A 276,854-nucleotide genomic window follows, 5' to 3' on the forward strand; every position below is an offset into this window, starting at 1 on the left:
TGTATGTTGCTGGGGTTTGCATCTGGATTCTCCATAGTTCTCGTCATCCTCATATCCAGTGCAGCTGCAAGGAAGGCCTACTTTGAGTTCACCGACAACATACTCAACAAGTTGCACACTGAAGCTGATCTGAAACTCCATTTCAACAGAGCGTTAGCAGGAAGAAACCTGTCCATGCCAACCGAAAGTCAGAACTCTCTTACTTGCTACCACTTCGAAGGACCTCCTTCTCCCTCGTAGAGGAGCATTTAATAGTATAAACAAATCGGATTAGGCATGTACTAATTTAGTTAAATACTAGATAATAGCCCGTGCGTTGCTACGGCAAAATCAATAGTATTTTTAAACAGAATATGCTACTGTAATAAATTTCCCAGTTATATTGTTTCTCAAACGGAAGTATTCTAGAGGAGAATGACAAGGTTCAGATATGAAAATTGAAATAGATCAGAAGACCACTAAATCGCATCTGGCATGTTCTCATAACAAAGTAACTAAAGAGGTGCCAAAGCTTTACATGTTTCTATCTATACTACAATTCCACAAAAGATGTATGAAAATAAAGGAGGATAAAACTTGCAAAAGTGTAGGGCAAAAACTTGATAAACAACTACCCCACGTAGATCATACTTGAACTACCATGCAAATGGCAACACCATGATTTGTAGTTTACAAACATCTTTTTTCCACAATTCATTCGCAGGGTCAACCTCAAAATTAATATGCCAGCTTCGTATCAGATTTCTTCATAATTGTTTATATAAAATTTTGATAGCCCCTCACATAATGCAAGGCTACACTGCTGAATGATACAGGACATTAAGCTATTTAGATATGACACAATAAATTTGATTGTGAATGAGAATCAGAAATAAAGTAAGTCAACATACGTACAAGCATTAACCAAATGGTTCTTCCTAATATCACCACGATGATTCAGAAAGGCAACGCATTTCTGTTGGCCTCTGAGGCTGCAACGGTGCACGCCGCAGTTACAAACCTCAAAAAATCTCCTCGGCAATTCTTCTTTACAGTGAGGGCAGCAGTTACAATCAGGCCTGAAGTTCATTTGGTTAAGTATCTTTAGGATCAGTCACCTGCAAGTTTGTGCTGGCCGTTCCATCCTGAAACGTGTTGGTAGCCTGAGACAGAGCCAGGTCAAGCGGGTTCAGGCTGCAGTTGTTCTCCAAGCTGTTCGGAACCAACGAGCGGAAGATGTCTCCTTGATCGCTAAATGGAAATCCTGAGCTGGAACTTTCAAGGGAGAAGACTGAACTCTCTAAAGGTCCACAGGCTTGGAACATCTGAATTTTTGCAGCGGCCATGTAAGTAGCTAGTCATTTGGTGAGCCATCACAAGACATGTTCGGAAGGGGGAAGTTTTAAACTTACATCTTTATGCAGGAGGGTAGGCAGGTTACTGAAGTCAAGTGAATTCACAGTTGCAAGCTTCATAGAGAGGAACTGAAACCACAAAACAGCAAATTTGTTCACAATTCTGATAGCTGCACCGGTTGGCATCAATCGATTCAAACAGACCTGCACTTACCTCGACTTGCTGTTGCAGCGACTGCACGTAGTTTATGATTTCATCAAGCATGAGTGCCTTGCCAATCACCAAAACAAACAACGGTGCGGTGTGGGACTGCGTCGGAGGACGACGCTTGTGGCAACGGCAGTGTGGGACGACTGGACTTGTAGCGGACCACGGCGGGTTGCTCAGCTTAGCTGGGCTATCCGGTGCAGTACATCATTGGAAAACGGCATAAGCGACTTCTCTAGCTTGTTGACACGGTGGAGAAGGCTTGTACGTAAAGCAACGAGGCGAGGTCGACACTCTGTTGCGGCTTGGTTGATCAATGGAGATCTTGGGGAACGGGGTAATATCGCGCAACACTCTGACAGCGACAAAAGAAACGAATCCGTGACGTGGAGTTCTGCGGCGGGCATGGCGAGACCCCGTGCGCGGTGTATCTTCGAGGTGACGTGAGAGAGGCAGAGTCCAACGACGGATATGGCGAGGCCCCCACGCGTTGTGTTGTCGTGGCAGCGGCTGCGAGACAGCCTTCGAGAGGTTCGGATTCGGAGCTATCACCCTGTCAGGTGGAGAGTGTTGTTACAGCGGCACTACGGCGGAAGGTCCTGCATGGCGGCGGCCTTCTCGGTGCGGTACAGTCTGCTTCTCGGTTTAACGTCGATGCTAGGTTATGCTGGGAGGTTTCGGTGGATTCTTGACCGTGTGTTTGGTGGTACGGGCTGCGGTAAGGTTTCGGTTCTGTCGTCGAGGTGTTGTGAGGAGTGGAGTTCGGTGTCGGTTGATGTCCCAATCCAACCGGCCGAGGAGTCATACCATTGAGTTTGCGTCGTCCTTATTTTCCTTTTTATTTTTATCATTTTCGTCTAGTCTGAACTTCATCTTCTTTATTAATATAATCGGCTGCACTCCTTCGTTTAAAAAAACAATATTTTAACGAAAAGAATTCAGTATCCTTGTGCTATTGTCTGTCGACTACTGTAGTTGTCTTCCCAACTCATTCTGAAATCACCAATTAGCTGATCCTCTCTCTTCTCACCTATTGTCTGTTGAATACACAAGACGAGTCAACATGCTGTAATCGAATTCGACAAGCTGGAAGGGAGCATGGCAGTGAAATGATGGGAATTTTACCCTCTCTCTGAGGGTGTGAGTAGCCTGCCCTCCCCTGCACGGGCATGGACATGGACGATAGTCCTTGGGGGGCTCCACCGGCTTGGCATTCTTCCCCTTCCCCGGGGCTTCCGCCTGCCGTGCTCGATGGAGCTGTCGCTCCGGTCTACTCCGAATTGGGCTTCACGGGGCTCTCCTCCTCCTCCTCCTCGGCGCCCTCTGTCTTGCACCTCTTGGCATCCGGATCCTTCTGCTCCCCAGCCTGAACACAGAGAATTTGGACGCAAATTCCCGCGTTAGCGACGCGAAACGCGGAACAGGAGTGAGCCGGGCAGCAATTCGAGCAAAGCGAAGCTCACCAGGGAAGATGACTCCTTGCTTTTGCCTTTGGCCGTCGCGGGTGCCTTCCTCTTCTTGGCATTGGCGCCCCTCATCATGGACGCCGGGTCGGACACCGACGACGCCTCCCGGGAGCCGCGAACTCGCCGTTGCTCACGGCGGGCGCCGGCGGCAGCAGTCCGAAGAGGCCGGTTGCGGCGGCACCGGCAAAGCGCTGTCCGCTGCTGGACAGCCGCGCCGCGCACTCCGGCGAACCTCGGGTCGCCGCAGAACCTCTCGAGGCGATGGCCAGATTAGGAGGAGGGGCGCGCGGCTGAAAAAAAATGGAAAAGGGAGAGGCGTGCGAGACTGCGGGGCCGGAGCGTGGAGGGTCCTCTTACCAAGGTACTCCATCCGCCCGGTTCAGGCGGGCTGCATCCACGCCACTTGGAGGAGCTGCACCGCTGAGGAATGACGCCCCGCCGTCCAGCTCCCCACCAGCTCAACCATACCACCGTCCACTCGTTGACCGAGACGGCCGTCGGGAGGAGAGATGGTCCATCCATCCTGCCCTGCGGCCTTCGCCTCGCACGGCCACCGCCTGCACTGCGAGCAGCCGCAGATCAGGGGCGACCTGCTGCGATGGAAGCGGACCCAAAGGGGGGAGCGGATTGGGACATTCGTGGGGGGTGGGGCAAGCGCGGGCTGGAAATGTCAGTTACAAGTTTAAAACCACGACCCATCTGACTTCTGTCCTGCTATAGTATAATCACAATGTAAATCTGGCGCGAAATTCGTAAGCGTAACTCCAGATGCTAGGTGTGCTTGCCTGCAACAGGAAAGATGATGGCGTGGGTACCTGTTCCGGAGGAGGAAGCGGCGAGGTCCACACCCTCAGATGCGCCGTCGCCCACCCGGCCGGGGCCGAGATACTCCGATGCGGAGGAGCCCTCTTCCCGGCCGGCTGGGCGGCCGTTACGCTCGCCATTTCGCCCGCCGGCGGCGCGGACGGAAGCTCCGCAGCCGCGGCAATGGGCACCTGACGGTAGTGGTGGCGGGAGAAGAATCCCCGCGCGTTGCGGCGTTGTCTCCACTCTCCAACGAGGCCCTCACCATCAGCCGCCGCCGTCACGCACACCGGCCGCGCTCGCGCACTCGGCGCCAAGGTACAAAGCGGGCTATAGCGGCGCTTTAGCGGCGCTATTGTGTTTTTTGGGTGCGCCGCGGATGATACTGCGATTCTTGCCGATATTGCCGCTAAGTGCGGTATTGCGGCATTTAGCGGCGCTAAAACGCGTTGCGACGGTAGAGACCCATTCATCTTCTGTCAAGTTTCCAATCCAGCAATCATTAAAATAGCTGCTGGGTGTAGAAACCTATCCCTCGCTATTCACGAGCCACCGACGAAACATTCGTCGTCGTCGGCGGCGGCGGCGGCGGCGGCTGCTGCTGCTTCACCTGAGCACAGTGGATGCGTCACATGAGCCTAGGACCTGCACCTTCTTGCCTCCTGCAACTGAGAGAGTGCGACATGTTTCTCCCTAGGCTGCGGCAAGCTGCTAGGTGTCAGGCAATTACTACTCATCCACTGCCTTCTTCCTCTAATTTCCGGTGTCCTGCTTCCTCCCATGTTGTGACTTCATGTGAAATTAGTCCGTTTCATCATTTGCAGTCTGCTTAGTGATTACTGTTCACTAATTTAGCGATCTGACCTTCCATATGTGAATGTGCCGACTAGTCAGGTACTACAACTTGCGAGCTGTTATGGTCTTATTTGCTTAAACAAGTGCCATGATCTTATGGAATATCAGCTGCAAATCGTCAAAATTACTGATGTCATGGACTATATTATGCTTCTTTTTTTTTTGCAAAATGCTAAATTGGAGTAGCGCCGCTAAGCTATATAGCGCCCATAGCGTTTTTCCTGAACTTCCGCTGAGTTCCATAGCCCGTGATTTCTTACCTTGCTCGGCGCGCTCCACTTTGTCTCCACCTCCAGCGCCTGGTGCGTGCGCGCTCCTCTTCTTGGCGCTCAGCACGCACGAACGCCATCCCGACCGCCGGTGAGCGCCGACGGCGGTGGGAAGCACAGCGGCCGTGGCGAGCGGCACCTGGTTGGGGTGACGTCCGGTCCGGGGGTGGACGGTATTTCGTTTACCGTCCGGGGTGAAGGGCATCGCGACCGTTGAATCCAAAATAAGCCGCTGAGATTCGATCTGACGAAGGAGGCAGGGAGTGTTATATGGGCCGATACCAATTGGCGGCCCAGTCATCTCAGCCCACTCTACGGCGGCGACGGCTGGCGCTGCGCCCGACGTCGTCGGAGCCTTGTGCTCCGGTACTGGTACGTGTTGCTCCGCCACCTCCGGCGCTCGTCGGGATCCTTCTCCTCCCGTCGCCTACCGGCGACCGCACCGTTGCGTTGTTCAAAGCCGACGGAGTAGAGCTGAGCTTGAGCTCGATATCGGGAAGAGGTGATGATCAGATCTCTCATACATGTTGACACTTCACACTTGGCAAGCTCTGTTGTCAGGAACCAATCGCAAAAAACTACCGCCAGGAAAAAACAACTGCACAAATGGCCGATGGTGAACCACGAGCTTCTGGATTTCTCAGCACGCCGACGGACATTCATCCATCAGTAAGCAAATATTTCAGTTTTTACTTTCAACAAAAAAAGGGCGGGAACTCCAGCGACAAGCTGTTCATATCACCTGGTTCACTTTATTCATACCATTTGGCAGTGACATTCCATCTGATAAAAAATGGCAGGTAAAGTATTTTAGATAGAGGAAAATGTTCCAGGGCAGGTAAAGTATGAACTGCACAACCTGCCGATTCGATGAAAGCAAAACTACAAACCAAAATACAGTAATAAGGTTTGTGCTTGACTATGCAGTATAAGTGTATAACCAGATATAACATCCTTGGAGAACCAAGACACAAGAACTTGATATCTGAGTGTATAACCTCCTTAACTATATCACATTTTTTTTTGAAGGAACATATTATCACACACCTATACTTGGGCGATCGATAATTCGATACCCAAAACCAAATCATCCTGACATATATATACCACAATTTCCAGATCGACAGCACCCTCCTCCATCACTGATGGTGATGGATCAGCTGCTGCTGCTCTCCGACCACGCGTCGCCCCACCACTGGTTGGGAGCAGGCGCCGGCCCTTTCATGTTCAGGTTGATCGCAGCCTGCTGGGTTTGCAGAGGGTGCAATGGCTGGTTGGGGAGCAGCTGCTGCTGCTGCATCGCCGCGAAGGGTGGTGGCATTGCTTGGTTAGGGTGAAACATCTGCTGGTGGTGGTGGTTCGAACCGAATGGGTGCGGTGATGCGCCGAAGTTCATCGCCCCTCCACCGCTGCCCATCTGGCCTGTCGCCATCTTCAGCCGCTGGAGCTCCGATTTCAGGGCATCGTTGAGAGCTGGGGATAGTGTTTCAAGACAAGCAGGAAGGTATGTAAGTTTTTCGATTGTGTTGTCACCAGAGCATAACGGGTGTTATAATGATGGAAGCTTTACCATCTTGTAAGTGGACTTGATGCTCTGTGTTCTGCAGACGGAGCTTCAGTTCACCGTTCTCAGCTGTTAGCCCAGCTGTGTCTCGCTGTTTGGATCAGTATAATGGAGCGAAGAATGGTTAACTATATGAAGTGGCCATCGATGGAAAATAAACATGGTAACCGAAAACACAAAGCAAACAGCAAGAAACTAAATGTTGCATCGGATTCAGATCCAGCAAAATAATTGTTGGTTTCTACTGCTGATAGTCTAGAACATCATGAACTACCCTAAATAATATCATAACAATATAGGACAGTAATACTAACAATTCAAAATTATCGTAAGAGCAGAAGTGTCCACACCTGTAGCAACGCCAGCTGAGTTGCCAGTGTTGTGGCTTCTCTCTGCATAAATTGCACCTTCCGCTCAAGTTCAGCAATATACCGCATCTTCCTTTCTTTTGATCTTGCTGCTGACTGTCTATTATTTATAATCCTATCACATGATTAATCAGGTAACAGTCAGAATAGGTAATTGAGCAATTTCTTTTCATATTTTCATATTCCAGGCCAAAAAAAAATGGTTGGTTTCAGTGCAAAGTTATCCTAGTCCCATTATGCTTACAGCTTTATTTCTTTTGTGTACCAGTTTTCCCAAAGAAAAAACGCCAGGATTTCGTTTTAAATAAGTTAAATTACATCAATACATCACAATGAAGAGGATTAAATCTAGGGAGTAGGGACAAACTCCAAACTATTTACTTGCCATCAGAAATATGACAGTTTATAATAATATTATAGGAATGCAAATATTTTTTACAAATCTGCCAAGAAGTCCGAGCATAAATGTGGAACTGCAATGCAATATATAACTTCTTAGGATTAGAACCAAAAATAAATGCACATTTTGTTCCATGCCTCATGCTGAATTTCTCGTGAGCCTTTTTTTTTAAAAAAAGGAGTTCTCATAATTCTTGGCAGTTAGTTTATCTCATGACAGAAAATTGATAGCTTTTCTATATCTATACCAATATATAGAAGAACAAAACCAGAACAGAATCATTCATAGACAAAGAATAGGCTACTATACAATACCACTGCAACATGATCCGCAAAAAAAAAGATTTAAGTTTCACCCCATATATACATCTCTACCATTTACTAGCACAAAAGATTCAGCATATGTTTGTCAAAAAGAAAATTCTCTTAGGTGGTATAAGATGCGCAACCACCATAAATCAGTATTTTTCTATAGTGAGAAAAGGCGAGAATGAGTACTAGGTTGTTTGGTCACTAATCCTAGTTGCGCGCCCACGCCAACCCGCGATTTGAGCCAATTCCAACGCATGCTTATCACCCTTCACTTCCTTTTGGTCAATATTCGATAAGGAAAAAAAAACAATCGATGAGTTCTCTTTCATCATATTTGACTCCTTGTGTTCCATGCCATCTATTTTGCATCAATTCTTACCGAATCATCATGCAACAATAAGAATCTCTACCCACGAAAGTACAAAATTCATAGGCTTTTGATGACAAAGAGCATTTGATGGAGAACGCATTCAGATGAAAGAAACATAATCTAACAGATGATGAAACTAAATAAAGAACAAGCAAAAGAAATCCACAAAAGTGATACCGTACCTTTTTGCCTTCTTGGGGTCGATGAGCGCGAGTTCGGCGAGCTTTGCGGCGGACATTGCCTTCTTCGCCTCGACCGGCGACACGCCATTCATCGCCGACGTCCCAAAAAGATTCTCCGCGTCGATGGAGCTCGAGGCATCCATGGAATGCCTCTGATGGTGCCTCGGCCTGAGCCCTGCCCCAGGCGCGGCGGACATCTGCGTCGCCTCTCCCCCACCCCCCGCCATGGCGCACGATGACTCCGACTCCGACGCCCCGCACCGCGAGTTGAGCTTCTCGACGTCGAGGAACATGGAGAAGAGCTCCTCCTCGTTCTCCTCCGACAGCGCGGGGCCGTCGCCGGCGCCGGGGGCGCCGAGGTCCAGGTCGTTGGGGAGGCCGATGATGTCCGAGAGCGCGCGACGGTGGCCGGGCTTGCGCACTGGGGAGTCCGGCATGCGGCTCATGTCGCACTCCGTGTGAGGTGCCGGCGAAGGCGCCACCGCGTCGCACGAGGATTGCATCGCCGGGACATTGCCGGCGGCACAGCCTCCTCCTCCTTCCGCATCGCCGCCGCCGCCGCCTCCTCCTGCGATCGGTGTCGTGTCCATGTTCATACGTGATTGGTACCAAGAATCTGCTCACAGGAGGCGCCTTGACGCAAATACGTTGGCCCAGATTACGCTGCGAATGATGGAGAGAATGTCGAACAGATATTCACGGGAAAGGAGAACAAAAATAAAAAAATGATGTAAAAACAGTATAGTTTCGAAAGCACTGGAAGAATATTAGATCCAAATTGCTTATGAAAATTTGGAATCATGCAGAGAAGAACCTATCACCTGCGATTTGAGTGCTCAAACGATCAAGAATCGTGGAAGAGCAAAGGAGAATCGACTTGGAGATCCGTGCAACTCAATTTTGGATCAGAAACAATGTATAGAATGGAACAAGGAGAATCGTGGAGACTCCAAAGATTTATATAGGACATTTGTAGGTAATAGAAATTTGATGAGGGTGTGGATCACGTGTGTGAAATGGAATAAGAGAAATGGATAATTTTGTCATCGAACATAACATTCACATTCACATGTGAATATTCAAGACCGGATATTTTCCTTAATCTTAAAAAAATAACATATTTTCCAAAATAAAAGAGGAGGTGGGGTATAAAACACAATTATCAGTTATGGAAGGTGCTTACACATAGTAGTGATTACCTAAAGAACTGCATTTTTTGTTTTCCACCACAACATATATGCAATGTTTATGAGGACAGCTAGTTTCTTTTTTCAGCACGTTATTGGCTATGCTTGTAAGGAGGACAGGATGCTTAATTTTGCTTTGTACGGATTAACTTTTATGCAACAGCCTCTCTCTTTGAGCACTCATTAAACCGGCATTCTACATAGTCTATGACAAGTGATTTGGATGTAAAAGAATAAAGAATTAAAGGATTCTTTTGGCCCACTCGGTTGTGATAACCTGTTGATTTATGAAAATAATAAAAATGTTGACTACATCTAGACGTAATATTTCTCTTATAGAATTTAATGATAAAAAACTTAATCAAGCACTTCCAAATGTGTGAAATAACATTGTGCAACATTTGATTTGTTTCCCTCTTGATACTTACATATTTTATTCATATGAAATCAATGGAGCCACTGGTATTGCAATTATGCCCGAATCAATACTTAATTATTCCAATTATGAATTTTACAACACGATATGAACCCCTGACCATGCGTGCTAATGTTAATCTTGGAACATATACATGATCTCACCACATAACTCCAAAGATCTCTATCCTTATTAGTGCAAATTCATCCTAGGACCGGACTCTTTTTTTTTCACTTCTTGCCTGTGAAATTTCCTTCTTAACTTAGAAGGTCATTGCTATGTGTACAATAATCTGTGTATTTTTTTCTTCTAAAAGAAATGTGTACTTAAAGTACAACTTATATTGAATGATTCAAATAACTTTCTTGCAAACATGTCAATACATCGGATGGACTACACAGGAGATTTTTTTTTTACGAAACAGGAGGGGCACGCTCCTACTGGTTATATATTGAACGAATAAAAAGTTATGTACAAGAAGCAAGCAGAAGGGGTAGAGGAATTACAACATGTTATCTACCTATATTGAGGGGAAAAACTTCTTTCGTGTGTGTTTAGTGAAATCTGAGTGTTGAGAGGCGAACTGAGCGTAGCTCAGCTGGCAAAGTTTCTTGTGGTGGAACCTGCTCACCAGGGTTCGAGTCCTCGACTCGTCAATCTCGAGGATTTGCCGGCTCAGTCTTTCGGAGATGCTCATAGGAGTAGGATTGCGTGCATATGTTTGTAGGGGCAAGTGTGCGTGCATGTATGTGAGCGTCTGCGTCTATACTATGTGATTCGAAAAAAAAATTCCGAGTGCTGAGAGGGTGCACCACTGGCAATTACTTCTGTCGGATGTTTTGAGCTGCAAATTTTTGCTATAATATAAACGATACGATTATCCAAATAGAATTTGTCCAATGTTCATTGAATTGTAATGTCCTAGAATACTATATGTGTGCATTGTAATTTATATATCGTGCATTCTAAAAAGAGCCAAAGCGTCCGTAACTGATTGTGAATACATGATGTACCTCCTGCGGGAGAAAAGGGGGTAACATGATGGAGGTGGTAGCCTGTGGGATTTGGGAGGTCTATGTGATGTTTTGGACCTAGGTGACACACTTTAAAAAGTTTTTAAATTTACGTATATCTATAGTTTTAGTTTTGTAATTAGCCTATATTTAATACTCCTAATTAGTATCCAAACATCCAATTTGATAGGTGCTAAATTTTAGGACGGGATCAATGTGATAGGTTCTAAACTTTAGGACGGGGTGTTACGGGATACCCCTTTACTCCTCTAGGATATTATGGTTGCATTCATTGTACTGTGTGAGTATGTGAATGTCCTTGCCTCCTTGAGAGAATTGACAATCACAACCGGCTCTGTGATTTCGATGGCCCTTTAGCAACACGACATTATAAGCCCTTTAGGCTATATTTTTTATTTATGACATTATAAAAGAGATAATAGTACTAATAATATATATTTAATTTTTGAAGAACAATGTGGATTGATATTTATAAATTAAAAGAGTGGTAAAATAAAACTAGTATGATTACCTCAAATACAAAGATAGCCCTACTAACATATATAGGAGGATTTTTAGGGTTTATAGTACTCTTGAAAGAAATAATTATCTATGTTAGTAGCTGGAGAGAGAAGACATGGAGTAAAAATCGGAAATACGAAGATGGGCCCACATGTTAGGAGATGAGATTTGGAAAAAGAAACTCGGAGTACATTTGTAGCTTGCATTCGATTATTTCTGGCCACTTATTGATCGTACCATCACTACTACTATATAGTACGATCCTACGTGTACAAGTACCACAGAGTAGTAAAAGTAAAACTAAAAGCGCAGAGAACAGCAGCAACACTGCAGCTCAAACCCCAAAAAAACCAAGAAGAGAAACTGATGCTTCACCAATGCTGCTCATGGCGATGCGCCGATGCCTCACCTAGCTTCCTCGCTTGCTGTCCTGCTACATCCTGTTCCTCACGATCTCCTCCTTCATGGCGAGCCCCAGGGCGCCGAGGCAGCCGCCGTCGTCGACCCTGACGCCGGGCATCGCGACGGCGCGGCTGCCCACGAACCCGTCCTCGCCGATGTGCACCGCGCCGAACTTCACCTCCCCGCCCTCGCCCTCGTACACGTGGCCGAACAGCAGCGCGTCCCGACCCACGCTCGCGCCGCGCTCCAGCCGCACCATCTCCGGGTTCAGCAGCGCGCCCATGGAGTCCACGTACACGCCGTCGGCCGCCGCCACGGACGCGCCCATGGCCCGCATCCACACCGCGAACGGCACGGACCCGGGCGTCAGCTCCGCGAAGTACTCCCCGGCGGCCGTGCGCACGGCCTGCCAGACCGTGTCCAGGAACACGGCCGGCGACCAGATGTGCACCGTGTCACCCTCGGCCCGGCGGCCGACCAGGGCCCCCTTCGCCGCGGCGCAGGCGGCCATCGCGGCGGCGCCCGACGTGACCCAGAAGATGGGCAGAGTCCAGTACAGTGGCGTGCCGGTGGCCGTCGACGCGGCGAGGAGGGCACGGAGGGGGGAGAAGATAACCAGGCCCATGGTGAAGTACGGCACGAGCGTCTGCAGCAGTGGCTGGCACAGCGTGGCCCAGACCGCCTGGTACCATGTCCTAGCCAGCGTCACCTTGGTGCCATGGCTGAGGTTCGAGCTTGACCGCGTCGCCGCGATGACCGGGCACCCTGACAAGTCGATCTTGGTGTCCGACTGCTCCAGGAACGCCCGCCATGACGCCGGCAGCGGCTCACCATTCCGCAGGCGTTGGCAGATCTCGTAGACCAGCGAGCGGCCATGGTCGATGGACGCGCTCTGCGTGCAGGACGTCGCCGGGATCACGTCCACCTCCGGGCACCGCAGGAACGGGTTGAACTCGAGCTTCTCCGTCTCCTCCGTCGGGACATTGCTGGCGAGGTTTATCTCCCCGACCTCGATGTACGGGAACTCGGCCTCGTCCCATGGCCGTGTGCAGTCGAGGGCGACGTCCCGGGCGGCGCTGTCGGCAGGGACATCCCTGAGCTGCAGCTGGAAGACGTAGCGCACCCCATCGGGAGACCCCACCTTGCGACGGAAGTCGTCGGCGAGGAAGAGCAACGGGCGCGTGTCGTCCTCAGCCCTTGGGATGGCGCCGGTCTCCGGCGGCAAGATGCCCCGGGGGACCACTTGGCCGGAGTCCTCCGATACGTCTTTGTCCACTGGGCGGAGCTTGAACTTTGCGTACATCTCCTTGCCGTCCTCGAACCGCAGCAGCCGGCATATGTTGGAGTAGTAATGCAGCACGGTGTACGAGTCGGTGTTCCGGAGGGATCCCCAGACGGCGTCGCGGATGTGTGGCGCTTGCTTCACTTGCTCTTCCCTCGCCGCCAGGCCACAGACGAGCCAGGTGGTGAAGTCAGCGATGGTGCGCGCGTAGAACGCCTTGCCACTCTTCAGGGTAAGGTCGAGAAGAGGCACCTCGCCATCGTCCGTGAGGATCCGCACTGCCGCGCCACGCGCGTCGAGCCTTGCATCGTCGTCTGCGCTGAGGCTGTTGCTGTGCCGGACGATCACCGGGAAAGACTTGCCGGCGCCAAATATCTTGTGCTTGGGCAGTGAAGGTATATCTTGGTACATCTTCAGAACACCCCGCCCGCTGACGCCGATGCGGTGGAAGTATCTTGACTTGACGTTCATGGTAGTGATGGCCAGGTTCGCTGCAAGGTTCCCGACAATCTTCTTGTACAACGGGTCCATCTCTTCAATCCGCTCATCTTCTGTGTGCAAGGTGTTCTTCACCAAGGTCAGAGACTGTGCTCCGACATAGACGCCGCCTCGCTGGAGAACTGAACCCTGCGGTGCGACGGAGACTGCTCCCAGGATGACATTCTCTTGGAGGACTGAGCCAGGGAGGAGCAAGCTGCCACTGCCAACCACAGTGTTGTCCTGGACCTTTATCTCCGCACTGGTAAACCCTTTTGAGTAGAACCCTGGAACGATATTGCAGAAATCGCCTAGATGGACCCCATCACCGATGCTGATCAGCTCAGGATTTGCCACCGGATTGATGGCTCGGATAGAGCAATGCCTGCCAATCTTTGCTCCGAGAAGCCTCAAGTACATGCAGAAGGCTTCTGTTCCGGATAGCATCTTTGCAAATCTGAGGTGTGCAGCGATGGTTATGCGCCGCTGGATCAAACTTGCCATATCCTTCTTGGCCCCTGACCTTGTAGCAAGAGCTTTGTTGGTGATACTGGTGAGAAGACTGAGGATGATCCCATAGCTCAAGTATGCGAAGGCGGTGAGGAGGGCAAATGACACTGGGCTCGTGGTCGTCTCCCGGACAATCACAGCATAAGCGGCAATGACAGCGGGTAACCAGTGGAAGGCACCAGCAATACATGCAAAGGAGAAGTGCTGAAGTGAAACCGTTGCACCAGAGAAGTGGTTGTACAACATGAAGACTGTTGCACTTGACAGAGCACCCAGGAAGCCTATCGCATAGATGCTAACAAGGTGTTCAAGTGCCATGTTTGCTGTCCTTACTTCTTCCTGCAATAGATGGTCAATAAATAACATAAAAAATCATTCAGTTGTACAGACAAATATGAGGAAGGTGGTCCTGAAAAAATGGTAGAGCATGTTCTGCGGATGCAAAAGAGAATTTCCAATATCATCAGATATCGAGCTAAAAACAGGAAAAAAAATCTCGTTTGTGCACAACAATACACCTTTACAACCTCAAAGAAAAAAAACACCTTTACATTTTCTTTATTTTCTATGGCCTTCCTGATAAAAATTCTCTGTTCCTTCCTATGTCTCAAAGACATAACCTCTGGTTGTAGTACTGGAGAGTCAACGCAATTGCTAGGAACTTCATCAACGACTATGCATATAGGCGTATTTATATGCAGCTCACTAACTTCAAATGCTACAAATAACCAGCTTAAAATTCTACTTGTTTTATGCCTTATTATCTTAGGTTATTAGCACAAGAATTTGGTGTATAAATTCAACTACTTCTAGTTACCTTCATGTATGCAGAAGTTTTGCTAGCCAGATATGCCGATTTCCCTTGTTCGGTCTTGTGCAATGGTGGAACCACAGCACCATTGTGCACAACAGTGCCCTTCTGGAGGACTGCATAAGGGCCAATTGATGCATTTTGTCCAATCTTGACATGCCTAAAACTCAGCACTTCATTACGGACTTCATGGCCCAGAATGAGAACACCTTCTGCGACCACTGCACCATCTGCGACTGCTAGTAAGGATGGGTCCGTGATGTCTACTGTGTCAATGACAACAGATGACCCAATCCGAGCTCCTTGCATCTTGAACCAGTAATTCAAGAATATTGTACCCTTTAGATGCACAGCTAGCATCTTTGCTGCTAATGATTGTGCCTTGTTTAGTGCCCACCATTTCACGAAATCAACTGACCATATCGAAACACCAGGGGTTAGAACATAATTTGGCTGAAGGAATGACTTCCCCAAGATAGATAGGGATAATGACGTGAACAAGGCATAGCATATCCATGCAATAGGTGCCAGGACCAAAGAACTAAGATAGGTCAGCAGTGACAATTTCACCATACTGACCAAAGATAGCATGGCCATGTACATCGAACTAGCAAAATATGCTGGGAGTAACAGGATAAAGCAGACATAAGTAAGAGCCAGGATCTGGAGGGTCCCAATAGCAAAGACACTGAGATCTGAAGTACTAGCATCTATAGTCTCTAGATTCTCATCCTCAGCAGAGCAAGATACATCAGGTTCCATCTGTGGTTGTGACTTGTGCACCAAATTCTCCAAGAAGCTAGCAAGCTCAGCAATACAGCTTGCTGTAAAGATGTCAATGGCTCCAACTGGAATACCAAGAAAATCTGAGAGTTTCTGGGCTGTTCGGACCACTGTGATTGAATCAAAACCATAAGAAGGTAGACTATCAGTTGGAGAAATTTTGTCCTTTGGAATGCCTGTTTTATCTGATACTATCTGTTTTAGAAACTCAATAATCTCCTTGGACGTTTTCACTTTGCCTCTGGGCTGAGGTGCCAGCTGTGGTTGTGATTTATGCACTAGATTCTCCAAGAAGTTAGCAAGCTCTGAAATGCAGCTTGCAGTAAAGATGTCAATTGCTCCAACAGGTGTGCCAAGAAAATCTGAGAGCTTTTGTGCTGCTCGGACCACTGCAATTGAGTCAAATCCATAAGAAGGTAGGCTGTTAGTTGGGGAAATTTTTTCCTTTGGAATACCTGCTTGATCTGATACTAACTGCGTTAAAAACTCAATAATTTCCATTAAGTTTTTCACTTTTCTTCTGGGCTGAGGGAGAACGAGGGGATCAACAGTCTGCTTCAAGGAGGACCTCCTGATTTCCATGCCAGTTCCTGTAGTGAGAGACCGAAAAAGAGATTTCTTCTTAGATATATGGTTACTATTTGCCAGGCTAAGAGTATTATCAACAAACTGCTTCATGCATTCGAATCTCCGTATTTTCCCGGATGTTGTCTTGGATAAAGTTCTAGGCTTGATAAGCTTGACAGATGCAATAGTTACACCATGCTCTTCCGCTACACGTGTTTTGATGTTGTCTGCGATCTCTTCAGAGACTGCTTTACCCTCCCTAACCTCAGCGATCACAACAAGTCCAACCTGATCAGAAGAATCAGGAATTGAGATGCCTTTCTGGGTTAAAACTTCCTCGGGAACACCAACAACAGCACAACAGCCCGGTCGAAGAACATCAGAAGAACCTTCCACTGTCTTCTCTACATCTGCAGAATAAATATTTCTACCAGCAACAATGATAAGATCTTTGATCCTTCCTGTAATAAAAAGTTTACCATTGATTATCCTTCCTAAATCACCAGTTCTTGTGAAATTTTTGCTAGGGTAATTCTTGAGCTGATTGCAAAAGGTTTTCTGGCTTATTTCCTTATTGCTCCAATAACCAACGCCAGAACTAGGACTGCTGATCCATATCTCACCCTCAGCACCATCCTCCTCATGCTCTGTCAAAGAGTCTGCATCAACAATTTTGATGGTAATATCTGGATCATCTGGATCAACATACCCACAACAAACTCTTCCTTGCCAATCTATGAAAATGGGCTTGCCTTCACCAAAGGCACAGCTAACATAGACACAGTTTTCAGCCAGGCCATATCCAGGAGCAAGTACACCTTCAGAAAAGCCAAAAGGTTGAGTCAACTCTATGAACCTTTTAATAGTTTTTTGCCTTACTGGCTCTGCTGCAATCATGATGAAGATCATGGAAGAGAGGTCATAAATTTTGTTCTTCTCGGCCTCAAGCCGTCTTATCACTAGTTCAAATGCAAAATTTGGACCTGCACTGTGTGTTCCATGGTAGTCATTTATTGTTTGCAGCCACAGGAGGGGTTTTCTGATAAACGTCATTGGTGAAAATAGAATGGAAGTTCCTCCACTTACAAGTGCAGTGAAAAGACCCCCTATTAGACCCATGTCATGGTACTGTGGAAGCCAACTGATAAGGACAGTTTTTGAGGTACTTCTATATCGCTTCTTCATCATCTTCACATTGTGGATTAGCCCACCATGTGTTATCATCACACCCTTGGCATCACCAGTGGAACCCGACGTGAATTGTAGAAAGCATAGTTCACTTGGCTGGGGCTTGGTAATCATAGATTCAGCACTTTCTGAGTTGTAGCTGTCTGGACTTCGTCGATAGTTCTTTATCCATGAGTCAGTGTGAATCCAGGGGAGGTCAGGCCACTGAGCTGAGCATTTCTGAGCACTCTTTGCTAGAGTGACAATATTCTTGACATAGCCTGCGCGTACAGCAGCATGGTATGAAGAGGTGGATAGAATTGCCACAGCATTGCATGCCTTAGAGATATTCTCAACTTTGAGAAGCGCTTGCCCACCCCTTTGCATTGGATCAGGGGGCAAAACTGGGACTGGTATAACTCCTGCTCTGATGCACCCAAAGAATGCATCAACAAACTCCAAACCAGGTAGATGAATAAGGAGAACTCTGTCACCAGGCTTGATAATAGGCTTCGTGCTTGTCAATAGTCTATATGCAATGTGAGATGCATTATCATGAAGCTCCTGGTAGGTTCTACGATTCACGATCTTCCCTTCTTCGTTGATCCAAGTGTAGATAACCTTCTTTGCCGTGACTTTATGAGTTCCCCAGTATTCCAAATATCCATCCAGGGATGGAAGATCGGGGAATTCAACTCCTTCAAGCTCACCAATATCTCTAGGAGGTGAAGGATTTCTTATGGACAGAGGAAACAATCTCTGCATAAACAAAGTACTGACAGATGTAAGCACAATTCCTTTTGGCAATAGAAGTTCAAATAATACTTGAAGTATATCAGGACAGTATTTTCTAGCTCACCTTAACATAGGGAATCGTCGGTAGATCACTGTCAATGGCAAAGTGTTTACAAACAGTTGAAATGGAGTATAACGCATTTCTTTCAGTTAGCTCAAATGCCAGCAGACCTCCAACATAGTAAGTGTTCTGAAAGCCTTGCAACTCAGACTCCACCCTTTCGTAGAATCCATTTTTCATGTCTGCAATGCAGGAAATCACTGTGGTTGGAATGCAGGAAAATTAAATTATTTGGTAATCAAAACCCTGTCGACCAATACCTTCACTGCTGACATGAGGGAAATACTTGAATCGCCGCTGTAAAAGAACTTTTTGCACAGTTCCCCCCATAGAAATCACGACATCAGTTACACATTTAGCCACATATGACCCTTTGATGTCTGCCGAATTCCCATAAGACCAAAACAAGAAAATATCTGTGTCAGCAAAAAATCTTTGCATTGCCACTGGATGCCCTAGTGTTGTTGGATCCTCCATGTATTCTCCAAAGTAGTAAAATCCCTTTGGCATGTTCTCAAATCCTTCAATCTTAACAACAGTAGTATAGTAGTCAATTGTCTGTACCTTACTGAATAGTTCTCTTTCAAAATCATTCAATTCTACCACTTCATTTTCTCCATCTGAACAAGAAGGCATATAAATTCAAAAGGTTGGAATACTGGCTTCAATCGAAAGAAAGGTTATTTAAATCATGCTTACCTGTCAGACTCAAAGATCGATATGTTTTACAATTCTTGAAAGCAATAGCACCTGACAATATGATTTTGTCGAATTCCCTAACTTCTATTTCATCATTGTTTTTCTTGATAAGTACACTTGCGCTGCAGCTGTCACGCTTGACTCTCAGAACCTCCGTGCCACATAGAACTTCAAATGGTAATGACTTACTGAGTTTCTCCCACAAACTCATGTAACCATGCTTAAAACGCCGGATCTTGCCAGCCATAGAGGTTCTAGTAAACTCCTGTATGAAAGCATAGGGCATGTCTTGAACAAAACCATAGCCAGAAGCAGTGTAACCATATGCTACAGATTTTGGCACTGAATTTAACCCATGTTTCTTCAAAAACTCAAGAGTTGGATCAGAGGCCAATCCACTGACAGCATGAATTCCCACTCGTCCTGACCTATTTGCCTCATCCTATAAGAGTTACCAAAGAACATACATGTCAACAAAAGAGAAGAAAAGAAAAAGCTATCAAACTGTGAGGTAGACTAAGCGATTAGTATTTTTGGCACTGAAATCATATTTCTTTTGACCCAGTTATAACTAGTAGAAATTATTCTATAACAACTTACCTGTAATTTTAGCGTTAGGGATACCATGGATACATAGTCCTCAGCCACTTCAAGATCTCTAATATTTCCTGTTTGGCTGTCAATCAGAGCAAGCTTGTGCGAATCCATCTCTTCAAATTCAGAACCTAGTTCCTTTGCCAGGTGAGTTATAACAGGGGCACTGTTTGCTGCTATAACTTGTCCTCCCAGATCATAAGTCCTTCCTGAATAACAATGCCATTGATGATTAAAGGAGCAGACAACAAGACAGTTGAATAAGAGTGAAATAGTTAAGTTCCTCACCTTCGATGTCAATGGACTCGCACATCCCTGAAACATTCTGGCATTTCTCAAACACGGTTACATTGCGATACCCTAGCTTAGCTAGTGCATATGCTGTTGATAAGCCACTTGGCCCTGCTCCAACTATGCCAATTCTAGTGTCTACTGGTAAACTTGGATGCAACTTGCTGAATTTATCATCTATTGATTTTCCTTGATACATTTTTGACCTATGGTGGTCCTTGATAAATCACCTGTGAAATTTATATAGAAAAACAATGCAATGTTAGCACTTTTGTTTTTGACATTCATTTCTGTTCAGCAGAGGAACTTTGGACAAGATGACTTGCATTTCTCTTAAGAATTGAAATTATTAATTCCAAACAATAACTTCAGGATATGTCAGCTCCCATTGTAATCAACATATCAAGTAGCCAATATGAGATTGTAAATTTGAGTCCTCATATGAAATGTCTACCCCATGATAACAAGTAAAAATTTTACTGCATGAAACAGTAGTTTGTTGAACAACATGCACTTGCCAAATAACTAATTTGTTGTGGTGTCGCGTACGATATGACATGATGATTAGCAAGACAAGAAACATATTTAATTTCACCATATGTTGCTGACTACAAAGCCAAAGTAGGCATAAATCATCAAACTGTGCTGTCAAGAATAATATCAAGCTACAGACAACTCCGCCGAGAATGGAGCTTTAGTCAATTAAATGGTTCCAGCGAATCAAGGGGGAAAACGGATCATTGCTAACATGCCTCAGTTATCGGTAGCAGCCAAGCAGAGCAATGAGCAAACGCAACAAAAAGCGGACCACCAAGGAAGAACATGAAGAACCCAACAAGGTATGAGACTTGCCGTGCCATGTACAGCACCTGCAAATCACATTACTATGGGATTGCACATTTACAATCACAATCCAAGCAATCCCGGTCCTAAAAAAAGGAAGATATTGTAAAAGTAAATCCAGAAACAGTAAAAAAAACAAATGAAAAGGTTAATCAGAATAAACTATTTTGTTTAACTAATAAACACGTACACTTGCGACTCTGCGATCATATCCCCAGGCGCAGCGCATACACGAGCACGAAGCCACACAGAGCAAGCACAAACAATGGCTAGAGCCTAGAGCAAATATAGCAAGGACGACGGAGCAGGGGTTGTCGCCCCTCGTCTCCGAGGCGGGAGCGGGCGGGGACTGAGCCGTACCTCTCTTCCGGTGGGTGACGAGGAAGCGCGGCGGGTTGGCGCCAAATGGCAGCTCCCTTTGGCGAAACGGGGGTGGTTGGCGCCAAATGGCTGCTCCCTTGGCGAAGGGCGTCGTCGTCCCGGTGGTGGTGGCATGGCGAGGTGACCTCAGGGCGGAGTATTTAAGCCCGCGAAGATTCCCCCGCCCCGCCAAGGGCGTCGCGACAAACGGGGACGGGGGCGTCGCGGAGTTACGGCCCCCCGGCGGCGATGGCGACCTCGCGGTCGCGGAGTTACGGCCAAGGGGATGGGCGGGCATATTCGTGGTGAACCCCCCGCCCCCGCGGAAGTTACCGGCCGGAGCGGGCTTGTGGCCTCCGCCGGCCGGAGCGGGCCGGGCTTGTGGCCTCCGCCCGCGACGTTGCTTTCTTTGGGCAATGGGTGGGACCGCGGGAGAAGAAGGAGAGGGGGGCACGGTAAATTTTTTGATTTGTTTTTAACCCGGGGTTAGAATGGTAAATATTCAAAGAGGTCCATTTCCAACCTGTTCGCTTCAGTTTATCAGCCGGCTTATCAGCCACCAAATAGTATTTTTTTCTCACAACAAATCAGCCGTTTTAGCTTTTCAACCGGCTTATAAGTCCAGCCGAACACGTCTCTCCAAATAAAAACCGGTTCAGCCCCGTTATTGTTTGGGAATTACAGGTATCTTTTTGAAAGTTTTGAATATCATTTTTGCAGTTCTTTTTTTCGGAAATTTTAAGGTCCATTGAAAAATTTGGAACTCAAACTAAAAGATTTCGAAGCATTGAATTAAGTTACGGCATATTGACATGAAATGTACTGAATCTCTATTCGGAACTCGGAATAAAGTCCATATACATACACCAAATTTGATGTTTCCGGAGGAGGTCATTTTCCAGAGCATGGAGGAGTGAAAGCAAAGGGACAAGCAAAAGAAATGAGTTACTAATCCCAGCCGATTGATGACCCTATAAATCTAAATCGAATGGACAAAGACGCACCGATTACTTTTGTTGTTCAACATGGTCAGTGACAAAAAGTCACTTTGGCGTACTTTATGAAAATGTGCCCAACACGCAAGTAATTTTTTTAGCAACTTTATGTTTTCTTTTTTTTATTATGTCAAATAAGGCCAACCATGAATTGCCCATATAACAAACAAATTGCATGCTGAGAGATTTTTACAAGGTCAAATAAAGCTGGCCATGAATGATGCATCATGTAAAAAAAAATAATTGTGCACTCATTTGACGAGCATTTGATGAGTATGTAACGACCAGATTTTAACCTGATTTTTAGGAACATCAATTCAGGTTTGTTCGATTGACCTTTTACTTGGCCTAGTTTACGACCGTCCTTTGAGAAATTGCTGATAAGTAACCAAGAAAGTCTGCATGACTCTGAGGGGCCGGACACATGTACATGTATTATATTGGGTTATGGGGTGCATAATGAAAAAGTGGCATGTGACTCAAGCAACACTAAGAAATACCCTAGTGTTGGAAAATTTTATTGTTCCAGTTAACCCTAAGTCCACTCACCCATCGTCAATACCTAAAATCTTCAGGTTGTGCTGATGGTCTGGGACTTGCAGACACCAGACAAGTACACACCAGACAAGTATACAGTTGCGCTTTTCTTCGGGAACAAAGACACATACACAAAGGCCGGCCAATTTCTTACTCATCCATTGCATTGTGTTCATAAAAGAATCTAGCTAACGATGTAGTAGAAGTGTAGAAGATTACTAATTTTCAGTGGGGACGATCGAAGATGAGTAATATTGCGATAAAGATGTACTAATTCCTTATTTTTCTGAGACAATTTAGACGTACGCCAGGAATTCTTATGTTTTTGGGAACGGGAAAGTAACTTCAACAGCGTGTCGATAGTAGCATGCATGTTTTGAGCTTTCCTGCCCTCGGATGTTTTCTCAGTTTGTTTCTTTATCTTGCCTCCTATGGAATCATCAAGTTCCAGACTGCGTTGCCGTGCCTTGAACGATCCATGGTGCGAGGCTGCAGATGACACCGGAGATGCCTACGCTGTCTGCAGCCTGCTGAGGTGCGTGGGAACAGAGTCGCCGACCGACCGATCCTTGCTATGCTAGCAAGACAACGGGGGGAAAACGGCGAAGCAACAGCTGCCTGGGTGCATGCATGAACACAAACCCTGCTCGCTCATGGGCCGGTGTGAAGCTTCCAGGCAGAAGAAGCCCCCGCGTTCGCATGGCAGGAAGGCATATGACGAAGCGGACTCGCCGGGGGGAGGAGATATGCCGGTATATGCGGGGCGGGTGACTCGTATCCTACGCGGCGGAGACCGGGGACGCTAGCTACCCGGCGTTGGCAGTGTCGGACGGGACGGTGACACGGTCGCCTTCTTCTACCTCTGGTTTGGTTCGGCTCCTCGTAGGATAATGATATTGGGCGGTCTGCCCGAAGGAAAGGAAAAGGTGTCGTCTCTGCTATGTTTCTCTCCTCTTTTCTACGGAATCGGAGGCGGGGGGGGGGGGGGGGGGGGGGGGGGGGGGGGGGGGGGGGGGGATTTGGCTTTAGTGCATGCACTTCATTAGATCCACGCTAACGCCCCCCGTTGCGTTCATGTTTCGTAAGCATTGCGTGCTCTTTTGCTTCATCAGACGGGGGCAAGTGGCTTTTGCTGATCGGTGGGTGACTCTACTTTACGCGGTTCATCGATAGCGAAACGTTAATGTTGATTTCGTCAAGATATGACGGGGTATAGGATTTGCATGTGGGCACTGTGATTCAAAAAAAAAATAATACCGTTCACAATAGCCTTTCCGTAACATAATATTGTCAAACTTTTGGTCGCTCGAGCAATATCAAAAATCAGTTTAAGATGAAAATCATGATAACATTATTTATCTTTATTTTATTTTCTTACCTTGAAATTAAGAAAACACATTGGTTGTTTACAGGTACACCAATACACTTGCTATATTGCAACACAATGTTAACCTTTTTATTGTAGCGCATTTTATCATAGTGTTTTTCTTGAGTGGGGGGCGTGAGCCCCCTCATACACCACTCTACGTTCATTTTATTTGTTGGGGCTTCTGCCCATCATTATAGCTAGTCTACTGAGATTGGCCTCGAGCGAACTCCTCCACGCAAAGTTGTTCTCCCTTGTATTAACACTTTAGCAAAAGAACAAAAGAATAAGCTTTTGTCGTTGGCTACTTAGCTTCTTGATGCCAGAACAAAAATAGAATATGCTCAGACAATAGTGCCGCTGCTTCTTGGACATAGCTGGGAGAAAACCTTATTTAGAGTTGCATGCACTACATTTCAGACTTGATTGCAAAATGTTCAAATTCGAATGTAGTAAAGCACATAATAGTGATGCCGAGTTGTTGTAGTTTTAGTATGGCAAAATAGGCATCGTTGTCCCTAAACTTTGGTCCGAGAGTCAAGTTCATCCCTCAATTTTTAGATCGGCCAATCTAGTCCTTTAACTTTTGTTTTTGATCGAAATCGTCCTTATGCTGATTTGGTGCTCTATGTTAGCATGATTTGGTGCTCTATATTGGCATGAGACTGGTGCTAAAGGTCTTTTTGACCCTCGGCTCCTTTCCCTCCTCAAAACAAACATCGAGAATTTAGTAAATGGAAAATCAAACTATCTAATCACATATTTTTTTTAGTTGTAATCACACAAATATATGTAGGACGAGCACATGCCAAATACCACAAGATTTCTAATAAAATTGGAGAAAACCACATCAATTCCCCAGCCGCGGAGCCAGAATTGTGAGAAGATGAAATAGAACTCCAGCCGTGGGATTATACCTTCTCGATCGAGCAGGGCAAAAAAATGACAAGATTTACATATTACATGCCGTTAGATTTGTTGGCCACATTAAGCATATAGCTTAATTAGCAGTTAGTAGTGCTTCACGGTGCCGTTAGAAATTGGAAATTGAAGAGGGGAAGAGGGAGTCAAGGGCAAAAAAGACTTTTAATAGTAATCTCATGCCACCGTGGAGCACTATATCAACACAAGGACGAGTTTGACCTAAAAATAAAAGTTGAGGGACTAGATTGGCCAATCTGTAAGTTAGGGGCGAAATTAATCCTCGAAGCAAAGTTGAAGAACTAAAATGCCTATTTTACCTTTTAGTATCAAGGGATTATTTCTTTGAGCTAAAAGATGAATGTGTTGTGCAGTTGTGCCCATGCTAGTGGATCCAAAACAAATATAGTGTGTGTGTCGGGGGAGGGGGTTTGAGCCTGTAGGATATAGGATACTAGAGAGGGGTGAATAGACGATTTCAACTAAAATCACAACACTAAACAAATTTAATTAGTAACATAAGAGAAATTCTATTTTTACTCTTCCTAGAACTAGGTGAGGGTTTGCAACCTAGGGTGACAAGATACAGTTCAATCTCTATTAATGTAATGAACAATATCAATCTCTTCATCATCTCCACCACTTTCTTCCATCTCCTTATCACTATCATCACCTGCCACTGGAGATTCAACCTCTCACTCACTTGGATTCGGATTATAATCAGCACCATTAGGATCATCATCATTCTTTCTTGCCCTCTTTGAATTACTTTCCACTTTGGGCTTACGAGCGAAAGTCTTGACAACCCGACGAAGTGCATCTCTGTCATAAACATGTCACAGGTATAAGCAATAATTGAATCAAATAGATAAGTGAACCTCCAAGTGCTATTGTTAAAGCTACAGGCATTGGTTACCAATGGACCGTCCGCCAAAGAGGGACGGACCGTCCGTCGCTTACTGTGCGGCCGCGAACACCAATAGTAGCTTCCCAAAATCAAGCCTATGAATCTTGAGTTTTAGACCAAATTTACCAACTAAATTTTGAACATTTAATCTCCTCAACACTAGTAAACCATTCCACCAACCAATTTCATGAATCCATGGACGAATCTTAGATCACATCGTGAAACCCTAACCTCATTCAAACTTGAAATTCAAAGAAACCAATAAATGATTCAAAGAAATACCGAGTGTTGTACATACATCTATGGGCCCACCAGAAGGTTTGGACAGTCCTAGATATGGAGCGGGACACCGAAACGCATCTGACCTGGAGACCATGGCGCAGGATGGCGTAGTCTATGTGGAAAGACAGGAACTAGTTGAGGATTAGGAAAGTACTCGTTGTAATAAGAGTAGAACTCCTCTAGTCGTATCCGACGAGTATTCTTGTAACCAACCAACCTGTAACCCTACCCCCGGCAATATAAGGTGAGGCATGGATCCCCTCCAAAGCAATTCAATCCAACCAACACACAAGACGTAGGGTATTACGCAATCTAGCGGTCTGAACCTGTCTAAATCGTGTATCTGCGTTTACCTTTGAGCTCTTGATCTCGACGAGGCCTACTAACCAAAACACTACCTTGGACACCCCCTCGGTAGGTTGCTAAGTCTAAATACTAACAAGATGTGCTAGCTCAAACTACAAATATTTATCAAATTTATGGTGATGATGCTCCTATCTTTGCCATTTCTTTTTTTCTAACAATGTGAGAAAGAAGAGAAGGTTCAAGTTCAAGAGAATTGATGGTTATTTGGAAGTAATTTCCATAAGGTGAATAAAAGTGCTTGGAATAATTATGTGTATCTGCCGTTTCATAAAAGGGCTAAACAATTAGGCTATAATCTGATCACATGGTCAGAAAAGAATAAACCTTCTCTCAATAATTAGCTCAAAGATATACAAAATAACATCGCTAATCTTCAGCCTCTTCCCCCTAGCAGCCAAAACCATGCCTTGGAATATGCTTTATCTAAGGCTCCGTTTGGATACCACCTGCTAAAATTTAGCACTTGTCATATTGGATGTTTGGATGCTAATTAGAAATATTAAACATAGGCTAATTATAAAAGTAATTGCACAGATGGAGTCTAATTTGCAAGATGAATCTATTAAGCCTAATTAGTCCATGATTTGACAATGTGGTGCTACAGTAACCATTTGCTAATGATGAATTAATTAGGCTTGATAGATTCATCTCGCGAATTAGCACAGGGTTCTGGAATTAGTTTTATAATTATCTCATGTTTAGTCCTCCTAATTAGCATCCGAACATTCGATGTGACACTGCTAAAGTTTAGCGCCTAGTATCCAAACACCTCCTAACAAACATGCTAATGTTCAGACTATGTCACTATGATTATGGGACTTGCTAAGGTACTCATGAGGTGACCGTAGACTTCCTATTTATATAGATCTGGTTGGTTATTACCTCCTAGGAGGTAATAGAATGAATTTATATTTATATAATTTTTATTTTAAAAATAGAAAAATAGGTAAAATATCTTCTATATAGATACCTTTTATGATACCATTAGATATAATATAGATATAATATGCAACCTGACATGGTAATATCTTGCTATTTTGTTAACTTTCTATATTATCGGTGGGCTAAGAGAGATGAGGCGCCGCTTTTATCGACTCGTGTATACCGCGTGTATACGCATTTTGGAAATGGTTCTCACGAGTATGCAGACATGCACATAATCTTATCTTATTTCGTACACGTTCAGGCCATAAGCCGGTCGTAAGCTCAGATGGTCAATCAGTAAATTCTGATGGAGAGCTTACTGCTTGTTTCATTAACCACTTTGCAGGCTTGCAGGGTTATTTTCCTCCTCGAACTAGAATGAATAACTCATGCTGCGTCTCAGAGGAAGTAATTCAACGTGATAACCTCCTTTCAGTTCCTCCAAGAGGAGGCTCGCCGGCGCGGGCCTCGCGCCGGAAGCCGGCGGGCCTTCACCTCGACGTCGGCGCTCGAGGCCCGGCACGGCGCTCCAGACGGGTTGTGCCGAGTGCTCTACGGTAGGCAGGGCGAACTGGGTGAGCTGCTTTTGTAGAGGCCGTCTCAGACGAGGCGCCAGCGCCGCCGTGTTCAACCGCGGCAAGTTGCCGCTGTTGTAGGGTTGTGACGTCATGTCCGACTTCGACACGGACTGCAGTTTGTCACTACTTTCTTTGCAAACCAGTGATTATAAGGTCTGTTTGAGCTTCCTGATAAACAAACAACAAACTTCTCATTCTCATGTAGCTTTTAAAAAGTCAGAAACTTGTAAATTTATATGGAAATCTGAAAAGCTCAGTTTTCTAAATTTTTCGTAACTTTTTGAGCTAGAAAGCTAAATACATCAGTTGGTTTTTCATTAAAAAACCAGCAGCAACTTTTTCAAAAAATTTCAAAAAGCCCTAAATCTACCGAGGCATAGAACTGGACAAAACTGCAAAAACAAATTTGCCTAGAAAATATACAGTTCGGCGACCATTGCATAGATATGGCATTGCCAAATTATCCACAAGATCCAGAGAATTCTGCCTTTAAAACTCGCTGTATGTACCACTAGCAAAATTGGTAAAAACAATTTTAACCGCAGTACGCAATATGCTGCACCGATATCTCAGGGAAAAATTACAATGCCACATGTACACCCACCGGACGCCTCATAATGAAAACGCCCAAACAACAGTTTAGTTCTGGTTTTCCATGTTAGTGATAAATCTCACGGTGAATGGCTACAGGACCTTGCCGGTCAATGCTTCAAGATTGGCTCCCGGACTGCGATTCTGATTGCAACCTCTGCCGAAATTGCTCGAGCAGAAGTCTCAGGTAGTCCTAAGAAAAGCAGCAAGTTAGGGGGTCAGGTCATTATCCGGGCTAACATCAGAAAGAAAATGGCATGATAATGCAATTGGAACAGAGCAGAACGCATACATTGGTGAGCTCTGGATCACTGGCAAGCTCTTCGAGCATGCTCTGAATGCTGTCATCTTCACCATAAGCCTGAGCAGCAGTCTCAAGGACAGCGCTGAAGATATTCTCTGGAGATTCATGTTGCTCAATGCTTTGACGAGCTTGATGGAGATCAATCTGACCATGGAATACAAAAGTTAGATGTTTCAGACACAAGATCAAAGCATTCCACACTAGCTGCAGTAAAAAAAAAGTAATGCAAATAAAAGCTATTCTTTACGCAGCACTCAACAGAATGGCTTACCTGAGAGCTGCTGCTGTTTAACATATTTCCTCCTGCAGTGTCACTTGACCGAGTCTGTGATCTAGATTGCCCATTATTAGCACCAACAGGTTGGGCCCCTGCTCCACCAAGAACTTGGGATACAACAGGCATCATTTGCTGCAACATTCTAGACAAATCCATGCCACCTTGCCCCCTGCCTGAACCAAACATGGCCCCAAGGTCTCGCTCATCCACATTCTGCACAATATTGCTTATAGTATCTACAACAGCAGGGCTCTGCAATCCTTCCATCACGCTCCTCAAGTCAGCACTTGAACCCCCTGCTTGCGTTGCGACATTTGACAACAGATTGCCAAAAACTGGGTTGTTGAGCATACCAGATATCATGCTGCCAATATCAGGTTGTCCTTCACCACCCTGTCTTCTTGGAGGAACTCCAGTAGGCTGTGGTCTCGAGGATGGAGGGCCAGAGGTGGGGGCATTGCGTTGGCTTGGGTTAGTATTTTGTGAAGCAAAACTTTGCAGAAACTGCTGGGCCACCGAAACAGCATCTTGGTTTTGGCTGACTGAAGATGAATCCCTACCAGGATCAGTTGTGCTCCCAGATGGCTTTGCCGCTCTGCTCCGTCTCTGCAAGTGTAGTTGAAAGAAGCAATTAAACAAAGGCAAAACACAACTCCAAACATGTGACTTGTGGATATAATCAACATCAAAATCAAAACTGAATAATAGAATCCCAACAGGCTAAAGCACTTAATAGACTCAATTAATACCTTTGGAATCAGACCTCCACCAAGACCTACTGGTTCAGAGCTGCCACTTGCAGAAGGCTCAAGGGCTTGTGAACCCAGTCCATCCGAGGATTTGTTCTTCAGCGCAGATTTTTCTGCTGATGTGCTCGAAGGAGCATCATGAGTACAGGTGGATGCAGGGTCTCCTGATAAGTTGGCTGTATCTGCACTGGTATCTTCCGATTGTGGATGCTGTTGTATACTGTCAAGACTTGGAACATTTACAGCATTCATGTCTTGAGATGACAAAGTGGAACCACAAGTACCTAGCAACACGAATTGTGAATATCAGTAAGATGTCAAGACATGGTTCAGTCACATGAGATTGCACTTTCTCAATGGAGTTTGTCCATGATTCTAACCTGAGGGATCATTCTGCTGTGGTGTAGTAGTTGGTGTTGAAGAACTCAGCACACCAGCTCTGCTGTCTGTAGTCAGGTGAAATCCCTGGTCTGCTGCACTTTGTACAGATGAAGAAACCTGACCAGGTGCATTGACAGCCAATGAAACCTGACCAGGTGCATTGGCAGCCAATGCATTGGCTACCAATGCATTTATCTGTGCCACTAAAGGGTGAGCACCAGCAACACCGCCTACAGAAGCTTGTGAAACAGCAGATGTTGCATTTGGTTGGGCTCCCACTGCTGTCTGAGAACCTTGAGAGGAGGTTGACTGATTAGGCACGGCAACTTGACCTCTCACTTGAACAGGAAGGACAACATTTAGGACATGGTTTGGAGCCTCAGCTGAGGACCGCGCTGGAATAGCTGCAACTACTGTTCTGGTTGGTAATCCACGTGTTGCAGCTGGGTGACCTGGTGGGTTACCTCCTTGAGTTCTTGCTGCATCTTGGCGGTTCCCATTGATAGCCCCTCCAGAAGTGGTGGTCATACCAGCAGATGAACCACTTGTTGCAGATGCACCTAATTTAGGGGATGAGAAAGAAGAAATAATTAGAGGAAGCCAACTAGACACAGAATCGTGGAAGCGTCAAGATTCCAATAGCAACGATATATAAATTGCCATGTGCGAAAATGAACACCAGGATATTCCAGAAGAAATTCATGGACAGAGTATTGATATACAAATGACATTAATGACGCTCGTCAAATCTGAAAGATACCACACCCAACACTAATGTGAACTTCAAATATACATAGTATTATACACTGCTGTGCAATTCATGCCAGCACATTGGTCATAAAGTTACAAGGTAAATCCAATTCATAATATTACGATATCAATTATGACATGTTAAATACCTATCATCTCAAACAAATTAAGAATAACTGCATAACATAATTGATAAATACATAACAACAGTTCTTTAATGCTGTAAAGAGGCAAATCCATTTTTTATAAACACAACTTACGCTTATCTTACAATCCAATACAGAAATAATTAGTTCAGAGGACAAAGTTTGTGGCAGCTTCCTCAGCTCAAGACCCTAAAAGGAGTGAAGCGAAATAATAGATGAAATGTGACCTTACCGCTACTTTGGACATTAATATTTCGAAAAGGATCTCCAAAACCAGATGATCGAGAAGTATCAACAATACCAAAAGCACCAGAAACTGGTATGTTCGAAACTCCAAAAGGAGGAGTATTTTGAAATGATGGCTGCACAAAGAGAGAAAAAGTGTTGCTGTGATTAGAATGCCATATGATCATCAAAATTAGCATGTAAAGGTGTAATAATTATCACCTGAACCATGATTGGATTTGGTCCTGTGGAGTTTATATAAACTGCAGGGCCAGAATTTACAAAAGCTTGAGACTGCAAAATTAACAAAATTTCAAAATGGTGAAAACATACACAAAATAAGTTACATAACATGAAGGAATAAACACATTGTGCATACAGGAGATTGCCCTGTGCGAAGCATCATCATTGTCCGACCAAGCTCAAAAAACATGGCACCCAAATGTTGCATTGCAACTCCCAGCTGAACTGATTCAGTTTGGATCTCGCGACGAATAGATGCATCCCCAGTGCCACCATCTTGCCGAATACGTTGTGCAATGTGCTGAATCAGAATATTAGGTATATTAATATTGTCATGGACTAGTTTGCATCTATCATTCAAGACTAACTCAAAAATCAACTTAAAGATATCCAAAGAAAAGTTTGCATCTATGAGTCCTGAAGTCCATCAGGTATCTTTCAGATACATAGATAGTATTTTAAAATGTGCTAAAGACTAAAATATGCAACTCAACAGCACCTTTGCATTGAAAAAGGAACAAAGCCAACATGGTCAAAAAAAGGTTTAGGCCTAATCAGAAAATCATGCAGACATTAAACAACGAATAGTGAACTGAGTTTATGTCGAAAAAGTTGCTTTGGGCTTGATAATTTAACCTTGAAGCCAGGAGATAGTTTATGCCCTGTTTAAGGGTGGTCAAGACTAGTCCTTCAGTTTATCTAGATTTTTTACAGAATTGCACAAAAAATGACAACAACCCACAAAGATTTGAAAATTATATTAAATGTCATAACCAGGGAGGCAAACATTCTAGATGAACAATATATTAACATCAAAGAGTCAGAGGTAAATCATTTGTTGATTGATTAACATTGCAAGGTTAAAGGTACAGAACATAGCCACAGATGAGAGATGACATACAGAAAGAGAAGAAGCTGCACTGCCACTAAGAAGTTGTTGGGCTCTCTCAATAACTGAAGCCAAAACCTCAGGACTTGGAAATCTTGGGTTGACATTGGCATCATCTGCCATTGGTTGTTGTTGGCCTTCTGAATCCCTGGATGGTGGAGTACCTTCATTTAGAGCAAACAAAATAAATATCAAATATTTGATGACAAGCAATGAGCAACTGTAAGAAAAATATGTGGCACCATTATTCTGTAATACTCGGTCCACGCGTTCCATGTACTCCGAAAGAGTTGTCAGAGAATCTGGAATAACCTGTTGCCAATACCATTGGTTGAAGTCCACGCAATGCTATACAAACTGAAATACAGGAGGAAGTGCAAGGAAGCACAAAATATCTACCATGTTGCGAGGTATTCCTCCTGGTTGAAGTTGTGTTACATGAATTTGATGATTCATAACTGAGAACCCTGGTTGTGCTGGGTTTACTGGCTGAGTTCTTCCAGGGACATTATTTGCCCCTTCTGGTGCAGTCGTCAAAGGAACCTGATAAAGTAGCCATAAAATAATTAAATTATGAGATGTGTCAGGTACCCCCATTAGATCTAGAGAAGAACTGCCTTGTTACCGAAAATGCCGCGTTGGTGACACCACCAGACATTGCAACGCCTAAGGAACCAAGAAGATCTCGAACACTCTGCAAATAGTAGAAGAATTAGATGGCATCGTACCATTTGACAAGTCGAGTAATTGGTATACTTTGGCAATATGCAAAATGCTAGGGCAAAGCATAAACCCTAGTCATGTCATCTATCATCCCATCAGAATGCAAAGCCTCTATATAGTTTGTTAAAAGAGAATTAATAAAAAGGAATTAGAAAGGTACAGTTCTAGCCAAGAGCCAATCAAATCAGGTAATTTCATGGACAAACACAAAAATGAGAGAAGCATACCCTGGAAATATCATCCAACAATCCTCCATTTCCAGCAACATTTACTGCACAAGAAGAAAGAGAAGTGTAAAATCTTATATCAGGCCCATGTCCAGCATCTTATTGTAGTTAAGCACTGACGGGGATCAATTAGATTCAGCACCAACCTAAGCACTCAATATTTAACACTACTTAACATAACTAGCAAAATTTTGCAGCCCTTACAGCGAATGAGTATAGTCTATTTATAATTTTTGATGATAGCTATGCTGCTATGCAGAATAAGGTAAACTTATATCATGGAAGCATATCCAAATACTTGGTGGTTCAGTATTGATGATGCAGCTGACATAGCAACTGCAGGTCTGACTTACCATTGGTGTGTGTATTTCCTTCAGAAGCCCCAGAAGAACTCTGGCCCTCAGCTGCACGCCGAGCGACCAGATGCAATGTAAATCCATCTTCCAAATCTTGTTGTTGTCAAGGATACAGGTGACAGAATTTGGATGGAGAGAAATAAACACATAGGAAGGTAAATGATCCAACAAAGCATTTGAAAAGCAAACAAGTAGGAAAATGAAAAAAAAAGTTTAAACAAATCAAAACTTTCAGCAGAAATTTATATTAGGGAAAGTTCCTTTACGAAATGACAAATCCAACCACCAATTGATTAAAGCCAATAATCTACCACAGTCTCTGCATAGTATCAAGCATTCTGCATAGGGTTGCATGTATTTTCAACTCTGCGTAGGGTTGCATATATTTCAGCTGAGAATGCACTTGATATGGCATTAAATAACCTATTAACCAACTTACAAGCAAATATTCTGATTCTGCAAGTCAGCAAATCACCCCAACCTTACAGTTCAGAAAATATGTCATTAATAAACGATATTAGTGGAAGAAGAAGGTAATAAGGAAACCGACAGTCAATATGGTTTACAAAGTACAAGTCATCAAAATGATAAGGCGGACGGAAAAGCAGATGGTTAAGTGTACACTTAATAGCGTTGACGCAAGATGCACAAACAGAAAGGATACGGTATTCTGATAGGAGGTGATCATCCTTCAAGACTCTTCCCCTAAAAATCAACCGCTGCTGATCGAGAGGAACCCCAGTTGCATCAACTATCTTCTCTTTTAGGACCAAAACAGGCACCTAAAATTGTGGAGATTAGTTCTTCCCGAAATATCTGCACTCCTTTAATTAAGAAAAAAGAATAATTTGCACTCCTAACGCTAACTACATGAACAAATCAACACAAGAGGCATGGCTCATCACTCCACAACAGTTCAAACAGACAGACGATAGACGCACACCAAAATGTCAACAATGCAGGAGAATGCTCACATTCTTGTTCACGCGAAGCTTGTGGACTTGCGAATCCAGGGTCTTGATGTTGATCTCAATGGTAGACTCCGGATCATCAGCTGGCTTCGCCGTCGAACTGCTGGCCCCATGGGGATTATCATCAGCCATCCTGCACAGCAGGAACGATGGGTACACGGATCAGGAGCTAGAAAACCCACAAACAGCTCAAATGCTAGGCGTCCCTTGGAGAAAGGGCAAACTTTTCGCTAGGTTTCTGGTTCCTCCCACGCTCCAAACCCCTCCCTGCTGCGTGTGACCCCCGCTCCAAACCCCACCTAGATGTATCTGGAGCGCCGATGCAGAAGCAGAGCGACCCGATCGCGCCACGGGTGAGCGGGATAGAGAAGATTATCAGGGCACCCCCGCTGCAGAAAACACAAAACCTAACCCAAGAGGACGCGAGATTTGGATTCAGCCGCCCACGGACGCAGCGAAGTAGCGCGGCACCCTAGAACAAGCACGAGCTCTAGTCTCCTACAGCAGCCGGTCCGAGCAAGGTAGGGAAACTCACCGAGGGGTCGATCCGAGTCCGGATGGGGGCGATGGAGCGGCGGCGGCAGGGCGGGGAGGGACACGACTCGTCTCGCCGGGGAGAGGACTTGGGCGGAGAGACGAGAGGGAGACTGGGCTGCGACTTGTGAGGGCGGAGAGGGAAGGGAGTCAGCTAGAGGAAGGTATTTGGGGAGCGTGTGTGGGCACTTCTGGAAACTTCCACCTCGACGGCTGATTTGGTTTTCGGGGAGCGGAGACGACGGCGGCGATACTTGCCTTGGTGGGCGCTCTCAGTTCATCAGATAGGAGGCGAGAGTCTCGCAAGTCACGAGAATTAAGAGAATTTTTTGTGCTTTTTTTCTTTTATACCTTGTTTCCATTGTAATCAGTTATGCATATCATCCTTCCACAAATTATATTGACGTTTTTTAAATATTGAATTTTTCTTTCGGTTTGTATCTAATGGCTCGTCAACTTTTTCCCGCCAATTTTTTCTTACGTGCCCAACCACCCTCACCCGCTACTGCCAAAATTTTAGTTAGTATGCGTGTGATGACACTCTTTAATAACTAGCAAATTGGAGGGCCACATAATTGAAACGCACGAGGAAGCGACATGTTCGCACGTCCTCCTAGCGCAAGTTGTCTTCTAGCCCTCCTCTGAACTCCTCACAAGTTTCAAATCCTCCATCATATCCACTCCATCCCAACCAAAAGGTGGGTCACGGATTCCGGTGGCAGGCTCTCACAATCAAATAAGAAGGGTTAAGAGTTAGAGTTTCAAGATAGTGGACTGGGTTGGAGCATCAGCAATGTTTGAATCAGGGAGAAGTAGCCATCTTAAAGAGATGGTTGCTAGCAGCGGTGGACCATCGGAGGTAGTGAATTGAGGGCGGCGAGGCAATATAAGAAGGTGTCGTGCGATAGAGTGGTGTTGGACAATCAGTTTGTGAGGTTGGTTGGTTGGGACAAGCAACCGACTAGATTAATGGAAGGCGGAGTGGAGGAGGTGACCGGTGGCCAGGTTGCCGCCGCCCCGTAGGTAGTTGGGAGTGGCTAGTGGTTATGGGGCGGCACCGACTGTGTTGGCATTGTACACGGAGGGAGGCTATGGGACGAGACAATGTTAAAAAGAAGATATGCAATAGTTTACTAATATTGAATCTTTTATAATTATTTTTATTGTTTATCACTACCTTGCTCCGCTATTAGAAAGATGTGCGTCAAAAATAGATATCATAGTAAAACGACATAATTAGTATTGTTTTTACTTCCATTAGAAGCTAAACTATCCAATAATTCAAATTAAAACTTTTAGCTGTATCCAATAGTGATTGTTATAAAGATTTAAATAATAAACTTACAAAATCTTGGGTCCATGTTTGAGAAATTTCCTCCATTTGCAGTCATATAGTTAGTACAAATCTCCAAAAAGTTCACTATTTAATTGCCTATTTCATTAGCGACAACCTTTTTGCTTACCATTAGTTTTCATCATTTTTGCAAACCGACACCATGATCATAAACAATGCAAAAAGAGGAAGCACTTGATGGGTTCACGTTTGAGAAATTTCGTCCATTTACAGTAATATAGTTAGCAAAAATCTCCAGAAAGTTCACCATATAATCACCTATTTCATTAGCAACAACTTTTTTTGTTTATTATTAGTTTTTCGTCATTTTTTTCAAACCGTCACCGTGATCATATAACAATGTAAAAGATAAAACACTTGATGGAGGACAGACAGTGAAAGTTTAATAATCTTACAATTTTTTCAATATAGCTTAATATCAGTTTGGTCTTTTAATTTAGGCCTTAAACACATTTTCAGTTCAAATGAGACAATTTTAATTAGTATTGACATTTTTTTCAGCCGAAGAGGTGCTACTAGTTGCTGTGCTGAACTGAAATAAGCAATGTTTCATCTGGACAATTATTTCTTGAAAGTTTGATGATAAACAATCAAATCCTCTTTCCCAAGCTCTTAACTTCATAGCATAGCTGCATCCAGCTTGTATTGATCAAATTCAACAACCATCGAACAATCATATGCCTCCAAGGGCTTCATCCTCCTGTGTCACTTCCAGAACAATATTTGCCTGAACACCGTGTTTCTACCATGTAAACGAAGGCAAAACATAAGAGGGATATGATCCATGCTTGCTACATAGAGCATTGATGGCATCCTCCCCAGCAGTTTCTCCAAATTCAGTGAGCCCAAGTTCAGCTGCATGAATCCCTCCAGTAATGAACGCAGATGCGATTCCTGTTGCATTTGCCCCTTTGATGTCGTGGTGCAGTGAATCACCCACCATGATGCATTCATGAGCATCAACTCCAGCTAGGGACATCGCTGAGGTATAGATCACCTGATAAAGCTAAAACAGATTAGTAACTATCAAGAGGCTCTGCCCACCTACCACACAAAAACTCGAAAAGCAAAATTTCAGGGGAAAAACAGTAAAGGCTACAATCATAAGTGCACTAGCCTGTGGTTCATCATACTCTTTGAGTGCCATTTCTACTATCTACCATGATGATATAGTCGGGTTTTTTATTTATTTCATAAAGCAGATATGCCATGATTAGTTGAATACCTTATCAGGCTTGCCCATCCATTTCACTTCCCCACCAAGACTCTCATATTTAGCTGCCAGAGTGCCTAAAAGATAGAAATTGCCATTTCGTCAATTTGAGCCTGTCAATCACCAAAAAATTACTTGGTGAAAAGCAGCATTGCCTTGCATACTGAGCAACAGCTTTACATCGAACTCTCAGAAATAAACAGCACCTAAAGCTGTAGCACAGCCAAGCAGATCCATTTTGAGTTAAAACAATATAATACCAGGTAGATGACATGATCATACCAGGCATGACACGCAGATCTCGAGCTTCAACGGTGACATAATCTGGATTAGCTACCACCATTGGAAGTCGCTTTTCTAGGCCAAGCATTAGAACCTGCTCAAGCTCCTCAAGACTTTTGGGAAGAGGGTCACCAGAAGGTGAACCAAGGGCTTCAGTACCATGGGCTAATATAAACTCTGCATCATCAACATTGTTCACAACTTGCAAACCAAGACCCTAGTAAGAGAAAAGGAAATACTGATTAGATCAAATCCATCCCAATTCTGAAGGAGAAGTGGCAGGACGACAAACCTCAAGAGAAATTGCGCCACGATTGCCCCAAGTGATATGGATACACTTTCTTCCAAGGGTAGCAAACCATGGGTCATTCCTCCTATATTCATGAAATTGAATAAGAAACTAATTGTCTTACATATTGTTTCAAGATCTAGTCTCCAAATAAGTACAAGAAAAAGAAACTCCTCTACTTGGCAGTATGTAAAGCAATTAATCATAGCTTGCTCTGTGCAGTCCAATATAAAAAGAAACAATAAAACCCAGTAAATGGTAAGGTAATTCTAAGCATATCATGCTCATGACATGTATGGAACTTTAAATTCATAGAGGAAACAGTGAACAATGGTGACTGAAGATACTGTCCACAAGAAGCTTTTACTTTAGAAGGTGTTGATGTGTGAGCTCCCCACTGGTGATGGTCCCGAGGAAACAAGATGTGTCGAACCCCAGGCTCTGCAGCTTCTCAATTGTCATAGACGACCGCCTAGAGGAATTGCTGATTATCACCATCTTCGCCCCATTCCCCGCGAGCTTCTCCACTGCAATAGCCAACTGATAATTCACATAAGTAGCAGCACCCCAACACAAAAGGAGACAAATACAATATGAAGAACTTGCTACACATTTTCTGTGCCAACATACATGCCAAAATGGCGCCGGGGTACGGCTTCTTGCCATCGTGAAGGACGCCAAACTGGTCCAGGAACCAGGCCTGCAAGACAGATGCAGATTTAGCTGTAAGCAAATGAGTATGTAGCAGTAGCAAATGGGCAAGGATGCACCGCAGGTTGCAATTCCTACGACGATAAGGCGATTTCTAACCAAATTCGTGATCTGGAGATCGGAATGGGCATCTTGCGATTAAAGCCGGTAACTTGGCTCCTGGGAAGTGGGGGATAAACTTGCCTTAAAGCGGCCGGACTCGGCGATGGCTCGGATCCCGGCCACCCTCTCGAACACCGGCGCCGATGGCGCGGAGGCCATTCTCTCCGCCCCGGCGCCGCCCGGACCTGGAGGGACGAAGCGGAGGCGCGGAGGGTGGACGCGACGCGAGGAAAGGTGAGGATCGTTCGGAAGTCGGGGCTTTGGTTAAGGCAAAGACACCAGCCACGCAGGTAGATGCTGTGTCGAAGTGTTTGAACTGCAGTGACCCAACGTCGGTGCGACTGCACGGTCGCCGCCGGGCAAATGTGAGGCCGTCGCCGACCACATCCATCTTCTCCGTTCACGCATCAACCAACAACCAGCAACGGATCCATGCACAGTAAATTTTGACAACATCGGATGCCATGTAACATGGATGATAGCAATACATGCAGTGCGATGAGATGCAGAGGGAACAGTATCACCAATAGCAGAGGGATATGGGATTCTCAATTCAACAAACAGGAGCACAAACATAGGAAATATGATAACTTTCTCAGTGCGATATACTGACGCATCAAGGCATCAAGCAGAAGACAGTGGTTGATGAAAGCAGCTTCTGCTATTTCTCGATCTGATCGCACAAATTCAGGTAACACTTCAAGATTTAAGGTACATCCAGCTATGCTATTACAAAACTGATAAGGTAACAGATCCATCACTCGTACGCAAATGACAACTGGAGACAAGCTATGCTTTTAGTTCAACTTCTCAATTAGTTCGTTGATTTTGTCGCCTCGGTCGCCTGAGTCACCACCATCCTTGTAGGGCTTCTTCTTCATCTGCAGCCTCCTCTCCGGACACTTGAGCTTGAAGGGCATGAGGAACTTTGTTGCGTCTCGAAAGTGCGGTCCGACAGTGGCGATTTCGTGCACGAGGTCTTCCAAGCATATAATGCCATTATCTCCAAGAGCCTGTTTGGCACGAAAGGTTTTCAATGTAACTCACAAGTCAAAACCAAGTCCAATATCCCTGGGAAACAAATAAGAACCACATCTATTTTTCTAACTCCACAAGAAAAGACTGAAACCTATCATGTATTCGAAAGCTTTGGCGTGAGCGTGAACATTTTGTGTCCAATGATTACTGGGGATCCACAAAATAATATTGCCACTATGGTGAACTGCTGAATATAAACATGAAGCTGATCATCTAAATCTAAGAGTTGCCATTTGAACTTGCTATAATTGGATCTTCTTGACCTAACAGACACAGTATATTAAGAACCTGAGACTCAATTTTAATATTGATGCCCATTGTAATTTGTTGTACTCCATATAGTCTTTAAGGATGTTGCGAAAGCGTACCTTCTCAATTAGATCGTTGCTGGTAAGAGGGAAAGGTTCCTTATCCAAGAACCCACGGCCCTTCTTGTAAATAAGCTCTTTCACATTCTTCAAGTTTGGAAACCTATAGTTACACAGCAGCAAACAAAGTGTTAACAACGCAATACTAAGAAGCAACAAGAAAGGTTGATCATTGACTTGGAAAAGGTTTGCTGTCATTCAGTTACCCGTAGGTGACAAACGGTTCCACCTCAAGGAGCATCTTCAGCGTCAACTCGGTGGCCTTCAGGAACACGCCGGTGAGGACCTTCGTCAGCCGTAGCTTCCTCAATTTTTTCCTGATGTGAGGATGCAAGTCCACAGAGCTACATCGAACAAACAACACAACATGTCAACCCTCACTGCATACGAAAGGAAATAAGGAACAAAAAATGGAAAACCTTCTTCCGCTAGGACTACCTACCCAGGGATGCGAATCGCGAAGATGAGCTTGGAGCTGAGCGCCTCGACGGACGGCTGCTTGCGGACCTTGAGGCGGGTCCTCATCCGCAGGAAATCGCGCTCCTTGTTCCGGAACGCCGTGACGAACTCCTCGGGCCGCTTGACGACGACCTTGTTCTCCGCGCGGATGCGCTGGCGCTTCGCCGCCTTCCGCTCCCGGTTCCTCACGGCCCAGTCGGCGTTCTCCTTCCGCTTCTTCAGCACCGTCTCCTTCACGAACGCCAGCTCCTCCGTGGTACCCCCCAGCGCCAGCGGCGGTACTGTTCGCGAGGCTTCATCCCCGCCGCTAGCCATCCTTCTCTCCGGTCGGATAGGCTCGACCGGCGGCGTAGGTCGGAGACGGCGGCGGCGAGGTCAGAGGAGAGGGAGGAGGAGGGAGGCGGCGAGGGTTTGGGGCTCGCTAGGATTTTTGTTGCGGTTGGGGTGTTAAGGTCACTTGGTGGGCTAGGCCGGTGAATCTGGGCCTTTCAAGACGCATCTGGCCCGCTCCGGCATCGCAGAGGGGATTTGGGCTGTTCCTGGGCTTTGCATTTGAGTTGGGCCAGGCATGGAGAATGAGCCCATGCTATTATTACCACCGCAATGACGCTCCGACGAAACGTGTGAAGCTTTCTCTTCTCGCAGTCCCGGTCCAAATCCAACCTAGCCGTCAAGGCGTCGAGCCGCCGCGCCGCCGCCTCCGCCTCCGCCTCCGCCTCGCACGAAACGGGCCTGATCGCCGCCGCCCGCCGCCTCGCGCCTCCTGCTTCGGCGACGTCAGTTCTCGCAGCCTCGAACCGGGAGGAAGGTATGGCTTTGTTGGCCCCTGCGGGAGCTGACTCGTGCAGGTTTTGTACCCGCGCAGCAAATTTTACGACAGGCGATTTCTGAATTTAAGTGGTAATAGCGGGACTTTGAGGTTCTGAGGTACTCATCCGGGCGAGTTGTAACACCTTGCGAGTTTGTGAATTCTACGAATTTCTCCAATTGGACGATATTTTTCTGTTAGAATGGTTTGCCGACGCAAACTGGATGGCTGTAGACCGTTAGTGCTTATTTATGGGTTATTATAAGAGTTGCAGTGAGCTTTTGATTAAGCATCCGGCTCTGTTATTGATAAGTATGATGCTCAAATGACATGTTTCTATGGCAATATCCTAGTTTGTCTTGCATCCAGCTTGCAAGGCAATGGTCAAAACTTGTTGCTTGTTAGGTAGGCAAACAAATGAAAGAAAGTGAATTCAATGAAGATTTTCCTTCAGCTTTGTATAGTAAATCTGATTACTGAACATACATGACACAGTTAGTTCCCCTCTTGTATGTTAACCTGACTTTAAATCTTGCTATTTACTTACTGAGTGGATTCAGCGCAGTCCTAGTAATCCAAACATGATATCTTATTGCATTTATTGGTTATGAATTCCTTGAGTTTCAGTTAAGCACTGGTGAATAGATGATACACTACCGATCTGCCTTACCATTGCGATACATTTTAACATGTAATTTTTCCTGAGCTATATCGGTGCTTATGGTTTTGTTTATTCTGCTCATTCAGGTTTGAACCTACTTTAGAAATACACAATATGGCTGTGGTTGATACAGCTACCAAGGAGATGGAGGCATTGCAAGTTGGACAAAATGAAGAAACCAAAGTAAGTAGCTGAAGTTCCGCTGTTTTCTGTGGCCCATGGAATGAATCACTACTATTATTACAATAAGCAATAACTACTGCTATTATTACATGGATTAATGAACCTTATATGGCATATTCCCCATTTCCCCTTGGTTGACCCTTGCTTTGCTGTATATTTGCTTTCATAGCAATTAAATATCCTTTTTTTGCAGGAGAATCTGATTAAAGAAGGCAAAGCTGCAAACAGCAATGGTGCAGCTCCTGCAGCTCAGTCCTCACCACCAGAGGATGATGACGAGGCACAAGCTGATGGTGCATCTCAAGATGGAGCACCAGGTGACAACTCTGCCTTGCAAGTTCTCTTTCCCAAGTCTCATAGAGATGAAGCTTCTTTTGTTCCATGTGGCATTTGGGGCTCAGTTAGTCTAACGATTGTTTTTGAAATGGATATTCGTCAGAAGCTGCAAAGAAGAAGAAGAAGAAGAAAAACAAATCCAAGTGAGTTCTGCTGTTAAATTGAAATATTTTTTCTTCGTTTGGTCTGTTTCAGTTCATGAGATCTCATGTCTTCTGTAGAAAGAAGGACCCTCTTCAGCAGACAGATCCTCCATCAATACCTGTTGATGAGCTTTTTCCTTCAGGAGAATTTCCTGAGGGTGAAATCCAGCAATATAAGAATGAGTAAGTGCAAGTCTATCACCACTAGTGGAAGTTCTATTGAACTAAACTATCCTATGTGAGCATGTGTTGGTTTTTAATCATATGAAGGCCTTCACTCACATAACTGCTTGCAAATTTATATGCTATCGCTATAGTAATTTGTGGAGAACAACTAGCGAGGAAAAGAGGGAGCTGGAACGACTGCAAAAGCCAATATACAACTCTGTTCGCCGAGCAGCAGAAGTTCATAGACAGGTTAAAACTATACCCCTCTCTATATGTTTGCAGCATAATTTTAATCTTATGTGTTGGTTGCAATTCTACAATGTATTTTCTGATTTTCTAGGTGCGAAAATATATGAGAAGCATTATTAAGCCTGGAATGTTAATGATTGATCTATGTGAAACATTGGAAAATATGGTCCGTAAACTTATTAAGGAGAATGGGCTGCAAGCTGGCATTGCCTTTCCAACGGGATGCTCCTTGAATTGGTATGGTAATTCTTCTATAGTGTTTCCATTGGTATTGGTATACATCTATCATGTTTCCAAGTCTTCATTCCGTTCACAAATTGATGAAGAAAATCCAATTCTTAGGGTTGCAGCTCACTGGACTCCAAATGCTGGTGACAAAACTGTGCTACAATATGATGATGTGATGAAACTAGATTTCGGAACACATATAGATGGTCCGCCAATTTTTGCCTTGTTTATCTTATATGTTTTTATTGTGCCTACTTGTGTGGGTTTCTTGTTGCAAGTATAAATTGATGTCATCTGACTGCAAAAACTAACTTATTTGTTCCAGGGTACATTGTTGATTGTGCATTTACTGTTGCATTTAATCCTATGTATGATCCATTGCTTCAAGCAACAAGAGATGCCACAAATACTGGGATCAAGGTGACTTTAACATGTTTCTCTGCACTCTTTGTAGGCTGTGCTTCTAAGTTAATTGGGTGGGGATACAAGAATTCATGATTGTTTTTGTTTTTCTTAAAAGAAGGCGATATTTCAGTTGCACCTTTGCCAATGCCATTTTCCTATTGTTGTTCTGCATAATGTACAAAAGTGATATCTTTTGCTCATGTGTGACACATTTATATTTTCATTGGAATACTGATTTCCGCTGGACAATATAGCATGTGTCTCTAGCTGCTCCCATATATTTGTTTTATGTCTTGGCCTAATTTGAATTTCTACTGCTAGAGACACACGCATGATGCACTCATTGAACTTCAATGATGATTTGATTACTTCGTTTCAGGAAGCTGGAATAGATGCACGGCTTTGTGATGTTGGTGCTGCAATCCAAGAAGTAATGGAGTCATATGAGGTTGAAATCAACGGGAAAGTTTTCCAAGGTGCTACAGCTTCCAATTTTTTGTTCTGCAAAACAATGTAATGTGAGAAAGGCAATGACAACCGAAACTACTCTTTTTGCTTGTGACAGTCAAAAGTATTCGGAACCTCAACGGACATAGCATTGGGCCCTATCAGATACATGCTGGAAAATCAGTTCCGATTGTGAAAGGTGGAGAACAGACAAAAATGGAGGAGGGAGAGTTTTATGCCATTGAAACTTTTGGATCTACCGGTATGTTCACTTCACTTATATAGCTAGAAAGGCCCTGATTAGCTGCACATCATAAATTTTCTATCCTGCTTAGACATATGTTTAAATCCTTGGGATTTTTACATGCCCTAAGCTTCATAACATTTGCAGGAAGAGGATTTGTCAGGGAGGACTTGGAATGCAGTCATTACATGAAGAACTTTGATGTTGGACATGTGCCTTTGAGGTTAGCAAAGGCTAAGCAGCTACTTGGGACCATCAACAACAACTTTGGAACACTCGCTTTCTGCCGCCGGTACTTGGACCGTCTTGGTGAGACGAAGTACCTCATGGCTCTGAAAAATCTATGTGACAACAATATTGTTCAGGTATGTGATAAGCTCCATACCCACCCCCATCATACGAACATTGTCGTGAACATGGCGATTCACATTTCCTGCTATGCTCGCAGCCATACCCTCCATTGTGCGACGTGAAAGGGAGCTATGTCTCGCAGTTTGAGCACACCATCTTACTCCGGCCAACCTGCAAAGAGGTCATATCCAGGGGCGACGACTACTGATTGTGGCTGCAGAGGCTCCTCTTGTACCGGTTGTTTATGCAACGAGTACACTGTTTTTGCGCAACCTGTGTACCATCTGTTTACGGAAAAATAGGACATATCGCAATCGGACAAATAACTTGGCACTCTTGGTCTAAAATTTGAGTTTCAAATATGTGGAATCGTGTATTTTTCATTGAGCTGAAATTGATCCCCTCGTTGTATTGTGTTTGAAAACCTGAAACGATTATCTACGTTGTCCTGGAAACATGGTTCTGCTGCAATCTCTGCCTAGGATTGGATTGGATGGTTGCCAACATATTCTGCCGCTGTGCATATAGAAATGTTAATTTTTAGTACAAAATCGAAACATATAGAAATCTAACTGAAATTGAAAACTTTTAACAATCGGTGTGAAGGAAGAAGCTGCCATTGCAGCTCATAAAGATGAATGAACTCGAGCAATAATAATTCGAGCCGGAAATTCGACGCCCACACGATGATCCACAAGGCCCAACTGGGCCCATCCGAATGCGGCCTTCCACAGGCCCTCCCAACCTCCAGGCCCCACCTGCAGCGAGCGAGGGCGAGGGCATTTCCGGAACCGCTCCTGTCTAGGGTTTTATCTACGGGGTGCTATATAATCCGCTCCCCTCCCGCCCGCCGCCGCCTCTGCATTCCCTTCTTCCCGTGGGATCCCAGCCGCCGCCGCGAGAAGAAGAGCTCGGCGACTCCCAGGTCTCACGAGAAGATGGTAACTATCCCTCTAATCCCTCCCTCTTACCTTCTCGTCAGTCCTATATCCGCCGCTAGCGCATCCATTCGGCTCACCCGGAGTTCTCCGTGTGATGAGTTGCTCGGTAGCAAGTTGCTTGTGTTCGTAGAGGCGATGAACATGTTCTATGCCATGTTTTTGCTTATTTCTCGTGGATTGTCGTGCAAGAGATTGGTCGGGCTAGGGTTATGCGTTGCTAATGATGTGCCATGGCCTCCCTGTGATTGATTGACACATGCAGTGGCAACTTATGCTCATGTTGTCTACCAGCTCTATGCAGTTTGCTGGTGTGGCTCGCTATGAGCGGTAATGCTCTTACCTTTACCCTAGGTTGCATTGCTGCTAGCATTGAAAGCATAGTTTTAGTTGCTGTATTTTGATGTCGCCGTGGTTGCCATGCTAGTTCATCTCTTCTGTGTGCTGTTTCAACTACATGTATGTCAATCACATCCCTAGGTTAGGATGGAATGTGCCTGTTTTAATGAATGTTGCACTTTTGAGTTTCGACAGCATGCAGTGCTTGTATTTAGAAATGTACTGATAAATTGACCCAAGTTAAAATTGTAAATAAACCACCATGAAGATACAACTCTATATAAACAACAATTGTAAGTATAGCATGTATGTGAGAGTTTGCTTTTCTTTGGTAGTTGCAATTAAGTTTTTTGCCATTCTATTAGTATTTTCTAGTTTGTTGTCATCCTATGGCTATGCTTTGTCTAATAGTTCGTGAAACAAATCTGTCTGCAGCCGAAGCAGATCCATGAGATCAAGGACTTCCTTCTCACCGCGAGGAGGAAGGATGCCCGTTCCGTGAAGATCAAGAGGAGCAAGGATGTTGTCAAGTTCAAGGTGCGCTGCTCCAAGTACTTGTACACCCTCTGCGTCTTCGATGCTGAGAAGGCAAACAAGTTGAAGCAATCTCTCCCCCCAGGTTAGCACTGCTTTAATTAATATGGTATTGTTTCTGTTCTGGTATAAGAAAATTCAGTGCTTGTGTTAGTATTGCCTGGAATTGATCATTCATGCTGCTGATGAGCATCTACGATGTTGTGTTAGGGTTGTTTCTTTTTCCTTGAATTGAAGCCATTTCTTAGTTGTAATTTTGATCAAGTAGCTGTCCCAGTGAAGATAAAGTTTCGGTCCAAAGATGGTTGAAGATTGGTTTTAGCTTCAAGCCATCTCAGGTCTTGTGGACTAATGTGTGGCTTGTGGCTAAAACAAGTTTTTAAAACCGTCAGTGATGGCCAATAATAGCTATGAGATCCGAGGGACAGCTGTATGACCTTTCTTGTTCTTTTTAAACTTTTATAGAGCACTGGGTTCGTTATTCTGTATCTTGTTGTGTAGTTGTAATTTATCAGGCTCAATTTGTTGGTGTCCCCTTGAAGAAAATATTATTGGATCTTAGATGAATGCTTGATTTGTTTTAGCTTCAAGCCTTCATTGTCTCCACTCCTTTTGATGTGTAGGCTTGTGGTTAAAACTAGTCGGGTCATTGTTCGTCGATGATGGGTAATAGCTATGAGATCTGAGGGACAGGAATATCTGTCTTTTTTAATTTGTAATCAGAACTTTGTGAATGCGCCTTTTCTCAACTTTTTTGCGTTTCCAGTTTGCCTTCAAATTGTTGAAAATGCTGCCCCATTTTTCATCTGCTGAATGAAGTTTCTAATCTGTTAGTGCAATGCACCTCTAATTTGTGCGTCATTTTTGATGTGATAATATCCATTGGTGCAGGTTTGAGCGTCCAGGAGGTTTGAAGTTAAGACAACATCTAGATGAACTACCGAAAGCTTCCTTGTTAGCAGAGCATGCTCGTCTATGTACCTTTGGAACCTACATGCTTTTAGACCTGCCAGTCATGGATTTGTAGATCTCGGATTTTGGGAGAAAAATACCATTTTACTGTGTTCCAGGATGCAGCTTTTCAGTTTATTTCGTTTTCTTAACTGCATTCTGCTTTGGAATTTTACGTTTGTCCTACTTGCATCAATATGTGCTTCAATTTAGATCGATCTCAGATGCTACGTTGCTGGAAGGCCGGTACATACATGGTGTTATTACAAGTTTACAACTTACGGCGTATTCAATATTTATGATTCGTTGTCTGAAACCGTAGTAGATGCATTTCAATCATCTGTCTGATGCGGTGCGTGGTTTTGTACAGTTGTGCCCCAGGTTGGTCTTCATGAAGTTCTGTTCTAAATAGGCCAACTCCTAAGGCATCTAAATATGTATACGATGGTATTTGAACGTGCTCAACTGGAAGACACACCACGCCACCACCTAAGAGAAGTACAATCTCATAAGTTTGCTTGCTTCACATCAACAATCTCACAATGCTATGCTTGCTTCACATCAGCTGATGTAGATGCGAGATAGTGAGGAGAGAGAAAGTGGTTGTTGTTTTACGAAATAATCGTCCCATAGGCTATTTTAGGATTATAAGATGACTGCGTTGCTATTGTAGTTGTTTGCAATTCACAATATTTCTTTTTTTCTATATACAAATTAAGAAAATAGAATTACTATGAAACAGCTTAAGAGAACAACTCATTGTACATGCGTACGTGTTGTTTGTTAAGGGATTCGATGGAAATCTCATCCTAAATTGGATTCGATGGAAATCTCATCTTAAATTATAGGTTTTGGTTTTTCTTGATAGGGAGTAATTCACAACTAAGAAATACTTTGGAAATCGGCATTTTATGAATAGAGCGATAAATTTTGACTCGTGAATCGCAAGATAAAAAATTTACGGCCATGTAATTAACACGTGACTTGCGCATGCATGGCGAATTGGCGAGTGCAGCAACGTGCTAGCCAATCTCAACATGTATACAGCTCAAGCAGGCAAGAGCCGACGGCCGGAGCGCCGGCGTTTCACGTTTGTCGCCCCAGAGCAAGGCGACGAGGTCGCCGGCGACGCTGGCCCGGTCCTTCATCCTCTTGTCGACGTCGGACACCATGGCCATGAGGCGGCGGCGTTCGGTGAACGCCTGCTCGCAGCGGTCGGCGGCGCCCTCCGCGTCCCCGGCCTAGCTCCTTCTCGGCCTCGTCGTACGCGCCGCCGTCGAAGAAGTCCTCGCGCGCCGATATGGTGGCGCCGCCGGCGTCCGTGCGGTCGCTCCTGCCGGCCTCGCCGGAGCTGGCCCTGGCGGTGGCTGGCGCGATCCAACCAAGCCAGGACCAGGAGTCCAGGACACATACATGCTGACGCGCGCCATGCTGGTGCGTCATCCCAGGCAAATCACACGAGTCATGGCTGGCATCGGATCATGGGTAAGAGGCAAAGATTGGCCTACGCACTCTGTCATGCTCCGGGCTTGTGGCCCGGCGGCCTTGACGCACAAGCACGGCATGTGGGATGTAGCCCCAGCAATGATCCATATCCTGTGTGCATATTCCTGCGCTAATCAAATCCTGTAGTTCTTACCGAAAATTCAAACAAAATTTTTGTAGGAATTTTACAGGAAAAATTGTATAGCTCCTAAATGGTTGGTTCCTTGAGGATGCTGAGTTTTACTGAACTCAACGGATATCCAATTATTTCCTCTGAAATTCTTTTCATTCTACACCTGAATGATATTTTGCATCAGAACAAATTTGCTCGTTCTCGCCATCGATCTCCAGTAGTGATGCGCTTTCTTTTGTCATAATGCCATCCATCCATCGCCTGCAGATGGGGCGATCGATGATGGCAACCTGAAGCTCATGCTCGTCTCTGCTCCGCGCACGTTGGCGCCGACATCCTGTTCAGCTGCCACATGCGCATGGAAACTAAAGAAATTAGGAGGCGATTTGTATAAAACCAGAAATGCCAAGATCAATTCCTTTTGTAAGTGTTCATCAGGACAGTGCGGCGACTGTGCGAAAGCACATGCTCACCAACTGTTTTCAGTCGCCACACTTGCATGCTCCGCGATGATCTGTCTGGACCATTTGCTCGGTGACAGTATGCAGATCTGAACTGGATTATTGCTAATGTCTAATCAGAAAGCTTTGGGTCTCACTGTCACCATGATGGCTGATGGAGGCATTTTATTTTACTGAGTTCTTATGTATAGAAAATTATGTGAAATAGTCCCTTTGAAGCTCCCTTTGCAATCCGATGAATTATTCAGATAGGAGTAGTACTACGAATTGTACATCAGGTGCAGATGCTAAAAAAGAGAATGCATTGACAAGAATGCACTTTTGAAACTAAAGAAAAAAGTTGAAGTATGTATAGTTCATCTTCTTTTCTTTCTTTTTTTTTTTAAAAAATGTACCATCAGGCATCAAACATTAGATAAATCAAAGATTTAACTTTTATAAGATAGCGATTTAATGCAATAAATTTGTAGTGGGTGAATTAGTTTGTCCCCTGTATACTAGTTCCTTGCAAATTGAGCAAAGGCACAAGGTACCCTGAGCTCCCTAAAATGGAAATGCGACAGTACCAATTCGAGAGCCGAGACCATTTTTAATTCCCCCGCCTTTTGCTCTTCGAGACCTCGGGTCTACTGCCGCATGTTTTTGTTTTTCCAATTCGAGAAAAAGTAGGCGCCTCTAGCTTTCTTTCCAAGCTAACTTATGTTTTTTTTCTTCAAATAATGTAATTTGAGTTCATGCATGCCCATGTACCTTTCACCTTTCCTGTTCTAGCTAGTGCTTTCTGTAGGAACTACACAATCATCCAAAATCAAAAGAAGATTTCATTTCAAAAAAAAGAAAATTAAAAGAAGAAGAACTATATAAATGTTTAATTTGGGGATATAGCAACATGATCAATCTTACCAGCCACTAGCTACTACCACATGCATGCATTGTGGGAACCTTTTTTTTTTCTTTGGATTAAGCATTGTGGGAACCTGGTCAACTGAACCAAGATACTTCTGAGCCCTTATTTTCTTATCCATATGGATTGTTTCATTTCATATACCTACCGGTGTTCTTGATGCATTGGGCAGTACTAAATACCGACAGCTCAGGCTAATACACAATGATAGCAGGCATTTTTTAAAAAAAGATTTCGAATTAATTATACTCTGGCAGCTGGTTTACCAACCGGCAATACATTATACAGTAGTTACGAGATCCCTGTCAATTATTCATCGGCAGCGACTGCATTATCATAATTCATACCGATGCTGACCAAATTGCCTGGGAGCGAACCTTCACAACCAATCATATTTTGGATTATGCAGACATCTAGAACAATTTTTTTTAGATTTATCTTTTTTTAAATTTGGTCGGAATTTATACTCCATTTTTAACGTGGAAGAGAAAGGAGGGGAGCTGGAGCTAGCGATTACAGTCAGTTCGCTGTTTTTTTTAAAAAAAAATTCTAAAGTCAAAACTTTGCAGAGTAAAGTGTCGGAAGGTAATCCAAATTGTGGTTCTCCGTGCAGCCGTTGACCAAACTAGGTTTGACTCTGTGTGTTTGGTTGCTGCAGGCAAACAAAACTTCGACAGGGGACTCACGTTCAGCTGCTCAGCTCGCTCATGGATCTCTTACCATCCAATCTATGCTTTGATTAGGCTTTTCCCCGTAAGTGTTTCTTCTAGTGAAAAGATGGATGAAATTTACGGGTTAAAAACTCGACCACATGAGGAGACTCCACCGAGCTTTGTTATAAGAATGTGACATGCTTCGAATCTGGATCGGGACGGGAGTTTCAATAAGTCTTGGAGTTCAACGCTCTAACCGATCCACCGCGAGAAGCTTGGCAATAACATGTACTTGTTGAGGATTATGCTATATCCAAAAGTTCGATAAAACATCCCTTAGACCTGGCAGAGATCTAGTGTAGAAAATTTTTATATCATTTAGAGTTAGGTATTGGTAACTGCAAAAAATCTTAAAACTGTTACCGTGGATACATGAGAAGCATTTAGATGAATTATTTTATTTATAGTTTAGGCTAATATATATTTAAATCACTTTATTTTAGTTTATAAGCTACCCAAACACGTCCTTAAAGTAGACTTTTGTAGATATTTTGTATTCGCAATCCTATCTTCATGTTAAAATGAAGGTGTAGTTTGACCCCGTACGAACTCCAATATTACATCTTGACAGTTATATATCGTATACAACCATAAATTTAACATTATAAATTTTTTTCCAAATTCAAATTTAATAATATCAAATCTATATGCTACAGTATATGACTTCTTACACGAAATGTTACCTCCCCATCCCAAATTATAGGTCATTTTAACTTTTCTAAATTCATATTTTGTTATGCAGGTAGATATACGCTAAATTTAGATGCACAATACAAATTACAAAATTATAAAAGTTAAAATGCACTATAATTGCGACGGATAGAGTAGTTAAATATTGAAATGCCTATATTTTGGATTGTGTGGGCGCTCTACATTTTTCACGTGATAGCATTACCATCCTATTTTGCCATGACCTTACCATCCTATTTTGCCGTGACCTTGGAGAAACTCAGCATAAACAAACCATGCGAAATGATCCAGTAAAATTACTGGATAAAAACTTTATCATCCAAAAACACACGCCCATAAAAAAGATGCACTCCTGGTCCCGGGAGTATATAGCAACGAGAAAAACGCAGGCAAAAAAAAAAAAAACCCTGCTCCAATCTCTGTGTCCTGTATTAGAAAAAGGTTTTGCCCATTCTCCCCAACTTGCCATGGGAACTCCGCTTTGCCCCATCGAAAGCGACGCCTCACCTCGACACACTCCACCCGCGGTCACTGACTCCGCGGGCCCCGCCTATCACTTTCCACGCAGCTTTTCCACACCACAGTAGCATCTGTCCTCGCAGCTCGCTGCCCCGCGTGCGCTCTCCCTCCCTCCGGCCTCTTTGCTCTTCCCCGTCAGACTCTCCTCTCTCCTTTTAGAGAGAGAGAGAGAGAGGGGCAGAGCTGAGGGGAGAGAGAGAGAAGCGCCAGAGACGGCAGGCACCGCCTCCTGGTTCGTCTCGCCAGTCGCCACCGCCTCCCAGAGCCAACCGGCGGGATTCCTGGATGCGACAAGCGAGCCGAGGCGGAGGCCTCTCTTTTCGTAGGATCGTAGGCTGCTGAAGCAGTAGCCTCGGGGCGCGTGTTCACAGGAGGAAGAAGAAGAGACAAGAACCGTCTCCTCCTCACAGCAACTGTTCGCAGCGGAGGAGGGGATCGGCCTCGCCGGGTTCGGCAGTCTCCTGTTTCAGACAAAGGTGGGTGTGCTCCTCAACGCTTCTTCTTCTTCTTCTTCTTCGCCTTCTCGATTCCCCCCTCTCTAGATTCGTCTCGGCACATTAAAGCGCACCGGAATTTATGACGTTGGTTGGGGCCGTCAGAGATTTCGATTTCTTCCGGCTCTCTTCGACTCATCCTGTAAAAATATTGGTTTCCCTGAACATTTGGTCTCTGAAGACTGGTGACTGCTTTAGTTGTTGCCAAGATTGTTTCCTTTACTCTCCCTGATCAGTGCAAAGTCCAGAGCTTCTGCCCAAGATTTGATTCAGTTCTCAACTCTCTCCATGTGGCAGTGTTCATGTGGAGATTTTTTTTCCTTTCAAAAAAATACATAACTCTGCTAGGACGGAGCCAGCTCGTCAATCCTAAGAATGCATGAGATTGGGCATCCGATGTCGTTGGTCCTCGTTTCATCCGCTCGTACTCATCTCTCTCTTTACGAACTGAATTCAATGCCTCGCAACGAACAACGCCGTCCTTACCCATTGTAGCCACCGTTTCTAGTACACCTCTTTATGTCCTGCTTTACTTCACTTCCTTTCAGGTAGTAATGCTTCGTACCGACACTGTATACCATCTCTTTTCTGGACATCACAGCCATCCCCTTTTGCGTTGCTTGGATTTGTTTTGCCTTTTTCTGCTTCACAATTTTGCCCCTCGTTTCTTTTCTTTTTTTAATTATGTTTTCAGCTATTTGTTTTGTATGAATTTTAGTTCAATTCAGAGCTATATGTCGCTGGGTTGCATTTGGTGACAAATGCATTTTTTTTTCTATTCATTATGACTCAACAAAAATGGTTTGGGCTACCGACATGTTCATTTGGATTTAGTTTGGTGTAAAGCTGTGACCTTTATTTCATTAGGTAGTTGGAGATTCACTTTTCTCACGGCTAGCCCAGGTTGTCCACCGTTAGCTCATCATTGTTTCTTGTTTCCTTTTTTGACTCCAATGCTGTATGTCCTCTGTATGAGAGTGATCACGGTTTCTGAATCGTGCTCAACAATGCGCAGGTAAATGTGCTTTGGGAGCTACAGCAATGGCGTCGCTGGTACCCGGGGTCCTTCTCAAGCTCCTCCAGCACATGAACAGCGATGTCAAGGTCGCGGGCGAGCACCGGTCATCCCTTCTTCAGGTTATTAGCATTGTTCCGGCGCTTGCAGGGAGTGATCTGTTCACAAACCAGGGGTTCTACCTCAAGGTGTCTGATTCATCGCACGCGACTTACGTTACCCTCCCGGATGAGCAGCATGATCTCATATTGAGCGACACGATCCAGCTGGGGCAGTTCATCCATGTAGACCGTTTCGAGGCAGCCACTCCGGTGCCGATCTTGAGGGGGGTCAGGCCAGTTCCAGGCCGGCATGCTTGTGTCGGCAATCCGGAAGATCTTGTGGTGACTAGCTCCTCTAGTTTTCTTGGCAGCAAGAAGGCCCAACCATCTGTCAACGGTAACGCAAAGGATGCTTTGTCACTAGAGAAAGAGCAGAGCAAGTTAGAGAAGATAAATGCTTCTGTCAAGAACAATGGGACAGAAAGCAAGAAACCCCAGCTCACCAAGTCAAACTCTTCGCTCTCGAAACAAGCACTCAATAGCCTTATAGACAAGAAGGACATAGTTAGCTCAAAGGCAAAATGTACCACTGCTAGGTCAACACCTTCATCTCCGACCAGCGTCCATTCTCTGCCTGCATCATTTGATAGATTTTCAAATGACATGAAACAGAGAGCAAAAACAAAAGGAGCAGAGAAACCATCACCATCTAGGCTATCCTTGTTAGAAAAGGCTGCTTCTGTTTTGAAGGCTACTACAGCAGGGAGAAGGTCCTCCATAGGTAATTCTCTTAGTAACACCATACTGAGCATTGAATCAGGACCAAAGGCCTTGAGAAGAAGCTGGGAAGGGAATGCAGATGCAAAAGCCAAAGGCAATTCAGATTCAAAGCCTGCCAAAGCTGAGAAGAAGTCTGAGAACCGAAGCTCTTCGGTACGTGTTGACAATGCTTGTCATATATGGGTATATAAATGTGATGTGTCAATATTTGTCATGTTTTCACTAATATAGGATCTACAACTCTCACCTGAACATATTACTTAAACTCATCACTGATCCCGTAATGTCTATATTCCATAACCATACAGTTTCTTTGGTAAATGATCTTTGTTGGTTCTTCTGTGATCAGACTCCCAGACGGAAATCAGTAGCAGAAGAGAAGTCATTGCATAAGGATGACAGTAAGATTCAGACTCCACCCAGAAAGAGCTCAGCAAGTGCTCCTGCAGATGATTCTGACAAAGTTGTGAATAAGCATTCTTCACCTATAAGGAGGACATCTGGGGTTTTAAGCAACCCAAATACCACAAATCTAGTGAAGGTTGCTGCAAATAGCAAAAAATTGACAGATGCTAACACTTCATGGACAGCACTCCCTCCATCACTTGCTAAATTAGGAAAGGTATGAGTGAACTCCCTTTTTGTTTGCCACTTGGTCCATTTGTTACCATCAACATTTGTACCCATTCTAAAAGCAAATAAGCTCTAGCAATACATTATGTTAGCTAAAGAGGAGAGGATGATATATCTTTTTAGCCTGTAGTAGTTGAATGCTTCATATTTACTTGTGCTTAATGAGATATTTGTTGTAACAGGAGCTTTTGAAGTATAGAGATGCGGCCCAAATGGCTGCTGTTGAAGCCATGCAAGAAGCTTCAGCGGCAGAGAGTCTTCTTCGCTGTTTAAGGTAATTTTTCCATGCATGTTAACCAGTATGATCATGCCATTACAGAATTTGTTTGAAGTTATGTGGGTAAACACAAATACACAGTGAGTATGGTTCTTAATACTACAAATGACTTTGAAATGTTTCTGCACTGAACTGATCTTTTTTTTTACTTTATCTGATTCTAGCTTAGCAATTTTATTTCCAATGACACTTCTATATTCAGACATACAAGAAAATAATAATTTTCGAATTATTACTGGATTCATGCTTTGAGATACCATTACAGCATGCTGTTTTGTATGATAGTAAAATAGTACTGTAAAAATATAGACATGCAAGGATTCTGGTTCTGATTGGAACATGCCATGTAACTGGCAACCTGGCGCCTGATGTTAGCACCCATTAAAATACATTTTGATCACAGGAAAGTGCTAAGACATTTTGATATGTGTTCTCTGTAATAATTGACAATGAATAGAAACATATCATAAATTTTGGTGCGAATTTCCTCCAAGTTCTTATTAGTCATAACCATGTCCAGAGTATTGTCTATATCCATCAACTTATTATTTGGTTACAATTACTCTTCAAATGGTTGTTATTTAACCATCCAAATTTGGTACATCTCAATCCACAGCTATGAGAAGCATATATCCATGCTTTGCATGGCTTATAATAGCCGACAGTTTGGATAGTGGTTGGTTCTTGATGTCTATTTCAATTCTCACATGGCTCCTAAAATATTTTTCCACGATATTCCGCTGGTATCACATTCCAAGTGTCATAGCTATAGCTGTCATGCATGATTTGATGATGCTATCACCTACTCCCATCTTTGTTTCGACTCCCTTTGCCCTGGCATGGACTTGCCATTATGTCCGTGCACATGTTTAGAGTTCAGACTTCACATTGCTCTTGTGTTCCTTTGCTCTGCCGACAGTCTAAACACTTTACTGAATGGCTGAACCTTGAATCCACCTATATGAATGGGTCATGGATGGCCAGCTGCCCAGCATGCCAAGCAAGAAGTGATCCTATTTGTACTTGTCACTGCAATGTTTGTCCTATTGACAGTAGTATGAAATTTTTAAATGGAAAACTGTACGAAACCAACATTTTTTTTTACTTCTAGTCATGATCAGTGGGCAAATGTGAATTTGTTTTTCTCCCGTTCTTGCTTTGATCAAAATCTGAACTTTACTGATGCACGTTAGTTGTTATATTCTTACACCACAGAACAGTGATGCAAAATTCAGGTTTCTGCAATTAAGTTTGCTCGTTTTACTCACTTATATCAGCAGCACTGTTGGTTTGAGAATTTGACCTCTTCTTTATGTTGCTCTGAGCAGCTCGTATGCGGAGGTGAGCTCGTCAGCGGAGGAGCAAAATCCACAACCAGCCGTCGAGCAGTTCCTTGCTCTGCATGGAGCTCTCTCCCGGGCCACCGTCGTCACCGAGTCGCTAACCAAGGCCACCGCCACGTCCTCCACCGCGACGTCACCAGACCGATCGGCAGCCGGCGACGCTTCCACCGCCGACGAGGAGACCCTGGCTGTCGCCGCGGAGCGCCGCCGCCGGGCAGCTTCCTGGGTGGGCGCCGGGCTCGCCACCGACCTCTCGGCATTCTCCCTCTATAACCTCAAACCAGCCCCCGCCAACGTCGTCTCCCCGCTCGCCGTCGTGCTTGTCGACGAGTCAGCGAAGCCAGCGGTGGCGGCGGCGAAGGCGTCGCCGCCCGCGAAGTCGCGACTGTCACCGGCAAAGGGGAAGGTGAGGTCGGCTTCCGCAGCCGCCGCCGCGGCTGCTGCTGCTGCTGCGGCGGCTGCAGTGCCTCCGCCGGAGTGGGAGCGGGGAGGCGGCGCGGAGGAGCGGGGCGAGCTGGCGCGGCGGCTCGGAGAGGAAGCCCGGGGGTGGTTCCTGGCGTTCGTGGAACGGTTCCTGGACGCTGACGTCGCGGCGGCCGCGCCGTGGGACCGCGACCGCGCGGCCAGGATGCTCCCGCAGCTGAAGCGCGTGAACGACTGGCTCAGCGAGATCGGGAAGCCCGCGGAGATGCCGCCGCCGCCGCAGCACCCGCCGTCGGACGCGGATGGCGAGGCCGCAGCGCGCGCCGCGAACGGCGGTGTGGCGAGCGGCGTGCCGGAGGAGACGATAGAGCGGCTGAGGAAGAAGATCTACGAGTACCTCCTGACCAACGTCGACTCCGCCGCCGCCGTGCTGGGCGGAGGCGAGGCGGCGCCGGCACCGGTGGCGAACGGGAAGAAGGGGTGACGACGTGACGTGCACGTGCCTCGTGGGTCCTAGTTCAAAGCAGGCAGGGCCACGAGCCCACGAAGGGTTGATCGCCCCGTTAACTTGGCTGGGCCAAAACATGGGCCGGACTAGATTCAGATGTAAAAATGGGCTGGATAGAGATTGGAATGGTGTTTTGCTATTTTTGCTTTCTCCGTTTGCTTCAAAAGGTTACAGAAAATTAGAAACGAAAATGGGTGGTGACTAAGATGGTAATGCAGCAGAGAAAAATGTTTCCTGGCAGCTGAAAGAAGGGGAAGTTTTTTTTTTTTTGCGAATAAGAAGAGGAAAGAGGAATGTTTGTCGCATTGTTGCCTCAAATATTCTGAAAAAAAATGCGATTACCGGTAGCTTCAGTTTTTCCATGATGTGCTCAAAAGCATAATAACTTTAGCCGGGTGGAACACCAGATCAAGATATACCTCAGGTCTCAGAGGAGGAAAATAACTTCCTCACAACACCGTTCACAGATAAGGAGGAAAATAACTTCCTCACAACACCATTAACAAAGAAAGAGGTAAAAGAGGCAGTATTTCAGATGGAACATAATAAATCATCTGATTTTCTGGGATATCATAAAATCGGATCTAATGGTGCTCTTCATAGATTTTTTTAAGAGCGCCTCCTCTTTATAGTCTCAACTTTGGAGTAATCACCCTACTCCTAAAAATAAATGAGGCAATAAAGATACAACAATATAGACCCATCTGACTATTTAACATAAGATTTAAATTTTTTAATAAAGTTGCTACAAATAGGCTCATGGGAGTGACCTTCCCAAACGCCATTCATGCCAGGTCAAATTAGAGGGGTTATTCCTCACCTTGTGGACAAAGAGTTGTCTATTCTGCATGCGGATGATACAATTTTTTTTCATGGACCATGATTTGGAGCAAGCTAAAAATATGAAATTATTGCTCTGTGTCTTTAAACAATTATCTAGCCTTAAAATTAACTTACACAAGAGTGAAATCTTTTATTATGGAGAGGCCAAACAATATGAGAAAGAGTACACTGAACTGTTTGGATACGATCTAGGGGCTCTACCCTTCAAGTACTTAGGAATCCCGATGCACCACTGTAACTACAGCTCTGTAATGCGGATTGGGCTGTAATTGAGGATAGATTCAAATGTAAACTAAGTACTTAGAAGGCCAAACATTTATCTTATGGAGGTAGATTAGTTTTATTGAATTCAGTCCTAAGTACTTGGAAGGCCAAACATTTATCTTATGGAGCTAAACTTCTGTAAAAGATTGGCTGTGTGCGGTTGCAAAGGCCGGAAACAATTTCATTTTCTAAAAAAAAGTTGTTCTTCTTGTTCTTTGGCAGTAGGAGAAAATCAAGACCAGCACATTAACTTTAACAGACTATCCATTTTTAGCTCTCTATTTGACTCCCTAACCAGGTTGTCAAAAAGATTTCTCTCCATATCAAACTAAAAATCTACACTCTCCATCCACTTTAACAGCCTCTCCATTTTGCACTACAACAGACTCTCCATTTTGCACTCTTCATTTTGTGAGCGGGACCCATATTTGATAAGCCAAACTTGCTTGCCAAGTTTCGAGAGTGTGGGAGAGTATTTAGCAAGTCAGATGGGATGGCAATCCGGATAGCAATTCTGTCGGATCGTAATTTTCTAGCACACTTGCCAATTTTTGGCTTTGAGAGTGGGATGGCAATTCTGTTGGAGATGCTCAGTAACTCCAATAGACTATCCATTTCTATCTCTTCATTTGACTCTCTATCCAAGTTGGTAAAAAGATTTCTCTCCATATTGAGATTCTCACTCTAACATACTGTCCTTTTCCTACTCTCCAAATCCCAATAGCTAGTTTTCTCTCTAAAAATCTACACTCTCCATACACTCCAATAGCCTCTTCATTTTGCACTACAACAGACTCTCCATTTTGTGCACTCCATTTTACACATTTTGCAAGCCAATCTCGGTTGCCAAGTTTGGAGAGTGTGGAGGAGTATTTGACAAGTCGGATGAGATGGTCATCCAGATAGTAACTCTGTTGGATCGTGATTTTCCAAATTTTAGCTTGCATCTGGTGACCCTGGTCCACAGCTGAAACTACATGCCGGTGTTGAACATGATAACCCCCAATGGCACAGCCTGCCATCATCCTCATTTAAGTTCGAGGCACCGCGTGGTTATCCCAGGTACTTTGCTGGTGCTTTTGGCTCCGATGTTTTGGCTATGCAGCCCGTGGACTCCAAGTTTAAGAATTATTCCATGCACGGCATCCTTATCTATGATGTTCGTAAGCGGAGCATCATAATTGGCCCTCCGCAAAGGCCTGATCCAGTCGACCCCATCTATATTCCTGTTGGTGGCAGGCTATTTGCTCTCGCGGCTGGGTCATTCCAGCTGCTCGACCCGCCACCATATGACGAGACTAGCTCGAAGGACCTTAGATGGATGTGGCACTACCTCCCAGAACCGCCCTTTTCGCACGGGCTTGTCACTTCCTATGCTGTGCATAGCGATGAGCGGACCATCTTTGTCAGCATTGGAGGGCAAAACCCTGCCACCTTCAGCTTTGACACGGAGGAGTCTGAGATGGATGGTAGCTGTAGGTGGAAGCATCATGGCCATGGAAGATGCCTTTCAACGGTCGTGGTCACTTTGTCCCTGAGTTGAATTCCTGGATTGGGCTTTGGGGAGCATTGGGCAGACACAATCGTCGCATCTGTGCAATTGATGTGGTATCTAGCACCTGGTCCTGAAGCTGTGTGAGGAGGGATTGAACCAGTTTTCTGCAGATGAGCCCATCGGTGCCACCCTTGTTAGCATGGGTGGTGGAAGCAAATTCTGCCTCCTGGAGTACAAATACAATAATGAGACGAAGGTTGTAATGCAATTGACGACGTTTTCCCTGAAATATGACAAGAATGGAGACCTGACGATGAGTAAAAGCCGCCGGATTCAGCACTACAGGGTGCCTGAAGAAGTTACTTGGTCGATGCTTCAGACTCCCGTGGCATTCTGGATGTAAAAACCTTGATAATGTTTGTCTGTAGTTGTGGGAGTGCTTTTGGAGACCTTTGTTACAGTGCTGTGGTTTTCATGTCTTTTGTTGTTAAGGTTCTTGTAATAACATTCACAACTATCTCGATTATGTAGTTCAGGACTTTGACAGTGCTATGGTTTCCTACTGTTTGTCGTTGTGGTCTTTTATAATATGTAATGTAAACTCAATTATGTAGTTTTCCATTTCCACCTGCCTCGCTCTCCTACTACACCGACAAGTGCGGCCTTCTGATGGCACATGTTTCACATTTGTATACAGCGTCTGCTTGCTCTTGGCCGCTTATCTGATGGGCGTCATGCTACTGGAAGACCTTGTCGACTTAAGCCAGTCAATGACTGTCTTGCTGACCATCATTCTAATCATGTTTTTATTAGTTCCAATAGTCATCCCAGTGCTACTCAGCTTCTTTTCAGATGACGATGAGACTTTGTATGCACTATTATTGCCATCACCTCGGAAAGAAGAAGCAAGTGCACCAACATCTTCTGAGGAGCAACAGGAGGTTATACTCAGCGAGGTGGAGGATGAAAAGCCAAAGGACGTTGATCTTCTTCCAGCCTCAGAGAGGCAAAAAAGGATAGCAGAATTGCAGGCAAGGCTACTTCAGGCAGCTGCTGTTGGTGCTGTGAGGGTTAGGAGGAGGAGAGGTCCACGACGGGGTGAAGATTTTACATTGATGCAAGCGCTCATCAAGGCAGATTTTTGGCTTCTATTTTTCTCCCTTTTGTTGGGCTCCGGGTCCGGTCTCACTGTGATTGATAATCTTGGGCAAATGAGCCAGTCATTGGGTTATGAGGAAACCCACATTTTTGTGTCGATGATTAGCATTTGGAACTTCCTTGGGCGCATCGGTGGTGGTTACTTGTCAGAGATTATTGTCAAGTAAGACTGTTATGCCTCTTTGCTGACATAGAAAGTACTTCACTGTAACACCCTAAATTCCAAATTTTGCAAGAATCTTAAATTTTTGTTAGAAACATACTAGCTGCTGTTAGAAATCCAGTAGAGGTCTTTAGAAAAGGAGAGAAAATACTTTACAAATGAAATTGTTAAGCAACCATAGGAGTTAATCTTGCTTGATGCATTTTCTGGTACTTTATGTAAGATCAACTGATCCTGGCTTACATAAAGATGACATTTGGTTTATTTCCTAAACCGGGTGTGACATTCACATGATGTCCCATTAAGTATTTTTGTTTAGTAGATATCAAGAGCATTCTCCAATTATGAATTGAATAATTTTCAACAGCTTTTCAGCATCGTAGTTCACCTTCCATGTTGACCTAGGCTTTTTTCTTTCCAAATTATACCAAGTGCTTGTTCTTGCCATAATTTTATTTAAATTTTTGCCTGAAATTGATTTTCAGAGTGGTCCCAGGAAACTTAATTACTAAGGATGACGAAAATGGTATATCATCCTGCCAAATGCAAGTAGAGAAGAAGAGGAAACTAAAACATAAAGATAAGTGCTGGAGCTAACAAAGTGAACAGAAGTAACCATAGTAAGCTAGTATGCTAAACAGATACGAAATATATATTTAAATGCCGATGTGAACTGAACTTGCAATACGTACATCATTTGTTTCAGCATTATGAATTATAATACCTGTTATGGATTATTGAAAAACTTGACTCCAAATCAATCAACTCCTAATTCCAAATATAGGGTGCACCTTATTCACTTTAACTCTTTTCTTGTCTGATCCCTTTGCGTTCATTCATCTGATTTCAGAGATTATGCGTATCCAAGGGCAATTGCATTAGCTATAGCTCAAGTTTTGAATTTGATGGCAATTGGGCACTTCAACTTTGCAATGGCTTGGCCTGGGACAATGTACATTGGAACACTGCTCGTCGGAATTGGGCTCACTGGGCCATTGTGCCAGCTGCTGCCTCTGAACTGTTTGGGGTGAAAATTTTTGGAGCACTGTACAATTTCCTCACAGTTGCAAATCCAGCAGGATCTCTGGTATTCTCAGGGATTATTGCCAGTGGCATCTATGACGCTGAAGCTGCAAATAAGCAGGCTCAGCAGCGCCACAACTCCACATTGTTGACAATGCCTGCCAGAGTGGTTACCATGGTAGCTGAAGCTGCTCCAGCACTGAAGTGCGAGGGTGCCATCTGTTTCTTCCTATCGTCCCTGATCATGTCCGGCTTCTGCATCATTGCTGCTGTTTGAGCTTGATCCTGGTTTATAGGACAAAAATTGTGTACACGAATCTATACGGGAAACCACGCACTTGAAAGATCAGTTCCCAAGGGCCGGAGGGCATGATATAGTCTGTGGTACATGGCGGTGGTGGCCTTCAACTTGTTCTGCACCGTGTTCTTTGGAGAGCGGGATGGGAATTTTTGACTTTTTTACGAAATGCTGTTGATGAGAAACTCTTGGAATCACGGAAGAAGCTCCCAAGCAGCATTCAAGTTAGTGGCTGCAGATGGGATCATGGGAGGTATTGGATACGACATCGTGAAATATTGAAAAGAAAGTAAATGGTAGGACTGTGTCTTTTGCTCAAATTTTGTTGTGTTTAGTTGGGGAAAAAACTGTATACACATGTAATAAGATTGAGATCATTCTAGTTTCTACATATCCTCACAGATGTGAAAACATTTCTTTCTGATTGGTTGAAAACTCGAAATATAATATAATATACATGTCTGGAATCAGGAAAACCGTATGAACGAATCGTGTACCTTGGTTTCTCTGAGATATTTGAATTAGATGATGCGCTGTGGGAGACGTTATGTTTAAGCGAGGTGCTAAACTTTAGCAGGATTATATCGGATGTTCGGATGCTAATTAGGAGGACTAAACATGAGCTAATTACAAAACTAATTGCACAGATGGAGTCTAATTCGCGAGACGAATCTATTAAGGCTAATTAATCTATCATTAGCAAATGGTTACTGTAGCACCCCATTGTCAAATCATGAACTAATTAGGCTTAATAGATTCATTTCGCGAATTAGACTACATCTGTGCAATTAGTTTTGTAATTAGACTATGTTTAATACTCTTAATTAGTATCCAAACATTCGATGTGATAGGTGCTAAAGTTTAGCGGTGTGTATCCAAACACCACCTAATTTGCACCAAAAATTGGTATAATCTATTTATTTAAAAAATAACAAATTCACTTTTGCACTATTGAGCCCAGTCATTGGATATATTTTATTTCTTTATATGGAAAAAAAGAACAAACTCATGTTTACTCCCTCCGTTTGAAATTGTAAATCGTTTATTTATTATACAGCTAGATATATACATTATGTCTAAATACATAACGTCATGTATCTATAAAAGCTAAAATAAACTACAATTTAAATAGAGGAAGTAGTTTGCAATTTAAACAATGTTTGGGTGCTCTCATCTCAAAACATATGATTTTACCCTACACTAAATAAGTATTTCTCATAAGAATTTATCAATTGAATGTTATACCAAAATCCATTCCCTTAAATTGTCATGACGCCTTCGCTGTACATGACCTCCTCCATTGTCTTTAGCCCCTTTCGACCATCAAATTCGCCTCCGTTCCTTGCTGCCTCGCTCATTAGTCTCTGAGAGGCGGTCGCCTAACCTCACGATGGTCGATGGAGATAGGTTATGTAGTAGATGATGAAGAGGATGAACAGAGGTGGACTTTTCTTTGGCATGGAGGCAAGAATCCAACAATTTGGTTAGGGTTATACAAACCTGTACATCCCCCGCAAATTCGCAACAGATCGCCACAGCTTCTAATCGAAATCCCCCACTCCTTTCCTTCCGCCGCAAGCCGCCGCCGCGCTCGACCACGCCGTGCACCTGTCGTGCACATACAAATCGAGCCAAGAATGATAGTGGAGGATGCAGCAACTAACGCACCGGATGCCAATGCAAATCGATCAAGCATGCACATGTTGGTGAAGAACCAGCCAAGAGTAAAAGAAGATGAGCTTGATTTTGCTTCTGTAATAAATTTCACAATCATGCATGGAATGGGAACGGGAAGCTAAAATGAGAAGAGAAGGAGATGCTGAAAGAAAGTAACACAAACTTTTAGAGCCTTCTCCATAACTCATGATCCATGGTATTTTTCATGAATCCACTAGATGTTATTACCATGAAGAAATTAGAATAGTGTAGAACATAGATATTTGTCTAGTGAAAACTCTAGAAGAGGACACATGTCATCATCCTATGAAATCCGTTGGTCTATAAATATTTTATAGAGGCCTCCTTCCTTGCTATGTCATTCAATCATGAGCATGAGCATGGTAGATGAGTGGAGTATGGTAGAAGTAAAGGATGAGTGCTAGGCTAGCTACTAAAAAAGTTATATTTCTTATAAGTGTTAGTCTCCTGATTGGACGATATAGTTTATAAGTACAAGTACTTAGTGCATAGTTTCTCAAGTTGCAGCTTTAAGCGCCACTCTCTGATTCATATGGCACAAGCCATCGTGCTTCAATTGGGCCAACTCCCCTTGATCTAAAATCCAGCATAGACGGCAGTCCACTCAACCTGCAAACTGGGGAATAGTGACCACCAAGAATAAAGCTTCCAGGCACATGCGACTGAGAATTCATATATCTCTTTCCAATTGGTAAAATAGCATCTACTCCTATGCCGAAACTTAGTGTGGCGTTATAGAATCCCAATGGCATGGCACCACAAAAAGCAAACTCCTGAAAGCAAAGCCGACAATGAAAATGATGGTCAGAATTAAGAAAGACCGCATGATAAGTTTATACCAATGCAATTATTTCAAAGTTAAAAAGCGAAATCCTAAGACAGATAGAATAGGACACGATAATCAACTGCTAAAAGAATCTTAATCCTTTTCCATCCCACAAACCACCAACTTGAGAAGTTAATTAAAATTCATATCCTTTTGTCAGGATGCCCCGTGCGCATGCTGAAGCGAAAGAAGAAGCAGTAGCAGCAGCAGGTGGTGGCACGACAGTCGTGGTGGAACGGTGGGACAAGCAGTGGCGAGCGCTCGCCAGGAGGTTGAAGGTGAACCTGACGTGCGAGTCCCACACATCAGTGGCAGGAGAGAGGGGATAAGGGGAGGGCAAGCCGGTCTTTTCCCGAGCCTCATCCACGCTAGCGTGAGGACGTGGCGTGACACGTCGATAAAAGTGATAATTTTGTAGCTTCGTTTGATTCACGACGGCAAATATGTAGAAGCCACAAAAATGGTAAACGAAGGAGCGCCATCCGTGAAAACTCCCTTCCTGTGCCCTTCTTGCCCCGATGCCGCCACCGCTGCCCCCCCTCTCCCTTCCTATGCCTTCCCCACCGCCGATGTTTGCCAATCCAATCGGCGCCGCCTCCCCTTCTCCCTTCCCCCTTGCCCCGATGCCGGCAAAGCACCGCCGCACCAATCGCGAGGCCATGCCACCCACGGAGCCGATTCTTTCCTTCCTCGTGTCGCTCCTGCTCAGTGGTTGGAGTAAGATTAGGGAAGCTAGGAAGATCAGGGAAGCTTCGTCACCGGTGAGCGTCCACCCCTCTCTTTCTCCTCTGGAGCGTAGGGATTCTCTTTCATGCGTCACGAACGGGAGCTTATCAGCTCTAGTAGCGACACCACCTGCGTAGCTCGGTTGGTTGCCACCACGCCGCCATCATGCGACGCCCAGCCATCAAGCTCAGTTTTGTTTTTGAGTGAGAAAAACTCGTGTCTGCATAGCTTAGTTTAGTGTTGCCTCCTCTTTTCTCTCTATTTCAGGAATCTTGTGTGCAAACTCCAAGCAAATCGTAATAGATTGATTGTTCTTGTGGGTGTTTCGCCCGCCGTAGGTCAGTAGTGCTAGGGGTGCCAAATTGGCACACTCTCTGTTATTGACTGTCGCTCTTTTACTTGTTTCACCATGGAAGGACACTTAGCATATTATTTTTGGTCAATTTGCTAATTCTTGTACGTTGTAACTACAGTTTTGGTCCGCTTGATAATCTGTTCATTGCTGTTCATCTTCAATTCGTGCATTTCTTGCAATATCCCATTTTTGGTGAGATAGTTGGACAACTTGCATTATTGTTAGCATAGCTTTACGGTAACATAATAATGATGCAAGTTAGGTAAATGCAGACCATTGCTTCATTAAATTTGAATTTGACTTTTTATTTTCTCTTCTTGCAGGTCTCTATGGAGAAAAGAAAGCTGCTGCACCTCTTTGTGTCATATGATGAACTTGGTGATCATCTGAAACTTGTGGACACATTGGTTGGGAAGAGGCAAACAATGACAGTTGAAGTCCCAGGATCCAAATTAGATGAGAATTTGGTCCTTCCTTCTGACGTTTCTTGGTTATCTACAGATGAGGTTATAAAGTTTCTCCTCTCTTTCCACCAATTAGGTTATTGCTTTATGGCAACATTACTAAGGATGATCTTGTCCTAACTTATACGGGAGATATGAGAGCTATTCTTAGGATATGGGATTTGCTTGACGTGTCGAGTGAGGATGGCATAAAGAAAGATGCTATTAGTCTTGCTCTAATTATTCGCCATTGCATCTTCGGTGAAACTGCTGCTGCTGATATACCAGTAGATATACAAAATCTCCTTATTTTGCTTGAAAATTACAATTCTGCACTGATTGAAGCTATTCTCCAGCATCCCTCCCTCAAAGTTGAGATGGATGCACTAGCCCAATTTGAGCAACCATACATGGAGTTCCTACAATTGAAAAAGACAAATCCTATGAAATATCAGAGTATAGTTGCAGCAATACCTTATCGTGAAATCAATGAGTTCCATTGCGCAGGACAACGAATACCTTGATGAAGTCTTGTCTTACCTAAAGAACATGAATGCAGATTTACCGGTTTGCAGCACTGTTGAGTTGGTTCAATGTGCTAGGGCTTTGAAAGCTGATAACACTCTCTGGAAATTTGTGCATGCGAAGCGTAGGGAACATGTTGTTGGATGGGTCATACCTGATGAGCTGTTGCCAGATAGAGGAACAGATCGTGCAGTCTTCTTTCAGGTTTGCCTTAAGGATCTGCAAGTAAAATATGGAGATGGTGGAGGGGATTTGGTAGAGAATATAAGAAACAATGGCCAACATTTGGTAGAGGAGAGCGTTTTGAAGGAACTTGCTCCTCCAGCATCTGGGTACACTGTCCTTTTTAAGTACTTTCAGGTCATGCACATTTTTTGCCACCACTACCCAAGAGTATTTTGTGAGTTCTTCTTGGGTATGCATGCGCAAGGGTGTGTTCCAAGCTCCTCAAGCAAGAATCTAAGTCACATAATAAAACAATATCAGTGAACGAGACTGATATTCTACAAGCAACAGAAATGCACACCACATGTTCAAGTGCAGGTTCAGTTTCAGAGTTCAAACACGCAGACAAACACAGGGCTTAAAACAAACAATATATTTTTTTTACAGAGACATTGTATCAGTATATATCACACAGGCTGATAGAATTTGGAGAACACAAACTGCTGATAGAATTCCACTGTCTGACTTCTATTCATTATTTGTTTGATCTTGCTTGCAGAAACTGATCAATTGATCCATTCGAGCTTTATACACCGCTGCTGTCACTCAAATACCTTCCTTGTGAGTGTCACCTTGTTACCAACCATCTCCATACCAACTCAATCAAGCAGTAGATTCAATTGGTATTGTTACAACTTGTATTGGAATCGGGGATGGGAACCAAAGCAAGGGGAATCCAATCAGTAGAGAAGCACATCAACTTCTACAAGGTACAGAGGATGGGTGCAGGTTCTCTCGGTGGCCGCCGGGTTTGTAGGCCATGGGGGCAGCAGGAAGCTGCCAGGTAATGAGGTAAAAGCAGCATTTCTTCGATCTTCTCCCTCTCTCTGGCCTCACAGCTGCTGCCTGATGGGCCTGCAGACACGGTGGCCAACAGGTCAGTTCCAGCCTCTCTCACGGTCACAGCTTGTGCAGCTGGAAAGGGAGATGGGAGACCCTGTATTGACGTTCTCGTTCGGTGGAGTACAGCAGCAGTGGGCAGTAGCAGTACCCACCAATAATTCCGCTTCTTCAGTCCTCATTCCCATCTATTCCAGCTCAAGCTTCCTTACCTCCACCACCTCCCTCTCGCTTCTTTAGCCGTCAACATGATCTGCTGCCTTCTCTTTAGCCGTCGTCAGCAACTCAGCATAGTTTATAATTAGAAAAATAAAATGCCGTGTCACTTTGCAGTTTTGTAGTGGCAGTTTTGAAATTGTAGACAAAAGAAAGAACTGTGGCAAGTGTGCTACTCTGAGACCTCACTGAGACGCAATGATGCAAGTCAGTCAACTTACGCGTGCTGCGTGCTGAAATATCTTCCCCGTCACTGTTACCCACTTGCCTTGAAATATCAGCGTGCTTTTTTGCACCTACCAAAAAGTCTCTTCCTTGTTTCCGTCACCTGTTGCCTCTTCTCAGTTCTCCCTGTGGTTGAGCCTTTGAGGAAGTGCAAGGAAGCCCTGCGAGCAAGGAAACATGGCAGAGTCGCTGCTGCTCCCCGTGGTGCGCGGCGTCGTCGGCAAGGCGGCTGACGCTCTCGTACAGAGCATCACTCGCATGTGGGGCGTCGACAACGACCGCCTCAAGCTCGAGCGCCACCTGGTGTACGTGCAGTCCTTGCTGGCCGACGCCGAGGCGAAGAGCGAGACCAACCACGCCGTCCGGACGTGGATGAAGGAGCTCAAGGCCGCCGCGTACCAGGCCGACGACGTCCTCGACGACTTCCAGTACGAGGCGCTGCGCCGTGAGGCCCTGAGCGGCCAGTCCACGGCAAGCAAGGTACTGAGCAACTTCACCTCAAAGAATCGTCTTGTATTCCGTCATAAAGCGAGCAGAGGCCTGAAGAACGTGCTCGAAAAGATTGACGAGCTCGTGACCGAGATGACAAAGTTTGGCCTGGTGGCGCTTCCGGAGGGGCCGCCGCAAGCTCTTCCTCGGCAGACGCACTCAGCGCTGGATGAATCCATGGAGATAATTGGCAGAAAAGATGACAAAGATGGGGTGGTGGAACTGTTGCTGGACCAGCAAGATCGGCAGCATGTACAAGTGCTGCCCATCCTTGGAATGGGGGGTGTGGGCAAGACCACGCTAGCCAAGATGGTGTACAACAACGACAAAATTCAGAAGCACTTTGAATTGAGGATGTGGCACTGCGTGTCAGAAAATTTTGAAGCTATTCCTCTTGTTAGATCTGTGATTGAGTTGGCTACAAATAGCAGATGTGGTCTGCCTGACACGATCGAGTTGCTGCGAGGAAAACTGCAGGAAGCTATTGGCCGCAAAAGGTTCCTACTCATTCTCGACGACGTGTGGAACGAAGACCAAAACAAGTGGGAGGATGACTTGAGGCCGCTACTCTGTGCTTCAATTGGTGGATCAGGAAGCAAGATAGCTGTCACAAGTAGAAGCCGACAAGTGGCGTCAATAATGGGCACCCTTCCACCTCATGAATTAGTGTGTTTGAGCGAAGATGATTCATGGGAATTGTTCTCAAAGAAAGCATTTAGTAAAGGAGTGCAAGAGCAAGCAGAGTTTGTCAAAATTGGCAGATGTATCAGCAAGAAGTGCAGGGGACTACCTCTTGCACTGAAGACAATGGGTGGATTGATGAGTTCAAAACAACAAATCCAGGAATGGGAGGCCATTGCAGATTGCAATATTAGTGATACCAATAGAGGTAAATATGAGGTATTGCCCATACTAAAACTGAGCTACAAGCACTTGTCCCCTGAGATGAAGCAATGCTTTGCCTTCTGTTCAGTTTTCCCAAAGGACTATGAGATGGAGAAGGACATGTTGATTCAACTATGGATGGCAAACGGTTATGTTCATGAAGATGGGACGATGGACTTGACACAAAAAGGGGAATATGTCTTCAACGAGTTGGTTTGGAGGACCTTTTTCCAACATGTGATATTAGTGAGGGAGCCCTTTTTGCCTTATTTTAAATATGCCTCAAAACAAGAGATAAATGGATGTAAAATGCACGACTTGATGCATGACCTTGCAAAAGATGTTGCACATGAATGTGCAAATGCGGAAGAGTTAATTCAGCAAAATCTGCCTGTAAATGACGTCCGTCACTTGCATATTTCGAGAAATTATCAATTGAACAAAATCAGCCAGTTACTTGGAGGCACTATGTATCTTCGCACTTTGTTGACGTCAAAATCATCATACAAGGATGTGGTGAAGTCAAAACTGATGTCATCAAGAGCATTGCATATTTGTTGTGGAGATACTTCAATCGTCCATATGGAGCTCACACGCACAACACATTTGCGGTATCTTGATCTCTCTGACTCTAATATTGTTAGCTTGCCAAACTCAATCTGTATGTTGTATAACTTACTGTCTTTGAGGCTTAATGGCTGCTCCCGACTACAATATTTACCTGAGGGTATGAGAACTATGAGGAAGCTCTGCCATATTTATCTCCTGGGGTGTCATAGATTGGAACGAATGCCCCCAAAACTTAGTGTACTACACAACCTTCGCACACTAACAACATTTGTTGTGGGCACAAAAGATGGATGTGGAATCGAGGAGCTCGAAGACCTACGACAGATTGGCAACAGGTTGGAACTGTATAATTTGCGGGAAGTAAAGTGTGGGTCGAAGGCCAATCTCCATGGGAAACATAATCTAAATGAATTGTTGTTGTATTGGGATCATTTTCGTGATGAACATCACAAGTCTATATTTGGTGAGGCCACTAATCATGAACAAGTATTGGAATCTCTTGAACCTCATGATAAGCTAAAAATTTTGGAGGTGCATAGTTATGGTGGCTTCACAATCTCGCAATGGATGAGAAACCCTCAAATGTTCCGGTGCTTGAGAGAACTTATTATGTCCGGATGCCCATGGTGTAAGGACCTGCCAATAGTATGGTTGTCATCCTCTCTTGAGTATCTGTCTTTACGGCGCATGAAAAGCTTGACCACGTTGTGCAAGAACATCGACGTGGAAGCTGAAGCAGACAATACCTCTCTGCAAATATTCCCCAAGCTAAAGAGGATGGAATTAATTGCTTTGCCTGAGTTGGATAGATGGGCAGAAAATAGTGCTGGAGAGATTCTTAGCTCGGTGATGTTTCCCCGGCTGGAAAAACTAGAAATTGAGAATTGTGATAAGCTTGCAAGTCTCCCAAGGTTACCGGTTCTCACATATCTCAATCTATCTGGTCGCGAAGGGAATAATTCTACAGGAGCTCTTATTTCAATGCCAGAGTCAAAGACCTTTGGACACACTACGATATTTGACACTTCAGGGTGACGCCGCCTTCATAACGATATTTAATAAATCCAAATTGCAACTTGGGCTTAGGGACTGGTTGGTCTCTGTGGAAGAATTGAATATCAGCTGCCTCAATATTGTCCGCTGGCCCGTGGAGGAACTCCGTTGTTTTCCTCACCTTCGAGCTCTGCACATTAGTCGTTGCTCCAAACTTGACGGAATCCTTCCTCTGCTCCCCAAGTTTCCCGCATCCCTCGAGGAAATCTGGATTGACAACAACAGAAGTTTGGTGGCGCTGCCTTCAAACCTCGGAGATCTGACCAAGCTGAGGAGACTCTCTGTGTGGAGTTGCAATGCACTGAAAACGTTGCCAGATGGGATGGATGGTCTCACTTCCCTTGAGGAGTTGGTTATTGATGGTTGTCCAGGGATAGAGAAATTTCCGCAGGGTCTCCTGCACCGGCTCCCTGCCCTCAAATACCTACAAATAGGTGGCTGCCCTGACCTGCAGAGGCGTTGCAGAGAAGGTGGGGAGTACTTTGACTTGATCGCTTCTATTCCCCATATCATTGAAGCACCCGCACAGGCAACTGAGGTAGCTATACATAAAGGGCACGTACGAAAGTGGTTCCTTCCCTCCTGCGGTGGTGGTTCTCAAGGCAACTGAGGTATGTATGCTCGTGCTTCGCCTCTCCCGTCAACTATTCTGCTATTGATCTAGCTCACATCATTGTTCTGAATGCATATTGACTCCATTCTTTTCGGTTGTACTGTCAGTATGTCATCAGATTGACTGCACTTGGACTGATCACTGGATGCGGTGCTCCATAAGCATAATCGTTTCTCGGCAAAGGACAATACAAAAAATTAGAAGCCTGTTCCATTCTGTGCCACGGAAGCTTCTTCTTGTCTCGCTGATTGCAAAGAGATCCTCCCTTCCCGGCCTTCAAAACATCTGATGCTGCATTGTGAGTATGATTTTATCCACAAGTTTCTGTGTGTATCTATCAACTCCTAATTGCATTAGAATTTTTATAATTTTGCTTTTAAAAAAGTAACATGCATGTTAGGAAAAAGATAAAGGACCTAGATGAAAACAAAAGGCATGTTCCATTAGAGGACAATGAGAAAGCAACACTATGCTTACTAAACAATTGAATCAGTCAATCATTTTCCATTTGGTTGCATTGATCCATCCGTGCGTTCACCAGTAATCAACTATATTTCTGTAACCTGTCTGCAGTTAGTTCCAGCAAGCCTTGGAATTGCCGGCAAATTTGGAATCTTTTGGGTAGTATTCATGTGTAACCTTTGTCACAGTCTCCAAACCCCTGATCCTCTCAATTGTTGAAGCAAAAGTGTGCCTGTTTCTTGAAGATGAACCGCGTGAGGAGAATTGCAGGAATTGGCAAGGCTAAGGTTCCATCTGCAGTTCAAAAAGACAGAGATGAGAGCATCGTTTTCTTCAGGGAGCTGTACAAAGCGTGAGAAGGATAATAAGGATGTGAACCTCTTGGAACCAATGTATTCGGTCGAGTTTGAAGCTATCCAAGGTGAGCTATTTGGTTGTGGCAATTCTAGCGTTTTCCTGGTCATGTTATTAGGAATTTTCATGATGAACACATCCATTACCGGTGCAAATCTTGTGCAATTGTTTCCTCGAAAGTGGATTCGCTCACTCTGGTGTTTGTATACCTATTACTGTGCTAGGTGGCCATGGCTGCAAAGTTCCCCCCAGGAAAGAGAGACTTCCTCATACCAGTGGACGAGAAGCATGACTATGACTGGTACTATAGGATTAAACTCGAGTCTGTACCCACAACCGTATTCTTGCATAGGATGGAATTGCGCTTCTAAAAGGAATAGTTTATTGTCAGGTTGATGACACCTCCAGCTGAGTCAACGTTCACTTGGATTGTGGTTCGAGGCGGGCAAGGTCGGTCGGCACCATCTCCGTCAACCGCAAGCAAGGCCTACAGCTTCGACACCATGCACTGGCACGCGCCCATCCGACCACACCATCAACGGCCAGCGGCTCCCCCCTTGAGCTCCACCTCGTCCACAAGGAAAGTATTTGATAGCATCCACAAGGAAAGGATAGCGTCTGAGAGACAAGGCAAATTTAATGATCGGGCTCAATAAGAACCGGGATATAAGATTATATGATTTTGAAAAAAATATATATGGTTGAAAATATATAAGACTGAGTTGGATTATGAAAAAAGTATGAGAACCATGATCTATTAACACCCATAGAAATACTACACAAGAAACGAAACAGAGGACTCTTACAAAATTCCAAGATGGATTCAAAACTGAAAACTTGTGATAAATTTATGTACAGATAGTGCACCTGCAAGACCACTATCCAACTTGCACCACCAAATACCAAAATTTGTCGATCCAAACCCCAATTTGTAATTGCCAGTATGTACGCAGCTCAACTACAGCTAAAGCACAGCCGCAATCAGAACGAAAGCCACACGTCAACGGAAGAAAATTCAGTGGGGACGGTGCGCACAATTCCTCCCGTGCGGACCCGCGTTGGATGGCTGACGCGTGGATGTCCCAGCGATCCAACGATTTCTATGGACTCGGCTCCCAACACTCGGATGGACACGGCTCTACGCAAGGACAAGGCTCGCGCGACGGTTCCCCTTCCCAGCGGCTCGGCTCCCTGCGCAAATGAGTGATACAGCTCCCGTTCTCCTCAATGGTTGACGGCCGCGCCGCTCCTCCACCGCCATCACCTCCCGGTGCCGCCGCTCCTCCGCGGCCTCCCGGCTCTCCAGCACCTCCGACAGGATCGCCGCCGCACCGCCCGATCGCGCTGCTCAGGACCTCCTCGTCGTCGGAGCACTCGGAGTCGGAGTTCTCATTGCCGCCGCCATGATCGTCGTGATAGTATTCACCTGGCACATGATCGACAGAAGTAAAGCATCATTAATGGTGCCAGCAGTTGCATCTGGTTTGATATGTGGTGATGGGCTTTGGATTTTCCCTGAATCCTTGCTTGCCTTGGCCAAGATCAGTCCATCATTGTTCATGGCATTCAGGCCTACACACTAGAGGAGTACAAACATGCTCGGCACCTGACAGCAGTTCCATGTCCAATCTGAAGAGATATTGACATGCTAAATTTCGTCAATAAGATAGTCGGGATGTGATACATAGGAGAAGCAGTACATATCTGGATGTTACCTACATATAATGATGTAAAGTGGTGCTGCAGTGTAAAAAAATCATATGCAAGGTGATTCCTCATATCAGACCAATGGTCTCGCCTGTGGTGAGTAATGGATGGGGGAGCTACTCCCCGATTACCAGAATTCACAAGTTGCAGTATACCAAGCATCTTCCAAGGCCAGTTGATCCTATTGTCAATTGTCAGTTTCCAGCTGCTTTCGGTAAAAAGAAATGTAGTCACATATATGGCAATGAAGATTCATCGAGTTTTCAGATGATGTGTGCCAATGACTGGTTAGCAAACCATGTACATAAAACTGAATACTTTTGCCATAGTCTGGATCAACAAAGTGCAATGTAGTAAGAAGCACCTTCATCGGGCATCCGATACAATTGTAAATTACCAGTTGCCATCTTTTTTCAGAAACAAAATGCTATCAGTTGATATGATAATACAGATTCAGTGGTATGGCTGTGAATAGTTAGAAAATATGCATACTATTTAACTCGCAGGGTGTTGAATATTATTCAACACACCGGCGGAGCGCCACTGCTCCGATCAGCCGGTTGCATGTTGCATATTTTATTCCACCCCTCTGTCAATGTAATCAAGAACAAGAGACGTGGCATCACGGGCATAGCGCGGCGCATTTCAACCCCGAGTCACCGAAGAGGAAGAGGAGGCGACCGTCGCTGGACGAGCTGCGGCCAGGGACAGGGAGCAGCACGCCGCCAGCGCCCGGAATGCACGGCCATTACCACCAAGAACAAGGGCACCACCACCGCGAGGACGACGACGATCACGGCGGCGGCGACGAGAGCTCCGACTCCGAGTGCTCCAACAATGACGAGGTCCTGAGCGGTGCGATCGGGCGGTGCGCAGCGATCCTGTCGGAGGTGCTGGAGAGCCGGGAGGCCGCGGAGGAGCGGTGCGGCCGTGCGCAGCAGGCGTGCCCAGGGCGGCGAGCAGCAGTGCATGGTAGGGGCCGCCACCAACCATTAAGGAGAACGGAGCTGTATCACTCATTTGCGCAGGGAACCGAGCCGCTGGGAAGGGGAACCATCGCGTGAGCCTTGTCCTTGCATAGAGCCACGTCCATCCGAATGCTAGGAGTTGAGTCCGTAGAAATCGTTGGATGGGACATCCACGCGTCAGACATCCAACGTGGGTCCGCATGGGAGGAACTGTGTCGCACCGTCCCCAGATCTCGCCACGCGTCCGTCGTCCTCCATCTCGGCCGCCCACCCCGCCGCCCGCCTCCCCGACGCGAACCGCCGCATGCCTCCCAGCCCCGGCACCGCCACCGCCGGCACCTCGTCGTCGTCCTCCTCCTCCTCCACCTCCTTCGTCTCCCTCCGCCTCGCCGCCTCAGCCAGAGGCGGCAAAGACGACGGCGGCGGCGGGGACTGGTCGACGCACTCCACGGCGCTGTTCCTGGACCGGCTGCGCCGCATCAGGAACCCGAACCCGCCGCAGCACCCCGGCGGCCTCGAGCTCCCGCGCGTCCTCGGCGGGCGGCCGAGGCGCGCGCGCTCGCGGTCGGAGAGGACCTTCCCGATGCAGGAGACCTTGGGGGACCCGGGCTCCGGGACGGCCGCCTTGGGCGCGCGCCCGCCGCCGCCGGTCTTGGCCTTCTTGGGGAAGATGGCCGGCGGGTAGTGGTGCTGCCGCCGCGCGCCACCGAGCTTCCCCGAGAGCCCGATGATGGGCGCGGCCGTCGGCTTGAGGTTGCCGGAGAACCGCTGCGAGGAGCCGTTGTTGTGGTGGGGGTGGTTCTTGAGGAGGCACTTGGGGTTGGTGTTCTCCTTGAGGGAGTCGTCGCGGTCGTAGACGCCGTTGATCTCGGACCAGGCGATGTCGTCGCCCATGCGGAGGCGCGAGGACTCCGGCGGCGAGGCGGAGGGAGAGGCGGGTACCACGACGATGGCGTTGGGGCGAGGGGAAAGAATTGGAAATCGCTCCGTTCCGGTGGCGTGTGGCGAGGTTTTTAAGGAGCTGTGCGTTTGTTGACTCGCCGGGATTGCTGTGATGGGGGTGGATGCCACGAGCGTCGCGCCATTTCCTCTCCCTGCTCCGTGGACCTGGTCTATAAACAGAGTAGTAATGCATGGATTTCATTTTCCAGCACTAGGATTTCATTAAACGTATGTAATTTTTTTTAAAGAAAGCAGGAGCATTGCTAATTCATTTAAGGTAAACGTATGTAAATTGCACTACTACTTAGGATAATGTTGTCACCTGTATTTTTGAGAAAGAAAGGTGAATATGTTTGCACGTTGGTTAAACTGTGCAAATGTATCACTATTGAACTTTGGAACCACGAGAAGCATGATCCACATGGACGTTTGAAAATCGGTGAAAAAGTGTTTTGGCATTTGGATAAATGATACTGGGAACAGCGTGCAGATGGTTTCACGACGAAAATTATAATTCAGCAGATATTTCATGCTAAAAGTTAATTTCAGATAAATATATCATATCGTATTTAAAGTTCAAATATGTCTGACTTTTTAAAAAAAAAAATGTACTCCGTATCTGACTTCTGACTTCACTTGAACAGTTGATGTTAATTGTATTCTCAAACTAAAGACTAAACTAAAACCAGCAAGCAGCCAACGGTCCATGGACTAGGCTTAGGTAGATAGAGGAAACTTTTTCCCCTCTCCCTGAAGAGAGGGACATTGCACCGTATTCAGACGGGCAATTGGTGTTTGCGCTGAATAATGTAACCTTGAGATTAACGACAGGTTAGCTTAGTTTAGTAGTTGCAAAAGGAAATTTGAAATCAATGAGCTGCTTGCCTGAGACCTGCAGCCGTTTGGAGGCATCAGGCGCCGCCTTCTTGTCATCAGGGCTCAGGCAGCCTTCCCTGAATTCCCGCGGTTTCAGATAATTTCTTTGACCTTGGACTCTGCACCACCAACAACTGGTACTGCCAATCGCTTCCCAGCAAAGGATTTGCAGTCATGCACTGAACAGAGCGAAGGTTAACCAGGTTTGCCCGTCCTTTTTCTCAAATTGATACGAAATGCAAAAGTGACACTGAACAAGTGGTGGTGGCTTGTGTTGCCTCTGAATTTTCACTGACTTGTCTTTACCCATTTCCCAGCACTGACCTTTTGCCCCCTTGGTGAAGATTTACTATGGAATTCTGGCTTCTTCTTTTGTCAATGGGAATTATTGGGCATGCAGTAGACTTGGCCTACGAGAAGGAGAAGGCGTACAGGGACTGCATAATAAGCTGATAAACACAAGCAGCTGCATGGCCGACTCATGGTCGTCACTTGGTCATCAGTTTTTGACACCCAAAGTTTAGCATAAAGAACTGGGATAGTAAAATGAGGAAAGAGACGCAGTGCCTGCGTTCAGACGGCAGAAGGCTATTACTGATTTACTAATTATTTTCCTCTCCAGTTTTAAATATATGAAATCTAGAATAAGTTAATTGAATCAATACGGAGGGAGTACTTTTGTGTGGCCGTGTCCCTTGTAGTTGTATGTAGCAAACTAGGAGATTAGTCTGGCTCTAATTCACATATTTCTTGGGCACTTTTGCAATTTACTGTAATTTAGCTTAGCAAATTTAAGGATCAGGTTTAATAAGAGTCGGACTATAAGATTATGTGATTTTGAACTAAAAATAGATAGAGTTAAGTTGAATCGTGAAGAAGGTACGAGGGTCATGATCGTTATCACCCTAACTGTACGTGGTTTACTTACTGTGCGTGGAAACTAGGAGAAATACTGTACCTCTGAGTAATGACAGTGTATTTACTTACTGTGGTTTCCCTGAACAAGTACGGAGTTGTACCCACGACTTGAGCTCGTTGTACCTGTAGAAACAGAGATGAGAGATTCATGTGTACTTCACTAGTCAACTGCACGACACTACTACCATTCTACCAATCTACTAGTAGTACAGTGCTCCAGTTTGACTCGAATTGTCTCTTTCCGCGTCACATTCAGCAGCTGGATTTGAATATATAAACTGAATTCCAGGGGCGATTCAAACAAAGCAACAATAGGGTGTTTGGATTCTGGAGCTAAAGTTTAGTCCGTGTCACATCGAATATTCGGAGGCTAATTAGGAGGACTAAATATGAGTTAATTATAAAACTAACTACACAGAGGGAGGCTAAACGGCAAGATGAATCTATTAAGCCTAATTAATCCATCATTAGCAAATGGTTACTGTAGCAGCACATTGTCAAATCATGAATTAATTAGGCTTAATAGATTCGTCTCGTTGTTTAGCCTCCATCTGTGCAATGGGTTTTATAAATAGTCTATATTTAATACTCCTAATTAGTATCTAAACATTCGATGTGATAGGAACTAAAGTTTAACTTGAGGATCCAAACACCCTCAAAGTATCATACTCCGTACTTTAGTAGCTACTTAGTTCGGCATGGTCATCAAACTCTTGGTCTTTAGCAGCCGCCGCTGGTGCTGCAAAGAAACGACAATCCAAGGCCCAAACTTTAGACGCCAGCCAAAGCGACCAAGGAAGGAATCAGAGTATCAGTTAAAGAATGACTCGATCAGCACACAAGACAAACCAGAAATCCGCTGCAACTGCAAGCTTTTTTCCCTTTTCCGTTTGAGTTTTAGCATGCAGCACCGCTGCAGCGACAAGGTTCGGATGCTAATTAGAAGAATTAAATATAATCTAATTATAAAATTAATTGTAGAAGTCCTGAGCTAATTCGCATTAATCCATCATTAGCAAATGGTTACTGTAGCACCACATTGTCAAATCATGGACAAATTAGGTTTAATAGATTCGTCTCGCGAATTCTCCATCTGTACAATTAGTTTTGTAATTAACCTATATTTAATATTTCTAATTAGCATCAAACGTTCGATGTGAAAGGGGTTAAAGTTTAACCCCGGAGCCAAACAGAGCCTCATGGCAATGCCGCAACGGCAACCTGATAAGAAATCGGAATTACTGTACGATAGAAACACCGTGTTTTTCTCATAGACAGGAAAACAAAGCTGTCTTATTCAGATAGCACTAGCCAAGCTACGTCTTCATCAGGGTCAAAAAGGAATGTCTTCATCAGGGTCTGCACTCTGGCACACCTGGCTGGAAGCCTGTTTCTCCAGAGTCTTCTAGAAGCCTCTCGGATCGATCGAACGTGTCATCGGTCTCCTAGGGGCTAGTGCTAGTGGTTCTAGTCTTCTAGAACTGGCCAAATAACGAAGGTTCGCCCTGACGTCACTGTGCGTTGGTTTTACAGTACCACACACAAAGAATACAACACGTTACACGTAGGAATCTTCATCCAGGAGGATGTCAACTTGCGAAAGGACGAAGCTTGTGGGAAGCCTCTGCTTGCTGCAGTGTTTTCTTTCAGTTCTTAGTAGTTCAAGAGTACCCGAGAACAATTCCGATCATGTAATCGCTACACATACGTATTCCGCTTTTCTAATCCTCCTTAAATGGAAGGCAGTGCTCCTACCACTGGTTAAAAAAAACACGTGGACGTGGATGAGGATGGGTGCACTGAAAATTGCAAGTAGTACTATGCATTTCGAGTCTGCACACCTGGCTAGAAACAGTGAAACACCGGAAGAGCTCACTTGAAACATGCAGCGGTTAGCAGCAGCTAGCGTCAGAGCGAGGATCGGAGAGGTCTGAGCTTTGTCCTGGTAAACAACAGCGGACTCCGAAGCAGGAGCCTCTCTTTTCCTCGGTCACTCGCACGCGCCTCCTGTGCCGGCAGCTTCAGCCGTGGCGGGTGGTAGCCGACGCGTGCACTGACTGGCCGCGGAATCGCTGATCCAGCTGCGCCAACAAGACCGACGTCAAGCAGGTCACAGACAGAGCCAGCTTCCCCCCCAAACGAGATGAGGACAGGCGAGCTCCACATACCAGGGTGACGAACCACATCCAGTATGATTTGCAATCAGGCATTCTGTAAACAACCGTCTTCAGACAACTTGTCAAGGAACTTTTCAAGACAATTAGGAGCACTTTTCCATAAAAACTTATCATCAATTTTTTGCCAAAAACTGAAATAATGGGATAATATATTTATGTAAGAATATAATGTACCACTGTGATGTTGTGACTTAATTTTGGAAGGTTACCATGATGATGTACATACAAACTTACACTGAACTAACAAGCTAATTAGATAGTCTTTACCAAAAAAAAAAGACTCGGTAGCTTGTTACACATTCAATAAACAGAATATGCATGAACTACTGCTCCAAGAGCAACTGCTTCATCTGGTTTCACCCTTATGCTTGGCTCCATCCCATTAAAGGATTCCTTGACAAGTCTCTGGATCTTTGGGATCATGGTGCTTGTACCAACAAGAATAATCTCATCGATCTTGATGTTGCCCCTCCTTTCCTCTGCTTCTAGCATCACTCTCCTTACCAACGCAACAACTCTGCGGAACGCATCATCGTTCAATTCCTCAAACTTTGACCGTGACAATGTCTCGGAGAAGTCCACGCCGTCGAAAAGAGACTCAACAGTCACTTGAACATGCTCTTGGTTGCTCAATGCCTTCTTGGCACGCTCACATGCCGTCCTCAGTTTTGCAAGAGCGATCGAATCCCCACCGACGTCCTTTCCGTGCTTCATCCTCACTAGCTCGGCGAAATAGTCCACGACCTTCTGATCAAAATCATCTCCTCCAAGGAAAGGATCATCCCGGTATGCGCGGATTCCAAGCGAACGATCCATAAGCGTGACGACGCTCGCATCAGCCGTGCCGCCTCCGACATGGAGCACTAATGCGTTGGCGCCCTCTCGCAGCTTGGTGCGGAGGCCATAAGCGACGGCAACTGAGGGCACATTTGGTTCTCAAACTCAGCTTGCCTCGCCTCGCCTTACCTCAACAGCGCGAGCAACGAGGAGCTCGCCAAGCAGGCGAGCCAATTTTGGGGCACATTTGGTTCCTTCGCCGAGCACTGTGTTACCTCACCGAGCAAGGATAGAGGACGAGCGCAGAGATTTGATTTCCTTGCCTGGGCACCTCGAAGTCTGTGTGGGCGAGTTTTAGCTTGCTTCCGTGGGAGAGCAAAATTGGCTCGCCTGCTTGGGCGAGCTCCTCGTTGCTTGCGCTGTTGAGGTAAGGCGAGGCGAGGCAAGCTGAGTTTGAGAACCAAAGGTGCCCTTGCTCTCCCACGGAAGCAAGCTAAAACTCGCCCACACAGACTTCGAGGTGCCCAGGCAAGAAAACCAAACCTCTGCGCTCGTCCTCTATCCTTGCTCGGTGAGGTAACACAGTGCTCGGCAAAGGAACCAAATGTGCCCTGAAATGGGTTCGGGGACCATGTCCACTGTGTGTAGCCCGGCAAGCATGCCGGCCATCATAGCCGTGTCCCTGGACCGCCCACTGTAATGCTGCGGAATGGTCATGACGGCGTAGTCGACCGGACCGCCGAGGTACTCCATGGCCTTGTCCTTGAGCTGGGCGATCACCATGGACGCCACCTTCATCAGGCTGAGCTGCTTCACTGTACCGTCCTTGGACTTGACGTGGATGCTCGGCGTCTGGAAGTCTCTTGCAGTGATCTTGTACGGAGCACGCTTGATGGCTGTCTGCACGTTGTCGCCCTCGTACCAGTGGTTTGATGTCAAGGACCTGGGCGCCTAGAGTCGGAGGCCCCTGACTCCTCAGTTCATAACTCGAACCAGGTAATGGAGGTGCCAGGGTTTTTGCCTGACTACCACAGCAGGAGGTGAGATTAAGAACAACAGAGAGAGGGGAGGTTTGGGAATAACTTCTTTTCTTACTTCCTTCAACGAGTACAGGGGTACCTATAGGAGCTCTGCTCCATTGCTACTTGCGCCAGCCATTAACTGCTAGCTGGCTAATTAATTCCTTAATCTCTTCAACTTCTACTTAATTACCTTAGAGATTGCAGCCCCTCCAGCCGCCTAAACCTCCTTGGGTTCTTCCAGGCCATGCGCACCCTTGAGTGCTGCTCCGGCTGCACCTCGTGTTCGAGGCCGGCGGCTGTACTGTCGGCCCCACATGACATTTGATCTGTTATTAACGACCATCTAATTTTAATCTTACTCTACTGCTGTAGAGTACGTATTTGGTTATCGTAATCATGCAGGATATGATCGAGTAGCTAACCAACGACAACGACTAGCTGCATGCCGTTTACCTTAGCCCGAGCAAGCGCTTGAAACCGAAGATCACGGCTTCAGGATCAGCGCCGGCGTGGTTGCTGGCGGCCTCGCCGACGAGGGTGGCGCCGTCGTCGGTGAAGGCGACCCAGGACGGGATGCAGAATTGGAACATGGTGTCGGTCTTGGCGGGGGCATAGCCGGCGATGCAGGAGTTGGTGTTGCGCAGATCGATGCCGACCACTTGGACGGGCGGCGGGTACCAGAGATGCGATCCCGCACGAAGTCCGTGTACATATCCGGGAGACCGGGATGGGGAATTTGGAGCCCCGACGCCGAGGAAAGCAAGCAAACGAACGCCAGCGATATCTGAAGAAGAGTAGCCGCCGCTACGCGACGATCGCCGGCAGCAGCCATCGCGACAAGAGATCCAGAGGGGATCGTGGTTTGTTTGCATCTCTTGGATTCTCGGTTATAGATATAGGCGGCGGATGGGAGCTATTCCGTTTCGGTTTGGAGTACGAGACTGGTTGTGGCTGATGTGGTGGGGATGCTACGTCAGATCAACTCCAAGAGTCTTCTAAATTTTGGGGGCTCTTCTAAAATTTTTTTTCCCTAAAATATTATCATCCTATAGCAGATCTTCAAAAACTAGCCTCCTTAATATTTCAAAATAGGCCACGTCATCACGATTTTGCGCTTAAAGTCCATAGAAGAAAACCCACCTCGGACTTAAACCCTCACTTTTTTCCTTGCAAAGCAACCCCTCTCACCCTTTTTTGCTCGCACGGTCAAGGCGGCGGCGCATAGGCTTGACCGCCAGTTTCCTCGCTGGCGACGAGCTAGCCGATGATGAGACCATGTCGGGGAGCATCAGTGACGCGAGGCACATCTATTTTGGTGGTTCTCATCGAGGGGTATTGGTTGGAGCCAGGTCGGTGGCGTGCGAGCGGAGGTCAGGGCCAAGCAGCAACGGTGGTCAGGGATCTCCGGTCCCTGGTGCAGGAAGCCATGTGGCGGTGAGTGGTTGAGGGGGTAGAGGAGCAAGTGTGTGAGCTTCCCGCCACCGCCACCCCTCGCCCCACCGCCGTTGCAGAGCTTCCTGCCATGCACGCACACCAAATCTCGTGGGAAGCCTCTCTCGCGTGCGGGAAGGGGGTGATTGGGGGAGGAAGACGTCGCGCATAAGGCTCTGTTTTGGCGTCGCGAATTAATTGGGAAGTTTTGAGGAAGCTGTTGGAGTCTTTTTTTTTTCTTTTTTCTCCCTAAACAAGGTACTAGAAGTAGAATACAGATTCTTTTTGAGTTGCTCTTAGGAAACGGGCAAGTTTACCGGGACAACCTGGTAACAATCAGAATTATTCTGGTTGATGATGCATCAGCACCCCTCGCATGGAGATCAGCAAAGATGCATGAATGGACTGTCAGACAGTGAACCAAATGTCTAAGCGTGTGTTTGGTTTGGAGACCAGATGGGATGAGTCGGTCCCGTCCCATTTTTTTTGGATGGGATCGTCCCGACTCGTGTTTGGTTGACAAGGATGGATTCGTCCCGATTTTTTGTTTGATTGGAGACACTGCACTACGTGGGATGAGCACCGTTTTTTTCCTTCCGTTAGCCTCTGTCAGCGGGCCCCACTTGTCACTCTAACAACACATCTTCTTCCCCAATCTTCTTCCTCAGTGACCTCACCCCCGCCTGCGCCTGGAGAGCTCGCCCGGCCTGCCATGGGCACCGGAAGCGCCGCCTGGGAGCATCCCGTCCCGTTCCATCCCATCTTTGAAAACAAAGTCATCATAAGAGGCTGTGAGCGGAAAAAAAAAGTAGGTTCTTCTGATTCCGTGAAGTGATTTTCCATCCTGATTTGAAAAGTTTATGCTAGAGAATCAATTTTGCCCACAGAATCACTTCTCTTAGAGAATCAGTTCCCATAGAGAATCAGAATCAGATGAAGCTCTACCAGACAGACCTTACATGCCAAATTTATCTCCTTTTATAAACGTCTGATGTGGAATCACACAATAGTGGAATTCTCTTTCAGTACATATGCTAAGCCTAGCTTGTATATGTTTTTTTTCACAGTTGTGTACATAGTGCAAGCAAACTAGCTAGTTGAGTCACATGACAACTAACTAGTTCAGGTTTTACTTTAGGAACCAACGGTGAAGTTTCTGAGTTGCACTTTTGGCAGAATAACTCAAGCCATGAAGTGTATCTTTCAGTTGCTGTCTAATTTTTGTTCACTAAGCTGTCAAAACATATAGTACACATTATTTAACCCTGGTCCAACACAGCAATGACAGGTGACATATTAGCTAGCAAATTAAAACAAGCCCGTTGAGTGATTAGACTTGAATCGGGAGATTTATTAACATGTTATAGTTGTTGGGATTAGGTTTTGTTTGAGAAGCCATGGATGTTGACTCATTAACAGGGAACAATAATGGTGAGCAAATTTAAATCAGGAATCAAGAGGACATATAAATATTGTTGGTTGCCTTTCCACTCGGTATGATCATTACATAAATATTGGAGAATTGTAGTTGCTAGCTAACAGATATAAGGTTATTCAAAGGCAGACTTGTTTTTCTACAGCTTTAGGGTCAGATATGCTTCAGTTAGTTATTTTTATCTTGGAATTGTTGATCTATTTTAAAATATATAAACAACACATTGTTTAATGTTTTTTGTAAAAAAAATGAAAAGTCCATGTTGAGAGCTAGATAAGACCGTAAACATCTATGACTGGGCCATGGTATGTGCATAAATAAAGGTAGGACGGAGTGCAAAGAAATGTTAAAATATGGTTCGTGATGTCGTTTTGACTTTTCTGTTCTTATTTGCTGGTTTTTTCTCCCTCTCTCTAGCTTAATGAAATGGAAGAGATACTCCCTTTATTTTCAAAAGAGAAAAATGTGTACATTTATGACTAGAATGTGTTTCCCTTTATTTCAAATCAGAGATTGACATCCATGGTCAAAGACTAATTACAAGTCTAAATGTGATGGATGGTGTGGCATGGTTGAGTAGAAAGCCAGTTGCTGCAAGAAATAATTTTGAAGCTAATTAGCAACATTAACACTTGAAAAATTAAAGTGCCTCTACCCATATCAATCAATCCACATGTATTTCAACTGTGGAACAAAAGAAGGGCATGCAATAAAGAAAAATAAAATTAGAGGGACATGATTGGGCCAACCGAAGAGAGCAGTCAGTTCCAATGTGATAAGAGTGCCTAGGATTCCTGTGGCTTCATGACAGAAGTTATCAAGTGAAGACAAGACCCTAAACCTTCTCCTCCCCCCTCTCTCTCTCTGAGACTCTGACTCTCTCTCTCCCCTCTCTCCCTCTCTGCCTAAGGATAGAGAAGAACAAAGTCACAGTATAATAGGCAGCCTAGCTATAAGGACAAGATCTTCCTCTGAACTGTGGGATTGGCACACCTATAGAAGCTGAAACTATTATAATGTCATGTCAACAAGAAGCTGCGTGTGAGCAAGAGCAACTCAGAACACAAAGGGTAGATCGCCTGCCCTCCAACTCTCCTCCAAGGGCTCCAAGTTACTTTGGTGACTCCTGAGCTCTTGCTTGTTGTATAATCCCAATCCCGGTATGTCTTCGACTCCACCATCTTTCCATACATGTTCTGACCTACCCGCGTGTAGCATCATGGAGACATGGACATCTGATTTGATGTTTCTGCATTCTGGATGCAGAAGCTAGCTAGCAGGGTAGTCAACAATCTCGAAGGAGAGCAAGGATTTGTGTTGTTCGTCTTGGCGTGCCTCACAGGATGGGAGAGACCAGTACTAGTACTAGTCATTCAAGGCAAGATCCTTCTCTTCTTGGCGATGGCTTTCTTCTTGGCTATGGCTTCCATGGTGCCATCTCTCGGCTAGGCACCTTCAGGCCCATCACAAGACTTGTACGGACCCACTCAAGGGAACGTACCCGGAACCTACTCGAACATGAAGACTACTCTGCAGGGCGCGTAGGCTTCATGGACTCCCCGAAGACTAGTCAGGTTAAAAGGAAACTACTCTACCGAGTTAGAGTAGGACTCTGTAAACATACTCAACTAGGACTCATACACAATCTACCGTGTAACCCTGCTCTCCCGACTATATAAGGGCGGGCAGGGACCCGCTTCAAACAACGAAGAACAAGATCAATACAACCTACACACAAGACATAGGGTATACGCGATCTAGCAGTCTGAACCTGTCTAAATCGTGTTCCGTGCGTCACCATCGACTCCTTGATTCTTAACGACACCCACCGCACAAAAGACCACCTTAAGTACTCCCTAGGCAGGTTGCCGGTCTAAAACACCGACACCATTGCCAACTCCACTCCTCCTGCAAACTTCTTGTAAGAACTGCACCCTCGACCCTCCTCCATCCCCTCCCGTCTTGGCAGCAACGATTTATGCAAATGTAAAATTAGAGATGATTGAGTAGCACCACCTTGCACTTGTTTTTGAATTTATGCAATTTTTTGCATGAGAAGCTCACATTTAAAATTCTCGAATTTATGCAATTTCTCTAGATTTGCTCTCCTCTAATTGCTACTACTTGCCGTTTCACATGCATGCCTAGCACTGGCAGTGACCAAGGAGGAGGTACCTATTTTGGAGGGCTGGAAGAGGCTTTCATGCATCAGGTTACCTCACTCGGAAGAACTCAACAGGCTACAACCACCTCCACGGCTCACCATGGAGACACCAAGCGTAAGCCAACTCCCCACCACCTCTCTCTCTGACCAAGACCAAGAAGACACACAACTGTTTCTCTCTCTGGCTGGCCAAGGCCAAAAACACACAACCTTGCCCTTGTTTAACCCTTGTTTAGTTCACCCCCAACTCCCAACTTTGGTACTATGCAAAAAGAAGATTCCCCATCACATCAAACTTGTGGTACATGCATGGAGTACTAAATGTAGATGAAATTAAAAACTAATTGCACAGTTTTGTTGTACTTTGCAAGACGAATCTTTTGAGCCTAATTAGTCAATGTTTGGACAATAATTCACAAATACAAACGAAACGCTACAGTGTGCTACAGTGTTGTAACAGTAGTTTAGCACCTCCAAACTTTGGCAACTAAACAAGACCAGTTCACCCCCAACTCCCAACTTTAGCACTATGCAAAAAGAAGATTCCCCATCACATCAAACTTGCGGTACATGCATGGGGTACTAAATGTAGACGAAATTAAAAACTAATTGCACAGTTTTGTTGTACTTTGCGAGACAAATCTTTTGAGCCTAATTAGTCAATGTTTGGACAATAATTTACAAATACAAACGAAACGCTACAGTGTGCTACAGTGCTGTAACAGTAATTTGGCGCCTTCAAACTTTAGCACTTTTCCAATAGGTTAGGGCATTGTAGTCAAAAGCAACCATGCAGGAGTGGCGGCTGTGCAGCTGTGCTGCTTGTGTGGTGTGACTACCTCGTGATTCCTCTCTCCCCCCCTCTCCATCTGTCTCTTCTCTCTTGCAACGAGTTGAACAGTTGATCTCCATGGTAGTACTAGTACAACAGTGCCACACTACCAAGTACTAAGCCCTTGTTTACTTCACCCCCAACTCCCAACTTTGGCACTATGCAAAAAGAAGATTCTCCATCACATCAAACTTGCGGTGCATGCATGCAGTACTAAATGTAGATGAAATTAAAAACTAATTGCACAGTTTTGTTGTAATTTGCGAGACGAATCTTTTGAGCCTAATTAGTCAATGTTTGGATAATAATTCACAAATACAAACGAAACGCTACAATGTGCTACAGTGCTGTAACAGTAATTTGGCACCTCCCAACTTTGACAAGTAAACAAGGCCTAACACGCTGGCTGACTGGCTCTCTGCAGGCACAAGCTCAAAGAGAATAAGCTCTACTCACTTTCACTGACACAATGGCCCGCACTTCTCTTCCCTTGTCCTTGTGATCCCAATGCACACCCCTTTCAGTTTCACCTCTGGTAGATTACTTTGGATGCATGTCTTGATCTCCTCCTCCCCTATGAAATCTTCTTGCAGCCTTTTCCACTGTTGCTACTGCTACTGGCAACGGCTGCAGCTAGGCCACCTTCTACACTGGACATCTTCCCAGCTTGGCCTATGACGATGAGGTCTGTTCACACACCCAAGGTATGGACTATGGACTAGCTACGAGTATAGAGTTGTCTGTGCATCTAGCTAGCTAGTACAAGCAAGAACACAAGTTGCAACTGCTCTCCCTTTTGCTTTTGCACTATTAGGAGGGCTCAAATTTAACGGTAGACAACACAGACGACTCGAAGAGCAGCAGCAAGAACACCAACAATCACTCCTCAGATCACCAGCTCGGAGCAGCAGCAGCAAACATGGCCAGCCAATTTGATCAAGTTCCACAGCAGATTCAGCACAAGGTATGTAGGCGTTTCTCTGTGATATGTCCACGGCTCTGCATCTCACAACTTTTTTTTATGCATCTGTTCTTCTTGGATGTGTTCTTTGCTTCTGCATCCATCTCTCCTGCTCATCCTTATCATGGAAAATGCAATGTATATCTTGTTCCCTATACTGGCCTCATGTCGCTGGCTAGCCCACAAAAGGCCACAACTTCCAAGATACTCATGCCGCTAGCTACATGCTCCTATCGGTAGAGGAACACTGTTCCAGGGCATTTATCATCTGCTTGCTGCTCCCAATATTGCCAATCCCAATTCCCAACACATTAGGTGAATCTTTTGGCCCCTAGGGCTATACAGAAATAAGAAAAATCTTCTACCAAGAACTAGTCCTATATTTTATGCGCCTAGAAGAACTAGCCATTCTAGGGGGTGTTTGGATCCCGGGCAAAATTTAGTCCCTGTCACATCGAATGTTTAGATGCTAATTAGGAGTATTAAACATAGACTATTTATAAAATCCATTGCACAGATGGAGACTAAACGACGAGATGAATCTATTAAGCCTAATTAGTCCATGATTTGACAATGTGCTGCTACAGTAACCATTTGCTAATGATGGATTAATTAGGCTTAATAGATTCGTCTCACCGTTTAGCCTCCATCTGTGTAATTAGTTTTATAATTAACTCACATTTAGTCCTTCTAATTAGCCTCCGAATATTGATGTGACATGGACTAAACTTTAGCTCCAGGATCCAAACACCCCCTAGTTATTCTAGATCAACAATCTATTGTTGTAGGTGTGGATAAGTCCAGTAGAGGATATGTTAGGTTAGTGCATGATGGATCATGTACTGCAATTGGTCCTGCAAAAGGAGACAAGTTAGCATTCTTTTAATATGATTATTGTCTATATCTTCCAAACTTGTGCCCTAATAGAAATGCACCAACTGATGCTTAAATAATGGGAACTCCGGGTCAGTGGTGCTTTAGGTACTTTCTGGTCAATTGGATCAACTGCCAAGATATATTGGGTGAAAACATTGTATATTAACTGGATGATTCACACTTAACCTAAAGAAACTTTGCAAGTTAGGGCGTGACAACAACATAAACAAAAAGCAAAACCAAGTTTTGTCTGTTCTAAGGTAGGATGGCTTCCACCAAATGTACACTACTGTTTTTTTAGTTCTGCTTGATGTAACTGGAATGTCGTGATCTTATTATATACTGTTTAGGTCATTGACACATAGATGAACAGCAATATTCACTACTAGGGAAAACACCATTAGTACCGGTTGGGAACCCACTTTAGTACCGGGTGGACCGAGTAGACCTTTAGTACCGGGTGGAACCGCCACCCGGTACTAAAGAGGGTCACATGGGACTCCTTGGGGACTATCCATTAGGCCCAGTACTTCACATTAGTACCGGATCAAAATGCAACCGATACTGAGTCTCGGGACGAATGCTCATTTTTTTAATAGTGATTGTTATTCCACTTCTCTCCTGTTGTCTATTTCTACTCAGGTTTAGCAATTAAAATGTTGTGACTTGTTCATGTGTCTACTTGGTAGGCAGGACATGGCTACAGGTTCCACTCCGAAGACTGGCAAGGCTCTTGATCCAAAGGTCTCTCTCTTTGGGCTATTTCAATCACCTTTTTGACAGTACCTCAGGGTGCTGCAGTTTACGATGTGTAGGAAGTATTTGAGGATCTTGACAATAAAAGTTTTTATTCTTTTGGTGTCAGCAGACAGTCAGAAGGCTTGCTCAGAATCGCGAAGCTGCACGCAAAAGCCGGCTGCGAAAGAAGGTGAGTGACTTTTCGAGCATCAGCTACTTGGAAACTGGAATTTTTCAGCTGTGACTTTCCCAAGTTGTTGACAGGTAAAAGTTTTGTCAATGTGCCATAGGCTTACATCCAGCAACTTGAGAGCAGCAAACTGAAACTTGCTCAGATGGAACAGGACGTGCAGCGAGCCCGTTCCCAGGTACAAATTGTACCCCTGTGTGTGTGTTTGCCTGCTGACTACGAACTCAACATCTGAAACAATGAGATCTCTGAACTTGTATGTGTTTTTAGGGTCTCTTTCTTGGAGGAGGTCCAGGTGCAAACACCAGCTCAGGTTGTCTGTAATTTGATCCTCCTTTCTCAACGTTCTCTTCATCAGCATGTGTTGTCTTACTGGATATAGTGGCCGTCCATGGTCAGGCGCCGCGATGTTCGACGTGGGGTACGCCCGATGGCTGGACGACCACGGCCGGCGCATGGCCGAGCTGCAGGGAGCCCTGCACTCGCATCTGCCGGATGGTGACCTCAGAGCCATCGTCGACGACACCCTGACTCACCATGACGAGCTCTTCCAGCTCAAGGTCGTGGCAGCCAAGTCCGACGTGTCCCACCTCATCAACGGAGCGTGGACGACCCCGGCGGAGCGTTGCTTTCTCTGGATGGGTGGATTCAGGCCCTCTGATCTGCTCAAGGTATGAACTTGTGTCTGACAACCGATAAACATACAAGCTACCTTCCCCAAGATTCGTAAGCTGAATTAAGGTTGATTTTGTCAGTTGACACACGCAGGTCAAGCAAAAACCTCACTCACTAGACAGTTTGTTATTACGGTGAATCAGTTCATTCACCAATCAAACTAGTAGAGTGAAAATGGACTCGAGCTAAATATGAGCTCATACATGTATGGTTTACTAACCTTCTCATGTTTCTGCAGACACTGCTACCCCAGCTAGATCCCCTGACTGAGCAGCAAGTGGTAGGCATATGCAACCTTCAACGGTCATCACAGGAGGCAGAGGAAGCTCTCTCCCAGGGCCTGGAGCAGCTGCATCAGTCACTAGCTGACACCATGGCAGGTGGATCTCTGATTGACGACATCAACATGAGCTTCATGGGTCAAATGGCCCTTGCCCTCGGCAAGCTGGCAAACCTTGAAGGTTTTGTGATACAGGTTATGGTTTCTCATCAAATCTTGAATCTCAATCAATACATCACTATGTCAGTATTATATTTACCATATAGATATTAGATACTACACAAGGGCTGATATGGTACTCCTCATTTCAATCAACTTTGTAGACGAGCAATGAAATACGTGATGAAAAAAAATAGTTGCAGCAATAATTTATCCAGGGAAACTTTATCCATCTGGTCCCACCTGCATCATATTACCTCATCAGTACCACTAGTGTCCCAAATAGGCAACTGTTCTTTGTAGACAATGTCAAAAATTTAATTTATAGAATTTGCAACGCATTATATAAGATCATGCCATCAGCAATTATACATGTTTATGTCTGTCTGCATTCTGGAAAGAAATGACTTGTCAACTAGACATGTAACAATATGCTTTTGGAATGCATCTGCATAAGTATAATCATAGCATGGGGTAACCATAAGTCTATTCTTCAGTAGCAATTACTTAAACTAATAGGATGCCAAGAATAATGTCCCTGCAATGTGTGCTAAAACTAAATGTTTAATTTCCAGGCTGATAACTTGAGGCAGCAGGCTCTTCATCAGATGCACCGGATTCTGACAGTTAGGCAGGCAGCTAGGTGTTTCTTGGCCATTGGTGAGTACCACAATCGTCTTCGTGCCCTAAGCTCCCTCTGGGCTTCTCGACCTCGAGAGTAAGCACCATGCAGTTCCTATATTGTCCCTACCTTAAGTTGATTTAAGAAAGAAGTACCCAACCGCTAGTCGTTGAAGGAAGTATTCAGTATTCACTAATGATTGGGCAATTGAAGTACACATTAAACAAGATTGATCCAGGGATTCTGTAGAGGCATCCTAAACTAATACCAAGATGTGCCCTACTAAATCAGCAGGGAATGGACCGCCCTCCTACCAGCAATCAAAAGTCAGCAAGCAACCATACCAAAAAAAATAAAAATAAAGTCCATACTCCCTTAAAAAAAAGGGCCATGCTATGGCACATTTTTCTCTTTCCAGATGTTTGGCCAACTAACTGGATTCTATAAATTTAAAGAATTAGCTGAATAGCTATAGCATATTTTTTCAAGATGCTTCCCCAATGTATTTATTATTGATAGTGCCTGTATTGCCTGCAGGATGCTGGTGGCAGATGAAGGCAATTGTGGAGAGATAAGCGTTGCGACACAGCCATCCCAAAGCCAATTTTCCAGCCTTCTGACGCATGCTGTGGAACTAACCTTCAGCTTAGGAGCAAGAGAAAAATGACCGGGAAGAGAAGTTTTGGATGCTGGAAGACATCTGGGCTACAGAAGAGAGCTGGGAAGTGCAGGAAGCTTTAGAACAAGGAGTGTTTCTGGAATTTTCTTTTTGGGGAACCAGTGTTTCTGAGAATGTGCAGAGAGAAACAACTGCTAGGAGGCGCTGAAAGTTCTAGATCCCATTGTCCACATTATGATAAATAAGCGCCTTCAGATCCTCTTACGACGAAATCAATGATCCATGAATGATCCGGATGCATTTTGCAAATTGTATCAGTACTAGATTGCTTTGCAAGTGTTAAGATTGAGTCATGAATGATCCATGCTTATAGTAAAATTTCATGTATAAGACAGTCGCTGAAAGTCTGAAACCAGGGTTGCTGGACATCCCCCACAGGCAAAAAAAAAATAAAAAAAATCACCTACTATTTGCAGTGTGCCTTGTTTAGTTCCCAATTTGGGATAGGCAAAATTGGTATTTTGCCATAAATGCGCAACTGTAGCGTTTCGTTTGTATTTGTGAATTATTGTCCAAATATTGACTAATTAGGCTCAAAAGATTCGTCTCGCAAAGTACAACAAAACTGTGCAAGTAGTTTTTGATTTCGTCTACATTTAATACTCCATGCATGTACCGCAAGTTTGATATGATGAAGAATCTTCTTTTTGAATAGTGTTAAAGTTGGGAGTTTGAAGTGAAGTAAACATTGTCTCACTTGCCAGATTCACACTATCTCCCCCAATCCCCCAGGCGGCCAAATCCCCACCGCCGCCTCTCTCTCGGCTCTCGCATCTGAGCATCTGGCGACTGGCGCCCCGCCGCCCCCTACCCCCACCGCACGGTGCCTCGCCCTCCCTGCGGCCTCGTCGCCTCAGCTGCCGTCGCCGCTCCCTCCCTGGCTCTCGCATCTGGCTCACTCTGTTCTTTCTGAACGCTAGGTTCCGGCCTGCCCACCCCCACTCGTCGCCGACGGCCGCCGCTACGCTCCTCCCCCTCCCATGCCGGCCCCTCCTCAAGCACTAACCCCCACCCTCCACGCATCCTTCCTGTGCTCCCTCGCGCTCACCCTCCTCCGAGCCGGCCGCCTCTCCGCCGCCTCCCAAATCGTCTCCTCGTTCCCTGCCTCCCCTCCGGCTAGCCTCCTCCGCCGCCTCATCCCTGCCCTTGCTTCCTCGGGCCTCGCCGCCGCCGCAGTCCGCTTCCGCCCCCTTCCAGGTGACCCCCACACACTCAACTCGATCATCCTCTCCTACTGCAACCTCCGCTTGCTCCGCCCCGCGCTGGGCCTCCTGCGTTCCTCCTCCACGCCCCAGTCTCAGGTTGCGGTTGATACCGTTAGCTACAACATATTCCTCGCTGGCCTCTCCGAGCAGGGCCATGGGAAGCTCGCTCCGCCCGTGCTTGCCGAGATGTGCAAGCGCGGCGTGCCCTTCGATGGGGTCACCGTCAACACGGTGCTCGTGGGGTTGTGTAGGAGCGGCCTGGTGGATGAAGCCGCGAGATTGACCGAGATGTTGGTCGGAGGCCGAGGAATCGGCAGCTTAGATGTGGTGGGATGGAATGCCCTCATTGATGGGTACTGTAAAGTCCAGGACATGGCCGCAGCATTGGCTGTGGCGGAGAGGATAAGGAAACAAGGCGTGCCGCTTGATGTCGTGGGGTACAATAGCTTAGTTGCTGGGTTTTGCCACTCCGGCGATGCTGGTGCTGCATGGGACATGGTGGAGGCAATGAAGGCGGATGGCGTGGAGCCGAATGTGGTGACATACACTGCGTTCATTGGGGAGTATTGTAAGCGCAAGGGGATTGAGGAGGCGTTCAATTTGTACGAGGGAATGGTGAGCTTTGGTGTGCTGCCGGATGTGGTCACACTTAGTGCTCTTGTCGATGGCCTCTGCAGGGATGGCCGGTTCTCAGAAGCATATGCACTTTTCAGGGAGATGGACAACATTGGAGCTCCACCGAACCATGTCACATATTGTACACTTATCGATTCATTAGTGAAAGCGCGGAGGGTCAAGGAATCTTTTGGTCTCTTGGGAGAGATGGTTTCAAGGGGTGTGGTCATTGATCTGGTCATGTATACAGCTATGATGGACTGTTTAGGTAAGGAAGGGGAGATTGAGGAAGTGAAGGACATACTTCAGCATGCTCTATTGGATAATCTCACCCCCAATTGTGTTACTTACACTGTACTGATCGATGCACACTGCAGAACAGGCAATGTTGACGGGGCAGAGCAGGTGCTGTTGCAAATGGAGGAGAAATCTGTTAGCCCAAATGTTGTTACATTCTCATCAATCCTCAATGGTCTTGTTAAAAGAGGATGCCTCAATAAAGCAGCTGATTATATGAGGAAGATGAAGGACAGTGGGATTGCTCCTAATGTTGTGACTTATGGAATACTTATTGACGGCTTCTTCAAGTTCCAAGGGCAAGAAGCAGCTCTTGATGTGTACCAGGATATGTTGCATGAGGGTGTTGAAGCAAACAACTTTGTTGTTGACTCACTGGTAAATGGTCTGAGAAAGAATGGGAACATAGAGGATGCTGAAGCATTGTTTAAAGATATGGGTGAACGTGGTCTGTTGCTAGACCATGTAAACTATACCACCTTAATCGACGGGCTTTTTAAAACAGGAAACATGCTAGCTGCTTTTAAGGTTGGTCAGGAGTTGATGGAGAGAAACCTGTCACCTGATGCTGTTGTCTATAATGTGTTTATCAATTGCCTTTGCATGCTTGACAAGTATAACGAAGCAAAATCTTTTTTGAAAGAGATGAGAAATATGGGCATAGAACCTGATCAAGCATCATATAACACTCTGATTGCTGCACTGTGCAGGGAAGGAAAGACCTCCAAAGCTCTAAAGCTACTGGATGAAATGAAGCGGAGTTCTATAAAGCCTAATCTTATCACATATACTACACTTGTTGTGGGTCTTCTTCATGCTGGGGTTGTGGAGAAGGCAAAATATTTGCTAAATGAGATGGCTTCTGCTGGATTCACTCCAACATCTCTGACCCATCGAAGGGTACTGCATGCATGTTCTGGAAGCAGGAGATTGGATGTGATTTTGGAAATTCATGAATGGATGATGGATGCTGGTCTTCATGCTGATATCATTGTCTATAATACACTTGTGAATGTTTTGTGTTGTCATGGAATGACAAGGAAAGCTAAAGTTGTTTTGGATGAAATGTTGGGGAGAGGAATTGCACCAGACACTATCACATTCAATGCTTTGATTCTCGGCCATTGTAAGAGTAGCCATTTAGATAATGCATTTGCAATGTATGCTCAGATGCTTCGTCAAGGGCTCTCACCAAATATTGCTACATTCAACACACTTCTGGGAGGTCTTGAGTCTGCTGGAAAAATTGGAGAAACGGATACTGTTCTCAGTGAGATAAACAAGATGGGTCTTGAACCCAATAATCTCACCTATGATATACTGGTGACAGGATATGCAAAGAAAAGCAACAAAGTTGAAGCACTGAGGCTGTATTGTGAGATGGTGAGTAAAGGCTTTATTCCCAAAGCAAGCACGTATAATTCACTCATAAGTGATTTTGCTAAAGCTGGAATGATGAACCAAGCTAAAGAGATGTTCAAAGAAATGAAAAGGAGAGGGGTTTTACATACGTCCTCAACTTATGATATCCTTTTGAATGGATGGTCAAAGCTTAGAAATGGAATAGAGGTGAGAAAACTTTTCAAAGATATGAAAGAGATAGGATTTAGACCATCTAAAGGCACTCTTAGTTTTGTATCCAGAGCATTTTCAAAGCCAGGGATGACTTGGGAAGCTCGACGTTTACTGAAGACCCTTTTTAAAGATTAGGAAAAGGTGAAGTCTCAATATAATATCTGCCCAGGATAGATGGTCTAATGAACACGGTTCTCACCATGACTACAGCTGTAGTCCGAGGTTCTAATTATTGCAGTGTCTTCCTGCAAGGCTGCAAGGCCAAACCTGCCCTGGTGCATAAAGAGTTAGCAGTCGACATAATTAATTCTGAAAAAAGAGAGGTTAATGCTTCAGAAGAACAGCTGATGCTAAGGGGGATCAAGGAAGTGGGGCTGGTGGTGGCCAGGATGTGCAGGGTGGGGGTGGGGGTGGGGGGGGGGGGGCATAGAAATATAGGTCTGATGGGGCGGTGACTCTCGGGTTATCGCCCATTTCATCATCAACGCTTCACTTGTCGAACTCGGGGTGGGAACCATGGTCAGCACACCAGGTTCAGGATTTGGGTCAGGGGATCAGGGGGTTCAGGCTCTGGTGCCCCTTGAGAGAAACACGGCAGAGGATGACCACCTGGCTCTGGGAAGATGCAACAGTTGGCTTCGCTTGGTGAGTTCCTGCAGCCTTGTAATTTCACTCAGCCTTGTAATCTTACTTAAAAAATCTTTTCTATTTGGAATCAGGGTACACATTGGTCTGTATTTTATAAACAGACCTGAGTGGATTATAGTTGAGCATGCTTGTGCTTCATATTCATACGTATCTGTGCCATTTTATGACACTCTTGGTATGTTCACAACCCAGAATGACCATAGGCTTCCTGTTCATTCTTGATTCATCTAGTGACAATGTGAAACTGGATCCTCTGGTTCAGATCAAACTGATATGGGACAATGTTTGTATCAGTGGGCCTCTATGCAAAAGTCAGCAAATGGTAGATCTACCACAGATTAAATGTTCTCTTTGGTCAAGTCATAGTTTGCAAGTTATGTAAGTTTTAACTATATGTACATGTGTTCAATGCTTATAGGGCATAGGCATACATACACTGTTCTTATGGCATCGCCTAGGCGTCCCGGCGGCTATAGAAGCTCGACGTCCCGCCCGCCACGGCTTCGGCGCGTATGGCGTCGCCTGGCGCGGGTTAGGCGTCCCCTCGCGGCGTCGCGCGGGTAAGGCGACGCCCGCGCGGTGAAAAAAAAAGAGCGGGGAGCGCGGGAAGGGACTCGGAGCACGGGAAGAGAGAGCGCGCGTCTGTGTACCCCCGCGCGGGCCCATGCCCCCATCCCTGCGCGCCAGTTGAGGAAAGAGAGAGGGGGGGGGGGGAGAAGAGGGAAGCGGCGTGAGTCGTGACTGGCAGAGTGCCGCCTCAATCGAGCCGAAAGAGATCCGCTGCACCTGGAAGCCCGCCCGCCGGCACCGAGGGGGAAGGCCGAGGGGGAAAGGAAGGCATCCGTCGGCACCTGGAAGACCGCACGTCGGCGCCTGGAGCCCTCCCGCCGGCACCGCCTGGAGCCCGCCCGCCGGCGCCTGGAGCCCGCGCCTGGAGTCCTCCTCTGCTCTGCTCCTTGGCTCTACTCCTCAGCGCCTGCTCAGTTATATGCTCCTCTCATCCTCTGCTCCTCTGCACCATGTGTTGTGCTATACTGCCTATTAGTGCTATACTGCTATATACTGCGGTACTGATTCTCCTAGGCTATATGTATGGCGTCGCCTCGCCGCGCGCCTTATTCGCCTAGGCGTCTCGAAGGGGGTGGGTCGCCGCGCGTCGCCTTACCGCCGTAAGAACATTGCATACATAGCATGCTCATGTTGGGCATGTCACCTTCATTTTACAACATGTGTATCTGTTCTTTTCCGCTTGTTCCTATATATTGGGCACCCATCTTTTCTGAAATCCTCAGATTCTTCCTATATTGTGCACCCCTGATTTCTGAAATCCTCCGATTCTTCAACTCAGGGAAAGGCTAGTCCTCAACCTTTTCGTCCTCCAAAACCTGAAGATGTTGATACTATCTGTTACACTAGTGGCACTACTGGCACGCCAAAGGTAAATCATCCATCCTTCTGATTGTTCTTTGCTCCTACAGGAAAGTACTTTTTTCTTGTACAGTTGCACATTTCAAATCCATGATGTTGGATATCAATCTTTTCCCAGGGAGCTGTTATTTCTCATGAGAACTTAATTGCAAATGTAGCAGGGTCAAACCTGAACATTAAGTTTTACCCCTCCGATGTGTTGAGTGTTTCACATTGGAAATTAATTGTTTCTGCTTGCATAACTTGTCCAATTCATATCAGCTCTTAACATTTCTGACAATAGCTTTGTGAATTGCTCTCCTCAGGTATATCTCATATCTACCTTTGGCTCACATCTACGAGAGGGTTAACCAGGTTGCATTGCTGCACTGTGGTGTTGCGGTTGGATTCTACCAAGGGGTATGCAGATTCAAAGCTATTTAGAATGATAACTATATAATACCTTAATTTACAGAACAATTTTGGCATGCGTTCAGAGAACTAGCTAACATTAAAGGTTCATCTGTAAGTAATAAGTTGGTGCTTGTAGGAGCAGAATAGGATCATCCATTGCAACACAGTAGCACACTCTTGAGTTGCTCCTAGTTTGGATGACTTTTATCTTGCATCATCAGGATAGTATTCTATCAGTCCAAATCTGCTTGCAGTATTTGTGTTCCGTTGTTCATGGCACCTCTATCTTGCTTGGAGTAACCCTTTCCCTATCATCACATAGTTATCCTGCTGCTGACTTCCATGTCCACACCACATCAGTTACCTATACCCATGCAAGGTTATCTCCTGTTTGTTTCCCATGCAAGGTTATCTCCTGTTTGTTTGCCAGTCTGCGTGGAGCAAACATTTTGCATGGCATTTACAAGATATACATCTATAGTTATGACCCATAATTTTTCACCTCCAATTTTGACTCTGTCATATAACTTACTATGTTAATTTTCAGGATAATTTGAAGCTAATGGACGATTTGGCTGTTTTGAGACCGACAGTATTCGCAAGTGTTCCCCGGTTGTATAACAGAATTTATGCCGCGTAATATAACTATTCCACAAACTTAGTTATTTTATGTTCTATGTTTAGTATAAATACTTAAAAAGTGATATATTCTATTGGAACTGCTAATGAGCTTGTTTCTTATTTGTTGTGTAGAATTACTAATGCTGTGAAGGAGTCTGGTGGGCTGAAAGAAAAATTGTTTCATTCTGCATACAATGCCAAGAGGCAAGCGATCATTAAAGGTAAGAATAGTATGAAGCTCAGTGAAGATAAGTGCCCTTTTTGTTGTTTGGATAATAGTTATGAGAATTTCTTCTGCATCAATAGTGAAACATAAAATCGATACAGGTGCTTGTACAGCCTATTATCAAATTATGAGAGGTCTCCTGAGTAGAAAGGTTAGGTGAGCAAGGTCCCAATTGACCCACCTGGGTTCGATTCTCCCCAGGGGAACATTTTGCGTCTTCCCCTCAGTCTTGTTCAAATAGTGAACCACAATACTGTTCGTGGGCTATGCATATATTCGCATTTTTTAAGAGGAGTTGGATCAACTAACTTAGTTGTTAGACCTCTGCTCCTTATTTTGTTTGATTTTGTTGAAGGCTGTCATCATAATTTTTAAAGATTTTGGCACGAAACATATACCTGATACCGAGGTACATATATTTAATGAAACAACGAATATGCCAAAAATTGGATAAGATTTTTCCTTGTATTTTGCAAGAGAATTGCTATGTGTTGTTTTTTATGCTTCTATATTCATAGTGTTAGATGTATATGTACTCTTTGTATTTTCCCCATTGTATAAGGTCATATGCATCTAACACATCGGTCATTCATTACCTACACAATAGATGTTTTTCTGTGGATCCTTAAAATGCCTGTCATTAATTTATACTTTATTTAACCAAGGGGTGCACAGTAAAATTTTATTTTTATTATTAAATAAACCCTTTTCTTATAAAAATACCTGGTGTAAATGACATTTTCCTCTAAGTCAATACTGTAGTCTAGGTTACAGAGGTATGGCTAGGTTTCTTTTCCATTTTTGAAAATTTGATCCAGTCTGTATGGAAGAAACTGGTCAATGTTCCAGTAGCTTGTAGTAAGATAATATTTTTTTTAGTTTATATGTCTTTGTGTTGTAGTTTTGTATATATGTTACTATCTTTTGGAAAAATCCAGTATCCCTGCTTTTTCTTGTAAAATAGAATACCCTTCGCTATCTTTTACTATTTTTTCTTTTGTTTCCCAAAACCCAAATATAGTTTGGAAGCTAGAATATGGTGCAGTCGACCATTTGGGTTTGGCTGTGCAAATGGCTGTACTGATTGAAGCTATTCTCCAGCATCCCTCCCTCAAAGTTGAGATGGATGTACTAGCCCAATTTGAGCAACTATACATGGAGTTCCTACAATTGAAAAAGACAAATCCTGTGAAATATCAGAGTATAGTTGCAGCAATACCTTATCGTGAAATCAATGAGTTCCATTGGAAATGTGAAGCCCAGGACAACAAATACCTTGATGAAGTCTTGTCTTACCTAAAGAACATGAATGTAGATTTACCGGTTTGCGGTACTGTTGAGTTGGTTCAATGTGCTAGGGCTTTGAAAGCTGATAACACTCTTTGGAAATTTGTGCATGCGAAGCGTAGGGAACTTGTTGTTGGATGGGTCATACCTGATGAGCTGTTGCCAGATAGAGGAACAGATCGTGCAGTCTTCTTTCAGGTTTGCCTTAAGGATCTGCAAGTAAAATATGGAGATGGTGGAGGGGATTTGGTAGAGAATATAAGAAACAATGGCCAACATTTGGTAGAGGAGAACGCTTTGAAGGAACTTGATCCTCCAGCATCTGGGTATACTGTCCTTTTTAAGTACTTTCAGGTCATGCACATTTTTGGCCACCACTACCCAAGAGTATTTTGTCAGTTCTTCTTGGGTATGCATGCACAAGGGTGTGTTCCAAGCTCCTCCAGCAAGAATCTAAGTCACATAATAAAACAATATCAGTGAACGAGACTGATCTTCTACAAGCAACAATTGTTTGTGAAGAGAAGTTTTTCTTATCCTGGATCAGCACCCTTTTTTTTTTCCTTTGCAGACGTAGTAGAAGTAAAATACCACCTCCTGTTGACTGTTGAATGCTTATTGTTGAGCTGCTGGGAATCAGTGGTGGAGGTGCTTGATCCTGCAGTACTAGAACAGCGGTGGAGGAACTTGCAATTGAACTCCAGTAGCAGAACAGCAGATTCTTCCCTGACCAAATGACCAGATCCTTGAAAACAACCGTCAAGATGGCGTGCAATGTCAAGTCCAATGTGCTCACACAGTTTGACCAACGCTTCAGCATTAACACTAACTATTTATGTATGCTTTGGTTGTAGTGACTAGTTTGTGATACACTACTACTGTCTTGCTTTTGCTGCTGCCATGAACTTGATTCTAGGTTGAATTATTGTTGGTTAGTGGATTACTTGAACTGTAGAAGTCTAGAACTGCTGTTATGTAATATCTACGTGAGTTATGACTGGTGAATGGTGAATTGTTGAACTGGTGTCATGGTATGTGCCTATGTGATGTGATTGGTGAACTCTAATTATTGTTCCCGTGAATCTGGTATGTGCTTGTGGGCTGTGAGCCTGTGATTATCAGGAATTTATGTTTGTTTTTCATCTAACTATGTATAATTGATTCAATGTTATTCTGACTTTGGTTGGTAAGCATACCCATGAAGATTCTCCGTATGTTCCGATTTGTGCTGCACTAGGGTTTCGTGATGTTGATTTTACCTTGTTTTTGTCTGATCCATGGGTTGATAGGGTTGATCTGTGGTTCGATTCATGCGCCTGACTTGTGGAGGGCACCTTTTTCCAAAGCAAATGGCTGCAGTCCTGTCTGTTTGTCTCATGCGCCTTGTGGAATTAAACTGTGACTATAGTAGCTAGATACTGCTACTGCCACAATGTGCAAAATTCCAATCTTGTTTCAATCAATTATTTTTTCTGCTGAATGGAAATTGCACATACGAAGTTTCTAGGATTAGTCACTCGTACATGAATGGAAACTGCACATACGAAACTGTGCTGCAGTCTATAGCTAGGTTCAGGAAATGGTCCTTCTTGTGCCAATTTTTATTGAACTATTGACTGAAATTTGCACTGCACCTGATTCATTCAGTCTTTTGCTGAACTGAATTGAATTGAATATGACTTGTAGCACATGCTACTTATTCACTACCACTTTGCTAGTATTCAGATCTGATATGTGGCAAATGATAAGATAAATACTATTTGTTCATTGTGGGTAGTTTAATCCAGTTGGCAAAAATGTGAGATTTATATTCTTTCTTTACACCGCAACTGTATGGTATCTAGTTTCCAACCTGCAACAGCTTGGCCACAAGTTAGAACTGCACAATTTGAGGAAAGTAAAGAGTGGGTCAAAGGCTAATCTCCATGAGAAACAGAAACTAAGGATCTGCCAATAGTATGGTTGTCCTCTCTTGAGCATTTGTATTTATCTTGCATGGGCAGCCTGACCACATTATGTAAGAATGTCGATGTGGAAGGTGAAGCATACAATACCTCTGCAAATTTTCCCAAAGCTAAAGATATTGGAGCTATCTCATTTGCCGAAGTTGGAAAATTGGGCATAAAACAGTGCAGGAGAGCCTTATAGCTCAGTGATGTTTCCCCAGCTTGAGGAGCTAAGAATCGATAATTGCAGTAAACTTGCAATTATCATTTTCATTCGTCAAAATTGCAACTTGGACTTGGGGATTGCTTTGCCTTCTTGGAGGAATTAGATATCTCAGGTTGCGACAGTATCCTCCGCTGGCCGGTGGAGGAGCTGCGTTGCTTGCCTCTGCTTCGATCTCTGAGTATTTGACTGTGGTGGACAAGGTGAAGATATACCGCTCACTTGGAGCAGCTGACTTGGATGTGGGAGACCGGAATACCGAATGGCAATAAAACATGAGGAAGGGCAGTGCTCCGATCTCCGGGCTGAAGATGAAATGCTAGAAAGAAGATGAACCTGAAGAACGACACAAGGAGGACTCAAGGAAAACAGAGTGCATCTTTTCGTGGCTAGATACGGTAACGCTCAACGGGTTAGGCGGCCTACTCCGCGGTCCGCGCACTGCGAGCGCCGCTTCAGGGGTGTATAGTCCGCGCACTGCGAGCGCTGCTTTAGGTGTTCAGATACGAGGTGCTAAACTTTAGTGGGTCACATCAGATGTTCGGATACTAATTAGGAGGACTAAACATGAGATAATTACAAAACTAATTGTATAGATGGAGTCTAATTCGCGAGATGAATCTATTAAGTCTAATTAATTCATCATTAACAAATGGTTACTATAGTATCACATTGTCAAATCATGGACTAATTAGGTTTAATAGATTCGTCTCGTGAATTAGACTCCATCTATGCAATTAGTTTTATAATTAAATTATGTTTAATACTCCTAATTAGTATCAAACATCTGATGTGACATGTTCTAAAATTTAGCGTGATGTATACAAACACCCCTTTAGTCTCGGCGATGGTCACGTCGCGTGCGCCACCGCTGGCCTGCATCGCTATGGATGCGGCGGAATCGGCCGGCTGGCCTCAGCCGCGGCGCGCGCCTGCTGCCTCTAATCAGGTCAGGTCACGCTCTCTGTCTTCTGCCACTGTTGCAAGCCAGATGCCACCTTCCCCTGTCATGAACCGTAGCTGTGCCTCTGCAGTTCGCACGCAGGGTGCTTGTAGAGATGCCTGGCAGGATGGCCCACATCGAGAGGCTTTAGTTTCAGAGCTAACTGTTCTGCTCTTCATTTTGACAACAAGAAATACTATTTGTTTGATCTTGCTTGCAGAAACAAATATTGATTCAGGAGTGTTTGGATCTTTAATCCTGACTAAAATTCATATCACATCGAATATTCGGAGGCTAATTAGGAGGACTAAACATGAGCTAATTATAAAACTAATTACACAGATGGAGGCTAATTCACAATACGAATCTATTAAACCTAATTAATCCATCATTAGCACATGTTTATTGTAGCATCACATTATCAAATCATGGATTAATTAGGTTTAATAAATTCGTCTTGCAAGTTAGTCTCCATCTGTGCAATTAGTTTTATACTTAGCCTATGTTTAATACTTCTAAACATACTCCTAACTAGTATCTAAACATTCGATGTGACGGGAATTTTAGGAGGTGCTAAAGAAACAAACATCCCCTCATTCGAGCTCTATACATTGCTGCTGTCACACTCCATTGCTGGCACGCGAAAAGGTCAGTCAACTTTGCCCATGGCATCCTCAAGCGTCTTCAGTGTCACCTTGTTAGCAACCACTCTCCCCCCTCCTCTTCGTATTAGCAATCGACCCGCTTCAAAAACTTCTCCATCTAGAAACGGAAAACGGGCCCTATCAAAGCTATGTGGCAAATGTGCACGTCTTCGACTATTATTATACGCAGATGATGCGGTAATCTTTATTAATCCGACAGCAGCCGATGTTCGGAACACCAAGGACCTGCTTAAAAATTTTGGCAAAGTGACTAGACTAAATACCAACATTCAGAAAAGCTCGGTAGCACCTATTCATTGCGGCAGGCTCGACCTTGATTCGATTCTCTCCTCCTTCCCGACAGCAAGAGCAACCTTCCCGATCACATACTTGGGACTACCTTTATCACTTGGCAGGCTTCAAAAAGTTCACTTCCGGATGCTAGCCGACAAAGCAAACACAAGGTTGGCCAATTGGGCCGGCAAACACTCACACCGGCAGGTAGAAGAACCCTTGTCAGAGCAGTCTTATCCTCACAGCCGATTTACTACCTGTCTGCTCTCAACGCCCCAGCAGCGGTTCTCGAAGAAATTGATAAACGCCTAAAATGCTTCCTCTGGTCTGGCACTGATCAGATTGTTGGCGCCAAATGTAAAGTGGTATGGACCATAGCGTGCAAACCGACTAAACTAGGTGGCCTTGGAATCCTGCACCTTAAAAAGTTCGCGCGAGCATTGAGACTACGATGGCTATGGCACGAATGGAAGGAACCACGCAAGCCGTGGGTGGGTATGCCAACGCCATGCAACGACAAGGACAAAAAGCTATTTGCGCCCGCAACGACCATTGTCGGGCATGCACCCCAGGCCCACGAGTAGACCCTGAACGGCCCACTACGGGACGTACTCGGACATGATCAAGACAAGGGGATAGGTGTATCCCACTCGGACTAGTCAAGTATGTATATGGAAACTACTCAGGTCATACCGAGTAGAACTCTGTAATTGTACTCGACTAGGACTCAGACTTGTAACCCTGCCCTCCCGTGTATATAAGGGCGGGCAGGGACCCCCCTCAAACAGAACAACTCCAAGTGCATCTAAGATCAATACAAACAAACACACAGGACGTAGGGTATTACGCGATCTAGTGGCACGAACCTGTCTAAATTGTGTTCCTTGCGTCACCATTGACTCCTTGATTCTCGACGGCCCTTGCTGCATAAAAGACCACTTAGGGTACCCCCTAGGCGGGTTGCCGGTCTAAAACACCGACAGCTGGCGTGCCAGGTAGGGGAGCTCGTCGAGTTTCTCAGCGCGAGCTCAATGGCAACAGTCATCATCAAGCCCATTTTCATCATCGAAGCAGGCGCAACGTTCGTTTTTGGATCCTGACTTTGTGTCGTCGACGATGCCGGATCGTTTCGGTGCCAGATCATCAACATCCAAGAGAAGAAATCAGAAGATCCAATCAGGAAAAATCAAAATTTCAAAATCAACAACCTCGAGTTCGACTACGCGTCGGACTTGACTTCAATTCGGACTAGTCGGTCCCAGCCACTCCCCAAATCGACTTCGACTCCAAAACGGTTTCCACATGGACTCCGCAATGCAGCCGAAGTCTACCAAAATTCCTTTACTCGAACCCTACTCAAACACGGGAACGATGAAGACGGCGACTTCGACTCGGTCTATCTCCCAGATATCCCACTGACAGGACCAGCCCAGGGACTGGTAATAACTTCGACATCACAAGGCAGATTCGTACACTGGCCGGGATTGAGACCATCTCTCTTCGCTCGCGACTATGAATCACGCCTTGTTGCTCACATAGACAACCTCCCATATCAGGAAGGCGTCCCACTCACTTCAAGCCGTGAGGAAAGTTCCACAGAAATTGCAACATCAAGCTCCGGAAGCTACTACCCAGACAGAGAGGTTTTTGTTATTACTCAAAATAATAACCTGGGTACCAGCCAGAATAGAACACCTAGGCGATTGGCACAACTCGACAATGTCTCAGAAGACGAGTCAACAGCTAACGCCCCACAAGATGAAACTTATGATCAAAGGAACCAAAGAAGGATACGCAACGCTACTCGAGCTGAGCGACGGCAGACGCTGGCTACAAATATTCCCATCACAAACCTCGAAAGAGCATTTGATGCAGTACAAGCCCAAAAACATACCACCCCACTCGCAGCAATCGCTTCTATCAATCTTTTAACAATGTTAATACCTCGAGACAGGGACAATGAAGCCACAGCTCAGCTCGTACAGCGCGGCAACGGACTAATCGCGCAACTCGCAGAACAAGCTTACAAGCTACTCGACAAAGAATCGCCGATCCCATCTGTTCCCCGCATCGCAGCTCATCAAGAAGGCAGTAGAGGTGCTGCAGCCAACAACAATGATGCTCAGAGAAATGACAACGAAGTCGTCAACCAACCTCGGCAACACAGCCAAGGTCCGAGTAAACACAATGCCCCAATACGCCAGATGGACGTTGGAGAAGTCAGCTGCACTAACTCCATGAAGAGTTCCCGCCCTACTCGGAAAAACCACGAAGTATCAAATTTTAGCGATTTACGAGAAATACTCAACAGTCGGCGTGAGCGAGAAGTCGACAACTACAACCACTTTCCCGCTTTTACAAATCGGGTAATGCGGACAAGACTACCCGAGAAGTTTAAACCAACAGGAATCACCAAGTATGATGGTAAGCAAGACCCCATTCAGTGGCTACGATGCTACTCGCTAGCAGTCCAAGCAGCCGGGGGCAGCAACGACACCAAGGTTATCCACTTACCAATATGCATGGAACCCGCACAACTGACATGGCTCGAGTCACTCAAGCCCAAGTCAATCGATTCTTGGGCAGATTTAAGAAAGGCTTTCACCAACAACTATGCCGGCTCCATGGCTAGACCAAGCAACAAGATCGACTTAGGTCAAATTAAGCAAAAAGAAGGTGAAACACTACGCGACTACTTACGACGATTCTTCGAAAAGAAGGCAACTATAGTTGATATTTCAGAAATAGACGTCATCGAGTGCTTCCAGAATGGATTCTACGATCGACGAACATACCAAGACTTCGGTAGACAACGACCAGCTAATGTAAAAGACCTCAAAGTCATGGTACAACAGTGGGCAGATGAAGAGGACAAAGAGCAAGAATGATTCGGCTCTCATCGCAACCGTGGACGCGACAACAACAACAATGACCAGGATTGAACTCGACACAATGATACTCGAAACAACTTTTCGAGTAATCAGAATCGCAAAAGGAAGCCCGACAACACCATTGCTGCCATGACTAACTCCGGGAAAAGGGATCCCGCAAAAACGACGAAGGGCCAACCTTCACCGAGCTACTCAAAAAGCAGTGCCCATGGCACCTGACTAGCAAACACTCGGCAATAGACTGCTACAGTATGCGTCGAGTAATGCAAGACTTACCCGCACCACCACCCCCTGAAGAATACAGCGAGAAAAAAGACAAGGGCAAGAATAAAGTCCACAACGATGAAGAAGAAGAGGGCGACTTCCAACTTGCCTCCAAGACAGTCAACGTCATCTTTAGCGGAATCCCAGGCACCGCATCTAAGCGAGCCAACAAACTCGTACTCAGGGAAATCATGACCATTGAGCCAACAGATCCAACACCACTTAAATGGTCAGAAGTACCCATATCCTTCAGCAGAAAAGACCAGTGGACGAAATTCTCAGAGCCAGGCCGATTCCCTCTAGTACTCGATCCCGTCGTGGCAGGATCAAAACTGATAAAAGGACTCATCGATGGGGGAAGCAGACTCAACGTCATTTTCGCCAAGACACTAAGAAAGATGTGCCTCGACGTCACGGAAATACTCACTCCAACGGATTCACCCTTCTACGGTATCGTACTAGGAAACACAGCTATACCGCTAGGACAAGTCATCCTCCCAGTTACCTTTGGAACTAAGGAACACTACCGCACCGAGTATACCAGATTTGAAGTGGCCGACTTCGAGACATCTTACCACGCCATAGTCGGAAGGCCAACACTAGCTAAGTTCATGGCCATACCACACTACGTTTACTTGGTACTCAAGATGCCAGGACCCAAGGGAGAACTAACGCTACGAGGAGATCTACGACGATCTTACGAGTGCGACACCGAAGCCGTGGAGATTGCTGCAACCTCTCAAGCGCCTAGTCCATGCAACAAGTCTTCACAGCGTCAAAGAAACTTCACTCAACCGAACTCAAGATCCCAGAAAATAAGTCAGGATCCACAAAAGTAAAGCCAACAAGCGAGCAAGACTTCAAAGCAGTCGATCTCCAAACAGGCAACTCTTCCAAGACAGCTCTGATCGGAACAGGGCTAGATCCTAAATAGGAATCCGCGCTCATCAGTTTCCTTTGTGCTAACCATGATATCTTTGCCTGGAAACCAGCTGACATGCCCGGTGTGCCCAAGGAGCTGATTGAGCACTCTCTAAATGTTGATCCCAAAGCTACTCCAAAACGGCAGCGACTCCGCAGGTTCGCCCAAGACAGGCGAGAAGCAATCAAAAAAGAGCTAGCCAAGCTACTCGCAGCAGGGTTCATCAAAGAAGTTTTTCACCCTGACTGGCTCGCCAATCCCGTACTCATTCGCAAGAAAAACAACGAGTGGAGAATATGCGTCGACTACACCGACCTCAACAAACACTGTCCAAAAGACCCTTTCGGACTACCCAGGATCGATCAAGTGGTTGACTCCACTGCTGGGTGTGCTTTACTATGCTTTCTCGACTATTACTCAGGCTATCATTAGATAAGCCTCAAAGAAGAAGATCAAGCTAAAACAGCCTTCATCACACCATTTGGAGCTTTCTGCTACAAGATAATGTCCTTCGGACTAAAAAACGTAGGGGCAACCTATCAACGAGCTATACAGATGTGCTTCGAAAAGCAACTACATCGCAATGTTGAAGCTTATGTAGATGACGTAGTTGTCAAAACAAGAAACCAGAAGGAACTCATCGCCGATCTGGAGGAAACCTTCTCTAGTTTACGAGCTTTCCGATAGAAACTCAATCCTACTAAATGCGTCTTCGAAGTACCTTCTGGCAAGTTACTCGGGTTCATCATTAGCCATCGCGGCATTGAGGCTAACCCGGAGAAAATATCTGCCATCACAAACATGCACGCACCAGCTAGCATCAAGGATGTGGAAAAACTCACAGGCTGCATGGCGGCTCTCAATCGGTTTATCTCAAGACTTGGCGAACGGGGACTACCCTTCTTCAAGCTTCTCAAATGATAGGACAAGTTCAAATGGATAGAAGAGGCAGACAGGGCATTAACACAACTCAAAGACTTTCTATCAAAGCCTCCAATCCTCACTGCTCCATCTCCAAATGAGGACTTGCTCCTATACATAGCAGCTACTACTCATGTCGTCAGCACGGCAATAGTGGTTGAATGGTCTGAGCCAGGCCACGTTTACAAAGTCCAAAGACCCGTATACTTCGTCAGTGAAGTACTCTTGGACTCCAAAACTCGGTACTCGTCGATACAGAAACTTCTATACGCAATTCTGCTCACCTCACGAAAACTGCGCCATTATTTCCAAGAACACAGCATCACAGTCATCTCTGACTTCCTGCTCGGCGAAATTCTCCACAACAGAGACGCCACGGGTAGAATTTCCAAATGGGCAGTTGAACTCGGAGCTCTAACCTTGGATTTTAAACCAAGGACAGCCATAAAATCCCAAGCTTTGGTTGACTTCGTGGCTGAATGGACTAAAAATCAGGTACCAACACCAGTCGAGCGGCCAGAGCACTGGGTAATGTATTTTGACGGATCCCTCAAACTCGAAGGAGCCAGCGCAGGCGTACTTCTCATATACCCAAAGGGAGACCAACTCAAGTACGTACTGCAAATCTTCTGGGAAGCTTCCAACAACGAAGCCGAGTACGAAGCACTGCTACACGGCCTTTGCCTCACAATTTCCCTCGGCATCAAACGACTACTGGTATACGGCGACTCTCTAGTCGTCATAAACCAAGTCAATGACGAGTGGGACTGAAACAAGGACAAAATGGACGCTTACTGTAAAGAAGTCCGCAAACTGGAAAACAAGTTCTCAGGCTTGGAATTTCACCATATCGTCCGCGACAACAACGTAGCCGCCGACGTACTATCAAAGATGGGCTCTGCTCGTGCAGAAGTTCCAGCAGGAATTTTTGTCCACGAACTCCACAAACCGTCCATACCAAAACAAGTGACATCACCGGTAGTCAAGACTACAGACGTTACTCGAGAAATCATGATGATAGAAGTCGACTGGAGGACACCCTTCATCGACTACATCCAGGACCACAAGTTACCTTCTGACAAAAATCAAGCTGAGCAAATCTCTCGACGAGGCAAAAACTACGTGCTAGTCGGAGACAGGCTCTACAGAAAAAGTGCATCATCAGGGGTACTCATGAAGTGTGTTACCCGTGAAGATGGCCAAGAAATCCTAGAAGAAATTCATAAGGGGATCTGTGACAACCACGCATCCTCACGAACAATAGTGGGCAAGGCTTTACGAGCAGGTTTTTACTGGCCCATGGCTTTAGCTGACGCGAAACAGTTAGTTCGGAAGTGCAAAGGTTGTCAATTCTTCACTAAACAGCAACATGTCCCTGCCTACAAGCTAGTCACAATACCTCCAACATGGCCGTTTGCCTGCTGGGGGCTCGACATGATAGGGCCATTACCAACTGCGTCAGGAGGATTCAACCGAGTACTCGTGGTAATCGATAAATTTACCAAGTGGATCGAGGTCAAACCAGACACTTGCCCCAAGGCAGACCGAGTCCTCGACTTCTTGGATGAAATTGTACATTGTCACGGCTTTCCTAACAGAATCATCACAGACCTAGGGTCCAACTTCAACAATCACGACTTCTGGGAGTACTGCGAGAACAGCGGAATTGACGTTCGCTACGTCTCGGTCGCTTACCCACGAGCCAATGGACAAGTCGAGCGTGCCAATGGCATGATACTCGAAGCTCTTAAGAAACGACTACATGACGTCGGTAACACAAAAGGAGGCAAATGGCTCAAGGAATTACCCAATGCTCTATGGGGACTACGAACCCAACCATGCAAGACTACTGGGCTCTCTCCCTATTTTCTAGTATGTGGCTTAGAAGCTATATTACCCGCAGACGTCATGTGACAATCTCCCTCAGCCGAGCAATACGACGAAGAAACAGCAGAAGAAACAAGGCGAATAGGTCTAGATAGTCTAGAAGAAGCAAGATGTGCAGCGCTAGTACAATCTGCCAGATACCTTGACGGGCTAAGGCGTTACCACGACCGCAACGTCAAAGAACAATCTTTCAACTTAGGCGACATGGTCCTCAAATGAATCCAAGACATGTCAGGATTACATAAACTCAATTCAGCATGGGAAGGTCCTTACATTGTATCCGAGGTTATGGGACCCGGATCTTATAGACTACAAGAGCTCTCAGGAGAACAAGTACCAAACTCTTGGAATATAGAACACCTCTATCGCTACTATCCATATTAGACAAAAGAACTCGAGTAACTGCTTCAAACAGAAACTCATATCAACTACTCGAGCCAGCAGCTCGACTACCGACTACAAGATATACTACTCTTGACACAAGACTACCAACTCAACAGGCATTCCAGCTCTGGTACAAAGCCTCCAAAGCAGAGTAATTTTTCACTTAAGTCCGAAGACAAATCAAAAAGTTACACACGAGTAACGGTACTCGAAGTACAATACAAAAGGACTACAACCAATTGCCTACTAGCAGGCTGCATTTAAGCATCAGGCTTTTACAACATCACAAGGCCACTCAGTTCTGCCGACTACAATGGGAAGGGCCCACACGCAAGAAAGTTGTGCAAAACGCAGCCATATTCAGGTCCTCTACCCAAGGCAACGCCAGGTACTCCTGCACCGCCGCTGCCTTGACAGCGGCAACAATGAATCCCGCGTGCCGCGCAAAGAAGGAAACAAGGCTGCTCTTTTGCTAGCCTTATCGAGCCAACCCACCCTACGGCCACACCTCCACCTCTAAGTGAGCGGGATAAAGACCGCGACACTCATTACCCATCACTCGCGAGTTCCAGCGCGTACCCGGCTGGATCACGAGCTGCAAGATGAGGCGCGCGATGAAACCTCCTACGAGGATTCTTCTAGCATCGCGGCTATCCCTACGAGTGCTAGAGTCTGTGGAGGGAAGGTGGTCTCAATCTACGAGGAATCTTCTAGCACCGGTGCACTCTTTGACAGCTCTCTACACTCAAACAATAGCAACCGAAGGCAATCCATCGCTACTCAAAGTCTGATCCAGGTCGCTCTCCATGGCGGTCTATTTATAGCCAAGCGCTACAACTGCCAACAACCCAGGAGTTACTATGCGCCCGTGAACGATGATTCTGAATGATCTCTGACTCTGCCCACGTAAAGACATTCACGCCACAAAGGACAAAAGAGTACAGTACACTCGTGCACCCCCTGTTCAAAGCATAACAAAGCAGAGTACTCGACAATAGCGTGACTACTCAAACTCAGCACTCGGATTACTTCACATAACAAAATGTTGGACAATGCTCATTTCAGACAAAAGGTCATTAAAAATACTCGAAAGCTTACAAGAGTACATAAAAGCTCAAGGCTCCTCCAGAGATACAAATTCAGACATCTTCGACGCGATTGGCCCAGCCTCCTCGAGGTACTACGCATAGGCTTCCTCTGTGCAATTGCGAGCAACGCCGTCACCAGCCGCCGCCAAATCTGCCCTCAGGTAGTATGACTTGACCACAGCAAGGACTTGTTTGCAAACAGCCTTGCAGAGGCCGGCCACCTTACCTGGAGCAGCCTTCAAGCGCTCGACTAGTGATTGAGGTCCTGCTTCCTCTTCCAAGGGGGCAATAGCATTCACCAAGTCTTGAGCGGCATCAGTTAACTCTTGGAGCTCGCCTAGAACTCTTCCTACGGTCTGGGCATGATCTCTGCATGCCACCATGGCCATAGCAAGCATCACTCCATTCTGGATCTTCCTGTCTCGCTAATGCTCGCAGGCAGCCTGTGCTTCCGTTAGTGCAGCCCGAAGATGTTCAGCCTCATCCGCTACTCGGTCGTGCGCGTTTCTCCAGTCAAGGAGTTGGCTACTCGCAGTTGCCTCCTTCCTCTTGAGCTTTGCAAAAATGACCAAGTTCAAACAACCGACTACAGTCGGACATACTCAGAACATAGAAAGTACTCACCTTGATACTTTTTATTCAAAGACTTGTAGCGGCTCTCCAGTTTCTGCTGCAAGACTTTGTGATCTGACCGCTCAACGGCAAAGGATTTCGCTCCATCTTCATGAACCCTCAAGGATTCCGTAAGCCGGGCAAACTCCTGCTCCAATTGTTCGTTTCGCTCCTGAAGGGCCGAGCATTCCTTTGCGTCCTGTCATAAAGATCCTGCAAAGCAAAGCAAACGGTCAAGTCCCTTAATTACTAAATCTGTTAGACAAGCGAAGAAACACACCTGGAAGCTTCGAAAAACATCAACAGCTCTCTGAAACTCCGACTCAGGTGGAAGCCCGAGTACTGGACCCTCAGTACTCTTCACAACGTGAGGAGCCGCACCCAAGGTGGTACCTAAGACACTAACATCAGTCAACTCAATACTACGACTACAATACCAGGACCCCGGTTACATACCTGGAGCAGTTGGTTCTTTGGATTTCTCCACATCCACTACAGCGAGAGGTCCGCCAGTAGACACCGACAAAGATACATTCCTAGAACCCGAAGCAGCTGAGGGGTCCTCCACCGAACGGATCACTTCTTGAAGCATAGACATGGTACCTCCAAAGCGACTAGCATCAACTCCGAATACTTCTTCGACAGACAAATCCTCCAAAGGAGCGGAAAGAGTAGTCGGGGGACACGACTCTACTCCTGCCTCTACAGGGATAGTCTCCTCCGCATCCCTACATCAAAATATAAAGTCATCACACGGCTTCAAGAAAGCTTGAAGATACAGACCAAGGATAAACAAATCATTGAGTTGATCGTGGCGGCAATCGCACACGCTTCTTCTCGGCAACAGGCGGCCGAGTACTCGACGCCACGGGAACAGCTGCTGGCGCTGTCTTCTCGCCAAGGCCTGGAAAAAACAGGGTCAAGACTACAACAAACTCACACTAACAAAAAATAGTCGAGAAGAAAGCTCACCACTAGCAATCATATTGGATAACAAAGAACCAGTAGCAACCACTGGTGATACTTCCTTCGCAACGACAGCCCCTCCGGCAGGCAAACCCAGAACTGCCTGACCAGGGACTGGCGGCACGTTAGCCGATGGAGCCTGGACTGTCAGCTCGGGGGCTACTCCAGCATCTGCTGGCGGCACCTCCTCTGGCACCTTCTCAACAGACGCAACACCGATGCCCTGGGCGGTCACAACTACTTCTTCGGAAGTAGCCTCATCACCACTAGGAGTCACGTCGACATCCTTTTCAGAACCAAAGAAATCATCAAAGGACTATAGGATAAACTTTACCAAGTTACCAATAAGTACACGAGTACATACCTTGGTACCCTGAGATTTCTCAGGAGTTGAAGTCGAGGCCGACTTAGCAGATCTCTTGCGGACTACTCGGCGTTTCTTTACAGGAGGAGAGGGCTCGTCCTCTGACTCCTCAACAACAGATTCTTCTCCTTCCGACTGCGCCAGATAACCGGCAAGAACTCGGGACTACAAAAACAAGTCGATATTCAAACAAATATCCCAAAAGTTCAAAAAAGTACAAGTCAAGTGAAAGACCATAGCACTTCTGGCTAATACCAAGCATCATACTGACGAAGAGCTGAAGAAATAACTGGTACTCCTTGATAGATCCTGAAGAACTTGGCCAGCAGCGTCTCCACATCATCGTCAGATATATCCTCAGCGGACATACGCGATGGATCATCAAATCCCGAGTACTCACCCCCCGAGTGAGCCCGTTTCTGAAGAGGCTGAACTCTTCTCTTGAGAAAACTGGCCGCCACATTAACTCCAGTCAAGCCCAGTACTTTCAACTCGGCAATCTGGGTCAACAAGTAGTCGAGCTCTGGGGTATCTTCAGGCTCGCTCACCCAGTTCTCTGCATGCTTGGGGGCGTGACCTGTGACTACCAGCAGGCGAGGCTCGTGGTTTCCAATATAGAACCATCTCCTTTTCCACTCCCCATGGGAGTCAGTCAAATTGTAGTCAATATACGCGCCCGAGTTCCTGAGTTGGAACCTGGCGCCTCCAAAGACCTCTGTCCTAATGGCACTAGGCTGAGGCTTGCAACGAAACAGCTTCCTAAATAGCTCAAGGCTAGGAGGAACCCCCAGGTAGACCTCACACAAGTGTACAAAAATTGACATATGCAGCACACCATTGGGATTCAGATGAACAAGTTGAAGCTTGTAGTACTCGAGGATACCTCTGAAGAAGTCGGAGGTGGGCACTGCCAACCCCCTCTCCACAAAGTGTGCAAGCATCACCGTCTCGTTCGGATGTTTCTCGAACTGCCACACATTCGGAAAAGTAAGGCGCCACTCGAGTACCTCCTTTGGCTGCAGAAGTTTAGCGTCAACAAGTGCCTGAACAGCCACCTCCTTCATCATGGAGTTTTGCCACATCACTCCAGGCGGCGGCGGCGCAGTCTGGTTCGTCGGCCCCACCTTCGGCGCCGGCAACATCAGTTCCTTCCCTTTTTTCGACTTCACCCTGCCCGCCGCTGGAGCCTTGCCCTGAGTCTTCTTGGGTTTCTTCCCCATCTTCTTGGTGCGCATAAGATGATCGCAGCCGCAGCAGGAGCAAGATAACCTCGGATCTCTCTCCAAGAGCTGCAATGGTGGCAGTGGCGCTAGACAAATCGCGGCGGCGGAAAAGAGGAGCAGAAAGGCAAGGGACGAAGAAAAGCAGATCTGTTAACAGTGGAGCGTAAACCTAACCGAAAGGGGGCCCTCCAGTTATATCTCTGCCACCTCCGGATTCCAAGCGTCAGTTACGCAACGGAAAGGTTTTAAACCGATTTAATACCATAACACCCAACGGCTACTCCTATCAGTGGGTTTTTTGACCACTTCAACAACAAAAATCGCCTAAGTGCTCGGGGGCTGCGGGTACCGTACCCGATGGTCAGAATTTTCTTTTTCAAATTACCAAGAGTAAAATAGTCAAGAAGCAGGATTGACCCTAAGTCTGACTCTTTGACTCAACCTAAGGCTCGGGGGCTACTCCATATGGAGTGCGATTGTCATTGCACTACCATATAAAATTCTTGGAATAAGAAGCAACTCAAAAGAACAAGAAGAGTACCTTCCAGCCACGCGACAGTACTCGAGCACTTTGAACACTGCAACCTCTACGAAGAACTACTCGGATAGTGCCCACAGTACTCAAGACTGCGGCGCACAACTACAAAGTACTCGGGGGCTTGTTGGGCATGCACCCCAGGCCCACGAGTAGACCCTGAACGGCCTACTACGGGACGTACTTGGACATGATCAAGACAAGGGGATAGGCGTATCCCACTCGGACTAGTCAAGTACGTATATGGAAACTACTCAGGCCATACCGAGTAGAACTCTGTAATTGTACTCGACTAGGACTCGGACTTGTAACCCTGCCCTCCCGTGTATATAAGGGTGGGCAAGGATCCCCCCTCAAACAGAACAACTCCAAGTGCATCTAAGATCAATACAAACAAACACACAGGACGTAGGGTATTACGCGATCTAGCGGCCCGAACCTGTCTAAATTGTGTTCCTTGCGTCACAATTGACTCCTTGATTCTCGACGGCCCTTACCGCATAAAAGACCACCTAGGGTACCCCCTAGGTGGGTTACCGGTCTAAAACACCGACAACCATCACACTGGGAGATCGGAAGAAGGCAAAATTCTAGGAATCAGAATGGCTGCAGGGAGAAGCGCCGCGAGATATTGTGCCATCGATGTACAAAATATCAAAAAAACAAGGGAAGAACGGTGAAGGATGCCATAACAAACGATAGATGGATTTCGGACATCAACGCGGCCATCATACCCTCAACAGCACAGCTCTCAGAGTTCACTTTCCTCTGGACCAGGACAAGATTGGTTCAGCTCAACTCAAGAACACCTGACTCCATCACCTGGAATCTGACCAAACACGGAGAATACACGACAGCCTCGGCGTACCTAGCACAGTTTCAATCTTCAACACCCTCCAACATGGAACGCCTTATTTGGAAGACCTGGGCCCCACCCAAGTGCAAGTTCTTCTCATGGCTCGCGTATCAAAATAGGTTGTGGACGGCGGATCGCTTAATCACACGAGGATGGCCTAACCAAAAGGTTTGTATGCTCTGTCACTCCCACGATGAAACGCTATTGCACTTGCTAACGAAGTGCCGCTTCACCTTATGAGTATGGGACAAAATTTTCGAATAGACGGCTGCACATGTCCCACCAAGAGGAGATTGGGCAAATTTTTCATCGGTAAGCAAATGGTGGACACAAGTAGGCTCAATGAATGGTGCCCTGCTGAAGGGCTTCCGGTCGCTTATCATTCTTGTATCCTGGTGGGACAGGACACGACACTAAATGGAAGGAACGCAACGCGCGGGTGTTTCAACGCCAATTCAAAAGCATCAATCAACTACTCGCCAAGATCAAGGAGGAAGCGCGATGTTGGATCCTAGCGGGAGCCAAGCATTTAGGCTCTATCTGCCAAGTCGACGATTGATAATCGCTTCACAAGGCCCTTTTGTATATGCTGTATATTTTATACCTTTCCTTTTTGGCTTAGACCTTTGTGACACTCTTCTCTATTAATTAATACAAGCCTGGTAACCTCTGTCGGGCCTTCAATTTCAAAAAAAAATTGCCATTGTTATACAACTTGTATTGCCGTATTGGAATCGGGGAAAGTAGAGAAGCGCACCAACACTCAACAGGGTACAGAGAATCTCTCAGTGCCCGGGGCGTAGGTCATAGGGATTAAGGGCAGTATACATGGCCAAACGGGTGGCCCGACCCGGCCTGGCACGGGCCTGGCTTGTATCGACCCGGCTATAGTGTCATGTCGGGCCGGGCCGCCCACTGTGCCGTCTTACAGGCCTAGGCTCAGCCTCTTTATACCTTATCTGGGCTGGGCCAGCACGATAGCCCGACAAGCCAGGTAGGCCGGGCCGTCCATCGGCACGCCGAGATCTAGATTGAGAAGGGGAAGGAGGCAGATAGGTGGAGGCGGCAGCACAACGCCGGTGACCGGTGGCGGAGTGGGTGGACTGGCGAGATCTAGATCGAGAAGGGGAAGGAGGCAGACAGGCGGAGGCGGAGACGCGGCGTCGATGACCAGTGGCGGACTGGCAAGATCTAGATCGAGAACGGGGAGGAGGCGGACAGGCGGAGGGCCGGAGGTGGGGCGGTGCCAATGACCAGTGGCGGACTGGCAGTGACCGGTGGTGAGGGAGGGAGCCAGGGAGGGGAAGGATCGAAGGAGGCAGACAGGCGAAGCGGAGGCGACTGGCGATTGCGGCGGAGAGGAAAGGAGGTAGGAAGTCAGGGAGGGGATTAGGGTTGGTGCGTGCCTGCACGGGGGGTGGGGCCATGGGGGCTTATACGCACGTGGCGGAGTTACACGATCCTCAGTCGTGCCAGCCCATACACCGCCCAACTTGCCACCTCTTCGACTCAGGTCCGGCCAGCTACCTCGAGCCGTGCCGGCATGGGCCCGTGTAATGGCGGGTGAGACCGTGTTAGTACCGGGCCAATACAGGCCGGGCCTCGTGCTGCCCGTTTAGCCTGGCCCATTTGGCCAGGTATAAGGGGCAGCAGGCAGCTGCCAGGTCTGAGTCAGAGATCTTCTCGGCTTCTCCCTCTCACTGAGCCTCACAGCTGCTGCCTGAGGGGCCTGCAGACACGGTGGCCAACAGGTCAGTTCCTGCTTCTCTCACGGTCACAGCTTGTGCAGCTGGAAATGGTGATGGGAGACCCAGACCCTGTATTGACGTGCTCGTTCGGTGGAGTGCAGCAGTAGTGGGCAGTAGCAGTACCCACCAATAATTCCGCTTCTTTAGTCTTCACTGGTTGCTTTCCTCATTCCCATCTATTCCAGCTCAAGCTTCCTTACCTCCACCACCTCCCTCTCTCTTCTTTAGCCGTCAACATGATCTGCTGCCTTCTCTTTAGCCGTCGTCAGCAACTCAGCATAGTTTATAATTAGAAAAATAAAATGCCGTGTCACTTTGCAGTTTTGTAGTGGCAGTTTTGAAATTGTAGACAAAAGAAAGAACTGTGGCAAGTGTGCTACTCTGAGACCTCACTGAGACGCAATGATGCAAGTCAGTCAACTTACGCGTGCTGCGTGCTGAAATATCTTCCCCGTCACTGTTACCCACTTGCCTTGAAATATCAGCGTGCTTTTTTGCACCTACCAAAAAGTCTCTTCCTTGTTTCCGTCACCTGTTGCCTCTTCTCAGTTCTCCCTGTGGTTGAGCCTTTGAGGAAGTGCAAGGAAGCCCTGCGAGCAAGGAAACATGGCAGAGTCGCTGCTGCTCCCCGTGGTGCGCGGCGTCGTCGGCAAGGCGGCTGACGCTCTCGTACAGAGCATCACTCGCATGTGGGGCGTCGACAACGACCGCCTCAAGCTCGAGCGCCACCTGGTGTACGTGCAGTCCTTGCTGGCCGACGCCGAGGCGAAGAGCGAGACCAACCACGCCGTCCGGACGTGGATGAAGGAGCTCAAGGCCGCCGCGTACCAGGCCGACGACGTCCTCGACGACTTCCAGTACGAGGCGCTGCGCCGTGAGGCCCTGAGCGGCCAGTCCACGGCAAGCAAGGTACTGAGCAACTTCACCTCAAAGAATCGTTTTGTATTCCGTCATAAAGCGAGCAGAGACCTGAAGAACGTGCTCGAAAAGATTGACGAGCTCGTGACCGAGATGACAAAGTTTGGCCTGGTGGCGCTTCCGGAGGCGCCGCCGCAAGCTCTTCCTCGGCAGACGCACTCAGCGCTGGATGAATCCATGGAGATAATTGGCAGAAAAGATGACAAAGATGGGGTGGTGGAACTGTTGCTGAACCAGCAAGATCGGCGGGATGTACAAGTGCTGCCCATCCTTGGAATGGGGGGTGTGGGTAAGACCACGCTAGCCAAGATGGTGTACAACAACGACAAAATTCAGAAGCACTTTGAATTGAGGATGTGGCACTGCGTGTCAGAAAATTTTGAAGCTATTCCTCTTGTTAGATCTGTAATTGAGTTGGCTACAAATAGCACATGTGGTCTGCCTGACACGATCGAGCTTCTGCGAGGAAAACTGCAGGAAGCTATTGGCCGCAAAAGGTTCCTACTCATTCTCGACGATGTGTGGAACGAAGACCAAAACAAATGGGAGGATGACTTGAGGCCGCTACTCTGTTCTTCAATTGGTGGATCAGGAAGTACGATAGTTGTCACAAGTAGAAGCCGACAAGTGGCGTCAATAATGGGCACCCTTCCACCTCATGAATTAGTGTGTTTGAGTGAAGATGATTCATGGGAATTGTTCTCAAAGAAAGCATTTAGTAAAGGAGTGCAAGAGCAAGCAGAGTTTGTCAAAATTGGCAGATGTATCAGCAAGAAGTGCAAGGGACTGCCTCTTGCACTGAAGACAATGGGTGGATTGATGAGTTCAAAACAACAAATCGAGGAATGGGAGGCCATTGCAGATTGCAATATTAGTGATACCAATAGAGGTAAAGATGAGGTATTGCCCATACTAAAACTGAGCTACAAGCACTTGTCCCCTGAGATGAAGCAATGCTTTGCCTTCTGTTCACTTTTTCCCAAGGACTATGAGATGGAGAAGGACATGTTGATTCAACTATGGATAGCAAACGGTTATGTTCGTGAAGAGGGGACAATGGACTTGACACAAAAAGGGGAACGTATCTTCAACGAGTTGGCTTGGAGGTCCTTTTTCCAAGATGTGATATTAGTGAGGAAGTCCTATCATCCTTATTATTCTATGGTTGCCTCAAAACATGAGATAAATGTATGTAAAATGCACGACTTGATGCATGACCTTGCAAAAGATGTTGCAAATGAATGTGCAAATGCGGAAGAGTTAATTCAGCAAAACCTGCCTGTAAATGACGTTCGTCACTTGCATATTTTGAGAGATTATCAATTGAACAAAATCAGCCAGTTACTGGGAGGCACAATGTATCTTCGCACTTTGTTGATGCCAGAATCATCATACAAGGATCTGGTGAAGTCAAAACTGATGTCATCAAGAGCATTGCATATTTGTTGTGGAGATACTTCAATCGTCCATATGGAGCTCACACGCACAGCACATTTGCGGTATCTTGATCTCTCTGACTCTAATATTGTTAGCTTGCCAAACTCAATCTGTATGTTGTATAACTTACTGTCTTTGAGGCTTAATGGCTGCTCCCGACTACAATATTTACCTGAGGGTATGAGAACTATGAGGAAGCTCTGCCATATTTATCTCTTGGGGTGTCATAGATTGGAACGAATGCCCCCAAAACTTAGTGTACTACACAACCTTCGCACACTAACAACATTTGTTGTGGGCACAAAAGATGGATGTGGAATCGAGGAGCTCGAAGACCTACGACAGATTGGCGGCAGGTTGGAACTGTATAATTTGCAGGAAGTAAAGTGTGGGTCGAAGCCCAATCTCCATGAGAAACATAATCTAAATGAACTGTTGTTGTGTTGGGATCATTTTCATGGTGAATATGACGAGTCTACAATTGGTGAGGCCACTAATCATGAACAAGTATTGGAATGTCTTGTACCTCATGATAAGCTAAAAATTTTGGAGGTGTATAGTTATGGTGGCCTTACAATCTCGCAATGGATGAGAAACCCTCAAATGTTCCGGTGCTTGAGAGAACTCATTATGATCGGATGCCGAGGATGTAAGGACCTGCCAATAGTATGGTTGTCATACTCTCTTGAGCATTTGTGTTTACGGTGCATGGAAAGCTTGACCACGTTGTGTAAGAATATCGACGTGGAAGCTGAAGTAGACAATACCTCTCTGCAAATATTCCCCAAGCTAAAGAGGATGGAATTAATTGCTTTGCCTGAGTTGGACAGATGGGCAGAAAATAGTGCTGGAGAGATTCTTATCTCGGTGACGTTTCCCCGGCTTGAAAAACTAAAAATTAAGAAATGCGATAAGTTTGCAAGTCTCCCGAGGTTACCGGTTCTCACATATCTACGTCTATTTGGTCGTGAAGAGAATATTTCTACAGGAGCTCTTATTTCGATGCGCGTGCCTTTGGGCTCTTTGCCATCTCTTATCCACTTAAGAATATCATTTTTGCTGGTAGACGTGGTGATGCCTCCAGACGGCGAGGAAAGCCAGAGTCAAAGACCTTTGGACACACTACGATATTTGGAGCTTGAGGGTGACGACGCCTTCATAACGATATTTAATAAATCCAAATTGCAACTTGGGCTTAGGGACTGGTTGGTCTCTGTGGAAGAATTGGTTATCGGTTCATGCTCCAATATTGTCCGCTGGCCCGTGGAGGAACTCCGTTGTTTTCCTCGCCTTCGATCTCTGCGCATTTTTGGTTGCTCCAAACTTGAGGGGAAGGGCTCGTCATCTGAGGAAGACGGAATCCTTCCTCTGCTCCCTAAGTTTCCCGCATCCCTCGAGGAAATCTGGATTTACAACAACACAAGTTTGGTGGCGCTGCCTTCAAACCTCGGAGATCTGACCAAGCTGAGGAGTCTCGCTGTGTGGGATTGCCATGCACTGAAAGCGTTGCCAGATCGGATGGATGGTCTCACTTCCCTTGAGCAGTTGCATATTGCAGATTGTCCAGGGATAGAGAAATTTCCGCAGGGTCTCCTGCACCGGCTCCCAGCCCTCAAATACCTACGCATATGGGGCTGCCCTGACCTGCAGAGGCGTTGCAAAGAAGGTGGGGAGTACTTCGGCTTGATCGCTTCTATTCCCGATAAAGACATTGAAGCACCCGCACAGGCACAGCCATGGAAGTGGTTCCTTCCCTCCTGCGGTGGTGGTTCTCAAGGCAACTGAGGTAGGTATGCTCGTGCTTCGCCTCTCCCGTCAACTAATTCTGCTATTGATCTAGCTCACATCATTGTTCTGAATGCATATTGACTCCATTCTTTTAGGTTGTACTGTCAGTATGTCATCAGATTGACTGCACTTGGAGTTTGGACTGATCACTGGACGCGGTGCTCCACATTAACCAATCCGTGTCTCCTCGCTGGTTTTGTGCTGCATAAACATTATCGTTTCCGGATGACGAGCCTCTACCTTTTTCTCGGCAAAGGACAATACAAAAAATTAGAAGCCTGTTCCATTCTGTGCCACGGAAGCCTCTTCTTGTCTCGCTGATCAAGGCACGCGAAATGCACAGGTGAACATCTAGTCCCACACCTAATGCTTTGACCCAACTGTGCTGTTCATCAGAAATGTGCAAGTGCGCTTCGTGGATGAATACTGGAACTAATTGTTTGCTTGCCCTTTGTGCAGCAGTGCAGGATGATCGAGCACATGACAATACGTCACAAGGAAGAAGTAAGTTAAGATTAAAAGGAAAATCCTCTCAAGAGATTAGTGCAACTGGGATGAAGAAAGCACGGAACATCGTGATACCTCAAATTCCGCTCGACGTGTCGAATGGAACGCACTGCTGAGTGGTGGCATGCTGGCCTGTGTGCATATCTTGATGAGGGGACTAGAATCATGTTGTGATCATGCAGTTAGATCATCTCGTGTCGAGAACAAGAGTCGTGTCTGAAAATACACCCAAAAAGAGAGCATCCACCGGAGGTTGGGTCTCAGGCAAATAGGTGAAGATATCGGACGATTTATTTGTTGTTTGCAAATAATGTCCAGAACTCTGAGATTTTATAGTATCTGTTGTGTTGGAGCAGGCCACAAGATGTTCTGGAACTGAATTCTTGAAGAATACCACAGGTCTCTTTGGAAGGTAATAACAATATGACATTTCGTAAGAGAGTTCACAAGAGGGCTATTGGTAGTTTGTCTTTAACTCTCTGTATATAATAGAATGTGACAGAAGAATGATCCACCAAACTGTTTGCAAAGAGATCCTCCCTTCCCGGCCTTCAAAACATCTGATGCTGCATTGTGAGTATGATTTTATCCACAAGTTTCTGTGTGTATCTATCAACTCCTAATTGCATTAGAATTTTTATAATTTTGCTTTTAAAAAAGTAACATGCATGTTAGGAAAAAGAAAAAGGACCTAGATGAAAACAAAAGGCATTGTTCCATTAGAGGACAAGGAGAAAGCAACACTATGCTTACTAAGCCATTGAATCAGTCAATCATTTTCCATTTGGTTGCATTGATCCATCCGTGCGTTCACCAGTAATCAACTATATTTCTGTAACCTGTCTGCAGTTAATTCCAGCAAGCCTTGGAATTGCCGGCAAATTTGGAATCTTTTGGGTAGTATTCATGTAACCTTTGTCACAGTCTCCAAACCCCTGATCCTCTCAATTGTTGAAGCAAAGGTGCGCCTGTTTCTTGAAGATGAACCGCGTGAGGAGAATTGCAGGAATTGGCAAGGCTAAGGTTCCATCTGCAGTTCAAAAAGACAGAGATGAGAGCATCGTTTTCTTCAGGGAGCTGTACAAGCGTGAGAAGGATAAGGATGTGAACCTCTTGGAACCAATGTATTCGGTCGAGTTTGAAGCGATACAAGGTGAGCTGTTTGGTTGTGGCAATCCTTTTTCCTGGTCATGTTATCAGGAATTTTCATGATGAGCACATCCATTACCGGTGCAAATCTTGTGCAATTGTTTCCTCAAAAGTGGATTCACTCACTCTGGTGTGTTTGTATACCTATTACTGTGCTAGGTGGCCATGGCTGCAAAGTTCCCCCAGGAAAGAGAGACTTCCTCATACCAGTGGACGAGAAGCATGACTATGACTGGTACGATAGGATTAAACTCGAGCCTGTACCCTCAACCGTATTCTTGCATAGGATGGAATTGCTTCTAAAAGGAACAGTTTATTGTCAGGTTGATGACACCTCCAGCTGCACCACTGTTTCCTTCCCTTGAGATTGAAGCCAACTCCTCCCAAATGGTGTTCCAAAGGGTACCAATCCCTACTCGTCAAGTTAAACCATCAGCTCCAAGGGTACACTGAATGCTAATACTCCTAGATATCTATTTACTACTCATTTCCAAAACAGTAATTTCTGTAGCAATCTGCTGAATATCTTTCTCTTGATCTCTTTTTGCATGACAGCTCTTAGCCAAGCCTGAGGCAACTAAAGCATCGGCACGACCAGCATCACCCACATCCAACTCTTCGTCGAGAAAAACCTTCATCAAAGGCGCTCCAGCCATCTCCAAAGAGAAGAAGCAACCTCACACTGCAGGCCAGAGATCAGACCACAAGGTTCCAGTGAATGGACATCAGAAGGCCGCTGCTGCAGTTGTTCCAGCAGGTACCCGAACCAGTGGCGCGCCGAAGAAACACTCGGAGAGGTGCTATGCAACCCAAACCGGTGGCACAAGCGCAACCAAGGGAGTGACAGACCAAGAAACCCCTTTCAAGGCACCGAAGAATCTGATCACAACAACCCGGTCGATATTCCGGCGCCGAACTCCATCGGCGGAGAATGCTCGGAGCAAAGATCCTGGGTCCGGTGCAGATGTCAAGAAGGAGAACGGCAAGGCGAGGAGGCAGTCGTATCCGCCGCCGGCGATAAGAGGCATGACGGAGCTGCAGTTACAGGACAGGCGGGATGCACTGCCGCCGAGAGGGAAGAGTGTGGCTGGGAGCGGCGGCGAGCTCGCCACCGGCAACGGTGGCCGTGCAGGGAGGGCATCACTGATGAAGGGCACGGGAAGAACTGATGGGAGAGCATGGATATGATATGAGCTTCGAAGCCAGGCGACGAAGGGAGCATATACTTCTACAGCCATTTCCGGAATCTGAAATTCATATGGCGCCCTTGTATTGCCAACTTTGCAAAAACAAAATTAGATAAATCTAATGCCAAATCCTTCAGTTGTTGCTACAGTATGCACACAATTTTTCATGCCAAAAGTTGCTGGCTACGGGCAAACAATTCCAGATCGCTCCTAGAACTGTGGCTTGCACATGGTACAGAATCAAACATGCTTCAAAGAAGAGTATTAAAAAAATGCTTCAAAGATTCATGTGGCAGAAGAGACGCGCAATTTTTTAACCTCCCTTTTTTTTGGTCAAGTATGATTTTTTTTACTTTAAGAACTACATATCACAGTACACATGTTTAGACTTCCGGTGTTAGTATACACGCATGTACCACAGTACCAGCCATATCCCTTTTTTCTCTCTTTTAGATGTCACATCAAAATGAACCAACACGCCATGGCAATCGGTTTTAGAACCTGAGCAAAGGATCACCGTCATCTGTTTGCATGACTGACGATGAGCAGGGTGGCAACAGGCCGCCACAGGCATGGACTCAACCACTAGGCAGCATCTGTGGTTGGGGCAGCATCTGGGGAAGGGTTGAGCGGCTTCCCTCGGCCCATGGTAAACCCTCTTGTTCCATCCGGCATGCGGGGGCCTGGGGGTGGCTTTGGGACAGCTGGGTGATCCGATGGAGGAGTGCCAATCGGATGGTGGGCATCTCGGCTGTGGCCATAGTACTGGCCACGACCGCGGCCTCTGCCTCCACGGCCTCGCCCTCTCCCTTGCCTCATTCCACCCTTGTCATGTGAGCCATCTTCAGCCTATGAAATTCGTGGTTAGAATAACCATCATTAAGAAGTTTGGGCTGGTGATAGCAACATGAAACTGGGGGCCACGGTAGTACCTGATGATCAAGATGTGCTTCAGAGATCTGGGTAGTATCCTCTGCCCCATAGTCATGTGGGTGGCCAGTTGTGTCAGGGCCGTCTTCATCCACAGCATACTCATCTCCACCCTTCCTTCCCTGACCCAACCCGTGCTTCTACAAAGAATGCAGATAATTGTTTTCTTCACTATCATCCCACTACTGCATCCAACTTTGCAGAAAACATAGAACAGACAGTGAAAAAAACAGCACAGTGGTAGGATTCAAAGTACCAGACAAGCAAGCAGCGAGCGAACTCTAATGCCACCATCTCTCCACTTTCCCTCAGCACTGAATGCAACCTATAATACAGGGTGTTCCTTCTATTAGTGAATCAAAGGTGGGAAAACACAACTGGATAGAAAGGTCAAGCTGACATACCGCTTTTTCAGCATCTTCAACAGCCCCATACTCAACAAAAGCATGCAGCTACAAGAACAGCAAAACGAAATTGTAAAAACAGTATACTTATTGTTTCGTATCACAAAGCTATACGCTCACTGAAAAAAAATAGTATTCATACAGAAGGTAGATAAACCATGGAACAGACCTTATTAGCAAAAAGCATCTCAATCCTTGATGTTTTGCTAGCAGCAGCTGCACCACCATCCTGTGGGTAGCAGGTACGTATAGATTTCACACTGCAAGGTAGATATCATGACTTGTGAGTTCAGTATTGCATTGGGCAACTGTTTGTGCTAACAGACATGCATACCTCCCAACATCCGAGAAAATCTTCATAAGAGCCTGATACTTTTGATCAGGTAAATTTTCAGCAACAACGATGCGTGACTGGATGCACAAGGGACAAATTTCAGCAGTCTATACCTAGTGAATAGTTCATTAGACTAATTTGATGCTAACCTGAACTTCTTCGGTATTGAAGGGCCTTAAGCGTTTAACCTTTTTCCCATCCTCCGAAACAACCTATTATTGATACAAATCGGTTTTTTAGTGAAGGCTAAAACATCGAAGCATCCATTCCAGATGTGGGGAGGACCAAAACATGACAAGAAAGTCCTTCCATAGGATGACATAAGTTTATGAAGATATTTGCTTTCTGCTTTACCCCTGCAATGAGAGTTTGAGACAGCCATATCCTAGGTTTGACTAATGAAACTCCATTACTTAAGTAAGCAAATACGTAAAATATATTCAAACAAGGTATCGTAAAGAACAAAGTGAGCTGGTATTTGACAAGAACATGAATTAAAAGAGTGATAAGCACGCTATTAGATTAAGACGTACCAGCTCTGATGATGTGCGTAATGCAGCAACCAACAAGGATCTGTCAGAAACTATCTCCCGAATTTTCCTAAAATTTGCAACTACAGATATTGGTACTGCAAAACACAAAATGAACTGTCAGTATCACCACTCACCAGAAAATACAAGTCTAACAAAACTGAGATAGCAAGATGAGCAATTCATGTCCACTGCTTGCTGATATGGCAGAATTAAAGTGTTGTTTGATGAACAAAGAATGCAGAAAACGCATTGGATACTTCTCTAGCACTACATCTTAAACTTTGTGAAGGGTGCAAAGCTACCAATAGTGAATGGCAAATAATGCAAGAAAATAAAAAAAAACTCCAGATAAAAAATGTGTTGATAGTTCAGCACAACATGATTATTGGCAAATGGTAGTTCCCCAGACTTACGGTAACACATGAAAATAATCATTTAGAAAACAAAGATGGGATGATGGAAATGTACCAGAAGCATAGCATCAAAAATAGCTTCTTTTTCTAGCACTATCATGCACACACTACTTTCATAGTGCATCAAATTTTAAATGGTCTTGATAATAAACCATCTAACAAAACTGTATGCACTAGACAGAATGATTGAGTAGCTTATTTGAAATTCCACAGTTGAACTCACCAAATCCATCTGGATCATTAGTGATGAACTTCATCAGATGTTCAGTTGTGGCCAGATTGATATCACTGAAGTAGAACTCCACCTGCCACATTGTAAAATACATTTAATCAAAGGGATACATATCAACACAGGTGGAAATCAAGCATCCAATGAATGAGCAACTAAAAGAAAAGTAATAAAAGCCTAAAAAGTGAAGTTAGTACAGCCAAGACTTCTTTTCAGTAATTCGAGAAAAATAAAAAGGAAATCAAGAAAAATTAAAGAAACTAATAAATAAGCGAAGCTATTTTCTCTTGTTTATGATTCTTTTTACCCGTATCTATAACTCCAACATTCTGTTATCACCTCAGAAAGATGCAAAGCAGTAAAGTAACGAAATCATGATGTTCTAACTTCTTTCCATTTTCTGGAGCATTATCCTAAAATGGAAAAACAGAGAACTAACGCTTCCACCTACCATGCGTGCACCAGTTACAAGCTAAATTAATTTCTGAAAGACGACATATCTGTAATTTGTCGTATTTGCTATACCCTAGTAGCAACGGATGAATCCAACTTGCCCACGTGTATATCAAGCATTGGCATGCACACTTATAACTGTTCTAAGTTCCCGCCTTGCCTCCACCACTGACACTCAACGCTAACACACCCGAACACGAATGCAGCCTGTTCCCTTCCCGCCATTCCATGTATTTGCATGAAGCAACAACCACGTAGCATTAGCCAAGAAAAATATTTTCATGAGTTACTCTAAAAATAGAATTTGCCATATTATGTTCCACTTTTCTGTCTCCAAAGATCACTCCTCACTAATGAATAGTGTGTCATGCTACAGTAGATATGATATGAAACCTAGGTACCAAACATGATGCTATAGATCAAAAGCCAGGGATGACACATGCTGTAGTCATATAAGTAGAGAATGCATCTGAAACTCAAAAATCAAAATTTTCCAGTACATGAAGCAGCAAAAACCAATCAAAACCTAAACGCATCGGTTTACACCTTAGGATTAGTTCACCAACACAGGGATCTAGGTTCTAGCGACACTCCAGATTCGCACCAGCCATCGCTCACAATCAACATGGAGATACAGTAGCACAGCAGGTAGCAAAGCAATCGAGCGCGGCGCAAAGAAAGCTACCTGTTTGACGACCTTGCGGGCATCGGCGTCGTTTAGCCGGTGATGCCCCGCGCCCGCAGGCCCCTCCTTATCCTCCCCCGCCGCGGCGGCGACCCCATCATCCTCGCCTTGGTGGTGGTGCTGGTGCCGCGGCTGGTAGTGCTGGTGGTGGTGATGCGGCTGATGGTGGTGAGACCCGCGGCGGTGGGGGTTGCTGCCGTGGTGCTGGGCGGCGGATCGGGGGGTGAACTCGGGCGCGGCGGCGTTGAGGCGGGCGGCCGGGGCGGCGGCGGCAGCGGAGGCGGAGGCGGAGGAGGAGGAGGAGCCGGATGCGGAGGCGGAGGCGGAGGCGGATGCGGAGGGATCCGGGGTCTCGTCTTGCGCCATGGGGGATCGGAGATGGGGTAAGCCGAGGAGGGTTTCGTCTGATTTGCTCGCTGGCGTGGCTGGGGTGGAAGAAGAGGAGGAGAGGAGACGGGACGGGCGGTTTCCAATTTCCAAAAGGCAGCTCTTTAACCCTGGGTTTAGCTTAACCATGGATTAGAGTTGGACCTGCACACCGTCCATGTGGTGTGGTAGGGTTTTGATAACTGCTAGCACCGTTTTTTACTTTCACAACAAAACATGTAAAAGTTATCATGAACACCCCGTCGACATCTTGCTAGCAATTTCAATCCTAGATGGCGGCAAGCAGATGAGCTAAGTGAGCACCATTTTAGGGTTTAAATAAAAGTGAAAAAGATTTTCTCTCCTACTATAAAGGCAAAACTGCCCAGGAAGTGGGTAAAGATGGCAAGTGGCATAATGAGAGGGTCAATGTTTACCACTTTGGGTGGAACGCACAGGTAGTTGCATTGCATGATTGACGGTCCTGACATAAGTAGAAGGGTTACATTACATGGCGATGCGATCGTCATGTGCGTGTATGGTTGCTTTGATGGAAAATGGGCACGTTGTTATGGTGCCAAAAGTAAGGAGGAGGCAAATATATAAGAAAAAAAGATAAAGTTGATAGGTAGATAGCTTGATAATTGTGTCCATATGGACATTTTTATTAAAAAAACTCATGCAGTTTGAAGTTGTTGATTAGGTCAATATTTACGGGGATGATAAATCACGAGAAAATTCGTATATTTTCTAGTTGTCCAAGAACGAGCGAAAACAGGAGACCCGTTCTGAGGGCCCGTAACCCTGTGCCCCCACGCCAGTCGGACTTGTCCCAAGAGGCCCACGAAGCCGATGCAAAAGGTTAAGCCCAGTCCTACGACACATTTCAATAATCTAGTGAGATGCTGGAAAATATCTCACTACTCCAACCAGACACATTTGTATGGAAACGAAAAACAAAACACCTTCAATAATACGCAGAAGAGTTTATTCTGAATAACACAACGCCCATCAAGCATGCTGACTTGCACATTGGCATTCCATTTTCTTGTTATCAACGTATTCATACACCCAGTAGTAGCGTGCTATTCTTGCTCCAATTTTTTTCCTCTTATATGCAAAGGTTGAGATCCCGTGAGATGTGGTTTATGTCACGGTTCTACGCAGCTGATGAAGCTGACAAAATGGGGCTTGTGCACACTGTGGAGCCGGCGAGTGTTGAAGAGCGAAGGCTATCTTTAACTGCTGAAACACACTGTTTTGATCGTGTTGCCGGTGGATGCAGGGCCCTTCTTCTTCTTCTTTTTGTTGGAGAAGGAGTTCGACGGAGGACGTCCGCCGTTGGAGGATGCAGGCGGATTGGCCGGTGCACCGTTGGCCGGGGCGCCATGCGGTGTATAAACACCGGGCGCGGCGTTGGCGACGAAGGCCGCTGCGGACTGAAGATGAGCGGTCGACGGTGTCGCGGTGGGTGCCGTGGATGATGACGTGCCGGCTTTCGCGGCGTGAGCGACAAGCGCCGCCGCAGCCTGCAACTTCTCCGACTCGTTGATGCGATGCTCCTCAAGCTGCAGCATGGACCGCGTCTTGAGGAATGACGGTAGACGGCGGCGAAGTGTGATGTGGGGGATCGCGTGGTGGAGACGAGGGTTGAGGCCGCGGACGATGTTGTAGATGAGATCTTTGTCGTTCACCGGGGCCCCGAGACCGGCGAGGCAATCGGCCATGACCTTCATGCGAGAGCAGTAATCGAGGACGTTAAGATCACCTTGGTAGAAGTTGCGGAACTCGGCGCCGAGGTAGACGGCGCGAGTGTCCTTGTTGTCGCGGAAGAGGGTGCGGACGCCGCGCCATATGGAGTAGGCGGTGTCGTTGTCTTCCGAGACCATGGAGAGAAGCTCGGGGGAGATGCGGTTGTAGAACCACGAGACGATGGCGCAGTCATTCTGCACCCAGTCGCTGTCGCCCTTGGCGGTGGAGCCGTCGACGTGGTCGCGGAGTCCGAACTGGCCAAAGATGGCGGAGAAGGAGCGCGCCCAGGCGACGTAGTTCGCGTCGTTGAAGTCGAGGACGATCGGCACGCGGTTGAGGATGTTGATGCCGTGGACGACGGCCGGTGTGGCAGGTTCAGTTTGGACGCGGAGTGTGTGGGGAAGGCCAGACTCGGCGTCGGAGTTGTCGGAGGCCGACGACGATGAGGACGAGGATGAACTCATGGCGTCGGGGTGGGAGGTTGAGGCAGCGGAGAGTTAGGATCGTGGAACGGCTGATACCATGTAAGAACTGAATAGGAAGAATACAGACGACTCAAGTTGTATTGATCAGGGCTTACGCCTCTTATACATGTACATCACGGCAGTCAGATAACTAACAATAGCTACACTTAAGGAGAGCCAAGGAACGTGCTAACTAGGTATAGTACAGGTCGCTAACATTGCCACAAAAAAAAAACACTGTTTTGAACCTGCTGGTGAACTGACAAGTATACGCTTCTGTAGAGCGACACTGTCAAATGGTACCGACAGATCCTAAGGAACAGCCCATGCATGGCCATTCGGGTTGTAATTGCTGGAGTTAAACTTATGTTTGCATTACTGATGACGCTTCTGTTGCAGGAGCTAGCTTAGCAGGATCGCCACGCTGATTCTACACCACTGAAGAGGCAAAGGAAGGGAAGAATGCGTACTCCGAGAGACCGCGCCCCGATTTCTCCAAATCCCCACCGAAACCTACATCATTCTGTTACCAGGTTAAGAACGCTGGGGTTTGCAACATCAGGCTGAAGACAGCTCCAGCCACACCACCACTGTTCCTTTCCCGGGAGTGTTTGGAAGTGTTCCTTTCCCGGGAGTGTTTGGATATGAGGTGTTAAACTTTAACAGTGTCACATCGGATGTTCGGATGCTAATTAGGAGAACTAAATATGAGCTAATTATAAAACTAATTGCAGAACCCTATGCTAATTCGCGAGACGAATATATTAAGCCTAATTAATCCATCATTAGCAAATGGTTACTGTAGCACCACATTGTCAAATCATGGACTAATTAGGCTCAATAGATTCGTCTCGCGAATTACACTCCATCCGTGCAATTAGTTTTGTAATTAGCCTATATTTAATACTCCTAATTAGCCTCCAAACATCCGATGTGATGGGTGTTAAATTTTAACACCTTGTTGCCAAACAGGACCTGAAGCCAACTCCCCTCAATGGTACGGCGTATTTCAAAAGGACATAGCAATCCCGCCTAGACAAGTTAAACCGTCAGCTTCAAGGGTATACAGAATGACAGAATGTTAAATGCTCCGAGAGTCTGTCTCCTAGATTTCTATCTACTGCTCCATAGCTGTGTCCGGAGAACTTTCTGTATCAATCTCTTCATCTCTTTATCTGCAACAGCTTTTATCTCAGGCACGATCAGCATCACCTTATACACAGGATTGCAGGACCGCCATAGCAGCTTCAGAACTTCAAGATCGCATATAAATTATGCGTAATTTTTCAGGAACGAAACATGTAGATGTTGGCACTTCAATAATCACATGACAAAGTCCACCAAATCAGTCTCCATTTTGCCAAATAAAATTTGACCAAACAGCAGCAAATTCGCGCCTACACATTTCATCCCTGTGGTCAGCAAATTAGAAGACCATCTTCTAGGTTAGTCATGACGCATAGTCAAGTCTTGGAAAACTTTCATGTGATCGATCATGGATCACTGATCATTTTCACGGTGTCAACACATAAACCCTGTGTCATGTACAGACCACATACTCCAAGGCCCCCGCCCCCGCAAACAACCTACCCAGACGAGTTCAGCCAATTACTGAATTCACCCCGTTCTACCACTTTCTGACATCATCTTGCACAAGATCAGAATGCATGACCATTACACATTGGTACTGAACTCTTTTATTCTACTCTGATCAAGTTATCGCCATCATCATGGACTGTTTCAGGTACAAGAGCTACACAGCTTTAACAGACTTTCACCCAGGAATGGATACAAGACAGTCAAGTGAGCTGAGAGGTGATATCCTTGTGTTGGCAGCAAGGAAAATTCAGCTAAGCACAGATACCGTGCTCCAGCCTCTGCATCTTCCTGATCTTCAGTTCTATCCCAGTGAATGCTATTCAGTATCCCAGCACTTTATGTACAAAGAATCCATCATAATGTAACTGTTATTCTACAGTGCGTACATCTTCGTCTTGTATTCGCTGTTAAGTATCTCTTCATCTGAATCAACTGACCGGGACCACGAGCCCCGGGACTGGCTCGCGGAGGCCTTCCTGATCTTCCTCGTGTTCTTCTCGTTCAACCTGTGGGTGATGATGCAGTAGCACATGGAGCCAAGGGTGGTGAGCATGATCACGGTGCCAATTGCCATGGTGCACCAGGCCAGCCACCAGTCATCACGCCCCACCACGACGTATGTCAGTGCAATGAAGGCCACCGAGATGAAGAGGCACGCCAGCCACATCAGCTTGTTCATCACGAAGACCATCCGCTTCTTGGCCTTCTGCTCCACCACGATCAGCGAGGTCTGGACGACGACGACCGCAAGGGAGATGAAGAGAGCCAGGGCGTCGAAGACCAGGAAGACTATGAAGGCCGGGTTGCTAGCAACATATGCTTGTCCCAGGGACATCTCGGGAGGCGCTTGGCTCAGATCCTCTACAAAATTTCCAGGGACGGTGAATATGGCAGCAAAGGCTACGGTGGCGATAAGCACTGCAACAACAGTGTTGGAGTTGATGGCGTTGTTTAGACCACCAATATGGAGCTTTTCGAGTCTCTTCTTGATCTTATGGACTTGCATCTTGGTCTGACGTGTTTGTTTGATCTGGGACTGGACATCATGTCTGATATCACTGACTGTTTGCTTAAGTTGCTTTGCTGAATTCGGAGGATGCGCTGGCTCTTTTGCAGTTACGCCACCAGCCTCCTTAAGGATGTTAACAAGTTCTTCATTGTTCATTTTCTCAGCAATGGCGAATGCAGTCTCTCCAGATCTATTAACTGCATTCACATCGATCCCCTCAACTGATAATAGAGTTTGCACTATCTGCAAAGAAGTACAGTGATATATGAGCCACATTTCAGAAAGCCAAAAATTGATGAGCTTTATGCTCACAACTATCCTAATAAAATAGATTCATTAAGTGTAAGAAGGTACATAGATAAAGAACAATCCAATATGTGATCACCTACAATGATATTCCCCTTCCGACTAGCAACATGCAAAGGTCGGTTCCCCTGTTTGTCTTCGATATGGACAACTGAAGTATCAGGCTTCAGCAACTCGACCACGATTTCAGCATTTTGTCCTTTCGAGGCCATATGCAGTGCCGTTTGCCCCTTCTTGTCAGTCCTTAAACCAATGCTGGGATCCTTATTCAACAATGATCTTACAACTTCCACATGGCCCATTCTTGCTGCTGAATGCAAAACTGTTTTCCCATTATTTCTCGCAATTCTGGCGAGGCTAGCATCCGTTTCCAGTAGAAGATTGACTATATCAACATGCCCCTGAATTGCAGCAGTGTCCAAAGCTGTAGCATTTACAGAATTTGTTGTCATGGCAAGAGCAGGAAAAGCCTGCAACATCTCCTTCAGAACTTCTGCAAAACCAAGATGGGAGAAGATCATTAGCCTGCAACATCTCCTTCAGAAGACAGAAACACTGCATTTCACTGTCCATTAACATGTGTTTTATGGTAGAGAACAAAGTGGGATAAGATCAACTAACCAATAGTCACATAGTCACATCATCACCATGCGCAAAAGGAACACTTGCAACTTATCATAGATCAGACTCACAATACAAATTTCTTCAGACCATGGTTTCAGGAAAAGATTGAGAAAGGATTGATGTTTTCTCTCGGCCATATGAAAAAGATAGTCGAAAAAATTGTTGAATACATCAATCTTAAATTGAGCACATGTGTTTTTCTGAGTCCATCAAGATCAGCACAACTTCTCTGACACTAGACAATTACAGGTATAAATAGGTCAACAGTCAACAGTACAGTCTCAACTAACTGCAACATCATCTGCCCAAATTTTTAATTCCGTTCCATAAACCCAATCATCATTTATATTGACTACTCTGGCTAAGAAAACTGGTTGTGAGAGTGATTTTTTACGTTGACGGCAAGGAAAGGCAGATAACAGTTTACCAAGATGGCCTTGCTTCGCGGCGATGTGGAACGCATCGAAGCTGTTGCTCGCCTTGATCCCGGCCGTCTGCACATCGGAGACCTTGAGGATCTCGCGCACCACCTCGGCGTGGCCCTTCTCGGCGGCGACGTACAGCGGCGTCTCGCCGTCCTGGTTCTGCTTGGCCGCCATCTCCGCTACCAGCGCCGGGTCGAGCTCGGCGAGGATCCTCTGCGCGTGGGCCACGCTCCCGGACCTCGCCGCGAGGTGGAGCGGCGTGTCGCCGCGCTTCCCCGGGCTGTCCCTGCTCCGCCGCTCCAGGGACATGATCCCCCGGAAGCTCTTCTGCTTCTCCATCCCCCGGAAGCTCTTGAGCTTCTCCAGCGCGCCCAGCCGGATGCTGGATTGCCGCTCCATGGCCGAATCCGAGGGGAAACTAGATTGAACCGGAAGAAGGCTTCAGATTGCGATGCCTCGTTCTTGACGAATCCAGGAAACCTCCGCCTGACCAAACTGTGTGCGACTCCTCAACAAACTCCCCAAAAATTGCAACTTCTGCCTGGCACTGCAAAAGAAAAAAAAACATTAGCATTTATGCCCGCTGTTGCACTGTGATCCTGGCTGAGAACAAGAACTGAAATGGACACGAAACAAATAAATTTCAATGCAGAAAATTAGAAACGAAAAGGGAAATAAACGAGAATATTACAGAATCCCATTCCCCACCGAACCAAGAACAGAGAAGAAAGCTCGAGAATGCAAGAAACCAAAGAAATGAAAATCGAATGATTCATCGAAAGATCTCCACCCCCCCCCCCCAAAAAAAAAAAAAAAAAAAAAAACTCACCCTTTCTCGCACCAGCCGCCGCACCCAATGACCCAATGAGGAGCGGAGGGAACAAAACCAAGGTCCTGGACTCCTGGTGGAGATATCGGTCGGAGCCCTCCTGGCTTTTCTTCGTTTGGCCCCTCTCTCTTTCGTAGAGCTCACTTTCAGGCTTCGCCACTTCTGCTTGGCCGCCGCTGATGGGAGAAGACTGTCGAACAAATATGCCAATTGCCTTGCCGGATGAGTCTCCTCTGCAGTTACTGCAGAGAGACTGTGTCCCCGGCAAGTGGGCCAGTTGGCCGGTGGACCCACTGGTCAGCTACACAGTGCCACTGCAATACCTGCAGAGGAGCTGCTTCCCAATTGCCACCCTGACCTCAAGTTGGTAGGGGGGTCCTTTATTTTTTTATGGGAATAAATTATTGCTACTTGGCAGCCTTCTATTGGCTGCAATTTTCCTTTCCTGTCAATGTTCGTTTGTGGTGGTTCTCTGAGGTAGCTAGCTCACATTTTCTCTGAAGATTAGCTGTTGCATGGTAACTATTACAATTAAACAGAAGCTAACTCACAGTTTCTCTGAAGATTAGCTGTTGCATGGTAACTATTGCAATTAAACAGTATCTAACAATGCTAATTAAGCAGTACACAGCCAATTCACAATGTAAAGAAATGGTTTTGACCAGTGTTTGCTGTGTTAGCACACATGTCAGCAAAAACACTACCCGATACTTTTATCACTAACATAGCATAAAGAAAACTTAGTGGGTGCTGGTCCTTTTCACCCCTTTAATCTCCCTTTTATTCCCTAAATCCTTTTACGAACAATCCAACAAAGCAAGGACGTCGCCGGCCGGCCACCATGACATTCACCGGTTAAGGTAAAAAGCAGATAAACAAACTCGCATTAAGAAAACCAAAATCACCATACGTTGCACGTGATGGTGCCGATCGAGTATTGGCTCGCAGCATTATATATCCTGGGCCCACATATCACCGTGGTGAGTGGTGCTAGTAGTAAACTTATGTCCTGGATCTTCGGGCCCCACATGTGTGGGCTCCTGCAGCCGAAAGCCTCCAAGGCAAGATCACTTGGGAAAGAGAGAGGAAGAACGTGGTGGTGGTTTCATGGGGGAGAAGAGTACAAGAATGCATGTAGCTCTCGAAAGGATCTTGTTATGTTTATAGAGGTGAGTAGGCTCACTTTAAAATTTCTGAAAAAACTTCGTAACGGTAGTAGATACGTCGGAACTTCTGACACTGTGCTGGAACTTCCGACACGGTTGGAATTTCCGGTACATAGGTGGAACTTCTAATATCAGGAATAAAGCTGAACAAAATTCAAAAACTAACTTGAATCTGCAGAAACTATTTGAATAAAAAGTTCAGTAATGATGAAGAGAGACCACTGCTGGTGAATTTTATGAGAAAAACTTCACTAGAACGTAGATCGGCATAAATCAAGTCCTAGATCAATAAGAATATGAAGAACTCAATAAGCACACGAGATAAAAGATTTGTTTACCGAAGTTCACTTCCATTAAGGAAGCTACGTCTCCATTGAGCAGCTCACAAAGAGCCGGGTCCTCACTAACCCTTTACCTCTCCCAATCAACCACAAAAGAGGATTGAGTTACTTACTATGAATCCACGAAGTATGGGTGATACAAACGTTTCGGGGTGCACCGCACAAAGAGAGTTTGTACATATGGTTGGAAAATTTAGGATCTTCAACATACACCAACTCGGATAGGGAGCCATTCAAGAATGCATTTTTCATATCCATTTGATAAAGTTTGAAATCATGATGAGTAGCATAGTCTAATAAAATATCGTTTGCATGGATTGGATCGGGGATCCGATGGAGTGAACCGACCCACGCCTATCCTTATTTCGAAGGTTATGTAAAAGTACTCATAATTTTAGTAACAACACAAGCTATGGATATCTGAATTTTGTAGTAGATTGAACACTGCATTATTTTTGCTGTTTACTGTTCTGATGACAACTCTTGCAGAGCCACCTGAAAGCATAGATTTTTTTTTCCGGAGAGGGAGAGTGAGAGATGGGACACCGAAGCACATGTAGATAGGAATTAATGAGAAGAGCATATATGTTTGTGTCCCAAAACGAAGTAATGTGACAGACATCTCCCAGGATCATGTTAAATAATGCTAGGCGCATCATGTGCTGGTGTCCCCCCTGATGAGAGAGCACCTAATCCGGGCCTTTTTTATGCATAGGTGACAGGGGTCATGATGCGCGAGATTAGCCGCACGACACCTAATGCCACTCTGCAAGACTGCAACAATTCTTTAAGGACGCCTGGCTGCTGCCTGCGCCCCATGAGCGCCATCAACAGCAGCAGCATCGGTATAGTATTCAGACACGGGAAAGTCGCCAAAAGCAGCTAATCAGAACCACACGTGGTGCCTCAGCAATTAAGCAACTTGTTGCTTGATCGTAGTCGTAGCAGTATCTAGGATTAAGATAACAGTGTTTATATCTCCTGGATAATCCTGGTAGATCAGCGATCACCGAGGCGTACCTACGGAAGGTGCATGCATCGATCTTTCAAGGAGGAAAAAAACAACACCGTGCCAATTAACTTGGCAGTGGTTTCAGACACTTTTTTCTTTGGATCCATGCAGTGATTCATCATTGCTGTTAAGCTAATCTGAATGGTTAACGAAAAGGTTATGCATTGGATCGGAAGGAGGCAAGGCAAGATTGCACATGCAGGAAGCCAGGAAACGACAGGCAGGAGGAGCGTACAGGGCAAGGGAGGTGCCAAAAGAAGAAGAGGAGGAGGAGGAGAAGCATGGGCCATGGAGCCATGCATGGGTTGCGGTTGGTGGTCTGATAGATGCATGCATCTCGCGGTCGTCAGAAGCAATCAATCAGACAAACCCCCACGTACTCCCTCCACTGACGCTACTGAATCGCGGTGGTCGATCGATTCATCAGCTGTCGAGGTAGCCGACCAACCTTGACCTCCGCGGTTTTGGTCAATTCAGCACGACTCCCACGCCCCCTGTGTTTGCATGGATTGATTGCTTTCTTTCTCTTTTCAATTCAGAATACAGTTGGGTTTCGATTGGATCTGGGTTGTTGGCACTTGCTGTTACAGTCAGTAGCAGGGGCCCTGGGATTAGAGGCCAGTGAACTCCTAATCCTACCACTGCTCTCTACTGCCCCCACTAATCCATGCTTTGCGGCCTAACAAGTCAACGGGGCCAGTCAACTCGCGACGGCCAGTATAAGTGTATAACGGCCTAAAAGATCTTTTCGAGGCTGTCTTGGACAGTTGGATCACCCTACAAATGGCTTAAACTAAACTAAAGGCTTGGTTAATTAGTTAGCAGTTAGATACAGTACTCCTCCTGCATCCCTTTGTTGAATTTGAATGGCATTTACATTACTTTATAGTAAATCAAAGAGCAAGATTCCTCGCCCAAAAAAATTGACAGCAAGACGATGGCGACTGTCAGGATGAACTGGTAAGCAATTTGGAACTGGATACACAGTGCCACAGTGGGTATGGTATGCATATACTAATAGGAAGGCCCCACGCCAAGAGGGGAGCTAGGAAATCATCGGAGTAAGTTTCATGGGCAGTTTGCTTCCTCTCGATGCCTCTGCTCTCCCTCTCGTCTCCTCTCCTCCATGCGATGGAATTGAAGACAGGAACAGGGAAGGTTTGGCCACATCATCACGAGCATGCTGGAAATTATGACTGAGAGACCAAGTTGAGATGAGTCTTTAGTTTATTTGTGATGAGTGATTAACTAGATGATTTGAAGCTTTTCCGGCTGAGTCAATATTTCATATGCGCATGATTATGCTAACGGCTAACCGGAGATATTGTGTTGTGTGCGTTGTGTTGTGGTGTGTGTAAAACATATCTTATATGTTGTGTCTCTTGACTCGTGATGTGCAGGTGTAGGATGCGACATGGCGGTCGATGATACGAGATAAAGATTAAATCCACGCTGTAGTCCACAACAGCTCGGTGTAGATTTAATCTTTATCATGAGTCATTTTCGAGCTACAGTGATGCAATAGTGAACTGATTATTCAAGCATGAGCGAATTATTTGGATATTAATTTATTTGGTTTTGCTTGCTCAAGTGTGCTCGGGAAGTCTTTTAGGTTCTCTTATTTTTAGTGCTCGTTGATGTGTACTAGCTTGTGTGCTTGAGCATTCTTTTGGTTTGAGTTCAGAAGACAACAGCACATATGCACACTTGTGTACATGAGCTATTGCATGCTTTGTCTAGTTAACTTGTTTATTTTCATGAGCTTTTTTGACAGGTTAATTTGATAAGAGTTTCTTAATGTGTGCTTTATTATTTTTCTTCTGCTACGCTATGAACGTTTTCTAATCGTTACCAAGGTGAGCTTATCACGACTTGACTTGTGTCATCTTGACGATTAGAAGCGAGGTATGTTTGGGGTGATAATCAGGATACAATCCTTATTCTCGGAGAAGAATTTTAAAGACTCTCATTCACCCCCTCTAGTCGTCCGGTCCTTCAATGGCTCAATGGAATTCTACGGCTACCTCAACTCAAATTCCTTCCTGATGTGGAAGCACTGTTAGCGAGCATACTACTGGCACGCAAAGCACGTGGGAATAGAATGCGAGGCCCAGTCAGTGAGTGGGGCCATCCTCCAGAGCTTGTTATCGCCGCTATGCAAAAGTCAAAGCTTCTTCCCGTGTATTTTCCTTTTCTTGTCATTTTTCGGTTTGAAGTTTTTACCGGATTGACTGGATGTTGAAGAAGGCCATCGCGGCCTGCTGCTGTACCGAGATTGTGGGCTCTCGCTCCATGCACCTACTGGGCTGGCTTCACTCCTGGCCCGCTTCGGCGGCAAATGGCAAATACTCAAGCTGCTTCTGTAGATCCTCACATGTGACGTCAGTAACTAATCTAATTGTATGAGATGGAAAGTGTATCTTAAGTGATGGCATGGAACCAAAATCCTCGTGAAACAAGAGTTTACACAACTTATCTCTCACCTTAGAATTGGACTGCCTGTACATACCGCTAGCAAATAAAATTGGTAATACATTATTACTTGAAATATTCGAATATTTTGGTTTTGAAAAACTACAGATTGAGTCGTGTATGCATACTCTTAGCGGCTCACGCAACGGCTCAACAGTGCCAGGCAGATCACATGTGCTTTTTGTAGCAAATTCAATTACAGATCTCACAAGAGAAATGGCTTCAAAGTTTTCTGACACACAGTGCCACATCTTCAACCGAAAGTGCTTCTGAATCATGTGGTTGTGGTACACCATCTTGGCTAGCGTGGTCTTGCCCACACCCCCCATTCCAATGATGGGCAGCACCTGAACAATCTTGTGATCTTCCTGGTCGCGCAAGATCTTCACCACCACCTCCTTGTCGTCTTCCCTGCCAATGATACCCAGAGACTCATCCAATGCTGGGTAGGTTTGCCGATACAGAGCTTGCGGTGCCTCCGCACGCTGCAGCAGACCAAAAGTATTCATCTCCGACACCAGCTCGTCAATCTTATCGAGCACGTTCTTGAGGTCCCTGCTCGCCTTCTGATGGAACACAAGCCGATCACGCGAGAAGTAGAGTACCTTTCGTGGCGTGGACTCGCCGGCCTGGGCCTCGCGGCGCAGAGCCTCATATTGGAAGTCATCGAGGACATCATCAGCCTCGTTTAATCTAAAAAAAATCAGCCTCACCGCTGCGACGCCGCCGCATCTCGCACTCGCCCGCGCCGCGCCGAGGGTGCCGCGGTGGCAAAGTCGTCGTCGAGCGTGTCGTCAAGAAAGCGGTACCGTGCAGTACCCCATGCTCACACGCACCAACTACCAAGAATGGTCATTGACGATGCGCGTGAACATGCAGGCGCAGGGCCTTTGGCAGGCCGTCGAGCTAGAGGAGGGCGAGGTCGTCGAGTACTGCGAGGATCATCTCGTGCTCGCCACCATCCTCCACGCCGTTCCACCCGAGATGCTCAGGTCATTGGCGCGTAAGCGCACGGCATGCTCCGCCTCAGAGGCGATTAAGACCGTGCGGGTCGGCGTTCAGCGTGTGAGGGAGTCGACGCCGCCCAGCTGAAGAAGGAGTTCGGTGAGATCGTGTTCAAGGAAGGAGAGTCCATTGACGACTTCGTGCTTCGTCGGCCTCGCCAACAGCATCCGCACCCTCGGCATCGACGTCACCGATACAGAGATCTTGAAGAAGATGTTGCAGGTGGTTCCTGACCACCTATCACAGATCGCCATCGCCATCGAAACCTTCCTCAACATGGAGACCATCGCCGTGGAGGAGGTGGTGGGCTGACCTGACGATGCGTCAGGTGGAGGAACGATACAAGAAGAAGACGCCGCCCGCTTCGCCCTTGGAGCCGATCCGCGACAAGCAGGGTCGTCTCCTGATGTGCGAGGAGGAGTGGCTCGCGCGGCTGAAGCTACGCGCCAACGACGACTCCGGCAGCAGCTCCGGCTCCATCAGCAAGAGACACGGCAAGACGTGACACGGTCACAGCGGCCGCAGCAGCAGCAGCACCTCCTCTTCGTCAAGTAGGGAGGGGAAGTAGAAAGAGCGGCCCGGCATCGACCCATGCCGCAACTGCTATAGAAAAGGCCACTGGGCCAAAGACTGCTACAGCAGGCCCAAGTCGGGCCAAGCCCATGTGGCCCAAGGTGAGGAAGATGAACCTACATTACTGATGGCCCAGGCTGTCGTTTCTGCCAGCTCTACTCCGCCGCCGCAGAGCCTCGTCAATGCCTCTCCTCCACCGCTGCCACCGTGAGCCCCATCACTGGGTTCTTGATACAGGCGTCACCAACCACATGACCGGGGCAAAGAGCGCCTTCTCCGAGCTTGACGCCAGCATCTATGGGATGTCCATTTCAGGGATGGATCCATGGTGGAAATCGAAGGGCGCGGCTCCATCGTCTTCAGCTGTAGGAACGGCGAGCACCGCGCGTTGACCGGGGTGTATTTCATACCCCGCTTGACGACGAGCATCATTAGTCTCAGACAATTGGACGAAGTCGGCTGCAAGATCGACATTGAGCATGGCGTCCTTAGGATCTTCGAGCAGGGCCACAAGCTGTTGGCCTGGGTCAGGTGCTCCCCAGCTCGGCTGTACCTTCTGGAGCTCAAGATCGAGCGCCCGGTGTGCCTGTCTGCCAAGAGCGAGGAGCATGCTCGTTATGGGTACCTCAGCTTCTAGTCGCACCGCCAGCTCGCGCATCACGGCATGGTGCGTGGGCTGTCGCCCCTCGATCAAGTTGACCAAGTCTGCGACGCGTGCCTGGTCGGCAAGCAGCGGTGAGCTCCCTTCGCCGAGCACGCGCATCGTCACGCCACGAACGCCATCGAGCTCATCCACGGTGACATCTGCGGCCCAATCACGCCTACCACGCCCAGCGGTAATCAGCACTTCTTGTTGTTGGTTGATGACATGAGCTACTTTATGTGGCTTGTGCTGCTTCCTAGCAAGGACTAGGCGGCGTCGGCAATCAAGAATTTTCAGGCGGCCGTCGAGGTGGAGACTGGCTGCAAGCTGAAGACCCTCCGCACCGACCGTGGGGGAGGAGGGGAGTTTATCTCTGTCGAGTTTGGGCGCTACTGCGCTGAGCGCGGCATGCAATGGCAGCTTACCGGCCCCTACTCTCCGCAACAGAATGGGGTGGTTGAGTGCCGCAACCAGAGTGTCGTCGCCATGGCGCGTTGCATGCTCAAGGCCAAGAGCTTGCCTGGCTACTTCTGGGTGAGGTGGTCGGCGGTCACCACGGTGGTACATATTCTAAACCGAGCTCCGACGCGCGCACTCGACGGCAAGACTCCCTATGAGGCATGGTACAGTGAGTGACCGCCGGTGCACTACCTCCGCATGTTTGGCTACATCGACCACATGAAGATGACGCGGCCTCACCTGAAGAAGCTTGACGACTGTAGCTCTCCGATGATTTTCGTCGGGTACGAGAACGGCTCCAAGGTGTGGTGCTTCTTCGATCCAAGTTCTGGGCGCATCACAGTGTCCCGCGACATCATCTTCGACGAAGCGGGGCAGTGGAAGTAGGAGGAGCATGACTTCAACGCTGGACACTGCGACGATGAGCCATTCACCGTCGAGTACGTGATGGCTACCATGGCGGGCGCACTTGATCCAGATCAGGGGCTTGCGATGCCACGCATCCCCTCACCAGCTGCACCAGCGTCTCCCATGCCAGGTCTGACTGAATTTGTCTCACCTCCATCCGGGCACCTTGACGAATTGGATGCAGATCATGACAATGACGTGCTACTCCGCTTCTGCGCCCTCGACAACGTTCTCGGCCCAGCGACTCCACCCGGCTTTGCGCCCAGGGTGCTCGACGACGAGCTCCACTTCACCTCTGCAGAGGAACCCAGCTCCTTCCGCGAGGCTGAACAAGAGGCATGCTGGAGAGGGGCCATGATCGAGGATGTGAGGTCCATCACCGACAACAACACCTGGGATCTCGTCGACCTTCCACCTGGACACCGTGCAATCGAGATCAAGTGGGTCTACAAAGTGAAGCGCGACAAGAACGGCGATGTCGTGCGGCATAAAGTGCGTCTGGTGGCGAAAGGCTACGTGCAGCTCGTCGGGATCGACTACGATGAAGTCTTAGCGCCTGTGGCCCGGATGGAGTCAGTGAGGCTCCTGCTCGCACTGGCGGTGCACCAGGGATGGGATGTCCATCATATGGACGTCAAGAGCACCTTCCTCAACGGCAAGCTCAAGGAGGAAGTGTATGTCTCCCAGCCCACAGGTTTTGTGGTTGCCGGCGCTAAGCAGAAGGTTCTGCGCCTTCGAGAGGCGCTATATGGCTTGAAGCAGGCACCCAGGGCCTGGAATGCCAAGTTCGATGCCGCCATGGTGTCACTTGGTTTCTAGAGGAGCAGCTCGGAGCACGATGTGCACACGCGCACGAAGGAGTCCTCCGCGTCTACGTCGACGACCTCGTGATCACTGGCCACGGCAACGACGAGATTATGGCATTCAAGGCTGAAATGAAGACAATCTTCAAGATGAGCGACCTTGGCTTGCTGTCCTACTACCTCGGGATTGAGGTGAACCAAGGGCCTGCTGGGATCACTCTCTGCCAGTGCACGTACGCCGACAAGCTCCTGGAGCGCAGCGGATGTAGAGCTGCAACTGCGCAGCAACTCCCATAGAACCGTGACTCAAGATGGGGAAGGAGAGCAGGACTCCTGAGGTGAACGCCACGGAGTACAGGTGCATAATCGGTGGGCTTCGTTACTTGGTTCATACCAGACCGGACCTCGCATTTGCAGTGGGTTTCCTGAGTCAGTTCATGGAGAAGCCGCATGAAGAACACCTAGCCGCGGTGAAGCGAGTACTCCGGTATGTTGCTGGAACGCGTGGCTATGGGCTGCGCTATGTGCAAAGGGAAGACCAGGCGCTGAAGCTAATTGGTTACAGTGATGCTGATCTAGCCGGTGACATTGATCAGCTCAAGAGCACCAGCGGCATCGTCTTCTTCCTTGGCAACAACCCCATTACCTGGCAGTCGTCCAAGCAGAAGGTCATGGCTCTTTCTTCTTGTGAAGAGGAGTACAACCCGGCTGCAAGTGCTTCATGCCAGGGCGTCTCGGTTGCTGAGCGACTTCGTCGGCTTGGAACTTGGAGCGCCAGAACTCAAGGTGGACAACATGGCCGCCATTGCACTCAGTAAGAATCCTGTTTTCCATGATCGCTCCAAGCATATAGACACAAGTTATCATTTCATCAGGGAGTGCATCGACGGGAACCGCATCGTCATCGGGCATACCTCCACTGAGAAGCAGCTCGCTGACATGCTCACCAAGGCGCTTGGGCGCGTTCACTTTCAGGAGCTTCGTGCTGAGATTGGCGTCGACGACATCTTAAGTGACTCGGTCAAGGCTTAGGGGGGAGAAATATTGAACATAACCCGTTGATCGAGTCAAGCTCTTGTATATAGCTCTGTTTGTTAGTTTTTCTGTTAGTGTGTTAGCCTGACGCATGCCGTGTTCATGCGGGGCGCTTTCCGTTTTTCTCGCGTCGAAGGAGCAGTGAGCGGCCGTGCGTGAATCGTGGGATGGCACGATCATTAGTGGCGTGCGTGCCGCTGCTGGTTGTTAGCTAGTTTGTTTTATAAATTGCAATGAAGATAAACAGAAAAGCTGCTCAGTTTTCGCAGCACCAAAACACCTTGTTTCAGTGAGTTCTTGAGTGCTCGTCTCTGAGCTCGCCGGCAACGAATTTCTGGCGACCTCCAACATTCACCGTGGGCGTGGTGGATGGGTAAGCGCGCGGCCACCATCTTCTGGCACTAGTAGGCAACCATATCTGGAAGCATTTTTAAGGGGACAGGGCATCAAACGATTGGCAAAATCTGAAAAAACACGCGGCATGCCTACAGCGTTACCGTATCTAGCCACAAAAAGATTGGCGAAATCTCAAAAACAGATGCACTCTGTTTTCCTTCAGTCTTCCTTGTGTCGTTCTTCAGGTTCATCTTCTTTCTAGCATTTCATCTTCAGCCCGAAGATCGGAGCACTGCCCTTCCTCATGTTTTATTGCCATTCGGTATTCCGGTCTCCCACATCCAAGTCAGCTGCTCCAAGTGAGCGGTATATCTTCACCTTGTCCACCACAGTACTCTAGAACATAGGCTGCTGAACCAGTCTTTGAGCAGTTCCCATGCTTATTGCCGAATCAGCTCGATATTGATCCAATTCTGTCTGGAAAAAAAACCAAATCATTATGATGAAGCCCAAGTGTGCCGAGCATAGAATATTCAAGAAGCATATCTTTCATTGCTAATCCAATATCTAGACACAGACTGATAATCCTGCATTGTACAGTATAAAAAAATTCTAACAAAATGCAATTTATCCACCACACATCCGGAAAACAATCTACCGAACAGCATGGATGTACATCTGCTAACTTAGGATTCATAGATGTCAACAGTTCCGATGGCTTTGGCATGAGTGGGAGTCCCCGGAGAAAACATGGATCGGAATGGATACCCCATGCGATGACTCTGATCGACGCTTATTCGCAGCCTGCACAGATATCACAGTGGGAAATGGATGCAAAACAAGCTTCTGGCACGCAGCGTGGGGAAAGGGAGCCCGGCCAAAGGACATTGCGCCCAACATATACAAAATAACTAGGGGGAAGCAAAAAACTCTCGCAGAGGCCTTACACAACAATAGGTGGGTGACGGATATAAACATCCACGCCGGTCTAACAACGCAGCACTTACAAGAATTTGTCGCCCTATGGAGACTGGTACAGACAGTGAGCCTCCAAGCACAAAATGAAGACACAATCCGCTGGAAATTCACGCCAAATGGACAATACTCAACGGCATCAGCATACAAGGCACAGTTCCTCGGATCCACTTATGCGCCGCACAGTAGCACAATATGGAAATGCTGGGCTCCACCAAAATGCAAATTTTTCGCGTGGCTGATACTACAGGATCGGGTTTGGACAGCGGATCGGCTTGCGCGAAGGGGGTGGCCGCACTCGACATGTTGCCCTCTATGCCGAGCACAACAAGAGACTGCTCATCATCTCCTGACACAATGCAGATACACCAAACGAATATGGAGTTTTGTTACCAATTGGGCCTCGCAACCCAGCTTGCACCCTTCGGAATGGCCACCGTCTGCCACTGCTCTTGAGTGGTGGATCAACATGACTACAAGGACAGAAGCTCCTCGGAAAGGAACCTGCTCCATGGGCCTACTGGTAATCTGGGAAATTTGGAAGGAACGAAATCGAAGAATTTTCGAACATCGAGGGATGGCCGCACCCTCCCTGCAGGCGCAAATCAAGGCGGAAGCAGACACATGGATTTTAGCGGGGGCGAGACCACTAGCGCAGTTCTTATCCAGAGAGTAATCGTGACTGGAAAAAGAAACCTTGTATCTCTAACGTAAAAATCTGTAACTACCTACTTTATCAATGAAATAGGCACTATCCCGTGCCAATTCGTTCAAAAAAAAAAATAGATGTCAACAGTTTAACTTGAGCCTTCATTTTTATAAGGTAAAATGGAGGAATATCTCTTGCCTATGAGCATGTGATGCTGTCACAATCGTTTAACTGCACCACAATACAAGGAGAGATAAGTTACATAGTAGGAAACCTTCCTTGGGATTTTCTGAACTTGGACTAGGCCCCATATGTAGAGTTCTTTTCATGATATGCCGATTTAGCAGAACAGACATGGTGAATATATGGGCAGGTGGATTTTGTTACCTTTTGATTCCTTAGTTAGGATCATTAATAATGATATCTTTTCTATTGTTTTCAGCTTCTCACGTTGCTGTGAGGAATGAAAAAGATGTATGTCTGGCTGTCTGCGCGACTGCACCATCCCTGGTGAGGACACAATGAGCAGAGTCGGAGCAATCACTAGTCACATCAGATTAAGCATCTTCTCCCAACTCCTTTTCACAGTCTTTACTCCTTCCTTTGGCACTTGTCATATGCGCAATCATCCATTCTCCTATACTGCTGCAGAAGGACAGACAACCATATGTTCTGGGCTTTGCTTCTGGCGTACACAGATCGATTGTGGAGGATTGCATTCCAATTTAATCTCAAGGTCTGGCATAACAAAAGCGACAGGGTTGAGTTTCATTCAGCTCGATGCAAATTGAGTTCTACTGTATATACTTGAAACATAAAAAAGAAAAGGTAAAACGATGTTGGATTAGTCGAAGAATGAGATAATGTTCAATGGAAAAAGGAACAAGGTAGTAAGAGAGAGGTAATGCAGGCACCTCGATTCAGACTTGAGGGTCAGCAGTGGCGGAGGAACCTCTTTAAGGACTTTTCTCTCTTGGGTTCTGCTGCAGGAATGTGCTTTCTTGGAATAGAAGAGACCAAGTCAAAATACTCCCAACCTTGTCCGTAACGCCTTTGCAGCTCGGGGCAATCCTTTATTTGTAGGCATTTTAAGTCTTGAAGCCGCTGGAGGAGGCCCTCCGGAAATTTCTCAATCCCTGGACACCTAAGAATTGTCAGTACCTCAAGAGAAGTGAGGCCATTCATCACATCAGGCAGTGCTTTTAGCCCCTGGCAACTGTGCAGACGGAACCAACGCAGCTTGGCCAGATTTCCTAGGTTTGAAGGCAGTGCTATCAAACTTTTGCACCAGCAAATCTCCACTTCGACAAGTGATGCAGGCAACTTTGGAATCTCCAGCAAGCTGTGACAAAAATGTATATATAACTTTTCCAGACGAGGCAGAGGAAGGATCTCCTCATATGATGAGCCTGTGCCCTCCAAATTCTTAAGGCAAATACTCAAAGATCGAAGCAGAGGCAAGCAACGCAGCTCCTCCACTGGCCAGCGGAGGATGCTGTCGCAACCTGAGATATCTAATTCCTCCAAGAAGGCAAAGCAATCCCCAAGTCCAAGTTGCAATTTGGAAATGTTAAATATCGATACAAAGGCATCATCACCCGATAGCTTTAAATTTCGCAGGGTATCCACAGATCTTTGGCTTTGACTCTGCTGGTCATCGAAAAGCATCACCACATCTGCCAGCATCCCAACTTCCAACGAGACAAGGGACGGGCAAGAGCCCAAAGATATGCTCATAGGAACAAGGCCTTCTGCAGAATCCATGCAACAACATAATCGTGCTCTTTTGACGAATGAAAAGGATAGGTGTGTGAGAGCTGCGCTCTCTGGAAGATGTGCAAGTTTACTACAATTATCGATTCTTAGCTCCTCAAGCTGGGGAAACATCACTGAGCTATAAGGCTCTCCTGCACTGTTTTCTGCCCATTTTTCCAACTTCGGCAAATGAGATAGCTTCAATATCTTTAGCTTTGGGAAAATTTGCAGAGAGGTATTGTATGCTTCACCTTCCACATCGACATTCTTACATAATGTGGTCAGGCTGCCCATGCAAGATAAATACAAATGCTCAAGAGAGGACAGCCATACTATTGGCAGATTCTTGCATCTTGGGCAATTGGCAATACCGAGTGCCCTTAGGCACCTGAACATTTGAGGGTCTCTCATCCACCGTGAGATTTCATGGCCACTGTACCCATGCACCTCCAAAATTTTGAGCTCACCATGAGGTGCAAGCGATTCCAATACTTCTTCCACATTATTACTGATCACATCATTTAAAGGTTTGTAATCTTGATCGCGGCCCCAATACAATCGTAATTCACTCAGTTTCTGTTTCTCATGGAGATTAGCCTTTGACCCACTCTTTACTTTCCTCAAATTGTACAGTTCTAACTTGTGGCCAAGCTGTCGCATGTCTCTGAGTTCCTCAATCCCAAAGCCATCTCCTGTGTCATCCACAACAAATGTTGTCAGAGTGCGAAGGTTGCACAGTAGACTAAGTTTTGGTGGCATTCGTTCCAAATTCTCACATCCGCAAAGATAAAGATGGCTGAGCTTCCTCAAGGTTGTTATTCCTTCCGGTAGATATCGTAGATAACGGCATTGGTCAAGTCTCAATGATTGTAAGTTATACAACATGCATAGTGAATTTGGTAATCTAACAATGTCTGACTCAGAAAGATCAAGGTACCGCAAATGTGATGTATTTATACGTGGGCTATGGATAAAAGCAGGATCGATGCAACAAAGCGCTCTTAGTGATGTCAGTTTGAACTTCTTGAGATCCCTGAGTCTTGATTGAGTTAATAAAGTGCGGAGAGATAATGTGCCTTTTAATCCACTGATCTCTTCCAATTTACAATCTGACATTATCATGTGGTACACATCTTCCATTGGTGTTTTTTTCTGAATTAATTCTTCTGCAGAGGCGCATTCGTCCGTGACATCTTTTGCTAGGTCATGCATTAAATCATGCATTTTACATAAAATTTCCTTGGAAAATGATTGCACATCCACATCTTGAAGAAAGGACCTCCAAGCCAACTCGTTGAAAATGAATTCGCCTTTCTGTGCCAAATCCATTGTTCCCTCACCATGTATATAACTGTTTGCTATCCATAGTTGGACCAACTTATCCTTCTCCATCAAATAGTCTTTGGGGAAAACTGCACAGAAAGCAAAGCATTGCTTCATTTCCGATGACAAGTGTCTGTAGCTCAGTTTTAGTATGGACAATACTTCATCTTTGCCTCTACTGGTATCACTAATATTGCTTTCCGCAATGGCCTCCCAGTCCTGGACTTGCTGTTTTGAACTCATCAAGCCTCCCATTGTCTTGAGGGCAAGAGGCAATCCTTTACACTTGTTGACAATGCACCTGCCAAACATGACAAACTCTTCTTGCTCTTGGACCCCTTTACTAAATGCCTTCTGTGAGAACAACTCCCATGAAGCATCTTCACTTAGGCATGCTAGCTCATAGGGGGGAAGGGTGCCCATTATAGAGGCCACTTGTCGGCTTCGACTTGTGACAACTATCATACTTCCGAATCCACCAATAGAAGAACACAGTAGTGGCTTCAGGTCATCATCCCACTTTTGCTGCTCTTCGTTCCACACATCATCAAGAACCAATAAGTACCTTTTCTGGCCAATGACTTCCTGCAGTTTTCCTCGCAAAAGCTCAATGGTGTCAGGCAGGGAACATGTTCCATTTGTAGCCAATTGAATGACGGATCTAACAACAGCAGTAGCTTCAAAGTTTTCAGATACACAGTACCACATCTTCACGTCGAAGTGCTTCTGAACCCTGCAATCGCTGTATACCATCTTGACCAGAGTGGTCTTTCCCAAACCACCCATTCCAATGATGGGAAGTACCTGGACATTCTGCTGATCTTACTGATCGATCAACAGTTTCACCAACGCCTCCTTGTCTTCGTCTCTGCCAAAAATCTCTACAGACTCATCCAGCACTGAGTGCGTCTGCCGATAAAGAGCATGCGGTACCTCTGCGCGCTCCATGAAACCAAACTTGTTCATCTCCATCACTAGCTCATCGATCTTGTCAAGCACGTTTTTGAGTTCCCTGCTCGCCTTATGACGGAACACAAGTCGGTTATGCAAGGTGAAGGAGCTCAGTACCTTGCTGGTCATGGACCGGTGGCTTTGGGCCTCACGATGCAGCGCCTCGTACTGGAAGTCGTCCAGGACATCGTCAGCCCGGTAGGCAACCACCTTGAGGTCCTTCATCCACCTCCTGACAGCGGGGTTATTCTCACTCTTTACCTCGGCGTCGGCTAGCAAGGACTGGACGGCCAGCAGATGTCGCTCCAGCTTGCGGCGGTCATCATCGACGCCCCACATGCGAGTGATGCTCTGGACGAGCACATCAGCAGCCTTGCCAGCCACTCTGGACACCATGGGCAGAAGCAGCGACTCAGCCATCTCAAGTTAACCTTTGCTCACAGGTTCTTCGATCAAGCACGACCTCCCAACCTATGACTATCAGCTTCGGCTTAGCTAGATGCAGGAGCCAGGAGGAGCAGATCGAGCAACAGCTGTGGAAAGAATGGGGATACTAGTAGGAGAAACAACAGGTGGCTGATATTCTGGTCACCAATGTCAATTGTCAACTGAAGCTGGACAAAAGCGAGTGGGTGACACTGACAAGTAAGACTAATGGGAGAACGCTACGCGCACAAGTTGACTGACTTGTGTGCGTGCCAATAGACCAATAATAGTAGTTGACTGGTTGAGTGTCAGCATCTCCGTGGGGGAGGAACCCGTTCAGGCATTTCTACAAGCACAACGCGTGCAGCTACAGGAGGGGAGAGAGGAATGGAATACGTGAGAACAGGAGCTTAGAAGAAAGAGGATACGACCTGATGCGAGGGCAGCACTTGGTACTTGGCGAGCTCAGTGCGCCACCACTACTGTCAAACTTGGACTGCAACAGCATCGGTGTATACAGCTCCATCTGTTTCCTGAATTCCTGTGAGCCGGATAAAAAAATGACGGTCACAATCGCTGTCAGTGGAAGAAATACAGGATCACAAATTCACACTGATTATAGATAAAGGCAGTGCGCACGCGCTCCCAATGTGACTATGTGAGCCAGCCGGCCGGCCAAGCATTTTTGCAGCAACAGGGATGGACGGTCGAGATGGGCAAGCGGCGATGGCCACCAAATGGAGGAAAGAAATTGGATTGCACAACCTTACAGGAGACAGCCAGCGCGTGCGCTCGGTGTCACGAGAAGTCCCATGGCCCGCTGGGTAATTTCTACGAGCACCCCGCGTTCATAGCACAGCTATGTGGCTACGCTATAGGAGAGGCGACATGAGAAGGTAGAGGAAGTGAGACCGACGGACCGAGAGTGTGCGGGACCTGAGGAAGAGCAGAGCAACCATCCGGCGGCCGGCGTGCGCCCAACGAAGGACCAGCAGGGGCGCGAGCGGCGACGGCCCAAGGGCCCCAGCAGCAGTTGATGAACAGACGCGCGGTTAACCCGGCGCCCGGCGGGATCGGGAGAATCAAACCGCCTTGTCATTTGCTGGGCCGGACGAGGAGCGAAGGATGCTCGTGTGGCAAACAGTTTCAGTGTGCGGCTGCTCGAGAACAAGTGTGGCAAACAGTTTCAGTAATCGCTTGCACACAAAACAACAAACTTCCTTAGTTCTCTAGAAGCAAAATTTGGCCATAACCAATTCCACGGCAAGGTGAAAACTCTCTGATTACAGGGTCAAACAGATACTATAAAATCTCAGAGTTCTGGACATCATTTGCAAACAACAAATAAATCGTCCGAGACCCAACCTCCGGTGGATGCTCTCTTTCTTGGGCGTATTTTCAGACACGGCTCTTGTTCTCGACACGAGATGATCTAACTGCATGATCACAACATGATTCTAGTCCTCTCATCAAGATATGCACACAGGCCGGCAAGCCACCACTCAGCAGTGCGTTGAGCAGAATTTGAGGTATCACGATGTTCCGTGCTTTCTTCATCCCAGTTGCACTAATCTAATTGACGGGATCAGTCCAGTGATCAGTCCAAGTGCAGTAATCTGATGACATACTGACAGTACAACCGAAAAGAATGGAGTCAATATGCATTCAGAACAATGATGTGAGCTAGATCAATAGCAGAATTAGTTGACGGGAGAGGCGAAGCACCAGCATACATACCTCAGTTGCCTTGAGAACCACCACCGCACGAGGGAAGGAACCACTTTCGTTTCTGTGACTGTGCGGGTGCTGGAATGTATTTATGGGGAATAGAAGCGATCAAGTCAAAGTACTCCCCACCTTCTCTGCAACGCCTCTGCAGGTCAGGGCAGCCCCATATGTTCAGGTTTTTGAGGGCTGGGAGCCGCTGCAGGAGACCCTGCGGAAATTTCTCTATCCCTGGACAGTCTTCAATACCCAAGTGCTCAAGGGAAGTGAGACCATCCATCCCATCTGGCAACGCTTTCAGTGCATCGCAACACCACACGGAGAGTCTTCTCAGCTTGGTCAGATCTCCGAGGTTTGAAGGCAGCGCCACCAAACTTGTGTTGTTGTAAATACTGATTTCCTCGAGGGATGCGGGAAACTTGGGGAGCAGAGGAAGGATTCCGTCAAGTTTCGAGCAACCCCAAATGTACAGAGATCGAAGGCGAGGAAAATAACGGAGTTCCTCCACGGGCCAGCGGACAATATTGGGGCATGAGTTGATAGCAAATTCTTCCACAGAAACCAAGCAGTCCCTAAGCCCAAGTTGCAATTTGGATTTATTAAATATCGTTATGAAGACGTCGTCACCCGCAAGCTCCAAATATCGTAGTGTGTCCAAAGGTCTTTGACTCTGGCTTTCCTCGCCGTCTGGAGGCATCACCACATCTACCAGCACATATGATATTTGTAAGTGGATAAGAGATGGCAAAGAGCCCAAAGGCATCGAAATAAGAGCTCCTGTAGAATTATTCCCTTCGCGACCAGATAGATTGAGATATGTGAGAACCGGTAACTTTGGAAGACTTGCAAGCTTATCGCAATTCTCAATTTCTAGTTTTTCAAGCCGGGGAAACGTCATCGAGCTAAGAATCTCTCCAGCACTATTTTCTGCCCATCTGTCCAACTCAGGCAAATCAATTAATTCCATCCTCTTTAGCTTGAGGAATATTTGCAGAGAGGTATTGTCTGCTTCACCTTCCACGTCGATGTTCTTGCACAACGTGGTCAAGCTTTTCATGCGCCGTAAAGACAGATGCTCAAGAGAGGATGACAACCATACTATTGGCAGGTCCTTACACCATGGGCATCCGGACATAATAAGTTCTCTCAAGCACCGGAACATTTGAGGGTTTCTCATCCATTCCGAGATTGTGAGGCCACCATAACTATGCACCTCCAAAATTTTTAGCTTATCATGCGGTAGAAGAGATTCCAATACTTGTTCATGATTAGTGGCCTCACCAATTGTAGACTTGTAATATTTATAACGACAATGATCCCAATACAACAACAGTTCATTTAGATTATGTTTCTCATGGAGATTGGCCTTCGACCCACACTTTACTTCCCGCAAATTATACAATTCCAACCTGTTGCCAATATGTCGTAGGTCTTCGAGCTCCTCGATTCCACATCCATCTTCTGTGCCCACAACAAATGTTGTTAGTGTGCGAAGGTTGTGTAGTACACTAAGTTTTGGAGGCATTCGTTCCAATCTATCACACTCCAAGAGATAAATATGGCAGAGCTTCCTCATAGTTCTCATACCCTCACGTAAATATTGTAGTAGGGAGCAGCCATTAAGCCTCAAAGACAGTAAATTATACAACATACAGATTGAGTTTGGCAAGCTGACAATCATCGAGCCAGAGAGATCAAGATACCGCAAATGTGTTGTGCGTGTGAGCATATGGACGATTGAAGTATCTCCACAACGAATACTCAATGCTCTTGATGGCATCAGTTTTGACTTCATCAGATCCTTGTACGATGATGGTGGCGTCAACAATGTGCGAATATACATAGTGCCGCCGAGTAACTGGCTGATTTTGTTCAATTGATAATCTCTTGAAATATGCAAGTGACGGACGTCATTTCCAGGCAGGTTTTGCTGAATTAACTCTTCCGCATTTGCAAATTCATTTGCAACATCTTTTGCAAGGTCATGCATCAAGTCGTGCATTTTATATCTCTCTTGGTTTGAGGCATGTGAATAAGTCCAATAGGGCCCCCTCACTAATATCACAGCTTGGAAGAAGGACCTCCAAGCCAACTCGTTGAAGATATATTCCCCTTTTTGTGTCAAAGTCCATCGTCCCCTCTTCATGAACATAACCGTTTGCTATCCATAGTTGAATCAACATGTCCTTCTCCATCTCATAGTCCTTGGGGAAAACTGAACAGAAGGCAAAGCATTGCTTCATCTCAGGGGACAAGTGCTTGTAGCTCAGTTTTAGTATGGGCAATACCTCATCTTTACCTCTATCGGTATCACTAATATTGCAATCTGCAATGGCCTCCCATTCTTGGATTTGTTGTTTTGAACTCATCAATCCACCCATTGTCTTCAGTGCAAGAGGCAGTCCCTTGCACTTCTCGCTGATACATCTGCCAATTTTGACAAACTCTGCTTGCTCTTGCACTCCTTTACTAAATGCTTTCTTTGAGAACAATTCCCATGAATCATCTTCACTCAAACACACTAATTCATGAGGTGGAAGGGTGCCCATTATTGACGCCACTTGTCGGCTTCTACTTGTGACAACTATCTTGCTTCCTGATCCACCATTTGAAGAACATAGTAGCGGCCTCAAGTCATCCTCCCACTTCTTTTTGTCTTCGTTCCACACATCGTCGAGAATGAGTAGGAACCTTTTGCGGCCAATAGCTTCCTGCAATTTTCCTCGCAGCAGCTCGATCGTGTCAGGCAGATCACATCTGCTATTTGTAGCCAACTCAATTACAGACCTAACAAGAGGAATAGCTTCAAAATTTTCTGACACGCAGTGCCACATCCTCAATTCAAAGTGCTTCTGAATTTTGTCGTTGTTGTACACCATCTTGACTAGCGTGGTCTTGCCCACACCCCCCATTCCAAGGATGGGCAGCACTTGTACATGCTGCCGATCTTGCTGGTCCAGCAACAGTTCCACCACCCCATCTTTGTCATCTTCTCTGCCAAATATCTCCATGGATTCATCCAGTGCTGAGTGCGTCTGCCGAGGAAGAGCTTGCGGCGGTTCCTCCGCAAGCTTCACCAGGCCAAACTTTGCCATCTCGGTCACGAGCTTGTCAATCTTTTTGAGCACATTCTTCAGGTTTCTGCTCGCTTTACAACGAAATGCAAGACGATTCTTTGAGGTGAAGTTGATCAGTACCTTGCTTGCCACGGACTGGTCGCTCATTGCCTCACGGCGCAGCGCCTCGTACTGGAAGTCGTCGAGGACGTCGTCGGCCTGGTACGCGGCGGCCTTGAGCTCCTTCATCCACGTCCGGACGGCGTGGTTGGTCTCGCTCTTCGCCTCGGCGTCGGCCAGCAAGGACTGCACGTACACCAGGTGGCGCTCGAGCTTGCGCCGGTCATCATCGACGCCCCACATGCTAGTGATGCTCTGCACGAGAGTGTCTGCCGCCTTGCCGACGACGCCGCGCACCACGGGGAGCAGCAGCGACTCTGCCATGTTTCCTTGCTCGCAGAGCTTCCTTGCTCTTCCTCACAGGCTCAACCACAGGGAGATCTGAGAAGAGGCAACAGGTGATGGAAAGAAGGAAGAGACTTGCTGGTAGGTGCAATAATGCACGCTGATATTTTTGGTCGTCAGCCTGTCAACCATCAATCCAAGCTGGCCCAGACCATCAACAATCCACGCATGTGACGGGTAACAGTGAGTGACGGGAAAGTATTGGAATTGATTCGGTACCATATAGTATTGGCTATATATAGGCCTATATATATAGTCAATTTATAGAAAAAGATAAGCACATAAATATTATAATCATATAATCACAGTAGCAAACTTCCTTAGTTCTCTAGCAGCAAAAATTTGGCCATAACCAATTCCTGCTGGCTCGGTCAAACATTCCACAGCAAGGTGAAAACTCTCTGATTACAGGGCCAAACAAATACTATAAAATCTCAGAGTTCTGGACATCATTTGCAAACAACAAATAAATCGTCCAAGACCCAACCTCCGGTGGATGCTCTCTTTCTTGGGCGTATTTTCAGACACGGCTCTTGTTCTCGACACGAGATGATCTAACTGCATGATCACAACATGATTCTAGTCCCCTCATCAAGATATGCACACAGGCCCGCATGCCACCGCTCAGCAGTGCGTCCCATATATACTTCCTACTTTCCTTTCGAAACGTTGAGCAGAATTTGAGGTATCACGATGTTCCGAGTTTTCTTCATCCCAGTGTTTTCTTCATGTGCTCGATCATCCAGCACTGCTGCACAAAGGGAAAGCAAACAATTAGTCCCAGTATTCATGCACGGGTCACAATATGACCGCAGATCAAATATTTCACCACAATGAAGTTTCACTATGGTAACCTGTAGTTCACAGAATATATATATGGCTCTAACGATGTAAAACGGATTAATCAGGAAGCAAAGCCACCATTATTTTACCATGGTACTCCTACCGATCTACTCGTCCATGAAGCGCACTTGCACATTTCTGATGAACAGCACAGTTGGGTCAAAGCATTATTAGGTGTTGGACTAGATGTTCACCTGTGCATTTCGCGTGCCTTGATCAGCGAGACAGGAAAGAGCTTCCGTGGCACAGAATGGAACAGGCTTCTAATTTTTTGCCGAGAAAAAGGTAGAGGCTCGTCATCCGGAAACGATAATGCTTATGCAGCACAAAACCAGGGAGGAGACACGGATTGGTTAATGTGGAGCACCGCGTCCAGTGATCAGTCCAAACCCAACTCAACTCCAAGTGTAGTCAATAGTCTGCAGGTCAGGGCACCATCTATGCGTAGGTGTTTGAGGATCGGTCGCTGCTGCAGAAGACCCTGTGGAAATTCCTCTATCCCTGGACAGTAGTCAATAGTCAACCTTGGGAGACTTGCAAGCTTATCACAATTCTCAATTTCTAGTTTTTCAAGCCGGGGAAACATCACCAAGCCAAGAATCTCTCCAGCACTATTTTCGACCCATCTGTCCAACTCAGGCAAAGCAATTAATTCCATCCTCTTTAGCTTGGGGAATATTTGCAGAGAGGTATTGTCTGCTTCAGCTTTCACGTTGATGTTCTTACACAACGTGGTCAAGCTTTCCATGTACCGTAAACATAAATACTCAAGAGAGGATGACAACCATACTATTGGCAGGTCCTTACACCATGGGCATCCGGTCATAATGAGTTCTCTCAAGCACCGGAACATTTGAGGGTTTCTCATCCACTTCGATATAGTGAGGCCACCGTAACTATACACCTCCAAAATTTTTAGCTTATCATGAGGTACAAGCGATTCCAATACTTGTTCATGATTAGCGGCCTCACCAATTGTAGACTTGCCATAATCACCAGAAAAATGATCCCAATACAACAACAGTTCATTTAGATTATGTTTCTCATGGAGATTGGCCTTCGACCCACACTTTACTTCCCGCAAATTATACAGTTCCAACCTGCCGCCAATCCATCGTAGGTCTTCGAGCTCCTCGATTCCACATCCACCTTTTGTGCCCACAACAAATGTTGTTAGTGTGCGAAGGTTGTGTAGTACACTAAGTTTTGGGGGCATTCGTTCCAACCTACTACACCCCAAGAGATAAATATGGCAGAGCTTCCTCATAGTTCTCATACCCTCAGGTAAATATTGTAGTTCGGAGCAGCCATTAAGCCTCAAAGACAATAAGTTATGAAACATACAGATTGAGTTTGGCAAGCTAACAATGTTCGAGCCAGAGAGATCAAGATACCGCAAATGTGCTGTGCGTGTGAGCTCCATATCGACGATTGAAGTATCTCCACAACAAATACTCAATGCTCTTGATGGCATCAGTTTTGACTTCATCAGATCCTTGTACGATGACGGTGCCGTCAACAAAGTGCGAAGATGCATAGTGCCTCCGAGTAACTGGCTGATTTTGTTCAATTGATAATTTTGTGAAATATGCAAGTGACGGATGTCATTTACAGGCAGGTTTTGCTGAATTAACTCTTCCGCATTTGCACATTCATTTGCAACATCTTTTGCAAGGTCATGCATCAACTCGTGCATTTTACATACATTTATCTCTTGACGATAGGGGCCCCTCACTAATATCACATCTTGGAAAAAGGACCTCCAAGCCAACTCGTTTAAGATATATCCCCCTTTTTGTGTCAAGTCCATCGTCCCCTCTTCATGAACATAACCGTTTGCTATCCATAGTTGAATCAACATGTCCTTCTCCATCTCATAGTCCTTGGGGAAAACTGAACAGAAGGCAAAGCATTGCTTCATCTCAGGGGACAAGTGCTTGTAGCTCAGTTTTAATATGGGCAATACCTCATCTTTACCTCTATCGGTATCACTAATATTGCAATCTGCAATGGCCTCCCATTCCTGGATTTGTTGTTTTGAACTCATCAATCCACCCATTATCTTCAGTGCAAGAGGCAGTCCCTTGCACTTCTTGATGATACATCTGCCAATTTTGACAAACTCTGGTTGCTCTTGCACTCCTTTACTAAATGCTTTCTTTGAGAATAATTCCCATGAATCATCTTCACTCAAACACACTAATTCATAAGGTGGAAGGGTGCCCATTATTGACGCCACTTGTCGGCTTCTACTTGTGACAACTATCTTGCTTCCTGATCCACCAATTGAAGAACAGAGTAGCGGCCTCAAGTCATCCTCCCACTTGTTTTGGTCTTCGTTCCACACATCATCGAGAATGAGTAGGAACCTTTTGCGGCCAATAGCTTCCTGCAGTTTTCCTCGCAGCAGCTCGATCGTGTCAGGCAGATCACATGTGCTATTTGTAGCCAACTCAGTTACAGATCTAACAAGAGGAATAGCTTCAAAATTTTCTGACACGCAGTGCCACATCCTCAATTCAAAGTGCTTCTGAATTTTGTCGTTGTTGTACACCATCTTGGCTAGCGTGGTCTTACCCACACCCCCCATTCCAAGGATGGGCAGCACTTGTACATCCTGCCGATCTTGCTGGTCCAGCAACACTTTCACCACCCCATCTTTGTCATCTTCTCTGTCAAATATCTCAATGGATTCATCCAGTGCTGAGTGCGTCTGCCGAGGAAGAGCTTGCGGAGGAGCCGCTGAGTGCATCTGCCGAGGAAGAGCTTGCGGCGGCTCCTCCGCAAGCGCCACGAGGCCAAACTTTTTCATCTCGATCACGAGCTTGTCAATCTTTTTGAGCACGTTCTTCAGGTTTCTGCTCGCTTTACAACGAAATGCAAGACGATTCTTTGAGGTGAAGTTGATCAGTACCTTGCTTGCCACGGACTGGCCGCTCAGGGCTTCACGGCGCAGCGCCTCGTACTGGAAGTCGTCGAGGACGTCGTCGGCCTGGTACGCGGCGGCCTTGAGCTCCTTCATCCACGTCCGGACGGCGTGGTTGGTCTCGCTCTTCGCCTCGGCGTCGGCCAGCAAGGACTGCACGTACACCAGGTGGCGCTCGAGCTTGAGGCGGTCCTGGTCGACGCCCCACATGCGAGTGATGCTCTGCACGAGAGCGTCAGCCGCCTTGCCGACGACGCCGCGCACCACGGGGAGCAGCAGCGACTCTGCCATGTTTCCTTGCTCGCAGGGCTTCCTTGCTCTTCCTCACAGGCTCAACCACAGGGAGATCTGAGAAGAGGCAACAGGTGATGGAAAGGAGGAAGAGACTTGCTGGTAGGTGCAATAATGCACGCTGATATTTTTGGTCGTCAGCCTGTCAACCATCAATCCAAGCTGGCCCAGACCATCAACAATCCACGCATGTGACGGGTAACAGTGACGGGTACTGATATTTCAGCACGCAGCATCATTGCGTCTCAGTGCGGTCTCAAGAGTAGCACACATGCCACAGTTCTTTCTTTCGTCTACAATTTCAAAACTGCCACTACAAAACTGCAAAGTGACACGGCATTTTATTTTTCTAATTATAAACTATGCCGAGTTGCTGACGACGGCTAAAGAGACGGCAGCAGATCATGTCGACGGCTAAAGAGTGGTGTGTACACCACCAAGCTCACTCTGTGACTCAAATACAAGTCGTTTAGAGAAAGATACGCACGACGGCCATTAACGGGCAATTGATTTGGTTGTGATCGATGGATTTATTTGGTTGTATTCGATGGTCTGGGCCTAGGATATGTTATGTTGGTATCACGAAAGGCTACAGGTCGATAGCTAAAATCGAGTGGTCGCTTTCTAAAGGTAAACTTCACAGAACACCAAGACAAAGGGCATATAAAGACGCTACCACATCATTCAAATGCACCACAATACAAGCACAGACAGGTTACACAGACGCAAAACTTCCACAGCCTTTTTCTGATTCTGGGGGGCTAGAGGATTTCAGTACAGCTTCTCCGAAACCCAACCAGGGCAGGCGCTGTGAAAAGCAATGGTGCAACAATAAATCTAGAATAATTTTTAATCCTGGTCATCTTCAGCATCCGACCGCTTCCAAGCCTTCTACAAGGTTGCCACTTGCATGGTTCCCGACCACTTCACCCTCAAAAACCAGTTGGATCTACAAAACAAAGCAGTGAAGTAGTTCAGAATGATGCAGAGTTTCTAATCCGTAGATCTAGTGAGCATCTGTTGTAGCAGCAAGTATGGACGATTAAGTCCAATGCAAGACCAGATGATAGTGGCAAAGACAAACACAGTAAGGCAAGTGCAGTAAGAGCAAATGATTATGCAAAAATGTTTACTACATTTGGCAGCTATGAACAAGATGCAAGGCATGATAATATGTTACAGCAACAGCAAGGCAAGTACAACCATTTGTTGCAAAAGCTCAAATGAAAACATTTTGAAATTTGTTATACAATCGAATTTTCAAAAACAATACCAAGTACTCTGATGCCATGCTATATTTTAGCTGATTCTAATTGAAGATCCTATAGCAAGGATAAAGCTAAGGACAAAAAACTTACAGGCTAGTGGACAAGAAAAGGCTGAGTAAATTTGGACCACAAAAGGGACCACATGACCGTTAAAAGAATGTATTTCACATACCCAGTGAAAGCACTTCATCTTCTGGAATTGTATGCCGTCCCAGTCGACCTGCAATACAAGAGAAATTTACACCTAGTTAGCATTTGAAAGACTAGTCTAGGATTTGACATCACATCACATCAGGAATGGACCATACCTCCCCTGTTGCTTTCCTCCATAACCATGTCTGATATTGCTTGCACCTTTGTCATGTTTTACGCCATTCACAGCAGCTGTGTGCATAGATGGCTGCCCAGTTCGAACTTCATCTGAGAAGCCATTGTCTTGGGTGTTTCTTACTTTGCCTGAAATTGTTACATCACTGACCCCCTGAATGATGTTAAACTGATCAGTGAAGCCATTTCCGGAGGGAATTGCATTTGACGATCTGGAATCAGCTGCAGGCCCTCTCTTTTGCCGAGTGCTTTGCGCCACAGGAGTAACAGCAACAGAAGGCAATAATGATGAGTATGGGGCAGAAGATGCCGTAGCAGCAACAATTTTTGCAGCAGCTGTAGTAGCAGAGATGATCTGTTGTGCTCCTTCACGGAGGTGAATGAAGTCTCCCTCAATCACAAAGAGCTGCAGAAGTAATTCACATGTCAGACCCACAAACTATCTAGTACTGACAGATTGATTACGCTGTGTGAAAGCAAACCTCTGGATGACTAGCCACAAAATCGTCCAGCTTCCCATATTGCTTCTTATAGTCATGCCAGTGAAGAGGAGCCAACATTTTTCCAAGCCTATTTGGCAGCTGAGAAAAAATTGCACATGAATCAGAATTTAATCTCTACCCTAGCAACTTAATAAGGATAGAAGTAACTCACAGTTGTACTAATTCTGATTGCAGCCTCAGGTCCTGCAGGAACTGCACGTACAATGCAAGCCAATAGAGCTCTCTCATCTAGGAGAGCAGGCTCCTTTGGTACACGAGGTAACTGTGAACCAAAACCACCCACAGCTGATTTCACTGTGTCAACCTGATTTACAACATTAGGATTGAACTCTGCCGCATTGTTTTTGAAATGAATCTGGGGAGTTGCTGTAGAAAAGTTTGAAGGCTTCTGCTGCTGTCTAGGTACAGGCTCAGGTTGCTTGTCAGATGCAGCTCTTTCATCCTGGTTTTAAAGGGGGAGCTCAAATGTGAGATCCTAACAAACAGATTAAAAACTATACAAGAAACTAAGTAAAATAGAAACCTTTGATTCAGTCTTTTGCTCTTGATGTTCAACCATTCCAGTTCGGTTGTTCACAATTGATGGTGAGTCCTGTTCTTTGAAGGCTTTTTGCTGCTCATCATAAACTGCATGATCAGCTACGTTCGATTCCACAACCTGTGATGTTTTCTTTAAAAAAAATTTAATAGAGACTAACCGTAAGTTCAGGAGTTGATTCTAAATTGCAGAAAAAGCAAACATCAAGAAAGAGACTAACCGTAAGTTCATGAGTTGATTCAGCAGGCACACTTGCAGGACTCTGCTGTTGTTTCCCATGGGCATTAAGGTGATCTGGATGGCTAGCCTGGCTTGGCTTGGAGGACAGCTCATCAGTATTAATAGCGGCTGGTTGTAATGCAGTCTGGTCTGATTGGGATGGTTGGTAGTTTGTTTCATCTTGTGGTTGTGAGACATTTTGTACTTCCTAAATGAGAATAAATTAATTCCAAAATCAGAATTGGCACACTTTAAATTGTGGTGTGCAAAGTGCTTAAAAAATGTAGTTACCTGCTGATTTGCCCAATGTAGGTTAGGTTGAATTGTTGACTGTGACTGAAAACTGCCAAATTGAGGAACACCAGAGTTGGGCGATGCTAAAGGTTGAGGAATGCCTTGATGAATCATATAAGAATGTAACCCAGTAATATGTCCAGGTGGAGCATAACCACCTATGCCCAACAGAGAAGATGGAACGGGTACAGCAGAGGCATTATTGCCCTTAAAAAAAAAGAGTTACACATCTTGTAAGTACTTTGTAACAAACAATGTTATGTGTTATATATTCATAAAATACAGAAGCTATCCAAATAATCGTAATTGAAAACATACAGTTTAGAAAACAGGTAAGGCAAAAATAAGGACACAAGGTACTACAACAACAGTAACTAAAAACAGAAAGGACTCCAGAAACAGGTAAGGCGGAACTGCAATACAGGGAAAGAAAGGCATAATGAATCGCAGTGAGTTTATGTCAAACAAACAACCGTGACTGATTCAAGATTCAACCTTCACCTCCCATTGTTTAAATTGCTTATTGAAATTACTTGAAATCAGTAATACCTTTACAGAGACATCCGCAGTTCCATTGTTTTTCAGTTGCTGGTTGCCATCTGCTGTAGCACTACCATTTGAAGCCACGCTGTTCGCTATGCTTTGAACAAATGATGATTCAGCTGACCCCTCCCGAGAAACTTGTGGGCCCTCTTTTGGTGCACCAGATCGTTCTCTTGCCTCAGTTAATTCTAGTTGAAGTTGTTGTATTGTATGTAAAAGACCCCGTTGCATCTCAGCATACTATGGAAATCAAGAGGAAAAGGTGAAATTCTAGTCTAACAAAGGGATATAAAAAAGGGTGTAATATAGGAAACCAAAGCATGCATGAATACTGGAGTGGTGTTTTTATAATCTAAAAAACTAACCTGCTGCTGGGAACTAATCCAATATTGATTAAATTGCTCCATGCGCTCACGTAACTCAACTTGTAGGGATTGAGACTGCAAAGCATCCATTTCACGAACTTGGGAAACCCAAGCATGAGCTTCCCTCAACTGCTCGTCTTTGTAAAGAATGTTCTCTTGAGCAACTCTATGCTGGAAAAAATAAAATGGTTATAAGTGCCTGAATTTAGAATTACAATTATTTTTAGTTTGAGAAAGAAATCATGCAACAAGACCGAGTATTCAAGAAGAAACTATCCTATAACTAAATGACATTTTCAATGCTCAGTGCTATAGTCTAGGATTCTCACTCAAGACAATAAACAAGTATAATCACAAAATAATTGTAGGCATGTAATTACAAAGGATGTGTATGTGTTGGAACATATTAGAGAGCTACATGGTACGTGCTATCAGGATTAATGCGGTAAGTTCATTACAGACAACTAGCATTTCCGTGATTTGAAAAATTGGTAGATACACCAGCTTTTGTCTCGGAGATCATGCAAACTAAGACAATACTATGCCAGATATGAAACATTCAGTATTATGACAATGCATACCTAGTAACAGCATAACCTGTCACATACAGAGATCCAATTGGCCCTGAACCCAGGCAGCGTGACCTCACCGTAGGCGGCAGCCGCACCACAAGGGCAGGGATAGAAGTGGCTAACCCTAATAGACTGATATTCCCATTGCTTGCCTTAAATTGGTACAACTCATCTCCTCATATAGAGAGGATTACTTGATGCCCAAGTAAGAGATCTAATCTTATCTCTAAACCTAGCTCTAAAGGGCCTGCCACCGTACTGCCGACCCGGCCCATATGGCCTCTGACAGCCCATGACATAACCATAGAGTGAAATGGAGATGACTTATCAAATATACCTGTTCCTCTAATGCAATGAACTGGCTTTCTTTTTCTCGCAGATGTTCTTGAAGATCATGAATTTGTTTAAGATGTTGGGCTCTTTCAGCTTCAGAGGTGTCGCGTTCCCTTCTGCAGGAAATTAGAAAACATCATACATTTACTTTGCAATGAACTGTTGATTGTGAAAACTATGAGTAACTAAAGGAACAGTATCCGTATTTTTGTATGAATAGGTGGAGAAATTTGCTGGGTTCTTTTTTACTCAAAGGAAGGCGGCTCGCCATAGAAGCAGCCTTGCCAGAGCAACCTAACAAGTCCACAGCACGTATGGAAAGGAATTTGAATACTGCTTCAAAATTTAAAGATGTTCAACTCTATGAGAAACTATTCGATGTAGTGAAATCCAGTTCCACACCAAGCAATTCAAGAAGTTAGTACCTGACAGTTGCCAGTTCTTTGGTCTGTTCTCTAAGCAAATCTTGATTCGCCCACACCTGACAGAACGAAACAAGATGTCAGACATTTTTCATCATCTCTTGCTGTGAAGATTGCAAGACGTAAAAGTGAAGACCACTAACCGTTTGATGGTCAATCTTCAGAGCGTTCAGTTCTCTATCCTTGTCGTTGAGTTTCATTTCTAGCTCCAGAATGTACTGCTCCCGCTCATGCAGTTGGTCCTGTCCAATCCAAACACCAAGTTTTAGTTTCAAATAAGGACCAGACAATCCTAGCATACTCTGATTGAAACAAAACAAAGTAAGAAGCAAGAACATGAAATCAAAACAACAAGACTAAGCTACCCTGTGTCTTGTCACTATAGAAACAAAAAAACCAACCAAGAACAATGCAGCATGTAAATGTCTTGAGCATAACCACTACTCGAATTTGTTCATCAGCATATCACCACTGGTGGAACTGCTCAATCATGGCAAAAATCTAGCAAAGCACAAGGATGAGAACGTAGCTACACTCTCATCCACCAGTACGACATGAAATTGGTCAACCATTTCAATGCCAACAACCACTGAAAGGTACTACCAATTCCTGCCCACGAGACTTCTCAGAAAGTCGAAATCATGAAAAAAAACACAGGTGGAGTACTATACCACATCCCTAGTGAACATTAGTCAGTATTACTGGCCAAAATCATCTCCGATCAGTAAATTAGCATGTGCTTCTTGGCAGCTACTAGTTGGTATGGAAACACTGAGGTCATGAAAGCGGAGCAAAAGGTACAACCTTGAGCTTGGCAGCAGCCGCGGCGTGCTCCTTGGCAGCTGCCTGGAAGCTCTGCTGCGCCTCGATGATCTGCGGGTGCGCGATGGCCTGTGCTCGCAGCTCGATCTCGACCTGCTGCAGCTCCTCCCGCTGGCGCACGACGCTCTGCAGGCGCTGCTGCAGGATGTCCTCGCTGAGGCCCCCGCTGCCGTCGATGGTGATGGCGCAGAAGCCGTCCAGTCCACCCGCCCCTTCCTGCACGCACAGCACCCGAAGCGGTCACCCACGGCAGGAACCACAACCCCGCAGCACGAGAGGTCGGAGCGAGGAAAATGGCTGCATTTCTGGGTGTCGCCGGGAGCGAGAACGCACCTCGTAGATGGCTCGGTCCTCCGATTGACCCATCTTCCCGTGGTCCGCGGCGTCCTGAACAGGAAGCAACAACAGAAAGGAGTGAGTACGGTAGCGCGCAGTACGGATGATGGTGGGAGAGGAGGGTTTTGAGCTGTTTGGGATGGGGGGAGAAGGCGACGTACCTCGGCGCCATTGGAGCGGAGCGGGGCGTCGGGGACGGCGCGCCACTCCTTGCGCGCCGCCGCGGTCTCCATCTGCGGCGGGGTGGCCGCGGTCCCTGCCCCGCCTTCCTCCTCGCGGGATCGGGATCTGGAAAGGGCGGCGGCTAGGGTTTTGGGGCTCGGCGCGCCGCGGGGGTCGGCGAGGCGGGGGCACGAGGGCGCACGGGCGACGGCGGCGGGGGGGTGAGACGGGCTAGGGTTTACGCGCGGAGGGGGAGGGCGGCGATCGGGGGGCAGGGACGGGAATTTGGGTGGGGGATTTCCGCTGCCGGGACGGGAGGGAGTGGCGTGCGATTGGGGGAAGGGAAGACGGGTGGGGAGGAGACGGGGGAGAGGCGAGGAGTGGCGAGACTGACCCGTGGAGAGTGGATGTGTGCGTGTGTCGTTTTGTAGGAGGGCGATGATGGGCGGCGCCGCCGCGGGGCTTCTTCTTTTCTTCGTGGGCTGGGTGGTTCAGCTGGGTTTCGCGGCCCATCTGCCGGGCCACGCACACGCCCGCGAACCGACAAAGGAAAGATGGGGACGGGGCCGAAAGCAAGTTGAGAGAGATGTGGACTATCATGGGCTGTGGGGTTGTTGGGCTTCCCTTACTGATCTCGACCAAAAAAAGAAGAACAAAGCCCACAGTGCGATTGTAGCATCACTTGCTGGGCCGAAGAAGTTCCAGAACATACAAGTCGGCCGAGAGCCCATCCATCTCCAGGCCTATAATTCTTACCAACAAAATCCCAGACGTCGTCTCACACCTTCTTTTTGTCCTTTTTGTTGTGCTCCCTTTTTTCCTCACCTCGTTGTTATGGGCCGAACCACCTTCCTTCGAATTTTCGAAGCGTGGGCCTCCATTAACCGACCGACGAGTTTGTTCCGACCGGAAATCTAGGTACAAGCTACATGGCTTCCATTATTGGAGATTCGTGCGGTCGATGGGACCATACGATCTTCTTCATCTTCTTTTCGACAGTCAAGCTCAATCATGGTCACAGCGTGCCGTCGCTCGCTCACGTGCCGACGAGAAGGCAAGGCGGAGGATGTGAGCTCGGCGGAGGGGGTGGGTGGTGGGCACGAGCAGCCGGTGGCAAGATCGCCATCGGTCGCTGGTGGTGGTCGAGGATGACGGCGGTGGATGTTAGGGTTTCCGAGTTGCCAGGGCTCCAATGGTCACTAGCGTAGGAAGATAAGGCTGGAGCTGGCGGGAGGCCCAACGGTGGTGGTGGTTTGACTGACGGTGGTCGGGTAAGGCTAGCCAACTGGTGAGTGGTGACCGGCAACGAGGGGCGAGGAAGGTCATGAGATTAGGAAATGACTAGTGGAAATAGCAGTGGTGGGTGGCGCAACAACCGTTGGTCGAGGCAGCGAGCTGGAGGGACGTAGCTACGTACTCCCTCTGTCTCTTAATATATGTCACCGTGGGAAGCGTGTTGATCAAACTTTTTTAAATTTGACTACATTTGTAGAAAATATTAGCAACATTTATATTTTTAAATAAATTTATTATGAAAATAGATTCAACGATCTATCTAATGAAACTAATTATGTATCATAAAAATATTAATATTTTTTATATATATTTGATCAAAGTTGATCACATTTGAATTCTCGAAAAGTGAGAATGATGGGTAAAAAAGGATGGAGTGGGCGAGAAAGAAGAAGCGGCGGCCGAGGGGGCCTCGACGGTCTACCTATCTGGCTTGCGTAAGCAGCCCCCGGTTCACGCACCAGCTGTCCAATGTCCATGCACGCACGTGTCCGTACGTACGCTGGCAGGAGAGGAGACCTGTTTTGAAGTAGCATGTCCCCTCCTAATGGGCACGAGAACAAGCGTGCCCCCCGGCCAGGAGGAGAGCCCAGGGAAAACAGTGCTGCACTGCAGCCTGCCTGAGGGAGGCCGGCATGTACTATCATTCATCGATGCATGCGCTCTCCTGTTTTATATTTTTGTCTCTCTCTCTTTTTTTTTCCATACACACACAAAAGATTAATTGAAGCATGTGAGTGACTGCCGCGTCTGCCCTCTGCAGTTCAGCGCGTCCACTTGTTCACTGAACACTAGTGGTGCACCGTCCATGGCTAGGGCCTTGTTCACTTCCTACAAAACTCCCAACTTTGGCACTATGCAAAAAGAAGATTCCCCATCACATCAAACTTGCGGTACATGCATGGAGTACTAAATGTAGATGAAATCAAAAACTAATTGCACAGTTTTATTGTACTTTGCGAGACGAATCTTTTGAGCCTAATTAGTCAATATTTGGACAATAATTCACAAATACAAACGAAACGCTACAGTGTTGCTACAGTAATTTAGCACCTCCCAAATTCGCAAAGTAAACAAGGGCTAGGTCCCATGGCTATGGCCCCTTTTCTTCCTCTTGCTCTTGTGATGCTGTGTCTCCTGGGAAAGAGGAGGAGCGCTATCATCCCTGTGCTGCTGTGCAGTGGGCGTGGACCCTCCGATCCAGACTTGCAGGATGCCAAGCAGCCTCTATCACCATTCACCAATCACCATCTCGTCCGGATATACCACACGGATTACCTCATCAATGTGGGCGAATGCGATTTTTTTCGAAAACACGTGTAGCCGTCGAGCACACGTGTAGTACTGCTACGGCTTGTTTCAGGAAAGAGAGGTGGCTCCCACCAGTATATGCGTACGCGTGGTTCTCCATCCATGTCCAGAGGCTGCGGTGGCGGCTCTGTCACATGTATCATGACTCTGTCTGCTGTCCTCCTCCGTCAGGCCTGCCCAGGGGTGCCCTGCTGCGGGGTTGACGGCCTGCCCAGGGGTGCCCTGCTGCGGGGAGATATTTGTATGCACGTAGAAACATTTATGAATCTAGAAAAGTAAAAATATTCTGCAATTTTGAACGTAAGAAGTATTTTCTAGAACACCTTGCCCATTTTCATTGCATGTTTGCGACCATTCCATTGATGGTATGACCGCAATCCGCTCCATATCTCTTGCTCTCGTTCCTAGCTAGTATTTAGTAGCCGGCTCTGTGCACATGTACGATGTATCTGTAGAATCAGATCGTATCAATCAATACCATGCCATTGTATCATAACATACTACTACCCGATATAGGGATGGCAATTCTAATACCCATGGGTGGATCTGATTGGGACGAGGATAAGGGGCAAATTTGTCCCGTGGGGACAAATGGGGCACAGGTCACATTTGCCTCTCGTGGTCCATGTGGACCTAAAATTAAGTAATTCTGCTTGTGGTTCAACTAATAATATGCAGCCCAAAATCTAACTCATCTAAGCTAGATAGTATATATGTTCTCCACTCTACCAGGAACCCTAGCGCACCCATCCCCACCATTCCCTTAGCCGACCACAACCACACAATCACATGAAGTAACATCACTACTTTTGCTATGATCTACAGATGCACACAGTAAAAGGTATTAGTCAAAGTTGTGTTTCGGAGACCATGTTGATGTCCCAAAATGACACTTATTTTTGTGACTGAAAGGAGTATATATATTAACTTGTGCCGTATCGTTGACGGTGGCGCGTGTGTGTATGTATGAAAACATGATCTATCTCGATGTGACAAGGAGTTAACAAGATCTCAAATATTGCATGACACCATATAAACTAACCCAAGTGAGCCTTAACACTTGATCAATTCCCCGGTATGAATGGAAAACTGATGATTTTTCTTTCTGAAAGGAAAAGGATATGTTTAATTCCTAGGAACCAATATGATATGCAGTTGAAAGTTCAACACACATGAGTAGATACGATCAGAAGTCGGTATCACGCATGTGCAGTCCTCTTCTTTTGAAAAAGTTATATTTGTCTCTATCCCATCGATTGTGACAAAAGTTTAATTTTGATGGGTTATTGATTCCATGCCACTCTCTTTTTCCACACAAAAAACATTTTTGAAATGTGCTGTCACATAATTGTATTATTATTTATGCTATGAACAATAATCGATCCCTATTTTCATTTTCACTTATCACCTCTCACGCCCTTTTCTCTACCGTACCCATGCATGCACCCATCGCAGCCATGAAATGAAAGCCTAACAGCCACCTGTACATTCCACATCCCACGATGGACAAAGTGTAAAAAGTTTGAGGATAACTAAACTTAGGGCCAGAGCTAATCAAAATTGCTTACACATTTTCGTGCTCTGTCATCATTAGTTTGAACTATCATATTTGAGCTGTAATAGCAGCTTCTGTGCTCCCTTGAGAATGGATGTGGTCGGACTAGTCCGCCGGGCTATTGTAATAAGGTCATTTGTTTCTTCCCCTTTCAATAAAAAACATGCAAGGCACATTTGCAAAAAAAAGTTGTAATAGTAGTCTCGCACTAAAGTTTATGAAGAATATCCTGTGAAAAATAAAATAACTAGATTTCCTTTGATACAATACGATGTAAAGTACATCTATCATTCAAAAATTAACGTTGGGGACTGTATAGTTTAATTGCACAAATCCGAAAAACACCATTACCATACCTCCGAGAAGATATTGATATTTATCTAACTTTTAGCCGCCCAAGCACATGGTTAATTTGATTCAAATGATATATGATTTGTTAAGCAAATGAAACTTTCGTCTGAACTAATGTAGCATCAAACTAAACATCAGTAGTGCATCATAGATTCATAGCTGATGCAAAATAATATCAGGTAGCAAATCGTCGAATAGAATCTCAATCTCATCAATTGCTGCGAGGAACAAACAAATGAAGCACGCAATTCGTATTCTAGGTGGGATAAAATAAGCTTCTGCAATGGATATACAACATATAAATGAATAGCATGAGATGATTGTTTTAAATAAAATGAATAGCGTAAGGAACGAAAATAGGCGTGTGAGTGTTACACAGTACATGAGATAGGAACACACGAATAGCACGGATATATAGCATATTTCAACACCAACAAATTAAATAAATAGAATGCTTAAATTAAAGGCCTGTTATTTGGATTAATGATAATGTAGCATGGTGTGGGAAAGTATTGAGATTATGTTCAAATTTGAACTGATCTCAAAATTTCGCAGAAACGCACATGCACCTCTACATCTACTCCAAACACTCACTGAACCATTGAAATTATTTACGCGCGGAAGCATTATATTATTACCACCTAAAAGATAACCACCATGCGCGCATTACAATGCGTGCAAAGTGTGACCACGGACGACGCAACATCGATCAACAATGGTGACTGGTGAGAAGAGATATGCACGTTACAGGCCATATGGCAGTGATTCCAAGCCGGCCGGCCAATGCAAGGCTGCCGGCGACAAGCCAGCTACAGCTAGCCGCTGTGCTGCAGCCTGTGGAGCAGCGCCGCCCGGAGGCGGCCCTCGTCCCGCAGCGCGGTGGGCACGTCGACGACGGCGTCCTGCACGATCACCCCGCCGACGCGGCACGCGCAGGCGTGCTGCACGGGCAGGTCCAGCGAGCGGAGCGCGTCCATGAGGCGCGCGGTGGCGTGGCGGTGACGCGCCGCGGTCGTCAGGCGCAGCGCCGCCGACTCCTGCCCGACCACCATCCGCACCTCCAGCTTCTCATCTTCCTCGAGCCCGAACGAGCCGGCCGCCGGGGCGGCGCCGTCGTCGTCCACCACGAGGAACGGGCTCGCCTTCCGCAAGGCGGCCCGCGTGGCCTCGACCTCGAGCTGCTCCACGCGGGCGCGCAGCTCGGAGATGTAGGCCGTGGCGTCGGCGAGGAGGGACGCCTTGTCCATCCGGGTCACGTTGGGCACGGCGGCGCGGAGGTCGCAGAACCGGCGGTGGAGCTTGTCCCGGCGGTGCCGCTCGGCCTCCACGTGGCTGAAGGCAGGGCCGGCCCCGGAGCTGGGCCCAGGCTTCCTCCCCCGCCGCTTCGTCGCCGCAGCTGCCGGCGGGTTATTATTCATGCTGGACAAGTCAGCGGAGCTTCCGCCCCCGTCGCCCGACACGGCTCCATGCTCTAGGGGCGGCTGGTCCTGTGCGTTGTCGTCGTCGTCGTCCATCAGCCATTGCTCCAGCACCTCGGTGTAGGGGAACTCGAGCACCAGGCCGCCGTTGCCGGCAGCGGAGAAGAAAGATGCTGGGGAGGGTGGGTTGCTGGTGGAGGAGGTGGGGCGGGCATGCTCATCCATGGAAGATAGCAGCACGCGATAGTACAATACTACTTTACTCTACGCTCAGCTATATGTAGTTGCCACTCCCCTTGAACAGGCATATATCGTTAGAAATGGCAGGCTTGGTTGGATCACTTCCCTTTCGTAGGCATATTTCTTTTAATAGGCATATTGGATGCTCGAGGTGTCCGTGTATTTAAAAGTGCTGTGTTGGTGCATATCAAAATCACCCTACTTTTTAATAATAGCCTAAAAATTCATACTTTTTAATTAATCTTTTGTTTGGTAATTACTGAAACAATTGACTGATCATGCCTTACGATTTAGTATCAGTGAATTCATGTTTGAAAGCATTTTCATGTGATGTCAGATTTCATAGTCATGAACATTATAAAATACTATCCCTCTAATTTAAATGTAAGTCGTTGCAGCATCATGGGCTGCAATATGACACTTTGGCTTGCAAATTAAGCATATTTTTTTAAAATAGAAAATTTAGTAACATCAACTACAGTGTTGTCATTCTAGTAACATCAAAACCATGTCTTGTAAATGATCAGACCCGGCCCTGCTAAGCCTTAATCAGAAGCATAAAATCAAGAGCTCACTAACGAAGCTAGGCGCACCTAGCTAGTAAAAATCATGGAGATAATTGAATACTAAAAGCTACCCCTTATTGTATTAGTACTAGCTCCCTCCACTAATAAACAAGTGATGTGTAGATGTTTTTGGGTGGTTAAGTTGATCATTCAAATGTTGGTAGAGCATATTAATTTCTTCTTATATATGTAGCTAGTATTCGGACAGATGGAGATGTCTGTTGTGCTAAGTGTAAGCGACCAGGTCTGTCTCTGTACATGACCGTTAGCGTTAGGCTCAGGTGCTGTTAGTCTAGAACCGAGTCCTACGGCGACTCTCCTGTATACCGAGTCCATCGGCCTCTCTCCTAGAATATTCTAGGTCAGGTCAGGTAGTTGCACACGTTCGGCCGCTGGCCTGTGTAGTATATGTACTCACCGATTGTGATCAATACAAGCTGAGCATTCTACCTTTCTCACTCTTACACTAAGGGGGCGTTTGGATACCAGGGGCTAAACTTTAACCCTGTCACATCAAATGTTCGGATACTAATTAGGAGGACTAAACATAAGCTAATTACAAAATTAATTGCGGAACTCCTAAGCTAAATCGCGAGACGAATCTATTAAGCCTAATTAATCCATGTGAATGGTTACTGTAGCACCACATTGTCAAATCATGGACTAATTAGGCTTAATAGATTCGTCTCGCGATTTAGCCTAGAGGTTGTGTAATTAGTTTTGTAACTAGTGTAAGTTTAATACTCCTAATTAGTGTCCAAACATTCGATGTGACGAGGGTTAAAATTGAGCCCTCTCATCCCAAACACCCCGTAAGGCATATGAAGTTCAGACAATTGAAGATAGAAAGAAAACCCAAAGATCGTAGAAAAGCCTTGCCCTCGGATAAATGGAGATGTCTGTTGTGCTAAGACATGGAACGTGGACGAGCTCCAGCTACAAGATCCCTACTACTGCATGCACTCACGCCAAGCTTCAGCAGTCTCCTTCAACGAAACAGACTGAAGAATCTGATGGGATCGTTGGTAGCTTTTGGAGTTTGCAGCGTGTTCGATTTCTTGGGGGCAATTCATTTGACATGCCAAAGCTGCATTTTATTATTAGAGTATACAAGTCAGGGTGCACGTGGTTTCCTCGCACGCACCTGGCGCGTGTGGCCCGCGGGTACGTCCTTATCGCGGCCTCGTGGCTGTCGTGCGTGGTGGTCCAGCGCGCGGGCAGGAGGGGTTTTACATCACCAGTGCTGTCAATGGGCCGGCCGGGGCTGGTCACGACGACGGTCTCGTCGTCGTCCTCATCCATCCTCATCGTCTCTGGAGCCATGGCTCCGGGACCTTTTGCCTTGCCAGAGGCGAGTTCCAACTCGAGCACCGGCGGCGGATGGGAGGTGGCCGGCCGGGAAGCTAGGGAGCTCGATCAGGGAGAGGAGGTCTGCTGCCGTGTGGTGCTGCTGGAAAAAGGAGGAACGGCTGCCGAGACGGTCATCCATGGACCATGGCTGCTGGAGCATGCGGTACTATGCCAGCCTCACAGCCCGGCAGTCAGGCAGAGTGTCCTTGCTTCCCTTTAACAGGCATATGCGTTGCTCAGGTGGTGGGTCTAGCTAGCTGTCTCCTATAGCAGGCAGGCTGCAGGAATGCAGCAAGAGGAAGCAAATGCAGTGGGGGGCTAATCAGAGTAAGCTACCTTGGCAGACGGGGACCCATGGGTGCGGGTATAGGTGTGAAATTCCTGGATCTAGACCCGACCTGACCCGCATTAAGGTGTGTTGAGTGTGGGTGTGAATTTTCACCTGTGGATGCCAATGGAGTTCATTATAACAAGGTATATCATAGTTCACCTCATGATACATGACCCTTTGCATCATGAATTCGGCCTAGCTCAACTGAAAACCCTAGACTACACATTCAGTCAGTTACTTGGTGGTTTTATGTTTGCTGAATGGGCATTATGCTCTATTTAATTCTTTATTTGCCGAAGCCTGGACTATTCTTTTTTTGACTGAGACGATCTTATTAGTTATTATTATATATTGATTGATATCATATGATCATATTGATATATATTGTATATTGCACCCATGGGTGACCCAAAACCCGACGGCGACCCATGGGTGTAGGTGCGGGTGTGATATTTCCCCCGCGGGTCTGTCCGAGGACGGGTGTGATCAAATGTTGCGGGTCTTATTGATGGCGGGTTTTTACTCGACCCTCACCTCACCCACACATTGCCATCCCTAAACCTGAAAGGCATCGTAAAATCAAGAGTCCGGTGACCTAGCTGCAGGAAATTGTTAAAGAATCAACGCACACCTGCACCTGAAATCTTAATCGTTGATCTCATTTCGGAGTGGTTAGTTCTAGCAGCTCTGTCATAGCGTCTCTCCATCTCTTAGGAGCAGAATCGATGGAGGCAGGGCGTACGTCTCTCTCCTCAGCACTCTCAATGGGATTCGAGCTAAATTTGGAGGGTGTCGTTGGGAAAAGATTCCTTCACATTGTGACGACCGACCCCTAATTCTTCCGAGTTAATCTTAATCGGAGCCCTTGATCATAGTCATCTGCCTTGTTTTACCGCGCCTGAGTGCTCAGCCTTCCGCCCGGTTCCGACCCCGGAGACCCGACCCCTCTCCGTTTCGCTCCTCTCCCGACCCCGGCAAGCTCAGCCCACCGTCGGATCCTTCTGAATCTTCCTCAAACGTCCGTTCTATCCGCCCGGTGGACCCGCGAGATCTTTTTCCCAGATCCTCCGCGACAGGCGCACTCGAGTTGCATGCCCGCTTCAGAGTCTTCCTGCCGCGTGGCTCGTCCTCTCCGATGCCGCCGCTCAGTTTTGTCTCTGGCAAGCGACCAAGTGGGTTCTCGCGCCCCCTTCCCCAATGGCAGCGGAAGCCCTCTGCAACCTTTCTGCAGAACCTCGCCTCCCGCGCCCATCATCACACCGCCAGATCCCGGCCCCAGAGCCCGATGTCGCCCGTCTTTTCCGTCACTTCGACCACAGTCGCGCCGCCTGGTCTCCGCTACACGACGATTCCTCCATCGCCAACCCCGACCGCGGCAGCGACAGCTCCTTTCCCCGCCCTGTCAGAAGCCGCCCGACAATCTGTTGCTCCGCGCTCGCCCGCGCGCCCGCGGCTGCCTGTCTTCTCACCTGTGCGCCCTCGATTCTAGCGCCGTTAAACCGGTCGCTTCTATCAAATCTTCCGCACGACGACGCCCGCCTTCCGCCAAATCTCAACCACCGGTCTACCCGCTCCTACGCCGCCCTGACGGCAGAGCGCAATGATTGCTGACGTCACCCCCGGAGTCCTGCACCACCGCCCTCTTCGCTCAATCGCCGCCCCGGCAGAGCACTCCATTGCTTTTCCCCGGCCTTCGCGCAGCTTCCCTTCTCTCTCTCCCGCACCGCTTCCTTCTCAGTTCCAGCAGCTATAAAAGGAATGCACCAGCCGCCGGAGTTCCCTCCGCCATTGTTGCCTTTAGCCATTCTCTCGCTCTCTGCTCAAGCTCCTAGCGCCGCACACCAAGTCCTGAGGAGCTCTGCTCTCAGATTCTCTCAGTTTTCTCCCAGTCACCCAGCAGCTTGCTCCTCCGTGCTGCGTAAAAGCTCTCTTGTGATCAGCAAGAAGCACCGCCGCCGCCGTAGCTTTGCCAGTCTTAGCTGTTGTTCAAGGCTTTAGTCCCTCCTTCCAAGTCTGCCTCTTCCCGACCCTAAGCTTTCCTTTCAGGAAGAAGGTGAGTTGCCGACCCCAGTCCGCCTCGCCCGACCCCTCCTATCCGCCCGACCCCGGTTCCGTCTCGCCCGACCCTATCTGTTCCACCGACCCTTATCCGCCTCGCCCGAGGGCTCGGCTGTGATCTTTTTCTTTAACCTGAGGGTGTATGTGTAAAACTTAGGAACCCTTCAGCGCTTGCGTCTGAGGATCCCTAGTATCCCACATCCTCTAGTTCAAGGATCAGAGCATAAGTTCCTTTCCGACCTTTGCCTTTCGATCATCACCAGCTCTCTTGAACCTCCCTACCCTCCTGCTCTTTGTCGCGAGTTTCTGGGCTCAGGCGAGCCAGCGTTGCTGTTGAAATAACTGTCTATGCTAACTCTTGCATTGCATTCGTGTAGAGCTGCACCTCGCCGACGGCTTCTACGAGCTTCATCCGGCGCCAGAAGAAGAGGCTGTAGCTGAGTTCCTACCCTCCGAAGCCGAAGTCGCCCCCGACGTCGAGCAGTTCCCTTCCTCTTTGCTTGAAGGCAAGCCCCGGTTGCATGAAAACCCTATGTGTTTTACCAGACTTGCGCATGCCTTCTGTAACATGCTTGTGCATTTACGTATAGGAGTTGTTTGAAACCCTAGATGCATGACTTAGTTATCCCCATGATCTGAGCACTAGCTGTTGGACCGAGTAGCTGCCTTGCTTAACTAGGAAACGGTAAAAGTCGAGTGATTTCCTGTCACTCGCGAGTTGTAGGAGTTGCATGTTTACTCTCCTGTTATAACTATAAGGACGATGGACGGGGCAGGGTTTTGGTAACTCTTTGGTGGATGGAGGGTTTCCCCGTCTGTCTATGAAATCTTGCTAAGGCCGACAGTGGTGGTGTTCGTGATCAAGTGTTTGAAAGTACTAGCCTCATACTTAGTATGGGATGAGGAAGCCTAGTACCTGATTGAACCTAGACGTGAGCGGTCGTCCCATTGTTCTTGGAACGGAGTTCCCCTGCTGGTTGTCGCACGTGGTGGCAAGCGTGGTCGCAGGACGGCAGAGGCCGGGTCTGTGGAACCTTACACCAAAGGAAATGGGCCTGACACGGGTTAGGGGATTGATGGGGAAGGCCGACACAGGAAGCGACCTCCGGGTGCACGGATGTCGTGAGGCTAGGTTCACCATGCATGGTTAAAGAACTCGAATCGATTTGTCTGCCTTTCACAGTTTGAGATTGCTTGATCGCTATGTCACCCTGAGTAAATGAGGAAGCTGATGATGACATGTTTGTTGATATATCTACACATCTTGTTTGGTTCTATGATTGCTTAGAATAGGTTGCAAAACCTAGACTGGTAAATGAACCTAGAACCGGAGCTAAAACTGAAAATAGGGTTACTTAGTGCTTTTGGCAAACAAACCCTCAGCCAAAAAGCCCTGCATGTCTAGATGGAGGAGCAGTTTTTACTCCCATCGGTTAAGTCTTGTTGAGCTTAGTAGCTCAGCCTTGTTGTGGCTCCTGTTTTTCAGGTGAGTTCACTGCGCCCGACCCCTCTGTTGCTGGCGCTTGGCCGCCCCAGCTCCCGCCGGGCTGGACGGTCGAGTGGGATCCTTCCTCGGACGGCGAGGAAAGGAACCAGTGATGTCCCGTTTGGCCTCACCAGGGACGTCCGACCCCGACGATTGCTTCCGCTAGTGGTTTTACTTTTGTTGTTTTCCTTTGAACCTTGTAAAAACTCTGATGTTGGTTTTCCTGGCCGAACTAAAAGGTTAAACCGTTTAACTCAGTGGACTCGTTGTATTCTCTGGAACCACTCACCTTCGTGTGAGTTTGCTAAACTCGATCCTGTTCAAGTGGTTAAATCGGATGAAATCCGACGGCACTTCGTGTTAACTTGACTTAAGCATGGGTGTCGCATATTAGGCGGCTTAACCCTGTCCAAATCAAGCTAATCCGAAGTGGATCCGCCACACACATGTACATGCAGCCACATGCTTTATCTACTCGTCCATCTCACTTACATGATGTGCCATCCAATGGCACGGGAAAATCCATGTTTCGTGTGTGTGGGGGGTGGGGGAGGGGCAGAGGCGATGGCATTGATGGTGTCACCTGTATGGGCCTGCCTTGGGGTTTACACTGGGTGCTGCTATAGATCTTTGGGCACCACATAATTGTAGTAAAACTAATGGTCGGGACAATACAATGACGGATTTGATAACAAATAAGAGTAGTTTGTTCATATATATAGGATAATTCTTTTCATGTAAATAGGAAAAAATAAGGAAAGCCAGAACTATACACAATGTTTAAAAAAAAGAAAAACATATTAGTAGGTTGCAAGGATATGTATCGGATCCTAGCTAAATTCCAAAAGGAAAAAAAAGGACAAACACAAAAACTGAAAAGAAGCTAACTGAAACAGTCAATATCCAAGCGTGAAGCCAGGACGTGTTTCTTTTTTATTTTAAAAAATGTCCTTTTGGATCTTCGGCTTCGGGACCAGCCGAACGGAACCAATTTTGTGGCCCACCGACCAGGAGCACATAATGGCCAACCGTTGCCTTATCCTTACGGACGACACTTGGGCCTTGAAGATCGATTCTGACAATGGGAAGGGCAATATAAGAAGCCTATATTATTCCAGATAACTTCCCGGAGCATAGCAGCTGCAGTTCTACCTTTATTCAGCGATATAGGCTGGTAACCATGTGAAAGAATCAAACATGGATGTGCTGCCCATTCACAAGAAAGAGCCAACTACGCATCTTGTTGCCTGAGGAGGCTTTCCATCTATGCAGCAGTACCTTTGCCAAGTAACTTGAGCCCAAGGTATCACAATGGTTGTAATTTTGTGTAGAAACTCGAATAACCTTGCTTTGTTATGGGCTCCTAACTTTAACCCTAGCAACCTTCATTTTTTTGACAAGCTCTGGTGCATGCAACAAGGCAATTAATCCCCCTTTTTATCGATATTACTCCACCATTCCTCGAACTATGTTCCCCACATATACAAATGTTATCTTGTTTCGACACAATTTTAACAATAGAAAGTACTAAAATTTATTTTTTTAATGAGGATCTGCAAAGACATATGGTGACCTCATTAATCTCAACATCAGTTGGTTCAGTCTATCATATGTGCTAATAGCAGTAGGGTTAGCGTCATTTAGGACCAGTTTGGTCAGGTTCCTTGGACTCCGGCTCCTACACTGTAGCGTGGCAGCATGCCAGAGGAGCCGGAGCCGGAGGAGCCACAATTTGTGGCTCCACCAGCTCCTCCAAGGTCTGAGGAGGAGTGAGAGGAGAAAGGAAATTAGCTTCGGTGAACAATATCACTACAATGCGTGAACAGTAAAATAGCAGGAGCAATCCGGAGCTCCCAGAAGTCCCACAAAACTGGCTCTTATACCAGTGAACGTGCATGTGTGTTTTTTTGCATATTGTGATTAAAAAAAAACTTGTACCTATATGTTTGCTACGGTAGTGCACTATTGCCGGAAAACGACTCTAGATGCTTGTAACCTTGTACTATTCTCTCCTTAATAAGCTTACTTGTTTCTACTTCAAGGAGCTGCTTCTGCTTGCATGTGAGGCCGTACGTGCGCCTCCGTCCGTCTGCATCGATCTGCCACGAGCAGAGCTTGGCTGCACGCCAAGCAGCAGGGACCACTTGTCCATCCACTTGCATTGTTACACACTGACTGCACCAGTCCTATATATGAAGAATTGACGATCTGTTCCATCTATGCATGGCATGCGACCCTGGAACAGTCTCGATCTCCCGCCCTGTGTGTGTGGTTCTTGGAAAGATTATAAACGATAACGCGAGAAGATGTGAGGAAGATGGAGAGATGGTACGTGGGCATGGATCGTCGCCACGGAGGAGCTGCGCCTGTATGCAAGTACTGCAAGATCGTACGTGATTCAGATCATCGTCTAGCTCAGACTGCTCAGTAGCTCTGGCTCGGTGGGTAGGGAGGGACTAGGGAACAGTAGCAGCCATCCGAGTTCAGAGTTCACTGCAGGCTCCCGTGTGTCTGCGCTGAGCCACTTGCCCACTTGCGCGGCACCATCGTCCATGGCCGCCCAGCACAGACCGAACAGAGCTACAGAAGAGGAACTCCACGGCAGTTGTTGTAATAAAGATCCACATCAGTCATCAGGGTCTTGTTTAATTCCCAATTTAGGAGTGGCAAAATTGATATTTTATCATAAATGCGTAACTGTAGCATTTCGTTTGTATTTGTGAATTATTATCCAAAAATTGACTAATTAGGCTTAAAAGATTCGTCTCGCAAAGTACAACAAAACTGTGCAATTAATTTTTGATTTCGTCTACATTTAGTACTTCATGCATGTACCATAAGTTTGATGTGATGGGGAATCTTCTTTTTACATAGTGGCAAAGTTAGAATTTTGGGGAACTAAACAGACCGCAGGTGACTACCTAGGCTACGTTTAGTTCCCTCCAAACTCCCAACTTTGACACTATGAAAAAGAAGATTTCCCATCATATCAAACTTGCGACATGCATGGAGTACTAAATGTAGACGAAATTAAAAACTAATTGCACAGTTTTGTTGTACTTTGCGAGACGAATCTTTTGAGCCTAATTAGTCAATATTTGGACAATAATTTACAAATACAAACGTAACGCTACAGTTGCGCATTTATGGCAAAATGCCAATTTTGCCACCCCCGAATTGGGAAGTGCGCTAGCTGCACGTCGTGGGGTCGAACAGAAGTGGTGTCGATATCAGTGTCTTGCAAGTGGTGTGGTCCTGTGTCCATATCAGTATCTAAAGATATTATGGAAGATCTGTATGCATGACTCGCTCTATCTATCCCTACCCTTTCTGAACCACACAAGTTGCTCACCTAAGTCACAGCCTCATGTATCGTTTTATAGATAACCACCAGTTATTCTCGTTCTTGAGAAATAAAGCAAATAAACATTGATTAGAAACGTTTTTCACGTTCTATTCGGTGGAACCTTATACTAGCTAGGCTTCCAGCGTTGGAAGATCTAATCCAGGCGTGTCGAACTTTGAAGATGTCGGCTTTGTGATGGTAAAAGAAGGACTAAGCCTTTATTTATTTCTAAGGAGGATGAAGGCGGAACTTCTATCTATTATCTTAAAAAAACTTGAAAAAAAGCATGAAAAAGTGCCTTTTCAAAGTGTAGCGACCAAATGACGGATGGGAGATTGAAAGTTCTATGCGCATGCGAGTCATCATGTATATAAAAAATGTAAAACCACATGTATACGTGACCACATGGCATATCTCAACAGTTAATTTCTCTCCATCCAACCGTTGATCAACTACCTACCCATGTACTTCTCACGTAACCATGATCCATCTCACCATTGATTAAAAAATGAATGATTTGGATAGCACATACATGCATGTGAAAAATCCGTGTTCGTATATGACCGATTCAAAAGGCGTCATGCGCGTGTAGTAGTTATCTTCCAAGAGAGGGATATTTGGCTCTTTACCGTTTGTTGTAAATTGAAAAGGTTCTGATTCCATTTTTCTTGAAATGTGCTGGTGCGCTGAATTGTTCTTTTATGATACACGTTACTGCCAATAATGGCTCAGCCCCCTTTTGTAGCCTTCACTTCTCATTTTCTTTCTCTGCACCGATCGACTGATCAATTGATACCTAGTGTCTTCGTAGCTGGCCGGTCGTCAAAGTGCCTGGGCTACACTGCTGCTGATTCAGACGACGATTATGCATGCTAAACAAGTAAAAAAAAAAAAGAAGGTAACCTTCATCTAAACTGATGCAGCAAAAATTTAAACATGATCAGTAAATACCATCTGATGCAAATATGTAATTCGAGCTAGCAGGCCCTCCAATGGAATCGTGTGCCCATACATTGTGTGTGTACAAAGTGCAAACGCGGACGACACAGCATTCTCCTGATGACATGCACGCACAGTATAGGAGATCGATTTGGCGCTGGATCGGATTTTGCTTCTCGAATCGAAAGAAAATAAAAATGGCGGCGCAAGCCTGCCGGCGACGAGCTGGGCTAGCTATTATGCTATAGTAGCGAGCCGTGCTGCTCTGCTGCCGCCGCCGCTCCCGCTGGGTGATGATGGCTGGGCCGTCGTCGGTGATGGGCATTTGGGCAAGGGCTTCCAGCTGCCAGCGCGTCTCTAGGCCGCATTCCGCTGGGGGTGCAATGCAAGCCCCCTTGGCCCAAGCCACTGCCAAGTGCCAACGCATGCAGCTCTCCATCCTCCACGTCGTCGTCGTCGTCGAGAAGCCCTATCGAGCACTGAGAGTTGCTGGCAGCGGAGGAGCGCGCCGTTACAGTACTATTGCCACTTCCCTTGAACAGCCCTACCTGATGATAGTAGTACATTTACGTCGGGTAGCTAGTTTAATCTGGGCATACAGTTGGTTCGAGAACTCATAATAAACCTAATAATTGTGTGAAGGCTGCTCGATATAGGTGCATTTGTGTTTGGAGAGAGAAACGCAACCAATCAGCGCCATGGCAAGTACTCTCTACTCCAAATTTTACTTCCAAATTTTAGATCGTTTTAATTTTGTTAGATTCATAAACATTATTATGTATCTAGATATAGTGTATATACTCTAAGTGCATACTAAGAACTAAGGAAATACCAAATTTTCTGTACGGGGTGGTGTGGGCTCGTGAACAGTGAATGCCCCCTGATCCACGGGCATTGAATAATGGAGATGATTCCATCTTCCATGATTTTGATAGATCTAAATAGAGACACTCTAGCTTGGTGTGCTTTAGTTTGTCTCCATCTGGGTTGCGAAGAAGTATTTCTTCTATCCCAAATCGTAGGTCGTTTTAGTATTTCTAAATTTATAGTCGTATCTAGATATAGTGTATATCTAGATGAAATAAAAATTATAAATCTAGAAATGCCAAAAAAATTCAGCGTCGTCTAATCCAAGTTCTGTATGGTGTCGCACACATACTATACTAGAATTTATATGCCGTATTATATTAATATCTCAGCCACTGTACTATTTTTTCATAGGCTTGCAGCAACAAGTCAGTGAATGTGGATTTATACATCGTAGAACGACAACGAAAGGGTAAAAATATGGACACGGCATCCCTGTCATCTAACAAAGGTATGCGATGCAGGATGTTCCACTAGCAAACGCAAGTGCTTGAACGAGAGGCATCACCATCCAAAGGCGGATCCAACGTGGGTGTGTTTAGTTGCATGGAGAGAAGAGGGTGGGAGGAAGAAGAAGATAGGGTGCCGGATCGGATGAAGAAGAAGGAAGCTATATGCACCTCTCGTCATATATACACAAGCTCATGCGTGCAGCTTGAGATTATTTACTTAAAGCATCAGACTAAGTAATTAACTATTTTCTCCGTCCTAAATTGTACGTCATTTTGACTTTTCTAGGTTCATACAGATGTTTGTATGCACCTAAATATAATGTATAGTGTATGCTTAGTATGAATCTAGAAAATTCAAAACAACCTCATTCTAAATGAGGAAGTACGATCTAAGCTCCGAAATCAAAGCAACGTGTGGATCAAGTGACGGTGTGAGAGAAGCACAATGCACAAAGGTTGCAGCTCCGTTGCAGCTTTCATGGTCTTTATCACACATAGGACACAAATAATGGACCATCAACCCATTCTTGAGTAGCATGGTACAAGCACAGCTGCTCCCTGTTCTTCGGCATATCCGATACTGTGCATTAGATCTCTTGTCACATAGTTCTTGCAGAAATCTTATGGCTATCGTGAAATCGGAGGACCTAGCTGGCTAGGTTGCCCAAAAATATCATCACCACGCCAGATGCTAAAAGAGGTCAATAGTATCTGGTATGCATCAAGCAAAGAGAACATAGTGGCTAGAGGGCTTTAAGTAATTTTTGCTTTCTTTCATCTTCTTGTTTGTAAAATTTTCATGAATGGAGCTAGATACAATATATAGGTGCGGCTCATCATCTAGCGCACTCCAAACACGCAAATTTGCATAGTTGGTTCGAGAACTGATCAAGACAACACATATGTCAACTGTCAAGTCTCTATGATGAAACTAAGTAATATATTGTCTGAAAAGTACTATTCACTTTGCTTCACAATTTTCACCTTGGAATTGTAATGTAAAATACTAATAGCAATGCTTATGGTTGAGCTTTAGAAAAATGGCCAGATACTCTCCGAAAAATTCTCCTGACGATCCAAAAATGCACGAGATAATATCTGTCCATCAGACAATCCCTAAATTTTACCCTCCCGCGTTTCTATGTTAAAAACAACAGGAGTAGTAAGTCATTTCGAACATTGCATCACAATCCAAAAAATGTCCTTAAAGTCTTAAACACTACACGGAGATCGATGACAGCATCAAGACGGTACACGCGAATGCAAGCAGACAAGTCCAAGCACGAGCAGGACACGCGGTTATCAGCGTGCAGTGTCTTGCTTCCATTTATTTCGGCGACGGAGGAGAGCATGTAACAAATTAAAGCTGGCCGGCCGGCTAGCCGCTAACCTGCAGCCGGTGGAGCAACACCGCGCGGAGGCCTCCCTCGTCCCGCAGCGCGGCCGTGGGCACGTCCACGACGGCGTCCTGCACGGTGACGCCGGCAACGCGGCAGATGCTGGCGTGCCGCACGGGCAGGTCCAGGGAGCGGAGCGCGTCCATGAGGCGTGCGGGGGCGTGGCGGTGGCGCGCCGCCGCCGTCGTCAGGCGCAGCGCCGCCGCCTTCGGCCCGACCATCCGCACCTCGAGCTTCTCCGCCTCGAGGTTCCTGAACGAGTGGGAGGCGGCAGACGGCGCGCCCTGACGCGCCGCGGCCTCCCTGGCCATGGCCTCGAGCTGCTCCACGCGGCCGCGCAGCTCGGTGATGTAGGCAGTGGCGTCGGCAAGAATGGATGCCTTGTCCATCCGGGACACGTTGGGCACGGCGGCCCGTAGCTCGCACAACCGTCGGTGGAGCTTGTCCCGGCGGTGCCGCTCGTCCTCGACGTGGGGGATGGCGGGCTCGTCGGGCCGGGCGGGCCCGGCCTTTCGGCCCCGTGTCGTGGTCTTGGCCGCCGGTGCCGGTGAGTTCCAAGACGGGTTGTTATTGTTACCCACCGAGGTCGAGCCCCCGTCGCCCCACGCCGCGCCATCCAAGGGCTCATGCAGCCCGACGTTACCGGCCCACCCTTGCCCCAGGACCTCGCATGGGGCGAACTGGAGCGCCTTGTCGTGGCCGGCGGTGGAGAAGGAGGCCGGGGAGGGAGAGCTGCTGGAGGAGGTGGGGAAGACGAACCCATCCATTGCACTGTGCTAAAAATGGCAGATCTGGCTGTGGCTGGAGGCTCCGGAGCTGGAGGAAGTGACAGATCAAGGTGGTAGCATCTGCAAGTTGCAACGTCACAACACTTTGATTTGGACGGCATGGTACGGTACACTACAACACTACGTATATGTTTACGTTAAGAGCCTCACAATTATGCTAATTTTTGGAAATGAGACTTTGAGAGGGTGCATCTAACAATATACTTCCTCCATATCGAAATATTTGTTGCTATTGACCTTTTCTTGCGATGTTTTACTATTCGTCTTATTCAAAAATATATTGCAAATATACAAAAGATAAGTCATGCTTAAAATACCTTTGATGATAAAGTACATCACAAACAAAATAAATGATACTTGTATAAAAGATGAATGGTCAAACATCATGACTAAAAGTTAATAGCGATAAATATTTTGATCTGGAGTATTTAGATATTAAAGGTTTCTAATAAATAGATCAATGTGTCCAACTAATGCAAAACTACTAACATTTTACTCTCCATGTCCCATATTGTAGGTTGTCTTTTTCTAGATACATACGTTTTTGCTATGCATCTATATATTGGTTATATATAGATAGATAGCAAAAAATTATATATGTAGAAAAGTTAAAATAACTTGCAATTGAAATGGAGGGAGATGCAAACGGACAATGGATCGGACCATCCAATATGCGTTCTAGCGCTTGTCTTTGAGTTTTCATTTTCTCCTCTTTACATGTTGTTGGGTGAATGGTAGATTGGTGACGTTGATTTAAGTTTGAATTCCATATTCAAATGCATTTATCTCCTAAACCATTTATTCTTTTTCAGAACCGTTCGGACCATGTGATTTGTTAGAATTAATATAACAAAATGAGTACTGATATGTGTATTTTTTGAATTACTGAAAAAATTCAACATTTCTAATAAACCATCTCAACATTTTTAGTACAACATTTAAACATGTTTTATACAAAATTTTAACTATACTATTTAAAAAATTCAACATTTTTTACAACATTTTAACAAAATGAGTACAAATATGAATAATTGTTACCTAGGAGCAAGAACCGTGGCTCGTATTTCAAAATGTTGACTGTACAAGGGGGTTCCAAGAAAAAAAAATTGTTAGTTGTTCTCGTACGATATTCAACAAATGGCATTTCAAAATATCGTATTTCAAAACACACGCCATTTATCAAGGGGGTTCCAAGAAAAAAATAGGGGTTCCAAGAAAAAAAATAGAAGTTAAAATTGCTACTTTGTGCAACCAATGCAAGATGCGGCATGATGTGTTTGAACCTGTCCTGGATCGAATTAAAAAAGCAGGACATCCAAATCACACAACAACGTATATGCCACAGAGAAGTCATATCTTAGCCAAAACATGATATTAACACATGACAGAACGGGTCCTCATTTTTTCAGCTGAAGTTCGGGTAGCAGTTGTAGAAACCCGAATTTCCCCAAATACCCAAACGCCCGCCACCACCAGAGCGAGCTATAGGAAGCCCTCGCGACTTGCTAGGACGGCGGCAGTGAGGCCAATTGAGTGATTCTTGCCTCTGTCACCCGAATCTGCGTCGTGGGGGATGGGGTGCAGCGGTCATGGCGGCGCCGTGGTGAGACGCCGGCGCTCGTGACCGGCCTGGCGAGCAGCGAGTGCGCCGACGGCTAGGAGAGTGGGGGTCGTCCGCGGCATGGCAAGACGACTGGTGTCAGCCGGCGGATCTGAGGCCGACGGAGCACTGCATTCGGCAGCGGCAGCGGCCACGCGCGTGTAGAGAGAACCCACGGCGGTGAGGAGGACTCTCGGCAGCGGCCGCACGCATGGAAATGAGGCCGAGCGGAGTCGGCCGTGCGGTGCATCCCGGCGCGACGCGAGGTAGCCACACAGCTGCGGCCGGGCAAGGGCTGTGGAGGCTGCACTGCAGCGGCCCGGTGCAGCACGAGGTGGCCGCAAGGTAGCAGCCCGGTGCGGGGCGAGGAGGCCGCGAGGATGCCCGCGCATGTGGCGAGGAGACAGCATGGCAACGGCCGCGTGCGAGGAGTGGAGGCCGCTTGGTGGTGTTGCGACCGTATGGCAGCCGGATATGGGCATGTAGGTGGCAGCCTTCTTCGGCGACAGTGGCAACTCGGTGGCGCATGCATGCCGGCGGGATGCCCACGAGTGCCATTGGCGCCCGTATAGTTGCCCGTAGCGAGGGCAGCAGGGATGGTGCTGGGGCAACCACTAATGCACTGTGACGGCGGCCTGCGGCTAGGGGATGGCGACAAGGAGCGGGCCTTGGCCTGCGCTAGGAGGCGTGGCGCGAGGGTGGTGCATGTGAGGAATGGCGCGGAGGCCGCATCCTTGGCTGCTTGGTCGCGTGCTAATAAGGTTCCAGGTTGCTGATGGTGGTGGCTTGTGAGCTCTGGAGCCTCGGATCCGATCCGGGCTTACAATGGTGGAGTTCTTGTACGTCCTATCCCTCACTTAGTCTCCCCACCTTACTAGCAGCTCATCCATGATGGCGACAATGCTCTTGGTCTTTGGTAGTGGCAGGTTCGTGCGGGGAAAGAGTGGATTCTTCTTCTCTCTCCCACCCTCTCTCTATGCACTCCTTTCCTTTGCCTATGCTTGACTGAGTGGTGTGCGGCCGGTTTGGTGGTCTTGAGCAATATGCATGTCGCTTCTTTGTGCCTTGGCGGCGGGCGATCACACATAGCGGCGACCGGTCATCCTTTGCCTGGATTTGCGTTGGCTCAGCTTCCGGTGTACGATTAGGTGGCTTAGTTTTTTCCTAGTTTCTTTTTGGTTGCTTGTTTATGGCGGCTCGTAATCTTGTATTTTTCTCCTGCTATGGATAGAACGAGTGTTGCTCGTTAAAAAAATGATATTAATATACATATACTTGTTTTAAACCAAAATTTTCTTCTCCTCTAACTCTACAGAAATAAATTTAATAACATGCACAAGTACCACGGAACAGCTGATCCTGTCAACTAATAAGTCCCTAGCTAAACGAAGAGAAGAGGAATTATCAGGCAAACAAGAAACTCAAAAGGCACAATTCATATTCTAAACGTGATAAAAGTAACCTTGTATAGTAGATCAATCATGGTTCATGAATCTACATAGTGTTTGTCTTTTAGCACATGAAGGATGCTGGGTTCCAAATTCTGACAACACACATGCCGTACCCAGAATTAAAAGAGGAACTTAAGCATATACAAAATAGAATAATAATGCTAAAATGCGTGCTCAACTGAAGTTATTTCATTGGGAAGTTTTGATATTTAGTTTGAGTTGAAACTACTCCCTCCATCCCAAATTATAGGCCGTTTTGATTTTTCTACATGCATAGATATTATTATTATACATCTAGACATAGAATATATCTAGGTGCATAACAAAGTTTATAAATCTAATAAAGTTAAAACGACCTATGATTTGGGGAGTAAGTAACTAACCCTTAGGATTGGCCGGAGAAATTAACTAATTCCATGACAATCCAAGAGTGCACGATGTACGTCCACGACGGCATCCTGCACGGTGACGCCGCCGACGCGGCAGATGCACGCGTGGCGCACGGGCAGATCCAGGGAGAGGAGCGCGTCCATGAGGCGCGCGGGCGCGTGGCGCGCCGCCGCCTCCGGCCCGACCATTCGCACCTCGAGCTTCCCCTCGTCCTCGAGGCTGCTGAACGAATGGGAGGCGGTCGTCATGGCGGGGGTAGAGGGCGGCGCGCCATGACGCGCCACAGCATCCCTGGCCTTGGCCTCGAGCTGCTCCACGCGGCCGCGCAGCTCGGCGATGTAGGCGGTGGCGTCGGCAAGAATGGACGCCTTGTCCATCCGGGACACGGTGGGCGCGGCGGCCCGGAGCTCGCAGAACAGGCGGTAGAGCTTGTCCCGCCGCTGCCGCTCGGCGTCCACGTGGCTGATGGCGGGCTCGTCAGTCCGGGGGGCCCCGGGCTTCCGGCCCCGTATCTTGGCCGCCGGCGCCGGTGAGCTCCCAAACACGTCGTTACCCACCGAGCTCGAGCCCCCGTCGCCCGTCGCGGCGCCACCCAAGGGCTCATGCAGCCCGAGGTCACCCGGCCACCATTGCCCCAGGACCTCGCGTGGGGCGAACTGGAGCACCTGGTTGTGGCCGGCAGTGGAGAAGGAGGCCGCCGGGGAGGGAGGCCTGCAGGAGGAGGTGGGGAAGACAAACCCATCCATTATACTCTTCTGCTAGCTGCACGGTCACTCCGGGCTATGGCTTCTTTCTAAAAATGGCAGATCTGGCTGTGGTGGGAGGCTCCGGAGCTGTTGGAAGTGATAGGATCAAGGTGGTTCCATTTGCAAGTTGCAACTTCACAATACTGGATTTGGACTGCATGGTACACGACAATACGTACTGCATATATACGTATTTATATTTGCATAAAGAGCCTAGAAATTATGCTAATTTCGGAAATGAGACTTTGAGAGGGAGCATCAAATTACAATATACACACTAGATGTCAAAAGGTTTCTAATGAATAAACTAATATAAGTCCAACTAATGAAAAACTAATAACATTAATTATAGCTAGCAAGTGCATCTGATAGGTGAATATGTAACCCTACATATAATGATGCAAACAAAGAATGGACCATCTAATATGGGTTCTAGTGCTTGTCTTTGAGTTTTCATTCTCCTTTTTACTATGCTGTCGTCTTTACAGGCATCAGTAAAGATTGGGTAGGAGTTTATTACTTCCGGCAGCCTTCGAGAGATGGCCAGGAATGCTAGGCAGGGGTAAATATGTTTTCTTGCCGGAGGAGAGAAGGAGAGGGCCTTTGGTAAAAACTGGAGGCAAGAGTTTTCTAGGGTGTGAGCTTATTGGGGAGATGGCTAGGAAGTAGGGCAAAGTGAAGAAGTTTACCAAAGGAGAGAGATGATCCGTTTCTTTTGTACCACTGCCACGTGAGTCGTGAGCCCCATAACTAGAGAGCCCACACACTAGCTAGTGACTCAACATCATCCTAGCATACGTTAGAGAATCCGAGCTGGAGGATAGGAGGGCCCCACAGCTCATAGGCATAAGTGGAGAAGCATGTGGGCGGTTTGAAAAACTAAGGGAAGGGTCCAGGATTGTCCCACGAAGAATCCAATATTTTTTTCCGGGAGCGTATTTATGCAAATAATCATGTACGGAGCCGTGAGGGCCATATAAGCTGAATTTTGGGTGAGCACCTGAGTATTCTTATGTCCTTGGGCCCGGGAACAGCTCTTGTTTGCCTCATGTAGTGGTCCATGGAACAGACATGCCTGGGAAACAGCAGCACCTACATGTAATTCCTTTGTTACCGTTTGTCTAGGTTTCTAGACGCAAATTCATAGTTTGCAAGAAGAAGAAGAAAATTTGTAGCAGTCAAAAAATTGTGTAACTGAAGTTTTATTTATTTGGTGTATCATGTATGTAGATGCCAGGCTACATGATTAATTAACATACATATCCTCAAATTATTATACTATATGCTTGGTTTAACCACTTTTTTTTTTGTGAAACTGGTTTAAGTCAATTATACTTCTCTAACAGCTTTATATAGCCGCATCGCTGTATGTGCACAGGGCTCCTATATAGTCCCATGTGATCATTGTGCTCCCTTGGCATGCGCCTGAACTGGTCCCAAAACTTCTGGCTTAATCCTGCAAGCCCTTCTCCTAGGGTTTTGCACATCCAAAGTCCCAAACTCGGTGGAAACACACGCCATTTCTCAAGGTGGTTCCAAGACAAAAATAGAAGATAAATTTGCTACCGTGTGCAACCAATTGGTGATGGCAACACCAAATTCTTTCATGCAAATGCAACAATCAAATTTAGAAAGAATGCAATCACAACTCTAGTAGATGCAGATGGAAATCAGCACTCTGATCATAACAAGAAAGCAGTGCTGGAATTTAATTGGTCTGCAGATTGACGACACTATGACTGGATATCAAACTCTGGAATCCTTTAAACTTCAATTAGCACAACCTTTCTTCATGGAGGTGATAGTCATCTTGTCCTGGAGTATATGGACAGCAAGAAATGATTTAATCTTTGAAGATCAAGCAGCCACAATACAAAGATGCAAAGAAATTTTTAGAGAGGAATTCTCCAGAGTTATTTACGAAGCAAAGGCTAAATATCATCCAGCGCTAGGCTCATGGTTTCAGTCAGTGTTGTAATTTTTCCTTTTTCCTTCCTTTTGTTTTGTCTCTATTCTAAAAACTTTTTTCATTTTAATATATAACTAGTAGGGGACCAACCCCTTGTTCCATAAAAAAATTTATCTGACACTATGTCAGAAACGATTTGTGCTGGTACAGGCAAATTACTGTGCTGGCGGGCGTGATTGGCACCCACCAGCACAAAGACTCATCGAGCCGGCAGGGGAGCGCCCGCCAGCACAGTGACGCAAGCACCCACCAGCACAGATCACCCCATCTGTGCTGGCGGGCGGTTTTCAAAAATTCAAAATTGTTTAAATACTTGGCAAATGATTTTGAAATAGTTTCAAACTTTTACACATGGACATAAATATTATTTAGTGAATTTAAAAAATATTATTTCAAAGATAACACATATATTAATTAGTAGTTAGTTCACTTGTCATTATAGGTTGAAACACCAGTTATAGGGTGGGGAGCGAGAGCAAGAGGGATGGGGAGGAGCTTGCGCGTTGGGTGTCGCGGCGCGACGTCGGGCGGCGGCCGACGACGGTCACGGCGGTCGGTGGTGCGGCGGGCGGCTTTTTTTTATTTTCCCAAAAATAGCTGTGCTAGTGGGTGACCACCTACAGAGCCCTTTTACCCGCCAAAAAAAATCCTTTCTGGTGTGAACCTGTTCTTCGATCCTATCCAAAAAGCATGCAGGGCATCCATGATCCATGACCCCTGTCAGTGAACAAATAAATAACTCAATTATTTGCAGCTGTTGTGAGTTGTGATCGAGATGCCGCTTCACTAGCTCCTCCTAAGGAGACATGCCTGAAGAGGACGTATCATTTCCAACTACCACGCACTTTGGAAATAGGTGAGCTGACAAAGGAGGAAAATGATTTTTGAGCTGGATGGACAACGTCATGGACCACTTGGTCTATTTCCAACCGATCTGATTCCAAATACATATGTCATTTTAGAATTCTTGCCGGACAAATTTTCCTAACTTGAACCATCAATACATAATAAGTTACATAGATTGCTAACGCGTAAGATAGATATTACTAGATTAACCATGAAAAATACTTTCAATACACAGTGTTACTTTTCTTTGAAATATAAAGATATTATTGGCCAAAGTTCCATCTTATAGACCGTGTCGATATCCTAAACGATATGTATTGAATTGAATTAATTAAACAGCTAATTTCTCTCTTCTCCCCCCTTCTAGAAGCATCATCATTGTAGAGCCATGCCAATGGCTGCCACCAGTTCTAGACGAGTCGTGTCGCACGTTGTTTCCGTGCAAGCATGCCGCGGGCCACCGGCCGGCCCCCACACATGCCAAGGGCACCGTGCCATTTACCGTCCATGGGGCCCCGGCCCTGTGCAGTGACTCTGAGGTGAAGCCATTGTTTGTACCTGCACAAGGGTTTTTATCCATCATGTGATAGTGTGATACCCTTTGAGCTTGCTCGATGGGGCGCCACTGCTCCAAGCCTCCTAGCCTTGCATTGAGCTGGCTTCTAGGCAGCTATCAGAAGGTGCCGTCCTTCCTTCGCCCAGCGAGCTTGGCCTCGCTCCTCACGTTGCCTGAAGAACTGTGCAGCGGTTCCTGCGGCTGTGGCAGGGCAGCTGGTTTGGCATCTTCTCTCTGCACGAATTTAACGTTGTCCGTACCCAAACGCTGTCATGGGGTCTATATATACACTACAGTAAACAGTATCTTAGTGTTCTAAACATGCACAAATTGACATGAGTGAGCCCTACCTCTACCTGCCCAATGACACGATATATTTGGGTGCATGTGGACCAAATGATTTCTTTAATTTTGCCTCCATTTTATTCAAATGACGATGGCTACATATCATGATGATATAATTTCTGATTGTCTTCATTTTATTCAAAACACAACCATAATATGTGCCTGCCTGCTTATAATTGTGTGGCTTTTATTCAAACCATGGAAAGGATTGTTTTTTTGTTTCACCTTTTCTGCGTTTCAGTTGTGTTGCATCAAGGACTGAAATATATCTCACCATCCAAAAAGCATGAGATATATTTCTCTCCTTAGCTTGATCCAACCCAGAACTGAAACAGAATTAGCAGCACCAGCATTTGGGTATCCAGGAATAATAATTTTTTGCGATAAATTGATCCTCCATTTTAAAGGTTGAAGAAGCCATTTCATGTGGGGGCTCTGTTTGCTATATATGGTTAATTATATATAGAGCTAATAAGCATGTTATTTGTTTTCCTTCAGTAACGAAGGGGCCAAATATATAGTAGTCTTCAGTGGTTCTTTTTCTCTTTGTAGTTATTCATTTATAATATTTGAATACAATATATTCATTCAGTAAAGAAGGGGGTAGTTTAGTGATCACAACAGACCATTAGTGAATATTGTTTGGTGTAGAGGATGGGAGCTGTACTACTTTCTTTTTGCTAAAAAGGATGAAAAGTCGATGCAATACAAAAGCATGCATTGACATGTATAATGTGATCCTCTTTTCAAGAAGAAATAAAATCGAAGAATAGTAACAAAGTTTATCTGAAGTATCAACATGAACTCCTTTTAGGCATTTTAAAATTTATATATGCAGTGAACAAAATTGAATGAACCATGCCTCGATATCCAAATATATGTCAGCGAGAACTCGTATATTTTCTTTCAGTAGCCTAAACATGCTACTTATATATATATATATATATATATATATATATATATATATATATATATATGTATGTATGTATGTATGTATATGCTGAGAAATTAAAATATTTTTTTCTGAACCAACTTAGGAGAAAGTTAGACAGCAGTAACTTGTACATCAGATGGGATGTTGAGAAAAATATGAGGCATCCTGAGTTTTTTATAGGTTAAACCATCTAAAGTTTGACCAAGTCTATAGAAAATAAGAATAATAATTGCGACATCCAATAAGCCTCATTAGCTTCTTTATGAACTATATTTTTATATTTTACTTAGTTAATGTGGTATATGTTAATACTTTCATCTAGAAATTTAGTCAAACTTAAAAATGTTTGGCTTTGACCAAACTCAGAATGCCTTGTATTTTAGGATAGAGGGAGCAGCGATTAACATGTCCTCAAAAGAAGAGCTGAAGTTTGTTAAACCAAACAAGAAGTTAATAATCAAATGCACAGCTAGATAGTTTTAGATAATGGAAACAAAGCTCCAGCCTCTCCACATCGTTAGATGTTTTAGCCGTTCCTTTATTACAATAGCTGCACTTGCAGCAAGATCAAACATATAGTTCCTTGGGAAGAAAATGCTGAATAAAAGAGAATCAGAGCCCTTAGCATGATCTTGCTAAACATCCATCTATGGTTCGCAAAAACCTCCATTGTTGTACTCTTCAAATTAAGCGTCGCATGTTCGGCACACAAATTCTTGATCCTCCTGATTTTGCATCAATCACAGGAATGTTGTCCAATAAGTACATACGTTTGAATAACGCCTGCATGAAAAAATTGTACTTTTAGTTTGTCAAACACAATGTTGTTTCGAAGAAGCCATATATAGCCAAACATAGTGCACAATCTCTCTCCAAAATTTGGTGTTTAATTTTTTTTATTCACTCCATGTAGCCAAGCAAAAATACACAGCTTGATATATACGTTGTGTAATCCGTGCTTGGATCACGAATATACATTGTGGTACCCTTCAACACATGAAGAGTGCCGGCCGTGAATGAAACCAAACAATGAACATGAAATTCAGAACGAGAACCACACAAGAAGAACACTGCTGACGACAGCATCTCACCGGTACCTTTGGACTTGACAGGCAAATGATGAACTATAATTTCCCTACCAATCCAATAGCACAAATTCTAAACCCCTCTCCTTGCACTGAAACAAGCCCTCAATTCTAGCAATTATTTTTTGAGTCGAGATGCACCACCACCAAAAATATAAACACACAAAGCAATATATGCATGTGCAAAGACAGCGGCATTGCAAGAGAGAAGAAAGATGCACGATGACCCTTGCAGCTAGCTTTATTTGGTGCCAGAGTATGCCAAGCCGGCCATGAAACACGAGTAGTAGGAGTGCCTGATTTTGGCGACGGATCGGAGTAGATCAGCGCAAACCTGCCGACCCATGCACGAGGCTACCAGCCGGTCTGCTGCAGCATGTGTAGCAATGCCGCGCGGAGGCCGTGCTCGTCGCGCAGCCCGGCGGGCACGTCCACGACGGCGTCCTGCACGGTGGCGCCGCCCACGAGGCACACGCACGCGTGCTGCACAGGCAGATCCAGCGAGCGGAGCGCGAGCATGAAGCGCGCGGGCGCGTGGCGGTGGCGCACCGCCGTGGTCAGGCGCAGCGCCGCCGCCTCCCCGCCGACCATGCGCACCTCCAGCTCCAGCTCCTCCGCCTGGACGCCGAGCGAGGAGGTGGCCGCCATCGCCGGGGCGGCGGCCGCAGCGGAGGTCATAGCAGCCCGCCGGGTCTCAGCCTCGAGCTGCTTGACACGGTCGCGCAGCTGGGTGATGTAGGTGGCGGCGTCGGACAGGAGGGAGGCCTTGTCAAACCGGGACACGGTGGGCACGGCGGCCCGGAGCTCGCAGAAGCGGCGGTTGAGCCTGTCCCGCCGCTGCCGCTCCGCCTCCACGTGGCTAAGGACGGGGGCGTCGGACCGGGGCCCTGGTCTCCGGCCACGCCTCTTTGGCTCAGGTGCTGGCGGTTCGCCGGGCAGGTCGTTTCCCGGCGAGCGCGCGCTCGAGCCCTCGTAGCCGAGCGTGACGCCATCTGGGGCCTCATCTATCCAGTCCTCGTCGCCCAGCAATCCCTCCAGGACATCGCAGGGCATGAACTCGAGCTCCTGGTGGTGGCCGGCGGTGGAGAAGAAGGAGGCCGAGGAGGGAGAGCTGCTGGAGGAGGCAGGGCAGACCAGCTCATCCATTGCACTGCGCTGCTGCAGTGTCGCTTCCGTTTGCTACCAATGCCAGATCTGGTAGCAGTGGTGGCCGGATACCAAGACCGGGAGTAGTTTATGGGATCACGGGGGGTGATAATCTACGTCGTTTTTAGCCTTTTTCAACTATTTCTATAAATGCCATTTTCAACTATTTCTATAAATGGATAGCTGAAGGTAGTTTTGTTTATTTCTTTTTTTCGAATCGCAGCGCATGTACAAACATTCACTGTAACTGATACACGCATGCAAGTCCTATCTTTATGAGCACTTCCAAAAGACTGAGCGGACGGATCTTGAGATTGACGAGGTTACCATAGTCGCCTTGCTGTAGACGAGCACATTGCGTGCCACCGAAAGAACAATGTAGTTAATTCTTGGAATAAATTAGGTAAAATGCAAGCACCCGTGCTAATTTGAGAACTCAAATTAACTACCGGTTTATAGTCCCAATTAACTCAATCAACACAGGTGTTCACCTTTCTCCCTTGATCAACTTCAACTAGCTCAATCTAAACAGGTGCCACCTTTCTCCTTGGATTAAATTTTAGGTTGGAACAGTTCATGTACATATGGGCACGTTGGTGGTGTAGCTTGTGCCTAAACGCTAACTGAGGGTAGATCTCCAATCTTATTTAGTGTGTATGCTATCGACCTAAACTTGCAGGAAACATATTTTGTCTTTTTACAAATGTATGTCATCCTAGAACTTCTTGCCTCCTCTTTTCATAAAAGAAATGCTATCTCTTCCCATTGCAATGTAAGTGAAAGGCAACAACATTTTTGTGCCTAACACTAAAACCTCATACATTTATGATCGTGGCAAGTAGTATTTGATGCCATGTTATATACAGAATATTTACGTTAATACCCTAGTAACAAAATCTTAGTAATCAGAGTCAACCGAAGATGCATCCACACTAACTGTGAAGTAGTAGAAATTGCAACGTTATTCAAGTAAAATATAGCTAAAGTAAATCACTCGCCATTGCCATTATGCAAAGAATTAACCCAAAATACCTTTTGTACCTATTTCGCTACCCATCCATTCCATCGTTAAAGAAATTGAAGCCAACTTTTTTGTTGGACCTCATGCATTTAAGGGTTTAAAGCTAATAACTTCTAGAAAGTTCAAAGTTGCAAACATGGATCCATATACAAGAAGTTAGAAAAATAAGTTCATGGGAAAAGTCAAAGGAGATTGGATCCACAGAGGAAATGGTAGATCCTAACTTCGGCTAAACTATTAATTTGCAGAGCAGGACACATACTGAAGGATACAAGACGTAGCTCGCATATCATTGATGCTGGAACAGATACTTTCTAGCGATGATGAACACATAATGGTGAAATGGAAGAGAAGGGTATTAAGTTGCGCTAGTATTGAACCGCATCCTAGCATCGCAATTATGCATGCCATCCCGCTAGTTATGCAGCCAATCAGCGCCATGATACCAAACTTAGAAAAGTCAGCTGCACGAGATTTTCTGTACGTGGTGGTGGGGACTCGTGAACAGCGGATGTTCCCCTTATGTGGTCCACGGGCATTGAGTGGACAGGATTCCATCTTAGCTTCCATGATGATTTTGATCGATTTATGCATATACACTGTAGCTTGGTGTGTGCTTTAGTTTTGTTTCCATCGGGTCTTTTTTCCGAAAGGATGGCAAGAGTTTTGACATGAAATTTTATTAGAAGAAAACAGCATATAAAAGGTGATCGAAATCGTCCGACTTGCTCCCACCGGAGCACGACCATCGAAAAGCCAAACCACTAAGGCGCACTCCATCCGAGCCTTGGAGAAGCATATATATAGTACATTTACAATCATTCAATTCAGCATCGTCTGACCCAAGTTCTATATGGTGTACACATACTATATTAGAGAATTTATACGCCGTATTATATTAATATATCTCAGCCACTATATACTATTTTTTTCATAGGCTTGCAACAACAAGTTAGTGAACAACATGAATTTATACATCGTATAGAACGGCAAGGAAGAAGAAGGTGGGGCACCGGATGATGAATAGGAAGGAAGATACATGCGCCTCTCGTCATATATACACAAGCTCATGCATGCAGCTAGAGATTTACTGAAAGCATCAGACTCAGTACAATTAACTAGGATAGTTAAGAAAATATCATCTAAGCTCAGAAATCAAAGAAACATCTTATCCGGCCGTGTGAGAACTGAGAAGCTTACAAATTAAGGTTGTGGCCCCCGTTGCAGCTTTCACGGTCTTTATCACAAACAGGACAAATGGACCATATATCAACCCATTCTTTGTCACGTAATTCTTGCAGAGATCTTAGGGGTGTTTGGATACTAGGTGCTAAATTTTAGCAGTGTCACATCAGATATTCGGATGCTAATTAGAAGGACTAAACATGGGCTAATTATAAAACTAATTGCAGAACTCCTGTGCTAATTCGCGAGATGAATCTATTAAACCTAATTAATCCATTATTAGCAAATGGTTACTGTAGCACCACATTGTCAAATTATGGACTAATTAGGCTTAATAGATTCATCTCGTGAATTGGACTCCATCTGTGCAATTAGTTTTATAATTAGTCTATATTTAATACGCATCCAAACATCCAATATAATAGGTGCTAAATTTTAGTAGGGTATCCAAACACGACCTTAGGCTATCGTGAAATCCGAGGACCTTGCAGCTTGCCCAAAAAATAGCATCGCCAGAAGAGAGGTCAATAACTCAATATTACCGTCTGGCAGTGGCAAGCTTTATGTTCTAGCTACCTAGACTTTTCTTGGTGCGTACGAGCTCTACCCAGGCTGCCCAATGAGAGCTTCAGGATCAGACCAAAGTGTTGGACTGATGGAGTAGATGGAGGGAGAGAGAGAGATGACACTTACGGACGCACACACAGAAACAGAGAGAGACTCGGATAGAGAGAGATAGATAGAGACGCTACGGAAACCTGTGTGCCTGCTGCGCTGGCCGTGGAAGAAAATTAAGTAAAGGAGGTCTTCAAGAGTTCAGACAACCGTGCAGCAGCAGCAGGCTGCATCTGGTTTTCAGACACGAGGTTCACGGGAAACCACTAGAACATCAGCCTCGGCCAATCCCAACCACGCATGCGCCGCGCAAGCATGAGTCAGCAGCAAGGAGGCGACACGCTTTCTGAGCCTCGACAAACTTTCTCTTCAACTGATGGATCGGTGAACGTACGAGGCGTGGTTCCCGCAGCCGGAAGCCGTACTGTTCCGTGGCCATACTTCGGATGGGTGCTTGCGTTCTGCCCGTGCTTGTTAAGCGACACTGATCATAGGAGCAACTAGTCAGGTTGGCACGCGATGAGTGCCTATACAAAAGATGTTAATCTGAAATGGTGATGAAATGAAAATTTGTTATTCTACTGTACTCAAAGTAGCGTCACATTGATGCATCGAACCAAATCAAATTGATCGCGTTCAATATTAAATTCAAACAATTTCTTTTCATAATGGTCTTTTGAGCGTTGTATAACTTTTTTGCTTAGTAATTCATTGACTTCTTGGTGTTTGTAGAAATAGCTAACGGATTGATTTTGATAGAGGTAAAAGATAAAATTGGAAAAAGTCTACATAACCCCCAACGTATCAAGGATCAACCACATCACCCCTTCAAGTACAAAACCAGATGTTTAACCCCCTCACCTTTGCAAAACCATTTAAATGACCCCTATAGTGGTTTTCCTGGACGGTTTTGCCTAGCTGGAGTGCTGAAGTGGATTGAGATGCTGACATGGACATGTGAGCCCCACTTTTAAGTGGACAAGTCAGGTTTCTTTCTTTCCCCTCCCCATGGCTGCTCGCATCAGCCTGCCAGCCCGCTGGAAGCAGCGGGGCCGAGCAGAGGGTTGCCGACCAGCTCCGCCTGGACCTCCACGACGACCAGCTAGCTAAAGTTCCATCGCCGGTCCTTGACACCTCCTCATCGCCGGAGCGCCGCCCGCTTGATTGAAGCCGCTGCCACCGCCGAAGCCGAAGGAGCCGCTGCCATGGCCATGCCGATTCGCCTCGTGCCACCACGCCAAGGCATGCCGACACCACCAGGAGCTTCGCGACATCAAGCCGCACGTGCTCCACCAGTCGATGTCATCGTTTTGCCGCTGGGAAGCTCCGTTGCCGTGAAGACCGGCCACCGCCCAAGCTCCGTCACATCCGGCCATCTCCGTCCATACCCGCCTCCAGTGAGCCATCCTACGTGACCCTCTCCCTCTCCTCTCTACACAACACCGCTCCATTGTAGTCCCAATCGCCCGAAGCACCGGCGATTTGATCCGCCAGAGCTGTCGTCCGCCATTGCAAAGCTCCTGAGCTTTTGCTCTTGGGGGGAGGGTGTGGACGGCAGGTGGCGGTACAGTCTAGGAAGGGGCGGACGACAGGCGGTGGCCTAGGTGAGGGAGGAGTAGGATGGCGGGTGGTGGTGCAGGCCGAGGAGGGGGTAGACCATGTATGGCGGCTTGGGTAAGGGAGGGGCAGATGGCAGGCAACGGCAAAGAGAGCAGAGGAAGAAGATGAAGATGAGAGACTGACACGCGGGCTCCACATGTAAGCGGTCCACATCAACAACATAATCCACCTCAACACTCCAGCTTGGCAAAACCACCCAGGAAAACCACCCTAGGGGGTCATTTAAATGGTTTTGCAAAGGTGAGGGAGTTAAACATCCGGTTTTATACTTGAAGGGGGTGATGTGGTCGACCCTTGATACGTTTGGGGGGGGGGGTTACGTAGACTTTTTCTAGATAAAATTAGCAATGAATGAATAATTCAATCATATTTTTCGAGTTTATGAACTGAAAGCTAAGTCCAAAAATTACTAGGGCTAGTAGTATACAAAGTTTAGTATAGGAAAATTAAATATATTTTATACGTCCTCAAAAATACCACGGGTCCCATCAAACAATGCGTGGATCCCACTAGGAAACACATGGATCCCACTTGAGCGGGACCCAAACAATATGTGGATTCCACTAGAAAGTACGTGGATTCCACTTGAGCCTTAGATCCCATATGGATCCCACCTCAATAGTACACGGGTCCTACATGGTTCTCACTAAATAATATATGGATCCCACGTGGGGCAAAATCGAGGAGGGAGCTCCAAAGCTTGGAGCTTTAGTATATGTAATATAGATTCCATCGGTCTCCTAATAGCTCTCCATCGTAAAAGAAGGTGCTAAGTATTTGGAGTTTTAGGTGCTCCGATCCAGCAGTCCCCAAAACCTTCTCTTATCTCTAGTATTTTTATATCACCAATAATCCATCCCAACTGTCAAAATAGAATAGAGATTCCACCTCGCTCCCTAAAAATTCTGGCGCCAACCCATATGCTTTTTTCTCCTCATCTCGCTCACACCACGCACAATCGCACACGATGGCCACCGTCCACCCGCCCTTAAGGTTGCTTCATGAAATTCTTCTACTACTGCAAGCAATGTTTTAATCTTGACTTTTCAAATGATGCAATCAACAATATATATTGATCGATGTGCGGTGATTTTTCCATGGATTGTGTGCAGGGGAGCTTGCTTGTGTTGTTAAATTTTATTATGACATTTCGTCGGATATGATGATTACTTTGAGTTTTCCATGGCTTTGCTCACTAGCTTTGAGAGCAAGCGGCCTGAGAATAGTGGTTGTGTACCAAGGCGTTCAGTGGCTTGTCTGAAGAAACATGCTGGTCATGTCAAGGTTATGGATGATTACTTTGGAGAGGATCTAGTGTTTGGCACAAATATATATAGAAATATATGAGGTTAATGGAGGACTGCAAATGCATTCCCCTCAATATGCTAGAAAGTCGTATGGAGGTAGCCCCAATAACTACTCATTGGTATGGAGGTAGCCCCAATAACTATTCATTGGGGATGATATACGGGATGACTGCTGGAAATGCTCTAGCGATGATGAACGCTACATGCAATGTCATCACGTATGAATCTTGAATCATTTTTTTTTGAAAAAAGCTAGAGGTATCTGATGACATCTATCATCACCAATGGACCATGATTGATTACCTCAATAAGTAATATACAAGATGCTGTTGTAACAAGAAATGATGTATATATACTCCCTCCATCCAAAAAAATCATTTTAGGATTTTTAGGATAAATTAACGTCAAAGTAAAATGACATTGATTGCACCTATGTATTAGCCATATTTGGTGCAAATTTTTCATCGCGTGCACATGCACATGCCAAATAAGGTAAAATGACTTGTGTTTAGAAAATTTTTGAATCATAGAATGTCTTTTTTTTTAGGATGGAGGTGCAACACCCCTTCTGTTCAGCAGTATCTTGTTTTGCGTCAGTCCTTACAGTGAGACTTGTCCTTCAAAAAAGTATGTATACCATTCATAGATACAAAACCAATATAAATTCTATTATCTAAAAGGTGTAGAAATATTTTGGAATGTGAACCTAATTCTACAATTTTATATAGCGAGTCATATTTACAATTTGGCTGTATGTTTGATCCCAATGTAGAAAGTTGACTGTTCAAAATAAAGAAGAAGGAGCACGACTAATCCAGAACTGCACGTTCTAGTCCATCTCCATCAAACAATAAGTTAACCAAATGCATAGCTCATACTCTGTGGATGCATGGAATAAAATAACCTTGTGTAATGTACATGTGGATCTTTAACACATATACATTTTGCAAGTCTTAAGCACATTATTATGTTCTTATTAAACAATTGCAACAAATGATCAAAAGAGGAAGACCAAGAAGTTTGGATGATATATCTCCTGTCAAATAAACAATTGAGTATGTTCACCGAGCAGTTATTCAATTTATTTTAGAACAGTCCAAAGATCGGGGATTTGAGGACAGGTAAATGAATTAATTAATTTCACTACCGTGCAACAGAGAACATGTACAGTCCGATCCATCTCTGTCAAATAAGCAACCCCGGCCCTAAATTGTACTCCTGTTTTCTTTCATATATGACGTTTAGGACAAAACAATTAGTTTGTTTTCAACTAATCACCTTATCCTAAACATCGTATATTTGAGAACAGAAGAAATATCAATTATTTTTAATCGATGCATCAGCATCTAAAATATAGGCACCATGAGCTGTGTAAACCACGGACGACGACGATGGGCATCATCTGCCGTGACAAGAAATATATGCATGATAAGTAGATAGAATGCAACCGGCTTGATGTGGCCACCGAGTAGTATGTAAGTAGATAGCGCCGGCCGGCCGGCCGCTAGCCGCTCTGCTGCAGCCTGTTGAGCAACGCGGCGCGGAGGCGGCGCTCGTCCCGCAGCGCGGCGGCGGGCACGTCGACGACGGCGTCCTGCACGGTGACGCTGCCCACACGGCACACGCACGCGTGCTGCACGGGCAGGTCCAGCGACCGGAGCGCCAGCATGAGGCGCGCGGGGGCGTGGCGCGCCGCCGTCGTCAGGCGCAGCGCCGCCGCCTCCTGCCCGACCATCCGCACCTCCAGCTTCTCCTGGGCGGGCGCTGCCGCGGTGGCCGCAGCGGCCACGGCGGATGCCGCGGCCTGCTTGGCCTCGGCCTCGAGCTGCTCCACGCGGCCGCGCAGCTGGGTGATGTAGGCGGCGGCGTCCGCGAGGAGGGACGCTTTGTCCATCCGGGACACGGTGGGCACGGCCGCGCGGAGCTCGTAGAAGCGGCGGTTGAGCTTGTCCCGCCGCTGCCGCTCCGCCTCGACGTGGGTGAGGGCGAGGCCGCTGGTCCGGGGCCCGGGCTTCCGGCCCCGCCCCTTGGGCGCAGGTGCCGGCGGCTTGCCGGACAGATCGTTGCCCGGCGAGCGCGAGCCCTCGACGCCCCACGCGGCGCCGTCCATCAGGGTCTCGTCGTCCATGCAGTCGTCGATCGCCAGCCATTGCTCCAAGACCTCGCTGGACACGAAGTCGAGCTCCTGCTGCTGCTGCTGGTGGTGGCCGGCGGTGGAGAAGAAGGAAGCCGGGGAGGGGGAGCTGCAGGCGGTGGAGGCGGGGCAGACGACGAGTTCATCCATGGTGCTGCTACTGTGTCACGTCCCTTTTTATGGTTATCTTCGAAACTGATAGTTGTGGTTTGGTCTTCTATATGATGCACCGGCATATAGGAGTAATAAATAGACTGCATACTGTATAGTAGTGCTGTTTGATGTACATTAAGGCCCTCGCAATTGTGCTAATTTACTCTGCAAAAGCCCTAAGTGAACATCCGATATGAATCCGAGGTTTTCTGGGGGTGTTTTTGGACGCCGAAGTAAGTACGGGGGCGCCAGCAATAGCAGCTAGGCCCAATTTTGAAGAGTCAGCGGGCACGAGTTTGTTGTATATATGTGGCGTGGGCTGTTCCTGTCGTGATGGGCCTGGTTTCATTTAATCATTTCCCATCGTGATTTTGACGGGGTTGGACGGCTGCTGGCCTTCCTTTCGTCCGGGGCTTCTAGAAGCAAATACAAGCACATACGGATGTAATTCTGAATTTTTCTTTTTTTTCGAGATGCGGATATATGAACACACTCACTTCTATGGACGCTTTTGTGCATATCTTACCCTATAAGGGGGTGTTTGGATAGCAGGTGCTAAATTTTAGCACCTGTCACATCGGATGTTTGGACACTAATTAGGAGTATTAAACATAGTCTAATTACAAAACTAATTGCACAACCCCTAGGCTAAATCGCGAGACGAATCTATTAAGCCTAATTAATCCATCATTAGCGAATGGTTACTGTAGCACCACATTGTCAAATCATGGACTAATTAGGCTTAATAGATTCGTCTCGCGATTTAGCCTAGGGGTTGTGCAATTAGTTTTGTAATTAGACTATGTTTAATACTCCTAATTAGTGTCAAACATCCGATGTGACAGGTGCTAAAATTTAGCACATGCCTCCCAAACACCCCCTAAGCATCTTTGAGAGAGTAGACCGTCCAAGTCACGATATCGTCTAGCTTTTTTGTTGACTTTAGGGGTTTAAAAGTTTATCTAGCTAAGAGAATGGAAAAGGAAACTAACTTTAGTGTCCATTGTGTTGACATGTATATTTCGAGGAACTGTGCATTGCCATTTTGAGGTAGGTTGCACGTGAGCTGAAAAATCACACATGCGTCTCAAAGCTCCGAGGAACCAACTATTGAAGGTGAATCTATCCATACCCTAACCCTAATAAATAAGGTGCGGAGAAAGCATCAAGAAAATAATCCACGTGGCACTTTGATCACTAGCAATCATGTGTGGAGTGTCAATACGAGGCTTCCAATCAATTGTGGACTGCGTGTCACTCGGTTACATTTCTTGTATGGCAAAATCTATCCACTCATGCTCTAGTCTAGCTTCGGCCCAATACGTATGCTCGTATTTTTAGTTAATTAGTCTTTCAATATAATGGAGGAACTGCTATGCCCGTTAAAAGCGAGATACGATGTCCACATATGGTGATTTTATCAATTTTGATATTTGGTGGTCCAGTTTCTTAAAGATGCTTAGAATCCATGCACCCTCTAGTTTCCAAATAATTATCCTTTCGAAAGTCATGTAGTCAACATATCTTAATTTTCACAATAATCTCTTTGAATATTTCAAAATAACTTCAAAAAATGGTATTGCTAGATTCACCTTCAATAGTGGTTCCAAAATATCAAAAAGATTTGGTATATCTTGAATATGTTTAGTACTACTAATTATTATAAAAGTAGTGTTTTGGTGACGTCGGTATTTGAAGCGACAATTATTTGAAGACGGGAGAGAATATATCATTTAAAACATCAATATGGTCTACAAGCTAGATTTTTTTGATAAAGGAAGTTTTGATTAATTTCAAGATTGTTACATCGAGTTGGTACAAAAATCCTGAAATACTTCCAACAACTAGACTGCCACCCATATGCCCATAGGAAGTCGAATCTGAACCTGCTGGGTGCTACTTAAGTTCTCTAACCATTATATCCTTTCACAATATGAAAGTATTTTTCATTATGAAACTACTAGCATCAATATTGCCTTTCAATCTAGATGTTCTTTTATCCATTAATTACTAGTGGCCAAGAGCACATAAAAGTTAACCGTCAGCTAACAGAGGCTATTAATTTTGCGCTGTGCATCTGATGCGACTGCATCGTCGGACTAATCAACCATTTGCTCGCGATCACAAGAATCCTTTTCAAGCACGTTAATTTTGCGTATTACTACATCGACCCGGTGAAAAAGATTGGCCGCCCAGAAGAAATTTCTTATGCTAGCTCGTGTCACACACATAACCATCAGTACGTGTCCATGTCCATCAATCCATTTTAATTTCTGTACACAAATGACGACTTGTTCGTTTTTTCTTTTGCAAATAACCCGGATTGAGGTTCCTGCAGAAGTCATATGGCTGTCGCGAAAACCCTACAGTATTGGCCCACAAAGATCTTGTCTACAGATTCTTGACTTCTCGTGAGCATTGAGAGCTACCCAGTCTTACCGGCCGGTCAGCAGTCACGGACGAGGGATGATCGTACATTCGTACGAGAAAAGTGAAGAGGAGTTTTTTCCGAAGAGACGGCATATTCTTGCCAATATATTCTTTTTAAGATCAGGTATTGCCCAGCACAAGAGGAGGAGGATTTTCATAAATAAGGGAGCATCCAGCTGCTATCTAAACTTTACAAAAGTTTTCTAGCTAGATGACTGTCCTGGTCAGAAGGAAAGAGGCCAATGGTCGCCCAGCTTCCTGCAGCAAAACTACGGGCCTGTTTGGTTATTTTGCTTATTTTTAGCACGTATCACATCGAATGTTTAGATACTAATTAGAAGTATTAAACGTAGACTATTTACAAAACTCATTACATAAGTGGAAGCTAAACGGCGAGACGAATCTATTAAATCCTAATTAAGCCTAATTAATCCATCATTAGCAAATATTTACTGTAGCAACACATTGTCAAATCATAGACTAATTAGGCTTAATAGATTCGTCTCGCCGTTTAACCTCCACTTATGTAATGAGTTTTGTAAATAGTCTACGTTTAATACTTCTAATTAGTATCTAAATACGGATGCTAGAAATAAGCAAAACCAAACCAGGCCTACACCGAAGGAAAAAGTGTTCAAGTGTCCCCTCAGCATGATTCAAGCAGAGAACACAATCATATGATTGGAGAGGCAGCAGTTTCTCAAAAAAAGAAAAAGAAAAAAAAGGGAGAGCCAGCAGAACTCACGGACAGTGAAGGCAATGGAGGAAGAGGTGGTATATTTCTATTGGATGCCAATACCATCCAGTTTGGCGTGGAATTAAGCGCACTAGCAGCTTTGCTTGCGCATGCAAGGACTGTGCGGTGAAGGAGAGGGCAGCAGCAGGAGCTGGGCTGGGAAGACGAGCTTATCCATAGCACTGTGGACTAGCATTGAGAAACAGAAATTCTACGCGCGGTGGTAGCTGCAGAACCACGCCTGCTGTGCAGCACTGTCGCCAGTAAAGTTCCTGCCGTCTTGTGCGCTCGTCGCCTGGTGATGCTGTCGCTGCGGTGCACCCCCTGGACAGTTAGCCCTTCTCCAATGGTTAAGCTTCATAAAAGAGATAGCAAGATATTACTTTTCCAATAATCTATCTCATAGCACATTGTTCGAAACATCTTAGTTCCCATAATCTCTCTTATTAATAAAATATGAAGCCCACTTCTCTCGAGCTATCTCTTGAAGAAGAGATACTATACCTCTCGCCCCACATTCTCTCTTTTCCATGTAAGCAAAATGATAGACGAACTCCTATGAGCCAGCTGATATGGTATTGTTGGAGGAGATCTTAGCCAGCCGGTCCCTTTTCTTTTCTTTCTTTTTTTTATAGAAAAAAGTTAGCTACAAATTAACATAAACTGCATGACTGTTATATGGCACGCAAATGTTGACACCTCTGGCAACTGACGTGCATTATAATATGGTTAATGCTCACTCACCATGTTGAGTAGGTCACACCTACACTGCAAGCTGCTTACGTTTTCGTTCTCACTTCACAGGGTTAAACCTAATGTTGCAATATCTCCTAGAGCTAGCTCATCTCACTCTCCACTTCCTATTTGGAAATATTTTAGAGCTATCATAACTCAATACTCATGCATGGTATTTAAATTGTTGATCCAATTGGCCCGTGAGCTGTTACACATGGTATTGGTAACTTTGATTGCCATGAGCGAATCGTAGCCAGAGTATGCGGACATCGATCTCGGAGAGCACTTTATTTCAGTCTTCTTTCACTTCCCTTCAACACATATTGCTCAAAATGGCAGGGTTCGGTTGTGGTTGTGGCTGTGGCTGTAGTATCGGGAAGAATCATGCTGTTTTGGGCAGCCAGGTGACGACAGGGATGGAGGTGGTACACTCTGCAAGTTGCAACTCCGAATTATTTGCTATTTGATGGGACACAGATTTGACAGTATATCATCACAAACTAGGCTAGTTTTTTTTTTCTGAAACGACAAACTAGGCGAACTTAGATGCTGACGATTGCTATATATACTTGATTTCGAAAGTATAATGCAAATTCGAATTCATCAAAACCTATACCTACTTGTAAGTAAATGTGTAGCTGAGGGAGCTGGGGATTGGAACTTTGGGAGAAGTTTGCATTCATTGTTATTCTGGCTTCTTTCCTAAAAAGAACTAGTAAATACTGATGTAAATTATTTGGTTATTAAACTATATTCATGTTACAGTAGGAAATCACAGTGTTTTCAACATAAAAGGATACTGCAACATCACCAAAGTTTAACGGGCACAATAATGATTTTGCTAGCTGAAACGGTTAATTAAACCACCGAATCCTGTGCAAAAAGGCCTACACATATGTATAACATTGTGATTCTCTTTTCAAATTTAAATCCACTACAAGCGTGAACAAATCTCAGACTTGTAAAATTCACATATATATGTAATGAAACAAATCAGAACCGCACCCCTTTGCAGCATATGTTGCCATTGAGAATTCATATTAATGATTGACATGGACATGGATATGCTGAGTAATTGGAACAACACTTCACACTACATGTATGCTGACTAGTATGCTGCCATCCTCAAAAGAAGCGAAGAACCATGTCCACGAACAAAAAACCAGCACTATGTATGTGCAAACATGGACGCCAATGACATCAGTAGTAAAGAGAATCGAAGAAACAGGCAAGGGATGACATGTAGCCGTCTTGATTCGCCGCCGGAGTATGTGTATGTCCACGCCGGCGGCCTGCCACGAAACACGAGGAGTACGTGCAGCGAGCTTGATCTGGCGACGGAGCAGATGAGCTCAAACCTTCGTTTCGGCAACGGGGCTAGACGCTCCGCTGCAGCTTGTGGAGCAGCGCGGCGCGAAGGCCGCGCTCGTCCCGCAGCGCGGCGGGCACGTCGACGACGGCGTCCTGCACGGTGGTGCTGCCCACGCGGCACACGCACGCGTGCTGCACGGCCAGGTCCAGCGACCGGAGCGCGAGCATGAGGCGCGCGGGGGCGTGGCGCGCCGCCGACGTCAGGCGCAGCGCCGCCGCCTCCCGCCCGAGCATCCGCACCTCCAGATTCTCCTCGAGGCCGCCGCCGGCGAACGGATGGGCGGCCGCCGCCACCGTGGTGGCAGCGGAGGCCTGCTTCGCCTCGGCCTCGAGCTGCTCCACGCGGTCGCGCAGCTCGGCGATGTAGGCGGCGGCGTCGGCGAGGAGGGACGCCTTGTCCATCCGGGACACGGTGGGCACGGCGCCCCGGAGCTCGCAGAAGCGGCGGTTCAGCTTGTCCCGCCGCTGCCGCTCGGCCTCCACGTGGCTGATGACGGGGCCGTTGGTCCGGGGCCCGGGCTTCCGGCCGCGCTGCCGCTTCGGCGCGGGCGGCGGCTCGCCGGACACGTCGGCGTTGCCCGCCGACGCGGAGCCGCCCGAGCCCGCCTCGTCGGCCCACGCGGCGCCATCCAGGTCCAGGGGCTCGTCAAGCCAGTCTTGGCCCCCCATCCATTGGTCCGGGACGTCGCAGGACACGAAGTCGAGCTCCAGGAGGTTGCCGGCGGGGGAGAAGATGGGGGCGGTGGAGGGAGAGCTGCTGGAGGAGACGAGCTCATCCATGGGATTGGCAGCAGCTGGAGTGTCACTTCCGTTTATGGCTACTGCAAAAAATGGAAGCTTTGATTGTGGTGGGAGCACAAAGGCAACGGACGAAATTGATAGGAGGATGGAGGTGGTTGGTTGCAGTTGCACACCTGCACTCGCAGCAGGTTCATATATACTCCCACTCCCAGTGCTAGTTGTAACTTGTAATACAGTACACATTAACGTTAAGGCCCTCGCTATTTTGATGATTTCTACAGGAAGCATACTAATGCCCAAGGGTCCCTAAGGGGAAAAAGTTCCATGCAGCCGGGCTGCAAAGCTCCGTCCGTGCAGTCTGACGCCTGATGGTTGCCGCGTGGACACCCCAAGCATCGGACGCCCTGCTGCTCGCAGTGCTCACAGGCTCCCTCCCGTAGAGATCAATCACGCTCAGCTCGGCTCCGTCCTCCGAGGCTCCGACTACAGGCAAACGCGGCTGACAACCCTCGGCTCACGGGAGATTGGACTCCCGCGTCTGTTACGCGATCCAGCGGCTCATCATACGCCACACTATCTCGATTGCTTCACGCACGCATCAGTTAGGGCGAGCAGACGCCGACAGTGCGACTCCTCTCCTATCATCCTAGACAATGTAGGCACCATGGTAGGAGTCCATGAGGATGAGACGGCCATCCGGATTACAGTGCCCTCAGCTCATCTGATGCCGTCCTCTACTCTAGCATCCGACATGGGAGGACAGTTGTTGGTACCTGCTATGCATAATGATGGTGTGATCATCAAGGATCTTGAAGTACTGATCAGCGAGCACATGGTAGGTTGCACAGAGTATCGAGTCGATCACTACAGAAGCAATAGCGAATGAAACATCAGATGAAGTAATTGAAGCAACTTGAATAACTATTCAAGTGAGATCATAATATTTCATATTTTTCTAAGGCACCTTTTAATTTTAGGCTCATTATACAACGGGTGGCTGATAAAGTTGGACAAACTTTGATTGTTCCTAAAGTTGGAATGTCTTTCGAATCTGAGAAGAAAGCTTATGATATGTACAACACATATGCAGGCAAGATTGGGTTCAGGATTAGAAAGAGCGACATAAAGCGTCGAGGAGATGGCAGTATCTGTCACAAGCATATAGTTTGCAATAGTCAAGGTCATCGACTAACATAGTCATCAAAGGACACTACAACGACAAGTTGCAATGCTCATGTTCAGTTTAGTGTTAGCAAGGAGGGGGTTTTATCGGTGTTTAGACCCGGTAGCATGCTGAGGGGGGTACCTGAGGTAGTGTTTTGGTTAGTGGGGCTCGTCCAGATCAGGAACTTGAAGGTAAACGCAAACACACGATTTAGATTTAGGTTTGGGCTGCTAGATTGCGTAATACCCTACGTCTTGTGTGTTGGTTGGATTGAATTGCTTTGGAGGAGGTCCCTGCCTCGCCTTATATTGCTTGGGGCAGGGTTACACGTCGGTTGGTTACAATAATACTAGTCGGATACGGTTAGAGGAGTTCTACTCTTATTATAACGAGTACTTTCCTAATCCTCGACTAGTTCCTATCTAGACTATGCCGTGCTACGCCATGGTCTCCATGTCAGATGTGTTTCGGTGTCCAACCCTATATTTAAGACTGTCCAAACCTTCTGGTGGGCCCATAGATGTGTGTACGACAGGTTTGGATAGTGTATAAGGTTGTGCTTCATCACAATCATTACCTTGCTAGTCCAAATAAAAGGCAGAAGCTGAGGTCCCAACGAAGTGTTCAAGAAGCAGACAAGAAATTAATTGGCCGAATGAGGGACGGTGAGATGAAGCTAGCCCAGGTGTTTGAGTTTATGGTACAATTTTATGGAGGAGCTGACAAAGTGCCATTCTCATGGATAGATCGCAACAATGAGATTGGTCGACAATGCAAGAACACTACTGGAAAACTGAGCATTCGTCCCAAGGCTCAGTACCAATTGTGTATTGGTTCGGTACTAATATGAGCATTAGTACCGGACCTAACGAATAGTTCCCAAGAAACCCCTCGTGACCCCCTTTAATACCGGGTGAGGTCACCCATTAGTACCGGGTGGAGCCTCCACTTGATACTAAAGGGCCCCACCCGGTATTAAAACTCCCGTCTGCCTCTATCTCTCTCTCTGGGCGGAGCGGAGGGTGGAGGGGCAGAGGCGGGATGGGTGGAGGGACGGAAGGCGGGGGACGGAGGCAGGGGGGGCGGAGGGGCAGAGGTGGAGGCGGGGCGGACGGAGGGGTGGTGGGGTAGGGCGGGGGCGGAAGGGCAGAGGGCGACGGGCGGAGGCCGGGGGGGGCAGCAAGGGATATTAGTTTTTAAAATTTTTAATACCCCTTTAGTACCGGTTATTTCAACTGGTACTAAAGTGACCCCCTTTAGTACCGAACTAGCCGGTACTAAAGAGGGTTCCCAACCAGTAGTGATGGGGCTTTCCCCAATAATGGAAGTATTTAGAATCCAGTGACACACAAACATTGTTGGAATACTTGAAAAATAAGCAAATAGAGGATCCATCATTATTTTATGCCATTGAAATAGATGAGGAAGATGGTAGAATGGCTAATTTCTTTTGGACAAATGATCAATTTATCATGGAGTGCGCATGTTTTGGTGATGCCGTGTCTTTTGACACCACGTTTCAGCTAAGGCCTCCTCCAACAATACTATATCAGCTAGCTCATAGGAATCCACCTCATCGTTTTTGCTTTCATGGAAAAGAGAGAATATGGGGCGGAGAGGTGTGGTATCTCTTCTTCGAGAGATAGCTCATAGACAGAAGTGGGCTTTATATTTTATTAATGTGAGAGAGATTGTAACAAACTCAAATGCAACAAGTAATCCAATGCTGCATCCATAAAGCTAATAATAGAAATCGGGAATCCGATGTTATTGGGGGTGTTTTGGGCAAATTAAGGAATGTGTATGGATAAGAGCCAATGAGCGCTAGATCAAGCACCTAAGTTAGAAAAGTCAGCATGCTCCAGTGTCTGCATGTACGTGGCGTGTGCCCATACATGAACAAGAACAAAGCCGCATGATTCTTCCTTCATGTGGTCCATCGGATTTGAATGGAGAGAATCCCATGTTCTTTCCATCACGATTTTGATGGGTCTGGAAAGCTACTTGCATTGTGTCCTTGTTTTCGTCCGGTCTTTCCACGACTAAGAAAAAGTACTGCTCCCTTTATCTCAGCAATTACTAATTGTACATTTGTATTTAATCTTTATGAGACGTGCTAGTAAAAAGGAGAACCCCTTAAATGCAAATATCCGACCACGTACTGGTCTTACTGTATAATCTAAGGGGGTGTTTGGATACCCAGTGCTAAACTTTAGCACCTGTCACATCGGATGTTTGGATACTAATTAGGAGTAGTAAACATAGTTTAATTACAAAACTAATTGCATAGATGGAGTCTAATTCGCGAGACGAATCTATTAAGCCTAATTAGTTCATGATTTAACAATGTGGTGCTACAGTAACCATTTGCTAATGATGGATTAATTAGCCTTAATAGATTCATCTCACGAATTAGACTCCATCTGTACAATTAGTTTTGTAATTAAACTATGTTTAGTCCTCCTAATTAGTATCCGAACATCCGATGTGACAGGTGCTAAAGTTTAGCATGGGGTATCCAAACACCTGTGTTTGGATGGAGGAACAAGTGAAACGGGACTGGATCATCCTTTTTTAAGGGATGAGATGATCCCACTTGGTGTTTGGTTCGATGGGGGCGTCCCAGTTTCGTTGTTTGGTTAGAGGGACGAGGACCGATGAAATAAACGGTGTTTGTATTCTATTAGCCGTGGGGCCCACTGTCAGCCTCAGAGCAGGGCCTCATCCCCTTCCTCGGCTCGTCGCCCCGGCTTTGCTCCTCCCGCGCCGGAGCCATGGCCCTGGCCTTGCTCCGCCGTCGCCCCATCCCCACGCCGCCCTGGGCTGCTCCTCCACCGCCGCATCCCCTCACTGCTCCGGCCTTGCTCTGCCACCACCCCATCCCCGCGCCACCCTGGGCTGCTCCTCCAACGCCGCATCCCCTCACTGCCTCGGCCATGCTCCGCCACTGCCGCCGCATCCCCTCGCCGCCCCGACCTTGCTCCACCACCGCTGCATCCCCTCGTGACCCTAGCCTTGCACCTCCCCAAGCCCCACCGCCCGCCTCCCTAAGCCCGCGTGGCCGGAGGAGCGGGAGAAGACGCCGGCGATGGGCCTGGCCGGAGGAGTGAGAGAGCCGGGGCCGGGTGCATGCAAGGAGGAACCGGAGGGGCGGGCGGGCACAACGAGACGGGTGGGCGTGAGGAGACAGAGGGAGACGCCGTGCATGGGGGATGGATTCGTCCACCAGTTTTGGAGGGACCGATCCATCCCTCTTTTTCAAGGAATATTCCTCTTTGATGCTATCCCGTCCCACCTGTAACTTCAACTAAACACATGCAAAATTGGGATGGACCCGTCCCGTCTCATACCATCCCTCCATCCAAACACACCCTAAATCATTTTTGCCAACAAAATTCATGGATCTTTATCATTATAAAAAATAATATAAATTAATCACCTAAGGTTGCATCTAAATTAACCACCTTGTTGTTATAAAGAATAATATTAAATAATATCCTAAATTACCCACATATGCCATTGTTAAGAAAAATATCCTAAAGCAAACTCTTTGCATTTGGATTTAAATTATCCAGCACTATCATTATAAAAGTAATTAAAGTAACCTACTAAATATGTATCTAAATTATCCATTCCCTATAATGTAAGAGAAAAGGCTAAAGCACCTCAACATATGCTTATATCTTGAGAAATTTAAAGTGCAAGCTTATACACTTATTATACTTTCTTGATACAAAAAAATTGACATCTTGGGCTCTATGGTGTAGGCTGAAATGCATGCATATGCTATCGTGGTAACTAAAAGTGTAGTATAGGACCTAATAAAATCGAGATTCTATATGTACAAATAAGACCTTAAATCTAGTAGCCCAAACTAGATGCTCAAATAATAAGACCATTCAAGCCCGTGCTGATAAGCTATCATCCGAAAAGGATTATATCCAATGATAGCTTGTTAGAGTGTAACCACAAGTAATATAATTTGGGCTACTAGATTTAACCATATCGTCAAATATGTGGATGATTCATTAAATCATGTCTTTCTTCATTAAATGTAAATGTATAGGAAGTGAGCCTAGCTCAACCAACTGGTTAAGATGGAAGGTGCTGGTCATGGCACTCTATCCACTCAAGTTCGAGTTCCCTCTAACTAGAATTTGGGTACCTACTTTTTCTTCTTAATGCAAAATCGTGCTTTAGGATATATAATTTTGTGTTGATATATACACCATAAACAAGGGCCGCTAGCTCTCTAGTATATTGTGGTAAAAATAGAAGGCTGTGCGTGCATGGTTGACGGTTCAAGGGATAAGCTCAGAAAGCAACATTCATGTGCGAGAAGCTCGAGGAAGCGTTGCCTCGAAGAAGGACCAGCGCTGGATCCATACAGCGAGAGCATCATTAACGAGCGTTAATCTTGCTACCTTTCAAGGGTCACTTTGCTAAGGACAATTTCAATGAATAGTTTTATTGCACTGCTACCTAGATTGCAAAATAGGTAACTGTATTTATTGGGTTTTATAAAGATGAAATTTCTCTCTCATTTTATGAAACTCTATCCTCTCTCCTCGTATAAAAATCTTGCCAAGTCAACAAAATTACTAATATGGTATAGAAATTAATGCTGATGAAACTGCCAACTTCCACTAACACTCGATTACGACGATAACAAACGTTGCAATGCAAGCACGTGTCTTCATATTAGCGATCGATGCCGGTAGTAGTTCACGCAGCGACACGTGAGCTCTTGCGATGAAAAAGGGTGAAGTGTCGTATACGTAGCTTGTCTTTCATGTTCTTGTCGCTAACGGCATGCATGACCACGACGCTTGAATTGAATGACATATTGACAGCTGCTCTGCTCGGTACTCGGTAGTGCTGGGCGCTCTCTCTCACACACATAAGCCTTGTTTAGTTGCTCTGAATTTGGGTGTCCAAAATTACTGTTGTAGCACTGTAGCATACTGTAGCGTTTCGTTTGTATTTGTGAATTATTGTCCAAATATTGATTAATTAGGTTCAAAAGATTCGTCTCGCAAAGTACAACAAAACTGTGCAATTAGTTTTTGATTTCGTCTACATTTAGTATTCCATGCATGTACCGCAAGTTTGATGTGACGGGGAATCTTCTTTTTGCATAGTGTCAAAATTGGGAGTTTGGGTGGAACTAAACAAGGGGATAGTTTCCTGCAGAAATCCTATGGCTCTCCGGAAATCCTACGACGTTGCCCGTAAAAATCATGGCCAGCAATATATGTCACATTTTATATTATATATAGCTTGACTTTTCTTTCCTTTTTTTCTTTTAGAAAGGAAAGCCGCTTGACTTTTCTTCGTACGTAGCACGAGCTATGTACCCAGGCTCACACCAGCGACAGCGAAAGCTTCAGGATATCACATCACACACTATAAAAGCACAAAAGCAACCTGTCAATCGTACAAGAATTCAAGAAAGTAAAGAACTTTCTCAGGAGAAAATTGCAGCAGAAGGAGCAGCTAGCTAAAAATGTATGTAGGAATATCACTATATTGCATGCACCCCACAATGTTAATTTGGTAAAAAAAAATTTTGAACAGACGGGTCTGATATATTTGGGGTTGTTTAATTATAGCCATTGAAACTGTAAAAAGTGTATATTCTATTGATTATAATGGTAGAATTTTGTGAGTCACGGATCAAATGTTCTGACAGAATCTAAATTGTAGCAAAATCACAAGCGAGTAGGCAACAATGGATGCTTGCGTTCCCACTTGCATGTGCAGCGACCCCTTACCACACGCAATGATACGATCAATCATGTATTCATCTGTTTGATTGAATTTGTGATCACACATACCTCATACTGGTCGTCATCATGCATTTTCCCCCTAATAACGTCTTCACATATGGCTCGTATAAGAGCACCCACAGCGTGTATTCTCGAGACCAATGCTTCAAACGTCATGTCACCGCCGATGCTCGATTTTCAGTTTATGCTGCAGTGGTGAGCATAGGCTTGGTGGGGCCCACAACACGTTAAACAAAGGATTTCCCATGGCATTTCTTTCTCCCAAGCAGCACTCTCTTCCCTGCCATACTCTCTATCATTCTATCACCTCATAACCTCTCTCCTATCCTTTGGTCACCTACAAGTAGTGGGGCAGCCGATGCTAGCTAGGATTTCCGATGCCTGCATGTTATCCTGCAGTGTGCTAGCCTCGAGGTTTGGATGGAAAAAGGTGTTGAAGCATCGTTTTTCCTACACTGCGGCTGCCCTAATAGATGGTTATTGTCATATCCCTGTACATGTTCAAAGATCGATACCGAAAGTGCTTTGTTTTGAACTGTTGTTTTCTCTCAAATCAAAGTATATGATTCGTGTCTGTTTGTTGGTCCCTTGGTCCTGCCGTGGGTGGTAACTTTGGCTAATTGGCTTGACAGCTAATGTAAAAACTTCAGTCTAATTTTTTCTGCAGCTCTCCGCGGGTATTGGAGAAAAAAAAGTATATGATTCCTAACCAGAAAACCAAGTGTGAAAGTATTTTAAAATGTGAACCTCGCTGTATAATTTTTATGCACTAAGCATGCTTACAGTTTGAGTTTGAGTAAGTGATACAACGTCCGCACCTTAAATATAATCCTTAGACAAAGAAGTGAAAATAGAGAAGGGCACACAACAAAATCCCGATTCAAGTGCACGTGCTAAGCCATCCTCATCCATTGAGGCTAATATGTAGCATTTTTTGATATTTTTTCCCAAAAAGCAACTAGCTAGTAAGAACTTTGCCGAGCATGTATTACAATACACAACAAAAAACAAAAACAAAAGCCACCCACACGATAAAAGCGACAGAAAAAGAACAACCACAACAACAACACACCGCCAAAGAAACCACGCCAAAGCATTGGCGACAACTGTTTAACAAGAGATACATTACCATTTTCTAGTTTATTAAAATACTACAAGCTAGCCCCCGCCCTGCAGGCTCTGGAGCAACGCTGCGCGGAGGCGGCCTTCTTCCCCCAGCGCGGCGGGCACGTCCACGACGGCGTCCTTCACGGTCATCATGCCGCCCACGCGGCACACGTAGGCGTGCTGCACCGGCAGGTCCAGCGAGCGGAGCGCCACCATGAGGCGCTCGGGGGCGTGGCGCGCCGCCGACGTCAGGCGCAGCACCGCCGCCTCCCGCCCGAGCATCCGCACCTCCAGATCCTCCTCGACGGCGAGACCGCCGCCGGCGAACGAGTGGGCGGACGCCGTCACCGTGGTGACAGCGGCAGAGGCCTTCTTGGACTCGGCCTCGAGCTGATGCTGCACGCGGCCGCGCAGCTCGGCGATGTAGGCGGCGGCATCGGCGAGGAGGGACGCCCTGTCCATCCGGGACACCGTGGGCACGGCGGCCCGGAGCTCGCAGAAGCGGCGGTTCAGCTTGTCCCGCCGCTGCCGCTCCGCCTCCACGTGGCTGATGACGGGGCCGTTGGTCCGGGGCCCGGGCTTCCAGCCGCGCCGCCTCTTCGTCGGCGCAGGCGGCGGCGTCGGGTTGCCAGACATGTTTTTGCCTGCCGAGGGCGGCGAGGCCCCGTCGCGCCACACTGCGCCGTTAGCCCAGAGTGTCTCCTGCAGACCTTCGCCGTCATCCTCCAGCCATTGCTCCGGGACGTCGCAGGACTCGAACTCGAGCACCACCGGGTGGTGGCCGCCGGCGAAGGAGAACAAGGAGGCCGGGGAGTGAGGAGGGCTGCAGGAGGAGCTGGGGCAGGCAAGCTCGTCCATCGCACTGAGATGTGTGCACTAGAAATGGCATGGTGGTTACTTACTTTTAACGGCTGTTGCTTAAAATGGCATATGTGGCTGCGGACCTGCAGTGGCGGTTGTGGCTGTGGCTGTGGCTGTGATTGTAGCACGGGCCGGGGAAGAATCATGCCCATTTGGGCAGTGACGTGATCGGGACTGAGGTGGTGGTTTGACGGAACGCTTATTTACGGGCATCTAATAATATTGATGTTGAAGGTTTCCAAACAATTTTTTTAGTATGATGACTACATACATTGGTCTAAGAGTGGAGGCATTTTTTTAATAAAATAAACCAAAAGAGTATATTTTTACCTTTCTATCTTATGTTAGCATTTCTTTTAATAAAATTGACATCGATCTTATTGAAAGTACTTTGGTTAAGGATGAAGTCATTGTAGAGTGGAGCTGGTTCGAATCCCCATTTGCACAGATATTAAGCCATCAAATATGGCTGGGGGCTAGACCCCTGTAGTTGTTTTTTGGTTGAGGATGAAGTCGCATAGATGAACATGAGCATTTCAAGAAAATATAGAGTAGATTCTATATAACTCACATATTCAGCAAGACACGAGGCATGGCATTTGTCATTAGTAGGTAGGCTAACATTAGGAACATATCTACAAGTGTTTGTAAAATGAATTGCTCTCAGTGTGGGTTACCGAATTAACAGCCTTGCAACGCCAATATGACCACTTACTAGTGTGACAGCAACAATACAATGTTGTGAGTTCTAGGACAAGAAGATTACAATAAAAGATCACGACCACAATTACTTAGGGTCTGTTTGGTTCCTATGGACTAAATTTTAGTCCACTATTTTTATGCACTTTTAGTTTGTAAACACCCAAATAGGTGGACTAAAGTTTGGACCAAAAGCTTTAATCCTCTAGCCCATATGAGTGGACTAAACTAGACTAAAGTATCTTGGGGACACCCCTACCCCTTATTTATTGCCCTTCCTCTCGCTCGCCTCCCTCCCGCGCGGCCCCTGCCGCCGACCTCCCTCCCGCCACCTTCTTCTCCGCCGCGGCCTCTGCCTTCTTCTTCTCCAGCGCCACCTCCGCATTCTTCTTCTTCGGCGTGGCGGCGGTTGCAGCATCCGTCCCCTTCTCCTCCTTCCCCTTAGCCGGCGACTCCTTCTTCTCCGCCGTGGCCTCAGCATCTGCGAACCCGACGCCACCTCCATCAACCTGCCGACCTCCACCGACAACGACATGCTCCGTCCACCCGCTGCTGCACCTCTTCCGCCTCCGCCCGCAGCTTCTCTGCCCCCTCGTCCCTCTCCGCCCGCTGCCGCCAGAAACAAGGAAGCCAGGGTGGGCGGCCTCCTTGTCCCCGCCGATGCCGCAGCCATTCACCCTGCTGCCAGTGTGCGCGCTGCTGTCCGGGAAGCACAAGAAGCGGTCAGGCTGCGGCGGGCACATCCCCGCCCTTCGCACCCCCGCTGCCAAGGAAGCCAGCCGCGCCTGAGATGCCCACCAATCCCCCTACCTATCCCTTGGGTACCAATCTGAAATCCTTGATGATTCTCGATGATGCTAATGTGAAGAATCTCTCTGTAACTTCTATGATTCATGACTTGGTGCCAGAACAGGGGTATCAGGTGTGCGGTGGAACAGGGTGGGTAGCAGGGGTAAAATGGTCTTTGTTCAACTGCATTAATGGACTTTAGTCCATGAAGCTAGACAGGGTAGGGACTAAAGTTTAGTCCCTATAGACTAAACTAAACTTTAGTCCATGGACTAAAGAACCTTACCCACTTAGATGGAGCAACGATAGTTCTGGAAAAACAGTCCTAAAATTCAGGATGAACTGCCAACCGAAGTGAACAAGTAATCAAGATGAATGCTATCAACAGAGATATAGCACACTACTAAAGCCTAGAACATTAGACACTTGAACCACCTTCGTCTATTGGGCGACAGACTCACCTGGGAGGGACTCCAGTGGTGGTGGCGGCGGCAGCCAGCAGCGGTGCCGAAGCCGGCCCCCACGTCGTGCTCTCTCCCCTCCCTTCCCTCCTCTCTCCCCCTCCACTCATACTCTGCAAAGCCTAGGCACCGCCGGTCACCTGGGTCCGCTGCCGGTTGTAGATCCACCCCTCCTGAGCCGGATCTACACATCCTTGGCATGGGGGTCCCTTCCCCGGCGATGACCGTCGCGTACTGCCCCTTCCGCCGACTGGAGGACAGGGGACCGCGGCCGGGAGGCTGGATCCACACTTGCCGCAGCCCCGGCAAGGGTGGTGCTGTCTCCCCGGCTGTCGGGTCCGTCGGGGGCGGGGCTTCGTGTGCCGCCGCCGCGTGACCGCCCCCCAACCCCTCTCTGGTGGCTGCGCCATCTTCCGCCAATGGGAGGACCGGCCAATTGGTTATCTCGGCTCACGTTGTGGCATCATTCTTTGGTTCCTTAGCGCCCAGCGGTCCCCGTGCTCCTGGTAGCGGCGATGATTTCTAGGGAGGGAACGGGTTTAGGCGAAAGCCTTGTGCCTACTTGCGGGTCAATGATGACGACGCCCCCGGGCACCACTTCCCTTCTTAAAGGCGTCATTCATTCCCCTTTTCCCTCCTCTCTAGTGAGCTAGTAGCGTCGCCCCCTCCCTTGAGGCGTCGTCTTGGAAGCTCTGTGGGTTCTTACTTCCATCACTTCAGGGATCGTTGCTGAACGCCGCCCCCAGTCGTCTCCGGCCGATCAGGGTCCTCGTGGTGGTCGTCTGCTCTCCTTGGGAAGTGTCTTCTTCTGCGCCTGCCTTCGCTTTGATTCGTCCATCTCGCCCGGGTTGCTTAGGCCATCATCATCAGGCAGATGCTTTGCCACCCCCTCTTCTCTAGCGGATACTTTGCTATTGTTCTTGCTCTGGCGGATACTTTGCCGTCAGCGTTGGTTGCTTCGGGCAGATGCTTTGCCACCATGGTCGTGCTGGTTGGGTGGATGCTTTGCCACCGTTGTTGTGTTTGGGAGGATGCTTTACCGCCGTGATCCTGATGTCTGGGTGGATGCTTTGCCACCATTACGGTTCTAAGACCTTTAGCATCCTTGACGAGGTTGTATCTGTTGGCAGGTTCAGGAAAGTGGTTGTGTCTAGATTTGTGGGTTCGAGTGTGCTTCCTCTTTGTTGCTTCGAGTCGTGTGGTGGTTGTTTGTACGTTTCTTCAGTGTTTCTCTTTTTTTGTCTTTTGTGCTCTCGTGCTAGTCAAGCTCTGTTTGAATTCATCGAGATTGTCTGTAAACTGCTTTCGTCTTAATAAAAAACGTGCTAAGGCACGGTCGCTAAAAACTAAAGCCTAGAACATTGTCTATACTGTCACACCAATATCACTTAGGGGGTGTTTGGATACCCCTACTAAACTTTAGCACCTATCACATCGGATGTTTGAATACTAATTAGGAGTATTAAACATAGTCTAATTATAGAACTAATTGCACAGATGGAGTCTAATTTGCGAGACGAATCTATTAAGCCTAATTAGTCCATGATTTGACAATATGGTGCTACAGTAACCATTGCTAATAATGGATTAATTAGCCTTAATAGATTCGTCTCGCGAATTAGACTCCATCTATGCAATTAGTTTTGTAATTAGCTCATGTTTAGTTCATCTAATTAGCATCTGAACATCCGATGTGACCCTACTAAAGTTTAGCACATCGTATCAAACACCCCTTAGCCCCCTTTCATCACCGAGCATACTGTAGCATGCAATTTACCCCCAATAACAGCACACAAGTGTATACAGGAACTAGTTATGCCCAAATTGCAAGTTGTAATTAGCAGGCAGGCCTTTTTTTGGGCCAATTAATTAGTCAAGCATGCAGTTCAGAGTCTGCCACGCACACGAGTCTCGATCCATTCAGAGCGAATGGGCCCATGAACAGCAGGCATTTTCCTCGTGTGGCCCATGGTCCTTGGACGTAACAAATTTCCACGTTGAAGGGGCCGGTGAAACTGACATTGCATTTCTCTGGTACTGGCCCGCAATGCACAAACTGTCCCGCATACTTTTTCGAAGCAATATATATTTCTAGAGTAAAGTGCATGTCCGGTCCTTAAACTTATCCATATCCAGTTATATCACTTAGATGTCCATATTGTCAAAATGCATATCTGGATCCCTAAATTTGGGCTCGGGTGTCATTTAAGTCCATATACTCTCAGAATGCAGATCTAGCTCCCTAAACTTAGCTTCAGTTTAAAAGCATTGTCATCTCAATTAAATTGATAAAAACTTATTTTTATATAGATATAATTTAACTATAGTCAATAAAGTGAATTTCAGCTCAACGTGTGTGGAGAATATTGATATGATGAATCCAAAAAGATTGATGATCTTTTACTTTGGAGGCAATACCTTAACTTGCTAGGTGCTCATGACAGGTGTGCTCAATTATTCTTGGAAGATTGTTCAAATTTGAATAACTCATAGTTGCACTTACTAAACTAAAATCAAGGATTTATAAGGTAAATTATCGGATAAAAATTGGGAAAAACGGAAGGGCCAATAAAACAAGTTAGGAAATGTGTCAATGAAAGTGATGGCTTGCTTTAAAGCATAAAATTTGATCTTATCATATTCAATTAGTAGGATGACACTGCATTTCAAGAGTTTAGGGATCTATATGACACCCGAAACTAAGTTTAGGGAGTGAAATCTGGATTTTGAGAGTATAGGGATCTAAATGACACCCGAGCCCAAGTTTAGGGAGCCAGATATGCATTTTGAGAGTACGGGGACCTAAGTGATACAGCCAAACAAGTTTTTGGACCAACCATGCACTTTACTCATATTTCTATATGGTTCGTAGATACTTGCACGTGCAGAAATTTCAAAAAGTTTTAGCGTCTTGCCTACACTGACCCATCGACTACTAGTGGCTGAAGAGAGCTATTTTTTCAGAATACATTATACTATCATATTGTTTTTTTATAAACACCTTCGGAGAGACTGTGAACCGGGAATTTTGGTGGCCATTGTTAATGGCTTGCCTTCTTCACGGAATGAACCGGGCCGCACATGCGAGGAAGACAGCACGCTCTATCAAATTTTATTTTATATTTAATAATTTCCATATTTTAAAAAATAATCATTTGGAAGAAAAAAATTGTAAATATGACATGTATATGCAGCTGTTTGAAACGGTAATCTGACATGGCAATCACGCTAGAACCATATGGCCAAATGAAACGGCGGTATATTTCTAGTGTGGCTGCCATATCACCTTACCACTTGTGCCGGTGATCAAGAGGATGAGTCTTGTCTAGTGATCACATCATGCTCCACTGCTCCTACTCTCAACAGGTACGGTGGCAGCTATGGAAGGAGCACTGCACGTAGATCTTCAGGCAAGAAGAGCTCGAGCCATCCCAGAGGATTAGCATGATCAAGCAAGAACGAGGTACCTGGATCATAGTACATAGTAGGAGAGCTACACGATTGGTTAGTTTGTTCAATGTGTATAATCTATGTTAGCATTTCTTAGCGCACTTGGGTTGCTTTTTATCTCTTGCAATATAACATGAAAACTTCCTGCCCATTACAACATGCATGGAACCTGCCTCTACATCATGATGATCAAGCAAAAATGATCACTAGGAAGTTTAAAACCTAAGAAGAGTACTTAAAATGTGGAGGTCACAACTGTCTAGTCTAACATCTACAATTCAAAACAACAAAACTATACTACAATTTATGGATCTGATTGAGGAAGCAAGGGATTTGAGCATAGAAGAGTGGAATTTTCGACACATAGTCTCCCAAAATTTGGAAAAGCTATTATACCAACAAAAAATTTATTGGAAACAAAGAGGAAAGGTCAAATGGATCAAGCTTGGAGACGAATGTACCAGATTTTTCCATGCACACGCTTCGATCAAAAATAGGAAGAACACAATAACTCATCTAATGACAGAAGAGAGAATACAAACAACCCAACATGAGGTCAAAGCTGAAATACTATGGAACTCTTGCAAAGAAAGGATGGGCAAATCTGATTATACTCATATGTACTTTGAGGTGCAGGAAATGTTATAGCAAGATGCCAATCTTCTTCTCTTGGAGGAACCTTTTTCAAAGGAAGAAATAGACAGAGTGATTGCTGAACTACCAAATGACAAGTCACCTGGATCAGATGGGTTTAATGGAGAATTCATCAAGAAAAGCTGGCATCTAATAGCAAATGACTTTTATAAACTGATACAGGACTTCTATGATAACAACCTATGTCTTCAAAGTATCAACTCATCTTACATCACACTGCTACCCAAGAAGGAAAGTCCTCTCTATGTGGGAGATTTTAGACCAATCTCCTTACTTAACTCGTCATTAAAATTAACCACAAAGCTTTTAGCTCAAAGACTACAAGACTACAACAGGTCATAATGAGGCTCACACACCAAAATCAATATGGGTTCATCAAAACAAGAAGTATCCAGGACTGCCTCGCATGGGCTTATGAATATCTACACATTTGCAGATCTTCCAAAAAGGAGCTAATCATTTTGAAACTAGATTTTGAGAAAGCGTTTGACAAGATAGAACACAAGGCTATTTTGGAGATTTTAAAGCATAAAGGGTTCGATCTGAAGTGGTTGAAATGGATTGAAAATATCCTTGGGACAGGTACCTCTTCAGTCTTACTAAACGGAGTACCAGGGAAGGTGTTTCATTGTAAAAGAGGAGTAAGACAAGGGGATCCCCTATCACCTATCCTCTTTGTCCTAGCAGCAGACTTACTACAAACTATTCTCAATCATGAAAAGGACTTAGGGAACATCAATCTACCAATACCACAGAGGGCAGGGACGAATTTCCCAATTGTACAATATGCTGATGATACTCTACTCTTCATGGAAGCATGCCCCAAGCAATTACTGAAACTGAAAGAAATTTTGCATATCTTCGCCATGTCCACAGGTCTGAGGGTTAATTATGCAAAATCAACCATGATGCCGTTGAACATCACTGAGGAAAGATTCAATAGCCTAGCACAAATATTTGAATGCCAACAAGGCACCCTACCCTTCACCTATTTAGGACTGACCCTGGGGACGGTCAAACAAAAAATTGAACACTTCATGTCACTAATATAGAAAGTGGAGGAAAGGCTAAATGCAATGTCCATGTTCTTAAGCTAAGGAGGAAAACTGGAAATGGTGAACTCAGTCCTGTCCTCGTCAGCTGTGTTCTACATACCAACAATCAAATTACATAAAGGAATCATAAGACAGCTGGACAAATTCAGAAAATATTGCCTATGAAGGGGATATGATTCAAGTTCAAAAAAATCTTCAAAGGCAGCTTGGCCTCTTGTTTGCCTACCTAAAGAGAGTGGTGGGCTAGGAGTAATCAACATAACTGCACACAATGAAGCCCTTCTACTTAAATTTCTTCTTAAATTCTACACCAAAGTAGACACTCCATGGGTCAACCTTCTATGGGATAACTATTATCACAATGGGAGGCTACCAGGAGAACAAAACAAAGGCTCCTTTTGGTGGAAGGATGTGGTCAAGCTGCTGGATAAATTCAAAGAAATTGCTTCGGTTAAAATAGCAGATGGATCAATAGTATTATTTTGGCATGACCTTTGGAATGAAGTGATACCAAGTCAAGCTTTCCCAGAGTTATATTCCTTTGCCAAGGACTGCAACAACACTTATAAAATAGTGATTGGAAAGTCCAACCTCATCCAAAACTTCAAACCGCCTTTGTCCACAAAAGCACATAACCAATTCTTAGACTTGCAGCATTTGATCTCACAACTAAATCTGGAAACAAATAAGGACAGCTGGTCATATATTTGGGGATCACCGATCTTCTCAACCAAATGAGCTTACAAAACAATCATTGGACAGAGAACCATACACCCAACATTTTGCTGGCTCTGGATATCACGATGTCAGAAAAAGCACAAAATTTTCTTTTGGCTACTTCTCAAGGACCGATTAAGCACAATGGACCTCTTACAAAGAAGACACATGCAACTAGAATCATATACTTGCGAACTATGCATTCGGCAGAAAAGAGAAACAGTCAAGCATCTTTTTTTTTGTTGCAACTTCGCCAAAACTTGCTAGAATAGCATTGGGGTAACATACATTTCGACAAGGTCAACATTGAATATCATCACACAGATCAAAATGAAATTAGGGGTACCCTTTTTCATGGAAATCATTATATTAATGACCTGGAGCATTTGAACAACAAGAAACGGATGGATGTTCAGCAACATTGATCCACTACCACAAACATGTAGAAGGAAATTTAACTCAGAGTTTAAAGATCTGTTTCTAAGAGCCAGGGCAAGACACATTCAGCAACTAGAAGTTTGGTTTCAATCTGTTTAATTCCTAGTTTCTCAAATCCTCTGTTTAGTTTCTTTTATTGTTTTGTAATATTTCGCACCACACCTTTAATTTTATTTATATAATCAGTAGGGGTTCGGAACCCTCCTGTTTCTTCAAAAAAATATACTCTAGTAGGCCCTAGTAGTCTATTCCCTCCATCTCGAAAAGAGTGCATTTCTGGTGTCCATATACATAGCCAGACAGAGGAGTAACTTTGGGTACATACGCTTAAGGCCCCACGCTATGTAAAATAATATCTTTTTTGTAAAGATGTGCAGGCCTCCAGCGTATTTGGTAAAAAAAAGTCAGGTTATTATTACCGTTCCAAATGGCTACAGTAAAATGAAATTGACTATAAGGTCCCTAGATTTTTTTTATCCCGCAAACTGAAACAGTGATTTTTTATTGATTTGGAAAATAAAATTAGTATAAATTATATTGGTACATTTGATTGCTTAAGGACAAAAAAATTTGGTTATGTGTGCTACCCTTATTTTGCTATATTTATTTTAGTGGTCAATTGACTCCAATTGCATAAGATTTTGAAATTTTCCAAACATGTCGTTCATTATTTCACATGCAAGAAGTTTGATACATCAAAGCCAACCAACTTTTTTTCTTATGCAATCAAATGTACCAATATAATTTATACCATTCATGTTTTCCAAATCGATAAAAAAAATCATCTTTCAGTTAATGGAATGGAAAAACTAAAATTCTAGAGACCTTACAACCAACCATTTTATTTGGCTATAGCCATATTGACAGTTACGTACGGGCTGCCATTTCATTTGGCTATAACTGTTTAAAATGGCGGTACATTTTTTGTGTCGTTGCCACGTTAGTTTACCGCCATTTCAAACGGCTACGAACCATTAAAATGGTCAGCTCTCCTACTGATCTGTTTATTTTTGAACAAAACTTTGTTAAACTGTTCAGTCATTCAGTGTATGAATTTCATTAACTGTACGGCACATGTAGAATGAACCATGCATGCTGCCTGTGTGCTGTGTCACAACACCCATTAAAAAAATTAGGAACAACTCATCCATCGACTGAACAAAGACAAGCTAGCGATTGGATGTATAAGATTGTTATACTACTTGCACGTTTTTTTCTTACACCACCCTGCTGGTCGATGAGATGGCCGGTTGATTATTCGACACGAGGAACAGTAGCATCAAGAACAGATTAAGCATCTGATTACCTGATCAACACGCGGATGTTAATTGTTGATTGACCTGATCGACGATGCATTTGGTTAGATTTAATTTAATGCTCTATTGATTAATAAGGCCGTACCGTAGAGGAAGGTCACCAGAGCTTCTTAGCTTGCTAGGCGCTCTCGTCCTGCTGCTGCAGGACGTGGAGCAGCGCGGCGCGGAGGCAACCCTCGTCCTGCAGCGCCACCGGCACGTCGACGAGGGCGTCCTGCACCGTCGCCGCGCCGCCGACGCGGCTCACGCACGCGTGCTGCACCGGCAGGTCCAGCGACCGGAGCGCGCCCATGAGGCGCGCGGGGGCGTGGCGCGCCGCTGCCGTCGTCAGGCGCACCGCCGCCGCCTCGCGCCCGACCATCCGCACCTCCACCTTCTCCTCCAGGTCCCCGGAGGCCGGGCACGCCGCCGGGTTCCCGCCGCCCTGCTTCCTCGCCGCGGCCTGCCTAGCCGCGTCCTCGAGCTGCTCCACGCGGCCGCGCAGCTCGGCGATGTAGGCGGCGGCGTCGGCGAGCAGGGACGCCTTGTCCATCCGGGACACCGTCGGCACGGCGGCGCGGAGGTCGCAGAACCGGCGGTTGAGCTTCTCCCGTCGCTGCCGCTCCGCCTCGACGTGGCTGATGGTGGGACCGTCGGACCGGGACCCGGGCTTCCTGCCCCGCCTCCTCGCCGAGGGCTCGCACATGGCGGCCGCCGCGTGCGGGTTACCGGCGGACAGGTCGGAGCCCGCCAAGTGCGAGCCCCCGGAGACCCACTCGGCGCCGTCATGCATGGTCTTATCGTCGAGCGCTTCGTCGCCCATCAGCCAGCATTGCTCCGGCAGGCCGCAGGAGACGAACTCGAGGACTGAGTGGTGGCCTGCCGCGTTGAAGAAGGAGGGCGGGGAGGCAGGGGAGCAGAAGGATGCTGGGGAGACGAGCTCATCCATGACGCCGTGCTGTTGCATTGTCACTTCCGTTTAGCGCTTCGCTAGAAATGGTCAGATATTCTAGAACTTTTAGAGGTGGTAGCACTCGGAGTAGGGATGGTGTGGTTCCACACTATCATATTTATAGCCCATGACACATTTGCAATAAGAACCTCGCAATAATAGAGGCTTCACTTGAAGCACCACTAAGGGAAACCTCGAATTTGCCGAGTGTAATAACTTCGCCGAGTGTATTTTTTCGGGCACTCGGCGAAGGGCCGGTTTGCCGAGTGTAATACCAAAAACACTCGGCAAACATAATACACTCGGCGAAGGCCCGGTTTGCCGAGTGCCGCCAAAAAAACACTCGGCAAACACCCAAAAGGCACTCGGCAAAGTTGGACACTCGGCAAACTGACGAGCACGTGACTTCCACGTGCCACCGCCGTCGCGACTCCGTGACGGATGTTAGGCTTTGCCGAGTGTCTACGGGGGGCACTCGGCAAAGCCATTAGGTTTGCCGAGTGTCGTGATGGGACACTCGGCAAAGCCAGTAGTATGCCGAGTGCCAGGGGTCACACTCGGCATACTATAGGGTTTGCCGAGTGTCTTTTGACACACTCGGCAAAAATAATTTTTTTTCCCTCCTCCACCCTCCAAACTTTTTACACTCTACATGTATGGTATTTGGCACTGCATGGTAGAAGGTGGACTATTTTTTGACCTGTTTGCTATATTTAATCAATTAATTTCATTTAGAGTAATTTTTTGATTTAAGTCAAATTTGAACTGCAGGTGATTGGAATAATGGAATAATATGAGTGGAAAAATCATATTCATGTTAGTGAGTCCAAATTGAGGTTCACCCAGAAAATGAAAAGGAATTTCGAACATTTTGCTAAGGAAATACGACTACGAACGTGTGGCCAAATGATTGTTTAATTCTCAAAAATACAAACGAAGTTTGAAAATCACGAGATTTTGCAAGATGCTATGATTTCATATGTAGAGGCTGTGGTAAAAAATTGACAAGGTTTCGTACAAGTTTTGACATATGATGTTTAGAATTCGAAGCATCTCCGGAGAGGATTCGTAGAAGTTGGAAGGATCCGGTAAGATTTTGAGATGAATCGATACATGTAATTCTCATTGAGTCCAAATTTTTTTTATAGGCTATAGAGAACATAGATTGGTTCATGTCAAATTTTGGGAATTTTTCAGATCCGTTTGGTAATTTTTATTCATTAATTGCACGTATATGAATTTAATAGATATAAATTTAATATGAGCTACAAATCCATGAAATAATGGTACAATATTACTTAAAAAATGGAATACGCAATGTTTAGTGAATTTGACTAGGTTTACACAAAGTTTACATACTTTTAATTACTAAAAGTGTTGTTGCACATGCAATATAGGTACGGTTTTGCCGAGTGTCGCAGTAGGGCACTCGGCAAACACATGGTTTGCCGAGTGTCATCGCTAGGGCACTCGGCAAAGTCACCCCGGGTCCACGTGGCAGCGTCAGTACGAAATTCGGGGAAAAAAATACACTTTGCCGAGTGCCCCGGATCTAGCACTCGGCAAAGGGTATGCCGAGTGCTAGATCAAGGGCACCCGGCAAAGGTGACCCTGGGTCCACGTGGCAGCCTCAGTACGAAATTCGGGGAAAAAATACACTTTGCCGAGTGCCCCTGATCTAGCACTCGGCAAAGGGTGTGCCGAGTGCTAGATCACGGGCACTCGGCAAAGGTTTCGGATATCCACCCAATCGGCTAAGTCCTCACGCACACAACCACACATACACGCACGCGCCGCCCCGGCCGCCCGTCCCGCTGACCGCCCGCGCCGCTCGCCGCCCGCGCCGCCCGCCCCGCTCGCCGCCTGCCCCACGCCGCTGCCGCGCGCCGCCCGCGCCGCCCCGGCCGCCCGACGCCGCCCGACGCCGCCGGCACCGCCCCGCCCCGCGCGGCTCGCCCCGACGCCGCCCCGGCCGCCCGCGCCGCCCGACGCCGCCCCGGCCCGACGCCGCCTCGGCCGCTCGACGCCGCCCCGGCCCGGCGCCGCCCCGGCCGCCCGACGCCGCCCCCGGCCCGCGCCGCCCGCGGCCGGTCCCGGCCGCCCGACGCCACCCCCGGCCGCCCGACGCCGCCCCCGGCCCGCGCCGCCCGCGGCCGGCCCCGGCCGCCCAACGCCGGCCCCGGGCGTCCCGCTGCCGGCCTGCCCCGCACACGCCCGCGGCCGGCCCCGGCCGCCCCTGGCCGCCCCGCGCCGGCCGGCCCCGACCCCCAGCCCCGACCCTCGGCCACCCCGCGCCGTCGCCGCCAGGCCGCGCCCCCGCCGCCGCCCCGCGCCCGCTCCTCCGTCACCCCTCCGGTAAGTTTATGTTGCCGCTACACATCATAAATTAGAGTATGCATGAAAATTGGAAATTAGAAATTAAATGTTGAAAATACTAGAGAGGTGGTAGGATGTGGTAGCATTTATTTTATAAATTAGAGGTATGGATTTAGAAAATTCGAGAAGAAGGAAGAGTAGAAATTAGAAAATGTTAAAAAGAATAGAGGTGTGGTTGGTTGTGGTTGTGGTTGTTGGCCATCGTGCCAACTCTTTGGTGAGATTGTGGTTGTCGGCTATCGTGCCGTTTATTATGTTGCAGGTTTTGGAAACCTCCCCGTGCAGGGGAGATGCTGCCGGAATTTTGACTTAAACAGTGCTTTGTTTCTTTTGTTGCAGGAGAGGCTTACAAGGATCGTCCTCGACTTATCACTTTGCAGGATAGCAAGGTGAGGCATGCTACACCTCTCTTTCCGTATAATGTTCGTATATCACGTAACCTAGTTAGGCGTCTCCCGTTCGAAAGAGATACGGTTGGAAATATGCAGATCTTTGCATATCTATAATCGTATCTGTTTCGAATTGTCCACGTTTTTTGGACAGCCCGAGGATGTGTAGGTGGGTTTAGTATCCATGGTCTACTCCGACCCGAGATAAAATTTCGGCAGCACCTCCCTGTTGTTCTCTAGATACACAATCTCCTATCAAGGACGTGTATTTGGAGAACAGCGGGGAGTTGCTACCGAAATTTTATCTCGGGTCGGAGTAGACCATGGATACTAAACCCACCTACACATCCTCGGGTGGGATTAGGACCTATCTTTACCTAGTAGACAATATAGGAACGTGTATATGCAATGTGAATTTTGTATTACTTATTTAAATGGTAGAGGATGGAGGATCGTTAGTGGATGTACACGGGTCCGTTATACGTGGCAAAATGTCGAAAAAGGGGGTGTTCTGGTCACTTTGCCGAGTGTAACACTCGGCAAAGGTCCGGTCTTTGCCGAGTGTTTTGGACTTAACACTCGGCAAAGGGGGCGTTCCCAGGCGCAGGAAAGGTAACTTTGCCGAGTGCTAGGGTCAAGGCACTCGGCAAAGGGGCCGGGTTTGCCGAGTGCCTGGGGCCCGGCACACGGCAAAGGGGGCCGGCTTTGCCGAGTGCCTGGGATCCGGCACACGGCAAAGGGGGCCGGCTTTGCCGAGTGCCTGGGATCCGGCACACGGCAAAGGGGCCAGGTTTGCCGAGTGCCTAGTGCGTGACACTCGGCAAAGGTCCGGTCTTTGCCGAGTGTTGGCACTCGGCAAAGACCCGGTGTTTGCCGAGTGCCTACCGTCTGGCACTCGGCAAACCCGCCGTTACCCCGACGCCGTCATCCCGCATTTCGCCGAGTACATCTTTTCGCCGAGTGTTTTTTGGCCGTCGGCAAAATGTTTGCCGAGTGCTCGAGTTTTGACACTCAGCAAACTAGTCTTTGCCGACACAAAATTCGCCGTGTGCTCTTTGCCGAGTGTTACACTCGGCAAAACCTTTGCCGAGTGTTTTTAGGCCTTTGCCGAGTGCCCCGAGCACTCGGCAAACCTTCTAGTTCCCGTAGTGCACGCTTTACCCTTGAAACGCAGGGAAATAGCTTTATTTAAAAAAACGCAGGAAAAATTAAACATGAAAAACCTATTTATTACCAAATTGGCCAGCTATATTTCCCAGTTGAAAAGAAATGATCATTTTGTTACTTCACCAATGACTTGATTTTAAAAGCGTGATTCTTCAAGAGCAAGGTGAGCGACACTTTTAGAGGGCTCCAAACTTGATTAGTGTTAATCAGTAGCTTCATCAGTTAAAACTTACTGCAAGCAATCTTTCTCATTATCTCTCTTTCTTCTCTAGTTTTATGCATCTCTACACAACTTAAGGATCGGAAAAAAATCGTACTGTGTTCAGAACCTCGTACATCTTCATTTTACTTCCACTACTAGAAAAATGATATTTGGTCCCACACCTTAAGTACCAATCACATTTTAACCGATATTTGGTCCCACACCTTAAGTACTGATCACATTTTAACCTGTACTAATGCTAACATTAGTACCGGGTTCAAATTTAGTAGCCCCCAGCCTGGAGGCCTTTTAGTTCTAGGTCATAATACCACTCAATACTAAAAGGAACCTTTAAAAGGTCTCTTATGGTGTTATGACCCGATACTAAAGATCTCTCATAGGTTACTTCAAAAGGAAAGTATATCTAACCCCATCACATGTGTTATTTAGGTGAGATGGTGAGGAAGCCTCGCATGAGGCTTGAGGTCGTCAGTTAGAATCCCACGCAGTGCGCACGCGCATATTACGCGTGAAAATTGCATGACTTGTGACTGACCGTGCTATTTAACAATTTTTTTCTTATTCTTTGCATGAAAAATAGTAGGACCGATACTAAAAGTGGTTTCTCCGGTTGTGTTCAAATAGAAGGTGTCAAGACCTTAGCAAGTTGTTATCAGTTTTCAGTGCCAAACCTGCCTATTATCGCAAACTTTGCATGATGCTGTGTCCAGTAGATCATTTTTTGTAAAAAAAATTGATAGATCTCCTCATGCAAAAATTGCAAAAGGATATTTCTACTGCAAATTATATGATACTACAGTTTTAAGGAAATACTTTTTCTTATATAAAAGTACATATAGGAGGTGTTTGCATCCATGCTTGGGCGAGTTGCGGGTGGGCGAATCGCTTGCTAGTTACTTGCACTACGGGAAACAAGAAAATTGCCGAGTGTCAGGGGCACTCGGCGAAGGGTGAAATACACTCGGCGAGCCGTTTGCCGAGTGTAACACTCGGCAAACGGCACACGGCAAACTTTATGACGGCAAACAAGGATTTGCTGAGTGTTTTCTGTTGCGCACTCGGCAAAGTCTTTGCCGAGTGCTCAGAAAACACTCGGCATACAATTGTTGAAAAAAATAAAAAAAACCTATTCCGCCGCCGCCGCCACCACCGCCAGCACCGCCGCCGCCCGCCACCACCGCCAGCCACCAGCCGCCAGTAGCACCACCACCGCCAGCCGGGAGGGGAAGGGCGGGAGGAGAGGGAGGGGAGGGGCGCCGCCCGCACCGGCGGATCTTGAGGGGGGAGGCGGCGGCGGCGGAACCGGGGGAGGCGGTGGCCGCACCACCAGCACGTCACCACCATCCACGCCGTCGCCACCGCCACCATCCACGCCGCCGCCGGCCACCATCCACGCCCGCCGCCACCATCCACGCCCGCCGGATCCGGGGCTCCCGACACGAGTCCCCGCCGGATCCGGGGAGGAGGGGCGGATTTCCCGCCGGATCCGGCCGGATCTGGGGAGAGGGGCGGGGCGGCCACGCGAGGGAGGGAGGAGGGGAGAGGAGGGGGAGGGGCGCCGGTAGGAGAGGGAGAGGGAGAGGGAGGGAGGGAGGAAAGGGGCGGCGGCGGCGGGAGAGGAAGGTGGGGGAGGGGGTGCGTCGGCCGGGGGTGCGGCGTGAAGGAGGGGGGGCGTGAAGATGAGGGGGCCGGGGGGTGGGGTTGCGGCCGGGTGTTTTTTTGAGGGGGGGCCAGCTGGTCGCCGAGTGTCCTACGTGGACACTCGGTAAAGGATTTCTTTGCCGAGTGTCCAACATAGGACACTCGGCAAAGTTTTTTTGAAAAAAAAATAAAAAATATCCAACAGTTTCAAAAAAATACCAAATTTTCACACGAACCAATATATATTCTCTATTGACTATACAAAAAGTTTGGTAGTCAAACCAAACTTGACCGTCACTTCGACTCTAAATTTTATGAAATCCTCTCAAAGTTAGTATTCTTCTTCCGAGATGCTTCGGTTTATAATCATTGTACATGATGAAATGTGCAAAACCTTCTCAATTTTTTTCCACAGCCTCCACGTACTATATCATCACATCATGACAAATCTCATAATTTTCAGACTTTGCTTGTTTTTTTACAATTTAAAAATACTACTGCCACACATTCATGGTCGTGTTTCCTGAACAAGATGTTCGAAATTTCTTTTTATTTCATGGGTCAGGTCTCAAAATAGGCCAAATAATATGAATATCATTTTTCTACTCATTTTGTTCTATAATTTGAATCACTTGCAGTTCAAATTTGACTTATACCAAAAATTTCCTTAAAATGCAATTAATTAAATAAATATAGCAAATAAATCCAAAAATATACCAAATTTTAACATGGAGTACCACATGTTGTATCTGGGGAGTAGAAAAAATTTCATGGTGAAAAGAGAAAAAAAATATTTTTTTGCCGAGTGTCCAAAAAAACACTCGGCAAACCCCCCTCTTTGCCGAGTATTTTTTTAGCACTCGGCAAACTACCCTCTTTGCCGAGTGTTTTCTTTGACACTCGGCAAACAAGGGGGTTGGCTGAGTGTTTTTTATTTGACACTCGGCAAAGTCCCGATTTGCCGAGTGTATTTTTTTTGCCGAGTGTTTTTGGCTTGGCACTCGGCGAAGAGCTTGTTTGCCGAGTGCTTGAAAAAAAAACACTCGGCAAAATAAATACACTCGGCAATTTTCTTGTTTCCCGTAGTGTTGGGTCGCCGATGTATTGGCGCAGGCTGTGTACGTTGGTACAATCCAAAGGAGTCCATAGCCTTTTTATAAGCAAAATAATATTTGTTCCTATGTTACATATTATTTTTGGTATATATTAGGGCTTAACATTTAGTTTAGCACAGGACCTTCAGTTTGCTGGGGACCCGGCCGAAACCCTAACCTAGTTCAATAATATAAATGTCATCTAAAAATAAACTGGACAGTACAGAGGTAGTATATAACATGTCCAACAAATAAAATGTAAAATATTCTCCAAAGTTAGTATCAATCCATATGTACGTCCTGGAGCTTTTTTAACTACACGTATGTTGAGAGACATAGTTCCACATTATTTGTTACTAGAAGTCATTTACGACATGTTAATTATTAGTTCATTTTTAATTAATTAGCTTGGTATTTATTTAAAAATGGATGGAGTATACAATCCAACATGCCCCTAGCTAGTAGTCCTCAGTACAATCAGTACGAACGGATCCATATCGACTGTTATATCAAGTTTAGTACGATTGTCCCTGCTGGCACAAGAAGTCCTCAACCATCTAATGACTCGATGTGAGATCGATTTGAGCAGCTAACCAATTGATGTAAACGTCTTGGCATCGCATCTAGATGAATAATCAGCCGGCCATACTAGCGAGTGTACGTGCTCAATCACCAACTAGTTGGCTCGTACACATATTCCGCGTGGCACTGTTAAACGTTCAGCATGCATGAGTGATCTTTTTTGCGAGGACGCGGGAACTGTTTTGTGATGAATTGTACCACCTCACATGCAGCTGAATTTCGTTGATCTAAGAGACAGCATGACCAATACTCACGCCAAGCATTATTCCGTTTATCTCAACGATGATGTTCTAGTGTTGGAATTGCAAAATGAATTATTGTCATGTGATAGTGCTAGACCCTGCCCACGTGTCATTTTGATCACAAGATTTCAACCATATATAAGGTGTTCTGTTGTTACTGTCAACTCCTAGTTGGTTTTGTCAAAATAAAAACACCGCACCACTCATGGGCTTGGTCAATTTTGCCCGGTTGCGCCAATGTATAGAGCTACTACAAGGAAAGTTTGCAAAGTCAATCATTCGGTGGAAGAATTTTATAGACGCGAAAAACAATGTCATCACACATAAGATCTTAACCAGGATATATTCTTCCTGTGGAAGTTCCAAAAGGTAATATAGGATTGTACATGTGAAAGTATTTGAGTTTGATAAAGACCACATCAATGGCTCCACATTGACAAAAAGGGGGCATAATTGACTGAGCGTGTGTTTCTTGGGTGATATTTGTTATAAAACCGAGACTACACGAGTCAGATCTTTGCAACTTGTAGCGGTGGTAGGACCAGGGGCGGATCTAGGGCCCGGGCTGCCCGGGCTGCAGCCCGGGGCGAGCCCATGTAGTCCCTTTAACATATGTGGTATTTAGCCTAACAAAAGGAGGTTTATTAGGCAAGATTAGACTGTTTTGGTGCTGATTCAGCAACTTAGCCCGGGGTGCAGCTCCGTTTTGGATCCGCCCCTGGGTAGGACCCTGCTGAGAGTATTGGAGACGGCGGGGGTGTTGGACATGGAGAGGTTTGCATTGGTAGCAGTTGAAGGTGGTGGCTTCAAGTATTGGAGACGGCGGGGGTGTTGGACATGGAGAGGTTTGCATTGGTAGCAGTTGAAGGTGGTGGCTTCAGAACTGGTGGAACCAGCAGAGTCGGATGGGAGGCGGTGGCAGGATGGGAGCTCAGGTTTCTCATAGGGGAAGAAGAGGGGTGTTGTTGCGTTTGAGATAGAGGAGATCAAGGAGGCATGGCACCGTTGAGATGGAAGGAGGTGGCGTGGCGGAAAATGGCATCGGATTGAGAGGCAAGTGGGAGCAAGAGAATTGCATTCATTAATTTAAAATAATTTAAAATAGTAAGGGACTGCTGGTTGACGGCAGTTAGCACGTCAATTTATGAACCGCAAGTGTATGAATCAGTTGTAGCTCTTCCCTTATAATAATCCCCTAAGGTTTATCGATCCGTGGAACAAGTGGATTTGCACACTTAACTAAGCACTAATCTATGTAACCGAAGGTTCTTTGTATATGATAAGATTGATCTAACAAAAGAACTAATGATTTTGATTAAAGTAGATAGAGAGTATGAATGTAAACAAGATAGATAAAACGCTTGTCCTATGGATCTAGGATCACTTGTAGAACTGGACCTAAATGTTATTGTGAATGGATGTGAACCATGCCCACTTTCCCTCTTGCGTGTTGTCAGTACATGAGGGTACTCAAATATTGAACGATAAGAACACGCTTGATGATCATTCTAGGTAAGCAAATAAGCAACCCAAAGTAGCGTTGGTCAGCCATTACATGAAAGAGCATCGTCAAGATATGCTAAATAACAAATAGATCTTAAACAAGAGGTTCAGCAATTAAAAATTAAGATCTCCATACAACCTCGAGGACAAACAGAGACTTTACCCCATGATCTTACAATGTTGATAGAATTCTGGGTAAAGATCGTCCTGTAGATCAACTGAACTGAAGACGACGACGAATAGGGGCAGAAAAGGCCAGACCGATCAGCCTGGGCACCTCCAAGCTGATCGGCTTGGGAGGTTCCTTCCTCCTTTGGTGCTTCACTTCCCGTAGCTTCTTATGGATCCAATCTTCTCTCCATTTTTCCTCCTTGTAGCGACGGTGGATGGTGTTTACGTGGTGTTTTCTCCTCTCTCTCCCTCCAACTCTCTCTTCCTTGAAGTTTATGAGAGGGTATTTATAGTCTCCCATAGGTGGTAGCTCTAGGTCAATGTCGGTGAAAAAACCCTAGACATTATCATAAGCTTCACGCTAAACAAACAGGAGGTCGACCGGGCCCTGGAATGGGCCAAAGCCAATCGGCCCAGAGGGTCCCAAGCCAATCGGCCGGGGTCCTTCCTGGCCCTTCTGGTCCTCTCCTTCCTCGTGCTGGCTTCCCTCGACGACCCATGTCCAAATATCCATTAAAGTCTTTATGCAAATCCTCTTGATTCTGTCGTATTTCCTGTCATAATGCAATATACTCCAAAATACAGCACATGTAATAATGAGGTTATTTCAGGTGCCAAGTGGCAGGTTAGTATAAGATTAAGCATGAAAAAACTAGTTAAATAGCACTAAAAGTGTGTCAATAATGAGCGTCAACACTGCTTAAATTAAGAAAGACCAAACAAGAAGAAATCAAATAAAAGAAGATTAACTGGTCAGAAACTCAATTCTATCTGCCATAATACTTCCAAAAATATTATATCAGCCAAGAAAGATACGGCCGGGTATCTGTATCGCAGAAAATTTACTACATTTTTATAAAATGTTTAATTTCATATTTAGAATACAAATTTGCGCCTAAACATCCTTGGACGACCTCTATATATGTTGAGAACACAGCGGCTGCATGCAAAATTTCATATTTGCGGTGGGTATGACTTAAAAAACACGGAAAGCACACTACTATACTACTGATTGCGATTGCATTTTAGCTACCGTGCATATAGCTAGCTAATTTGTCCTCATCTTGCAAGCTAATTCAGCACATGCACCTATATGATGGCCAGGCTAAACTCCGATCGATTGCTTTCTAGGTTATTCCGGCGATCCAGAAGGACGGAAAAAGCTAGGCAATCACACATCAAGGCACACATCTACATATATGGCCTCAGAGATATTTCGATTTTAGTTTCCTTGTATTCAAAATAATTTTTGGATAAACACATATTATATGTGCCGTAGGATTCAATCAACAAAAGAAAGCAAATAATGAAATAATACAATAGCGTGCACTTTTTTGCAAACTCATTGCCATTATATTGTATCCATGTTTCTTCAATTGCTAGCAGGCAAAGGAAATTTGGTGAACTTATTGATTGCTCACTAATCTTTTTTGTTTTCTTTTCCATATATGCAATTTATCCCTGTTTGTCCCTACTTATCTATTTCCCATCTTTCAGCACCTAGACGACGACTACCACTATATTTTGTTGCAAATTCAACAGAGGTAAATATTCTCCCCTTTGATCTTTATAACTGTAGCTCAAAGTCATTGTTTGAGATTTTAATTGGGAAAGGTAAAATAATTTAGAAATTTCAATTCAAACTTAAATAAATAATTATGATTTCGGTGCTTAGTTAAGTTCTTTTTGTGAGCCTGTGGACCCAGATAGTGATTTGTGATCGGGGGATGCGGCCGGCACTTGGTGGATTCCAAAGGACAAGTGTAGAAGGTCGATCAGCCGACTCGTCAAGGCGTGCATCTATTGGTAGAGGAGCATTTGCATGGCATTATCAAGGTAGCCTTCGTACCTGTGTGAACACACAATTCACAATGCTGTTAGACAACGAAAACTGCTAACAGTAGGCTTTTGGGGGCTAGTTGTACACCCATCATGCACCGTCCACTGACCAATATTCGAAAAAAAAACGTCCAGTGACCAATTAATGGTGTATTGAGCGGTCAGGTACGGATTGCACAAGCGAGCATGACGATAGAGATCAAACGAGCATCAATATTGTCCTACCAAAACTATCTTATTGGTGTTTTTCTTTTCACATGTATTAACCACTGTAGCCACATGACCAAGGGGATGACCTAACGCAACGATGATTGGAGGCGAGCACCCGCTAGCAACCATGGCGGCAGGGAAGAGACGCCGCCCTTGACCAGAAGCACGCAAATCCGGTCCATGGGAGGTCGAATCCATCGTGTGGTGGCCGGAGGCAGTCCTTGCTAGTGATGAATATGCCTGCGATGAACCGACCACCTTGAAGTTGAGGGAAGAGAGGGAGGGGGAGGGTAGGGTGAGGGGAGAGGAAAGTGGAGCACGCGCATCGGCCGCCCAACTAGGGGTTGGGGAGAGCTACCGACGGTCGGGATGGGAGCCCTTGAGTCACCATAAAGATTGTAAAGTGTAATTGTAGGGGGGGTTTTCAAATTTTACAGTTACAAGATGCATATGAATATATACTTTTGATGCCAAAGCTATAAACGTGTCTGTTCCTTTTTATACTTAATAAGAACTAAATATCCTAAACATTTCTTCTCGTCAAAGATGGTGTACTTAGATCAATAGTGGTTGTTCTGTTTATCCTATTGTCGTACCACTTCGAGTGGAACGAATTGAATTGAACAAGCTTTGACACTAAAAATTGGTATGATTGTGGCATAATGAAATAAGATTTACTAAATCTAAATGTTAAAAAAAACAACGGAAACCATAGTTGGCATAATGGTACAGACATAACTTTCCTCGATCTTTAGCATGTTGTAAGCTCTCTATCCTGATACTATTACTCTAGCTGCTGCTGATGCAGCCGGCCATAAATCCGGTAATGTTAATATCAGAGATTAATTGCGATTGTGTGTAGGCGGCTAAGCTTGCTCCTGGTCCGTTCTAGCTTCTTGTGGCTCCATCACGAGTACGGCTCGCCGGATGGGCGCGGCGCCAGTAACGCGGAGACTGCGGTAGCCAGTAGGCCACTTTTCAACTTCCCGTCATTGCATGCACTACGGGAAAGCTAAAAATTGCCAAGTATTTTTTCTTTACCGAGTGTTTTTTCCGAACACTCGGCAAACAAGCTCTTTACCGAGTACCAAGACAAAAACACTCGGCAAAGAAAAAACACTCGGCAAATCGGGGCTTTGCCGAGTGTCAAAAAAAACACTCGGCAAAGACCCCTCTTTGCCGAGTGTAAAAAAAAATACTCAGCAAAGAGGGGTGTTTGCCGAGTGTTTTTTTGACACTCGGTAAAAAAATAAGTTTTTTTTCCTCTTTTGACCTTGAAATTTTTTCTACTCCCCACATACAACATGTGGTATTCTATGTTAAAATTTGGTATATTTTTGTATTTATTTGCTATATTTATTTAATTAATTGTATTTCAAGGAAATTTTTGGTATAAGTCAAATTTGAACTGCAAGTGATTCAAATTATAGAATAAAATTAGTAGAAAAATGATATTCATATTATTTAGCCAAATTTGAGACATGACCCATGAAATGAAAAGAAATTTTGAACATTTTGTTCAGGAAACACGACTACGAACGTGGACGCTGTAGAAAAAAATTGAGAAGGTTTCGCACATTTCGTCACGTACAATGTTTACAAATCGAAGCATCTCAGAAGAAAACTAGTAGCGCTGAGAAGGATTCGATAAGAATTGGAGTTAGAGTGATGGTCGAGTTTTGTTTTGATTACAAAACTTTCAGTATAGGCAGTAAAAAACATATATTATTTCATGTGAAATTTTTGTAATTTTTTGGAACCGTTAGATAACTTTAATGTATTAGGTGCAATTATAGAATTATAATTGATATAAATTGAATTTGAACTATAACTGCATAAAATAATGAAATAATATGAGTAGAACAATCAAATATATATTGTTGAGTGAATTTGACCTAAAACGCATAATATAATCAAATAATATGAGTAGAAACGGTTATGAAAAAGAAGGAAAAATGAAAAGAAATGAAAAAAATCTTTACCGAGTGCCGACACTCGGCAAACAAATTTGTTGCTGAGTGTTACGCTCAGGACACTCGGCAAAGAAAAAAAATCCCACGCGCCCTCTAAAATCCCGCACCGGCCGCCCCTCCACTCCTCCACTCTTTCCCTTCTCCCGGGTGCCCGGCCCGCACCCCTTCTCCTCCCGCACCCCTTCTCCTCCCGCACCCCTCCTCTCCCACACCCGCCCACCGGCGCCCCCCTCCCCAGGCCCCCGCCGGCCCCACCCTCCCTCCTCCCTTACCGGTGACCCTCCCCCTCCTCTCCTCTCTTCCCTCTCTCGCGCGGCGGCCCCTCTCCGGCGGCGTCTCCGGCCGCCGCCCCGCCCCTCTCGCCAGATCCAGCCGGATCCAGCCGCCGCCCGCCCCTTCTCCCCGGATCCGACCGCCGCCCGCTCCTCCTCTCCCCGGATACGGAGGTGGTGGCCGGCGGGTGTGGTGGTGGAGGTGGTGGTTGTGGCCGGATGCGGCGGCGGCACCTCTCCTCCAGGCCAGATCCGACGGCGGCTCCTCCCCTCCCAGCTGGATCCCCTCCCCTCGCAGCCGGATCTGGCGGCGGCCAGTCGCCCCCTCCCCTTCTCCTCGGCGACAGGTGGCGTGACGGCGGGTGGCGGTGGGTGGCCGGGCGCCCCCTCCCCTTCTCCTCGGCGACGGCGCGGCCTGCCCCTCCCCTTCTCCCCGGCGGACGTGGCGGCGTGGTGGCGGTGGTGGAGGCCGGTGGTGGTGGCCGGTAGTGGTGGAGGTGGTGGAGGCCGGTGGTGGCGGCGGCCGGTGTCGAGGCCAGGGTGTGGTGGAGGTGGTGGCCGGCGGGTGTGGTGGTGGCCGGCGGGTGGTGGTGGCAGCAGCGGGCATGGCAGCGGGGAGGCAAGGCATGGCGGCCGGTGGGAGGCAAGGCACGGCGGCCGGTGGGAGGCACGGGTGCAAGGCACGGCACCAGCATCGACGGCAGGAGGCAAGGCACGGCAGCATGGGAGGTGATGCTGTGGTGGTGGTGCTGGCGGAGCTGGCTGTGGTGGCAGCGGCGGAGCAGGATGTTGTGGTGGCGGAGCAGGATGTTTTTTTTATTTTTTTTCAAAAATTGGTTGCCGAGTGTTTTCTCGGCACTCGGCACTTTGCCGAGTGCCCGACACAAAACACTCGGCAACTTAGTGTTTGCCGAGTGAATTTTTGCCGTGTGCTGTTTGCCGAGTGTTACACTCGGCAAACGTTTCGCCGAGTGTTTTTTGCCCTTCGCCGAGTGCCCTTGGCACTCAGCAATTTTCCTATGTGCCGTAGTGATGCGTGACCGGTGACTTGTCACCGATCGCTTTCATGACCAGCTAGCTAGCTACGCACATGTGTGTTGTGTGTATATGTACCAGCCCCCGTTGATGTCAATGCCTTTATTACCAGCTAGCTCACGGAAGAAAGGGAGTGAAAATGTATCCAAGTCAAATTTAAACTAATTAGGGGTCGAAATTGCAAAAATTCTCTCTTTCCTGTAGGGATCCTGCATGGGGGTGTTTGGCACACAGGGGCTAAAATTTAGCCCCTGTCACATCGGATGTTTGAACACTAATTAGGAGTATTAAACATTGGTTAATTACAAAATTAATTGCACAACCCCTAGGCTAAATCGCGAGACGAATCTATTAAGCCTAATTAGTCTATGATTTGACAATGTGGTGCTACAGTAACCATTCGCTAATGATGGATTAATGAGGCTTAATAGATTCGTCTCGCGATTTAGCCTAGGGGTTCTACTATTAGTTTTGTAATTAGCTCATATTTAGTCATCCTAATTAGCATCCGAACATCCGATGTGACAGGGCTAAAGTTTAGCCCCTGTCTCCCAAACACCCCTACTAGTGTTGCTAATTTTCCCCCTCCGCCCATTTCATACATCTTTATTACACGCATCGCCTTCCCGAGCAAAGGTACCAATAAGACATTTCCTATCAACTCCTTAATATCCACTCGCAGGACGGTTTGTAGACAGCTAGCTGTCTAGCTAGATAGCGATCGAGCTACTATAGTGGCTAAGCATCTATCAGGGCGCATGCAGCTAGTTTCAAAGCTAACGGCGGTGCGATCGACCGGAGTAATAGCAACGGCCGGCCGGAAAGCACCGCTGGAGATGGAGATCGATCGATGAAAGAACCATGAAAAGTCGCACTCCATGAAAGAAAAGTCGGAAACGTGGTGCCTTATATGTTTGAATTACAACAGGACACCGTCTATCTCTAAAGCAAACCAAAGATCACAACCGCACGGTGCAGGACTCCATTGAGTCTGAAACATGTACAATCATATCTGTTAACACCCTGCCTCAATCTAATTTTCTCTTCTTCTTGAGATTTAGATTGCTCTTGAATTCTTCTAGCTAACCAGCCGATAATGCTTTAGTGAATCCATCTGCAACATGATCATGAGTAGATATAAACCATACTTGTAATTGCTTCTTAGTTACTCTCTCTCTCGAACAAAATGAAAATTAATTTCAGTATGCTTAGCTCTTGCACGAAAGACTGGATTAGCTGAAAGATAAGTAGCTCCTAGATTGTCACACCACAAAATAGGAGGCTGCACCAGCCAAATACCAAGCTCCAACAGTAATGATTCCAACCAAATCAATTCATCTGTAGCATTAGCCATAGACTTGTATTATGCTTCTGCACTAGATCTAGATGCAGTAGGTTGCTTTCTAGCACTCCAAGAAACAAGATTAGGATCAAGAAAGATTGCAAATCCTCCCGTAGACTTTCTATCAACAACACTTCCAGCCTAATCAGTATCAGAGAAAGCACTCAGAACTATAGAGCTTGATTTCTTAATATGTAATCCAATATTCAACGTAAATTGCACATAACGAAGAATTCTTTTAACAATAGTCCAATGAACTGAAGCTGGTGCATGCAAAAACTGACATACCTTGTTAACAGAAAAGGTGAGATCTGGTCGAGTGAGAGTCAGATATTGCAAAGCTCCAACAACGCTTCTATAGCAAGTGCTATCTTCCGGACCAAACGGATCACCCTCAAAACTTGAGAGTTTTTTTAAACTAGACAACGGAGTTGTAGAACCTTTGCACTTATTCATGCCAACACGCATTAAAATTTCCTGCGCATACTTTTCTTGAGAGAGTAACAACCCATCGTTACTTCTTTGAACTTCAATACCCAAAAAATAATACAAGTCACCAAGATCTTTTAGAGCAAAGTCCTTGCATAGATCCACTAATAAAGCTGGGATTGCTTCACTAGAAGAGCTAGTGATAATGATATCATCAACATATATGAGCATGTAAATAGTTACTTCTGATTTTTGATAAATGAATAACGACGTATCTGATTTTGAAGCAACAAAACCAAGCGCAGTTAACTTAGTGCTCAACCTTGCATACCAGGCACGTGGAGCTTGCTTAAGACCATAAATCACTTTATCAAGCCTGCACACTAGATGTGGGGCGCCATGTTTCTCAAATCCTGAGGGTTGTTTCATATAAACCTCCTCTTCTAGAACACCATGTAGGAACATGTTCTGAACATCCAACTGTCGTAAACACCAACCTCTAGAGACTGCCAAAGACAAAATAAACCTCACAGTAGCAATCTTGACCACCGGATTGAATGTATCATCGTAATCAATTCCATATCTTTGTCGAAACCCTTTAGCTACCAATTGTGCCTTGTATCGATCAATCATCCCATCAGCTTTCTTTTTAACTTTAAATACCCATTTATAGTTAATTAAATTGCAGCCATCTTTAGGTTCAACTAGATGACATGTGTTATTTCTAATCAGCGCTGTCTATTCTTCTTGCACAGCTTCCTTCCATCGAGAATTACCAAGCGCTTCTTGCAAATTTTCTGGTACAAAAATTTCCATATCTAATAGTCCCATCTGTGAACCTCTTCGGTTTAACAATGCCATGCTGCAAGCGCGTACGCCGCTGAACTGGTGATGGAACTTGGGATGCCGACGCAGCTGATCCAGAAACCGGCGCAAGAGATCCTCCAGGCACTGACGGTCAGTGCCACACGCGGGTGAAGGTGAGCCGCACGATCTCGGAGATGCGCCAACCGCGGGTGAAGGTGAGCCACACGATCTGCCACGCGGCGCACAGGCAGAATCCGGAGCGGACTCCAGCGGCACGCGATTGGAGTCCTGCTACGCGCGCGGGGGAGATAAATGTCCGCCCCCCTCCCACGCGTTGAAGCCAGAGCGGTCGAGGCGAAGACCTAGGATGAGCCGAGCGCGAGCGAATCCAACGGAGAGTGCGTGCCTGGCACAGAAAAATCTACTGCTACCGGATCTGTTGGGGAGACACCGCCAGGATCTGCTGCGGCCAAGACTCCAGCAAAAGCAGGATCAGATGCAGTTTGTTGCTCGGTGCTTACGTCAGAATTCTGCCCATCTGGTTCCAGCAAGATGTCAACACCCTCACCAGGAGCATTAGTAACATTAGGTGCATAACTTACATCCCCATAGGTAAACAAATGTGGAGGGAGGAGATTTATTTCTTGGCGAATTTGGGTGCCGGTATTGGGGTGGAGATGAGCAAAGACAAAAACTCCTTCATCAAAGACAACATCTTGAGAAATATAGATGCGACCGATGGAAAAATCAAGACATTCGAAGCCCTTATGTATACCACTATAACCAAGGAAGGCGCAGCGAATAGAGAGGAAAGCAAGCTTGCGAGAATTATATGGTCGCAAATTTAGCCAACAAGCACAACCAAAGACTCGAAGAGATGAATAATCTGGAGTTTCTTTCATTAGGCGCATAACTGGAATATCATAATTTATGACTTTACGGGAAGGAGACTGATGAGATAAGTGGTTGTAAGAAAGGCATGATCTCAGTATTTCAAGGGTATGGATGCATTAGCGAGGAGAGCGAGGCCTACCTCAACTATATGACGATGCTTCCTTTCGGCTGCACCATTTTGTTGATGTGCATGGGGACAAGATACTCGGTGGGTAATCCCTAATCGTTGGAAAAAGGAGTTTAATTTCTCATATTCTCCTCCCCAATCTGATTGGAGAGATTTAATCTTGCAGCCGAACTTTCTTTCTATGAGCCGCTCAAAGTCTTGAAAGACTTGAAACACATCAGACTTTTTCTTAAGCAGATAGATCCAAGTGTATTTGCTAAACTCATCAATAAAGCTAATATAGTAACTGTGGCGCCAATGGATAGGGGTGCTGGCCCCCATACATCCAAAAACACAAGATCAAGAGGAGCTTTAGATGCACTATTTGATATAGGATACGGAAGAGGATGGCTCTTGGCCATCTGACATGAATTACAAATAGATTCTGAATTATTGTCACTAGCACAAGGAAGCTTATTTGAGCTAAGAATTCTCTCTACTATAGGAAAAGCTGGATGACCAAGTCTACTATGCCATCGAGTGGTAGAAGGCTTATTGACTGAAAAAGCTTGTTTTCTGGACACTTCTTGGGATAGATGTGACCCTAGAGGATAGAGACCACTGCGGGATCTACCTTAATGGATGACTTTCTTCGTCTCCTAATCTTTATACAAAAGAAATTTGGATGAAATTCTACGAAGGTATCATTATCTCGAGCTAATTTATGAACTGAGACTAGATTTTTACTAGCACTAGGAACATGAAGGATATTTTTCAGAATAATGTTTTTGCTAGGGGTATGTAAAGTTGTATGATCAATGTTACTAATTTTCATACCTGTTCCATTAGCTGCATGTACTTGATCTCATCCAGTATACTTGTCATGAATTGTCATCTTCTCAAGTGCACCAGTGACATGATCAGAAGCTCCACTATCTACATACCAATTTGTGTCGTAGCCATAATTGGTTGTAGCTGCCCCTGCCACCTTTTGACCTTGATGATCCTCATCTTCGTCATATCCATATCAGCAACGATCTACTTCATGTCCCGCTTTCTTGCAAATCTGACAGATTGTTTTGTTACGTGGACCTTGCTTGGCTGAATTTGAGCTGCTAGATCCACGGCCACCTTCATACTGTTGGCCACCACTTTGGTACTGTTGACCGTGGCCACCACCACGTCCACGTCCACGGCCACCACGGCCACGACCACCAAAGCCGCATCCTCTACCAACCATGTTAGCTGATGACTGAAACTGATTCCTTTCTTGATACATCTCCATGCATTGATCATAAGTAAGAAGCTGAGAATACAACTCGCTCAAGGAGAGAAAGCCAACACGACAAAGCATCGATGATACAAAAGGATTATAATCAAAATCAAGGCCGTTTAGAATGAAGTGAACCATCTTATCGTCATCTATAACTTTTCCAACAGTAGCCAATTCATCTTTGAAAGAGCACATCTCGGTGAAATAAGCTAAAGTGGACATGTTACCATTCTTTGTTATGGAGAGTAAGACGCGTAGATTTGCTATCCGCGTCTTGGAGTGCGCCGAAAACATTCTTTCCAACGCCTCCCAAGCTTCTGCTGCCGTAGTTGCTATTGCTACTGGTGGCAAAGCATCCTTGGTGAGAGAAGTTAGCAGGTAGCTCAACACTTGCTGATCTCTCGCAATCCAGGAGTCGTACTCAACATTATGGACGATCTCCTTCTTGTCGTCTTCCTTGACCACCTCCAAGATCTTGGGCGGCTCCGGCGTAGATCCATCTAGAATCTCCATGAGTTGAGCTTCTCGTATGGTAGGAAGGAAGTGAGCTTTCCATAGAAGATAATTGTCTCGGGTTAATTTCTTCGAGACCACTCCTAGCACCGGCAGGATAGAAGTTGATGTCGAGCCTTCCATAAAAAATAATTGTCTTCGACCACTCCTAACACCGGTAGGACAGAAGTTGATGTCGACACCGCCATGGTTCTGGTGCTGAAAATTGCTGGCGCAAGTTCTGCTCCTGACGCAGGGCTTTTGGCAGGAGAGAAAATTGCTGGCGCAAGTTCTGTTCCTGACGTAGGGCTTTTGGCAGAAGGTGGCGCTGAAAATTGCTGGCGCAAGTTTCTGTTTGGCGCATGGGCTTTTGGCAGGAGGTCGTTGATGTTCAGGAATAGGGTGCTCTGATTACCGTGAAAGAAAAGAGTGAAACGTGGTTGCCTATATTAACTCACCACGATTACGAGTTTATAAAAGGATGAAATTCACTAAGAGATTTACATAAGTACGGTCTCATTTACCATTTACCTTATATGTTTGAATTACAATAGGACACCGTCTATCTCTGAAGAAAACCAAAGATCACAACCGCACGCAGGACTCCATCGAGTCCGAAACATGTACAATCATATCTGTTAACACTCCAAGCGTACCAGCAGGTCGATCTCTAGTTCTAGTAGCTTGCCTGCCCAGAGGTTTGGCATCAGTCTGGGGCGATCTCTAGTTCTAGTAGCTTCTAGACCTTGCCTGCCCAGAGGCAGTCGTCGTCGAGCAGCTGGGACGAGCTGTCGCTGCTGATCTTCTTCTTGGGTGGAAAGGACGAGGAGCCGCCGACGTCGCCGTCGCCGTGGTGGTGCCGCCGCAGGATGAGGTCGCGGACGTGCGGCGGCGGGCGAAGGCCCATCGCGGCTGCGCGGTCCCACCGCCGGAGCCGCGTGACGCCGATGCACGGGCCGTAGGACGTGTCCATGTCGAACTGCCGGAGCGCCTCCTCCTCGGCGCCGTACTCCTCCTCTGCTGCGCTTCCATTGTCACGACGCGACGCGACGAGAGATACATACATATAATTAGGTATAGAGAGACGATCGAGCGAGCTGGCGATCGGCGGCGGCGCGCGGGCGTACCTGCGGCGACTCCGTCCTGCTGCGGTTGGGCGTTCTTGGGTTTCTTTTTGGGCGCCGGCTTGGGTTTCTTCCTCTGCCGGTAGAAACCCTTCAGCCCGCCCCGCGTCGGCGCCATGGGATCCACCTCGATGGTCTCCTCCTTCGCCGATCCAGCCTTGTTACGACGAACGATGCTCTGCTACTCTCGACCTGCCGGATTCCTTCCTAGTAGCCAAAAAAAGAAAACGAAAAAGTTGGATCGTGTGGGATTCCAACTCTCTCATCCTCCTCCTGTTCTTCGAAGAGAGCCCTTTCCACGATTGATGGGCCTGGTGTCATCCAGTCTTTCCGGCCTGACAAATGGGCTTGCGGCCCAACGCAGTGCTTGTATTTCTCTTTTTCTAGACTTGTCAACTGTCATCATATGTCAAAGTGCTTTTAAACTCCTGAATCCTGATCGACTTTCCTGAATTGTATTCCTAAGTTCGTTCCTGAAGGTGATCACGTTGCCCCTCCAATCAAGTCAAATTGAACAAAATTACAAACATGCATATAATGATCCAATCGCCTATATATCAGGCATGGGACATTCAACAAATCCCAAAACCGCATTAACAGAAAAGAATTACTGCTGCTGCTTTTTCTTTAGTACCGATGAACGCCAGTCGCAGATATGATCGCAGGCAGAAAGGCCGGCTCCTGGTTCCAATCGTATTTCTAGTTTTGGAACACGTCGATGATGCTCGCATCGCCGGTCACAGGCGATCGGATCGTACGGGGACGGACTGCCGATAGCAGCAACAGCAAACAACATCAGTAGAAACCCTACGGGCCCAGACAAAAATGGATCCAGAGACAAAAATGCCGAGTGGACGAGAGATTTGGGAAGACGAGAGAGAGGCCCGCTGCGTCGGACTTCCGGCCCATTTGCCAAATATATGGCGTGGGCCTGTGGGCCCGCCCGGTCCAAAACAAGCCACCCCGGGGCCGCGGCCTCAGAGGCCCAGGAAAAAAGCGCAAAGGAAATCCGTGTGCCACGCCCAGTCAGTCCGTCCCAGCTCGGCCCGGTGGCAGTGGCACCACCGGGGGGATGGGATGGGCGGCGACAGCGACGGCGGAAAGCGTGGTTTGTCGCGGCGCTCGACGTGCCGCCTCCCCGGCCGCGGACCGGCGAGAACGAGATCCTCCTCCCTGTCCAAAGCACACGCGGCGGGCGGGGGCCACGCGATTAATAAGCAGCCAACCGATGGAGCGGATTAATTAAGAGCGCGAGCCCCCCCGCCGCGCCGTCGCTCTCGCGCACGTCCACCCAGCGCCGCGGCAGACCACGTTGCATGGACACCGGCGCCGGCCGGCCGTCCATCCATCCATCCGTCGCCGACGGCTCCCAAGTCGCCGCCGCAGCAGCAGCAGCAGCGTGATTTTCTTTTCCTTCCTCCTTTCGCTTTCGACACCGGCCCATGCAGGTGAACCGGTGAGGCGGAACGGCGACGAGTGGCGCCGGCGCCGGCCGCCGGCTGGCTATTTAATTCGGTCAATCCTATTCCTCTCCGTTGGATCGTCTGGAACGTGCAAGATTCTTCTTTTCTTCTCTCCCTCTCTGCTCTTGACCGGCCGCCGCTGCCTCTGCCGTGAATGAGATTGCCTGACTCAGCAAGGCACGTCGAGTTCATCGGTTTAATTAGTAGGCGCCAAGAGATTAGAGAGAACTGCGGCATCTCTAAATGACGAAACCGACCCTGGAATCGGGCTAAAATCGAGCCCTCATTCGGCCACGTCATCAGTATTTCATGGCCGTCGGATCTCGAGCTAAGTTGATAAGGTCCATTTGAGTGCTCGGTCGTGAAGCTTCGGGAGTCGTCTCGTGCGCGGCTAAGGGAATGTTTGGCTTTAGGCTAAACTTCGGTCTATCACATCGGATATTTAGATGCTAATTAGGACTATTAAATATAGTTTAATTATAAAATTAATTAGAGGCTAATTTGTGAGATGAATCTATTAAGCCTAATTAGTTCATGATTTGACAATGTGGTGCTACAGTAATCATTTGCTAATGATGGATTAACTAGACTTAATAGATTTGTCTCGCGAATTAGCCTAGGGGTTCTGCAATTAGTTTTATAATTAGCTCATATTTAGTCCTCCTAATTATCATCCGAACATTTGATGTGACAGGGCTAAAGTTTAACCCCGTATCCAAATAGCCCCTAAAGCAAAATAATACGACGTCGCCGTGCCCGCCACCTCGTCCCCCACCTTGTGTGGCTTCCGCTTCGGTCGCTGTCGGCGCTGGGGTTGCGCCGCTAACCGGTCGTCGAGAGCATCGCACGTAGTGACCTTCCCCTTCCCTCTCACACCATCACCTCTGCGACCCGAGCAACACATGCCAGGATACATCCACCACATGCACGAACTCGCCGCACCGTGGCCTCAGCCCCTCCGTCACTCATCATCTTCCCCACTGGCAACACGGGCGCGAGCATTAGTGAATCAACCACACGTGTGGCCGTGCGGGGCAGGGCACGCTGCAGCTTGCAAAATTTGGCCGAACGACGTGGGCGCAAGAGCATGCCGTCGCTGCCACGGACACCGTTGATGAGTGATGACAGGGATGGGAATCCACGACAGCGGCTCGGGGCGGCACGGCAGCAGGGCCCAGGCAGGCATGTGTCCCGATGATGTTAGCAGGGCTATTAAAAAAAGGTCGAGGCTCGTGAATCGATCATGTTCGGGTCATCTTAGGCTTGGTTCGGGATCGGCTCGATTTCTAAACGAGTCAAGCTCAATCCTAACTCAAAGCTCGTGAGCTTTTCGAGCTCGAGATCGAATAGCTCGTGTACTATGATTGGCCATGACTTATGAGATGTATACACATATATATACTCTATTTTTCTTGCCTAATTGTACTATGCAATTCTCAATGTCTCCAAGTAATGCAATGAATCTAGTTCGATTACTATATAAACTTTGTTGAACTATGTTTATAAATGATATAAATCTGAAGGCTCGTGAATTGCTCGTGACTGACTCACTGTAAGCTCGACTCGAGATTGGCTCGAATCATAAATGAGCCAAGCTTGAGCCTAGATCTAAGCTAGGATGGTTTTGAGGCTCGGCTCAGGCTCAGCTTGATGCTCTAACAAGCTCAAGCTTGAGGCGATGAGCTCGCTCGAGCTCGGCTCGTTTACAACCCTAGATGTTAGGCTGTCCAGCCATGCGAGGAGGGAGAAGAGAGCGGGATGGCAGCCAACCATGGTGCACTGCAGCAGGGGTCCTCCCCTACCACCATCAATCTCTCATCTCTAGTATGGACAAGGCTGTTACAGGCATACTTTGCATGTGCTCTACAACCTGTATGTTCCCTCCTCGGCTCTGCCCACTCTCCAATAGGTGCTGCTCATCAAATGCTCAATGAAATGTCTGAAAGATGATTGTATTGTTTTTTTTGTCTTCTTGAAGATTAAGTGAATTGAATTCTGCCAAGTTCATATCTTGATATAGTTAAATAAAAATGAGAATGAAATAATACCTGAAATAAGAAGATAAAATGGATTTATGGTGAAATATCAAACCCAAGCTGCAACGCCATGGCCCATGGCTGGCCTTGGAAGGACGAGCTTAAAAGTTCGAGGCCACCCGCTCCTTCACCGACCCTTCCCTCCAGCCACACGTCCTTCCTGCCCTCCAGCCATCTGTTACTTTTTCAGTGTTCTGTGATTAGTTTTTCAGCTCCAATTTTGCTACAACATTCATGATCATGCGGATGCTTGATCTCCGGTAAACTATGTACAAATTCACGGTTGCAATCTAAAGCTGTATAGCGGCTAGCTTTATTTGTCAAATTGGAATGATCTATGTTGTCTTGGTTACCTATCTCAAATTGTTACTTTCAGCATTCATTTATTGTTAGCCTTGTATTTTTTTTTAGTATCTTGGCTCCTACTATACAACTGGGATGTTTATCATGCAAATAATGCTTGCAAAAGTGCTATGGGTGTGCAAGTAAGCAGTCATATGCAATGCAGACTTTACTACTACCTTCAAGATTATGTATTTTCCTGATTCCGTAAGGTTGTATCGTCAGTATGCATAAGAACATTTATTATTAAGAGGAAAAAATATTGTTGCCTACGGCTTTTATTTTCTTATCTTCCTTGGCTCATGTAAGTGAATGTTATGCATAAATCCGTGAGCATGCTCTTTGGCAGCAAGAATGGATAAATCACGGCGCCTCATTCAGTTGCCAAACAAGCATGAGGCTGAGAAATTTAATGTTGGTGACATCTTGAAGGCATTTTATCCTTTTTACAGTTTTTAGAAGATCGGAAATTGATAAGACCAGCAAGTGCATGGGGTGACTCTGAAGCTGATCAAGAAAATTTAGCTAGACCTGCTGCTTCATGAACGGTTCGAAGGAGAAACCGTCCTATCCAATGCAACATTCATGTCAAAATAATTCTAAGCCATGAGCCGACATCTTACAGGCCTACACCGTTCCAATCAAGCTGGGCGCGGCAATGCCGCGCGGAGTTTCTAGTGCATCACGAATTGGCTAGTTAAAGCATCTCCCCAATCTCGGCGCACATCGTGGTGCCATCCCCGCCGGCGTCAAAGCCCCTCGATCTGCCGTGCTTTGAGATGGTCTTCGGGCCTGGCAGATTTCCCTGTCCTGTTCTTGCTCGGCTGCACGACTTGGACGTTTCCAGAATGATCTAGAAGTTCCATAAATAAAAAGATGTATAGAAGGGGAACTTCTATACTACGACGTACTGGAAACGTACTGGAATATGCTTGTGTCCTACATTTCAGAATACTGAATCTCGCTTGACAAAACAACTGATCTTGCTTTTTACTCCGTATTAAAGTATTTCCAAGAGTACCCATTTTTTAAGATTTTATTTTGTTTATTCTCCTATATTTCTACCAATATAAGCATATTTTCCTCTCTAAACACTGACGTAGACCCGTGAATGTATGCACGCACACTTAATGCTTTGGATACACGATGTCACTATGAGGAGTTGAGGATAGTCAACACCGATTTTTGTGGTGAGCCATCCATCTGCTTAGGACTAGGGGTTGATCCTGCCCCGCATTGACCAGTAATTTATTGTCGTCCCATTGTACACAGTTCCACCATTGCCAATTTGGGCTGAAATCCAAGAAAACATAAGGTAGAGTGACATAAGCTATAAAGTTGCCAAATATTGTCGCTCATCCATCCAAATGCGATGTATCCTGCCGAGCCAACACGGATTTTTGGTTGAGTCATTCATCCACGTATGACTAGAGGTTCATCTGGATTCAACCGCTGCACACCCACCAATTTGCTGGCGTGTCAAACTATCGACGCTTGTTCCTACCACCCATGTTTTTCCGTGTAATTGGAACAAAAACCATATAGAAGGTTGAAGTTAGGCTATATCTAAGTGTTTGTTTATCTACGAGATGGAGCAAATCTAATTTTGAGTACAATGTTTAGATCCGAAGAGATGATTGCTTTAATTTCTATTGAATGTTAAGCTATTTATTTTGATTGTAGAGTATACTATAGGAGTTTTGATTAATATCTTCATATCGGAGAGAAGTGAATTAAAGATACAATTTCTGACCATCTTACAAATAGATATAGGCACATCTGCGTCTCCCAAATTGTTTGCTCACTTCTTTATCTCTTCCTCCCTCTTGAACAAGGCCAAGGCAAGATATTAGAAAAATTTAAAAACATTATTTTCACTCAACTATGAGACTAGGGGTTGATTCAGCCCTCGGACTCACCAACAAGTTCTGTAGTTGTCCTCATTACAGTACTGAGGGAAATGTCTTTTAATGATTCTTTCCCCCTTTACAGCCCCAAGCAAGGATGCATAGCAAGAAGGAGAGGTCATGCCAATTTTGCACTCTACCAGTTGCGACCAGCGCTATGTGTGTGCTTGATCGCCTGATGCTCAAAGTCTAGCGTTTAAACTTCAAAAACTTGCTGCTGTGCTAGACGGCTACATGTTTTATGTCACTTACTACGATCCCCTTTAGCATCATGAACCTGCTTTGGATATACTGATATGCATCTATGGTAGATGCAGCAAGTGCTTCTTGAGTTACATTGTGGATTTGGATTGTTATACTGGTTGGATGGTTTTGATGCACTATTCTGCTAGCAAAGAAATTCAACACTGCTGCGTTGCTTTGGTAGTTTCTCTATTGTCGAAGGCATAGATAGCCTGGTTGTGCTGCTTCACAGTTTGATTTGGCAGTCGTAATGTTAGGATCACAGTAGGGCGCGCATCGCGCGCCAAATGTTCTAGTCTATTTAATGCTAGGGGCTGCTACAGCCCTCACCCTCAAAGACAATCTATTGCCGCCCCAAAAGACCAATCTACCGTTGACGGTTTGGCCCGCAATATAAACCGACATTTGGCAGGGTGACATAGACTAGCCAAAGATTGGAAGTTTGGCACTTGTCCAAACGTGCCGCATCCTACCGACTAAGCACCGATTTTTGTATTGAGCCGTCTATCTATCTAGATCTAGCAGCTAATGCAGCCCTCACACTCAACAACAATCTATTGCTGCCCTAAAATACCGATGCACGACTCTACCGCTTTTGGCTTGGCTTGCAATACAAGACAACATATGGCAGGGTGACGTAAGTCTAGGCTTACCAAATAATGTCATTCATCCAAATACACCGTAACCTGCCAAGCTGACATTGGGTTTCAATTTGAGCTATCCATCCATATATGGCTGAAGGCTCATCTAGATTCAACCGTCGCACACTCTACTAGCATGTCAAACTATCACGCACATTCTTGCCGCCCATGGTTCCTGACTTCCCAACCCCGGTTGAGGACACCACCAATAAATTCCAAGGTTATTTAAAATGATTGACTAGGCAATCAAAGAATTCATGTCTCCATGCAAATAGGATTAAGCATGCCCAAACAACGCATGCACTCCTTCGCACAAAAGAATGCCCAATTGCTGCAACAAATTAGCAACCATGACTAGCGCTATTTCACTCCAATCAGGGAGCAAGTCAAGAGTCAAGACCCATGTGGTGGGGGACGATCGAAAGCGGCAAAGAACAGGGGGCCGGCCCTAACCCCACGCACACGCACCCACTAATTGCGGCGCCATCAATCATTAACAACCAGACCCAACACTAAAATTATCGGAAATGCCCCCCCGGATTGGATATTAGCGGTCAATGGGACAACGCGGAAAGGCCGGAAAGGAGGGGCTGATTAGACATTTCCTCCAATAGGATCACGCGTCACGTAACCCGGCCTCGGGCCACATGCACACGCGAACCCACCACCGATTAACCCCGAGCCCCCCTGAAAAAACTAAGAATTCCAATTGCTTCCATTTTTTTTCTTTCTTTCTGGTTTTTGTTTCCTAGCGCTAGCTTGCTGCTCGCTCTCCATCCTCGGCTGGGCGGCTGGACTGCGTGCGCGTCCATCCACTCCGCCATCTCCTCCTCCTCCAGCTGCGGGTTCGGCGCGCCTCGGCTTTGCCTCCCCCAATCCCCTCTTGGCTCTTGCGCTCGCCGCCGGCATTCCGGCGGTTCCTGCTGCGCGCGGGGCCTTCCGGAACCGCGATGGACGACTCGGGAGCCGCCGATCCCGGCGCCGCGCGCCACCACCTCTCGCCGCAGCTCGGGGGCCAGCAGCCGCAGCCGCCGGTGCCGCGCTCCCCGACCCCGCTCGACCTGGCGTCCGCCGCGGCGGCGGCGTCCGGGTACCGCCGCCTCTCGCCGTCGCTACGGCCGCCGGCGCACCCGCAGGCGCGCCTCCCGTCGCCCTACGGCCAGATCCCCGCGCCGGGGGGCGGGGGCCACCACGCGCGCTCGCTCTCCCAGCCGCTTTTCTTCTCGCTCGACTCGCTCCCGCCGCCACCGTACGCCGATCTGGGCGCCGCGGCGCACGCGGTGCCGCCGTCCCCGCCGTCGTCCAGCTCCGACCCACATCCGCCGCCGCCGCCGCCGCTCGGGCTCCCGCCCAGGAAGGGCGGACACCGGCGCTCGCACAGCGACATCCCCTTCGGCGGCTTCGCGCAGCTCAGCCCGCCGCTGCCCCCGCCGGCGCCGGTCAAGCGCGAGGTCACCATCGCGGCGGAGGGGTGCAGATCGGACGGCGGGGACGACGCCGCCCTCTACGACCTCGTCAACGCATACATGGACCTGGACGGCTTGGACCCGCTCAACTCCTCCGAGGACCGCCACGACGACCGCGACAGCCGCGCCAGCGGCACGCGCGCGGGGAGCGCGGCCGAGAGCAGCGAGAACGAGGCGGAGAGCCAGTCCACGTCTGTGGACAGGAAGGATGGGGGCAAGTCCCGGCATTGTCGCAGCCTGTCCATGGACAGCTTCATGGGGAAGCTCAACTTTGCTGCTGGGGATGAGTCTCCCAAGCTGCCACTGCCTTCTCCCGGCGGCAGCCTCACCAGGAGTGGGAGCGGCTCCCTGGAAGGTGGTGCCGTGGCACTGTTTGATATGGAGTTTGCCAATGGAGAGTTCACTGAGTCTGAGAAGAAGAAGATCATGGCAAATGAGAGGCTTGCTGAGATAGCTTTGACTGATCCTAAGAGGGTCAAGAGGTGTGCATCCATTTCTTCGTACTGTGTGTAAATTTTTCTCTTTTCCTGAAATTAAGCATTTTGATTTGTGGAAAATTTCAGGATTCTGGCGAATCGACAGTCAGCAGCAAGGTCAAAAGAGCGCAAAATGAGGTACATTCAGGAGCTTGAGCATAAGGTGCAGGTATTGCAGACGGAGGCTACAACACTCTCAGCACAGTTGACAATGCTGCAGGTTTGTTCTGTAGAGCTGCTGAGCTGGTGGGATTATATTTTGTGTTATGATTCTTATGGTTTAAGTTATCTTGTTCTACTTGTTTGCAGAGGGACTCAGCTGGACTGGCCACTCAGAACAATGAGTTGAAAATCAGGCTGCAAGCAATGGAACAACAAGCACAGCTGAGAGATGGTAAGCTTCTTGCAGTTGTGAACCTTGTCTTCATTGGTTCTAAGTTTACTAGGAACAATGAAAAATGCTTTATTTTGCCTTCAAAAGCTAGCATAATGACTAATGTACCTTGCATTCTCGCACATTGTCCATTCTGTTTGATTTCCAAAATCCAGTTGTCAAGTTGCTCACAGAAGTTACATATGCATTGGTTGCTTGCTGTTGTAAATCTTGTGGCATTGTTTTTTGTTGTTGATGCATTTCATGCTCAACTTTACTCTGGTACTTGGTAGTGTTAGACATTTTGGAAATTTTCCATGTGGGATTATTAAACTTTGTCTTGATTGAGTGTAGCTATCATTACTTAAGTTTCATCCTTGACAATGTAGTCTCTACGTCAGAACTGGATGCACACTCAAAGTCTTACCAACCAACCTAGCTGCATTATAAAAATTACCAATCCTCATGTATAGGGAAAAAACATGATTACTTTCTTATTGATCAACTGCAGAGCAAACTCACAATGACACTAATGTGTATTGATTCCCTTAATGCTAGTATGTGAAATTGGCCTTGCAATACTCACTCCGTTTTAAATATATGACGTTTTGGACAAGCTAATTAATTAAAAAATGACACCTGCACCTCACATCTCGGCACAGTGGAGTGTGTAACCCTCCTGCTGTGCAAGTCAACCCCTTAATTTCCTGTAATTTATAGCACCTGACAGAAATAGCAGCTTGTGGCATATATTTAAAAAGGGAGGGAGTAATTTTTTAATTACTAGGTAAATACCTGGCTGTTTTTTTTTGTTATGGGCATTCAATAGAAAACCATGAAAATAATTTTGTTAGTTCCAAATGGATCAGACACTTCAAAGTTGATAGAACGATCAGAGATCGCAAATAGTACCCCACTTAAGGGTTGTGCAGCAATTACACATGATGACTTATAGCATCTTCAAGAAACTCATTAGTAGTTTTATTTAAAGTTTGTTATGTATCTGCTTATCTGGTTGAAGTGGAAATATTGCATGGTCTTCGACGAATGATGAAAGTATCATTTGCAGATTATCACAATGATTAGATAATATATCGGCCACAGCTATATTCAGTTTAGTTAAGCATGCATGTATGCCGTGTTTTGTTTTTGGTGTCCATTGCTTATCTTGAGAAGTTCTGCATAAATGTACATTTGCTAACTTGTGGTTGGTAAAAGACTTGGCTTTCCTTTTCTGATTAATCAGATAATTTAGTTTAGTGATTATCAAAATATAGTTTGCTACGCAGATGAGTTCTGAATGCCAAACGATTGTATAACTTATTGTTTCTGGGATCTAACATGAGGGATACTTATTGTTTTTTCTCCCTCACCCTGTATGCCCTATCTTTTGTGCTTATTTATTATTTTTAGTCTATCGCAATTGGTTTCAGCAAATGCTGTGCAGAGGCTAGGATTTCACGATCAGTAAATAACAGTAGTGAAAGAATTGGCATGACATCGTGCTATTGGTTAATTTTAGTTCACAACTCAAAGTGTATTCATCTGCTTGCAGCGTAACCAGTACTGACATATGTTAAACTCTGATAAAGCTAGGCAGAAGTACTGTTTTGCCAGTCATTTTTCATGAACACCTGTTTTGCCAATCGTAGTGTTGAGTGTAGTTGGCATGATCAAATGTCGGTGGCTGTGTACAGCAAGGTGGTTTTTTTATTCATGATGATACTATTTGGCGACTGCTAGGCCTACCGCCTACCTTTAGAACTTGCATGCGTGTTCGTGAAAAGATCTTTCACGGGAAGCCTATATGATGTTACGTTATCACCATGTTTGGTGCCGCACACGTTATTTGCCATTTGAAAAGGGTGTTTCTTCCTTTCAAGATTTTAGATTCAGTCAGTCAAGTTGCAACGTTCACTCAGTTACAAATATAGCCACTTTGCTTGCTTGCTTGCTTTCGAAATCCGTATTCTAGGCTTCTGTCACCTGAGAACTTCTACAATGATGTATCGGTGCCCGCTGTATAATTGCTAATTTGCTGCACGATCTACATTCACCTGTACCTTTTCTTGTTGTAATCTGATCCATGTATACGCACTGTATATGCAGCCCTGAATGAAGCGTTAACCGGCGAGGTCCAGCGTCTGAAGCTTGCCACTGGTGAGATAAGCGATGGCCGCATGCCAAAGAGCCTACAGCAGCAGATGAACTCCCAGATGCTCCAGCTCCAGCAGCTGCAAATACAGCAGCAGCAGCAGCAGCAGCAGGCTCCGCAGACGCAGCAGCAGCAGCAGCAGCACCAGCAACAGCCTCAGAAATCGGCATAGACCAGGGGGTGTCCAGCAAAGGATGCAGAAGCTGATTGAGCATGGCAGATTGAAGGATGGCCGGGAGGAAGGATAAACAAAAAAAAGAAGAAAGAAATCTTTTGCGTATATCAGACAGGTTGTAGGATAGGTCCCATGAGTTGCTTTTGTTGAATACCTTAGTTGGTTGGAGTATATGTCGTGGTGGTCGTACCATACATGAGATGAGACAAGTCCCCTGTGTGCCGAGTGTTGAGGCGTCGTGGTAGGCTTGTGGTAGCGCTCTCCCTGAACGTTCTCTCCGAGATGCGTTGCTTCTTTTTCAGTACTTTTGTCTAAGAAGAGGGTTAGAGAAGGGTGTCACAGATGTACCTGTGTAATAGTGTAATTATCTTATCTATAGCGTACCTTAGTGTCCGTGGTGGATCGTGATGTGTTTGTTGCTGGAGTGTGTTTGTGGAGTCCTGCCGTGGAATGGAATGGACTGTGTCGGAGCTGCGAAAGTGCAGTGTCTGAAGGTGGCCACGACAGTGCGGTGCAATATAGAGTGGCTGAGGTGATTGCTGTACCTGTTCGGTATACCTGCTGTTCTCTGCACGGATGATGACTCTAGTCTTCTTCCTGTAGCAGTCCGTGCTCGAAAATGTGTAGCGGGCCGGAGTTGGCGAGCACGGCCCAGGCTTTTGCTGTGTGGGTTGCTCGGGCCTATAGATAGCAGCTTGATCTTACTTAGATGCAGCTACAGCCCAACAACATAAATACGGAAGGGACGGACAGACCACATACTACGTAGTACGTACTGACTGACTTACAGGTCTTTCTTTGTTTTTGCTTTTCCATTCCATATGACCATATATAGTGCACTATAATACATAGTATGATTTCGTGCTTTTTATAATAAGAATTTAATAATTCAAAATAGTCGGTTCAAGAAATTTTAATCTAATTCGACATTCTTAAAAGATTAGGTTGATTATAGTCATGATTTTAAATTCATTGTATCAACACTTTGTATCTGTTTTTTTTTCAAAAACCATGTTTACGAATTATTATTTTATACATATATATGCATTTAAATATTTTAAAAAGTTGATTCAAGAATGCATGGAGCCTAATTCAACATTTCATATAAACTAGTTCAACATTTTATATAAAAATATTGGTGTAGTATATCCAAAATGTTGAACTAGTCCGACCAAAATGTTGATTATTAAAAATAATAAAAATATATTTATACGGGATCTCATCGTGTTGGATTATTGTCAACAACGTCATGGAGAGATTTGAAATCACTTCATGGTTTAGGAAACAGCGCATTTGAAGTTTGAACTTCCAAATCCGTTCTTAGAGCAACTCCAAGAGGCTGCTAATCTTACCCCAATACCTTTTTTAGAAAAAAGAGAGAAAAAATAAACTCCAACAATCCACCTAAACCTTCCCCAATTTTTTAGCGACGCTAAAAACTAGCCTGCCACCGCGTATATTTTAGCGTTGGCGTTTCTCCCCCAATCCTGATTCCCGCACGCCCGCGCGTCCCTTCCGATGGGCCCAATACGATGACGTGGCCTGTGTTTGAAGTATTGAGGGCTATTTATTAGCGATCTGCTGTGGACTGATATGTTTTTGGGGGAAATTTTTTTTGGGAGAACTCCCAATACATAGTTTTGGGGAAGAACTTTTTAGGATACTCTTGGAGTTGCTCTTAGCCGGTGCAAGTGACACGTGCAATGGTGCTGTTGTTCCCGCTAGCGGCGGAGCTTAGTAGGGATTAAAGGGGACCGTGCCCCCCCTCCCCTACCGACCTACCGACCCAACGTATTTTACCACTAAATAAATAGTTAATCCGACACTGTATATTGATGTTTAACCGTGAGTTACATGTATCGGCTCCTCCCTAAATCTGTGGTCAAGTTCCACCTCTGGTTCCCACTGATCTATTCGATTGGTGCTGCTACTCCCGTAACAATCTCAACTGTTTAATGAAGAACCGCGTTAACCCGCGACCAGCGACCAGTCGCCTAATACAAAATTGTACGGAACTGCGTGATCTTGCTGTGCCACTGTGAGTGGAACCGTAACTTTTAAACGGGTGTCCGTTTCAAATTTCGTTTGTACATTTGAGCTCCGCGCGACGAGACGAACAAAACTAGACCCCACTTGGATATGTTTTGAAGATTTTTTATATTAGTAGCAACAGGTGTGATTGGAGATTATTAAAGGAGTTACTACCATGCATATATTAAAGTTGCTATCCTAGAAATGTACCGAAGTTGTCACATGGTATGTACATTAGGTGGTATCTCAAAACTATATTAAATTTGATACACAATCTGCAATCGCAAAAAAAATATATGATAAACATGTTACATAGTATTAAAGTATGTCATAGGTTGCTATTAGCAGAAATATATTAAAATTGTTAATATGCACATAAATTAATATCATATAATCTGTATCATTATGTAAAAGTGTGAACAATTTGTTTGCACAGAGTATAATAACTTATCTACTGTATCCATAGTAATTTATGTAGAGACAATGTGGTGACTTGTTTAGATAGTTTAGTCTTCATAATGGTAAGTAATACGAATATAAAAATTTATTTGTGTAGCAATTTATGTACATAGTTTGTCGAGAGGTTTACACATAAGTCATCACACCCTTAATATACAAGTAGTTACCACACACTCAATATAAGTTGCCAGTATATTAAAAATATTTCAAAATATATCGATCATGGGTTTTATTTTGTAGATCTCAACATAAGAAACACAGTGGTACGAATGGAATTGAAAATGGATACTTCATAAAAAAAAAAAGTTATCATATCGTCTGTTAGAAGGCAGTTTCAGTCGCGTTCTCGTACGAAAGAGCGACCCGTCAGCTTTTCCTTTAATTAAGTTTTCTCCGCAAATCTCAAATATTGAAAGGCACATGATAACCAAATTTAATTCGGCAGATGTATAGCTAGCATTCCCGCATCTGTGACGTCCAGCAACTGGAGATGAGCCTGATCGAACCCACTGGCGGGCGGCGCTTGTCAGAAGCCTTTCCGTGCGCGCGCGCATTGCCGCCGGCCGGGCTGCGGGATGCCGGCGGGATCGGCGGCGACCCTGCGGTCAGAACTGGAAGGCGGTGGCTGCCGTGCACGGTGTGCCACGTGCGTGTTTGGCAAGCACCGTGCCTGCTTCTGCTTGGTCACCCATCGGACCTGGATGACCTGCAAGCTAGCGGCACGACGACAAGGGCACGTGCACGCCGCGGGTGTGTGTGCATGCACTTGCACCCTTGGCCGTGGCCGGCCAAGTTGGACCAGCATCTGTACGTCGCTGCGTGCGGCGTGCCTACGTGGCAAACTAAACCAAGCCGACCGTCGTCCAATTCAGGGAAGAAAAATTGTAAACACGAGTTCCAGGCGCGTTACACGTACGTGCTACGCGACAAGGCGAGGGTGGGTAGCTACCGATTTGGATGAACACCAGGTTGCATTGCTGCCACGCAAGCAATGCAACAAGCCAAGAACGGCCGGCCGGAAAGTACAGCTAGCGAGGGCTAGCTGATTCATCCAAACACCGTTCCGCATGCATATGCCCTGCCTCCGACGGCATGCTACAGCAGCAGTTCCAATCCCAAATCCCCGTCCGTCCCGGCAGGCCGTTCCAATTCGTACGTTATTCAGAGACACCTACGCACGCACGAAACCCTAGCTAGCTACCATGAAAGTCAGGGCGAGCTCTGCAGAATTCCCGACCTGAGCCCGTGCGTGCACACGCAACGCAACGGTTCATTTTGGATCGGAGCTGCAATTTCAGACCGGTGGCTTGCTCATCCATCGGTAGTGTCTTCCCTTCCCGTAATGGCACCGGCCGGCGACGTGTACTCCATCTCACTCTATCACCATAGTACGTAGCTCTGGATAGAGTAGACTTGTTGGGTTACGTGTAGCTTGCAAGCCTAATTTAGGAAAGGAGACGCGTCAAGTAATAATTAAGGACGCGTTTACCATATTTAGGTTTGAAATCGAGAACGGCTCCTCGTCAGCTAGCTGTTGCAAACGGCGGCTCAAACGGATTTTGTTTTCTTCTTCTCTGCGCATGTACAAGGTACATGCTATGCTATGTATTTGGACTGAGAACACTACTACGATCTCTGTATGCAGCTAGCCTAGCTTGATGCCAACGTACAGTGCAGGCTTTGCAGAAGATGCACTATAGAAGCTGCATGCAGGTGGCAGCTGACAGACCTAACTTTTTTTTATTCAATTTCCTCCCTGCCCATGCTGCTTGCATTTATCGGAAGTTGACATCGGCAAGCAGGGTCAAATGAGGGCTCATCATACGTACTCTCGCATTCATGGACCATCCTCCATCTTTTTTTTTTCCGAAAAAGTTTGACCACCCTCCATCCATGATCAAGCTATAGATGGACGACTACACGCTTACATGGCCCTGCTTGGCGGCGTACCTTTCAGAATCAACAGCGGCTCATCACTCCCTGTGTCTCAAATTGCAAGCCTCGTTTTGATTTCGTACTAAGTAAAATCTATCTAGCTTCGGTTAAGATTGTAGAAAAATATACAAATACTATAGCATCGAACCAGTTTCACTAGCTAGATATATAGACCATAAATATAATATAGCGTACTCTATATGATACTGAAGGTGTTACTATAAGTATTTTTCTACAAATTTATCGTTGTTTTAGACAAATTTGACTTAGTACAAAGCTATAACAACCTACAATTTTAAACCATTAAACACATGTATCTACACATATTGTGCTCCTTCATCCACTAGTAATTAATTTGTTATGAGAAACACTGTTTCTGCTTTAATCTCTAGGCCGGCTAGATTGTGTCTGTGTGCATGCATATGCATTATAATTGAGTATGGGCGTGGCAGATCGAAGACGAGGTCATCACTTCACTCGCATATGCATGGATACAATGGTGCAGTTGTTTGCTGATGAGCCAGTAGTGAGTACTGACAACTTAACTGATGAGTCGTATGCCAAGCTGCCTACATGTACACATCTCAACTGAGCTGTACTGTGCTGCTCCGATCCAAGTCAACGCTAGCTAGTGTAGCAGGAGTACTAGATGCAGAGATGTGTTGCATCATCAGTCATTCAGCCCAGATGCAGATGTGTGTTGCATCAGTCATTCAGTCTCTTGCTACTTGCAGGATAATGATGGCACCCAGCTCCAGGTTCTAGCTAATAGATCAGAATCGAAGGAGACAAGTGTAGCCTTTATGGAAGAAAGAATCTCCTATAGCACTGAAATGTTTCTCCATGCAGTTTCATTCTCTCTCTGTTTATTTTGTTTCTTTTGAACAATCAATAATGCATGCATTTCCCTTGGCTGCAGGTAGGGAGGGTACCATGTGCTCGTGCAGTGGATCGGAAATGCAAGCAAACGGTATATGCATACCAGTTGGTCATGGATCCACAGATTGTCTCCATCGATCTCTTAGCTTGCGTAGTATGCGTTGCCAAACGTACGCGAAGAGCGCAGAGCGGCCGGCCGGCCGGAATTGAAGACGACGATGACGGAAGGCGGCTAGCTGCTGACCAACCACCCTGCGTGACGCCCGCTTCTTTACTACCAGCTGCTTTGCTCGATCTATCATCTATTTTTTATCTTTGGGTTGTGGCTTTTGGAAAAGCTGTTGTGAGCTGTGGGCTATGGAAAAGCAGCTGTGAGAAAACAGCTGTGGGAAAAGCAGAAGACCGTTTGGTTAGAGGAGCTGTGAAACTATGGGCTGTGTAAGAAATACCTGTAATACCCCTAAAGAAATAACTGTAGACAAGGAGTGCGGCTTACCAGATGGATGGATGAGCAGGGAGCGGCGGATGGAAGGCCGACGGCCGGCAACCGGGGGCGACGGGCGGCGGGGTGTGGCGGGCGGCTGGGGGCGCCGGGCCGGTGACCGGGGGCGCCGGGAGGCGGGCCGGTGACCGAGGGTGGCGGACGGCGGACGACGGGCGGCGGGGTGCGGCAGCCGGGGTCGTCAGGCGGCAGCCGTCCGGGGAGCGCCAGGAGGCGGGCCGGCGACCGGGGGCGTCGGGAGGCGGGCCCGCGACCAAGGGCAGCTGACGGCGGGCCAGCGGATGGCGGACGGCTGGCCAGCAACCTGCGACCTGGGGCGACGGGCGTCAGGCGGCGACGGTCGGGGTCGTCGGGCGGTGGTCGTCCGGGGGCGGGGTGCGACGGGCGGCCGGGGGCGCCGGGTCAGCGGGAAGCGGACCGGCGACCGGGGGCGGCGGATGGCGGGCCGGCGGACGGCGTCCGGCGGCGACGGGCGGCGGGGTGCGGCGACAGGCCGCCGATTGCGGCGCGCAAAGAGACGGAAGGGTATGCGGGGAGGAGCGGACAGACACGTCGGGAGAAATAGATCGGGGAAAAAAACGAATCGTTACCTTCATAATCAGTGGCAGGTGGGTAATTTTTTACCCCAAAAGCACTTGAAAGCAGGGGAGAAGGTGCTTTTGATTTTGTACTAGAGCAAAAGTAGCTTTGGGCAAAAGCACATAGAGCTTTTAGGCTCTTTGGTTGGCTTTTGGCTTTTGCAAAAGCAAAAGCAAATTGGAAAGTCCAACCAAAAGCACCATAAATACGCAGGAGAGCTGCAAGAAGTTGTAGCTCGATCCATCTATCGCCCGCCTCCCCATGACTCCTCCATCTATATGCTAATTAACTCTGAAATCACTACCGGAAACAGAAAGTTCGCCGAGTGCCCCAGGCACTCGGCGAAGGTCCAAAAACACTCGGCAACGCATTTGCCGAGTGTAACACTCGACGAACCAGACTCGGCGAACTTTCCCTCGGCAAACAGGGGGCTCGCCGAGTGTCATACGTCGGGCACTCGGTGAAGCTTCGCCGAGTCCCAAAAAACACTCGGCAAACATATTTTTGAAAAAAAATAAAAAAAACAAAAACTCCGGCCGCCGCCACCACCGGCCTCCACCACCTTCACCACTGCCGGCCACCACCACCGGCCTCCACCACCGCCACCCGCCACCACGCCGCCTCGCCACGGCCGCCGCCCACCACGCCACCACATCCGCCGGGAGAAGGGGAGGGGTAGGCCGCGCCGTCGCCGAGGAGAAGGGGAGGGGCAGGCCGCGCCATCTCCAAGGAGAAGGGGAGCGGGCGCCCGGCCACCCATCGCCACCCGTCGAGGAGAAGGGGAGGGGGCCACCACCTGTCGCCGAGGAGAAGGGGAGGGGGCGACCGGCCGCCACGCCGGATCTGGCCTGGAGGGGAGGTTGCCGCCGCCGCATCCGGCCACCACCACCACCTCCACCACTACACCCGCCGACCACCACCACCACCTCCACCTCCACCACCACACCCGTCGCCCACCACCTCCGGATCCGGGGAGAGGAGGGGCGGGCGGCGGCCAGATCCGGGGAGGAGGGACGGGCGGCGGCTGGATCCGGCCACCACCACCACCTCCACCACCACGACCCACCGCCGCCGCGCCAGATCTGGCCGGGGAATAGTGGGAGCTAGGGGCGCCAGATCCGGCCTGGGGAGGGAGAGGGGAGGGGAGGGGAGGGAAGGGAAGGGAAGGGGAGGATGTGCGCCAGGAGGGCCGGCCACCGGCGGGGAGGGGAGGGGAGTGGAGGATGTGCACCGGGGGAGGGAGGGCCGCCGGGAGAGGGAGCTAGGGGAGGAGGAGGGGGCGGCGTGAGGGGAGGCCAGGGGGAGGAGGGGGGCGGCGTGAGGGGGTGGGGGGGTGGGGGCGGCGTGAGGAAGGCGCGGGGGGGGGGGGGTTGTGGGCCAGCCGGTAGGGTTAAAAAAGGTCGCCGAGTGTCCTAGGTGGACACTCGGTAAAGGTTTTCTTTGCCGAAGTTTTTTTTAAAAAAAATTTAAAAA

The 276,854-nt window shown here is 46.4% G+C and overlaps 35 protein-coding genes, 1 long non-coding RNA gene, 2 other non-coding genes and 2 pseudogenes across 57 annotated transcripts in view; 13 read left to right on the top strand and 27 right to left on the bottom strand.

The window, feature by feature from the left end:
• The window catches only part of LOC117859648 (receptor-like protein EIX2), a 3,126-nt gene extending 2,732 nt beyond the window's left edge, over window positions 1–394 (top strand). Inside the window, exon 1 of the mRNA XM_072294570.1 lies at window positions 1–394. This exon is cut by the window's left edge and continues 2,732 nt beyond it. Within this exon, the coding sequence (XP_072150671.1) occupies window positions 1–240 (240 nt within the window). The 3' untranslated portion in view covers window positions 241–394.
• Window positions 395–1,073: 679 nt separating this feature from the next.
• On the bottom strand, window positions 1,074–1,599 carry LOC117859649 (transcription factor bHLH62-like). Its single transcript, XM_034742813.2, has 3 exons — window positions 1,549–1,599; window positions 1,392–1,463; window positions 1,074–1,304 (listed from the first exon to the last, which is right to left on the bottom strand). Exons 1-3 carry the CDS (start codon window positions 1,597–1,599, stop codon window positions 1,074–1,076), a joined length of 354 nt encoding a protein of 117 aa, XP_034598704.1.
• A 395-nt stretch (window positions 1,600–1,994) lies between these two features.
• Window positions 1,995–4,343, bottom strand: LOC117859650 (uncharacterized). The gene is made up of 3 exons (XR_004641237.2): window positions 3,824–4,343; window positions 3,006–3,669; window positions 1,995–2,908 (listed from the first exon to the last, which is right to left on the bottom strand). It is a non-coding gene; the product is annotated as an uncharacterized lncRNA (long non-coding RNA).
• A 1,191-nt stretch (window positions 4,344–5,534) lies between these two features.
• Window positions 5,535–8,729, bottom strand: LOC117862249 (transcription factor RF2a). The gene is made up of 4 exons (XM_034745781.2): window positions 8,132–8,729; window positions 6,851–6,983; window positions 6,507–6,591; window positions 5,535–6,409 (listed from the first exon to the last, which is right to left on the bottom strand). Exons 1-4 carry the CDS (start codon window positions 8,725–8,727, stop codon window positions 6,093–6,095), a joined length of 1,131 nt encoding a protein of 376 aa, XP_034601672.1. The 5' UTR covers window positions 8,728–8,729; the 3' UTR covers window positions 5,535–6,092.
• Window positions 8,730–11,450: 2,721 nt separating this feature from the next.
• Window positions 11,451–21,404, bottom strand: LOC117859921 (uncharacterized). The gene is made up of 8 exons (XM_034743116.2): window positions 20,911–21,404; window positions 19,705–19,937; window positions 19,423–19,625; window positions 18,823–19,264; window positions 18,384–18,743; window positions 18,127–18,305; window positions 14,757–18,026; window positions 11,451–14,278 (listed from the first exon to the last, which is right to left on the bottom strand). Exons 2-8 carry the CDS (start codon window positions 19,904–19,906, stop codon window positions 11,702–11,704), a joined length of 7,233 nt encoding a protein of 2,410 aa, XP_034599007.1. The 5' UTR covers window positions 19,907–19,937; window positions 20,911–21,404; the 3' UTR covers window positions 11,451–11,701.
• A 6,787-nt stretch (window positions 21,405–28,191) lies between these two features.
• On the bottom strand, window positions 28,192–35,402 carry LOC117860955 (uncharacterized). Its single transcript, XM_034744396.2, has 17 exons — window positions 35,154–35,402; window positions 34,622–34,751; window positions 34,312–34,429; window positions 33,645–33,740; window positions 33,292–33,335; window positions 32,967–33,035; window positions 32,741–32,884; window positions 32,584–32,653; window positions 32,354–32,505; window positions 31,589–31,753; window positions 31,432–31,503; window positions 31,217–31,346; window positions 30,088–30,648; window positions 29,708–29,991; window positions 28,953–29,564; window positions 28,670–28,825; window positions 28,192–28,570 (listed from the first exon to the last, which is right to left on the bottom strand). The coding sequence occupies exons 2-17, from the start codon at window positions 34,748–34,750 to the stop codon at window positions 28,496–28,498; spliced, it is 2,877 nt and encodes a 958-aa protein (XP_034600287.1). The 5' UTR covers window position 34,751; window positions 35,154–35,402; the 3' UTR covers window positions 28,192–28,495.
• Window positions 35,403–37,034: 1,632 nt separating this feature from the next.
• Window positions 37,035–39,394, bottom strand: LOC117859776 (uncharacterized). The gene is made up of 7 exons (XM_034742958.2): window positions 39,185–39,394; window positions 38,921–38,990; window positions 38,658–38,817; window positions 38,294–38,375; window positions 38,002–38,218; window positions 37,732–37,796; window positions 37,035–37,503 (listed from the first exon to the last, which is right to left on the bottom strand). Exons 1-7 carry the CDS (start codon window positions 39,260–39,262, stop codon window positions 37,249–37,251), a joined length of 927 nt encoding a protein of 308 aa, XP_034598849.1. The 5' UTR covers window positions 39,263–39,394; the 3' UTR covers window positions 37,035–37,248.
• Window positions 39,395–39,745: 351 nt separating this feature from the next.
• LOC117859777 (large ribosomal subunit protein uL30y) lies at window positions 39,746–41,397 on the bottom strand. The gene is made up of 4 exons (XM_034742959.2): window positions 40,952–41,397; window positions 40,716–40,853; window positions 40,510–40,612; window positions 39,746–40,116 (listed from the first exon to the last, which is right to left on the bottom strand). The coding sequence occupies exons 1-4, from the start codon at window positions 41,281–41,283 to the stop codon at window positions 39,901–39,903; spliced, it is 789 nt and encodes a 262-aa protein (XP_034598850.1). The 5' UTR covers window positions 41,284–41,397; the 3' UTR covers window positions 39,746–39,900.
• Window positions 41,398–41,528: 131 nt separating this feature from the next.
• LOC117859775 (methionine aminopeptidase 2B) lies at window positions 41,529–45,662 on the top strand. The gene is made up of 13 exons (XM_034742957.2): window positions 41,529–41,776; window positions 42,524–42,620; window positions 42,814–42,937; window positions 43,060–43,099; window positions 43,178–43,282; window positions 43,417–43,516; window positions 43,608–43,753; window positions 43,859–43,950; window positions 44,070–44,164; window positions 44,529–44,625; window positions 44,715–44,858; window positions 44,988–45,205; window positions 45,289–45,662. Exons 1-13 carry the CDS (start codon window positions 41,544–41,546, stop codon window positions 45,397–45,399), a joined length of 1,602 nt encoding a protein of 533 aa, XP_034598848.1. The 5' UTR covers window positions 41,529–41,543; the 3' UTR covers window positions 45,400–45,662.
• Window positions 45,663–45,862: 200 nt separating this feature from the next.
• Window positions 45,863–48,105, top strand: LOC117859779 (uncharacterized). The gene is made up of 3 exons (XM_034742960.2): window positions 45,863–46,132; window positions 46,904–47,087; window positions 47,894–48,105. Exons 1-3 carry the CDS (start codon window positions 45,878–45,880, stop codon window positions 47,914–47,916), a joined length of 462 nt encoding a protein of 153 aa, XP_034598851.1. The 5' UTR covers window positions 45,863–45,877; the 3' UTR covers window positions 47,917–48,105.
• Window positions 48,106–52,904: 4,799 nt separating this feature from the next.
• LOC117861060 (uncharacterized) lies at window positions 52,905–58,612 on the top strand. Its single transcript, XM_034744529.2, has 5 exons — window positions 52,905–53,334; window positions 54,368–55,341; window positions 55,538–55,810; window positions 56,004–56,095; window positions 57,427–58,612. Exons 2-5 carry the CDS (start codon window positions 54,394–54,396, stop codon window positions 58,346–58,348), a joined length of 2,235 nt encoding a protein of 744 aa, XP_034600420.1. The 5' UTR covers window positions 52,905–53,334; window positions 54,368–54,393; the 3' UTR covers window positions 58,349–58,612.
• A 1,966-nt stretch (window positions 58,613–60,578) lies between these two features.
• On the top strand, window positions 60,579–63,660 carry LOC117861975 (uncharacterized; annotated as a pseudogene).
• A 6,069-nt stretch (window positions 63,661–69,729) lies between these two features.
• LOC140220071 (putative disease resistance protein RGA3) lies at window positions 69,730–72,817 on the top strand (annotated as a pseudogene).
• Window positions 72,818–73,412: 595 nt separating this feature from the next.
• Window positions 73,413–74,836, top strand: LOC117861001 (uncharacterized). The gene is made up of 4 exons (XR_011898415.1): window positions 73,413–73,603; window positions 73,879–74,188; window positions 74,346–74,422; window positions 74,513–74,836. It is a non-coding gene; the product is annotated as an uncharacterized protein (transcript).
• Window positions 74,837–74,923: 87 nt separating this feature from the next.
• LOC117861976 (uncharacterized) lies at window positions 74,924–77,820 on the bottom strand. 2 transcript variants are annotated; one of them, XM_034745483.2, is made up of 2 exons: window positions 75,841–77,820; window positions 74,924–75,750 (listed from the first exon to the last, which is right to left on the bottom strand). In XM_034745483.2, the coding sequence occupies exon 1, from the start codon at window positions 77,688–77,690 to the stop codon at window positions 76,974–76,976; it is 717 nt and encodes a 238-aa protein (XP_034601374.2). In that variant the 5' UTR covers window positions 77,691–77,820; the 3' UTR covers window positions 74,924–75,750; window positions 75,841–76,973. The 2 variants fall into 2 exon arrangements, with proteins under 2 accessions (XP_034601374.2, XP_072150451.1); XM_072294350.1 differs by having other exon boundaries at window positions 75,837–77,820.
• A 4,189-nt stretch (window positions 77,821–82,009) lies between these two features.
• LOC117861636 (heat shock 70 kDa protein BIP4) lies at window positions 82,010–84,098 on the bottom strand. Its single transcript, XM_072294788.1, has 4 exons — window positions 83,962–84,098; window positions 83,699–83,809; window positions 83,149–83,429; window positions 82,010–82,626 (listed from the first exon to the last, which is right to left on the bottom strand). The coding sequence occupies exons 1-4, from the start codon at window positions 84,096–84,098 to the stop codon at window positions 82,010–82,012; spliced, it is 1,146 nt and encodes a 381-aa protein (XP_072150889.1).
• A 3,101-nt stretch (window positions 84,099–87,199) lies between these two features.
• LOC117860217 (transcription factor TGAL4) lies at window positions 87,200–94,894 on the top strand. The gene is given in 15 exon segments (XM_072294606.1): window positions 87,200–87,534; window positions 87,641–87,808; window positions 88,262–88,295; window positions 88,532–88,653; window positions 89,964–89,988; window positions 89,990–90,074; window positions 90,185–90,334; window positions 91,901–91,951; window positions 92,076–92,135; window positions 92,236–92,313; window positions 92,406–92,448; window positions 92,535–92,806; window positions 93,049–93,285; window positions 93,825–93,967; window positions 94,409–94,894. Coding segments are annotated over 14 exon segments (1,521 nt in total). The 5' UTR covers window positions 87,200–87,534; window positions 87,641–87,717; the 3' UTR covers window positions 94,539–94,894.
• A 432-nt stretch (window positions 94,895–95,326) lies between these two features.
• LOC117860210 (uncharacterized) lies at window positions 95,327–98,645 on the top strand. The gene has a single exon (XM_072294700.1). It carries the CDS (start codon window positions 95,531–95,533, stop codon window positions 98,375–98,377), a length of 2,847 nt encoding a protein of 948 aa, XP_072150801.1. The 5' UTR covers window positions 95,327–95,530; the 3' UTR covers window positions 98,378–98,645.
• Window positions 98,645–103,874, top strand: LOC117860211 (long chain acyl-CoA synthetase 6, peroxisomal). 9 transcript variants are annotated; one of them, XM_034743466.2, is made up of 8 exons: window positions 98,748–98,887; window positions 98,962–99,065; window positions 99,153–99,268; window positions 100,239–100,328; window positions 100,624–100,717; window positions 101,259–101,347; window positions 101,465–101,553; window positions 102,580–103,560. In XM_034743466.2, exons 2-8 carry the CDS (start codon window positions 99,015–99,017, stop codon window positions 103,326–103,328), a joined length of 1,278 nt encoding a protein of 425 aa, XP_034599357.1. In that variant the 5' UTR covers window positions 98,748–98,887; window positions 98,962–99,014; the 3' UTR covers window positions 103,329–103,560. The 9 variants fall into 9 exon arrangements, with proteins under 9 accessions (XP_072150805.1, XP_072150802.1, XP_072150806.1 ...); XM_034743467.2 differs by having other exon boundaries at window positions 99,185–99,268; XM_072294702.1 differs by lacking the exon at window positions 99,153–99,268 and adding an exon at window positions 100,437–100,516.
• Window positions 103,875–122,031: 18,157 nt separating this feature from the next.
• On the top strand, window positions 122,032–128,688 carry LOC117860229 (uncharacterized). Of its 10 annotated transcripts, none has more exons than XM_034743485.2 (8): window positions 125,796–126,042; window positions 126,159–126,478; window positions 126,563–126,618; window positions 126,699–126,783; window positions 127,169–127,359; window positions 127,515–127,590; window positions 127,679–127,799; window positions 127,911–128,688. In XM_034743485.2, the coding sequence occupies exons 4-8, from the start codon at window positions 126,713–126,715 to the stop codon at window positions 128,541–128,543; spliced, it is 1,092 nt and encodes a 363-aa protein (XP_034599376.1). In that variant the 5' UTR covers window positions 125,796–126,042; window positions 126,159–126,478; window positions 126,563–126,618; window positions 126,699–126,712; the 3' UTR covers window positions 128,544–128,688. The 10 variants fall into 10 exon arrangements, 5 of the variants coding, with proteins under 5 accessions (XP_034599376.1, XP_072150732.1, XP_034599380.1 ...); XM_072294631.1 differs by having other exon boundaries at window positions 126,699–126,779; window positions 127,056–127,359; XM_034743489.2 differs by having other exon boundaries at window positions 126,699–126,779; window positions 127,164–127,359.
• A 144-nt stretch (window positions 128,689–128,832) lies between these two features.
• LOC117860230 (la-related protein 6B) lies at window positions 128,833–132,983 on the bottom strand. Its single transcript, XM_034743490.2, has 10 exons — window positions 132,524–132,983; window positions 131,380–131,461; window positions 130,744–130,838; window positions 130,360–130,422; window positions 130,211–130,287; window positions 130,046–130,136; window positions 129,877–129,924; window positions 129,729–129,797; window positions 129,475–129,612; window positions 128,833–129,391 (listed from the first exon to the last, which is right to left on the bottom strand). Exons 1-10 carry the CDS (start codon window positions 132,887–132,889, stop codon window positions 129,128–129,130), a joined length of 1,293 nt encoding a protein of 430 aa, XP_034599381.1. The 5' UTR covers window positions 132,890–132,983; the 3' UTR covers window positions 128,833–129,127.
• A 3,796-nt stretch (window positions 132,984–136,779) lies between these two features.
• LOC117861216 (uncharacterized) lies at window positions 136,780–140,089 on the bottom strand. Its single transcript, XM_034744738.2, has 4 exons — window positions 139,898–140,089; window positions 139,071–139,615; window positions 138,103–138,512; window positions 136,780–137,956 (listed from the first exon to the last, which is right to left on the bottom strand). Exons 2-4 carry the CDS (start codon window positions 139,465–139,467, stop codon window positions 137,078–137,080), a joined length of 1,686 nt encoding a protein of 561 aa, XP_034600629.1. The 5' UTR covers window positions 139,468–139,615; window positions 139,898–140,089; the 3' UTR covers window positions 136,780–137,077.
• Window positions 140,090–144,728: 4,639 nt separating this feature from the next.
• On the bottom strand, window positions 144,729–145,661 carry LOC117861977 (putative disease resistance protein RGA3; the record flags this gene model as incomplete). The annotated part of the gene is made up of 3 exons (XM_034745484.2): window positions 144,729–144,810; window positions 144,900–144,915; window positions 145,031–145,661. Coding segments are annotated over 3 exons (729 nt in total), but the record flags the coding sequence as incomplete, so codon positions are not given.
• A 3,429-nt stretch (window positions 145,662–149,090) lies between these two features.
• LOC117861979 (secreted RxLR effector protein 161-like) lies at window positions 149,091–149,811 on the top strand. The gene is made up of 2 exons (XM_034745485.1): window positions 149,091–149,516; window positions 149,626–149,811. Exons 1-2 carry the CDS (start codon window positions 149,091–149,093, stop codon window positions 149,809–149,811), a joined length of 612 nt encoding a protein of 203 aa, XP_034601376.1.
• A 420-nt stretch (window positions 149,812–150,231) lies between these two features.
• On the bottom strand, window positions 150,232–155,638 carry LOC117860424 (disease resistance protein RGA2). The gene is made up of 2 exons (XM_034743711.2): window positions 152,689–155,638; window positions 150,232–152,512 (listed from the first exon to the last, which is right to left on the bottom strand). The coding sequence occupies exon 1, from the start codon at window positions 155,636–155,638 to the stop codon at window positions 152,708–152,710; it is 2,931 nt and encodes a 976-aa protein (XP_034599602.1). The 3' UTR covers window positions 150,232–152,512; window positions 152,689–152,707.
• A 36-nt stretch (window positions 155,639–155,674) lies between these two features.
• On the bottom strand, window positions 155,675–157,856 carry LOC117860426 (disease resistance protein RGA2-like). Its single transcript, XM_072294335.1, has one exon. It carries the CDS (start codon window positions 156,221–156,223, stop codon window positions 155,675–155,677), a length of 549 nt encoding a protein of 182 aa, XP_072150436.1. The 5' UTR covers window positions 156,224–157,856.
• A 1,960-nt stretch (window positions 157,857–159,816) lies between these two features.
• Window positions 159,817–161,618, bottom strand: LOC117861980 (disease resistance protein RGA2-like). Its single transcript, XM_072294334.1, has one exon. The coding sequence runs from the start codon at window positions 161,452–161,454 to the stop codon at window positions 159,958–159,960; it is 1,497 nt and encodes a 498-aa protein (XP_072150435.1). The 5' UTR covers window positions 161,455–161,618; the 3' UTR covers window positions 159,817–159,957.
• A 131-nt stretch (window positions 161,619–161,749) lies between these two features.
• Window positions 161,750–165,708, bottom strand: LOC140223034 (putative disease resistance protein RGA4). Its single transcript, XM_072294336.1, has 2 exons — window positions 165,233–165,708; window positions 161,750–162,223 (listed from the first exon to the last, which is right to left on the bottom strand). Exons 1-2 carry the CDS (start codon window positions 165,533–165,535, stop codon window positions 162,185–162,187), a joined length of 342 nt encoding a protein of 113 aa, XP_072150437.1. The 5' UTR covers window positions 165,536–165,708; the 3' UTR covers window positions 161,750–162,184.
• Window positions 165,709–166,197: 489 nt separating this feature from the next.
• Window positions 166,198–172,536, bottom strand: LOC117860425 (uncharacterized). Of its 2 annotated transcripts, none has more exons than XM_034743714.2 (16): window positions 172,239–172,536; window positions 172,075–172,128; window positions 171,724–171,957; window positions 171,063–171,161; window positions 170,923–170,978; window positions 170,502–170,613; window positions 169,593–169,763; window positions 169,234–169,467; window positions 168,682–168,891; window positions 168,392–168,598; window positions 168,157–168,291; window positions 167,785–168,075; window positions 167,613–167,711; window positions 167,112–167,536; window positions 166,976–167,023; window positions 166,198–166,484 (listed from the first exon to the last, which is right to left on the bottom strand). In XM_034743714.2, the coding sequence occupies exons 1-15, from the start codon at window positions 172,308–172,310 to the stop codon at window positions 166,990–166,992; spliced, it is 2,433 nt and encodes an 810-aa protein (XP_034599605.1). In that variant the 5' UTR covers window positions 172,311–172,536; the 3' UTR covers window positions 166,198–166,484; window positions 166,976–166,989. The 2 variants fall into 2 exon arrangements, with proteins under 2 accessions (XP_034599605.1, XP_034599604.1); XM_034743713.2 differs by having other exon boundaries at window positions 168,157–168,303; window positions 172,239–172,510.
• A 4,668-nt stretch (window positions 172,537–177,204) lies between these two features.
• On the bottom strand, window positions 177,205–178,520 carry LOC117860236 (transcription factor bHLH14). Its single transcript, XM_034743496.2, has one exon. The coding sequence runs from the start codon at window positions 178,390–178,392 to the stop codon at window positions 177,565–177,567; it is 828 nt and encodes a 275-aa protein (XP_034599387.1). The 5' UTR covers window positions 178,393–178,520; the 3' UTR covers window positions 177,205–177,564.
• Window positions 178,521–190,897: 12,377 nt separating this feature from the next.
• LOC117860120 (transcription factor MYC2) lies at window positions 190,898–193,631 on the bottom strand. The gene has a single exon (XM_072294489.1). It carries the CDS (start codon window positions 191,964–191,966, stop codon window positions 191,181–191,183), a length of 786 nt encoding a protein of 261 aa, XP_072150590.1. The 5' UTR covers window positions 191,967–193,631; the 3' UTR covers window positions 190,898–191,180.
• Window positions 193,632–195,005: 1,374 nt separating this feature from the next.
• On the bottom strand, window positions 195,006–196,302 carry LOC117860121 (transcription factor bHLH14). Its single transcript, XM_034743347.2, has one exon. The coding sequence runs from the start codon at window positions 196,172–196,174 to the stop codon at window positions 195,443–195,445; it is 732 nt and encodes a 243-aa protein (XP_034599238.1). The 5' UTR covers window positions 196,175–196,302; the 3' UTR covers window positions 195,006–195,442.
• Window positions 196,303–201,286: 4,984 nt separating this feature from the next.
• Window positions 201,287–203,160, bottom strand: LOC117860141 (transcription factor bHLH14). Its single transcript, XM_034743380.2, has 2 exons — window positions 202,244–203,160; window positions 201,287–201,607 (listed from the first exon to the last, which is right to left on the bottom strand). Exon 1 carries the CDS (start codon window positions 203,053–203,055, stop codon window positions 202,264–202,266), a length of 792 nt encoding a protein of 263 aa, XP_034599271.1. The 5' UTR covers window positions 203,056–203,160; the 3' UTR covers window positions 201,287–201,607; window positions 202,244–202,263.
• A 6,667-nt stretch (window positions 203,161–209,827) lies between these two features.
• On the bottom strand, window positions 209,828–211,511 carry LOC117862096 (transcription factor bHLH14). Its single transcript, XM_034745607.2, has one exon. It carries the CDS (start codon window positions 211,085–211,087, stop codon window positions 210,308–210,310), a length of 780 nt encoding a protein of 259 aa, XP_034601498.1. The 5' UTR covers window positions 211,088–211,511; the 3' UTR covers window positions 209,828–210,307.
• Window positions 211,512–215,934: 4,423 nt separating this feature from the next.
• LOC117861343 (transcription factor MYC1) lies at window positions 215,935–217,657 on the bottom strand. The gene has a single exon (XM_034744880.2). It carries the CDS (start codon window positions 217,389–217,391, stop codon window positions 216,369–216,371), a length of 1,023 nt encoding a protein of 340 aa, XP_034600771.2. The 5' UTR covers window positions 217,392–217,657; the 3' UTR covers window positions 215,935–216,368.
• A 7,294-nt stretch (window positions 217,658–224,951) lies between these two features.
• Window positions 224,952–226,315, bottom strand: LOC117862251 (transcription factor MYC2). The gene has a single exon (XM_034745784.2). The coding sequence runs from the start codon at window positions 226,020–226,022 to the stop codon at window positions 225,216–225,218; it is 807 nt and encodes a 268-aa protein (XP_034601675.1). The 5' UTR covers window positions 226,023–226,315; the 3' UTR covers window positions 224,952–225,215.
• Window positions 226,316–235,377: 9,062 nt separating this feature from the next.
• On the bottom strand, window positions 235,378–236,816 carry LOC117862105 (transcription factor MYC2). The gene has a single exon (XM_072294592.1). It carries the CDS (start codon window positions 236,548–236,550, stop codon window positions 235,723–235,725), a length of 828 nt encoding a protein of 275 aa, XP_072150693.1. The 5' UTR covers window positions 236,551–236,816; the 3' UTR covers window positions 235,378–235,722.
• Window positions 236,817–256,120: 19,304 nt separating this feature from the next.
• On the bottom strand, window positions 256,121–256,262 carry LOC117862309 (small nucleolar RNA Z247). Its single transcript, XR_004641960.1, has one exon. It is a non-coding gene; the product is annotated as a small nucleolar RNA Z247 (small nucleolar RNA).
• Window positions 256,263–257,334: 1,072 nt separating this feature from the next.
• Window positions 257,335–257,837, bottom strand: LOC140223263 (uncharacterized). The gene is made up of 2 exons (XM_072294789.1): window positions 257,723–257,837; window positions 257,335–257,615 (listed from the first exon to the last, which is right to left on the bottom strand). Exons 1-2 carry the CDS (start codon window positions 257,835–257,837, stop codon window positions 257,335–257,337), a joined length of 396 nt encoding a protein of 131 aa, XP_072150890.1.
• A 7,309-nt stretch (window positions 257,838–265,146) lies between these two features.
• LOC117861361 (bZIP transcription factor 29) lies at window positions 265,147–269,389 on the top strand. The gene is made up of 4 exons (XM_034744898.2): window positions 265,147–266,299; window positions 266,381–266,513; window positions 266,603–266,687; window positions 268,776–269,389. The coding sequence occupies exons 1-4, from the start codon at window positions 265,302–265,304 to the stop codon at window positions 268,991–268,993; spliced, it is 1,434 nt and encodes a 477-aa protein (XP_034600789.1). The 5' UTR covers window positions 265,147–265,301; the 3' UTR covers window positions 268,994–269,389.
• The last annotated feature ends 7,465 nt before the right edge of the window (window positions 269,390–276,854 follow it).

This window comes from Setaria viridis, chromosome 6 (assembly GCF_005286985.2).
Source record: "Setaria viridis chromosome 6, Setaria_viridis_v4.0, whole genome shotgun sequence".
Classification (NCBI taxonomy): domain Eukaryota; kingdom Viridiplantae; phylum Streptophyta; class Magnoliopsida; order Poales; family Poaceae; genus Setaria; species Setaria viridis.

Excerpts from the sequence above, each read along its gene's own strand:
- LOC117859649 (XM_034742813.2), bottom strand. The coding sequence starts at position 1,599 with ATGCTTGATGAAATCATAAACTACGTGCAGTCGCTGCAACAGCAAGTC. Across the intron at positions 1,464-1,548 it reads CGCTGCAACAGCAAGTCGAG|TTCCTCTCTATGAAGCTTGC; the intron begins GTAAGTGCAGGT and ends TTGTGGTTTCAG. Across the intron at positions 1,305-1,391 it reads CTACCCTCCTGCATAAAGAT|ATGTTCCAAGCCTGTGGACC; the intron begins GTAAGTTTAAAA and ends GCAAAAATTCAG.
- LOC117862249 (XM_034745781.2), bottom strand. The coding sequence starts at position 8,727 with ATGAACATGGACACGACACCGATCGCAGGAGGAGGCGGCGGCGGCGGC. Across the intron at positions 6,984-8,131 it reads GACCCCAAGAAGGCAAAAAG|GATTATAAATAATAGACAGT; the intron begins GTACGGTATCAC and ends ATCATGTGATAG. Across the intron at positions 6,410-6,506 it reads TCAAGTCCACTTACAAGATG|CTCTCAACGATGCCCTGAAA; the intron begins GTAAAGCTTCCA and ends CACTATCCCCAG.
- LOC117859921 (XM_034743116.2), bottom strand. The coding sequence starts at position 19,906 with ATGTATCAAGGAAAATCAATAGATGATAAATTCAGCAAGTTGCATCCA. Across the intron at positions 19,626-19,704 it reads CGAGTCCATTGACATCGAAG|GAAGGACTTATGATCTGGGA; the intron begins GTGAGGAACTTA and ends ATTGTTATTCAG. Across the intron at positions 19,265-19,422 it reads CCCTAACGCTAAAATTACAG|GATGAGGCAAATAGGTCAGG; the intron begins GTAAGTTGTTAT and ends TAACTCTTATAG.
- LOC117860955 (XM_034744396.2), bottom strand. The coding sequence starts at position 34,750 with ATGGCTGATGATAATCCCCATGGGGCCAGCAGTTCGACGGCGAAGCCA. Across the intron at positions 33,336-33,644 it reads AGGAAATACACACACCAATG|TAAATGTTGCTGGAAATGGA; the intron begins GTAAGTCAGACC and ends CTTCTTGTGCAG. Across the intron at positions 31,504-31,588 it reads TTCGCACAGGGCAATCTCCT|TCTCAAGCTTTTGTAAATTC; the intron begins GTATGCACAATG and ends TTAATTTTGCAG.
- LOC117859776 (XM_034742958.2), bottom strand. The coding sequence starts at position 39,262 with ATGGCCTCCGCGCCATCGGCGCCGGTGTTCGAGAGGGTGGCCGGGATC. Across the intron at positions 38,818-38,920 it reads CCCCGGCGCCATTTTGGCAT|TGGAGAAGCTCGCGGGGAAT; the intron begins GTATGTTGGCAC and ends TGGCTATTGCAG. Across the intron at positions 38,376-38,657 it reads ACACATCAACACCTTCTAAA|GAGGAATGACCCATGGTTTG; the intron begins GTAAAAGCTTCT and ends TCATGAATATAG.
- LOC117859777 (XM_034742959.2), bottom strand. The coding sequence starts at position 41,283 with ATGGCTAGCGGCGGGGATGAAGCCTCGCGAACAGTACCGCCGCTGGCG. Across the intron at positions 40,854-40,951 it reads TTCGCGATTCGCATCCCTGG|CTCTGTGGACTTGCATCCTC; the intron begins GTAGGTAGTCCT and ends TGTTCGATGTAG. Across the intron at positions 40,613-40,715 it reads GAACCGTTTGTCACCTACGG|GTTTCCAAACTTGAAGAATG; the intron begins GTAACTGAATGA and ends GTGTAACTATAG.
- LOC117859775 (XM_034742957.2), top strand. The coding sequence starts at position 41,544 with ATGAGCCCATGCTATTATTACCACCGCAATGACGCTCCGACGAAACGT. Across the intron at positions 43,100-43,177 it reads AAGAAGAAAAACAAATCCAA|AAAGAAGGACCCTCTTCAGC; the intron begins GTGAGTTCTGCT and ends TGTCTTCTGTAG. Across the intron at positions 43,283-43,416 it reads ATCCAGCAATATAAGAATGA|TAATTTGTGGAGAACAACTA; the intron begins GTAAGTGCAAGT and ends CTATCGCTATAG.
- LOC117859779 (XM_034742960.2), top strand. The coding sequence starts at position 45,878 with ATGATCCACAAGGCCCAACTGGGCCCATCCGAATGCGGCCTTCCACAG. Across the intron at positions 46,133-46,903 it reads CCAGGTCTCACGAGAAGATG|CCGAAGCAGATCCATGAGAT; the intron begins GTAACTATCCCT and ends ATCTGTCTGCAG. Across the intron at positions 47,088-47,893 it reads GAAGCAATCTCTCCCCCCAG|GTTTGAGCGTCCAGGAGGTT; the intron begins GTTAGCACTGCT and ends CCATTGGTGCAG.
- LOC117861060 (XM_034744529.2), top strand. The coding sequence starts at position 54,394 with ATGGCGTCGCTGGTACCCGGGGTCCTTCTCAAGCTCCTCCAGCACATG. Across the intron at positions 55,811-56,003 it reads CACTTGCTAAATTAGGAAAG|GAGCTTTTGAAGTATAGAGA; the intron begins GTATGAGTGAAC and ends TTGTTGTAACAG. Across the intron at positions 56,096-57,426 it reads AGTCTTCTTCGCTGTTTAAG|CTCGTATGCGGAGGTGAGCT; the intron begins GTAATTTTTCCA and ends TGCTCTGAGCAG.
- LOC117861976 (XM_034745483.2), bottom strand. The coding sequence starts at position 77,690 with ATGGGCGACGACATCGCCTGGTCCGAGATCAACGGCGTCTACGACCGC.
- LOC117861636 (XM_072294788.1), bottom strand. The coding sequence starts at position 84,098 with ATGTTCCAATTCTGCATCCCGTCCTGGGTCGCCTTCACCGACGACGGC. Across the intron at positions 83,810-83,961 it reads AAGCGCTTGCTCGGGCTAAG|TACAGCCGCCGGCCTCGAAC; the intron begins GTAAACGGCATG and ends TGGGGCCGACAG. Across the intron at positions 82,627-83,148 it reads GGACACGGCTATGATGGCCG|TTGCCGTCGCTTATGGCCTC; the intron begins GCATGCTTGCCG and ends ATGTGCCCTCAG.
- LOC117860210 (XM_072294700.1), top strand. The coding sequence starts at position 95,531 with ATGCCGGCCCCTCCTCAAGCACTAACCCCCACCCTCCACGCATCCTTC.
- LOC117860211 (XM_072294701.1), top strand. The coding sequence starts at position 98,759 with ATGGTCAGCACACCAGGTTCAGGATTTGGGTCAGGGGATCAGGGGGTT. Across the intron at positions 100,329-100,436 it reads GCACTACTGGCACGCCAAAG|GGAGCTGTTATTTCTCATGA; the intron begins GTAAATCATCCA and ends ATCTTTTCCCAG. Across the intron at positions 100,718-101,258 it reads CGGTTGGATTCTACCAAGGG|GATAATTTGAAGCTAATGGA; the intron begins GTATGCAGATTC and ends GTTAATTTTCAG.
- LOC117860229 (XM_034743486.2), top strand. The coding sequence starts at position 126,713 with ATGATCCACCAAACTGTTTGCAAAGAGATCCTCCCTTCCCGGCCTTCA. Across the intron at positions 126,784-127,168 it reads CATCTGATGCTGCATTGTGA|GTGCGCCTGTTTCTTGAAGA; the intron begins GTATGATTTTAT and ends GTTGAAGCAAAG. Across the intron at positions 127,591-127,678 it reads GAGAAGCATGACTATGACTG|GTTGATGACACCTCCAGCTG; the intron begins GTACGATAGGAT and ends GTTTATTGTCAG.
- LOC117860230 (XM_034743490.2), bottom strand. The coding sequence starts at position 132,889 with ATGGCGCAAGACGAGACCCCGGATCCCTCCGCATCCGCCTCCGCCTCC. Across the intron at positions 129,613-129,728 it reads GCTCGCTGCTTGCTTGTCTG|AAGCACGGGTTGGGTCAGGG; the intron begins GTACTTTGAATC and ends CATTCTTTGTAG. Across the intron at positions 129,392-129,474 it reads AAGCACATCTTGATCATCAG|GCTGAAGATGGCTCACATGA; the intron begins GTACTACCGTGG and ends CGAATTTCATAG.
- LOC117861216 (XM_034744738.2), bottom strand. The coding sequence starts at position 139,467 with ATGGAGCGGCAATCCAGCATCCGGCTGGGCGCGCTGGAGAAGCTCAAG. Across the intron at positions 138,513-139,070 it reads CGCGAAGCAAGGCCATCTTG|AAGTTCTGAAGGAGATGTTG; the intron begins GTAAACTGTTAT and ends TTGGTTTTGCAG. Across the intron at positions 137,957-138,102 it reads GTCGGAAGGGGAATATCATT|ATAGTGCAAACTCTATTATC; the intron begins GTAGGTGATCAC and ends ACTTCTTTGCAG.
- LOC117861979 (XM_034745485.1), top strand. The coding sequence starts at position 149,091 with ATGGGGAAGGAGAGCAGGACTCCTGAGGTGAACGCCACGGAGTACAGG. Across the intron at positions 149,517-149,625 it reads CTTCATGCCAGGGCGTCTCG|CATATAGACACAAGTTATCA; the intron begins GTTGCTGAGCGA and ends GATCGCTCCAAG.
- LOC117860424 (XM_034743711.2), bottom strand. The coding sequence starts at position 155,638 with ATGGGTGGTTTGGGAAAGACCACTCTGGTCAAGATGGTATACAGCGAT.
- LOC117860426 (XM_072294335.1), bottom strand. The coding sequence starts at position 156,223 with ATGGCTGAGTCGCTGCTTCTGCCCATGGTGTCCAGAGTGGCTGGCAAG.
- LOC117861980 (XM_072294334.1), bottom strand. The coding sequence starts at position 161,454 with ATGGCAGAGTCGCTGCTGCTCCCCGTGGTGCGCGGCGTCGTCGGCAAG.
- LOC140223034 (XM_072294336.1), bottom strand. The coding sequence starts at position 165,535 with ATGGCAGAGTCGCTGCTGCTCCCCGTGGTGCGCGGCGTCGTCGGCAAG. Across the intron at positions 162,224-165,232 it reads GCCAGTCCGTGGCAAGCAAG|TGCTGGATGATCGAGCACAT; the intron begins GTACTGATCAAC and ends TTTGTGCAGCAG.
- LOC117860425 (XM_034743713.2), bottom strand. The coding sequence starts at position 172,310 with ATGGAGACCGCGGCGGCGCGCAAGGAGTGGCGCGCCGTCCCCGACGCC. Across the intron at positions 171,162-171,723 it reads CGGCTGCTGCCAAGCTCAAG|GACCAACTGCATGAGCGGGA; the intron begins GTTGTACCTTTT and ends TGGATTGGACAG. Across the intron at positions 168,076-168,156 it reads AGCAAAAGACTGAATCAAAG|GATGAAAGAGCTGCATCTGA; the intron begins GTTTCTATTTTA and ends CTTTAAAACCAG.
- LOC117860236 (XM_034743496.2), bottom strand. The coding sequence starts at position 178,392 with ATGGATGAGCATGCCCGCCCCACCTCCTCCACCAGCAACCCACCCTCC.
- LOC117860120 (XM_072294489.1), bottom strand. The coding sequence starts at position 191,966 with ATGGATGGGTTCGTCTTCCCCACCTCCTCCAGCAGCTCTCCCTCCCCG.
- LOC117860121 (XM_034743347.2), bottom strand. The coding sequence starts at position 196,174 with ATGGATGGGTTTGTCTTCCCCACCTCCTCCTGCAGGCCTCCCTCCCCG.
- LOC117860141 (XM_034743380.2), bottom strand. The coding sequence starts at position 203,055 with ATGGATGAGCTGGTCTGCCCTGCCTCCTCCAGCAGCTCTCCCTCCTCG.
- LOC117862096 (XM_034745607.2), bottom strand. The coding sequence starts at position 211,087 with ATGGATGAACTCGTCGTCTGCCCCGCCTCCACCGCCTGCAGCTCCCCC.
- LOC117861343 (XM_034744880.2), bottom strand. The coding sequence starts at position 217,391 with ATGCTTCCTGTAGAAATCATCAAAATAGCGAGGGCCTTAACGTTAATG.
- LOC117862251 (XM_034745784.2), bottom strand. The coding sequence starts at position 226,022 with ATGGACGAGCTTGCCTGCCCCAGCTCCTCCTGCAGCCCTCCTCACTCC.
- LOC117862105 (XM_072294592.1), bottom strand. The coding sequence starts at position 236,550 with ATGCAACAGCACGGCGTCATGGATGAGCTCGTCTCCCCAGCATCCTTC.
- LOC140223263 (XM_072294789.1), bottom strand. The coding sequence starts at position 257,837 with ATGGCGCCGACGCGGGGCGGGCTGAAGGGTTTCTACCGGCAGAGGAAG. Across the intron at positions 257,616-257,722 it reads GCAGGACGGAGTCGCCGCAG|CAGAGGAGGAGTACGGCGCC; the intron begins GTACGCCCGCGC and ends ATGGAAGCGCAG.
- LOC117861361 (XM_034744898.2), top strand. The coding sequence starts at position 265,302 with ATGGACGACTCGGGAGCCGCCGATCCCGGCGCCGCGCGCCACCACCTC. Across the intron at positions 266,300-266,380 it reads GATCCTAAGAGGGTCAAGAG|GATTCTGGCGAATCGACAGT; the intron begins GTGTGCATCCAT and ends GGAAAATTTCAG. Across the intron at positions 266,514-266,602 it reads CACAGTTGACAATGCTGCAG|AGGGACTCAGCTGGACTGGC; the intron begins GTTTGTTCTGTA and ends ACTTGTTTGCAG.